The 247185-nt window shown below is 37.3% G+C and overlaps 1 protein-coding gene and 1 non-coding gene across 13 annotated transcripts; both read right to left on the bottom strand.

The window, feature by feature from the left end:
* Positions 1–5181: 5181 nt before the first annotated feature.
* Positions 5182–246434, bottom strand: PLEKHA5 (pleckstrin homology domain containing A5). Of its 12 annotated transcripts, XM_044385212.3 has the most exons (30): positions 246175–246430; positions 245947–246026; positions 243539–243596; positions 105950–106033; positions 105086–105206; positions 101075–101179; positions 99166–99238; positions 93276–93376; positions 89346–89461; positions 85270–85737; positions 78918–79383; positions 75871–75954; positions 73190–73309; positions 72313–72366; positions 56721–56801; positions 51774–51836; positions 50498–50578; positions 50214–50363; positions 41371–41472; positions 37621–37732; positions 36450–36496; positions 35455–35643; positions 34514–34631; positions 19485–19603; positions 15668–15877; positions 14629–14769; positions 14074–14198; positions 12728–12873; positions 11082–11181; positions 8171–9044 (listed from the first exon to the last, which is right to left on the bottom strand). In XM_044385212.3, the coding sequence occupies exons 1-29, from the start codon at positions 246264–246266 to the stop codon at positions 11093–11095; spliced, it is 3795 nt and encodes a 1264-aa protein (XP_044241147.1). In that variant the 5' UTR covers positions 246267–246430; the 3' UTR covers positions 8171–9044; positions 11082–11092. The 12 variants fall into 12 exon arrangements, 11 of the variants coding, with proteins under 11 accessions (XP_044241147.1, XP_044241139.1, XP_044241141.1 ...); XM_044385204.3 differs by lacking the exon at positions 35455–35643; XM_044385206.3 differs by lacking the exons at positions 11082–11181; positions 35455–35643.
* Positions 5537–5730, bottom strand: LOC113258143 (U2 spliceosomal RNA). Its single transcript, XR_003317156.1, has one exon. It is a non-coding gene; the product is annotated as a U2 spliceosomal RNA (small nuclear RNA).
* Positions 246435–247185: the final 751 nt, after the last annotated feature.

The raw sequence follows: 247185 nt of genomic DNA, 5'->3' as shown, positions 1-247185 counted from the left end.
TACTCTGCGTCCTCGGCCGTGACTTCTTTTTGGCACACTGGTCAGCTTTCCTTCAGAGTCAAGTTCTTCCCGTTGGAGCTGAGCCTGTTCCTGGGGCATTACCACCTGGCTTCACTGACTAGCTTTGGTCAGGCAATGCGCATGTGCTGGACTCTGTCCTCTTAGAAGTCCAGTGAAACGGAGCAGACTGCAAGTAACGGTATTTTCCGAAATGACTTATTTATGGTTTTCTCTTTATACTTGGCTTTGAGTCAATCTCGAGGAAGTTTTATGGCAAAGATTTGGAGGTCACTTGGGGGCAGGAGGCCTCATCAAGTTGATTTTAACAGACTAGTTGATCTCCTGTTTCAGGTCCCATGAGAACTCAAAAATGGAAGTTGATGTCCTGTTCTTTATTCTACAAGTAAGACATGATGGCTTGCCAAAAAAATTCACGGAATGTAGAATCCTTAAAGAAGATCCAGAATTAGCATTACCACACATATCGGGTTTTTCTGTGCGTGTATAGTATCCATGTCTTTTTAGCAAAATGGGATCTTGTGAAACATATTACACTCTTTTTACTAAATACACAGTGAACAGGATTAACTGCGTGATAAGCGGCTGCATAGTATGGGTATTTTCTACTTTATTTAATCAATTCCCTAACAACAACAACAACAACAACAACAACAACAACAACAACTCATGTTTACAGGTGGACCCGTAGGTCGTGGGGTATTTTGCAACTTGGCTCATTCAACACTCACCTCAACTCGCTTTCCTGCCCTGCTCTATTCTAGACACTGGAATGGTAAACACTTGCTTTCCCAGACACCCTTCTGGGTCAGGCGGCCATATCATTTGGTTCGAGCCGGTGGAGAGGAGCCTGGCTCCCTCCCTGCACCCCCTGCCATGGGCTCCCTACTCTGACTGCTCCTGGCAGGAGATAAACTAGTTAAACCATTTACAAAACAAAGTACCAGTGCCTCCGGATACTCACCAGATTGTTTCTCGAAGCTATATTCCCAGAAGAAGCATTGCTGGGTCAAAGAGTACGTGTTTTTAATGCTTTTGAAAGGTTTTATTAACTGACATTCTCATCAGCCCTGTAGGAGGATACCAGCCTCTCCACCCCAACTGTGGACATTATCACTTTTTAAAAACAAGCACAGCTTCACTGAGGCATGACTGATACACAAAGAACTGGATGTATTTAATATGCACAGTTTGATGAGTTTGGACGTATGAACACCAGTGAAACCATCATCAACCACAGTAGGAGACACCCAACACCAGCCAGACTGTCCTTGTGTCCTTTATGTTTTTGTGTGTGTGCGTAGTGGGAACACCCAACATGAGGTCTGCCCTCAATGATTTTTCCCCCAGCTTTATTGAGATATAACTCACATAAAGCACAGTGTAAGTTTCTCTCTTAAATTTTGAAATGAATAATATCACATTGCATTATCACTTTTTGGGGCACAATTTCCAAACTACTGAGTAAAAAGGGATTTTTCATTGTTTTAATTTGTCTATCTTTGATTACCACCGATAACAAGCATCTGTCCATGTTTACTGTGTGCTTGTGTTTCTTTTATTAATTTCAAGTTACATCCGGGGCCTTGCTGGAAGCCTTTGCTGCCTCTTTCCTGCTCTTGAGCCGTTTCAGGGGCTATGGCTAGGGGCCAATTTGTTTGAAATGCTAGCAACTCCATTAAGTCCCTGTCACTTTCCAGTAGGGTATTTCAGGCATGAGCTCCGTCTCAGGCCTGCTCTCTGGCAGCTTCCAGATGCCTCTACAACCCCAACACAAGGATCCAGGTGGGATATGCTACTTTTTTAAACTTTTAAAAGGATTTTTATTCATTTCACAGAGAGAGAGAGAGCATAAGCAGGGGCAGCAGAGGCAGGCAGAGGGAGAAGCAGACTCCCCGCTGAGCAAGGAGCCCAATTCCGGGCTCGGTCCCCAGACCCTGGGATCATGACCTGAGCCGAAGGCAGAAGCTAAACCGACTAAACCACCCAGGAGCCCCTTTATTAAAAATAAATAAATAAATAAATAAATAAATAAATAAAAATGTATACACATACACACACACACCAACACACATATTTGAGAGAGAGAATCTCAAGCAATCTCCCTGCTTAGTGTGGAGCCTGACCCAGGGCTGGATCTCACAACCTGAGATCAGGACCTGAGTCGAAATCAAGAGTTGGATCCTTAACCAACTGAGCCACCCAGGTGCCCTGAGATACAGTACTTCTTAAAAAAATAACCGTGCAGATCTTTGAGCATCTACTTAGGGCACATACTGAGAAAGTTTCTCGATATCTTCAGTTGCTACTTCAAATACAAAGGAATGAGCCATTCGTTCTCCTGTACGGTAGAAGTGAACAGCCTAATAGGCAGATAGTACTAACTACAGCCTAATAGCAATTTCTTATAAGTAATACAAATGTCTTCATATAAACTGTGCATTCTAAATAATTTGGATAATGACATGGATTTTTTCATGGGTGCTACTCCACTACGACATGGAACAACAGGTCTTTGTTTACCCATTTTTTTAAAAGGTTTTATTATTTTTTTATTTTTAAGATTTTATTTATTTAATTGCCAGAGAGTGAGAGAGCACAAGCAGGGGGAGCAGCAGAGAGAGAAGGAGAAGCAGACCCCCTGCTGAGCAGGGAGCCCGATGCGGGGCTCGATCCCAGAGCTCCGGGATCATGATCTGAGCAGAAGGCAGACGTTCAACCAACTGAGCCACCCGGGCGCCCCTGAAGATTTTGTTTTTAAGTGATCTCTACAATCAATGTAGGGCTCGAACCCACAACCCCGAGATCAAGAGTTGCATGCTCTACCAACTGAGCCAGCCAGGTGTCCCCAACATCCTTTTTAAATAAAAAATATTGCTTTCCATTTTTGTAACCGTCCTCAATATCTGGATTCACAGAAGACAGCCGGATTTTCGCATCTCCTTCTGCGTTCAATCAGTTGAAATATCAGAGGTCACATAGCCTTTGGGAAACTCCACTGGTCACTACTGAGAGAATAAAGGTGAAAAAGGCAAAGAACATCCTAGTGTTACTATGAAAATAGTTTTGATTTCAAGGATCCCCTGGAAAGGTCTTAAAAGCCCCCAGGTGTTCCCAGCTACACCCAGCATGACTCTTGTGAGCCCCAGAGAGAAACTGGAGGGACAGGACAGTGCCGTCAGTACATTCACTCTCCTGGGTCTTCCCATGCAGGGTTGTCTACACGGAGGCTGGCTTTGTCTCTGGAAAAAAAGCGGAAGGGCTACTCTGAAGTACCTTTCTTCTTTGGATTCTAGCAACTTCTCCCCTCATCTCTCTGGGCCTTCGTGGGAAACGTCTGAGTTACTGCGTTATCTTCGTTCTTCTATACTCTGTGCACACATTTGTGAATAACTTCTTAACGTATCCTCACACTCTAGCAGCACATTCAATGAAATGAAAATTCAACAAACAACACAGAACCTTATTATATGTCCGTGGTTTTCCAAGGGTGGTCCCTGCAGCACCAGCATTATCTGGGAACTTCTGAGAATCAGAATTCAAAATTTTGGACCACGCTCCAGAGTGACAAAATCAGAAATTCTAAGGGTGGGACCCAGAAATCTGTGTTTTAACAAGGGTTTCAGGTGATTTTAATGTAGGCTACATTGGGACCCAGTCTGAAAACACTGCTCAAATAACGTAATTCATAGTGCCCTAAATTTAGAAACTGTACTTAGATAAAGTTAGCCCTTAGTTAATAAAAGTTAATGGTAGCAAACATTTACATGGTGCCAGGAAATGTTCTAAACACTTGACACATGTTAACTCATTTAGTCTTTACAACAACTGTAGTGTAATAATAACTATCAGGCCAACTTCTGATATGTGGAAAAAACGAGGCATAGAGAGCACGTAAGTACTTTGGCAAAGGGCGCATAGTAAGTGACAGAGCTAGGTTCCAATCCAGGCGGGCAATCCGTGCCGGGTCTGGGCTCCCGACTGCCACACAATGAGGCCCCAGAGCAGTAACAAGGGTCTGGAGGGATTCGGGTTTCCTAGCAACAGAGCTGATGGAAGGTCCCTTCAGCCACGCTGCCGGCCTAGGCTGATGGCTTACACGGTTTCCCAGCACTGGAGGAACAGAGATGAGCCCTTTCTAGGAAAGAGAGAGAATGAGTCTTCTCTCAAGTAGACTCGATAGGCTTCTCTGAACGTAGCTGACAGGCTGTAAGGGACTTTCCAGGAAGTTGGTGAGGCACTGAGCTTGTGAGAGAGACACAGCGCTGGGGTTCTATCCTCTACTTAAATGTGTGGTCCCAGCCTTGAATTACATGAAATAGTTCTGCTGTAGTCCCCACGCCTCCGACCCAGTCTTTCATCTGATGTTTTAGGTTGACTTTTTATTGTTAATTATTTTAAAATAAAAAAATTATGGTAAATTAAAAAGTTAAATTTGAAAATTTAAAGTTTCTGCTTTTACAATACAAACACTTCAGAGATTTATTTTTAAGCTATGGACGAAGGATGTGATCCTTTCTTCTGGAAGAATTCTGGGAAAACTTTTCAAATCACTACTTTAGTATAACAAAAAATTTGTTTCTGCATTGAGTCAACTTATCCTTGTACATATATAGTTGTTCACAATTGTTCACTAGTGAGTTCTCTGCCATGGGCTGAATCTACATAAAACCTTTATATGGTTAAAGTGACCGGGTATGTATAAATCATTACACTTACAAATATTTTAATGGCCAAATAGTCTAGGACAGTAGTCTTCAAATCAGTACACAGAAACATTTCATGGGTATGTAGGCAAGGATGACTTCAGTGGACTTGGTATCCAGAACTTTACTTTCCACGTGAACTCCTGCCTAAAACATATTGGCCCTCCGTCTCCTGAGATCAAGGCACTCCTTTCACATTAGCTCCTTTCTTCTTTGCTATGAAAAACTTACTTCTCTGAATCTCACTCTTGCACCCCAGGGTGTAAAATCCTCCAGGGTGGTGAAAAAGTGAATGACCACACAAGATCTCACAGAAATGGATAGACTTAGAAATAATTAAAATCATTAAATTTTATGTATCATCATTTGTTGTGATCAAGTATGAAATAAAATGGAAATATAAGTTCAAGGAGGAAAAGGAATGATGTAAAATTTCCTATTAAAAAAAAAAACAAACCCTTGTGGGGCGCCTGGGTGGCTCAGTCGGTTAAGTGTCTGCCTTTGGCTCAGGTTGTGATCCTGGAGTCCTGGGATCGAGTCCAGAGTCTGACTCCCCCGTCAGAGGGGAGTCTGCTTCTCCCTCTGTCCCTCCACTCTCTCTAATAAATAAATAAACCTGAAAAAAAGAAAAAGAAAAAAAGCTTGTAGGGCGTCGGGCTGGCTCAGTGTGTAGAGAAAGAGACTCTTGATCTCGGGCTTGTGAGTTCAAGCTGCACATTGGGCGTAGAGATGACTTAAAAAGAAAAAAAATATTTTTTAAAAAAGCTTGTTTGCATCTTTTATTTTTTTTTGAATCTTTACTTTAGCCCCCAAGGGGGTGCACTGTTTCTGGAGGTTCTGCAGTAATAGGAGGTCGATGCACAGAGCAGACAGAGCAAGCTTCTATACCATCTCTCTGCTCCAACAAGCCACTTCATATACTGTCCTTGGATAGAGGATGTATCAGATATTAAACTGATAAGAACAGAAACTACACTTAATCTTAGCCAAAGGGCCAGGAAGCAATGTTTTTTTTTTTTTTTTTTTTTTTTTAAAGTAAGCTCTACACCCAAGGCGGGGTTTGAACTCATGACCCCGAGATGGAGTCACATTCTCTATCAACTGCCTTTGGCTCAGGTCATGATCCTTGGGTACTGGGATTGAGCCCCGAGTCAGGCTCCCTGCTCAGCGGGAGCTTCTTCTCCCTCTCCCTGTGCCCCTTTCCCTCCTCCTTCTCTCTCTCGCTCACTCGCTCTCAAAAATCTTAAAAAAAAAGTTTCAAAGTTAAATTGATAGTATGCTAAAAATTACAACCTCTTTTTGACTATCTCAGCTTCTGAAAAACTAAAGATGTCAAATTTAAAATGTGCAAGGGAAACAATTTTTAAAAATACTTTTGTGGCTTTGCAAACAAAGAAGTTTGCAGATTTCTTGTTTATGATTATTTTTAATTTTTGACCACCATAGGAGTATGACTGTCAACTTTTTCTTTTTTTTAAGATTTTATTTATTTAAGAGCGAGCGAGCGAGCGAGCGTGCACAAGCAGGGGGAGAGGCAGGTGGAGGGAGAAGCAGGCTCTCCACTGAGCAGGGACCACCTGGGTGGCTCAGTTGGTTAAGCGTCTGCCTTCAGCTCAGGTCATGATCCCGGCATCCTGGGATCAAGCCCCGCATCAGGCTTCCTGCTTGGTGGGGAGTCTGCTTCTCCCTCTCTATGTGCTTGCTGTCTCAAATAAATAAATCTAAAAAAACCCTCCCCAAACAACTTTCTATAAATTGGGGGCAGGGGCATGTGGGGGACTTTGGCGTGATGTCTGAGTAACCAACCCAACAGGGACCCACATTAAACTTTGGAGCTTGCTTCCATGCTGGAAAGCTGGCGCCCATAACAACCCTGTATTTGGAGTAACGGCCTTTCCGGCTTGTCTGCCGCCCTCCTTCCTCTAAGTCTCCGTACTTCCTGGGCTCTCTGCACACCTCTCCAATAAGACAGCAGGAGTTGAGCAAGGTGAGCTCTAGGTGAGATAGAGTATTAATCTAGGTCATAGAGTTGGAGAATAGTCCCTTTTGCTGTATCTTGTAACAAGTACCTGTGCTGACCTATTGTTTTAAGTAGTGATTTTCATCTGGCTTTCTGAAATGTTGACCCGAGTTACAACTACTCTATACTGTTTTTTCCAAACCCCCTAGGCTTCCAGGTACTCTAGTACGGGACATTTTTCCTTCTTGAAATAGTTCAAAAAATGTTGTGCTTAATAAAGCCAAAGTAACACCACACACACACACACACACACACACACACACGAGACATAAAAAGCCTCACCAAAAAAACCCAAGGAAAAACCAAAGACCAACAGTCACTCTCCCCCCAACACACTGACCGGAAGATCTGTAACAATAACGGAACGGTGACTAGAGGGAAATAATAATCCGTAGCCTATTTCCTTTGGAAGACTTTGGCATGATGTCTTCAGAGAAAGGCTGTATGTGTAAACATGTTTATATGGATGGAGAGCTGAACGGTCTCCTTCCATCTTAACCTCTCTTCTCATTCACCTCCTACAATATAGACTGTATCGATTTGCATCTCATTTTGTGTGTTTCTGTTTAGAGCAGATGAATTTTTATACATCTGCATTTTGAATTAAATTTAAATCCTCTTTACTAGAGCATGGGAAAAAGAAAAGAAAGACTGACCAGTGCCAATTTAGTTTCAGCCATTTCATATAGGAATCCCAAAGCATCAGATTTCCTTGTACTCTGGGAACAATATATAGCGTGAACAAAAGGTTACAGAGGGAAGAAATGTAATTGATTCTGAAGAGCGTGAACATCTGCAAAGAATGTATTGTAAGAGAAAATGATCTCTGAGGGTCCTACTTCTGATGATGAAACGGTTTCTAGTTCCCCATGTCAGAGAAATAACCCTCTGCTCCGCACACCCCTCTTCAAGCCCAATCCACTGAGAAAGCAGATGTTTGAAGCTCGTTTCTACAACACAGAAACAAATAGAAATAAGTGTAGAGGACTTCACGAAATGAAACCCGCCCAGTGGTGTTCAGCAGCTGGCCTCCGAGGAAATGTGAAAAAACTATGTTCTGGTCCAAATTCTGTCATTAAATATAATGCGACTGTGGCCCAATCTATCTCCCTGGGCCTCCAGTTCCTTGAGCTCTCACATGGGAGAGCCGGCCTGCATGGCAGAAAAGGTATTTCTATGATGTTGTCTATAATGGTAAGATTAACAGCCTAGTGTCCATCAAGAAGTCCCTTGAGTCTCAGATTTTCCTTTTAATTTAATTAATTTTTTTAAAGACTTATTTTTCTCAAGTAATCTCTACACCCAATGTGGGGCTTGAACTCACAGCCCTGAGATCACGAGTCACATGCTCTACTGACTGGGCCAGCCAGGCGCCCCACAGACGTTCCACTTTTGATGGGAAGAGCAAAAATTCTAACACAAGTGATTTAAGAACATCAACATTTATTTAACATGATAAAAAAGAAATGAGATATGAACATTTGCATTTAAACAATAGTAAGTAGCCTTTAATACTTACATGTGCTCATTGTATAATATATACACAATGAACATAATTACATTTGTACACAAACTAAGTACTGGATTTGAAAACCGGCTTATTGCTATACACATCTATCCCAACTGAAGTATAAGCCCAGTACTTCAAAATACCTACATTTTAAATTGTATTTTTAAGAAAAAGTAAGCAGTAACATTTGTGTTTAAGCTGACAAGAGTGTGGCAGTAACTGCTGACATTGCAATCTGACTGGGAAATAATTATAGCAGAAAACAGGACGTACTTCACTTAGCGATAATAAAATGGCACATTTTAAATATATATATAAAATTTTTTACAAATCAAGTGTGAAACAAAGCATTGCAGTAGCCAAAATGGGAGGAGGAAAAAAAAAAAAAGGAAAACAAGCTTCGTTGGAAATAATAACTAAGTTTATGTACTGAAAAGGCAAAACGAAATATAAATCCATCTAAACTGTAGAAACATCAAAATCCGGAAATCAGCAACTAAGTAAGCTCTGGCTGTAGACCGCACATTAAAAAAGCACCTTTACTTATGTGCTCTGAAATCATAGCAGCAAGCTGGTGTCAGAACAGCAACCTTGAGATTACGGAGGGTACATATGAGCCATTAAAGCTGTTTGGAATAAACATTTTCCAGAAGTGATAAAATGATGCTCTGTGGCCAAAAGCATCAGAACTATGAATTTCATAGATTTAAAATATACTGTACAATATCTTCTCACATTGCCGAAGGTCCATGTCCTTAGCTTTGAATGGTTTCAACAGAAGTCAGTGTAGCTGCAAAATAAACACAGGGAAAATTACCTTGACACCTGCAAAGTTCGTGAGTGCCCGTTTCCTAAAGTAACTGAGTGCGGTATTCCGTAACAATGGAACTGACAAGCACGGCCAGGAAAATCCGAAGACATCACACAATGGAAGGACATTTTCTTGTCATTTCATAGCTTTAATTCACAAAGCAAAGAATGTAATTAAATAACAGTCCAGAATTTTAAAAAGTAGCCAAATTTGTGGCTGAATCTGAAAGATCAACAAAATGAGCGAAGATCTGCATAACTTTGCTAAAATGTGTCACAATGTATTAAGCTGCCTACACAGCAGTGTCATTTATAAACCTTTCCAAAGTCCTGCCAAGACGACTAAGCCAGCAAGATGCCATACACACAAGTGAGAAGACAAAGTAATACCGGTTTGAGAGCCACTAGCTGTTCACGGTGGCTGCGTGCCAGAAGACTAGAAAATATCTGGCAGTCACTGGACCCCATTCCAGTATGTCATGCCACTGGCTCTTATGGTGAAAGTAAAATGAAACAAAATCCAATAATAACAACTTAAGGAACCTGGAAATGTACTTGAGTTTTAACTGTAAATACTCTTTATTGTCAGACAACATTTTTTATTATCATTGGTCTGTGTACAAAGAATGGTAACCTGTGTATTGAACCAAAAGATAACGAGACTGGATTTTAATGTACACTTGTCCACTAAGATGGACAGAGGCCATCTATCAACTCTTTGCACAAGAGGAGTCAAATAAGCATGCTGACTATTCCTATGCTGGTATTATTCTGTCACTAGTGGCAACTGTCACTTCAAAACATAGTAAGTTAAAAGTTTAAACGCATGAGTGACAGAGGCAAGACATAGGTAAGGCTATAACAAACAGGTGTTTTGTAACTCCAGAAAGGATGTCAATCCTGCATAAATATCAACTGACAACAAACAAAGGCCTCTTCTAGGCTCCATGTAGACATGATCTCAGATAAAAAGTTACAAATATGACAAGACAGACATAAATCCTTCTGCATGAACAAAAGGACACAGGTTATAGTTGCTACAAAAAGGTATGAATGGAAGAAGATTCTAGAAAATAAGCACTACTGGGTAAACTCAGTCAACTTAGTATTTGTACTAATTTATTTTGAGAATCTAAAAGTCAAAGAATATGTTAGCAATAATGTTTATAATATCTCTATGTGTTTTTGCTGCTTATAATTGTTTAACAGAAACTGGTGGCGACCCTAAAGCATACGATATTACTAGGTCTGGTAAATGGTATGAGGAGAAAATGCACAAAAAGGCATAATAGCTCCACATCTCAGTTTCCTGAAAAGTAAAAAGAGTATATATCTGCAAGTACAAAAGTACAAGTAAAATTTAGCATCTGTCTATAAAATTGTTAAAAGAACTTAAGAAATTATTCTCAGCTCTTAGACTGTGGTCTAAGGTAAGGTTTCCTCCTTCCCCCTGACCCCACCCACAGCTTTTTTGGTAGTGACCTCCCTTACTTAAAAAAATTATTTAGAAATAATTTCTGATAGATCTTAATGATTTTAATATTCCATGTAGTTAGCTGTACCACAAACACTCCTTTGTCCTTTAAAATAATTAACAGACTCCCCATGCGGTAGACATATCACATGAACTGTAAAAAACATCACTTGATCAACATGTAATCGCTTCCACAGAGTTCTCCGATCCGACTCTGGAAAGGAATGCTAAGTGGGAGCACAGCTGCAAAACACCGTGAGGCTTGTCTTGGCACAGGCCATTGCCTCTTAGTTTTGCTGTTTTTATGGACGATGAAATAAGAGACAGAGAAAATGCTGTCACGTAGCAAATCACTGCAAGGGCTGATGTCGGAGATCTGAGTTATTGCCCGTGGCTCAAATACGTAGCCTCCTTGCTCTGCCAACAATCCCTAATGCACAGCCCAGAATTAATCTCAGTTTTTGTTCACCAAACCAATAAGTGAATAAAACTCAAGTTAAAAACTCTGAAGTTAAAGCACAAATGCAAAGGGAACGGACGTACTTTTTCTGAGACTACACACACATGAAATGGGATCCTTCTGTGAGCTGCGGCTGAGTGGCTGGAACTGGCGAGGACTCAGGAGATGGAGACAGACTTTTCACTAAAACACACCAAGAGAATGCGAGAAGATAAACGTCTTTAGGACACCTTTGGAGAAGGACATCCTGATGCTGTGATCCCATAAAATAAGAACATGTTTCAGGAACTGACGGTTGTACCTGGGTTCTGTGATTTTCTAAATTGACCACTGATGATTATTTAGCACGAAATGTCTCTTGGAGACTGTTTAAAAATTCTTCTTCCTCCTGTACCTTAAACTTAACCATCGTATACAATGTGTTTCGATTATATATATATATATACACATATATATACATATATATATATCTTTATATATATATCAGTGGCAATTAAAAAAGTGAGAATTTCTGTGCACAATGACTTATAATGATAGAGGCAAAAGAAAAGGCAGTGTTTAATATCCATTACAAGGAAACAGGACTTATCACATCAATTTGCATGTTTTATGTATATAAGATATAGAGAATACTGCCAGAATCCTATGTTCTTCCAAAGAAGAACAGTCCCAACTAACTGAATTTTACTGTATTTGCCCTTCTGCAAAATGATGGGGAGGAGGGTGAAAGTAGGGAGGGTTATTATTTTTTTTAAAGATTTTATTTATTTGAGAGAGAGAGAAAGAGGGAGAGCGTGCACAAGCAGGGGGAGGAGCAGAGAGGGAGAAGCAGCCTGCCGGCTGAGTGGGGACCCCCCCCCCAAGTAGGGCTCGATCCCAGGACCCTGGGATCATGACCTTAGCTGAAGGCAGACACCTACCGACTGAGCCACCCAGGCGCCCCAGGACAGAGGATTATTAAGAACAGTTTTTTGCTTATGGACTGTGAGAAGTGATGTTGATAATATGTACTAGTTGTATGATCCCCATCCCTTGCCGAATATCATAAAGAAAAAAAAAGAAAATCAAATCTGTGAAGGAAAAAAAGCCCTGAAAGTGGCACACTTTTATTATTTTATTTTTAATTAATTAATTAATCATTTTTTTAGAGAGGGAGGGGGTGAGGGAGAGAGAGAGGGAGAATCGTAAGCCGGCTCCGCGCCCAGTACAGAGCCCAACACAAGGCTCGATCTCACAACCCTGAGATCACGATTTGAGCTGAAATCAAGAGTCAGCTGCTTAACCGACAGCCTCCCAGGAGCCCCTATCTTATTACATGCTATGGATCACGATCTTCTCTCAGAGAAAAATCCAGATGTGGGTATAGCAGCAGCTAAACAAACCCATTCTACTAGTTTAGGCACTAAATCTTCTACGGCTCCTAAGGTGGTAGTAGGTTTGTGACTATTCTGAGAATCCAGCCTCAGAGAAACAGGTATGTTTTCCAAGTTCTGGAAGATCTTATTAGAAAAAATTTATGGTATATGTGTTAAAGTTAAGATGAAGAGACAGAGAGAGAGAGAGAAGGAAGTGATCCAAGCCAGAAGAGACTCTGTGGATGTAGGCTGAGGTCACCTTTCCATCCTTTCCAGGGGCATCCTTCCCAAAGGTGCATGTGGGTAGGCAGAATATAAATTCAGAGGTTCAGAGGAAACTCCAGTGAGAAGACTATGAAATGTGTAATATCTACCTGCCGTCGTCTGATTTCCTCTGGAAGCCTCGGGAGTTTGTTCATAAGAAACAATAGTTTCTTCCTGCTCAAGAATATTGTCCTTTATATTTTCTTCAGGGTGACTTTCTGCTTTATGATTTGTGATCTGCGTCTCATCCTGAGGGCTAATGAAAACAGATCGATATCTTAAAACTTGTTATTACAGAACACAGTAAAATTTTTTCTTCCAATTTATCATCATGAAAATGTTTAACCATATACAAAAGATGCCACCATCTACAGTTAGTAACTGCTAACATTGCACTTGCAGTAACCGGTTGTTTCCTTTCGTGATGTCAAAATGATCAGTGAGTTCAAGGGTTTCTTGAGCCACTCATTATAAAGTTCCCTGTCAGATTTTCAGCTTTTCCAGCTTTTCTAGCCATTGAGGAATATGGTTCAAAACCTTTATTTCATTAGGGTTAGCAAAACAGTCTCTCATTCCTTATTGAATGAAATTCTTCTAAAAATTCTTCTAAAAAGAAAACTATTTCCTCAAAAACTTTTTGGTTGCAGTTTATTTGGGAAAGGTAAGATAAACACTTGATTCTTTGCCTTTATGTACCAGGTTTTGGAATAAGAAGTCAATTCCCTGGCATCGTCCAAAGTGGCCAACAAACTTTGTTGTTGTTGTTGGGTCATGAAACTCATAGATTTTTAATATACTAGATGTGTTTTAATCTACGCCTATTAACAAAACAGCAGGTTTTTTCCTAATCGGCGATTGCCAAAAGTTTTTCAAACTCAATCTTGCCATTCATTGAAGAAATAAAGGGATTCTGAGTAACATTAAATCACAGTATTTCTCTTTTCCAGCTCTGGTTATTTTTCTAATGAAGGGTGAGATTGAGGACATACACATAAGAAGGCCAGTTAAGAAATACAGCCAAAAAATAAGTAGCAAATCACTGTAACTTTTGGAACACACCAGATACCTTGGATTTCTGATCAGTGTCTGTCATTACCACCCACTATGCAGGCCATGCTGAGGTGCTGACCTGGAGACAGCTTATGTATCTTTTGGCGTTTTTTTTAAAGGTCCTGACTGAATTCCTAGGTGCTAAGCATACTGTTAAGCGCTGTACCTGTGTTTTCTGATTTAATCATCACAACACACCCGTGAGATAGATAATATTATGACCCCCATTTTTACAAGTTAGGAACCTGCAGTTTTAGGGAGGTCATGTACATTGTTCAAGGTCCTGCCGCTCTTCAGTGGCTGAGCTGGCACAGGAGCCCAAGACTTTCTGACTCCGAAGTTCTCTATTCTTGAGCAGTTACGTAAGTCTGGGAGTGATTCCTTTGTCGCTTTCCCTAATTATTACCTGTATGAAACATCCTCGGGCACTTTCTCTTTGTTTGCCTCTTTATCCATCACTTCCTCCGAACTTACTCCATTTGGTTCAGGTTTGGAAGGTGTTTTGGAAAAAATGTCCTCAGTTTTTTCCAACTGTAGAATAAGAAGAAAATGATTCAAAAATAAAAGTGTGTTAAAAAAGGATATCCTGTCAAACAGTTACTGAAATACATATTTAGATTCAAGTATACGGAAAATATTAACCTTCTCTACTACTGGATGCAAAATGTTTTTCGCCTGGAGGGATGATGCCCGTTGCTAACAGCCAGCAGCTCGGGGATATCCGAGTCTTTACCTGGGGTTAACAGTACTTTATTCTAGCCTCGATTATGTTTTAAGTGTTCAATTATCCCATTTTTCTGATGTGCTGAATACATCACTCACGTTAAACAAAACCTATCATTTCACTTAGACTTAGGGTCTCTGCGATGAAATGAAACATCATTATTTTCAACCTTCCCACTTGATCTAACCTTCAAAAATTGCCCCCCGTGGAGTATCTGCTCTAAAATAATCTCGCTACCTCTTTGCTGAAATCCGTATTTTGAGGTTCAACTTCTTTTAGTCGAACAATTTCTGCGGCAGGAGTTTCATGGTTTGGCTTTACATCATGTTCTCTAATGACAGCATCCGATTCCTTAATGTTCTCATCCCTTCTTCGAGTCTGTCCAAAAGATACATAGCAGAGATTCATACTATGAAGCCATGCACGGTTTTCAGATAGCACCTGCTAATTGTGAAAAAAGGCTGATCTTCACTCACAAGGAGGTTTCCTTATGAAAACCAACAGAGGAAAAAAAAAATATATATATCAGTATTCCACACATTTTTTCTCATCTCTTTTAATCACCCATTTTGTAAATTGTAGAATGTGTAATTATTCACCTGTGCTGGAGTGTAAGTAGCAATGCCTGCCAGCTCTTGATCAGATGGAAAGGGGATTTTGAGGAAGACAGGGCAACACTTTCAGCTGATACATGTTTACTAACAGGGACGGACCAGACAGAAGCTACTGAAAAAGGTTCCCAAGTTTGCTATCTATTTATGAATTGGGGTAACAAACAAATAAGAAGAAATGGAATGGTGTCACTTTACAAGGGGGGGTTGGGATGCGATGAACATCAGACTTAGAACTTTTGTTGAGAAGCTCTCTCCTGCTACAATTTAGGTCGTGTTAAATTAGGACACAGAGTAATACACATTTTATTGGAAGGGGAATTGGGGACTATCCTGGCATTTCACATTTGCTGAAAGCACTTTCATCTTCTTAGTATCTCTGTGAAGTAGATGGGATGGGCTGTATTTGCCATCTGATTTACAGTAGAGAACAGTGAGTCCATAGCTGGTACAAGGACATCCAACAAGTAATACAGCTCCGATTTTTTGAACTCAGGGCTATTTCTATTTTACTAAGCTGTCTTAACTTATTATTACGGGAATTAAATACAAAATAACTACCCATACTGTAGACATTTGAAAACCCATCAATCATGTGACTCCATGATCCCGATTCAAGTGATATCAGATTTACTCAGAAGAATGATTAAATGCAATTGATCTACCTGGGTAATCCTGAATGGATTATCTCTTAAACCTGAAGGGCTCTGTAAGGGTGACTGGTCTAAAGCACCAATAACATTTAATCCTTTTTTCTTTTCCCTCAGGCAAGCTTGCTGATGTCTCCTTATTCTTTCCATTTGCTCTTCCACAGTCATCCTAGGTCGGGTACTTTCAGCCAAACAGAGCTGTTCCACTGCACTTCGTGGCCTTTCCTTTAAATTAAAAATAGACATATCAATACAAGAACGTAGAATAACTTCTGAAAAGTATGTTGGAATAAAAAATGTTCTAAAATGCATTTATTTTGTTCTCAAAGTCAAAAGTGGAGGTTTGTTAACACCAGAAAGGCAAACTGTTTTATCCTTCACTAGTAATTGGTGATGCATGGTCACTGTAACAGGAAATTATATAAAACTCAAACTAGGAAGGGGCACAGCTTCTAAATATAGAAGATTTATTTTATTTAAAAAAATTTTCCCCCCAAGATTTTATCTTTAAGTAATCTCTACACCCAACATGGGGCTCGAACTTATAACCCCGAGATCAAGAGCTGCATGCTCTTCCAACTGAGACAGCCAGGCGCCCCCGAGATTTGTTTTAATGAAAATGTGATGTTTTAAGTCACACATTTACTGTGAAAAGACCTGTAGAGAAAAAGCCTTAGTTTATGATCAATAACAGAAATACAGAAATACTATTTTCCATAAATCAGATGGTTTTATTTGGAAACTTTATATATATATATATATGAGACTCATTTTTATGGTTTACTGAAGGGTCTAAAAATATTTGTCACCTTAAATAACCAATTCTTACTTCTTACTTTCTTATTAATGATGTAAAACGATATGGGTATAAAATACAAAACAAGAACTTCAGTATTAGTCATAAGCAAATTTTAGCTTATTTTATATAACAGACATTTAAAGATTCAACATATGCTAGAATCTACGGCATAGAATCCATACATTTCTTTATGTCTCTGGTCTGAGTTGGTGGGGACTGACTGTGAGACACTGGTGAAGCCGCTTGCTTTTGAAAAAGCCCAGGTGGAGGTAAGCATTTCTGTGATGAGGCAGTTTGTCAGGCAAACCCCTAAGATCTTTTCTCTCGCCTGCAATCCGAAAAATGCCTGCAGGGCAAGAGTTTATAGCACTAGAGCCATTTTCTTTCTTTCTTAATGGTGATTTTCTTTCTTTCTTTTTTTTTTTTTTAAAGATTTTATTTATTTATTTGATAGAGAGAGAGTGCAAGCCTGTGTGTACAAACGGGGAGGGGCAGAGGGGGAAGCCGACTCCCCGCTGAGTGAGAAGCCTGATGTGGGGCTCAATCCCAGGACCCTGGGATCATGACCTGAGCTGAAGGCAGACACTTAACCGACTGAGCCACCCAGGTGCCTCAACTAGAGCCATTTTCAATTGTATAGAATAAATACCTTAAAGAGCTCAAGTAAAAACTAAAAGGAAGAGGAAAAATGAAAAGCCTTAATGTGCAGAAAGTGATGGTGATTCTCTTTTATATGTAAAATAAAACACATTTGCTTTGGAAAACAAAATACCAAAAAAACCAAAGAAAGCATTAAAAAAAGAGCAAATTCTAGATACAGATTGGGAATTAGCTACCATCGCATCCCTTTCCTTTTATTTTTATTTTGGATCTTATTAAGTTTCTTATTTTATCCTTTTATTTTTAGTAACTACAAAGATGTAGTCTTCCTCTTCTACGCTTACGCAAAAATGTTGTTACACTGCAACTTCCTTTTTCCAAGTTGTCATATTGTAAAAATCTACTGTTTCTAAATGCCAAATGTTATTAATTTTTAGATCTTTTTCTCCAATGATAACTGGAAAAGAGTATCTCATTGCAGTTTCAGTATTTTAAAAATTATTATGGGGTTGAACAATTATCATATATTTGTGAATTACTGTTGCATATTTTCCATAAAGAAACTCTTAAAAATAACTGATGTATATTCATTCCTCATATATTATGGAACTTGTCTGTTATATTCCAAGTATTTTATACTGGCACTGATTTTGCCTAGAAAGGTCTTTCCTGTACCAATATCATATAACTATACTCTTCTATACTTCCCCCCCTGTATTTGATTATGTAGTTTTTCTTCTACTATTTAAGATAGTTATGTACTAAAAAAAGATAGTTATAGAATATAAATCCAGTAATATCTTTCTTCTTCATCTCAACACACATTTTAACTTTTTTCTATCGTAAGCTCTACACCCAACGTGGGGCTTGAACTCAGGAATACGAGATCAAGAGTTACATGTTCTACTGACGGAACCAGCCAGGCCTCCCTCAACATGCATTTTTATTTTTTTAAAGATCTTATTTTTAAGTACTCTCTGCACCCAACATGGGGCTTGAACTCACAACCCTGAGATAGGGAGTTGCATGCTCTTCCAGCTGAGCCAGCTGGGTGCCCCTCCACATGCATTTTTAAAATTTTTTCTGTTGCTTTATTTTAACTTTACAATTTTCAAAGAAAATACCCTTTCAATCTGTAAAAAATGCCTAACTATGAAAAAATAATACTATTATAAAACCATGACTGCCAATGGTAATACTGATATATAGAAATTCATTAATTTTTATTCTACAATAATGATCTTTCTAGGTCTCAATAATTTTGTACTAATTAAAATATTATATTTTTGTATATAAATTTGTCAGATATTTGGGGCATATACTTTGCAGTTGTACTTCAATATCTTTCAAGAATAACCATAAATCTTATCATTTGTAGTACTTTTCATTCTTATAGCTTAAAATTATCAAATTACCTCATACCAAATAAGTAGAGAATTTATAAAGATGAAAAGTAAAAGTTCTGGGGCACATGGGTGGCTCGATTGGTTGAGCATCTGGCTCCGGATTTCAGCTCAAGTCATGATCTCGGAGTTGTGAGATCAAGCCCCATGCTGGACTCTGCACTCAGCTCAGAGTCTGCTTGAGATTCTCTCTCCCTCTGTCCCACCCCCGCTCATGCTCTCTCTCTAAGATAAATAAATAAATTAAAATCTTAAAAAAATTTTTTTGGGCGACTGGGTGGCTCAGTCAGTTAAGCGTCTGTCTTTGGCTCAGGTCATGATCCCAGGGTCCCGGGATCGAGCCCCAAATTGGGCTCCCTGCTCAGCGGGGAGTCTGTTTCTCCCTCTGCCCCGCCCCCCCCAGCCAGCCCTGCTTGTGCTCTCACTTAAAAAAAAAGAAAAAAAATCTTTTGCAGCCCAAATTTCTAAGCCTACCTGGTGAAAAGGAGTTAAGCACCCTGATAATCTTCCCCAAATGACCAAGATTAGATTGGTTTACAGCAAGTTGAATTAAATGGGTCTCAGATGAATATGTGAAATAAAGAATTTATTTCCCAATCTCAATTCACATTTCTCAGGGTCACCAGAGGACTGGCAAACTCTAAATCCACCACAGCTAAAAGGCCCTCTAAACTCAGGGTAGCTTGGAAATCCATTACCTGGGTTGACCACAGGACATGTCTATCAGTCTCATCAAAGAAATTCTTAGAGGTGTCAAGAGATGTAATATAAGGCAGTCATATGAGAATAGATTCCACAAACTGTGGACCTTATCTCAAGGCCGATCGAAACAAACCTAGATTAGGTATTGAGTAGATCTGTCCCCTAGGTGCTAACTTCCTGCATGTAATTTAAAAAAAAATTAAGATTACTAAGTTTTTCTTAGACTATGCAAAAAAAATTTTTGTGAAATGCTAAAAAGGAAATTATGTATGAGAAAGCCATATATGGGCTTAAGAATTCTACTAGAAATTAACTTCTAGTTAAATACCGTTCTTGAATCCATCATCTTCTTAGTTTTCCTTAAGGTTACATAGGAGGCTATTGTCGAAGACTCAGGCGTTGGTGATTTTGTTCTGGGAGGGACTACTCCAACAGGAAAGTGGGGACCTAAAAATTAAAACAGCAGTAAGTTCTACAAAACATCGTTCACACAACATAATGTTTTCTTTTGACATACTCAATTTCTGAGGCTTTTATTTTATTAATTTGTTTATTTTTAAGTAGGTTCCATGCCCAGCGTGGAGCCCAGCGCAGGGCTTGAGCTCCCAAACCCTGAGATCAAGACCTGAGCCGAGATCAAGAGTCTGATGCTTAACCAACTCAGCCACCCAGCCACCCCTCTGAGGCTTTTAAAATCAAAAGGCAAATTTATTGGGGGTGCCTGGGTGGCTCAGTTATAGTTAAGGGTCTGACTTTTCATTTCTACCCAGGTCATGATCTCAGCATTGTGAGCTCTGTGCTGCCTAAGATTTGCTTTCTCCCTCTTACCCTGCACCCCCTTCCCCTTAGCATGTGCTTGCTCTCTCTCTCTCTCTCAAAAAAGCGGGCAAATTTATTTATTTATTTATTTTTAAAGATTTTGGTTTTAAGTAGTCTCTACACCCAGTGGGGCTTGAACTTACAACTTTGAGATCAAGAGTGCACATGTGCTGACTGAGCCAGCCAGGGGCTCTATAGGGAAAATTTATTGTTTGAAAAGAGCCAGGGAAAATGCAGCAGCCATCCATTACTGTACTCTACCTAAAGTTCTACAGATTAATAGATGACATCACAAATTTTAATTATAAAATAAGTAATACACAATGGATCACATATCCTCACAACAACCTTCTAAAGGAAAGAAGGTAAATAAAGTGCAGTATCTGCATTACTTTACTTCCTCAAGTCCATATAGTTCAGCACCAGCACGGCTGGAGCTCCTCCTTTAGCCTTCTTTCCATTCACAACATTTTCAGAGACTGAAAGGACCTCAATCCTCTCACATATTAAAGATCAGGAAGGGCATGGCCCAGAAAGTTTAAGTGATTTACCTAAATGTCCTTCATTTCCATTTGGTCTCTTTTCAATCACACTGCACTGTCTCAATAGAGTCCACTAACAACGTTATCAATAGTTCCCTATAGGTAATCACTGTCACTTTCTCTTTTGCAATTTTAAAAATTTCTAAAATGAACACACACCACCGAAAACAAAACATACAACACAAAATCACTAACACAACAAAAACAAAAGCTAAAAATTAGTTAACATATATAACATATGCATTTATATCATAGTCGTCTTGTTTAAGCAGAATATATGCACTACTATCCACTAAGGACATTAGTAAAAGAACAAACTGTTAAAATCTCAATGGTTTTCTTAGGGGAAAAAAAAGAAAAAAAAAGAAGAAAAAAGAAAAACACTACTCTCTTTGGGCTCACCTACAATTACATCAACTAAGCAGAAAAAGGAAAAAAGGAAGTTGATTTTCTCCCCCAAAGACAAATGGCAGGTCAATCATTCAGGACTCCTTTAATTTATACACCAAACAATCTGTAGTTAAGGTTTTAATATTGTTTATGAACTCTATGACTATTACAAGGTTGCATATTTAAGAATAGGAAGAGCTGAGTTGATATACAATACAGGTGATTTTGCGATTCAAACAAAGAAGAAAGCCTCTATTATTCCAGTCATTTTTAAAAGCCCCACTTTAAGTCCCGTGGCACAAATTATACCATAATTGATCTGGGTACTTCGGATAATTTATTCAGATGAGAGTTTATGATTATGAGTTGAAAAACAAACAAACAACCCAAACACCTAGGGGTGCAAAGCTGGCTCAGTTGGGAAAGCATGCAACTCTTCATCTCAGGGTGGTGAGTTCGAGCCCCACATTGGGTGTAGATCACTAAAAATAAAAAATTAAAAAAACCCCAAATTCCTAAATTTTAAGATGCAAATTTCAAGGAAGAATCCAAACCCTAAGAGAGAACATATGTCAGACAAGGTATTTTTTATTAATAAAGACATGCATTGATGGAACAAATGATTATTAACCTCGCTTTTTTCAATTCAATTGAACTCCTACTGATGAGTTAAAGTCACTGATTAAATAATTGCTAAATTTTGTATACTTGACTGGTCACATTTATCCAATACAGATCATGGGACATTATGACTATATAGGAGAAGAAAGAAGAATGGAATAAGATGTGCAAAAGCAAATAATAAAGTGCAGTCCTTATTTTATATATGCTCTAAACATTTTGCCTACAAGGATTAAAAATGTTATACATGTGATACATAGCAACTTCCCCCCATATCCTACCTGAAGTGGGTAGATGCTACTCCGGTCCAGGAAACCAGTATTGTTGAAACGGGGGCATTCTGGCTAGGTTTACTGAAGTTTTGTTTTTTTTAAAGATTTTATTTTTAAGTAATCTCCACACCTAAGGTGGGGCTCCAACTTAGAACCCTGAGATCGAGAGTTATAAATTCTACCCACTGAGCCAGCCAGGTGCCCCTAGATTTATTTTTTAAGATAAGTCACAAAGTCCCCCATTTTTTTTTTTTTAAAGTAGGCTCCACGCCCAGAGTGGAGCCCAACACGGAGCTTGAACTCATGACCCTGAGATCAAAACCGAGCTGAGATCAAGAGTTGGACCCTTAACTGACTGAGCCTTCCTAGGAGCCCCTACAAAGTCCCAGTTTTTATTTTTATTTATTTTTATTTTATTTTTTTAATAAAAGGAACCACAGGGAATGTTGCTTTTTTTTAATTTTTATTTTTTAAAAAGATTTTATTTGAGCGAGAGTGAGAGAGAGAGGAGTAGGGGGAAGGGGCAGAAGCAGACTCCCCCCTGAGCAGGGAGCGTGACATGCGGCCAGATCCCAGGATCCTGAGACTATGATCCAAGCTGAAGGCAGATGCTTAACCCACTGAGCACCCAGGTGCCCCAAAGTCCCAGTCTTTATTTTATTTTTTTAAAAGATTTATTTATTTATTTGACAGAGAGACAGCCAGCGAGAGAGGGAACACAAGCAGGGGGAGTGGGAGAGGAACAAGCAGGCTCACAGCGGAGGAGCCTGATGTGGGGCTCGATCCCAGAGCACCGGGATCACGCCCTGAGCCGAAGGCAGACGCTCAACGACTACGCTACCCAGGCACTCCCCAAAGTCCCAGTCTTTAAATGTTGGCAACCAAAAGGGCACCTGGGTGGCTCAGTGGGTTAAGCATCTGCCTTTGGCTTGAGTCATGATCTCTGGGTCCTGGGAATCGAGCCTGCCATGAGGCTCAGCATGCAGTGGGGGAGGCTGTTTCTCCCACTCCCTCTGCCCCGTCCCCCTGCTAGTGCTCTCTAATAAATAAAAAAATAAAATCTTAAAAAAAAAATGGTGGCAACCAACACACTGGTTTTTTTGGGGGGGGGGGCTAAGAAAACTCCATATTTATTCATAAATATTAATACATATATTTATAACTATTAATGCAAAAGTATGAAATAAATCATTATCAAATAGAATCTATTAGCACATTAAAGGAAAAATATACCATAAATGACGTTTATGTCAAGGAATGCAAATGGATGGTTTTTAGAATTTTTTTTATCTCTATTTATTTATTTAGGTAGGCTCCATGCCTAGCGTGGAGCCCAACATGGGGCTTGAAGAGTCAGACCCTTAACTGACTGAGACATCCAGGCGCCCTGCAAATGGATGGTTTAATTTAGAAAAGCTAGTAAATGTAATTCAACATATTAATATATAAAGAGAAAAATACGATCGCCAGCAAGGCATTTAATGAAATTCAATATCCTTTCATGAAAAAGAAAAACGTGGGGTGCCTGGGTGGTTCAGTCAGTTGAGTGTCTGCCTTCAGCTCAGTTCATGATCTCGGGGTCCTGGGATCAAGGCCTGCGTTCAGCTCCCTGTTCAGCGGGGAGTTTGCTTCACCCTCACCCTCTGCCTCTCCCCACTGCTCATGCTCTAAGTGAATAAAATCTTTGGGGGAAAAAAAAAAAAGGAAAGTTTTACTGAAATGAGAATAAATGGATACTTTCATAATATAACCAATGTAGATAACCCACACCAAAGCCAGTACCATGATGAATGGGAAATATTTCCAAGCATTTCCACCGAAGTCAACAACGGAATTAGGATATCTCCTACGTTCTCTAGCAACACCACTGTGCAACTACTGGCGCCAGAGAGGGGAGAGGTAGAAAACGACGGAAGGAAAAAAGGAAAATTATAATTCTGACGGAACTGTATATTTGGAAAATCCCAGCAAAATAACTGAACTTCTACTACAAACATTTAGATAACTTAAAAAGGTAATGCCAGCCTTAACTGGGCCAATGTGGTGTGCCTATAAGGGGAATCTCGCTGTGGTTTTAATCTGCCTTTTCCTGTGACTAAAAACACGGCACTTCTTTTCATACACTTATTTGCTATGTGAATATACTCTCTTGTAAAGTGTCTGCTCAAGTGTTGTACGCTCCCTGATTTTTTTTTTTTTTAATCTTGGCCGGGTACCGTGTATTCATCAACAAGAACAAAGATCTGGTTTGTAGGTGGCTGGTTGTGAACCTCTGCTTTAAAAGTTTCTACAAATCATGGCCAAATGCCTGACATTTCATTAACTTACACACTACTCAAATTTTTACTTAGCACTTACTGCAAAATTATTGATTGGATAAATGAAAGAGACTTTCCTCTTTACCGTTTTTATTAAACAGAGCAGATACAAAGGAGTAAGTACAAAATATGTGCAAGCATAAAGAATGACCATCTGGTCATCACATAGCTTAGAAATATCATCATGACCTTAAAACACTCCCTAATATGGGGCGCCTGGGTGGCGCAGTCATTAAGCGTCTGCCTTCGGCTCAGGGCGTGATCCCAGCGTTCTGGGATCGAGCCCCACATCAGGCTCCTCCGCTGAGAACCCGCTTCTTCCTCTCCCACCTTCCCTGCTTGTGTTCCCTCTCTCGCTGACTGTCTCTCTCTGTCAAATAAATAAATAAAATCTTTAAAAAAAACAACAACACTCCCTAATCCCCTCTCCTTTCCTGTCTCTCCTCAGAGGTAATTAACTGTCAAATTATGTGTTTATCTCCCCCCGCTTTTCTTTATAGTTCTGTAATATCTGAATTCCTAAAAAAAATACTATTTCAGTTTTGAATATTTTTAATGTACACATATGTGAAGCTACATGCCATGTATCTTTCTGCAACTTGATGTTTTCACTCAATATTAGGTTCAATTTTTTTAGCTGCCTTAAGTTTTATTTGTTTTTATAAACACGATACAGCTAAACTTTATTTTTAATCCAGTTTGACAACCTTTTTCTTTCAAGTGAAGCATTTAGTCTAATTATATTTGTTATAATTACTCATGTATTTAGACTTATTTCTGCCATCCTAGTTTTTGTTTTATATTTTCCCCACTTCCTCTATTTTTTCTTTTTCTTCTTTTGGATTCTTGTTCAGTTTGCTTCCCTACTAGTTTGGAAACTATACAGTCTATTTCTTTTATCTTATCCTTAAGCATGCACACTTAATTTATTAAAGTATAAAGGTAGTCATGATCACTACCATCCTCTGGAACAATACAAGCACTTTAGAACATATTAATACCAACAAATTTCCTGCTGTTTTATATGCTATTGCTATCAAATATTTTAGTTTTTTGCTTCTTAGATTTTCCACATCTGACCACTTTCCTTCTATATGAAATGTAGAACTCTCTCAAATGATGGTAAGTGACAAACTTTCCAGTTTTTGTTTTTTTAAAAAAGACTTTATTTATTTTTGAGAGAGAGAGAGAGTCCGTGCAAACGGGGGGGGGGGGGAGAGGGAGAAGCAGATGCCCCACTGAGTGGGGAGCCTGATGAAGGACTTGATCCCGGGACCCTGAGATCATGACCTAAGCTGAAGGCAGATGCTTAACCGACTGAGCCACCCAGATGCCTCAAACTCTCCAGTTTTTGTCTTTACTCTTCCTTCCTTGTTTCATTGAGGCAAAATGTATAACTAAAATGCACAGATCTTAAGCGCATAACTGGTGAGTTTCGATAAATGCATTCTTATCCCTAGCCTCATAGGTATACATCTGTATAATCATTTCAGTCAAGATAAAGACCATCTTCATCACCCCGCAAAATTCCCTTCCAGTCAATCCCCCGTCAGCCAAAGGCAACCATTATGTTGTTGTCTATCACCAATAGATTAGTTTTGCCTATTCTCAAACTTCATATAAAGGAAAAATATACCATGTCTCCTTTATGTCTGACTTAACGTAAGTTTTTCATATTTATACAAATGTTGCTGAGAGTCACACATGTACCTTTATCAGAAGTGTTTTTTAATTGCTGAATAGTAGTCTAATGTATGAAAATATCACAATTTGTTTATCCAAACTCTTGTTTATAGACATACGGGTTGCCCCCAATATTTGTTTATAATGATTAAAACTGCTGTAAAAATCCTTGTATAAGTTTTTTTGAGGAATGTTGCTTCCATTTTTCTTAGGTAAGTATATAGGAGCAGAATTGCTGGATATCATAACTGCATATTTAATTTTAATTTCATAAGAAACTGTCAAACTGTTGCTCTATCTTACACTACCATCAGAAGTGTGTGTGAATTCCAACTGTTTCATGTCCTAACAAACACTTGGTAATTTAAGTCTTAATTTAGCTATTCCAGAAGGTGTGAAGTGTGATTTTAATTTGCATCAAAACTGCATTTATGATTGATCAGTTGTAAACTTTTTTGTATGCTTGTATACTGTATTTGTTAAGTTTCCAAGTCTTTGCCTACTTTTATTGGGCTGCTTGTCTTCATTATTGATTTGCAAGAGTTGTGAGGCGCCTGGGTGGCTCAGTCATTAAGTGTCTGCAAGAGTTGTTTATATATTCCGAATACAAGGCCTTTGTCAGATATATATACTATTTTCTCCCATTCTAATGGGCAGGAGCTTTAAATTTTGATGAAATCAAATTAATCAGTTTTCACTGAGAGTATATAGCTCTCAGAGGTTTCCAGCTTTACTTGAGGGGGTATCTTATCAGACTCCTAATTTGTTCAGGTTCTGAGCTTTGTACTGTTACAAGGCATTTTAGTGTTCCAATTAAATTATTGGATTCCTCCTGTTATAAACTGAATTATGTCTTTCTAAATTCATGTTGAGGTCCTAACCCCGATATGACTCTATTTGCCAGGAAGAGAGTCCTTACCTGAAACTGAACCCTGCTGGACCTTTATCTTGGACTTCTCACCTACAGAACCGTAAACAGAAATTTCTGTTGTTTAAGCCACTCGGTCTGTGGTATTTTGTTATGGCGGCCCGAGCAGACTAATTAAGGCACACCCTTCACATAAGGTGAGCATTCCTTTCTTACTTGCTGGAAGTTTCTCCAAAAAATTTAAAATGATATCAACCAGCAATTAGAATCACTTTCTATAAGAGGACTGGCTGGGACATCTAGTTAGCTATATTGCCAAAACATTTGCTTGCAGTCTAATGTTTCCTGTGTATTTATAATAATATGCATCAGTATGATAAAGGCTGAGACTACGACTGTTTAACTTCATCTGTGTATGAAAATGTAAAGTTAAAAAAGACTTTGGTTAAGGAAAAGTAATGATTTGGATGAGAATAAGAAAGGTGTATAAATATGGGTGTATAAGTTCTCAAGAAGGCAGTATTTTTTTCTAATGAAAAATAAAAAACAAAAACACTCACCAAAACCTGACATTGTAAGACTTAAAAAAAATATTCTAATTATGGAAAAAGCTAAATAAACATTATAACTTAGTGTTTTTAAAAATTTATTTCGTAATCCTTTATCAGACTATAAAAAATCAGTCTGGTGGGTAAGGACCAATTAATTATTTTTCTGAAAAATTTATATTTTCCATATTTGCTTTACCTCTGTGTAAGTACAGTTGGCCTTTGAACAACATGGGGGTTACTGACATTGACCCTTCATGCAGTTGAAAATCTGCAAGTAACTTTTTTTTTTCATGTTAAGTAGATTCTATGCCCAACATGGGGTATGAACTCATGACCCCAAGATCAAGAGTCCACAGGCTCTACAGACTGAGCCAGACAGGTGCCACTGCATGTAACTTTTGGTTCCTCAAAAACTTAACAACTAATAGCCTGTTTTTTTTTTTTTTAAGATTTTATTTATTTATTTGACAGAGAGAGAGACAGCCAGCGAGAGAGGGAACACAAGCAGGGGGAGTGGGAGAGGAAGAAGCAGGCTCCCAGCGGAGCAGGGAGCCCAATGCGGGGCTCGATCTCAGGACTCTGGGATCATGCCCTGAGCCAAAGGCAGATGCTTAACGATTGAGCCACCCAGGCGCCCCTAATAGCCTACTGTTAACCGGCAACTACTAATACATTACTTTGGATGTTATATGTGTTATATACTGTATTCTTACAATAAAGTAAGCTACGCAAAAGAAAACCATATTAAGAAAACCATACGAAAAATACATTTACAGTTCTGTACAGTATTTATTGGGAAAAAAATCTGCATTTAAGTGGACCCTTACAGTTCAAAACTATGTTGTTCAAGTCAACTGTATGTGAATACCACACAACCTCTTTTTGTGAACCACTTACACATTCTCCTAAATAACCACAATATCACTTACTGTTGATGATATCTAGAACATATTTAAATTTCCATAATTGTCCCAAGAATGTCTTTAGAGACTTCAAAAAACATTTACTTACAATTTTTTAAAAAGTAATCTCTTCACCCAACATAGGGCTCAAACTCACAACCCTGAGATCAAGAGCATAATGCTCCACTGACTGAGTCAGCCAGGTGCTCCTAGAAATTTCTTTAAAACCACAATCTAGGAGACAGTCCAACATGCCAGAGGAGTAGGAGACCTTAGCTTCCTCTGGTCCCAAGAATTCGGTTAGATAGCTATCAAATCATTCTGAACCCCTGTGAACTCAACCAGAGAGCTAAGAAAAGAACAGCTGCAATGCTACAAATAAAAAAGCCACCACTTTCTGCAAGAATGATAAGACAGAAAAACTTACCTCAAAAAGAGAACAAGAGGCAGTACCGGCTGCCAGGTATCTAATCAGTACGGATATAAGTAGGAAGTTAGAACCAGAGTTCAGAATAACCATTATAAAGATACTAGCTGGGCTTGAAAAAAAAGGAGAGAAGACACTAGAGAATCCATTTCTGGAGAAATAAAACAACTAAAATCTAATCAAGCTGAAATAAAAAAGGCTATTAATAAGATGCAATAAAAAATGAAGGCTCTAACTGCTGGGATATGAGGTAGAAGAGTGAATTAGTGATAGAGAAGACAAAATGATGGAGAATAAAGAAGCTGAGAAAATGAGGGAGAAACAACCACTGGCACGAGGGGAAAATTCAAGAGATAAGTGATACCATAAAATGAAACAATATTAGAATAATTGGGATCCCAGAAGAAGAGGAAAGAGAGAGAAAGAGATTGTGAGAGAGAGAGAGAGAGGGAGGGGCAGAAGGTATACTGGAGCAAATTATAGCTGAGAACTTCCCTAATCTGGGGAAGGAAACAGGCATTCAAGTCAAGGAGGCACAGAGAACACCCCCTCAAAATCAATAAAAATATGTCAACACCCCAGTATATAACAGTGATACTTGCAAATCTCAGAGACAAAGAGAAAATCCCCGAAAGCAGCTCAAGGCAAGAAGTCCATAACCTACAAGGGTAGAAACATTACACTGGCAGCAGACCTATCCACGGAGACCTGGCAGGCCAGAAAAGAATGGCATGATAAATTCAGAGTGCCAAATGAGAAAAATATGCAGCCAAGAATACTTTATCCAGCTCGGATGTCATTCAAAATAGAAGGAGAGATAAAAAGCTTACAGGACAAACAGAAACGAAAAGAATTTGTGATCACTAAACCAACCCTGCAAGAAATATTAAAGGGGATACTTTAAGCAAAAGAGATCCCAAAAGTAACATAGACCAGAAAGGAACAAGGACAATATACAGCAACACTGACTTTACAGGTAAAACAATGACACTAAATTCATATCTAATAGTTACTCTAAATGTAAATGGGCTAAATGCCCTAATTAAAAAAGATACTGGGTATCAGATTGGATAAAAAAGCAAGTCCCATCAATATGTTGTCTGCAAGAAACTCATTTTAGACCTAAATACACCTCCAGATTGAAAGTGAGGGGGTGGAAAACCATTTATCAGGCTAATGGACATCAAAGGAAAGCTGGGGTGGCAGTCTTTATATAGACAAATTAGATTTTAAACCGAAGACTGTAATAAGAGAAGAGGAAGGACACTATATCATAGTTGCAGGGTCTATCCAAAAAGAAGATCTAACAATTATAAATATTTATGCTCCTAACATGGGAACAGCCAATTAAATAAACCAACTAATAACCCAAATAAAGAAACACATTAATAATAATACAATAATAGTAGGGGACGTTAACACCCCACTCATAGCAATGGACATACCATCTAAGCAGAAGATCAACAAGGAAACAAGGACTTTGAATGACACACTGGACCAGATGGACTTCAGATATATTTAGAGTGTTCCATTCTAAAGCAACAGAATACACATTCCTCTTGAGTGCACATGGAACATTCTCCAGAATAGATCACACACTGGGTCACAAACCAGTTCTCAACTGGTACCAGAAGATTGGGATCATTCCCTGCATATTTTCGGACCACAATGCTTTGAAACTGGAACTCAATCACAAGAGGAAATTTGGAAAGAACTCAAATACGTGGAGGCTAAAGAGCATCCTACTAAAGAATGAATGGGTCAACAGGGAAATTAAAGAAGAATTTAAAAATTAATGGAAACAAATGAAAATGAAAACAACTGTTCAAAACCTTCGGGATGCAGCAAATGTGGTCCTAAGAGGGAGGTATATAACAATACAGCTTTTTTCAAGAAACAAGAAAGGTGGGAAGGGGGTGGAGGGGAGGGGGTAATAGGGTGATGGGTATTAAGGAGGGCCTGTGTTGTGATGAGTGCTGGGTGTTATAGGTAACTAATGAATCATCGAACACTACAACCAAAACTAATGATGTACTATATGTTGGCTAATTGAATTTAAATAAATAAATAAATAGAGAAACAAGAAAGGTCTCAAATACACAACCTAAAGGAGCTGGAGAAAGAATAGCAAATAAAGCCTAAATCCAGCAGAAAAGAATTAATAAAGAATAGGGGAGAAATCAACGAAATAGAAACCAAAAGAACAGTAGAACAGATCAACGAAACTAGTAGCTGGCTCTTTGAAAGAATACGATTGATAACCCCCCTGGCCAGACTTATCAAAAGGAAAAGAGAAGGGACTCAAATAAATAAAATCATGAATAAAAGAGGAGAGATCACAACCAACACCAAAGAAATACAACTACAAGAACATATTATGAGCAATTATATGCCAACAAATTAGGCAATCTGGAAGAAATGGATACATTCTTAGAAACTTATAAACTACCAAAACTGAAACAGGAAGAAATAGAAAACCTGAACAGACCCATAACCGGCAAAGAAATTGAAGGAGTAATCAAAAATATCCCAAGAAACAAGAGTCCAGGGCCAGATGGCTTCCCAGGGGAATTCTACCAAACATTTAAAGAATTAATACCTATTCTTCTAAAGCCATTTCAAAAAACAGAAATGGAAGGAAAACTTCCAAACTCTTTCTATGAGGCCAGCATTACCTTGATTCAAAACCAGACAACAACCCCACCAAAAAGAATTACAGACCAATATCCCTGATGAATATGGATGCAAAAATTCTCACCAAGATACTAGCCAATAGGATCCAACAGTACATTAAAAGGACTGCAAGGGTGTTTCAACATCTGCAAATCAATCAATCAATCAATACACTACATTAATAAAAGAAAGGACAAGAACCATATGATCCTCTCAATAGATGCAGAAAAAGCATCTGACAAAATACAGCATCCTTTCTTGATTAAAATTCTTCACAGTGTAAGACAGAGGGAACAGACCTCAATATCATAAAAGCCATACATGAAAAGCTCACAGTGAATATCATTCTCAATGGGGAAACACTGAGAGCTTTTCCCTAAGGTCAGGAACACGACAGGGATGTCTACTCTCACCACTGTTTTTCATCATAGTACTAGAAGTCCTAGCCTCGGCAATCAGACAACAAAAAGAAATAAAAGGCATCCGAATCAGCAAAGAAGTCAAATTCTCACTCTTTGCAGATGACATGATATTCTATATGGAAAAGCCAAAAGACTCCACCCCTAAATTGCCAGAACTCATACAGGCATTCAGCAATGTGGCAGGATATAAAATCAATGCACAGAAATCAGTTGCATTTCTATACACTAACAGTGAGACAGAAGAAAGAGAACTTAAGGAATCGATCCCATTTACAATTGCACCAAAAACCGTGAGATATGTAGGAATAAACCTAACCAAAGAGGTAAAGTATCTGTATTCTAATAACTCTAGAACACTTATGAAAGAAACTGAGGAAGACAGAAAGCAACGGAAAAACATTCCATACTCATGGAATGGAAGAACAAATATTGTTAAAATGTCTACGCTACCTAGAGCACTTCATACATTCAGTGCAATCCCTATCAAAATACCATCCACTTTTTTCACAGAGCTGGAATAAATAATCCTAAAATTTGTATGGAACCAGAAAAGACCCCGAACAGCCAGAGGAATGTTGAAAAATAAAAACAAAGCTGGGGGCATCACAATGCTGGACTTCCAGCTCTATTACAAAGTTGTAATCATAAAGACAGTATGGTACTGGTACAAAACAGACACACAGATCAATGAGAAAGAATAGAGAACCCAGAGATGGATCTTCAACTCTATGGTCAACTAATCTGCGAGAAGGCAGTAAAGACTATCCAATGGAAAAAAGACTGTTTCTTCAACAAATGGTGTTGGGAAAACTGGACAGCCACATGCAGAAGACTGAAACTGGACCATTTCCTTACACCATACACAAAAACAGACTCAAAAGGAATGACAGATCTATATGTGAGACAGGAATCCATCAAAATCCTAGAGAACACAGGCAGCAACCTTTGTGACCTCAGCAACCTTGGCCGCAGCAACTTCTTTCAAGACACGTCTCCAAAGGCAAGGGAAACAAAGGCAAAAATGAATTATTAGGACTTCATCAAGATAAAAAGCTCTTGCACAGCAACGGAAACAGTCGACAAAACCAAAAGTCAGCCTATAGAATAGGAGAATATATTTGCAAATGTCTTATCAGAGAAAGGGCTAGTATCCAAAATCTATAAAGAACTTATCAAACTCAACACCCAAAGAACAAATAATCCAGTAAAAAAAAATGGCAGAAGACATGAACAGACATTTCTCCAAAGAAGATACACAAATGGCCAACAGACACATGAAAAAATGCTCAACATGATCCAGCATCAGGGAAATACAAATCAAAACCACAATGAGATACCACCTCACAGCAGTCAGAATGGAGAAAATTAACAACTCAGGAAATGACAGATGTTGGGGAGGATGCAGAAAGGGGAACCCTCTTACACTGCTGGTGGGAATGCAAGCTGGTGCAGCTACTCTGGAACAGTATGGAAGTTCCTCAAAAAGTTAAAAATAGAGCTACCCTATGACCCGGCAATTGCACTACCAGGTATTTACCCCAAAGATACAAATGTAGTGATCGGAAGGGGTAGCTGCACCCCAATGTTTAGAGCAGCAATGTCCACAATAGCCAAACTATGGAAGGAGCCCAGATCTCCACTGACAAATGAATGGATAAAGAAGATGTGGTATTGTGCTAAGCAAAATAAGTCAATCAGAAAAAGACAATTATCATATGATCTCACTTATACGTGGAATTTAAGAAACAAAACAGAGGATCAAAGGGGAAGAGAGGAAAAAATGAAACAAGACAAAATCAGAGAGGGAGATAAACCGTAAGAGACTCTCAATCATGGGAAACAAACAGGGTTGCTGGAGGGGAGGGGGCTGGGGCAACTGGGTGATGGACATTAAGGAGGGTACATGATATAATGGGCACTGGGTGTTAATATAAGGCTGCTGAATCACTGAACTCTACCTCTAAAACTAGTAATACATTATATGTTAATTAATTGAATTAAAACCAACCAACCAACCAACCAACGAACCAACCACAATCCAAACAAGGTTGAAGCACTGCACTGTATCTGGCCTTTTCTATCTTTTTATTCTTGACTACTTCCCCCTCTAGCTTTTTTCTTTACAACCCTGAAGAACGATCAGTATTTAAAAAAAAAAAATCAGAAGTGCCTGGCTGGCTCAGTCGTAAGAGTGTGCAAATCTTGATCTCAGGATTGAACTCACGACCCCCATGTTGTGTCTAGAGGTTACTAAAAATAAATAAATAAATAAATAAATACACTTTAAAAAATCAGAGTACACCCAGTAAGAGTACTATGTCATGGAATTTGTTTATTTACTTGTTTTTCTGGTTAAGTAAACTCTATGCCTAACGTGGGGCTCCAACGCATGACCCCAATATCAAGAGTAACATGCTCTACTGAATGAGCCAGCAGGGTACCCCTTAGCCCTTGATCTTTCATGTACAATTTTAAAACAGAAGAAAACCAAAACCTCCCTACCCTAAAATCTCAGGAAATGGAAAACTTTTCAAACGGTTGGAATGTACTCATTTTTCACTAAAACCTAATCTGGACTGATATGAAGCTTTTAGTCTTTATCCCTCTCAGGATGAACATTTCAGAAATATTAATTTATTTCAGAAGGGGATGTGGCCTCATGCCTCGCTGAGATGACATGCAATATAAGGTTTATGGGTCATGTTACCTTCCTAATACCTGAAACTTCTGAATTCAGAAGCTCATCAGATTCCAGAGGTTTCAGATAAGGGACTGTGGACTTGTATATGCACTGAGCCAACATGTAAACTGATTTTATTGTTAAAATGTCTGAAAAACACAGGAGATAAGACATATCCCAAATGCTGACCTTTAACGGAAGTTTCCATTTCTGAAACAGGTTCTGATTTTTCTTCTCCATTAGATTCATCAACTTCTGCCACTGTTGTTAACTCTGGTTCACTCTTGTAGAGTCTATAATCTGGACCCTGGAAAGGAAGATGTGCAATTAAAAAAAAAATTGGTACGAGTTTCTTTTATAAGGTTTACCTCTAAAGCCTCAAATCAAACCCTGAAAATTAAAAGCCTCAGTCAACTGTCTTGGATACAGGCACAATAGATATATATAATTGATACATATATATTACAACCAACATAGGAAAAAAAATCTGAAATATTTTTAACCAGTAAAAGTTTTGGTTTTCAAATTAAGAATATTCTTATTAGGGACAAAGTCATTAGAACATTTTTTTTTATCACAGTACAACTGAGGTCTGAAAATAATTATATCAATTCAGTTAGTCCTATTTCTTATCCCTTAATTCTCTTCTAGCTTACCACATTTTACACTTATTTGTTCAACCCCAAATCTCTTATTTTCAGCTTCCATGGGTAATGTCTCTCCTTGGCAATGTCCACATCCTCTAATAGTTTTTCTAGATGGAACTGCCCATATCCCAACCCTTTTATCATTCTTAGTAACAATCTTTTTTCATTCTCACTTCTTTCTGATCCAAAGATATTTTGCTTCTAATATCCTGAAATGGTATATTTAAAATATGACTTCTTAGGCAAATGCAAGGTAACCACTTTACAAAAACACTTATTAAAAATATGAAATTATGAAGTACTAAAATTGTAAAAATATAAGAAAATGAGAATGGCAAAACAAAAACAGGAAAAACACAAACAGAAAAACACTGGCTAAAAGTGAGGTTATAATAAAAAAAAAAGTTTGAGTGTAAAATAAACTTTCAAAAATGAGAGGGCAGGTACATGATTGATTATTCTGTGGCTACTGAAGCCACTTACACAGTGAGATCCATTTCTTGGATATCCTTGAACTTGATGAATCTTCTTTTCTTCAGGCAGATGGACTGGGCCCCTGCTATAACAGAGCAAGGAGCTGCTATCACTGGGCAGAGGGGGGATTATGGGAGGCTGCTCTGTAAAGTCATAGGACCGAGGAAGTGGAGGACGAGGTGGGACTACTTCCTCTTCCTAAAGATTGTAGAATAGTCACCTTATTTAGATAAGCATATTGAATTAAGTATATCTAAATTCTTTGCAATGGTAAGTTAACTTAAATTCACTTTAAGATAATTAAAGGGACACTGCCAAGCCAAAAGTCTCAAATTGAAAAGTAAAATAAAAAATGCAAAGTATGATAGCCAGTAACTGGGTCTCAAATACGGTTTTATCTAATTTTTTTGGGTAACATACAGGTTAGCTTTCATCTGAAGCTTAACATCAAAACAGATATTTGAAACTACTGTTATTTTCACTTTAAAAATAGAAGAAAGTAATTAATTTAAAAGTCTTACTGCCTATTTTTTTTTTTTTTGTAATTTTAAGAGACAAAATAAAGAAACATCTCTTTTTGATTGGTTTTAATACAAAATTCAAGACCACAGATGCTTTCACTCAGGTTGACAGTATCTCTTTGTAGTTGTAATTTCTCTATGGTATGCATGACACACAGCCAACTTATCTATCAATCATCCTACAAATTTTATCAAGAATAAGAAACAATGATAAATATTCAAATTACTTGTATCAGAAAAAGTATGACAATGTTAAAGTTCTAACATGGATGAAAAGTAGTGATTCAATTTTTTTTTTTTTTTGCATTGAGGGAAGAAAAATCATATCTGTTAGAAGTATCAAATTACTGAATCAGTGAAATTTCAAGATTAAAACAATAACTTAAATATATTTAGAAAACATTTTTGTTATGAAGAGAAGACAAATGCTAATTCATGTGTTACACATTTAAAATAATTTAGAGATAAACAATCCAAACTTACCTCATTTTTGTACTTAACTGCTGAGAAAGGCTTTGATCCTGCCATACCTGTTAAAAAAATTATAAATGTAACTACCCATACTAAACATATTCTTTAAATTGACATAAAAAGGAATAATTTCATCTCACTTGTTTTATTCTTAAAGATTTTATTTTTAAGTAATCTCTACACCCAAAGTGGGGCTTGAACTCACAGCCCCGAGGTCAAAAGGTGCATGCTCTACTGACTGAGCCAGCCAGGCACCCCCATTTCACTTATTTTAAATGAAGCCTTCAGTTTCTAATCCATTGTTTATTAATGTTCTCAGAATTTGAAACCTATTACATTTAAAAATACAAATTTAAATACCTAGTTTAAACAAGAGTATAGGGAAATGGGTTTTCTGAAGCACTACTGATGTAAGTGTATTTCAGTACCATTTTGTAGGAGGGCAGTTTGGCTGTGCCTATCAAAATGAAAGATGTGTGCTCATTTCCAACTTCTTGTAATCCATAAGTACCAGCATGTGTGTTTAGTTATAGACACAATAATACACACACACACACACACACACACACACACACACACACACAAATATATATAATTACAGCACAGTTTATGACAGAAAAAAAAACCAAACCCCAAACCTGGAAACAACCTACATGTCCAACACCACAGAATGGACACATCATAGTTCATCTATATAATGGATTATTACACAGTTATTGCATTGTACTGTTAAGGAGAAAAAAACCAAATTGTTGAAAAACAAGTATACTATGATTTCATTTTTGCTGTGGGGAAAAAAAATCATAAAAGCAGAACATTATGCGTGTGTATAATTATACACAAAAACCAGTAATTTATTTTTTTTGTGGGTGAGGCTGGCAGAACTTTTGCTTTGTACTTTATAAACTTGTGTACTGATTCAATGTTACAAGAGTGAGTGACTGTTTTCTGATGTCAAAAATCCATTCAAATAACAAGAGAGCCAATTCTATGTGTCATTCCATTCATTCATTCATTCAGAAAATTTACTTATTTATTGTAATCTCTGCACCCAACATGGTGCTTGAACTCACAACCCTGAGATCAAGAGTTGCATGTTCTTCTGCCTGAGTCAACCAGGCACCCTGTGTCATTCCATTTAGACATAAGATGATGGTCAATTACTGCAGAAAAGCTAATTTACCTGTTTCTGTAGTGCCTCTTTGCTGTTTGTGTTTACTCAGTCCTTCCATGACATCCTGAATTCTCCAAAGTTCTTTCTGAATCTGTGCACGCTGAATTCCTGCTGATTCAGTCTTTCAGTAAAAAGAGCCCACATACAGGGGAAAAAAAGTTGTAAATTCCACTAATTATATATTTTAAAAAATGACAATTGCAGTGGATTAAAGAATATTTAATATGATCTATGTGACTTTCCCAATTTTGCAACTTCTGTGGCCTTTGATTAAACAGAGAAAGAAAAAATTCAATTTCTCAGACTTAAGTGCACTATTTCAAATCCCTTCAATAAGCTTTGCCTTGCATTATTGCTGATCACAAGGGACTAAAAAATGGAAAACAAAAAGAAAACAGAACAAAATAGAAACTCACAAAACTCACATTAAAAAATTTTTTTTAAGGGAGAAGAAAAAAAATGGGAAGTATACTAATTTCCTAAGTTCTAGAAAATAAGATCATAATCGTTTTCAGTAAGATTCTAATAGAACTCTATGACATATTGGTACTTTGGATAACAAGAAATATTATTTTTTGGAATGCAAATTTATTTTTAAAAAAAGGGTCAATGAAGTACAAAACTGTCATATTAACCAGAAAATTTTTTTTCCACTGAATATCAGTTTTTGACAACTGTAGATATTAGAATAGTCAATACAGCTAAAAAGTCCTCTGAGGGGTGAAAATATGCTTGTAAAGTCTATAAGCATAAAGACTATATGCTATGCTGCTTCAAGAAGGCACTACATAACAGAATAATTTAGTTATCCAGTTTTCCAAGCCACAGGGCTGGAAGCATCAAAGTAAAAAAAGGAAGTATTCACAGAAGACTTAAACACAAGGACAACCCAGGGATGTGAATACTGATATAGACTTGTAGGGAGTGATTTCAATTATAAAAATCAGACATGTGCACATGTATAGAGAATACATATTATTTTTGCAATAATTAAAAAATATATAGTTTTACCTATCTGAAAGGTGTATGATGAAAATCTCATTTTTTGGTGTTATTTTGCATTTCTCTGATTACTGGTGACTTTGAACAATATTCAAACACTTTCTACAGAGTAACTAGTCATGTTCTCTGTCCATATTTCTGATGTATCGTTTCTCCAAATCAAAAAGAAATTTCCTTGCAGATCAAAACAGTAACTGTTGTTGAGTTTTAGTGGTCAACAATACTTCTTGCCACTATGCCATCTTTTAAGTTTATTTGCCTTCATTGTCTGCTTATTTACTTAATTATTATTATTATTTTTAAAGTAAGCTCTGTGCTCAATGTAGGGCTTAACCTCACAACCTCTAGATCAAGAGTCGCCTGCTCTACCAACTTAGCCAGCCAGGTGCCCCGTTTACTTATTTAATTAATAAACACATAGTATGTTTTATGTGCCTGATACTATTCTAAATGCTTCAAAAATATCAACATATTTAGTCATTATAATAACCTAATAAAAGTAGGCACTATTATTTTCATTTTATAGTTATGAGAACTGAAGTGCAGAGTCATTATGTAACTGGTCTATGAGTTATAACTCACAGAGTGTGCCTTCTAGTTCTTTATTTTTTCAAAATAGTAACTACTGTGCATGAATGGATAAAGAAGATGTGGTCCATATATACAATGGAATATTACTCAGCCATCAGAAAGAACGATTACCCAACATTTGCAGGAACATGGACGGGACTGGAGGAGATTATGCTAAGTGAAATAAGTCAAGCAGAGAAAGACAATTATCATATGGTTTCACTCATTTATGGAACATAAGAAATAGCAGGAAGATCGGTAGGAGAAGGAAGGGAAGAATGAAGGGGGGGTAAACAGAGGGGAAATGAACCACGAGAGACTAAACTGAGAGCTTCAGGGGGTGGAGGATTGGGATAGGCCAGTGATGGATATTAAGGAGGGCACATACTGCATGGAGCACTGGGTGTTATACGCAAACAATGAATCGTGGAACACTACATCAAAAACTAAGGATGTACTGTATGGATAACATAATAAAAAATTAAAAAAAAACTATAAAAAATAATAACTACTTCATTATACCTTCATTACACCTTTATTTTTTTATTATTTTATTTATTATTATTATTTTTTAAAAGATTTTATTTATTTATTCGACAGAGATAGAGACAGCCAGTGAGAGAGGGAACACAAGCAGGGGGAGTGGGAGAGGAAGAAGCAGGCTCATAGCGGAGGAGCCTGATGTGGGGCTCGATCCCATAACGCCGGGATCACGCCCTGAGCCAAAGGCAGACGCTTAACCGCTGTGCCACCCAGGTGCCCCACCTTCATTATACCTTTAAAATATTAGTACTGTTTTGTTAATTTTTTCAAAGGATTCTGGTGGAAATCTTGTTGGAACAGAATTTGAGTTTATACAAAGAATTTTCATTAAGAGGATGTTAAATCAGGCCATCCATGAACATGGTATACCAATTCTACTTCTCTATTTATTCAAGTCTTATGTCCTATCATATAGATATTACATTTTCATGATGAACATTTTTTGTTAAGTTAAATCAGGTAAACTGCTGTGGCCTGAAAGCTAAAAATAGGGGGTTATAAAAAAAAAACCCAAAACTGCCCAAGATTATGTGACAGAGTATATACATCTGCAACATCTAAAATATTTTAATATCTGGTCTTTTACAGAAAAAGTTTGTTGACCCCTGGGTTACTTCTTAGATATTTCAGGGTTTTTTTTCTACTGTAATTAGTATTAACCCCACTGTTCAATACGGAAGTCACAACCACATGTGGTTACTTAAATTTAGATAACTAAAATGAAATACAATTAAAAATTCAGTGTCTTGTCACACTGACAACATTCTGAGTGCCCAACAATGGCATGTAGTTGGTGGCTACTATACTGAACAGCACAGATGGAGGGCAGTTGGTTTACTAAGAGTCAATTTTACTAATATTTATTCCTTGTATTGACTTGTCTGTTGAGTCCATAAGGTTTCCAATGCAGTAGGCTGAATTTATATAGAGTCACAAGCATGAAGTGACTTTTACTATTTTCTTGAACATATATTATCTCTCTTTCCCAGAGCAACACTTTAAGACAGGTATTACTGTTTCTGTTTTACAGACAAGAAAATTAACACCTAGAACCTGATTCCAGATGTGACTGCTTACAAAACTGGATTCTTTATGCTAAGCAGTGCTGCATCTTTCCCTATTCAATAACATATCAAAAGTCAATAGGCTAAACTAGTTTGATAAAAAAAGAGGCATTTAATATAGAATGCATTAGAATAAATTTTTATTTTTTTATTTTTAAGTAATCTCTGTGCCCAACATGGGGCTCAAATTCACAACCCCAAGATCAAGAGTTGCACACTGTACTGACTGAGGCAGCCAGGTGCCCTGGATTAGAATAAATTTTATAAAAAGATAAATTATGCTTTATTTGATAAATCCATTTAATTCAACACTTCAATACTAACTTCAATATAGTTAGGCAGAAACAAAAACATGACAGGGATCACACCACATGCCCAACAGAAAAAAGAACTTTTAAACAATGAGAGATTACTTTGTGGAATAGTAAGATTCCTATCATTGAAAGTATTTAAACCCAGGTCTTAGGTGGCCAATAATGTAAGAACCATTAAGGGCATGCACGAATCTAACAAGGTGGGTTGTACAGTACCAGTCAAAACCAGTTGAGACAATGCAAAAAAACCCCATTCACTTTTGTACCTGAACTTCGCCAAGGCGATCTAGCTGTTCTTGCATCTGGTTCCTGGTAACAGTTACATCGTACTCTAACTTGTCATATTCTCTCCATGCTCGTTCCAGTTCCTAAAAATCAAAGAGCATTAATTACTTTAATGGGGAAAATGTGCTTTTATATTGTTATCACTGTAATTACAAGCTTTCTAGGTTTTAGAATATTATGCAGTTTACATTGGAAAAAATAAAAATTTTTGTAATTCATTTTCCTTTCCTTTCCTGTTTAAAACATTTTCTTATCTGCCCTGGTTAAAATTTCTTCATAAATAAAAAATACTAAATAGGTTCTATTTTAGCATGTTGGATATTCAGTAACACCAGAAGCCTGACATATCTTTACACAGAATAAATTTACAGTAATGTAATAAACCAAATGCAGCTAAACAGACAAATCAGTGAATCCTGCTTATAAAGACTCAATATACATGCTACTCACCTACATTTTTCTCTTTTGGGAAAAAATCACCCCAAAACCCTCAAATCACAGAGAAAATTTTCATACTGGTCTTTAGCCACTTGTCATCTATTATATATGGAACAATTCTAAAAATGGTTAAAAATACATTGTCATTTCACTGTTTCAGGATGCTATTCTGTGGGAGTGTAGGTACTCTTCTATGGGTTGTAATTACTCTTCAGACATTTCAGAGTGGTATGAAGTCAACAAATTGATAAAGTAAGGCAGGGGTTTTGATCAGTTTTATTACTTGTATATAGTATGGTGTTGGCACATGTAACACAAGCAACAAATATATACTGAACACTGTTGTAAAATGAATTAGTAACTCTTATCTAAGAACCTTCCATGACCAGAGATTTCATGCCCTGAACTGTGCTGAATGAAGCCTGCCCTGGGAAATGTCAGTTTACCAACACCAGTAGTCTTGGGATAAGGAAAGAGAGTATAGATTTTGGAGGAAAGGTTATCTAAAATAACCTAAACAGTTTTTTTTTTTTAAATTGAAGAATAGTTGACACAATGTTACATAATAATCTTAACAGTTTGTTCCTAACGATTCTCTTTTCAAGAGTTATTTTACTTTTGGGCCACCTAGGTGGCTCAGTCGGTTAAGCATCTGCCTTTGGCTCAGGTTATGATCTCAGGTTCCTGGGATTGGGCCCCAAGTCGGGCTCCCTGCTCAGTGGGGAGTCTGCTTCTCCCTCTCCCTGCCGCTCTTCCTGCTTGTGCTCGTTCTCTCAAATAAATAAAATCTTAAAAAAAAAGTTATTTTACTTTGTATATTGTGTAAGTAGCTTAAAATTACTTTAAAAAACTCAGGCAATGAAAAATTATTCAAGGTACACACTTTTAAAAATTAAAATGAGTATTAGAATTTGGCCATTTGGGATAATTGCTTTTTGAATCTAAGAGGTCTCCTTAAGCAGGTTTTACTATGAATTGCATTTTTAAAAAAGTAGGGATAAACCACTGGAGATTTTTTATCATCTCTATATTATACAGATAATTTAGGGAGTCTATTTAACTGATTTCACAATTAATAAAAATTTTAAAAGGCAAAGTGATAAAGGACTTAAGATTTTTATCTCCTCTATATTGTGTAAAAATTAGTCTTCTTACTTGGCTCCAGCAAACTTTTACCTGATGAATAAGGATACTGATCTCCTTATTTATTTATTTTACCTCCAGACCCAACGGCAGCCCCGCAATTAAGTAAGATAGCACTGGCAGGCTAACACCTAACCTCTCTTGTAGCAGGTGCTGGGTGGGTCCAAACAGGTGTAGGGTGGGTCCAAATGCGATAGAGGCATTTGGCATCTAAATGTAAGAACATTTTAGGAAGTAAGAATCCTTGTCTTTCTTATCCTAAAGGTATAGGAAGCATATATTCTAGAGCTAGAAATTATTTTCAGGGTGAAGAAATACAATATACTTTCAAGTTTTCTAGCCTGGAAAGTCCTGCCACTGCACTGCAACGTTTGGCCTGAGTCCCATAGTCCTGCTGGGCTTACCTGTTTCTGCCTTTACCTCTGGGCTCCTCAAACATGATTATGGGTGGGCAGAACACAAATCAACAGAGGACGGCAAGAAAAGGGGTAGCACTGGCATAACATCAGTTTCTCCCAATATCTGGTTGAGCATTCCATTAACGAATTTACAAGTAACATGTTGAAAACTGTTAAATATGACCTTACTGTTTTTTTGTCAAGAAGATAATATATAGGTATGCTAAGGCAATTAAAAGTGGTAATGACTTTTAAACATACAATTATCTTAAAATCACAGGCATTAAGTCAGGAAATAGTGTTTTTGATAAAAATATGGAGTGGTTCACGCTATATACAGTTAAAGAGAAAAAAATGAAATCTTGCAATCAACAACCACATGGATGACGCTCACAATGTTAAAAGAAGCCAAAGAGTTATATACTATGTGATTAATATGATTTATACATATATATGATTTATAAAGCTCAAAAATAAGCAAAAAGCTAACATATAGTTTAAGTCAGCTGGTGGTGTTCTAGGAAGCAGTCACTGGGAGGGGAGTTCCTGGCATGCTAGTAAAGTTCAGCGTCTTGACATGGATGCCAGCCGTACCTGTGTACTTAGATTGTGTACTTTTCTGAGAATATGTTGTACTCTAACAAAGGCAAAAAAAAAAAAAAGTATATGTACATGCGTAAGATTGTTACAGGGATGGCAGAAAACTTCTCAAAAATTTGACTCAGTCTAACTTTAGGATGTGGAACAAGTATAATGAAGATTTTATTTTTTTTATTTTTTTATTTTTTAAAGATTTTATTTATTTATTCGACAGAGATAGAGACAGCCAGCGAGAGAGGGAACACAAGCAGGGGGAGTGGGAGAGAAAGAAGCAGGCTCATAGCGGAAGAGCCTGATGTGGGGCTCGTTCCCGTAAGGCCGGGATCACGCCCTGAGCCGAAGGCAGACACTTAACGACTGAGCCACCCAGGTGCCCCGTATTTTTAAGTAATTTCTTTTTTTTTTTTTTAAAGATTTTATTTATTTATTAGGCAGAGATAGAGACAGCCAGCGAGAGAGGGAACACAAGCAGGGGGAGTGGGAGAGGAAGAAGCAGGCTCATAGCGGAGGAGCCTGATGTGGGGCTTGATCCTAGAACGCCGGGATCACGCCCTGAGCGGAAGGCAGATGCTTAACCGCTGTGCCACCCAGGCGCCCTTAGTAATTTCTTAACATGGGGCTTGAATTTACAATCCCAAGATCAAGAGTCAGATGCTCTAATGACTGAGCCAGCCAGGCACCCCTCCTTTTCTTGTCCAATATCAATGGCAATTTATAACCAAATCCACCCAGGGAAGAGCTACACAATATGTTACATAAACATAAATGTGTTATCTGTGTTTATAATCTTTAACTTGTGTCTGTAGTTTCTCTTCTAATCTCTTTGAAATAAAACTATATTCCATCTCTAAGAAAGTGGTTATTATTTATTGTACAAATTTTAGATGTAACAAATTTGTATAATTATAAATGTAGAAAACCTAGAATACAAGGAAAGAAAAAGAAAAAATACTTATTACTGTACTATACTTTTGTTAGCATTTTTGTGCATTTTCTTTTAACCTTTTTCATATACACACAATGGAAATTTACAAATATACACAAAAGTAAGGTCCACTCCAAATTCAACAGTATGGATACATGGACAGTCTGATTTTTTCTATAGTACTCATATTCTATCTTTGTGGAATTATTTTAAGGCAAACACCAAGCATCATATCATTTCATCTATAAATACTTCAGTATGTATTTTTTTTAAAGATTTTATTTATTTATTTGAGAGAGAGGGAGAGAGAGCACCAGCAGGGGTTGGGGGCAGAGGGGCAGAGAGAGAGGGAGAAGCAGACTCCCCATTGAGCAAGGAGCCCAATGTGGGGCTTATCCCAGGATCCCAGGATCACCTGAGCCCAAGGCAGACACTTAACCAACTAAGCCACCCAGGTTCCGTTCAGAATGTATTTCTAAAGAAAAGAAAATAAAATGAAAAAATAACATGGAAATTCTTGTTTTAAAAATCATTAATATTTATTCCTTAAAATTTTTTTTTAAGGATTTAATTAATTTATTTGAGAGAGATGGAGAGAGCGAGTGCATGAGTGGCAGGAGGGGTAGAGCGAAAGAAACAAGGAGATTCCCACTGTGTTGGGAGCCCGACGTAGGGCTCAATCCCAGAATCCCGAGATCATGACCTAAGCCGAAGTCAGACGCTTAACGGACTGAACCACCCAGGTGCCCCTCCTTAAAAATGTTTAAAAAATATTATAACAATTTCCCCTATCCTCCTCTCTATGATCTTGTTAATTATATGGGGATGAGATTGGGTCACTTGATTTCCAGAATTTCTCCTATTCTACATTTTGCTTTTCCCCAAGGCATTTCATCTGTCCTGTTTCCCAGTCCTTGTAAGTTTATAATCCTAAACTCTAGTACATTCACTGGAGTCTAAAATTTGTTTACTTATGGTCCTCCTAGCTAGAATCCAACTCGGAACATAAGTCAGTTTAATGGAAGTCTATACATACAGCTTATTTACTGTAATCCTGGCTAATCTGTCTCAGTTTTCCATTTTTAACAAGTAATAAAACTATCCATGCCAAGGGGTTATGGGGATTAAGCACATGTAAAGTACTTAGAATCTGGCACCCAATAACTGCTCCAAGAAATAGTCCTAATTATTGTTATTACTTCATATATTGGTATTATTTTGCAGTGGATAAATGTATAAGCTAACTAATAGCATTATTCAGGATGGATGGGAGGCCTTTATAATACCTGCTTTATGATGTTTGAAATTCTAATTTTAGATTGTTGAGCAAGATTATTTAAATTTGATTTCAGGGGTGCCTGGGTGGCTCAGCTGGTTAAGCGACTGCCTTTGGCTCAGGTCATGATCCTGGGGTTCCAGGATTGAGTCCCACATTGGGCTCCCTCCTCAGTGGGGAGCCTGCTTCTCCTTCTGACCCTCCCCCCCCTCAAGCTCTCTCTCTCTCTCAAATAAATAAAATAAAAATAAATAATTTTTTTTTAGAAAGATTTTATTTGACAGAGAGACACAGCGAGAGAGGGAGCACAAGCAGGTGGAGTGAGAGAGGGAGAAGCAGGCCCGATGCGGAGCTCGATCCCAGGACCCTGGGATCATGATCTGAGCTGAAGGCAGACGCTTAACGACTGAGCCACCCAGGTGCCCCAAAAACAAATAAATTTGATTTCAAGTTCCAGAAAGTACATGTTATAGTGAAATGGAGTAGAAAGTACAGAAGCCTAAGAATTAAAAAGTCCTTGACTTAGGTGTTAGGCTGTTCCATACTAATTATATCACCGACGCAAGTCATTTAGCCTCCATTTAACCTGTTTGTTCATCTGTGTAGTGAAGATAAAAAATGAAAATAAACGGAGATAATAATTACAGTTATTTTGCATAGGATTTTCTTAAAGATCAAACCAGATAACATATGTGAAAACCACAGAATTACAAATACATTTTGCTGTCATTATCAGATGAGTCATAAATTATCTGGTTCCTTGAATTGTTGGGTAGAGTAACAGAAGCACCCATTGAACTGATAAAGCCTAAGAATATTTCTCATACATATGGACGAGGCCGAATGTAAATTCTAAGAGAGGTAACTGTAGCAGATGTTTATGGAGCTCCACACTATATCCCCTTTGCCCACCTAATTTCAAGGGACTGCGGTAAATTCCATGCATACCAGTGTCTCATGGCAAGTTAGCTAAGGCAGTTTGGAAGTGTGGGTGAATTAAGGACATTGGGACAACTTCGACCAGTGAGTGAGAGATAGCCTCCCAGCCTTCAGTAGAAAATTCTGGGGCTATCTATTCGTTTCCTCAGAGAGTCCCCAATTGCATACAGTGGGAATTAGCCCAGTAGGGAAACGTTTACTGGCTTTTCTTCCTTCCTGTCTCTCATTTTCCACACACCCTCATTTCTGCTTCCTGGAATCATCTCCTAAATAAACTATCTTAACCCAGTCTTCATCTTAGGCTCTGCTTTCAGAAAAGACCCCAAACTAAAAACTGACTATTATTACAACTTTCTCCTAATCAGGCTTAGGTAAAAAGAAGTAGAAACAAGGTGAGAACACAGAGGCACTATGTGCTTAAAGCATGTAAAGACGGGGCTTACAGAGAGAGGATACAATATCAAGAATGAAATAAAACCTAATGGGGACACTGTTTTACATGTCTGCCTTGTGTTAATCCTAGTTTTATATACCTAAATGGCCAACCAGGTGAGGAGATGTTCTCAGAATCAAAGCTTTGATCTATGGAAGCGTTAATGTTATACCTCTTGTATCTTCTACACCTCATGACTTGGATTTGAACCAATGACCTCAATCAACTGTGAAAGAATTAGAGGAATCCTCTGGGATTCTGCTAGCATGTTAACTCAAATTTAAATCTAATCAACACCCATTCAGTGTTAACCATATGCTCTTAGACATCATTTGTAGCCTTGAGCTACAAATATGAACAAGTTTACAAAGGCAAAAGTTGTATAGTTTGTATTCTACGTAGTAAGACATGTCTTAGAAGAACATATTGAGGGTTTACAATGACCGATGAATAATGCTGAAGGCAAAGAAAAAGAAACCTGGAAAGTGATTATATGGGTAACAACCAGAAAACAGGATATTCAAACATGATTTCTACTAAAACACTTATTTTTTTAAGATTTTGTTTATTTGACAGAGAGAGAGAGACAGCCAGCGAGAGAGGGAACACAAGCAGGGGGAGTGGGAGAGGGAGAAGCAGGCTTCCTGCTGAGCAGGGAGCCCGATGCAGAGCTCGATCCCAGAACGCTGGGATCAAGACCTGAGCCAGAGGCAGGCGCTTAACAACTGAGCCACCCAGGCGCCCCCATCTACTAGCTTTTAACACTGGGTAAGTCATTCGGTTCAGTCATCACTATTTTTTTTTTTTTAAGAGCAGGCTTCTGCCAAGCATGGGGCCCAACACAGGTCTTGAACTCACGACCTGAGATCAAGACCTGAGATGAGATCAAGAGTCAGATGCTTAACCAACTGAGCCACCCTGGTGCCCCTCCTTCATCAAATTTTTAATGCATATCCTACAGTGCTGGATGCTAGAGCTACAAAGATGAACAAGATAGGGCTCTGATTTCAAGGAGATCACAACTGAAAGGACATTAAAGTCTTAAAAAAAATCTATGAACATCACAGTATAATTAAGAGAATCAAATAAAATAATGGAAATAATAGTATTCAAAAATAGGAATAGGTATATTAAATATAGGGTATTTAAGAATCACGAAAACCTGTTCTGATTTATTTACAGTCATGGTATATTCCTTTAAAAATTGCTCATGTTTGGAATATTAATTTAATGTTTAGAACTGGAAGCCATTTTGAGATTTGGTATTTTGCCAGCTTGGAAAGACCTCTCTTAGTTAAGCTGTAACTGCCTGTGGACCTTCTTAAAGGTAGCTGCTCCCTACCTGAAGTTATAGACAAGGATATATTAGCATTTATCTTTCTTTCTTTTTAAATTTTATTTATTTATTTGAAAGCAAGCGAGCGAGTGGACAGAGAGCAGAATGAGAGAGACCACAAGTGGGGGGGGGGGGCAGAGGGAGAAGGAGAAGCAGGCTCTCCACTGAGCAGGGAGCCTGACGCAGGGCTTGATCCCAGCAACCTGGGGTCATGACCTGAGCCGAAGGCAGATGCTTAACTGACTGAGCCACCCAGCGTCCTTCTTTCTTATTTTAATTAACAATTTTCTATAATAGGTGGCTTTGCTAGGATTTTTCTTTCAAAGAGCTGCTTGGATAGGAGCTCTTACTACGTTTAGAGATAATGGTATCACAAGACCTAAAGAAGACTCTTTATATTCAAAATAGTCAATTTATAAAATCTGACTAAGACTTTTAGATCTGGTAACCCCAAAAGACTATAAAGCAACAAGACTATGGGTTAAAAGGTTCTAATTATGTTTCCTATTCATACCTATTATCTAAACTGAGATCAAACTGCAGCTATGAAATGATAATGTTGATGGCTTCCTAAAAGCATTTCACTTCCTAAAAGCATTTTTACTGAAATGGCTGGTTAAATGAATCCAATTACCACCTTCCCAAAATTATTTTAACTCCCCTAAAATCCACGAAATATTTCTTTTCTTAAAGATTTTATTTATTTATTTTAAGATTTTATTTATTTATTTGACAGAGACAGACAGCGAGAGAGGGAACACAAGAAAGGGGAGTGGGAGAGGAAGACGCAGGCTTCCCACTGAGCAGGGAGCCCGATGTGGGGCTCGATCCCAGGCCTCTGGGATCATGACCTAAGCCAAAGGCAGATGCTTAACAGCTGAGCCACTCAGGCGCCCCTAAAGATTTTATTTTTAAGTAATCTCTACACCCAACATAGGGCTTGAACTCACAATCCTAAGATCAAGAGTCTCATGCTCTACCGATAGAGCCAGCCAGGTGTCCCGAAACACTTATTCTCTTAATGCAATAAATGTTAACATATTTAATAAGTTTTCATTTGAATAATACATAAGTGGAGTATTTATCTCCCTTACCTAACAACTATTTCACAAGGAAAAGAATGCTTACCATAAGAGAAATAATTGTATTTATTTTGCATCAGAAAATAAATCACCCCTTAATTTTTATTATTAATTAATAACAAATTAATTTCTTGTTATAGTAAAGAATAATCTTAAAGACAGTCAAATTACATAGAAACAAGTAGGAAAAAAAAAAAAGAAAAGAAAAGAAAAAAGAACCAGTGACTCTTACTAAGAAAAAATCTGCTACTTACGGCAGTGGCTCGAGAGAGTTCTCTACATGTACTGAGCAGTCCGTTTTGTAAATCGTCCCTCTGTAACACCACAGTCTGAATGGCTGCTGGGTTATCTGCATTCATTTCTATCTCTTGGCTGGCTGATAGCAAAGCTTGCTCAAGCGTGTACTATTATAATAAAAATAATTACACTTAATGTTCTGCATCATCGGATTAATTCTCTTTACTTTAGTTTTATCAGTGTCCTGATAATAAGCATAGAAAGTAACATCAATTGTAGATAATAAACATAATTGTCCTACTTTCTCCTTGTGGAGTTGCTGAAGTTTCTCTTCCAGGGCATGTACCACTTTATCTTGTTCACATAACCGGCTTAACTTGGCCTAGGTTTTAAGAGAAAAATCTGTTGTTAGCAGTTTTTTATTTTTCCTGTAATTGGAGGTAGGTAGTCCCATAACTGAAGGTAGGTGTAACAAAGAAAACACATTTAAGAGAGTCATAGAAGAATACCTATTCAGGTCAATTTTTATTTCAATCAGTGAAATAAAAGATAGCTTTTAAAGATACAATGCTTAACAAACATACATATAAAGTGAAAAAGCATTTCAACCATATTATTTAACCTACATAATTCGAGACATTGTTAGTAATCAAGCAGTCTCATATAAATTTAAATCATTTCAATGTGGTTAATATTTTCTTTTCCTACTGAAGGCTAGATAGGTAAGTGATATATCCAGTCCTTAATGAAAATATCAACCGGATTCCGTTAATATTTAAAAAATTATGCTGTAATGTTCAGAAAAGAATATAAGCAAAGGATTGCTTCTAACTGCAATAATACAAATAAAAATTTGCTAAATGGAGAAAAAAATCATTTTGAATAGTTTAAATATTTGAAACTCTTGGTATTACCCCAATTTTGTAATTATGAAAATATCAGAGGATACTCCATGAAATTTCAGTACTACAGTAAACCAGTTTTCCAGTTGTCTGAAAATAAAAACCCTGGATAAACTGTAAATATGCCCCAAACTTGACTGCATAATGACAAGTAGACAAGAAACTGGAGATTTCACTTTCTTTGCCATTTATCTGTTAAAGTAACTACCACTATCTGTTAGCTGACAAACCTCAAGCTATACCAAATGGAATATACTGAAATGAGAAGGCATAATGACATGGTAAGTCAACCAATCTAAACTACAATAAAAAAAAAAGAAAGACTAAATTTTAAAAAGGAAGTAGTGCTAGAACTTTCAGAGGCTGATACTTTCTCTAGAAGACAAACAATTTTACTTTGTCTCCAGTCCTCCACATTTTTTTTGATCAGAAATGTCTTTTACTTTCCTTTAACTGATTCTTAGTGTGCTCAACTGCTAATTATGGGTGGGGGCCTGTTATAGAAAAGGGGAGTGATGATTTAATTTAACCTAAGCGTAAAAGAAAATGCTACTTTATTTGATGTCATTTTGGAGGGCAAGGGAGGAAGAGGAAGCTTTTTTCATGCTTATTTCCAATGTTTTGGCAGAGAATGTAACAGAATACTGACAATATATATAACATACGAACACTTACATCAATATCCACTTCTTCAGGTCTGTATTTGTATAATGTGCCTCTACATTCATCTTGTGACAGCTATAAGAAAAAATGTCAGGTAGCAAGTTTAAAAATAATATTTAAAAAATATATTTAGCCTACAGTTAACATTTTAGATTTATATAACAATAACAAAAATGGGATTTTAATGATTCTTATACTTTAAGAAGTTTAATTCAAACACAGATCATTACAAAAGCAGAAAAATATTTAACAGCGATACAATATGCAAGATACATAAAAATGATGCTAACTTAAGCTTGTCAAACAAAATAAGCTGGTCGAACAAATTATACAGCACCTTACATTTTCCATTTGTAAGACACACATTATTTTAATGAAAAATTGACAAATACAATCATAGCAACTGTACTGAATCAAATATTCAAACCAGGCATATTTTAGCAGTCAAAACCATCTTTCACGGTATACACATAATCACACAACTGTGTATGTGTGCACTCAAATGCCAACACATCTTAGTACAACTTTATTAACAAAACCTGTAACATACTGTATACATATACATAATAAATAAACACACATACACAATATAAACTTATCTTGTTCTTCTGTCTTAAGAACTAAAAGATAATGGGGGAAAAGGATGCATTTAATTGAAAAGAGGAAACTCATTCAAAACCCCATAAAACTGAAAGCCTAGTCATAAATTATGGAGAGTCAAATTTCATAAAAAGTTTATATGTGTTCATTGACACCATTTTTCTGATACTATAAGAAATTACTGCTCAGTGCACTGAAACATCCTTTTCTTCAGCGTCTTCCCAATATTTTTCAGTCAAACAAACCTTTCTTTCTGCTTGTATTAATCAAGATTTTAAAAGCCATCCCCGTCAGTTACACCACAGGTAACATCATAGCCTCTGCAGGCAATATTTCATGCTCTCTTGTCTTTTGACTTTATATTGACTGCTAAGACAGTAACAAAAACATAGCAGGAAAAATTTACTTGGGCTCCTTGCGTGTTTACTAAATGGCACACTTTTTCTCAAAGTGGAGATGGGAGTAATGTATCCCCACTACATTCTAGATTGGAAAATTAAACTTCATATAAACACATATAAATGAATAAAAATGATAAAGTTATAACTATATATGCCCACTGTAAAAAACTGCTTGCCAGTTACATCTTTAGAAGGAGGCATAATTTAAACAGCAGGTAACTTTAAATGGATCTAGAAATGTGGGTATCAGGAGGTTAAAAATGTAAGCATTACAAACATACAATAAGAAATCCTGGATTTATGTGTTTCATTTCAAGACATTACTTTCACGTCCTCATGCAAATGAATCTGTGACTATTTAAGGGTATGCAGTGATTAAACAAAACTTTCATAGAAATGAATTATCACATGAAAAATGAATTTAATGACAGAAGTCAGAATACTTGTGTACTATTTTAAAATAAAGATCATCGAATATGCCCTAAGAAGTGTCAATTATTTTTCTAAATTAAAAGCACCTAGATCCAAGAAAATAATTTGTACTCTTATCTGAAAAAAAAGTGATGAAAAAGAAGTTTTAAAATGCTCAGATCCACAATAAAAAATTAAGATAATGCCAAAATTAAATTTTCTCATTTACAAGAAATTAAGAGATGTAAAGCCTTTACCTTGTAAATGTCCAAATACACTTTACTTAATATTTAAAGTTAAACGCAAAACAGCTTTACTAAACCATGGAATGTAAAATTTGGATGTAACTAGTGGATAGAGCTACACCTAGACTAAAATAGGAATTGTATCCTATCCCAGGGTCAAGAGAAAAAAGATTAGTATTTTAAAATGGAAATTTAGCAATGTGTAATACAAATTTAGGGTACTGGTATACTACTTTCATTTAGGGAATCTTACTGCATATTCATTTTCCCATCTGTTGGCAAATTAATAAAAAATATGTATTGTGTTGTTATAATTTAAGAGTGATAGATCCTTATAGCCATATAAGTATACTGCATGTTAGATTTATTTTGTTGTTTCTCTATTATTAGTACCACTGAAAAATTTATTTAAAGCTTTTATCAGATTATTCAACAAAAAATTCATTATTAGACACTAACAAAATCTTAAAATAATCAGCCTTGCACTATGTGCTGCTTTAACCTATCAGAAGAAAAGAATAAGGAAACAAGATTATTTGTTAAATAATTAATTTTTAAGCATGGCCTATTTTTCATTACTGATAATAATTACTGAGGCTTTTCTTAAGGAACGATGAATATAGTTTATTTAAAAAATTTCCGTCTAGAACTGAAGAAGTTTGCTACTTAGTCCCCATTATGAAAATCCTACTAGTAAGAAAAAAGTAATTTCATGAGTATTCTCATTAAGTGCTGCATAAAATCATGTTTCATGGCAATACTTCTGTATCATTTTTCAAATTCATCTTCAGCAAAAGAAAAAAAAAAGTTCTGGGTTTGAATACCTTTTTCTGGAAGTACCTCAGCTACACCAGAAAAGCAAATGAAAATGGGCTACGTAGAATTATGAAAGGCTGAGCAGTGCTCGGGCTTCAATTTGAGAAGTGTGTTATACAGACTTTACTGACATACATACATATAAGGATATGTGCTGTATTTAGAAAGAGTTTTTTCATATTAAAATGTCTAACGATATTTAAAAACACTGGGTTGGCATTAAGTTAAAACAAAATTACTTTGTTTAATCAAAATTTAACTTTCTACAGTATCCCTTGTAAAATATATATATATATATGTATATATTTTAAAGTTTATAAATATATATATAAACCCCAAAAAGGATTTTTGGGGAAATATTTGATAAAATGAGACATTTTATGAGGACTCAAAAATGCTCACAGGACTGTAGGTATTTGCTAATATTAGTCTGTACCTTTAAAAACAAGTATTTATTATTATTTTATAAAAAACTCTAGTACAAAAATGTAATTGTGAAAGACGGTAGAATGATTAATAACTGTAGAGGAATTTTTCAACACAATGTGCACTGATTTAGTATTTGTTTTGATTCAGTTTTAGGTCCTTTTTATGTTACCAATTCTAAGAAAATTCCTGCATAGGTAATCTTTCAGGTGTCTTCTTTTTTCTAAGAAAATGCAAACATAAAGGTTCTCCTGTGAGAAAACCCAATGGCTATGATTCAGAATAGCAGGTCATAAACACGATATTGCACTATATTTTCAGTTGTACTTCAGGAACTTATAACACAGCACTGTAATGCAATGTCAGAGAGGCCAATTGTAAGAGTGTACAATATACACTTCCATGAAGATTTCCTTTGGATAATAACACAGTAAGGGAAATCTGAAGAAAAAAATAAGATCTAATTTCAATTTATGCAAATTAATAAACAGAGTTTAGGAAGGGTGTCTGAAGGTCACTGTTATCCACCAATGGTGCCCTGTAACAGTTAAGTACTTTATTAATGGCGGAAATGTATTTATGTAAATCTATAGCTCTGGTCAGTGACACTAGTATAAAAGACTGCTCTCAGTTACTGCCACACTTTTGGAAAACTCCAATTAGAACTTTTAGTGCAACTGAGTAATTTCAGTCAGCAATCCTGATTACTGATCAACATAAAAAAGAAAAACCAATCCAAACCAAACTGAAAACCCAGGCTGGCTATCACTCTTACTGAAAATATACAAAACATGAAAAGTGAAAATATAACCTATCACCACAAAATGCCTTTGATCTCTTGTCATTTAGCATTATGTAAAATGGTAAAGTCACAGCTTCAGATACTGAGAAAGATGTCAATTCCAGAACAAGGGCTAAAGGTTCTCAGCAGCGGCATTTTGGAATGAAGTGTCAAGGTTCTATAATCTAGTTACTTTAAAAATACAAAGATTTCATTTTCTTTTGAAAAGTAAAGCTGTTTAACTTTAAATATTTAATACTTTCTTTATCGACAGAAAACTTAGTTCAGAAAGGAGAGTCACCTCACCCTCCTACCAAGTGTTTCAAGGCCCATCCATGATGCTGATCCCAAGATAACTAAAGCAAACCAGCGGTCTGTAAAGCCAGAGAGTTCGAGGTGCTTTTTTCCCCCCCACTAGGTGCTTTTTCGTATTTTATCAAAATACATTCATTTTTCATGTTAGTTAATTTTCTTCTTCTGGATGAATTTTCAAGTATTATAACAGGTCATGGGCCACAGTAATTTGAAGGTGTTGAAGTGGAAGAAGCTGATGTTGCAAAACACACAGCTAAGAACATTTAGACCATGAAATACAAAAAAATTGGTATAAAATGACTTCTTTTGCAGATCTGCAGATTACCAAGGTCCTAAATTAAAGCCAGCCAGCTCCATGGCACATATTTTGAATTAGGGAAAAGAATGAGGTAAGATGATGCATATGATGGTGTAAGAATGATAAGAATACAGGGAGAAGATATTCCCAAGTATGTCAAGAAGTGGCTATCTTTAGGTCTTACTATACCACAGTATAGAAACTAGATTTAAATAACTCCCATACAAATATTATCTATTCCTAAAACAGTGGGGTGGGGTAGGGTGGGAAGGGGGCTGCCCCTAAAAGGAAAAAAAGATTTTTTTAAAACTTTTCCCTAGAAATCAGTTCTAAGGCTTTTAGAGTTAATCAAAATTAATGGCAATCTAGTAAAAATTTTGCAAACGTACTGCAGACCTCCAAGTACATATCAATCAAATACTCTGCACAAAAACTTCAGGAAAATGGCACACTTAATATTCAACAGCAAAATGTTCAGCAAAGCCATGCTAAGAATACTGCAGCATCTTAAAAAGCATGGATGAATTGCATTTTTCCAAATAGACAGAAACAAAAAATGAAATAAGAAAACACTAATGTTATGAGTAACTCTGAGGATAAACCAAAACTGTCACTGAGGGATTTTGCAGATGATAAAGCAGTATCATTCACTGTCCAAGACCTTACTTGCTGGTACAGTTGGGGTCTTAGCGCCGAGTTCTCAATCATTGTGTGAACCATGGTGATAATAGGTTCATTTTCTTTCATCTATTTCAAATCAGGAGGAGCATACAGCAAACATCAGTTTACAGCATAGCTAGATTTGAAAGACGACACTGTAAATATAGCCTCTACTTTAATATCTTCCTAACAGTGCAGTTGTTTACATTTTTCTCCAAGGTACAGATTTTAACTTATAGAAACCATTTCAAGCAAGTATTAAACGCTGTAAAATACTTCCCAGGTTAGAGAAAAGCTTACTAATTGTAATACTGCTGCAACTAAGTTTTACTTTATAAATATAACCAATATAGTCAATGAACATTCCTACATATACTAGAATAGATGATAAAACATCATGACTTATTCAAAGAATAAACTACAGGGTGAAAACCTACTTAAAAGGAGAAAATGGTATCATTTAATTGGTTACTTATTTAGTAAAAAATCTTAAAACGATATTCAGTTCTTTGTATACTGATCAGAAAAATATTATTTCTTTTGTAATATTAAAATTTTATAATATAATAATCAATATATCTTGTCATTTAGATAATCACGTATTTCATTAAGGTTAGTTTTGATAGACATCTGTATACACTCTGTTTCGGATTTTCTCACAGTATAACACAACATGTAGAATTATTTCAAGGACATGCAGACTAAAATTTATTTAGCAAAGACTCGATGTGTCTCCCTAGCTCCTACAAAGGCTGAAACCATGTTTCACATTTCCAGCTAATGTTGTACTTAATTACTGCCTCTAGAAAAATATTTGTTTTAGGAGGTTCTGGACTCAAGAGCTAAAGCATTCAAAAGAGAATCATCATAATATATAGAGAGTAAAAGGCCAATGATGTACCATTTGTAAGCAGACAAGTCTGTTTATAATTGCAATTTGCAACATACACTTTATATAATTTTCATCTTGCATATTATAGAAAATAAGCATTTTTTTTTTTTAAAGATTTTATTTATTTGACAGAGATAGAGACAGCCAGCGAGAGAGGGAACACAAGCAGGGGGAGTGGGAGAGGAAGAAGCAGGCCCATAGCAGAAGAACCTGATGTGGGGCTCGATCCCAGAACGCCGGGATCACGCCCTGAGCCGAAGGCAGACGCTTAACCGCTGTGCCACCCAGGTGCCCCGAAAATAAGCATTTTTATTATGGTCAACAAATGCTAACTTTACTGACTCCGTTAAATCTACAAGAAAAGTTTACTTATCTTGAGACTAATAAATGCATAATGTAAGTAAAAGATAAGTCCTGAAAAGTGTACATCTAGACGATTTTATTTTCAGCCTAGTTTGATGTCAATAAAACGTTTTAATTATCAAATTAGAAACCAGTGACTGGTTTAATTTTTTTAAAAGTTTTATTCAAACTAAATATTTTATTTTTTAAGAAATAATTTATTTTAAAATCCCAACAACTGTATATGAGTTGAACTCAAACTTCTTTTTCTCCCCTGCAATGCTATCCAGTAAGGGCCTAAGGCATTTATAGGTGACATTTCATGTACACAGGAAACAGATGTGTTGATATGCAGTTCAGAGCAATTTTTTACAGTGTTGGAAAGTAACTTATAAATAGACAACTACAGATGTAAATTTTCTTTAGGAGAAAAAACTTTTATTATGGAAATTTAAGATCTCTTTATGTTTTCAAGTGCCTTCTATGTTTTAAGGGAACGTTAGTTATCTTAGTCAAATGTAGATCTTGGAATAAAGTGTAACTGCTTTTTGCTTTGGTTTACTCATTTGACTGTACTGATACACACTTCATATAACACAAGTAAGCTTAAGTCTTTATCCACTTTAAATTTTAATTTTCAAGGCAATTTCATCATTACTATTTTTCAACACCATACCATGGAAATTAGTCAAGAGAATACTGGACTCAAATTTTTTTGCATGGGTGGAGGTCAGGAGCATGAGTGTTTTAAGAAATAACGGAGATCAGAGAGTATCTAAATGTAATGATACTCAAGGTCGAACTGAAATTGCCCACCGAGTCTTGGAAACCTGGCACTACAAATCGGCCTGTGTCAAATGGCTGGGTCAATATGGCTCACGCCTCTAAATGGAGCTTCAATATAGTACATATTAAGGACAATGTTCATACTCTAAGCCTGGCAAATTTATTTGAAGGGACAATAGGGTTTCTATAGAAAGGTATTCAAGCCTGACTTATTTAGTGGACTACTTTGAGAGGGTAAATATGCATGTGTATCAAGGGGTGCCATATTTGTGATTTAAAAATGTCTCTGTTTAACTTACATGTCAAAGCTTATTAAATACTAAGTCACTGAGAAGGGTTTTTTGTAAGAAGAAACTAAGGAACAGAAAAACTAAAAGCAAAAATAGTATTTAAATTATACTAACTGCAGAGTGTTTCAGAGATAATTTCTGAAATTGACTATTTTTCATTATGAAAAACTTCATACATATCATACATATCAAATCCTAGAGTATTAAAATTAGAAGTCATCTCTAGAAACTGACAATTTAGTACAACAAAGGAATAAAAATGTTAGCAGCAATCATTTTGAATTGTGGGACTGTGGATTATTATTTTTCCCTTTCTCTATACTTTTCTGCATTTCCCAAGTTTTCCCCAGAGTAGATACTGCCTAATTAAAAAAAAAGTTATTAAAGAGTCAAGGATAAAAATATGTAATAATGAAATAAACGAATTAATGGAACAATCACATCCTCCAACAAATACTCTTTGGTGATGCATAAAAGCCAAGAAAAATCTTGTGTTCATATCATGTTCAAGGCTGGGAATTAAAGTGGAAGAAACCTACTGGAGCTGTCTAGTGTAGTAAGGTCCTGATCTAGAAAACTGTTCTTACAAACATTTATTCTGTCTTAGGAATCTGTAGCCACATCAGAAATTTATTATAAAAAATGTTAACTAATTAAAAAAAGTAAGCTACCCAACACATTTGTAAATACATGTAACTATCCTGTAATGCTTTTCCCTCCCTTTTTATTACTACTTCAGAAATCAAAATCAAGTTTAGACTAGGGGTTCTTAACCCACATCCACACCACTTGAGAAACTTGAACACAGACACCCCGATTCCCAGATAATTCTAATGAGCAACCTGAGAATCTCTGATGTCGTTAAAACACTGAGGTGACGGCAGAACTATGATATGCCCGTGGTGCTAAAGTGAAATATAATTTGGTAACAGTGCATGTTCTTCAGCTCATATACTCCTTGGGATCCCATTTTACTAAGAATAACCCCATAATTACTCAAGAGATGGGATAAGACTACCTATGGAAAGGCAGAAGCATTAGGATCATTTCAGAGTTCCCCAGGGCGCCACACTTAACCTAACCAAGAGCTGTTAGGACAAGTGAGTAGTGGGCTGTTAATGATTCAAAAGTGAGTGGTCCTGTATGTGGTGGCTCTCTCTTTGCATGGTGATGTGCAACAGCTGAAAACTGAACAAAATAATCAGGATCCAGTACAATACAGCTTGGTCCTTATTAAACAATTTCAATGATGTGACTGATGTGACTGAATTTTCACTCTTTTCAGATTTACTGAATTGGAAATACCAGATCTGCTTTATCTCCAAATATACTCTAGAAATAGGCTAGCAGATTCTTTCACTAAAACACCACTCAAATATTCTATATTTTAATATTTAGAAACTTTTTTTTTTTAGATTTTATTTATTTGACAGAGAGAGCACAAGCAGGGGGAGGGGGAGAGGGAGAGGAACAAGCAGGCTCCCCGCTGAGCAGGGAGCCCAATGCGGGGCTCGATCCCAGGACCCTGGGATCACGACCTGAGCTGAAGGCAGTCGCTTAACCAACTGAGCCAAGGCACCCCGAAACTAACCTGTTTCTGTAACTTACACTGAAACAGCATATATTTTTTTTTTTAAAGATTTTATTTATTTATTTGACAGAGAGAGAGACAGCAGCGAGAGAGGGAACACAAGCAGGGGGAGTGGGAGAGGAAGAAGCAGGCTCCCAGCGGAGGAGCCTGATGCAGGGCTCTATCCCAGGACCCTGGGATCATGCCCTGAGCTGAAGGCAGACGCTTAATGACTGAGCCACCCAGGCGCCCCTGAAACAGCATATTCTATCTGACTTTGGCTATGTAAACTTTATGACAGCTTTTCAGTTAGAAGTAGTAAATAATGACATAAAAATACATAATGCTCCATGAACAAGTTGGAATTTCATGCTCAAGTTCTTAAAAAGGAAAAAAAATCCAACAATTCTCTTCTGATTTGAATACAGGGATCCTAGACAGTATTATGATAGTGATGTTAACAGCCGACGTATTTTGTTTTAGGGCATCAGAGCAAGAGAAAGGTGGAAGACGCTTAATGACTCACTTGAAAATGAGTTAAACGCTTCAGTTCCAAATACTTTAATTCCTTGTTTGAAGTAACAGGTAATATAAATTTAGGTTTCAGCTAATGGATAAATTATAAAGCTATTATTAAGACTCACTATTTTATAATAATAAAACATAAGTGAACATGTCTTGGAAATATACTTAGGTAATGTCAATGTATTTGTTTACAACAAAACCACATATTTTTACTAGAAGATTTTAAGTCCAAATGTTTAGACAAACTACCTAGAAAGTCTGGTACTTAACTCCAGCATCTTTCTCAGTTTTGAGGTATGCTGGGCTAGTATGAACACAAAGTATCCTCTGATGTTACTATCAGAAATATTTTGACTTAAAAACCCATCACCAGAAAACCTTTTCAACATAATCATATGTAACTATGTCATACTTATTAGGATCTTGAGCAGAACTTCCAACTGACACCTGTGGGCTGGGAATGGATTACAGGTGTGTGGAGATAGGGACCACCTCAGTCCTCAGTGGGCCTAATGTGCCGCTGATAGCACCTCCTCCAGTTCCCGCCAAGGTGTTGTACAAATATCGTCATTTTCTATGTGTGCCATACTCAAAAAAGGTTAGAAAGCACTAAGAGAGTGTTTTTAGTTCAGAAAAACTGGACTTTACTTCTTTCTTTGGCGTTTCTTGTGATAAATATATTTATCTCAATAGTTCTCAAACCTGACTGAAAAAAAAAAATCACCTATGGACATAGAAAGGCCGGGGCTCTGGCAGTTCTGACTGGGGACTAGGAGAAAGAGGGCCCTGAGTATTGTACTTTCTTTCTGTCTTTCTAAAGATCCACTGATAGTTCTGACAGGAAATCATTCTTGATAACCATGGTCCCATCTTGGCACTAACTCAAGTAACTGAGGACTAATTCAACTGTCCCCAATAAAGACTTTTTCAAGGTCTCGATGAGTTGGCACGAAATGTTAATCAAGCTACACACACAAATACCAGAAGATGAAAAATTCCAAATGACCTAAACACAAGTATTACATCTACATTAAAATAACTATCTTTGTATGAGATATAGCACTGAGATACTAAACCCCCTTAAAAAATCAACTGAATCTCATTATTAATATTGGTAGACTCAGCAGAATCATGAGGGATATGGGGTGCCAGGAATCCAACTTCCAGTTGTTCTGTTTGTCTAGCAACTCCTAAATATCAGTTTCAAAGTCTTTAACTTAGAAATTAGACCAGCTACTAAGGCAGAAGGAACAGCATATTCTAAATCATGAGATAAATGCTCCCGAATAATTCTGGGGTAGATGGCAGGAAAGAGAAAGATGAGCAGTGAGCAGAGCTAAGACAGTCATTTGTATAATTTGTCCTTGGAAAAGATAATTATTGAATCCTCCTTTAAGTATAAAAAGTGGTTAAGTAGTGGCTTAATTGGTCCTTAAAAAGTTTATGTAATAAATCATCTAGAATTGTATTGCCTGATAGAACTTGCTGTGATGATGAAAATGTTCTATATTGGTGTAGTCCAATATTGTAGCCATGTGACTCCTCAGCCCTTTAAATGTGGCTAGTATGACTGGAGAAAAGAATTTTACTTTTATAAAAATGTAACTTATTTTAAATGTAAATTTAGATAGTCACGTATGGCTAGTGGCTATGATATTAGACAGGAGGCTTAGAAATTCTAGACAAGTAAATTTTGCATGATTTTTTCCCTGATATGGATTTTATTCCCAGAAGGGGAAAACACTTGTTCAAGCTCTGTCTTGTAATTGAATTTGAGTCTGAATGCTGTGCTAACAGCTTCCTCCTTTTTTGGAGCAAGCAGTCTGGATGACTCCTATCTACCCCACAGAGCTTTTGTCCTGATAACCAATGAGAAGACCCATTTCTGTGCTGTCATTTTCCATTTAAATGGAAAATGGACTTTTCCTGAGTTCTTAATGACTTCTTAGGAAAAGAATTTCTAAGTTGAGATTCTGTCTTAACAATAGCAAAAACCCCTGATGGCCTAATCACTGAAGAATTCATTTCTCAAGAATGTCCTCCTGCGTCTAGATCAATAAACTCTTAAGAAGTGTGGCAAGACTAAAACGCGAAAGAATTTGACATGCCTAGGGTGAAGCTTTGAGGAATGCGGGGGTCTTTACAAACAGGTCATTTAGATAATGACAATGTAAATGCCTTCCACTCTCACTCTAGGAACATCTGAAAGTCCAAGAACCTGAGATTGAAGGGTATGACTACCTATTGAAACTACTCATTGTTTAACAGGGAGCAGGGAAATTTGAAGTGACTTTTTAAATAGAAGAATGTAAATAAGTCTCTTTTTAACTGACGGGGGAAAGTACGGAGGTCTATTACTGTGAAAATTTTAAAGCAATCTGAATAAACTGTCCATGCTATTTCGGTTTTCTAAAAGTAAAACTTTGGGAAGAGTACTATTGCTATGTATTCCGAAGAATCAATGGTACTTTTAAAAGATGCAGCTATACAATATAATATTTTCTCTTTTTTTTCCAAGGGAGGAAGATGGATTAAAAAAAAAAAAAAGGGAACAAATTGGGACACTAACATAGGAGTCAAACATACCTGACATTCCCTTAAAAGAAAAAGGAGAAGCATTTCTAAACTGACTGATGCAGGAAGTACTGGCTTCAGGATCACCGATTATAATTAGGCCCATTTATTGAGAAATATTATAAAAATACTCTGAACCCAGCAGAAAAAAGGAGAGTAATCTCTACACTCAACCTCATTTAAATTGCTGAATTTTTAGAGCCCCCATTTTGAGATATATATACCTCTGGTATATTTTGAAGAAAACTTTGAAGGTCTCAAGTAATGTCTTTCTAAATAATTTACATATCTAATTTATTCACAGCGAGTTTCACCCCTTTTTACCAAGGATCTTTTAAGTTTTTTTTTTTTTTAATTAAAATCCTTTTGGCTACAGGATAAACTTTACAGATCTGATTTTTACTTCAGTGGCTTAAACTATTTTCCTAATTAATGACTCATTCTTTTTTTATTTTTCCATATTTTATGAGCCAAGGTGACATTTTAATGCTTCTTAAAAATCAAAGTTACATATCAAATATCCACTATACTAAGAGGATTTAATGACTCATTCTTAACCACTGTTCCTTTAGCTTCAAGGAATAGATTTATCTGGTGCTACTACCATCTTTATTCCTGGCATTCATAGACAACCAGAAATATTAAAAGAACTCAAAATCCACTTTGTAAAATGTATTCTTGTGGATATGATGTTTGATATAGTTATATTTTTCTCTTCTTTGCATGTATTTTAATGATACCATTTAAAAAATTTTTTTAAAGATTTTATTTATTTGAGAGAGAGAGAGAGAAAGAGAGACAGCTGGGGGGGGGGGCAGAGGAAGAGGGAGAAGCAGACTCCCCACTGAGCAGGGAGCCTGATGCAGGGCTCAATTCCAGGACTGTGAGATCATGACCTGATGGCAGATGCTTAACTGACTGAGCCACTTGGGTGTCCCACCATTTTAAAGGGACAAATATTCCAAGAGTGAAAATCTGATATCTGTTAGTAAAAAAGGTATTTGTTTTGGCTGTGGGTAAATCTGCTCGAAAATACATTTGAGTTTTAAATCAAAGTTAAAATATCTTCTAGATACAAGGACCTGGGTTTTGTTAATAGCAATTGTATTCTGAGTTACAATTGGCACCGAGTAGCAGATTTCCTATCATTAATTTAAAGATTTATCAGCTTATGTTTTAACTACATAATCACACTCTTAGGTCAATCTTCAAAATGATTTTGGCATTTATGTGCACCTTTATTTCCTTCCTGGGCTTTGAAAATAATTAAAGAATTCTACTTTGAAAGCACTAACTTCCTGCCTTACACCCTGAGCTCCAAGAATCTTTGCTGAATGAACATTCTGAAAAAATTAATAAAAATGAGACAGAAACAGAAGCCACAGTCAGTGGGCTACAAAAATATTTGCTTTTGTAAATACAAAATAAAACTGTATAAATATTATGCATTTAGGAGGGGTGGGGAAATTGTTTTCAGTTTCCCATCTTGTTAGATAGGAAAATATAAGAACAACTCCATTAATTTTGAAGGAAGTCAAACAGATTTAGGAAAAAAGGAAAGAAAATTCATTAATACTATGTACTCATCTGTGATTTCAGGCAAGACATTAAATTTGACTTATGGGGACAAATGTAACTGGCCCGCATGCTAGAGAGGGTATGTATAAGCAGTCATGTGGGATATTGTATGTGACAGTGCTCTGGAAACTGTAAAGTGTTACTTAAGCTGGAGGATGAACAGGTACCGGACAGGTGCACGGATAGAGAACGGGATTGCTTTTAAAGTAGTATTGAGAAACAATGAGTTGCTGGCTGGAGAAAAGGGGCTCGAGGGTAGGGAGTATTTCACAGGTTGGGGTGGTGATGGTAGAGGAGTGAGGGTTTGAATGACAAACCAAGAAGAGACCTTAAGTTTGTAGTGAAAAGTTTGTGAAATTTCTGGAGTTAGCCGAAAGACATAATGTGGCAGGTGCTTTTAATATTGCCAAGATTTTGTGATTAAATGCTAATGAGGAGCTTATTAGTACATACAGGGTATTATGATGGCTTCTAATATCCTGCTAAACACCATGTAGGTATTATATATTCACGTTCAGATAGTTCTACAGAATCTCACGATTTTCCTGTTTTCAGTAAAACTGTTCTTAAAGTACTTCAAATTCAAGTTTTAAGGTATTTTAAACTTTAATATGTGGTGGTGTTGGGCAGATAAAATATTAGAACACTGTAACTCCAGGAAGCTGTCTGACTTAATTCTTCCATTTTTATAAATTTGTATAATTTCCACCCTTAGAGTGGCAGAACGACAGAGTTGTCATATCTTGGATCCTTCTGGGTAGGCTGTCTTTGGTTTTTCTTTTCATCCACTAGACAATCAGACCATCCAAGGCTGGTGTCAGGTTCTCCTAGCCACAGCTGGAGGAGGGACTGGGTCCCACCTTTTTCTTTTCCCTTGAGGGCTTAAACCACTTTGAGTTCTAGGTCTAAGCCAATAGCTAAAGGTCCTGACCCTTCTCACAGCCCAGGGAGGTCTTCCCCTAGGATGATGAGCTCAATAAATGTTACACCAATGACGTTAAAGGTGAACAATATTTTGAACCATTTTTGCTTTTAGTTTTTTTGGTCAAGGAACTCAAGGATAAGATGACAATCCAAATTTTGAACACACTGGGGTTGTACTGAAGGCAGAATGTCCAAGTGCAGATTTCTATAAGCAACCAGAAACACATAACTGGAAAGGCAGAGTGAGGTGTTTTAGATACCTTTTGCGCCATTCTCCACATCCTATTAGCCCATCTTTTATTTCTGCTCTTGCTGAGCCAACGACCACTTTGTGCATGGGAACCGACTGGGTGCTCATGTATGCATGACCTCAATAGGCTGGAAAGTTAGTCTCGAGAGGCAGCCCTTGGCCAAAGGAGGATGGGAGCCAGTACAAATGCTCCTTCTGTTGTTGAGTTGGGCAATTCTGCAGTGTTTCTTTTGTCAACAAGCAACCGTCAGGTGAGGCCCAAGTTGCCTTTGGCGGTTGACAATATAGTCCCACCTTCCCTGCTCACTCTCTTTACTCTTGTACCTTGGTATCACTTCCCAAAGTAAACTTCCTGAGAACAAGCTCATATCAAAGACGCCCGCCTCACAGACTCTGTTTCCTAGGAGAAATCCAGGGGCTAGAGATGAAGAATAACTAAGAGACAACTAGTAAAATGATGTGTAGATTAATGCTGAGATGAGAGAACACTAAAAACCAGAGAACTTCTGGAGTGCCTGGGTGGCTCAGTTGGTTAAGCGTCTGACTCTTAATCTCAGTTCAGGTCTTGAACTCAGGGTTGTGAGTTCAAGCCCTGTGCTGGGTGTGGAGCCTGCTTAGAAACCAAAACCAAAACTAGAGAACTTCCCCAGTTAAGGTTGAGATGAGTGAAAACAGTTAGCAAAAAGGCATAGATTAATTACCAGTAAGAAACAGGAAAACCGTGATAATAATATTAGGCAGTGGATAGGCCAAGAGATCAGAGTTAACACATACAGAATTTTCAATTCTCATCTACCCACTGTCTATTTACTTAGTCTTGAGTTCTGCCATTATGATGTCATACACTGCTTAAGAATTTTCTGGGTATTATCCCCCCTCCCCACTTCTGTGATCAAATACGCAGAGGAAGGGAGAGACAGAAAAAAGAAGAAAGGAAGAAAGAGGTGTAAGGGAGAGAGAGAAAGATGGCCCTTAATAGCAAAGCATAAGAAAATACAGATATTCTGTACCATGCAACAAGCAGGGTTAATAAATGTTAAATAACATACTTTCATTTTTCCAGTTTCCTTAGTTTGCTTTTGCCAAATGCCTATTCGATATCCCCTAGAAACATTATCTCTCAATCATCCCTAAAAACAGAAGCTCCAAGACCCCTTGAAATATTAGAGAAAATGGGATCTTGCTTAATAGCCCCACAGAATAAAGTTGCTGAATTGACAGGAACAATGAAAGCCATCAAGAATCTTTTCAATCATCTTGTTAGCATTTCCTCCCTTATAGGGAAGCTGTCTTTCACCAACACAAAGAACAAAATGCAAAAAAGTATTCTTGGATTTTTACCTTGAATGGTTTCAGTACCAATTACATACATTCCATTAATTGTTCCTTTTTACATTTCTCTTGGGATAAGTATGTTTCAAAGTGGTCAGATTGTGTCTACATAGTTTTCTTTCATTATAGGTTCTTGAAAGGATATCTCAATGTTACCACAAAACTTCTGCAAATTAGAAAGTTTAGCTTACTTTTCTAGATGTTTTAAAAGTCAGTATTAAACCAAAATGAGTTTCTTATCTTCCCCACAAGCATTTGAGGATACTTAAAAAAATGTACTGATATATAAGACAGAAAGATTTAGCTATTGATTCTTGCAAATCTTAAACATTTTTATACAACAAAGAACACCGGAGGTATGCGTGGGCTGTATTTTTCTTTTATTGTACTATGGCAAACTGGTTTGTCAGGAGAAATTTCCAGATTTTCTATGAGAATTTGAGGATAATGAGATCTTCTAGCCATCTGATGTGAAAGAATATGCGCTTTGATGCTATATTCAGAAACGACTTAACCACGCTCTAGCAGCAGAGACAGCTCCAGCCGGGTAGAGGTAAATCAATTTCATTAATTATTGGAACAGAGGCATATTCTTTTCACAAAGAACTTTTCAGTACACGGGGAAGAGGCAATCCCCAACACAAATGTGGCTGACTGAGGTACATCTCTTCCTTTCTTGTTCTCAAGCAAATGTTTCTGGTACAATTAACTATGATGGTTCTTGAAGGGAGAGGGGTAAAGGCAGAATGCCATAATTTTAAGGGCAATTTGTAAAAGCACATTCAATGTTACAATACAGTTTTATATTTGAAAGATGAAAAAAACACTTGCTGCAGTACCAGTGCAAGTGAAGTTCAGCTCTGTAGAAGTCAAACTCCACTTACTGTAGCAAGTATTCTTAAAGGAGGAGGTTGGCCAATGGAGTGCTGTAATAAAGTCAGGGCGCGGCGAGGGTCGGTGGTGGTGGACAGGGCTGGTTACATGTTTAGTTTACCCACAAGGAGGCAGCATGCTGACAAAGGCTTGTGAAGCACAGCTCCAAGTTCTTTGATCCTTCTGTCCACTCCTACCTACCTCCTCATTTCCTGGCATCTCATTTTGTTATCACTGCCTACATGGAAAGCTGGCAGGAAGGTTTTAGGAGGAAGAGAAAGAGAACATCATCTAAATATTCTCATGCTCCTTTTTATTCACATGATAGGGAGAGTTAGAAAAAGCATGTGAGGAAGAAAGAAAGAAATGGAGGGAGGAGCTAAAGTAGGGGGGAGGAAAATGGATAAAGGGCTGGAAACGTTCTTATTTCCCCATTCCTATTAATCTTCCCTTCATGACTGACCAAAAAAGTTATGTACTTACTCATTTGCTAAACAGAACCTGGATGAAGTACATGAAGTATTTCCAGTTAGGATTATTATATGTTCATAGGCTATCTTACAATTCACAATAATGACAAATAAACCTAGGCTGGTCTTAATAAATGTAGACTGTGAATAGTCTACTTAAACTGGGCTGTAAGTGCATAAGCAAATGATAATAGTATACTTCAAACTGAAGCAAAAAGCAGAAGAAAACTCTACCATATAATTAGTATAGCTTTTGTTATCGTTAAAAACACTTCTGTACAGGACTCATCTTCAAAATGGTGATTAATCAGAAGCCAAATTATATTGCTCAAGCTATAGGGACCAGAAGTCAAGATTTCTGGATTGAGTATGTAACATGTAGATCTTCAGAATTTCAGGTAAGGCATTTTTATTTTTTATTTGTTATAAGCATTCTGGTAATCTCAGAAATGAATTTACCTCTGAAGCAACTCAGAGACTATACTTGGTCTATTTTTCATGAACACTGATAGGAATTAAGAGAATTTCAATCAATAAAAACTTCCTTTTGACTATCTCACAAGGGGCAGGAGAAAGACTGCATTTTGTTGCTGGCCTTAGGTTATTCTAATGATTTATTTGAGCTAGGAGAGTAAGTGTTGGAAGTGAGTATTAATTAGCAGATGTTCATTTGGTATGATATGTAGTATAAAATGTGACCAGAGCCTTTTCCTCTGACTTTTGGATTTTAAAATCTACTTTCCAATTTGTAGTTATATAAAAACGGGTGAATCAGTGTATAAACCAGGTAACCAATAATGCCAATAAAAACAACAGACTTGGTACTCTAAAATAAGTTACTGGCAGTAACAAGATTAAAAGCTGGAAATGTTTTTTTTTTTTTTTTTTTAAAAGCTGGAAATGTTTGAGCTGAATGAAAAAAATTTCATTAAAATTCAAAATTATTAAGAATTCTTTTTATATAACTTAATAACCTTACTACTGATATAAAATATAGAACAGTTCAAAAGTGAATATTTCATTTACATTAACTGTAATTATTTAAAACCATAAAAAAATTTTCATTTATTTAAAGAGAGATTTTCTTTAGGAAACCTTAAGGATATGTATATTTAGGCATATCTAAGTTTCTGGGCAAAGCCACCACCTTGTTTCTATATATTGTCTAATTATAGTCTAAAAATGGCCCATTTTTTCCCATCAGAAATAGTCTTATTTCGATTGTGCAAATAAGCATTCAATTACTGTAATTCTTTTCATTACCACAAAATTTAAAAATTGGACTGATATTAACTATTTCATGATCTAATATTAAAAAAAGGCAAATTACTGGAAAATCTCTGCTGACATGTAGAGAGAACAGAGAGGATCAATGAAAAACTGAGATTTTTGGAAGCCACCTAAAGGACCATTAGCGTGGTCCTTTCCAACAGCACAGGCTCGGCAGAGCGTGCTTAAAGAGGACAAAGGGGAATAGAAACCTCAGCTGAATCTGGGTCACTTGGGCAAAAGGAAGAAACAGAGCTCAACCTGGGAAAGGGAGCTGAGGAGAAGCATCTTAGCAAATGGTGGTATTTTCAATATATTTACCTGAACTCACTTAGGAATTTTTTTTTTTAAGTTTATTTATTTATTCAAGTGATCGCTATGCCCAACTTGGGGTTTGAACTCACAACTGGGAGATCAAGAGTCGCATGTACTGACTGAGCCAGCCAGGAGCCCCCTCTGATTTTCTAAAGGTCTGTGTGTCTCTGTAATTCCAGTTTCGATTTACTGGGGTAAATAATAAATTACAGTGAACCAGGAGGTTTATTTCCAAAGATACTATATACCTTCACATTCACATTTATATCCTTGTTTTTTAAACCTAATTTTTAGAGTATCCCATTATTTTTCAGTATTATCTCTAGCTTTATAGGCAAAGGAGCTTTTATGGAAGTTATCTACCTTGTATCTTAGAGGGTTTCTGGCAATGTTACATTTTCAGGGAAGACTTACTTTTACCATTTCATCGGCTAACGTGTCTTTATTAGATTGCTTTCTAAGTGTACAATGTAACACGGTGGTTAAACTTCAACAGTACCAGTCTCTGCAGTGGAAACTGGAATTTGGAGTCATGAAATGCTGATTTCTAAAGCATTCCCACTGGCAAAATCATGATGAAAACAAATTGTGGGAAAATAAATAAACTACATATTAAGAAAAGTATATTTCCTTTAAAAATTAAAAAAATGAACATATTTAAAGGGTTATCCTAATGCAAAATCCCTCTTTAAATATAACTAAATTAAAGCAGTACATTATTATTTTAAGCAGGCAACTACAAATATATTAACATCTGTCTTACAACATTTTCCACAGTAACCTCTTTCATTTGGCAAAATGTCCAAGTTTGAACATTTTGAAACAAACTAAAACAAGTTACGGCTTAATTTATATAGATAAAAAAATGTATTCACTGGAAGAAATTCAATGTGTAAGAACATATAAAAAATTCTCATCAAATTAAAATTAAATATTAAGAGAGAGTTTCATAAAAACTAAAATATGGAAGTGTCAGTCCCTATCCATGAACTGCTATTCACCCTAACCACCCACACCCATTGCTACCACTGAGGTAATGTGGCAACTGTGGGCCACTGTGAAATGGACTCTACATAGCTTAGCAAAGACCAAACACAGGAGGAGACGGCAAACAAGGACCAAAGTCACACAATTAAAAATGACCATCGCACTTTTCACCCGTAGTTAAACTTCCCTTTGGGAATACAGAGCACTCAACACCCATCCCCCTCTTGGTCTTCCAACAAGGCATTCATGGCTTGGTACCTATTTCTTTAATTAGGTCAGCTCCAAGCAGAGATAAGCCTTAACGAATATGAGTGTTCTTGGGGTAAGAAAAGGGAAGTCTAGAGAATTTAGGCTCTCAATTTTCAGGTGACCCAGCATCTGTATTGCCCCTAACACTCACAAGGGTCCTTTCCACTTGGTTTTTAATTTTATTTATTTATTTATTTATTTATTTATTTATTTAGGTATTTCTGAATTGCCCCTGTTAAGAATCTTATTCTGTCACTTGTAAAAGTCACGCTATTAGCTCTAAATGACTGAAATATCGGAATAGCCTGGAAAACTGTACTACAATTTCAAAGGTTCTGTTAGGTATAAGCAAAAAAATTCTACAAATCCCACCTGATGATCCAAATATATGGTGTTCCTTTGAAGATGATGTGAAAGAATTTCATTCTAGTAGGCATCGATCAAGAAACAGAGGGATAGAGAAAGAGGGTGCAGAATTCATGAAAAGATCAATTTTGTAATCAGAAAAACAGGTAGTTTACCCCAACCTCCTATGTCACAGTACACAACTTTCACAGACATGCTCCCTTGTAAACTGTACAGATGACATATTAAATTATAAAATTACACTTAGTTTTGTAAGAAACTAAGTAGACATGCACAGAAGCTAAAATGCTAAGCAGAATAATCCTTCAAACGGCTTTAGCAGACTCAGTGTTAGAAGTTTTACACGTTAATACTTCTCCGCGACATAGTACTACTTCTTTGGATGTTTCTCATATAACCAGAGGCTATTAAACCCTTTGAGAAATGTTTACATGTGTTCATTCTTTTAATCAAGAACAAAAGAAGTATCTTAAACTTAATCTCTGATATTTAAAAGGCAGTATTATTACAACTATAATCAATTTTCAGCTTACTACTTTCCAGGAAATTATAGCATTTTTCAATATGCTTTATCAGATGTGGAAGCTACAGTATACGGCGAATGATAACGCTGTTTTGAAGTCTGTATACATTTCCTATCTCACGGCCAAAAGTTGGTGGGTGAGTGGGTTGGAAGGCTAAGAAGAAATTCATCCTACCCATATTTCCCTCTAATAACGTATAAATAAGTGAATTCTCAAAGGGTCAATAGGAGATCATAATGTCGCTGCAATGATCGTATGGGCTCATGCGCGACACTAATGACACTGATCAAAATGATTAATGAGTGGCTCGAAATAAGTGGTAATGGCAGATGACACAGACAAAACTCTTCATAGCTGACCTTTGGGCTGTGGGCCTCAAGTTTCAGCTGCATGAGCTGTGCTAACGTATGCTCCCGGACACTATTCAGTTCGGCCTGCTGCCGTCTCAGCTTTATTAGCAGCAGCGTAAGCTCCTCTGGCTGAAGGAGTACAATTTAAGAATCCAAACAGTGGAAAACAGATTAATTGTTGTCTTAAGTGACAGATATTAAACCAAGATTTCTTGGCAAGTTTCCTCTTATGGTTGACATCAAACATAGTGCCTAGGCACTATGATGATAGGTCATACATAAATGCATAGATATCTAGAGAAATAGAAGGAACAGTGTTACTTAAAAGATACAGCGAAACAACAGTATATTAAGGCATTTTCTCAGAACTCAAGAGAGAATATTTAAATGTTAAGCATCAAAAAGCACAATGCCAGAAAACCATTATAAAGGTCTGCACATAAGAGCTATTAAATAATTATCAAAAGATATTTTAAAACGACGCCTAAGACTTTTACAGCAACAGAATACCTGCATGTCCAATACTCTATTTTAGAGAACAGAAGGTAAATAAAAAGAATTAAAAGTCATGTAAAACTTGGATGATATCTTCATATCATTCAACTCAGTTCCTGGGATCTATTAATTGTTTTCCAGTTATATTTTTAAATGTCACTGTTAGTGCATTCACAGGATATTTTAAATGACTAAAAGATCAGTTTTTATTTTTTAAGGAAAAAAAAAAAAAGACAGCATTTAATACAAACAGAAAGGTTCCATGAGTATATAAACCCTCCTCCCACACTCTGGGGAAAGCAGAGAAACCTTTGATTCCTGATTGGTTACTATGATCCCTAAGGGAGATAAATTTTCAAAGGCAGATAAAATACCTTAACAGGCCAATCTGATATATTTTTCTTTGTTAGAAATGCAATAAAGTATGGTCGTTGGCAGTCTTACAGGTCATAGAATATTATTTGGTGTTTCTGTGAACTTTGTTATGATTAAAAACTGCGGATGGGCCAGAGGGAGACTCTCATCACCTAAGGGCTATGGTGTGCTCTTAAAACTTCCAGGCCAAAAAGCGTTCTTGAGATTGGTTAGTCTTGCTTATACCACAGTGTTAATGCTAGCTCTCTTCTGTTCTGTTCCTTTGCTGTTGCTCTTTATTTTCTGTATAACGTTTTAAGGGACAGAAATAATTTTTAACTGTTACCTGAAATTATATTAAAAATTACTGCCTTCAGGTGAGAAAAAGTAAACCACAGTTACTATGGGATTCTTTAGAAGGAGCTATCTACATGGATGAGACAGCAGCCTTTTATATTAAAGAGTCAAAGAACGTGCATGTGTGTGACCTGAAGAAGAAATTTCATAACAGGAAAAGAATGGCTGCTTTTGCTCTGATGCCAACCACATCTGGTGACCTCATGACTAGGGGACAGTCCGTCTTACGACCACCACATCAAGCTCTTGAGGTCTTGCCAAGGAGAAGGTAGGGTGGTGTAAGGGATTTAGAATATTCTAAGACCCAGAGTGATATTTGGGAAGAAAAAAACCAAAAAAAACCAAAAACAAAAGAAGGAATCTCAAGACTCTGGTTTATTATTTCGAGTTTCTAAAAAGATAAAGAGATTTTTCAAAAGGACAAAAGGTTCCAATGAGTTTCCTATATATTTACTTTGAGGCAAAATAAAAACAGGCACATTTTTGACCCGGACCAAGGGAGGTGATAAGTAAATTTTATTCTAAGTATCCACTAGAGGGAGCAAGGCAGAAGATGAAAATTCATAATAGGATACTTAGCATTATCTTATGACGTATGTCTGTTTCTTTGTCAGATCAACAATCTAATATAGCAATATTTATAACCTTTAATAAATAAGCTGCCAGTAGTTTCAACACAGAATATCTTCCTTATATCTAAGCATGTAAAGGATGAAAGAAGAAATAAAACGAAGTCTGCAAAACACACACAACATGAATTTGTTTTGATTCCTTCAGGAGGGGAACTTCAAATGATGAACAGCTACATAGATCCTCAAATCACATCTTCCCTGGAACTGAGACTACCTACTGATGTTAAAGTACGGATAAAAGAATGCCATTAAAATTAAACGAAGTAATGAAAAGTCATCCTTTCTTACTAATGTGAAGAATAATAGCGTCCTGGTGATAGAACTCCTTCCCAAATCGAACATAACACTGAGGATGAAATGATAATGTAAGTACTTGCTAACACCTAGTGTATTTTTTAGTCTCTGCATATGTAAATCAGTTTTTTTCCCTTCTAAAGTAGTTAATCTATATAAAAATTCATGGGAGAAACGTCTTAAGAGACCTGTAGTGTGACTACACATGGCTGTTTGCTGGATTTGTTCCACTAATCAACTACTCCAACTTCTGTTTTAAGAACAAGGGAATTAACATCCAATGGAGTAAAGAAAACCACCCAGTTTATACAATAAACTTTGGAAATATAATCTTATAATAGGCATTCAGACATTTAGGGAGATGTATCCAGTCCGACAATGAAACGGTTACACGATCCCAAATTCTTCTGATAAGCATCTCTTTCACAAAACTAGCAATAGTTTTTCCTTGGGAGGAACCTCTCTGAAAATTCAAATTTATAAGCTCTGTAAGATATGTGCTATCATGTGTAGCACATATATAAAACATGATATGGTAAATAAAAATACTGAACTCACCGTCTTGCCCTGGAGGCTCTGGGGACTGATAGACTGTAAAGTTAGGCCAGCTGGCATTGACCTCCTGTCAGGCACATAGACATGCTAAGAAAATAAAGGTACAATATAAATTCTGTGGTCAACGTCAGTGATGAGAAAGTTTATACTATAAAATATCATTTAAAATTTGCTATTACTGCTTATGAAAGTAGATATTAAGTTAGTTGCGAAGTAGCATCTGAAACTGCATCAATGAACTTTTCACACTGTTACATTAACACCTATTGGTTCACAGGCATACCTAGGAGATACTGTGGGTTCAGTTCCTGACTACTACAATTAAGTGAATATTGCAATAAATCAAGCCAAATGAAATTTTTGGTTTCCCAGTGCATGTAGTTATGTTTAAACTATGCTGCTATTAAGTGTGCAATAGCATTATGTCTAAAAAAAAATATATATACCTTAATTAAGATACTTTACTGTAAATATGCTAACCATCATCTGAGCTTCCAGTGAATTGTAATCACTGATCATAGATCATCTTAATAGTAATAAAATGGTTTGAAATATTGTGAGAATTACCAAAATGTGATACAGACACAAAGTGAGCAAATGCTGTGGGAAAAACGGCGCCAACAGAATTGCTTGATATAGGGATGGTGCAAACCTTCAATTTGTAAAAAAAAAAAAAAAAAAAAAAAAAAAAAAAAAGGCAGTATCTGCAAAGTGCAATAGCACACAGTATGCCTGTGTTTATTCTTTAAATGAATTTTTTACCCATCTTTGATTCTGCAATAGCAAACACTGGTCATGTGGAAAATACTGGTTCAGTGAGTTATGCAGATGTTGACACATATCAGTATCCAGTATCAGTAACACATGTTTGTTAATATCACCACAGATCTCGAAGCCCTGGAAAGCTGTCAAGCTCACAGTGGCAGATAAAAGATTTCCAAAATCCTAATTTTTTCTTAAAAGCTCAAATTTGTCATCAGTGACAAATACTGTTAGTTGTTTTTCTGGAAGTGACAGGATAACATTTTACTTTGAGAACTGTCTGTCAAATACCAAGTCTGAACAACTATAGTTTGTCTGTCATTCGTTCTTTCAAGTAAAAATGGTGTTTCATGAAAAAAGGAGCTAGTTCAGCTTGCAACTCAATCACACAAATCTTTTTCTGTGTCAACCCTAATATTAGTTAGTACTTTGGTATGCAAGAGAAATGCTTTAAGCATACTTCCCATTTCAGCACATAGAATATTAACTGATATATAATGGAAGGTCAAGATTGAATAAAATTATCTTTTACTGCTTCATCAGGGATTTTTAAGTGAAACTGCTACTTTATTTCTACTGCAAGTATGTGGCAGTGAAGCATACAGTGACCACCACTGTAGTTTGGAGCCACTCCCTTAATTTACGCTAAGGTGCCAATACCCACCATTGCTTTTGAGCTCTTAGAAAATGGTAGCACAATGAATAATGCCTTATTGCCATTATAAAAACAGTTTTGAGCTTATTTATAGATTCCCTGAAAGGGTCATGGGAACCCTCAGGGATCCATGGACATATGTTGGGAACCACTGATTACATCAAGGAAAATGACAGGATAGTCTGAAATAAAATTTTGTCAATGTTAAAGAAGTTTTTGGGAAGAGGAGCAGTAGACATTAGTCGACTGAGAACTAGATAGCACACATTGATTTTATATTTGTTGTTGAAACAGATGATAAAATTTTAGCCAATACTATGAAAAATACTAATACCAGAAGAACACTTTTCAACCACGCACTAATAAATTGTATTAGAGCAGATTTGTCTTGAATATTGTTACTATTTATTTTATTTTGTTTTTTGAGAGAGAGAGAGAGGGCACATGCATGCACACAGGGGGAGGGGCAGAGGGAGAGGGAAAAGGACTCCATGCTTAGTGCAGAGCCCCACATGGGCTTGATCTCTTGACCCTGAGGTTGCGACCTGAGCAGAAATCAAGAGTCGGATGCTTAACCGACTGAGCCACTGAAGTGCCCTACCGTTACTATTTTTTTTTTAAATCAAACATGATTTAGCCTTTGGATATACAAAGTGACAAAACATTGAACTTTGTTACCATGGAGTTCAAAGTGAGCCTTTTTTTTTTGGTGAGGCAAACTAAAGCTTCCTCCCAAAAAAAAGAAAAAAAAATCCTGATTGACTTATTCATTTCTAACTAATGCTTATTTACGGAAAAGTCAAACATATACTATGCAATGTTATAAGTGAAGGATTCAGTCTGTCATAAGGATAAGAAAAGGTACATTTTAAAATGGTATAAAGCAAAAAATTCCTTAGAATTAAAAAGAAAATGACAGAAAAATTCCTTTTCATTTTAGGATAGACATTAAAGAACTGGTTGCATATAGGTTGACTGATCAAAACGACTGCTTTAGTATTATAAAAAGCTAACTAACACAAAGCACTCTGAATTCACTCTGAATAATCTACTAAGCAATGCTTAAACTAACTGCATGTACAAGATAAAACATGATCTCTATGTATATTTTCATTTTAAAAGAGTATATATACCAGTAAGCATTATTATTCTAATATTAAATTGGGCATCTAAGGAGACATTTCAATAAGCCATATATGCAGCTGGTTAGAAGATGAGGTTAGCACTTATCTTAGCAAAGAGCAGGATGAGCCTGATATATGAATGCAGGTATGCTGGAAGGGGGCAGGCGCAGAATTTTCAACTGTGTGAAGAGCCAATAAAAATGCAAGTGGTCTTAACCTACATGGAAAGCTGATGAGATATGCTATCCAGCACAGAAAAATGCATAAGGCATCTGTTCTAAATAACTACTTCTGTGCCCTTGAGAGATGGTGTGTTGCAAGCTTAGGTTTTGATATGTGAGATTCTGACACAGCAGATTATTCTTGCTTAGTTTTTATAAAACAAAAGAGCTGCCTTGTTCACCTCCTATCGTCTTGTCTTTCACATTGAAAAGAAGGAAGAGTGTGGACAGAAATAAAACACAGCATCCATAAAGTAGTAGTTAACACGAGATGAGCACATATCTTACCTTAGGGTGGTGGACCCTGTGCCTGCGGTCTATCGTCACATCTCCTCTCTGAATTGGTGAAGATACTTCTGATCTGTATGTTCGTTGCGGGGAATATCCCTGATAAGCAGCTATTGACCCATGGGAAGGTGATGTGGGAATAGAGTGCATTGTCTGATCAGAAATATTAACCATGGTTTTAGGACTGGTCAAAGTACCGTGACGAGGGAGGGTGCTCTGCTTATTATAAAACTGCCGCTGCTGCCATTCGTAAAGCTGCCACATGGTGTCATCTCTCATTGATCTCCGTTTCTCTTCTGCTCCAGGTCCTACTGTTCTGTCATGACTGGAAGGGGTTACACTGCAGATACTTTCAGGCCTGGTCTTGCTGTTTCTTGGGAGTGTTCTATAACCCTCTGGATAGCGGGCCATGACCTGGGCTCTGTGGCTTGGCATATTTCTTGGTAATGTTTGGTAAGAAATTACTCTAAAATTTAAAAAAAAAATAATTGAATTGTAAAAATGAAGAAGAGAGTTGTTTTCCAGATTCTAAATTAGAGTGCATTTTTTCCCCCTTCTGGTAAGTAAAATATATATTGGGACTTACTTTTAAAAAGTTGATCAAAATATTACACAGGATGTAAAATATTAATGAACAGATTTTAACCTTTTTATGCAATTCAGTTTGATGAATTTACTACATGAAAAAACATCCTTGTCATTTACATAAAAGACTATTAATTCCAAACAACGTACAGTTTGGTTAAAAAAAGGAACACTTATTAGTAAGAACATCTAAGGTCTAATCTTGAGTCTGTCTCCATATCTTGTTTTTATATAAACAGACTCCTAGAATCCTCTCATTCATCTCACCGGAACAGGTAAGTGGGATCTCTGTGTAGGAATGGGGTACTGAAGGGTTTGAGTTGAGCCTATACAGCCCGAAGACAGGCAATGGACCACCGTAGGTGTGTGTGATTCCTCCACTGCAATGTTTCCTTCAGAAAGCACGGCTATTTCTGGAAGAAGTACATCACGTACATTTGTGGTCGGAAGAGAAAATTTCCCTTAATAACTTTTCTTGATTTGAAAAATAAAAATGACTTGAAGCTAAAGCTCAAAACTGAACCACTTAAAGACAAAATACTTAAAGATGACAATATTTAGATATACAACTGCAAATCTCAGGATTTTACATGTTTCTAGCATAGAAATGAATATTCCACCTTGGTATAAACATCTGTGGGAGGCTTTTTAAAGCAATCTAAAAATTCCTCATGGACATTAAGCATCTAAAATAAAGTTCTTTTAAAATGCTGTATTTTTGGGTATGGATACATTAGGCATATTACTAAGCATAGATTCAGTTTCCAAAAAGGAAAGAATAAAGTAGAATTTTTGTTTACAATTTTTTTAAAAAGACACTCTGATAAAAGCACTGCCTTGAATGTATTAAAACTATCCTTTAGCTAACCTCACGCCAGCAGATACATTAAATAAAAGGATTTTAAAAAGTGAATTAAAAATCTTAAAGTTAGCATTTGTGTTTCCCCACTATCTTCAGAGGTAGGCATAAGGTGTTATTACAATTCAAATTCTAAGTGCAAACACAACCTTTTTAATAACAGTAACCACAATAAAATCTAGATTTAAAAGATGAATATTAAATTGTCAGTATTCATCTTATGCTAGCATCTATACTGTGCATAAATTTATATCCTAATATAAAATTTAATTCAATAAACCAAATGTGGGAGAGTTGGGGCCCCATAAACCCAGGTTTCCTGACCTCTTCTTTCAATGTTTAGTTAATACTTTTCTTCTGTGTACTGTATTTTCAACAGAATATACTTTGGAATTGTGCATGCATAATTGCGTAATATCTTGCTGCCTCCTACTGGATGTTAAAATGCCCAGAAGGTTGGTGATTACGTAGACCAGAAAAGGTAGAAGATTTAATGTGTAAGTTACTCGACCATACTCTTCAGTCATCTGGAAATCCTTGGTTGATAAGCTGGATGTCAGAACTGTGTGACTCAAAGACTGTTGTCAGTAACAATGCAGACTAACGTGTAGTAAGAAAAGACTTCGTTGTGATTACGTGTAACGAACTGGCTGCATTCGAGCTCTGAGGTATGGGGAAATAAAAATCCCTGCGTAATTTGTGCCCACTGGGGCAGTAAAATGATGTCACCTTTACACAAACACCAGAGGGAGTCTCAAATATACCTTTTCGTGGCTTAAAGCACCCACAGAGGGGATAAAGCTGTGAAAAATACAGCAGTACAGTGGAAAAATAGTAAAGTGGAAAAAAAGCATTTGATCCAAAGTTAGGAGGGCCAAGATCCTTGCTCTTCTACTAAATACAAAGACCTGGGAGTTCATCTGGGACTCAGAGAATGTTAGACTGTGTGGTGGGTTTTTTTTTTTTTTGGGGGGGGGGGGCGGTAGCATGTGTTTTGAGGACAGGGTAGGAAAGACCAAGAGCACATGCTCCTTTTATTTATTTTTATTATTTAAAGTAATCTATATGCCCATGTGGGGCTCAAACTCATGACCCTGAGATCAAGAGTCCCAGGCTCTACTGACTGAGCCAGGTGCTCCTCATATTCCTTTAAAAAAATTTCCTCATACCCCTTTTAATATCTGGGTTAAAGAAGAGTCAGTGGGCCCTCTAGAACTAGGATGGAGTCTCTTATTTCCTGAAACAGCACTCTTTTCATTATGTCAAAGATTCCCAAGACTTGGTTTTAATGAAAAAGCAAAATAATCCTTCTATTTGAAAAATTTCCCCTAACCCATGATAATTATTAAAAAAACCTTTTCAATTGTAATGGTTTAATGAAAAATAAAAATATACCCCTAAATTAGGAAGGGCATAATCTTGAAGTGCTACCTGAGTCCTTCATATGCTACCCAAATCTGGCAAACTGAAACTTCTGGAGATTTGGTTTTCTCATCTGTAAGATGATTTGATCACAAAACGATCTTATAGTTTGAAACTCCATGTCTTATTATGTATTTGAAGTATTTCCAATTCCTTCAACTGTTTCCCCCTAAATTAAGTTTCCTTCATCATGCTGGCTGTTCTTCAGCTTCTCAAAGTCTTTACAGGCTTGCTCAAAATTGAACACTGTGCCTCTCCCTCCCTTCCCCTCCCCATCCCCACAAGAACTATTGCAAGCAAGGCTAACCATTGGATGCCTTTGGGGCTGGAATGAAGGAGAAAGGTACCCAGTACTCTGATATAACCAGCATAAAGGTTCACTTCTTTGCTGCTTTCTTGCTGCAAATATTTCCTATTTTTTTCTCTGCTTGGTCTTCCCTCCTATCCCCACCTTCTCTGTTCCCACTAAAGCTAGAAACTGGAAAAAGTCCAGAGTTGGCAACCCCACGGCTATCTGCTTAGGAAGCCTGTCAGTCACAGAAATAAATTCCATCCTAGAAATTCTGTCCTAGTGCTAAAGCAATGTACCCCAAATATACCTTGATTAGGTCATTCACAAATTCAAGAACTATTATAGAAACCTTATTATGCAAAGGCTCTGTACTAAGCACTGAACTATATCACAGAAGAATATGCTGATAATATAAATATTAACTTTATATCCAGTTTGGAAATATGGGAAAAGATTATTTATAAACATATAAGGATGGGATATACACTGTTAATCCAAAACACAATAAAAAATTGTCTGTAAACTAAAGTTTAAATTCCATTTCAGAAAACCTATTGCACTAAACACCTCCATCAGTGCTCTGAAGCATTCACAATATGTGAGCTGGACCCTCTTATAGAGACGTACATGGAATCTGAACCTTTAACATATCATATGATCATTAAGAGTAGGCTAATTGATGATTACAAAGTTTAAAAGGCTCTTCTGCCATCTTTGAAACCACTTTTGAAGCATTTTAATAGAAAGTTAGGTTATTACCAAGTAAATTTATTTTTAGCCCATATACTTTCTAGCATTTTGAGACACGTTTTTCAAAAACTAGTTTCCTTCAGTGGTTTTCCCCAAAGAAATTCAAATTAAGCAAAGTGTGATTTACTTTTAAGTGAAAGCTTAAGAAACGAACACTGTAAGCTCCTTCATCAGGTTTGGTGCTCCATTCACCAGCAGCTGCCTGTCAAACCCCGTGAAAACCCTGTCCCTGTGATTCTGCCATGCAGAACAATGGATTAAGGCACCATGCATCTTAACAGTGCCTGCCACTCACAAAGAAACGTTAAAGCTCTGTTCACAGATGCAGGGATCTACTATGTGACTAAATATTAAACCTCTTTTCTTTCCATCAGAACTTTAAAAGCAAGCCTTTCATAAAGTTTTACAAAATGAATTATACTATGAATAACCTGTATGCTTCTTTCCACCAATAAAAATTACTTCATTATAAAACATCACAACTATTTCTTAAATATGAAGTTCATATAATAATGCAGATGATCTATCTCAATGATTCAAAGAGACTCTAGCCGGTGAATCCAAAGTTGGAGGGGAGAAAAACACAGAGAAAATCTTAGCTCAGAATAACCTTCAGAAGCTGTAGGTCTGCATTCAAAAGAAAAAAGTCACACAGAAAGCATTTATGTATGTTAATTATACCCATCAAGAAACCCAAAAGTTCTTGAAACTAATATTTATGCTCAACAATTAAAAAAATCTAACTTCCAAATGCTTGTCGAACCTCTTTATCTCTACAGTTTCAACCATAAGAAAGTATGAAATCATTGAGGAAAGTGATTTCACTAAGAAGTGAGATTTAATTTTCTGGGGAGAGGTTCAGCAAATTTTCTGGCTGGGATTTTTATTATTGTTTCCCTGAAAATGGTTACCTTAAATACTATCAAAAATCCGTTCATTCCACCCTCACCCCCAACTCTGGCTTCTCTTTGGCCAGAAATAACAAATATGTCTCACAATTCTCCCTTGGGAAAAATCAGAAAAGTGAGTGCTGAGGGTGAAGAAGAAAATGAAAGTGAACACGTTGCGGGAGTGTTTGTGTAGTGCTGGTTAAGATAACAAAGGATGAGGCCAAGTGCACCCAGGCCTTTGAGCTGCTCCTGAAAGGAGAGAGACTTTGGCTGACAGCCGCAGACGTCAGCCACGCCAACTGAGCAAACTGGAAGAACGTTCCTATACCTCAGAAGTTTCACTGTTAAGTTAATCTTCATTTAAGTCTTCAGGTAATTCTTCCCACTACCAGTACATTGAAGTATTTTTAAATTTTGCGTCGCCAAATTCCTGCCTAATGACAGAACACGTTTCTGATTGGTAGGTGGCTGCTTTTCCTCCATCTCCTCTGCTCTGTATTTTTCATCTCCTTTGCAGGCCCCTACAAACCCATGCTTTTTTCTTAAATGTAAATGTTCTTTCAGGTTTTCCTTTAGAATCTTTGTCTAGCCTCCAGCTGAATGAATTTATCTTTTCTCATCCTTACCTGTTAGTACTTTTGTTATAATGATGATGTCCCAAACCTTATTCAAGTCCAGATTTCTCTTGAGAGCTACAGACTACAGGCACCTCAAATTTAACCTGTCCAATCATTTATTACTTTCTCTCTTTCCAAATCTTCTCTATGAGGTTAAAGGCACTGAACCACCCTTGATGATCAGAGGCCTAACAGCAGGGTGTCATTCTTGATTTTCCCCTATTACTCAAACTAGACTGGGACTAGTTTGCAATCAAGCACGTCCAACCACTCAACTAGTCTTGTCAATCCTACCTTAAATATACCCTCTTCCTCTCCTCGTTTTACTGAGTCCAATAGCTTCTGAACTTTCTCGAATTTGCTCTCCAGATTCTGCAGCTGGAGAGATCTCTCTGAAACACCAGCGTGAACACATCTCTTCTGGCTTCTCTCTCCAGCCTCCTTTCTCCTGCACCATCACAGTGGATCCACCTAAGCCATTCCTGAAGCCATTCTGGATGTCTCTGGATTCCTTTTCCTGCTCCCTATCAACTCTGCAGTTTTGCATATCTAAACCAAGATAAAACAGGCCACCCTTTACATTTCATTTTGTATTTCACTTCCTGCAGAAGCGTTTTCTTGGACCCACAGGTTGTGTTGGTTGTCCCTGTTCTTGGAGGTATCATGTTCTTCCCTCATTTTGTCACAGTCCACTGGACTTGTTTATTTAACTTTCTCCTCTACAGGGTAAGGACCTCTTTGAGAAATCTGGACAGAACAATGGTAGACAGAGAAAAAAACACTCATGTCTGATTACCATTAAGAAGAGAGACAGGAAGCTATAATGTCTAAAAATGCAATTTAAACTACTATTTTTCAATAGGTGTATCAGAAACCAATTCCCACTGACAGAGTGTGAAAAATCTGGGTTCAGAACACAGAAGGACAAGACACTTACCCCCTCGTTTCTTCTTCATGACCCCTCCCCTTCTGGATTTTAATCCACTGTTCCAACTGTTGCATTGAGTTTGTCCTCTGGATGACGCGATCAGCCTCTGTGTGTAAGGGCCCTGTATTTGGGTGATTTCCACCTCTAAGATCTGCCAGGCTAACATTGACTGTTTTGTTCTCCGAACTATTCACATTGACTGGCCTATAGTGTCCAGTCTGAGCTGGGCATGTTGACCCGATCTCATATTCAGATGGCAGAGAATTCAACTTTACGCTATTAATTTTTGTTAAAGGTCTATCTTGACCATCCTTCTGAAATCCGTATTTTTCAGCTTCTAATGCCTTTTTTTCTTCATTTTTGCTTATTTCCTTGTTTTTCTGGTTATTTTGGACCTCTGGTTTAATTAGCACTCTATGGTTGGGAAAGTTATTGATTTCTTTAGCTGGTGCATTTTCAGATGTAATCTTGTCCACTCTGAAATCAGAGAAGAAAACTGTAGTAAATCAGATGAAATAATGCACATGTTATTTCTTGGATTCAATCTAGGAAAAATGTAAAATTACCTTTGACTTTACGGAAAAAACTGAAAGGGTCATAGAGGACAAGCCTGTATAAATTCCTAATATTGTGATACAAAAATTCAAGCACAACATCAGAATGTATAAACAGAAAGGAGGTGGGGGGAAGAAAACATAAAATATACGGTGTATAAAGCACTGAAGGATAAAAAGTGATGAGTGTCCCCATTAGAAATCTGGAAATAAAGCAAATTAGGATTGGCCCTTGACAGTAAAACCACAAAATCCACACTTAACGGACCACAGCAGCTAGTCATTTGAAATAAACAACGTGGCTTCCAGCCAGGAAGGTTTAACTCCTCTTCAGACAAACATGAGTCTGGTTTGTGGAACTGGCCGCACCAAGAAAGTGTAGTCTGATGCTGTCGGAGATCTGAACCATATGACTAACCAGCATGTTTGTATTCAGGAGGACCTGACTTTTGGTTAAGGGCTCTTACAGACCAGACTGCGCATGTTCAGCCTGCAGCTCTACCTCTCACTGGCTTTGTCTCTGGACAAGGTGTGGAAGTTTACTGTGCCTCAATCTCCTCTTTGGTAACTGGGGAGAATGGCAGTACCAGGGTTATAGGATTGTGTGAGGTCCAGATGAGTATATCAGTGGCTGCCACAGACTTCATTGCTATTATCATTCTATCTCATCAAGCAATTCTGGATTAGAATCTGGCGTTCTATGTCCACCTCTCCACTGGAAGAATGCGCTGCTAAACAGTACGTGACCGGGCCACCAGCTTTACTGCTCACCATTCCAGCTGTTCTATCTAGGTCTTTTTGGTGAGAATCAGCGTCTCTGAGACCAATCACTTCCAGACTCTGACAAGACCAAGCTGAGTGTCTGAACCTGCATGAAACTGCCAAGACCATGCCATGCTGGGAGGCCTTTCAGGAACGGGCCAACCGTCCACATTTCAATATTCAGCAGTGCTCCTATCGGATCCTCATGTGGTACTGCTGCCAGTGTTAGTGACGAGCAGGAAACACACAACCCACACACACAGCTGGAGACAGAGTTGAGAATATGAGGAGTGAGGAAAACAATGAAAAGAAAGGTGACTACTTTTCGTAAATATGTGTATCATCCATACACTTAGGTTGGCTATAACTTACAGCTTCTAGATTGGAAGCAATATTAGACACTGGGAAAGTTAACTAAGATATGCTCTGGAGCTTCTTTCTCTTAAAACATAGAAGTCAGAGAAGATTTACACTAAAAGCACATTTATCTTAACTAAATTCTAGGGGTGAAGGACTGGGTTTAACACTGAACATCAAATATCTGAAAAAAATTTTCATCTGAAAAAAAGTTTTAAACTTAGTTACCTCTAGTTAATCTAAAGCTATTATTTTAAATTAGAACAACACTGCCTTTTTTATCTTCATTTTTCCAAAGACTTATCATTTAAGAAATGTAATAAAAAAAGACATATATACTGATTTTTCAAATGGGAACAATTAATTTAAAAGAAATGAACTATCTAGTTAAAAGCTAGATGTTTCATCTCTTAGGTGATATACTCTGATAAATACTTGTAAGTATTCTAGCCATACAGGAAAGAGAGCCCATTACCTTCAAACCAAGGAAACAAAATCTCCCTACACTTATGAAATATTACAATTAGGTTCCTTCAGTTTGAAATATTGAGTAAGATCAACAAGGTGGGATAAAAATGCCAACAGTGAGAAGTAGAAGAAAAGACATAATTCCTACAGGATAATGGTGACATCAGGCTGGGCACATGGGTGCTCTTCAGTAATTTCTGGCTGAGTAAATTATATCAACACAACCTGCTAAAAATTGTTATGGGCCCATAATCAACTAACAGGTTGTCAGAAGTCCAACCAAAAGACTATTATTTTTATCACCCTAAATTATGAATAATTATCAGTTTTTAGAGTGGAAAATACAAGAAAAAAAGTGGAAGTTAAAATTCTGAGATAAGGACAACATACAATATGAGATTATCTGGAAATCAAATATTTAAATTATGATACTGATTTCTTTATTCTAAATAATTCCTTGAAAATTTTACTCTAAGATTAAAATTATCTTTTGATTTTTAATTAATTATTTTCACCTACACATTTTCCCTAGCTATCAGTGCTAATCATTTCACCTTTATGTCCATTTGGATAATTTTTTTTTTTTTTTTAAAGGAAACACCCATACATGGGGCTTGAACTCATGACCCTGAGATCAAGACTCCCATGCACCATCAACGGAGCCAGCCAGGAAACCCCTATTTGGGTAATTTTGACACATGAAATTCCAAGAGCAAATTTTCCTTTTATCAGCTTTCAACTTAGAATATGTAAATGATCGAGTTTTTTTGTTTTTGTTTTTTAAATAGGTGTCCTAGTGTTTAATCTGGGTCTTTCTTTCTTTTCTCTCCTTACTTTTTCCTAGCTCTAATGACTAGTAATTGGTTAAGTTGATTTGGACTTGATATTTAAAAAAAATAAACACAAATATATTTATGTAGTATCGACTTCATTCAGTCTTTTACTCAGCGAGTCAAAAGACTTCATTAGTACGTACACTAACCCTCCTCTCCACCCAAACTAAAGATTTATATTATAACAGTCCCCTAATTCCCTAAGAGAGAAAAAAGACCAAACTTGCAAGTAAGCATCGTCCTTGTATATGCTCAACTGCTGCTGGCTGGAAAAGAACTTACTTGTGTCACCGATCTTTCTTCAAATTACAGGAACACAATTTTTTTTAAAGCACATTATTCAGCTGCTACTTAAGTAGTTTTATAAACAGATTTCCTCTCACTGGTTCTTAATATAGTTGATTATTAAAATGATTCAGATGTTCAAGCAGAGAAAAAGAAATCACAGATCAATTTTAATAGTACATATTTATATTATCAAGGAATCTGAGTACTCAAGTTTCAAAAGAAAGAAGGTAGAATGCATCAAGAAATAGACATATTTAGAAATGATCTAAACTAATGAGTTGTTTTCTGGAGACATTTTTCATAAAACCATCAAAATTAACCAGGAAATGCTGAAGAAATGAAACTCATTAACATTTTTTATTTCTATTTATTACACTCCCAAAACACACACCATAATAAAGTTAGACAGCACAATAAAATTTGCTTCATGAATATAAATTCTCTTTTAGGATTTAGGCCTTAAAACACTGTCTTGTGTAGGTTTAAGATAACAATTAAAAATGTACTTACCGGAAATTAAAGGTAATTCTGTAAGAAGAAAGAATATTCGGTTTGAATGTTAGGATTCTGGATTCACCTCAGTACACTGATAGGTGAAAATGAATAAAGAGGAAATGTGCAATAAAAATGCAGGTGGTATCTCAAATTAACTAAAGGTATATTAATTTCACATAGAACATGAATTAATCCTTGCTTTCTGAGGAAGAAATGATTTCATATCATGACTAATAAAATGATATGTACTATGATAACGATATACACTTGCCGGGCATGGAATAAAACATAAGTGGCAATCACCATCACTTTCCTTCCAAGCCTTTACCTTTTCACAGGTTCTGTCTGTACTAGGGCAGCATCTAACATGGCTTTCATCCACAATTCCATTTCCTTTCCTGTGTCAGTGCAGAAATAATAGGTCCGCATGTTTGGATGGGCTGCCTGATTGAAAATGACAGGATCATTGTAAATAGATACACGGGATCTGTAAAAGAAAAAGAAATTAAGTGGTTCCCTACAGAGATCATCAATATCGACTTTCAAAGAAAGCAGATTTGGCTTACGGAGTTACAGAAATGAGTGACTTAAAATGGAATTCAGTCTTGAAAAAAATATAAATATTAAAATGTCCTCCCAACACTGCCATTTTCCTTTTGAGAATTAAAATGAGGAAAAAAGCTAAATGGGAAGGAAAGGAGGTAAGAAATGAAGTTCCTTGTCATGCCTCCTTGCCATGCCTGTTCCACGTATACATCCCTAGCAATTTCCATTTACTACAATTCACACCTCTCTATTCAAGAATGTTCCATAAAAATAGAACTAGCAAACAATCCAGCAAATCCCCTTCTTATTCAAAGAAGAAAACATCAATTCAAAGAGAAATATGCATGGGTGGCTTAGTCGGTTAAGCAACAAAGTCCTGGTTTCCGCTTGGGTGGTGATCTCAGGGTTGTGGGATGGAGCCTGCATTGAGTGCCGTGCTGGGTGTAGAGCCTGCTTGGGATTCTCTCTCACCATTCCCCTCTGCCCCTCCCCCTGCTTGTGTGTACCCACTCTCTCTCTAATAGATAAATAAAATCTTTAAAGACAAAACAAAAAACAAAGAGATTTTTTTAGCCAACAATAGCCAAGATATGGAAGCAACTTAAGTGTCCACCGATAGATGAATGGATAAAGCAGACGTGGCAGACACACAGACACATACGCTGGAATATTAGTTAGCCATAAAAAAGAAATGAAATCTTGCAACAACATGAATAGTCCTGGAGGGTATTATGCCAAGTGTTACAAGTCTGACAGAGAAAGACAAATATTGTCTGATTGTACTTATATGTGGAGCCAAAAAAACAAAACAAATGAACAAATAAAACAAAACAGAAAGATACAGGGAACAAACCTTTGGTTACAAGATGCAAAAGGGATTGGAGGGTAGGCGAAAAAGGTGAAGAGGATTAAGAGGTACAAACTTCTAGTTATAACTAAGTCATAGGGATATAGTATACAGCATAGGGAATACAGGCAATAATATTGTAGTAACTCCATATAGTGACAGATGGTAACTAGATTTATTGTTGGGATCACTTCATAATATATAAAGATATCAAATCATTATGATGTACACCTGAAACTAACTGTATGTCAATTCTACTTCAATAAAAAAAGAATGTTCCAGAGCAACCAGCAACAAAATTAATGGAAATGTCCATGTCATAGCATTTTCTCCTTGTGTTAGCAATTTATTTAGTCTCCAAAAGGTGCTGCTGGTAAAGCATTTTGTTTAACCCTCATAGACATCTACATGCAAACACAAAAGATTTATAAATGATCCAATATGCTATTTCCCTTTAGCTTTTCATCTCAAGTGTCAGAGTTAAAATGTAAATATTTTGGCTTTGAGGAATGTCTTATGTAAGTGGTAAGTGGGTTTTTATCTTTATAGTGGTTCAATTCTGCCTCTGCTCCGGAGAAACGGGAAGAAAAACGAAATAAAGGCATCGATGAGGGACTGCTATCCAATGCGTGAGAACTGAGAGCTCAGCTTAGCATGTGGGCTGACCGGGCAAAGAAGGACGGCAGTAGTAGCTGTATCAAAGTAGAAAAAAAGGCCAAGGCAGAGAATTCTGTGGAGGAAACACTCTCAATTTCCATGTAAAAATGCCTGTGATAGTTTCCCATCACACACTGAAAGACAAGGAAAAACAAACAAAGGCTATTTGAGCGTACAATGAGGTAAAGGAGAGTACGAAGTACAGTTAGTCGGCTAACTATAAAAACTGGAGACGAGTAAACCTGGAGCCACACACTTTACTCCAAAATCTTGACTATCTGCTTTATTTACAATGTCAAATTAGCTTTTTCAAAAATTTTTTTCAGAAAGAATCAAGACAGAAATAAATTCAATGAACACAGTGACCCAAATAACTACATAACCAACAAATCTCACTTGACCGTATTAGAGATATAAAACTATCCATGGGAACAACTTAAAAGAACCAGCTCAAACGCTACATGCTATTAAAATGATTAAAGCCACGGCGAAGTGTCCCTGGACTGCCTGAATCGGGTTTTGGAGAAATGAATGAAAGACCATTGTCTACATCTGTGATGAACGGAAGGAACACAGGGCTAGGGCTAAGAAGATCGAGGTACAGCCACGACTCCTGTGCTAACAAACTACACCCAGGTTTGCCAGCTGCCAAATGGAAATAGTTATTTGATGATTTTCGAGTCTGTTATCTAGCTTTTAAGTTTCACAATCGTCCACGAAGTTTCTACTCACCATTGTGATAAGCAGCAGCCTCAATGTCAAAAGTGGCTCATAAGTTTGGAGGAAACACCATTGCAAAAGAGAGAATTTGAGAGAGAAATTACTATCCTTGTTACAGATAAAATAAAATTAATATCAAACCAAATAACTACAGAGAAAATATACTTAACATGCCATGGTCACTGTTACTGTGACTTCCACATTCTAATACTTAAGAGTCTAAGAACCCAGCAAAATTTCCTACAAAGAGTAAATTCAATAAACTTTTGCCAAATTGATGAGCAAACAAAAACAATTAAATTCATGATCAAATAACAGTATCATACAGTCTTACATGTAAAGGTAACTTTTATCAAGTTATTATTTTAAGTTATCAGTATTAATTTTTGTTAGAGCATCTTAAAATACTTAATTCTGCTTCTCTGGTTCACACTGTTAATAAAATTTATTGAAATTCCATGCCATTCCCTTCTTATCCACAGTATCTGCTCAGACATCACCTTCTCATTGAGGCTATCCATCACCCCCCCCCACTATAGCTTTCCCGTTTTTTTCTCCATAGCTAGTACGCAACATGTTAATTAACAAAAGTTGTAAACCAGCTGCAGTCCTGAGTATTCCTTAACAGAGTGGTTGGACATTAAAAATGGAATCAATTTTGTAGTGGTGTAAACATTTTCACTGTTAAATTATAGCATGTGTTACCTTTACTTTCCCCCTTTCCCTTCAAATGAAATTTTTACATCAAACCCTTCAGAGTTCTAATTTACAACTGACTTAAAAAATAGGTCACCTCTAAAATTTATTTCAGCCACAGTCATAAAGCAAAGAATGCAGTATGGCTTTTCAAAACAAAAATAACCAAATTATCATTAAAGTGGCCTTTTACTTGAGGTATTCCACAAACCAGCATATCAGAAGCGGACAGGTTTTGTTAGTCAGAGGAGGGGGACTCAGCTCTGCTTGGATTTAGAAAGTTTTCACATTTCAATACCAATATTATCTCAAAAGTACCTGATGTTCATTGTGTACTTAGACCCAAGAACATCTTTGCAAATATTCTCTAAGATCATAAATGTACATATGTTAAAAACCACAGTTGTTGTCTCTTACAGTACTCTTCCCCCAAACTTAACTATGAAAAAATTCAAACATACAGTAACCTTTAAAGAATAGTAAAGAATAGGCATCACCAGGACACCCACAGCTATATTTATCAATTATTAGCATTTTCACATATTTGCTTTATCTAGAAGCATTTTGAAGTACAGACATAAAGACACCTTGCCCTTAGATATTTGAGAACATGCTTCCTAATTAAAAGGGACATTCTCCTACTCAACCTTAAGACTATTAACTAATATATTCTAAATATAAAAATGACCATCACTAAAATATCTTTTTGGAATAATCTATGGGTCAATAACCATTTTTCAAATCAGTGCAAGATTCAAATACAGAATTAAAAAAGTATGACTATTTCCTTACCTTAAAAGCGTATTTGCGATTAATGTGATCCTCAGAGGTAAGCATAGCAATCTGAAAACTAGGTAATAGTATGCTTCCCAAGATACCCTCTTCTTTCTCATCTAAGAGGTAATTGAACATCTGATTAGAATTTTAAATGTTCTCACGAAGCAGAATAAATTTTCTCAAAATTTATTTTGACCAAATCAAAAGGTTCTTATATATATATATAAGAAATGAACTGTACTCTTGTCTCATTCAGATAGTTCTTTACAAGGTTTTAAAGGAAATATTAAATAGCACAAGGATGTATACTTTTCACTTTCAATGAGCTTCCCCATCCTAAGCAAATCAGAAATGGTTCTCACACATCAGAGAAATGTCAATTAGACATAAAAACAGCATACATTTGTTTGGCATATATATACCATATTCTACAAACCCCTCGATATGTGATTCATTGAAAATATATTAGCATGTAAGTAACAACACAGAAACCTTACAAAATCAAGCCATCCACATGTCTGGTAGGATTTAAATGCCCAACCATTTCAAGCCAAGACAAATGCACAGCTCACTTGCTCATGCCCTCCAGTCTGCCTCCAATGTCTCATTATAAAGCCTTCCTTGACCACACTATTTTTAACTGCTTCTCATCCTAACCCATCCCAGAGCCCTCTCTTCTCTTTCTGGAACTTTACTGTAACCCCCTCCCCCCAAATACCTTAGACACACTATATGCTTTATTATTTATCAACTTTCTCTCCCCAGAATGTCAACTCCATGAAGACATTTAGAATGACAGATGCTAAAAAACATCTGAATAAATATACATCTTAAACTATGCTGTAAAAATTATATGATTTTTAAAACATATAACTGTGGTTAGCTTTTACCAGTCATTCTGATACACAACAAAGTTATGGGAATAAATTACAGGCCTACAAGGCAAGCACATAAAACACACCCAGGAAAATGACAAAACATTAATCTTGGCACAGTATAGATTCACATTATTAACTTGCGGCTTGGGGGCAGAGATGTTTATGAAATTCGAAATATATAGTTCATTGTTAGAAACCCATAAGACAAGTTAATAAAGCTGTGCATTAAGTTGATGAACTCAGCAATGAGAAAAACCGTAAATGAGAAATAATTCTTTTTATTATGCTTGCCATGTTTTTTTATTATCATAAACTCAACAAGGAATTTTATTTATTTTCCCCTCATTTCTAAAATATATGGTGAAACTTCCAAATGAAAGAAAGTTGCTTTCAACAGAGGTTATTTCTGTAGCTTTTCTCATAATGCAACAAAATTCTGCTCTTACTATACTGTGTTCATTCAGGTATAGTTCATTAATAAATGAAAGAATGAACAAGTGCAGATTTAGTCTAAAAGGTTAAAAAAAGAGGTAGAAAGCAGTCATCAATTATAGAGAATATGACAATTTAAAAGAGTGAGTCACATTCTAACTCTAAATCCAATTTTGTTTATATAAAGCATATAATCAGAAACACCTCATGAAGTCATCTTTATTAAAAAATAATTTTTATCAAATAATACATTCTCTTATGTTGCATTATTGGAAACGGTGGTTTTTCCTAAAGTTATTTCAGAATATGCACAGGCACTATGGCAATGGTGATTTCACTGGATCATCACGAATGGTTTCCCAGACGGACACTAAGCAGTTATGAGATCTTGGCAAGTTATCGCTGCTGGGTATCTCAGTTTCATCAACTATAAAACTGAGGAAAACAGGACTTAACTGCAAAGGACTGTTGTGAGGGTTAAATGAGCTAACAGACATGAAGAACTCAATAATGCACTCAGCCCATTTGAAGAGTTCAATAAATACTGCCCTTATTATATAAAACTAAGGGCACTGCATATATAAAAATCTTCATCTTTTGTCAAATGACTATCTTAAGAGTTCTTCACTAGATTCTTCGAATGTTCCTAATCATGACATTCTTCTGTTCGGTTCTGTCAAGCCTGACCTAGTAACTGTCTTTCACCCAAAAGGCTTCATACATTGACAAGCAACGAGTGGGTACTGATTATCTGTAGAATGAACAGACTCTCCAGGGAGGTGAGCTGGGCCTTTTGTTAGACTGGATGGCAGCCCAACTCCCTCTGTCCCAACCTAGTTCCTTCCCTGCCACAGGTTAATGGTCCCATGAGCAGTCCCCAGTAAGCCTCTTGCACTCTAATCTCCAACACAGAGCTCATGTCCTGGGGAACATAACCTGGGACAAGAACCAAAAGAATCTCAACACTGACTGGATTCAAGTAACATTTTAGACTCCCCACTTCTGCTTCAGCTTTAAAGATGTTTGGGTAAAAGACAAAAACCACATATATAATTATACCTGGGTATATAACTTACAGACTAGAATATTATTACTAATTATCATTACCTAGAATACTTCAATACTTTGTTAACCGGTCTCCTGGCTTGTAGTTCAAGTGCTAGGGTGATTTTTCTAAAATGTGCATTTGATCCCATTATTATTCTTGCATTTAAGACAGAGTTAAAACTCATTAGGATGGTAAACAAATGCCTTTTGTGCCTCGATCTACTTTTTAGCCTTTACTCCTGCTATGTCTGCAGGCATAACCTTCATTCCAGCAACATAAGCCCCATGTGTAATTTTACAAATATGCCATGCTCATTCATGCTTTGAACATGCTAAGCCCACTGTCTAGATCATCCTTCTTTCCTAATTCTTTCCTTGTACACTGGGTCAACACTCATAGTCAACATAACTGAATACTATGACGTTCTTTCTTAGATTCCTTTAGCTAATCTGTGAGTTCCACGAAGAGTGGAGTTTATATTGTTCATTTCTGTAACCTACTACCTAATAATGTATCTGGTGCATCAAAAGTGCTCACTGCTGGCTACCACCTTAGTCTAAGCCATTATCATTTCTACCTAATAATTCCTAACTAGTCTCTGTTTCCTTCCTTCCTCCTTATAATCCATTTTCTAAGAGCAGCTTGAATGAGCCTTCTACAGTGTAAATCAAAGCATATCACTCGTATGCTGAAAAACATCCAATTATTTGCCTACGGTATTCAGTAGAATCAAAACTGTAGTAGAGTGTGACTTGGTGCAATCTTCCTTCCTCCCCCCCTGCCTCCCTGTTGCTAGCCCTCCAGCTGGGTACAACGGATTCCTTCTGCTCCCTCAATGTTCCACTTTCCTAACCTCAGAGCCTCTGCACTATTGCTCCACCTGCCTGAATACTATACTCACGCTGGCTCTTCTTCATCATTTATACCTTGTTATCTAAAACATCGGCTCAGAGAACTGATCCAAAGAAATCTTTCCTCCATGCATCTTTCATACAATGACCTTATTTTCCTAAAAGCACTTATCATCGTATTGTTTATTTATTTGAATTTATTTATGTCTCCCTGATTCCTCTAGAATGTAAGCTTCATGAGAGCTTTCTTTCACTGTTTTGACAGCACCTGGAATGAAGCAGGTCCTGCTCAATAAATATTTGTTGAATGAATTAAGTCTCATAATAAGTTTTGTCAGTAGACAGACTATAAAACAGAACAATCTAAGTGTTCTGTCATAATATGCCTGCTACTTTGCAAAGAACAGTGGGAACTCGAGCTTCCATCTGGTATTGGCTGCTAACCTATTGTAAAAAAGAGCAAATCACTTATTTTGTCTTACTTTCCGTATCTGTGAAATGTGGAGTGGTTTGTCAAAAAATTCTGACAGTGCACTGTATATGTCAGTATACGAGACACTTGGAAAGATACAGAAGAAACGAATGGGGCTGCTGTATTCAGCACGTTAAGAGAAGAGATCTGTATAAGGAAAAAATCCTGTGGTTAAGATAAGTGCCTAGGTATAAATCCTGGCTCTGACACTTGCCAGTTGTGAGACTTCAGGCAAGCAATATGACCTCACTGTCCTTTAGGGTCCTCTTGTGTGAAGGGGCAAAAAGTAAGATTTCCCACCTTGTTGAATGGCTATAAGGAAGAGATGAAATAGATCATCTACGTTATGTGCTTAGTATATAGTAAATGCTCAAAAAAATGCGACATATTATGATCATCTCACTAAAATCGGATAGTTTTTATTTCAAAATCTGACAATTACTGTTGATAAAATAGTGAAAGTGTATAATATCATCTACTCATTTCCAACCATCTAAAGTGCAGAAGTGAGTTAAATGGTATTTCTTTCTTTTTTACATTTTCTTCTTTTTTACATTGCTCCTGGCTGGCAAACCATACTAAAATTAATAAATATATTGAGTGTAAAATGCATATGGTTAATAATAATATGGAATCTCATATTCAACATGGCTTCTGAACTCAGCATTTATATTTTTAAATTAGATTAAAAGTTCTTCTATTTTAATAATAGTAGTAAGCTGTACCTTTCCATGAGCAATGATAGCAAGTTTTAAGGAATTCAGTGTTCTTTTTGTGGTAAATTAACATTAAGGAATTTTATATCAGAATAATAATAAATATTTTCTTGTCCTTATTTAAAGCTCTAAATAGACTATAAATAAACTGGAAAAGAGAGAAGTACAAGCTATAAGCTTAGAAATAATGCCTTAAGTTATATATAACTCCTGACCTTCTGAAAGAGTGGGAAAGCCTTTAAGGAAAATTGTAGAGTATGGTTGGCACTTAAACTAAAGACAATACCACAATTGCTGCCTGACCAACATCTCTATGACAAAATGAAATTTTATAGGTTTGGTTAATTCTGACTCAGCAGTGCTTCTCAACCACAGTTTGCCGTGGGGGAAAAACAGATGAATACAATTCTAGTAATTTCAAATTTGAAGGTTAACGCATTATATTGCTCTGATAGATGACCACAGAATTTCATCACACTTTTTTTTTGTATAATCACAAATTATTAATCAGTTCTAAAATCCTGTTGTATCTTGTGAAATACATATCTAGAGAAGTTATAAATTATTAAACATGCTTTGACAATCTAATTCTTTAGTGACTGCTTCCAACCGGACTTTATAAAGTAGGAAAGAGCTACTGTCCAGATTCATGATTTTATACTACAGCCAAAGCAGCTTTCTGTGGAGAGCACAGCCTATGCAGACTTCTCTTTGTTAGGTACCAACCGTGTAGTATCTAACAGATCCATATACCACAGAGCAGAGACTTCTCTGGACTTTGCTTTAAAATTGTATTAATCAATAACTTACTAACAAGAAAACATATTTAAAAATGGAGTGTATGATATCCATATGGGAGAAATGAAGACTATCAACCCATACCTAGAGAGTACCTTTATTTCTTTTACACCAACATTACAGCCTGGTATATATCCCTTACACAGCTGTCTCCATGTTTCAGGGAGGTTGTCATTGTTTTAAAAAGGAGGGGGGGAATCAGGGAGGGTGGAGATCATAATAAGTACATTTCTTTGTACTTAAAAAAAGAAAATTGCCGATACATCGGAGTAACCTCTGATACTCTCAAGACATTTGCAGGGGAGTACTGTGTGTTCAATAAATCAATAGCTGGATCTAACGAAGCTGACACATAGAAACAATCGCATCAAACTAATGACTTTCATCTATTAGGCACTGAATTCAAGGATAACATTACAGAGTGAAGATTCATATACTATTTACATAAAACAAGTAAGATTAACACAATCAAACTACAGAAATGGACCAAAACTCAAGACTAATCTGCTTGAAGCACTATACTGTCTTCAGTCATACCTCAATTACTCAGTATTATGCGGGGATGAAGAAAAGGTTTTTTTGATACTGTTTGTTGATAATAAAACAGCCAGAGAATTAGAATGTTTTTTTCTTTAAAAAAGTATCCACTATTTAACATATTCTGTTGCAATTATGCTATAACACACTAAGACAGTTTATGGTAAACTCACCTCTGTAATAAAAGAGGCAAAGGTCAGAAAGCACGAACCAGCGTTTCTTCCACAGCTTCATGCCAGTACTGTCCTAAATCAAATCAGCATATTACAGGTTTTTTTCTCATTACAGAAAATTCAGATTCATTTCTGATGCATTTATTTAAAATAACCTTTTAAGACAAGATGTATTCGATATAGGCTAGACAGAAACCTAACTAAAAAGCCAAAATACGGAGGCAGTTTTCTAGAGACTTGTATCACGTGAACATGAAGATATTCCCAAGTATACAGGTCTCTGAAAAGGAATATTCTCACGTGAAAAACACTTTTGAAGCAATCTGATTTGGCTTCATATTTGTAAGCAATTTGAAATTCACTTTTCTGAACACACATGTCTGCTAACATGAGCATAATGTAACTATGTGGCATTGTGTGTATTCTGGTAAACCATGTTTAATAAATATGTTAATCTTCAACAACATGAGAAATATGTGATTTGAAATTATCCCAAAGGTAACGTGATTTAAAATGACTGTGAATAAAGGAAACTTAGCATACAAACACATTTCACAAACATTTTTTTCTTCTTGCATATACAGTTTGGGTTTTGCTCATCTTGCAAAAAAGAGTGCCTCTTTGGCAGCTGCTTCTTCTAAGTAATTCAGTTAATAAAAATACCAAGCTCAAACAAAATTACAATTTTAATAAAAATTACCTTCCCCCATGCAATAAAGCAAAATTGCAAGAGAAAATGAAACATACACACATACACAAAGGCAAAAAAAAAAAAAGGCCAGTTTGGATGTGCGTTAATATTTATTTATTTCTAGTTGCAACCACCTAAAAATGACTTTAGAATTTAAATTATATAGGTAAAAATCTCAAAACAAAAGATTTGTCCTTAAAATTGACAGTTACACCAAAGAACCAAAAAAAAAAAAAAAATCTTTTTTAATGGTATTTTCAGTTTCCTAATAATATTCTTTAATACAAATAATTAAAAAGTTTAGACTTTTAAGTGACTCTGAAAGCAAACTCTCTGTAAGTCACACACCTATTATAAAATAAACACTCATGGTAGAGAAGCTGGTTGGTGACACTTTTCTAATACAAATTAATCAAGGGATCAAGAAACGATAACAAAAATCATTTGAAAGAAGTTCCATATCCTTGGGGCGCCTGGGTGGCGCAGTCGTTAAGCATCTGCCTTCGGCTCAGGGCGAGCCGTGATCCCAGCGTTCTGGGATTGAGCCCCACATCAGGCTTCTCTGCTGGGAGCCTGCTTCTTCCTCTCCCACTCCCCCTGCTTGTGTTCCCTCTCTCACTGGCTGTGTCTCTCTATCAAATAAATAAATAAAATCTTAAAAAAAAAAAAGTTCCATATCGTCTATTAGGCTCAATATTATGCTAAGCTATCTGAACATAATTTAGACTTACTAGAAAGACTAGTTAAAAAAATTTTTTTCAGGGGCACCTGGGTGGCTCAGTTGGTTAAGCGTCTGCCTTCGGCTCAGGTCATGATCCCAGGGTCCTGGAATTGAGCCTATTTCAGGCTCCCTGCTCAGCGGGGAGTCTGCTTCTCCCTCTTCCAATGAAAAATACCTCTGTATGTTTTTTACCCCATTTAAAAATGTTTCTGCCTGGATAATGTTAGCAAATTATTGCTAACATTTTCATACAGCATTTATAATTTCAAACCTAGAAATACCTGTAACAAACACACACAATTTCTGTTCTAAGTAACAATTACCTTTTCTTTCTTTACTGTTGCCCTAACAGTCTTCAGTGGTAATAAAAACAGTCTGGATGACTACTCTACAGTTCCTTCTCCATTTTATACAATTTTCCTATGTACATTCAGCTGAGAAGGTCTCCTTTGATTCCATCTTTCTTTCACATCAAATGGAAAATAAACAAAAAATACCTGTTTATAAAGCCAACCTCGTCTGACCACAGGTGCATTAGGATTCCTTTTAATTGAATTTGATCTCTTTCCAAAATTGTGAACTTTTTTTGAAGCTCGTGAAGTCTAAATAGAAAAAAGCAAAACGGACAATGTGTTATTAATGCATAGGTATTTATATTTCATCTTCATAGTTTTACCTCTTCAGATTTCTCTGAAACTTGCGGGACTTACTCTTTTTAGGTGAATTATAGCAATCCTGCCTTTGAGGACTTACTTGTTTCAAGTGTAAGAATTCGCGAAGAATTTTTCTCCCAGGATATTACAAAGAATCACAAGTTTTACAATCTGTCCTTTAAAACTGGGACATACAATTTTTTTTTTTTAAGAGAGGGAGAGAGAGCAGAGCGTGCGCATGCACACACACGAGCTGGGGTGGGGTTGGGGGTGGGGTGGAGAGGCAGAGGGAGGAGAGAGAGAATCTCAAGCACACTCCACGCCCAGCATGGAGCCCAGTCTGTGGCTCGATCCCTTGACCCTGAGATCACGACCTGAGCTGAAACCAAGAGCCTCTTAGGGCAACTGATTTTTGTCTTCAGCTCAGGTCATGATCTCAGGGTCCTGGGATCGAGCCTTGCATGGTGCTCCCTGCTCAACAGGGAGTCTGCCTGAGGATTCTCTCCCACTCTCCCTCTGCCCCCCACCGCCACCCGTACTCTCTCTCAAACAAATTTTAAAAACACAAAAAGGTACAATGTATGGCAGTATTTTGTACTACCTGCTATATAAATTGAATAAACCTTGGGTAAAAATGAACAAATTTTTAAGAATTAATGAATGTAGATTTTTTTTGCTTGCTATCTGCATTAAAAGTGTTTCAATTATAGAAAGTGAACAGTGTCAAGTCAGGTGTCAAAAGAAATACTCAGATACAAAATATAAAACATATCACATCAAGTCAACACAAAACTGGAAGGATCTGCTTAATGTCATGTAGCACTTTTTCCTTTATGGGCACCTCTGAACTTAAATGATATGAGACAGATGGTGTTTACTGTATTCTTTAAAGTGTACATAAGGATATACAATCTTCTGAAATCTGCTATATTTAGCATGAAGATAATTACTTCGGTAGGAATGGTAGTGGTGAGCAACAAAAACAAAGAAGCTGAATTTGAGTTCTCTATAAAAGTAAGTGATATCAAATTATTTCTAATTTTTCAACTTATCTGGAATCTAGCATATTTCCTTAGAATTTTGTTTTTTGAAGCTTCTATCAGTACATAATAGAATATTAAGACCCAATATCAACCCCATTTTCCCCAAAGCATGTTTTGTTGACAATTTTAACTTACTCTTGAACAGATAAACGCTTAAACACAGTATAAAACTTAAACGGTATACTAGGACCTGTCTACTTCTCACCCCTGGACTCTAGCACCCAAACAATCTCATGAGGCAATCAATATCAAATGTGTGTACGTGTGTATCTATTCATTTAAAATAACTGTTTTCATAGGTATGGAATATCTTTTCTTCATCAAATGACTACATATGTTCCACAACTTTTGTTCCACTGTATCTTGGAGCTTATTACATACAGAAAATACCCACAGTGTTGTCAATGTACTGTGCAAGAAAACTTTTCAACCTCTGAAAATCAGGTATGTGAAAAATGGTACTGTTTTTTAATTTTAATTAGCATTTTTTATATTATGAGCGAGCTTGAACATCATTTTCATATATTTAGCAGTAAAATTCTATTTTCTGGGAAGTGATTTTACATAATTTGCCCATTTAAAAAAGGTTGTAAGCCTTTTCCTTACTGACTGATAGAACCTCTTTAATTTTAGGGGCACCTGGGTGGCACAGCGGTTAAGCGTCTGCCTTCGGCTCAGGGCGTGATCCCGGCGTTGTGGGATCGAGCCCCACATCAGGCTCCTCCACTATGAGCCTGCTTCTTCCTCTCCCACTCCCCCTGCTTGTGTTCCCTCTCTCGCTGGCTGTCTCTATCTCTGTCAAATAAATAAAATCTTTAAAAAAAAAAAAAAAAGAACCTCTTTAATTTTAAAGGTATTATTCTTTAATTGTTATATGAATTGAAGATATTATGCATGCATGATAATTATGTATGGTTCAATCTCTTGTTATTTTTATTTTGATTTGTGGGTTTTATGTCATATTTAGAAAGCCCATCTGCATTCTGAGCTTGTTTGATTTTTAAAAATCTTCCATTGTTTTTTGTAGTGTTTCTACAGTTTTGTTTTTAACATTTCAACATCTGATCCATTTGGAAAATTTTTAGTATAAAGTTTGAGGCACAGATCCAACTTTCTCTCCAGATAAATGACTTGCTGGCTGGCCCTCAACCTATCATTTCTCTAGATTTTGATTAAAATATATTAATGAAGCACTCTAATGCTCAGTTATCCTACTAGCATTTTATGTTATACAAGAATTAGAAATTACTTACATTATTTGGAAATTTACATTAACTTATAAAATATTCTACAAAATTTCATTTTAAGAACATTAAAACAAAAAAATGTTGAAACAGGCATTTAAAATAGATAATCGCCTATTATCCGCTCCTTCACAATAACCATAATTTAGTATTATAATTGTTCTGTATTTATTTATTTATATTTATTTTATTTATTTGGGAGAGAGAGAGAGACAGCACAAGCGGGAGGGGAAGAGGGAGAGAGAGAAAAACTCAAGCAGACTCCACACTGAGCATGCAGCCCGATGCAGGGCTTGATTCCAGGACCCTGAGATCATGACCTGAGCCGAAACCAAGAGTCAGATGCTTGACCCACTGTGCCACCCAAGTGCCCCTGTATTATTTTTTAATGAATAAAGATTATTCTTTTATTATCCTTTGATTCTCTTGCTGTCCATTAATTTAGGAACTGAGAAGCAACATTAAGGCAATTATTTTTTTTTTTTTTTTAAAGATTTTATTTATTTATTCAACAGAGACAGAGACAGCCAGCGAGAGCGGGAACACAAGCAGGGAGAGTGGGAGAGGAAGAAGCAGGCTCACAGCAGAGGAGCCTGATGTGGGGCTCGATCCCATAACGCCGGGATCACGCCCTGAGCCGAAGGCAGACGCTTAACCACTGTGCCACCCAGGCGCCCCTAAGGCAATTATTTATTCAGATTTAGTAGCATTATTTTCCAAGAGTTTGTTAGAATTTTCATGTTAAAATTCTGAATTTAAAATATTAACATTGTGGTTTAAAGTATAAGAAGCAATAACTACAAATTTTTATAGAAACAAAATCTAGGATCATAGATTAAACAATTAACATTTTTCTTTCTAATTATAAAGAAGACCACCACCTCCATTACCATTTGACTGTGGCACTTTTCATATAATGGATTCTAAATACATCAGAGTCAACAAGCACACTGGCATAGGGTTTCCCTTTGGTAGTAAGGTATTTTACATTTATTTTTAAAAAGTTTGTCTGCTCAGGGGCACCTGGGTGGTACAGTCGGTTAAGTGTCTGACTCTTGGTTCCAGCTCTGGTCATGATCTCATGGTCGTCCAGCTCTGTGCTTTGCACAGTCTGCCTGAGATTCTCTCCCTCTGCCCCTACCCACCCTCCCTCTCTAAAATAAATAAATAAATCTTAGAAAAAAAAAAAAAAGTTTGTCTGCTCAATCTAGGCATATGTAACAGTCAGAAAAAGGGATTTCTATGCCATTCTATTAACCTTCATCTTTAAAACTTTAGTTGATTCAATAAGTTACCATTTTTTCACACAAACATCCATTATATTTGTAAAATTATTCAAAAACTGAACTCTACAATATTTTTCAAAAAACTCATTAAATTATTAAAACATAATCTTATTAGTTTATAGTCCATGCCATTTTAAGTCATTTACCTCAAATGTAATTAGGTTCAAGGAAGAGTAAAAATGAAATGATTATTCTATAATTCTAAGTCCATTAAGAGTAATAGTAATAGATGCTACCAATTATACCAGTTATCAAAAATTAACAGTAAGCAAAATAACTTACTCTGCCTACAGGACTCATTGGATGCGCTGCATAATCTGAAGTCATGTTATAGTTGGAAGCTTCATTTATCATGCTTATAGGTCGTTCCTTCTTTTCTTCAGATGTCATGGTTGCAACGGTCCTGAAAATATGCCAGAATGCTAGAACTTGCTGTATATGTTAACTGCTTTACAATGAAGCTTCCATGGAGACTTAACAATGCTGGTGTCCCACTTTTTAAAAATATTTGGATACTAGTCACAGGTTAATAAGCTCTAGAGTCAGAGCTTAATATTTATAACTACTTTAAATAAAATTAACATTTCTCCTAAGCACAAAAAATCATGTTTATTTTAATAAGCATTATTACAGATATTCTACTTGGTCATCTAACTGCAAAATTAAAACTTCAGTTCTAAGATTAGCTATTCTAATATTGAGAACAATAATGATACAAAGAACTACTTTTTGTGAACAGATTTATAGCATATAAAGTATTTTCACACATATTTCATTTGATGCTTAGCACAATCCTGAAAAATAATTACCACTAACTCTGATTTAAGGATGAGAAAAACTGAGCTCAAATTAGTTTAATAATGTGACCAAGTTTATAGTTTCTCTGACCTTAAATTTTGGACTCTTGGGCTTTCCGTCTGTGCTTGAACTATTGGAAAAGGTTCTGAGATCACATTCTTTATGAAAGAAAGTTTTAAGTCATGTTCCTATATACCACCCATAGTAAATAAATGGCTTTCTGTTACATGTGACTGCAAATATCCAGATAAGAAAACTTAAATCGTACTGTATTGAAAATATGGATAAGAGCAATCTTAATGCTAACGGCATTTAAAATGAAGGCATTCCATGAAATTCTTTACTTACTGCTCATTCACCACAAAAATGCAATTGTCCTGTGATGGCTGTCCTGTGACTGGATGTTTACAGGTCACTTTTCTTTCATTATGGCTAAAAGAAAAGAGAAAAAGAGAAAATGTACGTATGTATGTACTTCTATTATCACAAATGTTTTCTATTATTCTGGTAGCAAAACAGTGATTTCTTTATTGTAACATTAGTGAACAAAAGGGATGAAATTCACACTCTTCTGGTATGCAATATCAAAATAACACCCTTCCTACTATCTACCATGTATACATGTGCGTGTGAATGCTACTATAGTTTTACCATACAGTTAAATGCACCTCCTACCCCCCACGCCTGACCTCAATTCTTTCTTCTCACATTTTATAAATATTATGGTAAGTTGATTTGGCTCCATGCTCACTCCGTTTTACATTTGATAGGTGGGACACAAAGAATGAGTATCTACCTACCTCCATTATTTTGTAGCCTAATTTACGCACATTATAGAGGACTAATGCCAAATTCATATACAGAAAAAAAATGAACAGTACTACTATATGGGTACTAATAAAAAACAGTACTGCAGGAAGAACAATATTTTATGATGTTTTGTTTTATTAGAGAATCTTTATATAAATAATGTAATGGGATTGAGTTTTATGATACTTGAGGAAAGTATGTTATAGAAAATGAAATCTGAAGGAGAAAACAAAAATCTTAAATACACAAACAATAGCAAGAAAGAAAAATCTACTTGTTATCTTTGCTGAAAAAAAATTTGCTTGGAATTAAGGATGGCTATTTCTTGGAGAAATACTTAGCTTAAGTGATAAGATTAGGTCTCCTGCTGTCCTCTTGAAATGAGAGGGAAAAAAAATTCCCAAACTAATTATCTAAACCAAAAATATTAGATGCCAAAAAAATATGTAATATACACTGATAAATAACAAACATCATCATTTGTAAATTAATTTTTTTCCCATTGGGTCACATACAATAAGGCAATTTGTAAAGAAGATGTATCATTGGTGTGCCCGACCTTAGAAAATTTACTTTCATTACAGAGAAAAATTTCGAGAAGTTGTAACTGAATATTGCTTTGTTAATCTTAAAAGATTATTATACGTGCTCTGTATTTCAGGAAGTCTATAACCATAAGACACAAACTTTCTGGCAAACTTTAGATATTTACATTCCTTTTCTATATCTTAACTTTCATTAATATTTTTTTTTACTGGTAACACAGTACTTGAAAGTTTATCCATGAAATAAAATGAAAACCACAAAAAAGAAAAGGTACAGATACAATTTAAAAAATACTACATATTGACTATTGTTAAAGTAGAATGATGGAATATAATGTGTTTCTATTATTCCTTTAGATAACTGGTCTAACAACTACACAGAATACTAAATTATCAGTTTTTCCCCCCTTTTGAAAAAAAATTTAAATTCAGTCAATTAACATATAACGTATTATTTGTTTCAGGGGTACAGGTCTGTGGTTGTGATTCGTCAGTCTTATATAAACCCCAGTGCTCATTACAACACATACACTCCTCAATATCTGTCACCCAGTTACCCCATCCATCCACCCCTCCTCCCCTCCAGCAACCCTCAGTTTGCTTCCTATGATTAAGAGTCTCTTATTGAGTTGTCTCTCTCTCTGGTTTCGTCTTGTTTCATTTTTTCCTCTCTTCCCCTATGATCCTCTGCCTTGTTTCTTAAATTCCACTATCAGTGAGATCAAATAACTGTCTTTCTCTGATTGACTTGCTCCGCTTAGCACAATACCCTCTAGTTCCAGCCATGTCATTGCAAATGGCAAGATTTCACTTGTTCGATGGCTGAGTAATATTCCATTGTGTATATATACCACATCTTCTTGATCCATTCATCCGTTGATGGACATCTGGGCTCTTTCCATAGTTTGGCTATTGTGGACACTGCTGCTATGACTGGGGTACAGGTGGCCCTTCGGATCACTACATTTGTATCTTTGGGGTCAATACCCAGGAGTGCAATTGCTGGGTCATCGAGTAGCTCTATTTTTAACGTTTTGGGGAACCGCCATACTGTTTTCCAGAGTGGCTGCACCAGCTTGCATTCCCATAAATTATCAGCTTTTTGTGATGGTTTTGTTTCTATATGATAGAGGTATTAAGATTTGATGAGTTTAAATATTTATTTGGAGTGATATTTTCATTACATAAAAGTATGTGAGTGACTTTCTAACTTGATTTACAAAAGTACAGTGGTAGAAACCTAAGGTCTCATGTGGGATACCAGTTTATGTAATAAGCAATAAATTGATTAACAGAATAACTAAGAAAGTATAGCCTCTAGAGATAAGTGAAAAATACTGAAGTATCCAGATGTGATGAACACTATGAATGCACTGAGGTATGTAACTTCTGATGTTTAACAGAATAAAACACTGTGGGGCCTAAGGGGGGTAAAGTAACCTGGGATAGGGATTAGGACACCTTAATGATAAAACATGGAGGATAGCACCTTTTTTTCCTTAAAGTCTCTCCCTGAAAGCATTAAAAAGCCAGTGTTGGTTGTGTGGTAGAAAGAACAGAAATACACAAATTCTTAAAAAAATAAAAATAAAAATAAAAACACCCCAATATTGCAAAAAGAAAATAAACCCCTATATATTTATTATTTCCCTGTGCTCATCTTGCCTAGGAGTAATATAGTAGACTCTAATCCTAATATTCTGGGAGCTCTAAATTATAACAACATGGCTCCACAATGGTTATCTGGCTAAGAGACTTCTCTGACATCCTGACACTAAACAGACATGGGTACCCATTAGACAAAGACATAAAGGAATGGAGATCTTTAATAATGAATGGTAAAAAAAAAAAAGAGCACATTCTTTTCCCCGAAGTGGATGCTATTTTCAATTAAATTGATGTTTTTACTGTCCAAGTACTTTTTAGATCACAATGTCTTAAAGTAAAACTAAATAAAAATCTTAGTGTTCTCTTTTAAAAGACCAATGACTAAAATTATTATGAAGTATGAATATATTTATGTTCTTCTTTTATTTCTTCAAAGTATCCAATGTATTTTCTTTTACCTAATGTTGATATTATATTGACATGAAATTCATATAAAATCTACAAGGACCCTCTAACATGGAAGTCTTTTGCAGGCATGTTTCAGAGATATTGCAGTTTGGTTCCAGATGACTGCAATAAGGCGAACATCACAATAAAACGAGAAATGAATTTTTTGGTTTCCTGGTGCATATAAAAGTTATGTTTACACTATTAAGTGTGCAATAAAATTACAGCTAAGAAAACAATGTACATACCTTAATTTAAAACGCTTTATTGCTAAAAAATGCTAACCGTCACCTGAGCTTTTAGGGAGTCACAATCACTGATCACAGATCACCCTAACAAATGTAAAAATAATGAAAAAGTTTGAAATATTATGAGAATTCCCAAAATGTGATAGACATGAAGTGGGTAACTGCTGTAGGAAAAATACTGACACAAGATTAACTCAACGCAGGGTTGCCACAAACCTTCAATTTGTAAAAAACACACTATCTGTGAAGCACAATACAGAAGTGTAATAAAACAAGCTATGACCATAATATTTTTTAATAAAGATATAACTTTTCCCACTACATATCTATAACTGTAACATAAAATAAATAAGTCCTCTCAAATGTTTATTCGTTTGTTCTGTCTTATAAAATACTCCTAAAATCTGGCTCCTGAGAACTAACTTCCTTCCTTCCTTCCTTCCTTCCTTCCTTCCTTCCTTCCTTCCTTCCTCCCTCCCTCCCTCCCTCCCTCCCTTCCTTCCTCTCTCTTTTTTTTTTTTTAAAGTAGGCTCCACGCCCAGCATGGAACCCAAAGTGGGGCTTGAACTCATGACTCTGAAATCAAGACCTGAGCTGAGATTGAGAGTTGGATGCTTAACTGAATGAGCCACCCAGGTGTCCCGTATTTTCTAAATCATACACAGAAACTAAAAATACAAGTTAAATGAATACTGAGTGCCAATTAGTGAAAGCACTATAAATGAAATCCAAATGAGTCTTGAAAAAAAAACTCCACAGAGCCATCTCTGTTAATATACAGAATTCTTTGAATACGACATACTAATTCTTTATTTTATTTATTTATTATTATATATATTTAATATATATTTAGTATATGTTTAGTGCTATATACTTATATCACCTGGGCACTGTGGGCGGTGTCTGGCCCACTGTTTAAGTATCAAGTCAGGGCCACTGCCACTGGCACAAAGGAGGACGGAATGCTCAGGTCCAGGAGAGAGGGTAGGGAAGACAATGATTCTCAGGCTTTCTTCAATTTTCCAAAGTTGGTCCCTTGCGCTGTTTACAAAGCCTCTGTTTTCATCCTACACCTGCTATCTTTTTTGTACTCCACAAGTTCTTTTTTCTTTTTTGGAAGGGGCTCAAAATTCACATCAGGAGTCCTATCAATTCTGCTGTAACACTTGTGGAAAAGTGAGTTCTCCATGCGATTCAGATGTTCGGGAATAACTTGAAGATCACATAAATTCTGCATTTGTTTATGCCTGATTTTGTCTGTGATCTTACGTTGTTTGTGTATACAGGAGTACACCAACTGTACAACTGTACAAGCGCAAACATCTGCCAGCTACTTTAGTTCATTGTTTCAGGAAACTCACTCACATGGAGTGACACAACTTTAGTTTCCGATATCCCTACTTCGAAAACTTCCCCAAATCTCACAAGCTGAAACCCTCCCAAAGTTCACTTCCACATACAACCTGCAGGTCTTTTTCAAGGCAAACGGTATCTGTAGTATTTTTGTGTTTCTTAAGCCTTTAACAGTAAAACCGCAACCGGTTTTATTAGTTTCCTATCTTTATCTTTACGTGTTAACTAATGAAGTTTTTGAATGGCCTTCTAATAAAATCATTTTCTACAAAAGTCCGCTGCTTTTCAATGCCTGATTGTGCACGGTGAGATGACTTTCAGGAGAATATGTGTTGTGTTACAGCAAAATTGATAGTGCCGCTGAACGACAGACTAACATACTTCTATGCTGCTAAAAGTGCATCTGAAGCTTTAATAGAAAAGACGCCATTAAAAAAATCCTTGCCAGAGATTTTAAACTTTTCGTGAATGAAAAGGAAAAACTGGAAAGGTATGATGTTACATAAATTTGTCTTTCTAGAGGAATCCTTAATAAAGAAGAGATAAAATTCAGGTCTTGACTTAAAAAAAACTCTTATGGTCACAGAACAAACTAATTCCCATCTTGTCTTTGACTCTGTGGCAGAGCAGAAGTCCTAACTTCAAAAAAGATATGACACCAGGTATTCATCCACTCTTACTTCCAGATTTCTGTGATGGTATTTTTTTTTCAAGATTTTATTTTTAAGTAATCTCTACACCCCATGGGGGTCTAACCCACAACCCTGAGATCAAGAGTCGCATGCTCCACCGACTGAGGCAGCCAGGCCCCCCCGCCTGTGATGTTTTAATGTTCTGAGTCTAGACCAGTAGATCTCAACTGAGAGTGATTTTATCTCCCAGGGGACATTTGGAAATGTCTGGTAATATTTCTGAATGTCACAACTGGGGCTGCTATCTAGCGGATAGAGGCCAGAATGCCACTAAATGTCTTACAATGCCCAGGAAAGCTTTCCACAGGAAAATGTCAACAGGGTGAGGTTAAGTAAGCCTAACTAGACCATCATAGCCCTCTAACAATGAACTCCGCTGAATAAGCCACATTTATTATTTCTTTGGGTTCCTGTCTTTCTCTAGAGACAACAGAGGCAGCAGGAAATAATGGCAGCTGAGAGCACAGGTTCTGTTATCAGACCACCTAGGCGTGGATCGCAGCGCCCCCACTCACTGCCAGGTATCTAAATCACCTTTCCACACTTTAGTTTCCTCAACTTAGCACCAGTAGCTGGGTCACAGGTCGTTACAAGTTTATTTTTTTCAGAACTGCTCTAGGTACCAGGGATAACAGTGAACAAAACATAAGAAAATCTTTGCACTCACACAACTTAACTTTCTAGTGGAGGCGTTTATGAGGATGAAAAGGGTGAGCAGTATAAACACGGCCTGAGACAGAGTAAGTCCTTGATAACTGTTGCTTATTTTAATTGGAACTATAGGACTTGCAGCATGTCACTGTCATTAAATTACTGTTCAGTCAACTGTTCAACACTAAAACAGTTTAAATTAGTACCTATCCAGTAGGCCACGTTCATTCACGGTTTTTCGCTTTCTAAGTTTCAGTTACCCGTGGGTCAAGCGCAGTGATGATCCGACCTAGCCCCAGGAGGTCACTGGTAGCCTAATGCTTTGTCACAATACCTGTGTCATTCACTTCACTTCATCTCATCACGCAGGCCTTTTATCATCTCACATCACCACAAGAACAAGGGTGAGAACAGTACAAAATATTTTGAGAGAGGCCATATTACAGTAGACTGTTACAACTGCTCTATTTTATTAGTTATTGTTGTTAATCTCTTACTGTGCTTAATCTATAAATTAAACTCTACCATAGGTATGTATGTATAGGAAAAAACATAGTACATACAGGATTTGGTACTACCCGTGCTTTTAAGCATCACTAGGGGTCTTAGAACGTATCCCCTGCAGATAAGAAGGGGCTACTACGCTCAGTATTTATGGTAAAAGAATAAAGTTGTAATCTCTCCTCGTTTTCATGCTTCTGGTAAATGCTTCTGCCCCTAGTATGTCAAAAAGACAGAGGAGAAAAGTAATTCTAATATAAAAGTTCCTAAGAAAGATTAGCTATGTTTTTATGCTAGCAAAGGCAGTATGTGAGAATGTTTTTAAATAGTGACAAACAACACTTAGGGAAAAAAATATGGACCCAGCTATTCCAGAGAGTTCAGGGCTGAAGGAAATAGGTCATATTCACTAGCTCAAGCTGAGGAGCATGCTCTATCGAAAGTCCAGATAAAAGGGTTGAATCAACGCCATTTTTAGAAAGATATCAAGAAATCGACAAATAGCAACACAAATTGCTTGTTCTTTGGCATTATGCCCTCTTCACTATTTATTACCAGACATGTAATCATTTACTAAACTAGCAGATCAAATGCAAGACCTGCTTATTTAAAGCCTCTATGGAACTACTTAATTCAGTAATAATTTAGTTTTAAAAGATCTTAAGATGAATAAATTAGTGTGTGTATAAAATGGTATGTTTCTATCAAATTATATAAGTAATAAATTAAAAATGACATGTCTACTGGAGATAGAATATATTCATTATCCTACCTTATTCCTTTTCAAATCTTATATTTGTGAACCAAATAATATATCATCTAGGTAACTGTAGAAAATCTAGATGAAGCTGGGCCATTTTAAGCAGTACTGAGCTTTCTAGCAGCCTACATAAAAAGGGAAAGCTGAGAGGAGCGTGGGTGGCTCAGTCAGTTAAGCATCTGCCTTCAGCTCAGGTCATGATCCCAGGGTCCTGAGAGTGAACCACCCCCCCAAGCTCCCGGTAGGGAGCCTGCTTCTCCCTCTCCCTGCCGTTCTCCTTGCTTGTGTGCGCTCTCTGTCAAATGAATAAATAAAATCCTATAAAAAGGGGGGGGAAGCTGATAAACTACAGTGCTCCTATAGCCTTGTTATGGAAACAGAGCAATTTACTGGGTTTGAGTTAACTCTTAGTGGCAGGTGCTTTTATATGAAGAATAACGAACTGTATGGCAGCACACTGTAGACAGTGGAAGCTGGTATTTGTGTCCCTTTCCAAGGTCACTGGAGCAAGGCATTTTTTTGTTCAGTCCACACTGCTAGTCTTCCCTCAGCAGGAGACATAAGGGAGGATGCCACTGACATCGCTAAGGAAACACCTCCCTCCACATACTAAGTAGGTGCGTAAAATGCACAAAACTGCATATTTCATATATAAACACTCAATAAAATTGTGGGTTTAGAAAGAGGAATAAAAGATTTTCAAATCGGATTGTGTGTGTGTGTTGCTAATGAGTTGTAGGAGTTCTTTATATATTTTGGGTATTAACTCCTTATCAAATATATGATTTGCAAATATTTCCTTACTTGGTAGGTTGCCTTTTTGTTTTGTTCTGCAGAAACTTTTTAGTATGATTTAGTCCCACTATTTCTGCTTCTGTTGCTTTTACTTTTGGTGTCAGAAATTTTTTTTTTTTTCATGTTTTGGCCAACTAACTGCAGTGTTCTGGACACTTCTTAGTATCGCAATTTTCTCCTATGGAAATACTTGTTTGTGTGTTTGTGTGTGTGTGTTTTAACACCTTTGTTTCATGGGTAATTTCAATGACTGCTTTAATACAAAATCCATTCTGTTTTTAAATTTAAGAAATATCAAAACTGCTATTAACATTGTCAATAACCAGTATAATTATTCTGCGTAATACATTTGACAAAGCAAGCTTTAGGAGTGTTTTACATGTGTAATTGTGGCAATAACATTGAAAATTTATCCACGGTGCACAAAAAAGACATAGTTTTAGAAAACTGTTCCAGAGGAGATTTTGGTTGTCTCTTACTAAACTCAATGCAAACCCCTTTGTATGATTTGTTCTGAATCATGTGTTTCCCTTATGGGGAAGAAAGAAGGATTTAATTTAGTGTAAGAAAAATAGGATATCATAGTGGTTTGGCAATTCCTCTGGCAACGAAGCCGGAATCATGACTTGGACTTTTACAAGGGCCCAACCCATAAAAGGTGCCACATAGTCACAGTGTTGTTAGATGGGAGCAAAGCAAAAGAGATGTGGGAACTACGGAGGCTATTTATTTCTTAAATTAGGCTGAAAACTACAGAGCAAACAGCTCAAATGTGAACTTATAACTCTTGTTTTTTGTATCCTACTTAAAACAAAAAGGAGTATTGTACATTCTCAGTTTATCCTTGGTTTCAGTACACTTTCAGACAATAACACTCTCCAGCCTGTTTTAAGACTGAAGAGCTTTTATCACTAGACTTCATACAGCCTTATCACTTTGAGACTCAAACAGTCTCAAATTAGGTTTTAAAAACATGTTTGTAGCAGTGACTTATTATTAAATCAATTGGTTCTATGGTAGTTGACAGTAATTTTTAAAATATTGTTAAATGTTAGGTTTGTTAATGTTTTATACAGACAACTACTTTCATTTGTTTTTCTTTTAATAAAAAGGAGAAAATGTTATGTTGAAATCTGACTACCACGATGACTATGTCTGCAATTTATTTTTAAACTGAAAATATGCTGGCTTGAAAACTGTGCCTACAGTTAAAGGCAATGTTTTAAGAACAAAAGAAAAACACTACAAGTGCCCTGCCTTTCTTGAGAGAGAGACTCAGTTCTCGAACCTTAGTTATGTGAAGAAATAACCACTGAGTTAGCAATCTAAAAGGTTGTAATTTTTTTTTTTTTTGCAAAACATGAAAAGTATATATTTCCTTTCCCCGCATTTCGTTCTAAATGCCATTTGCCTTTAACTTAGAACTAACTGCTTCCAGACATCCTGCTCAAACCTCAGTGATTCATTTACCCACCATCTCCTAAGGTCTTAACTCTTAATCTTCTGCTCTCCATTCTCCTCTCATCATTTAGAAGATGGATCATTTCCTATTTTGGGGGGAGGAAAGGGGTGGTTAAAAAAGAAAGGATTTCTCAGGTGTGAGTACCTCGCTCATCCTCACTTCCAGCAGTAAGTATTAAAATCGTCATCTTCACAATTGCTACCACTTAAGCAGAACAGTGAGTGCGGCTCACACACGTGGCTGTCACACCTGTACTCAAAACGTGACAATGGATCCTCACATAGACCCTTGGAGGTATTACTACCTTCACTTTATAAATGAATAAACTGAGGCTCATAGCATTTACAAAGTCGTCAGAAGTCATACAGCGACAAGGTGAGGAAGAGGCAGCCCCAAGGCCTGAGCGGTACCGTTTTCAGATCCCCACCTTTCAACAGCTGCTCCTGCCCTGGATCTTATCCCAGCCGAAGAGACCTTTCAGTCCTGCCCTACATCTCTGTTTCTGCCCAATGGTACTAAAACAAAACACTATACTTTCCTTAGAGGTCCTTCCCCTCTTCCACAGACCAGAGACACACAGCCTCCCTCACGGCTCCTCTTCCTGCCTCCTTCTGCCTCACTGCCTACCATCACCCTAAGACCATGTCTGTCTGAAGAACAGTAATGAAACCCTTCTCAATCCCAATTTAATTTTAGACTCCCCATTTCATTTCTATCTTCCTATTCTCTAAGGCTTCACAATCATTTTCCACTCTTAGATGCTCAGACAAAATTATCACAACATAATCCTAGATGTTGCCTCACATTTGCCAATTATAGGTACCCAAGAATTTAAGTACAAATAGCAGCAATTGTAAAGCCTGGGTTTTACAAAAGCACCCCGAAGGAACTGAAAATCTTGCTCTTCTCAGTGCGAAAATATGAACATGATGTAATGCTGCAAGTACAAAGATGAAAGCATTATTCTAGACTAGGAACAATAAAGAAAAATTAAAAATACAAGGCTTACATACAAATTCACCTGTTTTAGTTCTGAGTTATTTATAATTTCTAAATCACCTTTTAAACAAAACCTCAAATCAAACCAACATATTCATTTACAATCTATAAACACTTTTTAATAGATTTTAAATAATTTTGGAAATAATGCAAGAATAATTCAATTAACTCCATGCTAGTTATAAACAAAATGTACCTATCACATTAATAAGTGCTACATATTCTGAGTGTTTTGGCACAGTTACGTTTTAGATCATTTGATAAATTACAATATAAGCAAAAATACCTAAAATAATGTAGATAATTTTTTCACCCCTAAGTCACTTGAGTGACTCTTAAGAAGCTTTTAAATGGGAAGGTTAAATGGCACTTAATGGTTAGAACAGAAATATGATTCTTAGAACACACACGGTAACCCACCAAAGTAATTTCCTGCCAAGCATTCAAGAAGGTGACATTTCTGGTTGCCACCCAGAAATTACCCTATGAGAATACACAACTGAAGACATCTCCATCACTGCCCTCAGTGATAACTTTTTTTTTTTAAGATTTTATTTATTTATTTGACAGAGATAGAGACAGCCAGCGAGAGAGGGAACACAAGCAGGGGGAGTGGGAGAGGAAGAAGCAGGCTCCTAGCGGAGGAGCCTGATGTGGGGCTCGATCCCATAACGCCGGGATCACGCCCTGAGCCGAAGGCAGACGCTCAACCACTGTGCCACCCAGGCGCCCCTCAGTGATGACTTTTATGTCCCCAAGACTCTTTTAACAGCATTCAGAGTCACCTCCTTTTAACTAGGCTCTCTCCTATTTAGAACATCCTCCTCACTAAACCTTAAGTGTTTTTTTTTGTAAAATGGGAACCAAAACCCAAAAAACAAATAACAAACCCTACCCCATAGGACTTTTGAAAGAATAAAGTACTTGGTAGCATGAAGCTACATTACCTGGACCTAACAAAGTACTCAATGAACCTTAGCTAAACTTGAATATGCAAGGAGAGATTTCTTGAAAACTAAAATGATATCACTTCCTTCCTTGCTTTACGAAGTTGCTAGCTCTCTGCTCTGTCTTAAATGTGAAGTAGAGTGATCTGCAAAAGACTATAATGAATGAAGAACCTGATAATCTAAGGTTAAAGTTTACTGTTGAATAATCTATGCAAAAAAGCACTTGCAACACTACATAAGGGGGGAAAAGTGTTAACGGGATATTATAGTGGTTTAAAAGAACACTTTTTAAAAAAATTACAGTCATTTGTATAAAAAAGTTTTATTTGCAAAAGTCCAATGGAGTTTTAAAATAAAACTAAACAGAACTCCAACTCAGAAACGTGTTGGTAGTCAGAATATTCTTAGCATTTAAAAGAAATAATGTGGCTATATATATATATATATGAATTGCATTAATTCAGGCAACTCTACTATCCCCTAATGAATGCCAATTACTAATGTTTCATTGTAACAGGCATTAAATAGAAGTTTACTATATCATTGGTAAGGAAGCAAACAAAAATTAGAAAAAGTTGAATTTAAGCACTATCTCTTCTGCATGTGGTCATATACCACTTTAAAACATTAACCTAATTCTAACCTACGCATAAAGAATCACATAATTTCAAGATCCAGTTTATTTTATTGTAGATGACATTCTTCCCAATAGTCAAATTGACAGAATAGTTCAACTCAAACAAAAAAAAGGCAGTCATCGCTGAACTTTACTCTTCTTCATTGCATAGTGTTTAGTCATTTTGATACTACATGAGCTTTATCTGAACAATCACTTCAAGAACAAAAAGGTAGTTACTAATAAGTCAAATGATACCTCTATGAAACAAAGATTTTGTAAACAAACAAACAAAGCTTTTCTTTCAAAATGGCTGTACTTTTGTGTAACTTAAATACTTTATTCAATATGAGACAGGTACTGGTGACAAAGACTTAATAACATTACAAACAAACACACAGGAAGAGTAATAGAACCAAAATCAAAATACAAAGGGGAGGCCGATTTGGGCTTGGTCTTGCTTAGCAAGGGGAAGAGCAGAGATGTCACGGAAGTGGCTGCCATTGACCTGAGCCTCAGGATCAGCAGTCAGATGTGGCTAGAATTTAGTACAGATTGAAAGGAGGGGGTACAGAAATGGGGCAGAAAATCTAAGCTTTGAGTAACAACACACTTACATATAAAACATTTACTATATAAGTTTTGAAGCAATGTACCTCTTTCACTCTTAGGAGCAAATATATATTTTTTTAACTCTGAAAAGGTTCAATGCACTTCTGTGACGCACACAGCACTTAATTAAGGCTCCCTTTAGTGAACAAATCATTATCCCTGAATAGTGAGAAATTTCTCACTTACAGATGAGGTGGGAGTGGGACAGAAATCTGACCCAGAATGGCAGGGTAAGGCCCACTTCCTACAGCAGAGACAGTAAGTAGAGCGACCAGTGAAATCCAGTGGCCACTGCTGGCCATGGTGACGACAGTATTGTACCCCAGAGACACATTTCTTTCTAACAGACTACTAGGCTATGGTACCCTATTAGTTGGTTTGATAACTAGAAGGTTTTCATCATCACAGTGAAAATGAAATCTCTCCAATACAAGGATCAAGGGAGTCTCCTCATTCATTTAACTTGCTTAATCAATTCATTTACTCATCGTCAAATATTTCCTAAGCATCTACGATGCACAGATTTTGTACTGTACACCACTAGAACACAATACATGGCTCATGACTATTAGCTTAAAGGACACGATTTTATCTGAGTTTTACTAAGCTAAATTTCAAAAAAGAATAGCACGATTATACTTTTCCATTAGAAAACAGACAAGTACTTTATTCTCTGCTGTCTTAGACTTCAGTAAAACTTTCATGTCAATTTCAGGTTATTTTCCCCTGCAGTTCTGCTCATCCCTCTCCCCCTCCCCCCTCCCCCGCTTTTGGCTAGATTTAATTTCCTGTTCATACAAAGAAGTTTAAGTAACTTCCCTTCGCTTGAACTTTAGCAGCATTTAGGCCAATGACCTCTGATGTCATAATACCTCAAAAACATCTTTGTTTAAAACGTATACTGAATATATTCCAATTCATCGTTAATAGTAACTTCCTGATTAAGTTTAAAATACAAGCTATTTTAAAAACACGTTAAAATATTTTAAGTGGGTTCAAGATAAGTTTTTAAAGGGAATAAAAATACTCATGAGTTCTCCATATACTTAAATTTTCTGGCTTTGGGCAGAATTTTCAGCTTCTAGCTTAAAATTTTGCAACTAAAGGGAAAAAACTGTGAATCTTGAATTAAGGCCATCATGTCAAATAAAATGAATTTGAGACCCTGCTTCTATATTTCTATGCTTCCACATGTAGAAGTACAATGTATACCAGGAGTCACATATGAGGCAGTGATAACAAATTCCTCAAATTTGATATTTTTTACATTCAAAAATAAAAAGATGACAGATAATTTCCTTTCAATACTCAATTATGTAATTCACACAGAAAATATGTACAGGTGCCTTAATTCGTTAGTTGCAGAAAACTGATGTGAAAATATTTAAAATATTAATAACCTCCATATTGCCCTATCTTCAACTAGATTTAAAAAGTATAAAGTGCCTATTCTTGAAGAGAAAACTTTGTTTGAAAATTCTAAAAAAACCTTGAAATCATAAGACTGCTACTGAACCCGCGTAAAAAGACTTATACCAGAAATGGCAAAATGTAAAAGACTTTAAAGGCTTGTTTGTACCATACAAATAGTATGAAATTAAAATATCATCCATCTTCTCAAAATGGAGAAGAAAGTTATAAGCAAAAAAGCTACATACAAAGAAAGTCTTTCCCAATCTAATCTCCTTAAATTAATGGCTTCAAAACAACTAAATCAATATACAGTAAAACTCAAAGAAACATAAATATTGTTAATAAGAAATAAATCTTTAAAGGCACGTTGCCCAGCTTTTATAACCAATGGCAGTAGTAACTTTATTTCTTTAAATGCCAAAATGTTGTCTATAATAATCTCCTACCATTATACTGGTTTCAAATTTTAGGTTAATGAGGATTCCTATTTTTGAATCATTACTGAAACAGCCCAAATAATTAACTTAAATAAACAGCAGCTTCAACCAACTGTTAGTTTAAACTAGTATTAATATACATTTTAATAAAAACATTATGTAATGAATACTGTTAACATCTCCACAGGAATTTCTGAGAATTATTCATTTAGTTCTCTTTAAGGAAAAAAAAATATACAAGCTTCTCTTCCGAGTAAGTTAAACAAGATAAATGTAAAAATTTTTAATTAAAATCTTTAGGCTTTAAAGCAATATGCAACTACTATGCATTTACGTAGCTAAAGTAAAGGAGAGACCAAGAGGAAGATCACATTTTAAAATGCCCAAGTCATTTGAAAACCTAACGATGTACAGTATTTATAGTTTTACAAAAACACAATACCGCGGTTATAGAGACATTTATGTCCATTTTATGCACTAGACACTGTGCCTGGCACTAGGGCTACAAAGATTGTTTACCACAGGATCATTATCTGAGAAAAAAGTCCTAATGCTCATTTAGCCATGACTTATTACTAATACATAAATAGATTAAGAGTAACAAGAATTACTCACCAGCCTTCATCAAAATTACATTTGTGAACAGACATTTAACTACAGGCAAAAAGGATACTGGAATAAAAATGAGACTCAACTCCTTTGTCTTTGAGCTGCTCCCAAATGAGCACTGTGGGGACTAAGCACTAAGGAAATGCACTGGGGCTGTCAGGACGGCCTGCCACTCTGCAAGTCTGACACCAGACTGACGTCACGCACCAACATGTCACTGCAGCCGCAAATTCAGGCAGCTTCTCCAGGAAGACTCTGTTGTGATTATGCACGCCTTCCAGCCGTAAGAGTGAAATACGATTTCAATTCCCTTTAAAGTTGGCATACAGCATAGGGTAAAATATCAGCATATACGGCTGCAAACAGCTCTTGAAGAAAACATTTCATGAGTAATTTTAAATAACCTTAGCTCAAAATAAAGAGACGTTTCCTGTTAAAACTGTAAGCATACCAATTTAAACGACTTCTCTAAAAACATTTTTTTTGTTGTTGTTGCTCCCAAAGTTCGTACGTACTTATTTCAAAAATTCAACCAATAAAAGGCATAAAGTTAAAATTGCCTGGTGTTCCACCACCCAGAAATGATAATAGCTGCTTAGATTTCTTGATCACTTACTATGTCAATGACTTTACAAACTCATCTGAGCCTCATAATGCAGTAATATAAGTAAGTTCTTCATTTTACGGAAGAAACTGAGACACAGAGTAGTTATGGAACAATGCTATTAAGAGACTGATCAGGATTCAAAACCCAGATTGAGTGTCTCTACTGCCTATATATTTGATCACGAAATTATACCTCCTAGCAGTAAACACAGCAGTTGTATACTTTCCGGCAGACCAGAGTTTGTATATATAAACATATTTCAATATAAAAAAAATCAAACTATATATGTTGTTTGCAACCTGCTCTTTTCATTCAACAATATGCCATGGACAGTTTCCCATGTCAATAAATACATTCTTAACTTTTCCTTTTTTGATGGCTACCCATCACAATTACCTAAACCTGATTCCTACTGGACACTTGTTATAATTTTTTTATTATTACAAATAATAAATGTATATCACTGGCCAAACATCTTTGTGCATTCCTGTGTTTAGCTGTGCAGGATAATTCTTAGAAGTGGGATGGGTAGGTCAAATCATGTGCACATTTTCAACATTTACATGCTTTGTCCTCCAAAAAGAGGTAAAAATTTGTGTATCTCAATGCATTAAATTTCTCCTTTCCCCACAAACTGGGTATTGACAATTACTTTTCTTCTTTACAAATCTAATAGAAAATACATGCTATCACACGGTTCTAACTGCACACGTGTGCTTGTGTTTTAAGTGCAAATGATATTATGCCTTTCTTCATACGCTCATTCACACGGCAGGCTGTTCAGCTTCACGGTCACAAGCACCTGGCTCTGCAATCAGAGACAGGAGTCAAGCTCTTTTTCTCAACAGTTCCCTGGGGACTGGCAAGTTACTTTGCTTCTGTACGCCCTCATTTCCTTATACAGAAAATAAAGATAACAATTTAATCTTCATGGGATTTTTGTGAGAATTATATGAGAAAAATTACACAAGCAACTGGAACAGTGCCTACCACATAATAAGTGTTTACTTAAATGTATTTCATATCTAATGGCCAACCACAGTTCTTCTGCATTTCATGCCCTTTTCCCAAAATGGTGATTCTTAAATGAGTACATGAACAAATCATTTTACAAGATATATTGTAAATATCTTGTAGGAATGCTAATGTCATAAAAATGTTCAGTTACCTCAATGTAAGTTGAGTTGTCTTACAACTAAATCTAGCATGTAACATAACTGGCGCTACAACACTCCTTTCATATGAAACTGCTATAGCAAAAATTGAAAATAGCATCTCAAGTTGAGAAAACAAAATTGTTTCATCATGTAGTCTGAAATACAGACAAGCAAGCCAACACAGTTTGCTATAACCAGAAGGGTTTGCATATGTTTTAGAAAAGTAGTGATTCATGATCTTTCCCATTTTTTCAAAGTGAAGATTTTGCTAGTCTCAATTATGTTCAGTTTAAACGTCTTATACAAAGAAAGAAAACAAAACCCATTCTTGAAAACATCAAAGTCAACAATTTTTCCCACAGTTCTAAAAGTTCCATAGCACCCTTTATCTTTATTTTTATTTTTTATAAAGATTTTATTTATTTGACAGAGAGAGAGCACAAGCAGGGGGAGCTGGAGAGGGAGAAGGAGGCTCCCCGGCGGAGCAGGGAGCCCGACTTGGGGCTCGATCCCAGGACCCTGGGATCATAACCTGAGCTGAAGGCAGACGGTTAACCAACTGAGCCACGGCCCCCTTTAAACTGACACAAATTGTAACAACCTATAAACGGATATGGAGATTAAAATATATTAAGCTTCTCAGAGCCTTACTCCCAAACCAAACCAACCTTCTATTAAATAATAACGTCTTCTACTGTTCTCATTATCAGGCTAGTTATAACAAAACACCTCTAAAAATACTAGGAAGGAAGTTTTAGATTATTCTAGCAGATCTGGTTTAGGTGTATTCATTGCTGTAGATGTTATAAAACTATCCTATGCAAAGGCAGACATTTCTGTACTATGTTTGTAGAATCAGTGACATGGTGGATCTGCATATGGCGGCCAGGAGAAAAACAGTAACGAAGCAGTAGAGATCTGTCAAGATTCCGAAGATTAAGAGGAATACTGAGAACTAACAAGTCGACCAAGTGTTTGGTTTATGAAGTTACCAGCACCTTGCACTATTTCTCTAGAACCTGGGAGGCTCAGGCCCCCTCACCACCCACCCACAGCTTACAAGGACTTCCACAGGGAAAAAGAGGGAATAAGAGAAGGTCCCTCCTCTCAAGGCTTGGAATGGACAGTTTAATAGGGAAAAGAGAGCTGTAAACAGATCATTATAACATAACCTGATTTGCAGAGCACTGAAAAGGAAGTGGCTAAATGCCTGGGGGGAATCTGGAAAAGGCTTAACAAAGTAAATGACAGCTGGCCTAACTATTTCAAGAGGAGATTTCAGTTAGAGGCAGCAGTAGTTGTAAAAGTACAAATTTAAGATGAAATCTAAATTTTACACCTACATAAGGTGCCCAATTAACAGAGAAACTATTCATTTAAGGAAAAAAAAAAATGCACATACCAAAAAGGCAATTCTCCCAAATGCCTTATAAGATTCTGCCTTGCTTTTCCTTAATGTCAGTGATAGCCAGTTTAGCTTTCTCAATACTGCCCAAACCATGTTTTAGGAAAAGAAGCTGAGGCAGACAGTAGATGTATGCCCCACTACTACGTCAGAGCTAGTAAACTTCTTTAAATCAGTAGGAAATCCTAAATCTAAATTAATCCTGATTCTCTTTTCATGTATCTCTATGCTATAGGGAATGCTTCATTAAAAAGCCACAGAAGAAAAGTCCAATGAAGGCCTCCAAAGTATTCACCACCAAATGATGTGTTTCAGTGTATTCTTTAGGGATGTTCATGATAATGACTAAGGATTCAGTTTGTGAGGACTATCATTTTTCATTTCTTTTAACTTCTCAGTGGCATTTAAAACTCTTGACTACTCACTTCTTAGAAATGCCACTCTTGATCTTAACTTATGTAACCTGGTTCCTAGCGTCCTTCTGCAAAACAAGCTGAAGTCCAAACGACTTGATCCAGCACACAACTGTCTCCATAATTTGGTGCCAATTTACTCATCATTAACACCAAAGGAGAAGTCCTCTTAATGGGTAAGAAACAGATCTACCAATCTCTTTTCCATATACTAACAGTGCTAGAGAACAGAAAGAACTCAAATGTTCCATCAGGTGATTACTGATTTTATCTCCTAGGTCAATAATGCAGATCTTTCAGATCAGAAAAATACTAGTATAATGAAAAGACCACAAATGCATGTTTCTGATGTGTGTTTTTTTCCAACACCACTAAGCACTGAACTCAATTCTGACACCATGTACCTGGAGATGTCCCAGAACCCACAGGTTAAGTAAGGGCTCCGACCCACAAGACCGCCTTCACTTAAGATAGCAATCTTAAATCCAGGTTGTTACCTGCGCTTCTGACCCACTGGGTATAAACTGGAGATTCCCACACCCCCTTCTCAGCTTTGATTAATTTGCTGGAGCGGTTCACGAAATCACAGAAACATTTACTTACGTTTAAAAATTTCTTATAGAAGATATTATAATGGATATAGTTGAATAGCCAGATGAAGGGGTACATAGAGCAGGGTTTGGAAGGGTCCTGAGCACAGGAGCTTCTGTCCCTATGGAATTGGGCTACACCACCCTCCCTAGCAAGTAGATGTGTTGACTAGCCTGGAAGCTCATCAACTCTTATTGTTCAAGAGTTTCTATGGTGCTTAATCTGCAGTATGGACTCCCTCAATTTCCCTCTCCCTGAGGTCAGTGGGTAGGGCTGAAAGTTCTAATCATTTGGTCTTTCTGGTGACCAGCCCCATCCTGAGACTATCTAGGGTCCCCACTCTTAATCACCTCAATAGTTTAAGCTCAAAAAGGCACTCTTATTACTCAGGAAATTCCACGGGTTTTGAGGAGCTTTGTGTCAGGAACCAGGAGCAAAGACCAAATATACGTCTTACACTTATTACAATACAATACTCAAATGCAAAGGTACACAAAAGTAAAGTAAGAATACCAACAGCCTCCTTTTCCTTTCTCCCAAATTTCCAAATTCATTTATTTTGGCTTCACACCATATCTTCATGACTTAAAGAGAAAACACCAAAATAGCACTAATTACAAAAATACATTAAAAGTCATTCACAAATACAGTGTATCTCTCTCACATATCCTTACTATCTTCTGGTAACCAGGCAGAGAGTAAGTCAACTCACAGAAATTAAACTCAAACCCAATGATAGCTTGAGAGGGATCTCAAATGTCCCACAAATTCACTGCACAGGTAAGCACTATAAAACTTGAAATTCAGTATAAAAACAAACCGTACCACCAAGGAGACAGTCAATGTGAATGCTGGGCCAACAACTTCTAAACACTAACTTAGTTATCATCATTGGATACTGTGCAAATTAGTAATGGGAATCCTCACTAAAATGGAGTCAGGAGGTTTTGGCACCGGGAGCTCTCATGCCCTACTGTTACTGAATGATCTATCACAGTCACCATTTCCGGAATCGAATGGGTAAGACCTGGTGCACTGTGGTCAACTGCTCCATCCCATGGAATCCTGAGGAGGCTGGAAAAATTGAAAGCACAGCTCCTGGCTGGGTTTGCCAACACTGTTGATGAACAAATTCGGACAAACCCATTGCAAGAGAAGCCAATAACTCAAAAGACGAGTGTTTGGAAAGAGAAAAGGGAGAAATTTATTTCAGGTGTTGGCAGACAGGGAAGGTGGCAGGCTCAAGCCTTAACAACCAACCTCCACCAACAAGATGGACATCTAGAGTTTTAAAGATTTTATTTATTTATTTTAGAGAGAGCAGGCAGGGGAAGGGGTAGCAGGGGAGGGAGAGGGACAAGCAGACTCCACTCTGAGAATGGAGCCCAAAGCAGGACTTGATCTCAAGACCCTGAGATCATGACCTGAGCTGAAACCAAGAGTGGGCCACTTAACCGACTGAGCTACCCAAGCTCCCCGACACTTAGGGTTTTACAAGGAGAGGCTGCGGGTGGGGATACGTGCAAGACAGCAGGCAGGGAGCCTGGGTGGGGGTGGGTGTGTGTTCAGCGAATGATCATGGGCGGGTAAGGGGACATGCTGGGTGGTTGTGGTCTTCTAGGCATTCTACTGCTACCAGAGCTTTTCTGGTCTCTGGTGGCTATAATGTTCTGGTCATTGCAAAACATCTTCATCAGTGCCTCAAGAAAGTGTGACAATAAGAACAGAATAATAAGAAAGAAATAAGAACAATGGGCTGCAGTTAGAGCATGAGTTAAGTGGTCTTGTCTCTTTCTGGTTTTAACTGTTAAGGTCTATAGTTTGAGCATGAGGGCTCACTTACACTATGACTCCTGGTCCACTGCAGACCTGACAAGAATTGGACCTTGGACAAATCGACTTGACCTTGCATGTGAATACTATTCTACTATTCCAGCAGAGGAAGAGAGGCTTTATCTCTCCCCACTAACTCCAACAGCTCAGCCAATGAAAAGCCACAGACTGCCAACTCCTGGGTTGCTCCAATTGACTTTTAGTTTATAATACCCTTCCCAACAGAGCATACCTCTCCTTTGTTGCTGGGTTTTTCTGCAGCTAGTTTGTCTTGGATTGCAATTTTCTTTTACCCCCAAATAAACTCATTTTTTGTTGGTAAAATAACTGGCAGTTTCTATTTTTAAGGCTAACAACACCAACATTAGCAGTTCAAATATTCTCAATTTACTACCCAAGAAATGTTCAAGGGTTGTTCTATAATATTATCTTGGTTTTCTATTAGAGCTGAAATTTCACAGCACAGCAAACTCCTAGAAAAACTGGAACAGCTGAATGATTTAAGAATCAAATTAACCCATAAACACCTGCTTAGGAAGGGACCAATCATAATGAAAGTCCTTCATACTACTAGAATCTTCTTCCCCAGAGAGTGGTAGCTAGCTACTAAAATATACTTGCTTGCTAACAGGACTCAGGGCCTTCTAATTTGAAAATACACAGTTCTCAGGTCATTGATTAACAAGTTTGGCTCTTGAAGGCCAGTTTAATAAGATGATGACTTAGCCATTTTATACTCCCTTTATTTCTTCCAATCCTTTCTAAATTCTGTCCATTTTTTGTGTGAGATTGACAGTCACAACTTCCTCCTTCTGAACTGTCATAACCCGTGTATCTCATCAATTTATAGGATTTAGGTCCAGCTCAGATGTTAAGTCTTCAGAGAGATTTCCCTCAATCTCCCTCACTCAGGTAGTTCCAGTACTATATATCAGGAACAATTAGCATAACTGACAAAATATGCAGTCATGCACACTTATATCTCAAAGAATCTGCCAATAGGGATGTATATAAACTAATCTGCACTATAAACAGAAGGTATATACCCATGGAGAATAGACTAATTCTAATAAGTTCAATCATACAAGCAAATACAAACCAAAGTGAAAGATACATCTAAGAGGCACAATAATGTGGCTATTAAACTGATAATCTTTCTTCCCTTCTCCTATTATCATATGACATATCAACTTCTGAGCTATAGGTGAGATGTCTGGTTATATTTATAGCTCCTTTGAATATCTGAACTCATCTCTGGATGCTTGAAGATGATTTCACTCGATAAGAAAAAACCTGGAATTTGGAGTGGTGAATTTTTTAATCGGTTCTGGAATCTTTAACTACATTTTTACTTTAACCATTACAATTCCAGAAAAATTCCAAGTCAAAGTGTACGTGTGCAACAAATGTATGCGGAGAACTTTAAATTTACTACTTTAGTACTTAAATGTGCAATGGTAACTAATAGGAAACTGGATTTGGAAGTACTTGTGTTTATGAAAGATAAAATTGAAATTCTAGCAAAATAAAAAAATGCAGACTCAAGAACATGTTGATGAATACGATACAATAAGTCAACAACCAAGTTACAGGAGTAAGAAAACAAATATAAATTTAGCTAAGCTTTAGTTTCCTTGCCTAGGTCCTAACTTCAAATCTGGATGAGTATACATTTTTGAATGATAGTTTGTGGCTTATATTCTATCTGTGTATCTATTGATTTTCATTCTGAAAGAAATCATAAAATCTACCTGGTTTACTACAGAGCCTGATTTACTAACAAAGCATTTATTATCCAAATACTAAGTCAATTCTATACTTGTACCATCTGCCTGGAAGATACATAGTCATTTTTGATGCAGGAATAAAATCAAACGTATGACAGTGTTACCAGTTTCATTATCATCAAAAAAATAGGCTTCAAATAAACTATTATAAAGGTTTTGTGAAAATAAATAGAGAAATCTCTTTTAAAATGGAGTCAGGAAGCCCTGAAGGCGAAGCTCTCATGCACCACCACTGGCATTCCAAATAGAAGGAAGCTTACTTTACATAACCCAGCAGGAGGAAGAATTTTTCCTTGCCCAGCAACAGCTCAGCCAATGAGAAACTGCCACACTCAGTAGGTGAGAAGCTGTCACCACCCAGAACTCTGTGAAACAGCCTCTCCCAGCAGTCTCCTTTTTTTCATGAGAGCAACCCCTTCTCCTTTATTCTCCACACTTCCTATGGTCTGCCATAGTCTGCTTGTCTGGAATTGCAATCCTCTGCTACTCCCAAATAAACTCATTTTAGTGGTAAAATATCAGGCTCTTTGTTTTGGTTTTTTTACAGTCAACAGCTGCTTTTTGTGTTGGCTTGATTTATTCAATAAGAAACTCCTGCTTACTCTCTTGAAAGGAGGCAAGAAAACATGCATTTTTAAAAAAGATTCTATTTTATGGGGGGGGGGGTGCATGTGCGAGCTGGGGGAGGGAGAAGGAGGCAGAAAGAATCTCAAGTGGACTCTGTACTGAGCACGAGCCCTAGCCCTAGTGGGGCTTGATCTCATGACCCTGAGATCATGACCTGAGCCAAAATGCAGAGTCAGATGCCTAACCGACTGAGTCACCCAGGCGCTCTGAAAACACGCATGTTTTAAAGAAGTTTTACTACCATGGAACAGGACAAAATACATTATGGAGACTCAGGATCCAGACATAGCCTTGGGACCTAAGACATACTTTGATATCTACAACTGACTTGATGAAAGCAACTGACTTCCTAAGTTGTCCCTTTCTCATCATGAGATTTCACTGAAAAATGACTTTACCTCCATTTTGACCTTAGTCTGTACTTTCTAACCAATTAAGTTCTTCTTTCCTGTATATCTTTTAACTCAGGCAAAAGACCCAATACGCAAAGCATCCTGTGATGGGAAATGAAACTACCCCTCAAGCAATAACAACTGCCCTGAAAGCCAACAAGACCCCACATGACTGAGCCCAAGACAATGATGACCTGACCGTTACTGCCCAGCTGTATGTACCGACCAACCTTTGCGTCATACTTTCCTTATATAAACCCAGAAGTATTTTCAGCACTTCAGAAACAGTCTTTGAGACATTAGTCAGCTGTCTTCCTGGTGTTGGCCTGACTGAAATAAATTCCTTTCTTGTTTCACCACCAGGTGTCTCTTTGCCTTTGGATTTTGTCAGTGGCAAATGGCCGAATCTGTTCTACCTGGGGGCCCCAGAGCCAGGTGCTTTTCTTGTACCCTTGAGCCCCAGTTACAACACAACAAACACAACAGGTGGTCTTATGGCAACAACTCCAACCAAGATCATTTGTTTATCATACCTCATACCTTAGTATGAGGAGAATGCCCTTAAAACCAAAAACAAAACTGGTTTTAACTTGCCAAACTTCTACACTCATATGTTTCTGGCACAGGAGAGGTAATTTCTTTTTTCCTTTTTTTTTTTTAGAGAGGGAAAGGGGCTGGGGGAGGGGCAGAGGGAGAGGGAGAGAGGGAATCCTAAGCAGGCTCCATGCCTGGCATGGCCAAGACATAGGGCTTGATCTCACAACCCTGAAATCATGACCTGTGCATAAATCAAGACTGGAACGCTCAACATACTGGACCACCCAGGAGACCCATCTTTGAATATTTTTATATCTCATTTGTACAAATCCCTTGGCCCACAAGTTTTTTCTTTTAAATGAAAATACCTTATTTTGGAAGTTCACTGTAAATGTTACACATACTGCTATGCAGTATTTTTTTTTTATTAAGATTTTATTTATTTGTTAGAGAGAGAGTGAGCGAGCGTATAAGCAGGGGGAGCGGCAGGCAGAGGGAGAAGCAGGCTCCCTGCTGAGCAAGGAGCCCCATGTGGGACTTGATCCTGGGATCATGATCTGAGCCGAAAGCAGACATTTAACCGACTGAGCCACCCAGGCATCCCTGCCGTCCAGTATTAAAAAGAAGAAATCAGGGATGCTTGGGTGGCTCAGTTGGTTAAAGCATCTGCCTTTGGCTCAGGTCAGGATCCCAGGATCCTGTCGGGCTCCTTGCTCGGTGGGAAGCCTGCTTCTCCCTCTGCCTACCTGTCCCCCTGCTTGTGCTCTCTCTGACAAATAAATAAAATAAAATCTAAAAAAAAAATAAATAATAAAAATAAATAAAAATAAAACAAACCTGGGTTGAGATTTAATTTCCTTGACTACTGTTAATAGATCTTTTTTTTAAAAAAGATTTTATTTATTTATTTGACAGAGAGAGAGACAGCCAGTGAGAGAGGGAACACAAGCAGGGGGAGTAGGAGAGGAAGAAGCAGGCTCCCAGCGGAGGAACCTGATGTGGGGCTTGATCCCAGAATGCCAGGATCACGTCCTGAGCCGAAGGCAGATGCTTAACGACTGAGCCACCCAGGCGCCCCTGCTAATAGATTTTTAAATTCAGTCAAGTATTTATTGAGGATGTTATTTCTTTTTTTTTTTTTAATTTTATTTATTTATGTGACAGAGAGACAGCCAGCGAGAGAGGGAACACAAGCAGGGGGAGTGGGAGAGGAAGAAGCAGGCTCCCAGCGGAGGAGCCTGACGTGGGACTCGATCCCAGAACGCCGGGATCACGCCCTGAGCCGAAGACAGACGCCCAACGACTGCGCCACCCAGGCGCCCCGAAGACGTTATTTCTTTGTAGAAGAAGCATTTGCTAGATCCTGTGAGAAAATTAAAAAAAGAAAAAGAAATGTCCAAAGTAGTTGTGGGTAAGTACATAATTAAAATACAAGTTAGAATATGAGATGCAAGAGCATAACCAGGAACCAGAAAGCCTATGCTAGAATCTTGGATCAGTCCTTAGGAAAACTATTGTACCTCTCTGTGCCTTAGTTATCTCTAAAATGGGTATAACAATAGTATCTTCCTCATAGAATTTTTTTTTTAAAATGAATGCACACATTAAAGCCCTTACAACAGTATTTGACACATTAGAGCTCATTAGGTAATAACTATTATTGTTCCGGGGGAAAAAAAAAAAAAAAAAAAAAGCAGAGGTAAGTGTAAATGGCCTGTCAGCATGAACCATAAAGGATGGGTAGGATCTGAAGAGAATAAAATAGGAAGGTCCTGATGAAAAAAAACTGTAGTAAGAGTGAGATGATTAGTTTGACCTGGTTATAATGCAACGGTTTAGAAAAGGTCGAGAGCAGGACTAAAGGCTGTGACCATCAGAGAAGCCTGGGTGTCACCTGATGGGCCATGGAAAGCTACTAAAGAGAGAAGGGTGATATGATCAAAGGAGTTTGTAAGGGACGCAGAGGATTGGTGAGTTTTCACTTATGTCCTTGAGAAACTTGACTTTCCTATATAGCAGTCTGCTTACTATAAAACAGGACTTAAACTGGGGCGCGTGGGTGGCTCAGTCGTTAAGCGTCTGCCTTCGGCTCAGGGCGTGATCCCGGCGTTCCGGGATCGAGCCCCACATCAGGCTCCTCTGCTATGAGCCTGCTTCTTCCTCTCCCACTCTTCCTGCTTGTGTTCCCTCTCTCACTGGCTGTCTCTCTGTCAAATAAATAAATAAATAAATAAATAAATAAATAAATAAATAAAATCTTAAAAAAAAAAACAAAAACAGGACTTATACTAACAACCTCATCTCTATAAATAAAAGCACTGAGCTGGAATCTAAGTGAGCTTCCACTGTCTGGAGATGAAATAAATGAATAAACAAATGAATATGAAAGAAAGTGAGATTTGATACTAACTTGAAAACAGGTTGACTCCAGTTCATATTACCGTTTAGATTTTTTTTAATAATATTTTTTTATTATATTATGTTAGTCACCATACAGTACATCCCTAGTTTTTGATGTAAACTTCCATGATTCATTACTTGCGTATAACACCCAGTGCACCATGCAATACGTGCCCTCCTTACTACCCATCACCAGCCTATCCCATTCCCCCACCCCCCTCCCCTCTGAAGCCCTCAGTTTGTTTCCCAGAGTCCACTGTTTAGATTTTGAGTGAAAACTTGCCAGTGAACTCTCAATATGGGCAACCTTTGATAGCTACGGATCTTGAGACACTGGTCATTGCGACACACTGCCCACTCTCCCTTTCTTGCTCAGCTTCAGGGCGGCAATGCTCCCAACTAAAGTACTCTGTTCCTGGGCTTCTCTTGCAACTAGGTTAAGGCAATGTTAATGAGCTGTACCCGAAGAGATTTATAAATTAAGAGTGTCTTGTGAGACCCCTGGAAAGGATGCTTAGAGGAAGCTGGTTCAGCTAGAAAATAAATGCTTTTGCTCTTCTGATCTCGTTCCTTTTGGATATAAGGACAGCCACTTTGGTCCATGAAGTCATCTTGACAAAGGAAGTCTCGTGTTAGGATGGTGAAACAGGAAGATGGAAAGACCCAGAGTGCTGATTCCAATCCTGGAAGGTCTATCTCTGAGACCGCTCTACTTGAGAGGATGAACTACTCTGTGTTTAAACCACTGTCCGGTCACTCTCATCAGAGCCTAACAGATTGCCCAACTTACAGTGCTAGTTACTAACAGTTGTTAGTACAACTAACGACAACTAAGTTGGTATCATCACAATGTCCCTAAATTCAGGAATGTGTACAGCTCAGCCACACTCACTAAACTCTTACAATTTTCAGATGTTCAGGCTCCTTGTGGTATTCCTAGTACCTGGCACAGTGCTTGTTACAAAGCAGTCATTCAAGAGAGAGTTCTTCAGGGTGATGAAGCTGTGGGGACGGGGGGTCTGTGACCTGCTAGCAGCCACTGTTCTAGCTCTAGGGAGAAAGCAGGTCTGAGATAATGAGGCCAACCAGCAGTGAGAAGCAGCGAACAGCCAGCAGAGTAAAGGATCACTGTTTCTAAACCTTACTGCCACGCCCCAGCCCAGCCGCGCCCATGCCATTGATAGAGTTTGGGTATATAACACATTTAATTTCTCCTTTTGCCTAAAAGTTTGAGTTTTATTTCTATAACAAGAGTCGTGAGTAAAACAATGTATTGAGGAAAAAGTGGCTTAGTAGGTACACAAAACAGAACAAAAATAAAACAAAAAATTCCTTTTCTCGAATTATAAAATATTTGCCCTATCTACACAAAGCTGCTAAACAGTGCAGAGAACACAAAGAACAAATCCAAGAACAGTATTTTCACACATATTGCTTATCCTTGACGGTCAGTGTTTTAGTATTAATTTAGCTTCTGACATGTGGAATTCAAATACTTATTATCAGCAAAAAAAGGTAGCAGTATTTAGAGTTCCAAGCATTGAGAAATTTAGACATTTGCCCTAGGGTCAGTGGTTCCTAAACTCAAAAACTGGTTGCCTTGGAATCACGGGAGAACTGGTTTACAGGACACATTACTAAGCCAAACCTCAGGAGGTCCTGATTCAGCAGGTTTGGTCTGGGCATTATATTCTGAGCCACAAAACTACTCTCAGGCAAAAATAGGCCTGAGTAGCTGATAGGTCTATGTGAACAAAACTAGTGAATATTTCGATTTGTTTCTCCCTTCAGGTAAGCCCCATCTTTATTTATAATTTATATGATGGACTATAGTTACCTCAACTGTAAATGTAAAGAGCTTAAATAAAATGTCTTGGGCTTTTCTACCTATAAAATTCTTGAGTTTCACATGTAAGAATTATAAAGTATATTAATAGGTTTTTCACATTTTAACAAAATACTTCTCATCTTTTCTTTGGTAGGAGTTAGGATGCTGTCAGTAACAGAATGTCCAATTAAAAAATGGGTCAAACAATGAAGGATAGTATCTCGCGTGACAAGAGGAGGCAGGGCGGTCTCTGGTCAAATTCAGAAGCTCAGTAATGCCTCTGTGATTTCCTTACTTTTTTTCTCTCATTGTTTCACAGCTGCCACTGCAGCTCCAAGTATCCTGTTCTTCTAGTCAAGAAGGAAACAAATTTCTATCTTAGGTGTCTTTTTTTTTTTTTTTTTAAGAAAATGAAAATTTTCACAGAAGTTCTTCCCTTAAACCAATTACTGGCATAGAGAATAGGATTAACTCCCTAAGAATAATAATTATTAGTTAGGGCGCCCTGGTGGCTCAGTCCATTAAGGGTCTGCCTTTGGCTCAGGTCGTGATCCCAGGGTCCTGGGATCGAGTCCGACAAGGGACTCCTTGCTCAGGAGGGAGTCCACTTCTCCCTCCGCCCCTCCCCCTGCTCTTGTTGTCTCTCAAATAAATAAATAATCTTCAAAACCAAATGATTATTATTTATACCCTGAGGCTTGGGAGGCTAACCTTACAAAGCACATGGAAGAAAAATCCATTAGAACAAAATCCGGACTCTCTACTATAGGAAAGAAGTGTGGAGAGCAGCAGCAGTTTGGGAGGCACCAACAGTGGTCCACCACATTCTGTGACAAACTAAGAAACCATGTTTAAAACAATCAACATGTAATTTAGCATGGAGAAACCAGTTCAGTGCACAAGGTGACTGGAAAACACTGACAATGAGCAACAGAAGGAAGATTAAGCTGCTAAAACTTTAAATCCTGCACAACAGAAAAAGAAACAAAAGATGTACCCAACCGGAAACTGGAAGGATATAACCCACTTTTTTATGCAGTGAAATTACTGTCAGTCAAATAAAAAACATCTTGAAAATTACTACGCAGCAATGTTCTCCTGCTCTAAACAATCTGTGTATCCATTACTCTCTCATTTCTAAATCCCTTAAATATTTCAAAGGTGTTACATATTAGACACAGAAGATATAACAGGAAAGAGAATAGATATTTTAATTTACGCAACAGCTAGTTCAGTTTTTAAACACTGTTCTTAAAAATTCTGTTCAGATGCCAGAGGATCAATGGCATAACAAATTACGGAAACTCAAACACAAACTTTAGAAATGGACCACTTTCATAGGCTTCCTTTGAAAATCTTCATGAAACTACGTACACTAGTGTTACCCAAAAATAAAAAATCCTGATCGTTCAGAATTTAATCTGGAAGCCCCAGAGTCAGTTCAGGACCCCAGCATAAATATTTAGTGTTGGCAGTACCGTAAAATATAGCACAGCCGCTATGGAAAACAGTTTTGAGACTCCTTAAAAAGTTAAACACAAAATTACCACATGACCTAGCAAATAAAGCCTTAGGTATATACCCCAAAGAACTGAAAATAGGTATTCAAACAAGTATTCGTAGACAGATATTCCTAGTGGCACTATTCACAAAAGTCAAAAGGTGGAAACAACCCAGCAGTCCATCAATAGGTGAATGAGTAAACAAAATGTAGGACATACATAAAATTTATTCAACCGTTAAAAAAAGAAGTACTGATAGATGCTACCAACATGGACGAACCTCAAAACCATTATACTAAGTGGAAGAAGGCAGACACAAAAGGTCATATACTATATGATTCCTTTTATAAGAAATACTTGGAATAGGTAAATCCACAGACAAAAAGCAGATTAGTGGTTGCCAGGGGCCGAGGGGAAGGGGGAAATGGGGAGTCAGAGCTTAATGGGCACAGGGTTTACTTCTGGGGTGAAGGAACTATTTTGGAACTAGATAAAGGTAATGGTTCCCCACCACTGTGAACACACTAAATGCCACTGAATTGTACACCTTAAAATGGCTAATTTTCTGCTATGCGAGCTTTATAGCAATTAAAAAATAACTGATGTAATTGCAATATGAAATACGTACAGATGTGAAGGCAGATGTGCATTGGAATTGGATCAATCCTGGTCAACAGTATTTCCACTTGCTTTAATACAGTATGGTATTCTACAGTTCTTCTGATTGGACACGGTCTGGGATCTTCATTCCACCCAGCGTTCTAAGATTTAGAATGTGGGTCTACATACTGAAGCTCAGATGAGTTCCCACACTACACTGGTAACTGAGCCACCCAGGCACCCCTGCAGCCATATACTTTTGAAGGATTAGCATATTAACTCTAGTTTATTAGAATACTGACTGATAATTATGAAAATGCTTTAAGCGGAAATAGTCACTGAGGTAAACTGTCTACAATTCCATATGTTAGTCATATTTACCTAGGAATATTTTATGAAACTCTAAATCTGAAAAGCATTTAAGTTTAAATTTCTGCAACAAATTCTTTTTAAAAAAATTTCCTATGGGCAGTATTTCGTTATAAAAGTAGGTATAGGTAGGTATTTTCCTTGGGATGGTATCTTACTAAGAAATTAGTCCAAATGTAGACAATTGGCGTATCTACCAAATAAGAGCACCATCATCCACTGACAATATGGGCACACGAGAAAAGGAGTTAATAGTCGAATTTTGTCCAGAGAAGCCATTAAAACAGAGTTCTGCCCACTTCTGCCATATCAGAATATCACGTGTACTATTTTTTAAAAAATTTATTTATTTATTTATTTGAGAGAGAACAAGCAGGGAGGAGAGGAAGAAGAAGGCTCTCCGCTGGGCAGGGAGTCCAAGGTAGGGCTCAATCCCAGGACCCTGGGATCATCACTTGAGCTGAAGGCAGACGCTTAACCGACTGAGCCACCCAGGCACCCCTCACATGTACTATTTATGGTATTTAGTTTGTATTTAAAAAGCAACTTAAGAAGCTTTATCTTAAGCAGCTATCTGCGAAATTGCAGATTTTATCCATTAGCTATATTTTCCAACATGCGACATTAAAAGGGAAAAATTTCATTTACATGTTACCTTGTTACATTGTAATCAACTTTAGGCTTCTTTAATATACAGGACAGAGGAAGACAGTTGGTTAATATTTTAAATACCTTATCAGGTATGCACATTCAAGGCAACCAAGACCATCACACAAATACTTCAAATATCGCTACCTAAATCTGCATCAGATGGTTTATTAGCATAAGGGAAGTTGGAACTATTTTTTCACGGTGAACTATTCACTCATGGTGAAATGAGTGATATTCAAAGTATGTGGATGGCTAGAAGGTCCTTGCATAAATAAGAAACAAGAATTTGGCTAACCCAGCAGCAAAACACTTTTGGAGTAGTGCCCCATTATAAAGTTTCATTTGGTTCTTTGTTCCTCTCAGTGCAGGGTTCTGCTGGCTGAATTCATTAAGTTAGCTGATCCTTCTGTCAGAATGTTGTTGTATCTAGAGTAAATCTTTCACGTTAAGGTGTTTTTTGGAATGCTTAGAAAGGGCACAGAGTAGGGACTTTACTATTCTTACAGGAATGGGTTAAATGACTGTTTTTGTATCTACTTGCTAATACTGTGTATGTGGCCGAATTCAGTCCAGGACTTGTTTGCATGTGCTAACATACCTGGGAGCAAGGCTGCAGGGAAGGAAACATACATGGGTCAATCTACGTGCAGCTGTCAGAGGCTATAGGTACTTACCAAAAGAATTAACAAAGGTGAATGCCCAAATTGGCTTATCTCACCCCCCAATATGCCTAAAAATTATTTTCTAGACTACCAATGACATGGGTATAAGGCGCTGAGAAATGCAAAGTTAATCCTTATGTAAAAAAATGAGCAACTATGAAATCCAACAAAACAAACAACTATGGCTATAGATTGAGAGTTCCAGTTTCCTAGATGAGTTGCCGGTGCTCAAAAGTATTAGCATACCATTTCACAATAAGAACTACTATACAAGGATGCTAAGAGTACCCCTATTTAAGAAGCACTTAAAATTCAAGACACAAGTAGCAGAGCAAACCTTTACCCTAGAATCTATGGTTATGGGGTAGAGGCACTCAGCAACATTGTGGATGCAGGAATCAAGATTAGGCTTGGACTACCTAACTGCAAAGTCATCTGGATAGCATGATATATTTGATACACTAATGGAAAGAAAACATTAAAGAAAAAACTTCACTCATACCTATTGCTTCCCCAATCGAACACATATTTATCTAATAACATCTTTTGATATGAGCTGATCCACTGAACAAAAATTTGGGCCAAAGCAAATGGGCAGCTACCTCCCTGAAGCATGGTGCTTGATAAAGGGAATGGCACTGGTAGGGTAAGTAGAGTCTCTGTCACTTTGTACTATATTACACTTCACCCAACTCTATGTATTTATAGCATCTGTCTGGCTCTCACAGGCATTGAGCTTGTCATTCCTAGAATGAAAGGTTACCAAAAGAAAACCTGATGTACTTATTATTTCAAAAATATTTACATATAGTTCTGTTCTGAATCAAACATATGATTTTCTCTGGAACGAATTTTCTACCACCCATATTTATAAATAAAAGACAATTTATTGTCTTTTTGTAAAAAGCTGTTTCAAATCCTTCATGGGAAGAGGCTGGTTATGAACAAATGGAAGTTTCTAAACTGAGCCAGTTCTTCGCTCGTTCACTAATTTAATCAACAATTCCTGAGTGTGCACAGCAAGCAACAGGGCGTGGTACGTGTAAGGCGTGTCATGTGCACTATGCTAATTACTATAGCTGAGAACAAAATCATTAAATCAGATATGGCTTTCATTTCCTTTCTTTTTTTAAAAAGGAGTTTATTTATTTATTTGAGAGAGGGAGAGCGAGGATGAGTGGGGGGCAGGGAGAGGGAGAAGCAGACTCCCCTGCTGTGCAGGGAGCCTCATTTGGGACTTGATCCTGGGACTCTGCGATCACGACCTGAGCCAAAGGCAGGCACTTCACCGATGGAGCCACCCAGGTGCCCCACACAGCTTTCATTTTCAAAAGACATTTCTATTAAGATTTTTATAAAATACAAAAAATATTTGGTGTACATAACAGATAAACTGTAGGCACTAATTAGGAAATGAACACACATATGCCTCAATCCAGTTCATCTGTAACTCAGGATAAAGATCAGCATCTTTGCACTCCATCTCCTCCAAGTAAGGTTGTGTCGCCATGCAGATTCTTTCTCACACCTGCCTTCTATCCTGGGTCCCTTGATCTCCTAAACGATTTCTTAAATTTGCACAGTCTGGTGTCATTCATTGTGCTGTAAAGTTCAGTGGGTTTTGACAAATGCATAGTGTCACACAACCACAATTACAGTATCACACAGAATAGCTTCATCACCCTAAAAATCTCCCATACTTCTCGTATTCAACCCTTCTTCTCTTCCCCCAGGCCCCGGATCTTTATACGGTCTCTACAGTTTTACTTCTTCCAGAATGTCTATGGGCATTTTACACTAGGTAGAATTTTTAGATTGTCTTCTTTCAGTTAGCAACAGGCACTAAAGATTCCCTATGCCTTTTTGTGACATGACCATTTCTTCTTACTGCTGAGAAATATTCCTATTATATGGACGTACTACAGTTTGTTTAACACTCACCTATTAAAGGATATCATCTTAGCTGCTTCTGGTATACGGAATTATGAATAAAGCTGCTATCAACATTCATGTGCGGGTTTTCATGTGGACATAAGTTTTCAACTGATTTAGGGGCGCCTGGGTGGCACAGCGGTTAAGCATCTGCCTTCGGCTCAGGGCGTGATCCCGGCGTTATGGGATCGAGCCCCACATCAGGCTCTTCCGCTATGAGTCTGCTTCTTCCTCTCCCACTCCCCCTGCTTGTGTTCCCTCTCTCTCTGGCTGTCTCTATCTCTGTCGAATAAATAAATAAAATCTTTAAAAAAAAAATAAGTTTTCAACTGATTTGGGTAAATATCAAGGAGCATGACTACAGGATCATATGGTAAGACTATGTTTAGCTTTACAATAGACAGCCAAACTATTTTCCAATTTTGCATTCCCACAGGCAATAAATGAAAGTTCCTGTTGCTCCACAACACTGCCAGCAAATGGTACTGCCAGTTATTTGGATTTTAGCTATTCTAATAAGTATGTCATAGTATCTCACTGTTAATTTAATTTGCTATTCCCCAATGTCAAATGTGTTGAGCATCTTTTCATATGCTTATCAGCCATCTGTATATTTTCTTTGGCAAGGTGTCTGTTCAGATCTTTTGCTCATACTTTAATTGGGTTGTTTTCTTGTTGAGTAAAGACATTTTAAATAAAGGAATTATGTTTTTGTTCAGATTTACATAATTCACTAGAGAACAGGTTATAAATCAATCTCATTATTTCATCTAGGTCTGCAAAAGTGGAACCAATAGCAAATCACTTGAGTCTTTGATTTTCTTTTTAAAAGCAACACATAAAACTGAATCACCCCAAATGTCACAATCTCACATGGAGAAAGAATTAAAGAAATTAAGGCACATTCACAGACACAGTGAATAGTGAAACTAAAAAGTTTTTAACGTGCTCATTATAAATTCTGACCACATTTTGGCTTTATAAAAGAGTTAGAGTTGTACTGTTTAAAATATGAGCCACGTAAGTGACACAGTGTGCCCATTATCAGGGCTTTGGCAAACATCTATGTTTCGTTTCCATACTTTAGTCAAGCGTAATGATGCAGACTGCAAGTCAGTTAACTGGTAACTTTCCTCAAGTAGTATTGGGCATTTTATCTGAGATCTGGCTAATAACAGCTTAAAGGAAATCAACTTATTTTCTGTAGAAATTATAACTCCCTTCAATGAGTCAATGCGATGGAAACTTTCAACCAAAGGTTAAAAAAAACAAACACCAACTGGAGAGTTTCTTTGACTTTCTTTGTGTGAATTTGGTTTTTAGGAACCCCCCCCCCCCCAAACTTTGGCAAGTGTATACATTAACTGTTATTCTACAGTGTGTCTGACACAAGCACAAAGTGCTTCTACTGTTCCCATGTTTTTAATGACCCCCCCTTTCGTATTCACCAAAACCAAATACATACGGTCTCGTATCAAACATCTGTCCTGAAAGATCCACAGGGAAAAAATTCAATTAAAGTCTAAGACTAAAAACAATCTAACTATATTTTTAAAATAAAGGGATATGTAAAAAGTTATACTAGTAATGAATACCTAGCTTTCTAAGTAATAGGTAATTATAAGCATTCATTATGTAGTAAATTGGCCTTCTCTTCTCAATTATGATCACCAATTCAGAACAGGAAATAAAAAAAGAGAGAAACAGAAGTAATCTGGAGCAGCACATAGCCAAATGATTCACAAATCTTTTACAGTTGTTTCTAAAAACAAAACAGAGCGCACAGCACACATCTCCTCACCCCCAATCATAACAAACAGAAAGTAAAAATAAATGCAGCCCTAATGGATCAAAAACAGAAGTATAATGGACAGATTGGTTATTAAGAGGAGTGACTGGATTAAGTTTGAAAATACAATTATATTTTAAAGTGCTTTATATTATATCTCACTACACACACGATAGTTTCTTTTTAAAATGAATATTTACCAGTGCTTTTTTTCTTTTTAAATACAGAGACATATAGGAAGAAAATGGAACAAAAGGGGCCAATGATCCCAATGCCCAAGATAACCTGCTGACATACAAAAATAAGTATATTTTATAGTTCAAAAGCTGAACTAGTAGATAGTGTGAAAAGTGAAATGCATTTAAACCCTATCTGTCCAAACCAAGCAAACTTTGTAATCAACTGCTTCAGATATACAAATTATTGAAATCCCTTCTTCCCCTTCACAGAGCAAAATCAGTCATACAACTTTAGACATATTTTTACACAGAAAACAATTTATTTTACACTGAAAAATTTTATTCTACAGCATTTTTGGACATAGCTGCTAAGATCATGAATTTTTAAATATAAAAGAATAGGTTCTCTCTTGGTCTTGTTGGGTCTAATGAAATTAAGGTTCCCTTAAATATCATCAATAAAGAACGAAGTTGTAATGAGTAGTGAATAAGCCATAGAGATCTAAAGCACGGTGTAATGAATAGACACAGTAATACTGTATTTAAATATGTACTGTTGCAAATATCACTACATAGGCCATCACATCACAACATATAAATATATCAAAGCAACACACAGTACACCTTAAACTTACACAATGTTACGGATCAAATTTAGTCAATTAAAAAAAAAGAAATTAAGGTTCCTTTCCCATAGGAGAATAAAACACACTCATTTTGGTGTTTAGCATCTAAATCCTCATCTTGTAGTATTCTTGAGAACTAGATTAAATAGTTGGTATTATAAAAAAAAAATCACCAGTCTCCCCAACTTTTTAACTTGCAAAGGAAGGTTAAGAGATGGAATTTAGGTAAAAATAATTTAGTTCTATTATGTGACACTGCAGGAGTACAAATTTTGAGCAAAAAGTACTACTAACTTCTGTTACAGCTGTCTTTGGAGCTGTGTCTCTAATGCCTCTCCAACAATACTACTAATCCCATTCCTCTGTAATTCCTGTCCCAACTCCCGGAGAATCTACTTTTCTGCTAGTCTCAAGTCTCTCAACAAGTCTCAGCAGATGGTCTTTCTCATTTACTGAGAAAACTGAGATAACTGAAGTCATCTGACACGAGTCCTCAATTACTACACTTACCACCTGTGTGGTAGTCAGCCTCCAAAATGGCACCCGACGATCCCAAGCCAGAACCATCCAGCTGACCTACAGCAAATTCCTGATCCACAAAAATGTTTAATCCTGCTTTAAGCACTACATTTTGCTCTGATTTGTTACACAGCAATAGATTAAGTTAATGTAAGCCCCTTAATTTTCTTATTAGTTTGCAAATATTATTTAAGTTTTTGCAAATATTTAAGTTTTTCTCCAATGTAGAAAAAGCACTTTCCCTTCAGTTCTTTCATCTTTCTCCTTCAGCCAAACTTTTCCAGAAAGTCCAACCCCAGTCATGCTACTAAAACTGCTTTCTCAAAGGTCAATCGATATTCTCATAATTGCTACATCAATGGTCTGTTTCTTTCTCATTCTTTTGATGTGTGTGCAGCTTTTGACAATTAGAAGTTTTTATATCCTTAGCTTCCACAACACTGATTCTCCTTAGTTCTGACCCAGGCTCTGTGCTCTAATTTTCTGACTTTCTTCATGTGCTATATTTTTATTCAGGTATACTCCTTAAACACAGGCATTTCTCCAAGATTCTGATTTCAGTTCCCACCTTTCCTCAAAAATAGGTGTGACAGTAACCACCAGCACAATTAAAATTTACTAATACTAACGTGCTAGGCCTTATGCCAACCTCTTTATATATCTTATACATCATCCCATTCATGCTTAGCCTTTCCATTATAACCCTTGGTGCCTAAATATATTCTACAGTTCGGGTAATCTACCACATTAGCGAGGCTTTCTTTCCAAACTTTCCAGGATTAAACTGCATTTCAAATGCCTTATTCTCTCATTTACCATCGTCTCCCCAATGTTTAGAGCAGTGCTTGATATGACAGTAGGTGTTTATGGAGCACATGGTAGGATATTTGTTGCATAAATGACTGGAAAACTCACACATATTCCGTCTCTTTTTGAGACAGGGTGGGCTGCAATAAAAAAAAAAATAAGACTACAGGCTTAGGGCTACAACTATTATAATAGGTAATTCAACCTGCTTGTTGCATTTCTAAAGCATATATTTCATGTATATTGTGTATTATGTATTTCATGTATGATGTATATTATAAAGCACCAACATTTCAAAAGTTGTGCAAGACTTCTATATAGAAAACTACAAAATACTGAGTGAAGTTTTAAAAATTTCTTAAGAAACGGAGAAATAAAGCAATGCATAAAATGAAAACTCCGTATTGTGAAGATGTCAATTCTCTCCAAATCAATCTACGGATTTAGTTCAACCACAATCAAAATTTCAGCAAGACTTCTTGTGGAAATTGAAAGTGATTCAAAAGCTTATATGGAAACGCAAAAGACCAAAATAAAATAATAGTCTTTAAAATGATGATTGACAACACTGCCCTGATGAGGCTGTGGAACTTTCTCACAGGCTTTTGGAAGCCTAAATTGACACAAGCACTCCGAAACAATGTTTGAAAGTATTTTCTAAAGTTGAACATATACGCATCTTGTGATTCAGCAATTCTTTGCTTGAAAATAAATTCAAAGGAGGTATAAATATGAGCACTGAAAGACATGAAAGAATGTTAACAGCAACACTGTCTCTAATAATTTCGAACTGGAAATAATCCGAATGTCCCTCTACAGGAGAATGAATAAAATGAGTAGTAGCATATTTATACAGTGGAACACTACACAGCAATGAAAATGAAGAAACTCCTGCTACATGCAATATGGAGAAATCTTAAAAGATGCTAATGGGTAAAACAAGCCAGATGCTAGACTGCACTGTATCACATCTCATGATACCTTGTTCAAAAAACAGTTACAACTGTACCTTTGGTGTTAGGAGTTAAAATAGAGGTACTTTTAAGGCAAAGGAGTGGGGTGTAGTAATCGGGTGGAGACATCTAGTGGTCTTTTGGGATACAAGTAATATTCTATTTCTTGAGTAGTGGTGCACAATTATGTTCACTTTGTGATGTTTATCAAGTTATACACTTAGGATATGTGCACTTTAACATTTATTACACATCAAAGCAACTGAAGCAATTGAAGCATTCAGGGAAGACCACGGACACCTGTGGTCCTTGATCAGTTTTTAAATCGGCAATCACAACACTGAAGATGCAGGATTCTTTGAGAGAAACCACACCTACTTTTTAATTCTCACAATCCTTCTCTCTATATATACGTATTGACTATAGTAAGTTTAAAAATCATAATTATAACGTAGGGTTGAATCATATGGCATTGCCATTTTTGTAGGTCAAAAGCAGGCACAGATCGGCAACTGCTGTTAACTTAGCCAATATTGTTGTAAGATGGTTTCACTGGTATGACTATAAAACACATTCAAAATAATCTCACCAGTAGGTACATGTAAACATAGTATTAGAAAAGAAGTCTTGGAGGACACTTTCCGGACTGGAGAGAAAACGAAGAGGGATTAGAAACACTGATAAGACTCCAAGTTACGATGATTAATATTTTAAAACGTAATAGTTGCAGTAGACAATTGGCGGTAGATCTAGAAAACAGCAGTCCTGACCGCAGGCAAATATGCTATGTCCCACTTTCACCTCCTTCCTGTACTAGAAGGGGGCCTGGGGCCTCAGCCACCCAGTCAGTAAATCCCTTACGGGCACTGCCCTTTCAGTTTGGGGCCTCTAAGAATCCCCTCTATTAAGGTGTGTCCAATTACTCCCTTAGCTTTTTCCAAAGGCAGCTGTAATGAAAAGCAATAGGAAGTCTGCCTGTTAAGCGCAAAAATTTTGTAGAGCAAATTGTCCATTACACCACTAAGTGTTCCTAAATAAAAACTCACAAGAGAAATCCTTTTCAAGGGAAAACCATCTTCTGGATGAACTGATATGCATCTTCTTTCTGACAGCAAGCTAACGTATTTCCCTTTTATACTGAGAAACAGAGGTAAAACCAAAGTCCAATTGGAGCAATTGGACTGAGGTTGAGCAAACCTGCATTTTACTATTTTCTTTGTTTTTCTGATCACATTGTCCCACATTTTGTTGGACGTTTCCTAGGAAAAAACAATATAAATAAATCTAGTTCATACCAAACTCAGTATTATACAACTAATATATCTTAATCATAAATTAGGGGCTAATTATTAAATTAACATTTTACCTTTGAAGATACAAATTGTCAAAAAAACACAAAACTCAGCACCACATTGAGCTACAGTGGACTCAGCTCTTGAGCACCAATTGGGAAGAATAGATTTCCTTAAACTTGCTAAAATAATGAGATCTTTTTTTTTTTTTAAGATTATTTATTTATTTATTTGACAGAGAGAGAGAGAGAGAGCCAGTGAGAGAGGGAACACAAGCAGGGGGAGTGGGAGAGGAAGAGGCAGGCTCCCAGCGGAGGAGCCCGATGTGGGGCTCGATCCCAGAATGCCAGGATCGCGCCCTGAGCCGAAGGCAGACGCTTAATGACTGAGCCTTCTTTAAAAGTGCTAAATACATTTTTAAAAGAGGTCTCACGAGTTGGATTGGGTCCTTTATACGGTTTATTATGACATTTTCCAGAAGGATATTAATCTATGGTTTCAAATACAAAAATGCTTTAAATTTTTTAAAAATGTAACTTGAAGTGGGTGTGTATTTGTGGATACTGTTATCCAAACTACTTATCTGTACTCCCCTTCCCCTGGCGAAAATCTCAGCTATTAACATGTCAGAGTGCATATTACCCCGACCATCTCTGCATGCTAGAGAGCACTAAACACTCAATAAATAGTTATTTAATGTCTGGATTCTGTTATAGCTTCTGTATTATTTATAACTCATAACATATTTTTTATATTTCACATTAAAATTTTTTTTGGCTAACCTAAACAAGCTTAAACTGACAGGGGTTCCAAGTACTGCAAAAGAAGGAATAGTTTTCAGTAAGCAAAAAAGTTCTGGAGGGAGAAAAAAAAGAAATATGCTTGTTTTCAAATGAAAGCCAGCATCTACCCATGCAGACTGATGTGATGAACAATTCCTAGTTCCCAGCTTCAGACGGGTTCTTAACACCACTTGGCAGCAACGTTTTAATTGACTTTCATTCTCCCTTCAGCAGCTCTTCTCAAATTTTTGTCACTCTCCTTAGGCCACCTATCTAATTCCTCTTATGCCCCCAAGTAAACTTCACTTTTGTCGCCTTACAGCTCCAATCTCATCTGTAGTTATGCCCACTCTTACTTCTTCCTTCAAGTCTTCAAAAGATGAAGTCACTGACCTCTGTTCTGTATCCCTGATCAGTTTTCTTCCCAGCTACCCTGGGACCTTGTTCCAACTGGTTCTTCTCTTTCCCACATCTTCAATTTCTTGCTTAGTGGGTCCTATTTACCAGCTGAAAAACATGCCTTAGTCATTCCCATTCTTTGATGCGTCTTCTCAGTGAACTTCTCTTTTCCTTCCCGGACAAAAGACTAGTTCACACTGGTTGTTAGCACTCCCTCTTGCCCTGTCCACTCCTGCACTGCCTGTAATCTACTTATATTCCCTCCTCCCCTCTCAGTGAAGGTGGCTGGTGTCTTCCTATTGGACAAAGGATGCTTCTTAGTCCCCAGCTGATGGGACCAACATGTAGCACTTGACAGAGTTAACACCCCTCCTCCTGTTTTTCCTAATCTCACTCCTCCGATTCTGTCAGGCTAACCATTTCTTCTAGGTCTCCTCTGCCCACCACCTAGACATTTGGCTTCCTTTAAGGTTCTATCTTCAATCCTCCTTTATTTACACCCTCCATCCTTAGCGATTTAATCCACTCTTTATTTAATGACTCCTGTTACTATTCAATAACAATATTTGGTGTTTTAATTAAACTTGTATATTCTAATCTACATCTATTGCCCTTAGTTTTCTTGCTCTGCAGGACCCTATATCTAATTTCTGTTCTCTGAACAAAAGGAATATCCTACTCACATTTCAAACTCATAATGTCCAAACCTCTTTATTCCCAATGAAACTGATTTCTCTCGTGAATTTCTCATCTCAAATATAATCCAAATGCTGGAGTGCGGTCCTTCCCCTCTCATTTGCTAACCCCCTATCCCAGCTTATCAAACCCTAAGATTCTGTCTCCTTAACTTCCGTAGCATCTATCTTCTCTCCCTTTGTGCTGCCATAGTTTAAGATCTTCGTCCCATTTTCAATCATACCACTTCAAACATTAAGGATTCCAAGCTCCATCTTCTCCACCTCCAATTTATCCTCCAGGTTTATCTTCCTATTACGAAGATTTGCCTTTTTCTGCTCCAGTAAGTAAGCCCTTAAAAATGGCCCACCAATGCCTACGGGATTGTGTGCTCTTTGGGATGGCTCATGACATGACTCTGATCTATCTTCCTCGTCGGCCTGAGCTTCCTGCCCCCAAGCATCTCACAACCAATACTCTAACAGCACTGAAGTAGGTAACCATTCTTGAAGAGACCTAGAAGACTTTGGTCTCGTTCTCGAGTGCCCTCTTACCCCCGCTTTTCTGCTTAATTCTTCATCATCCTTCTTCAAAACCCACCACAGACATCCTGTGCTCTGGGAAGCTGCCCACACTCTCACGTCGCTGGGCAGGGGTAATCACTTCCTTCTCTGTGGCACCTCCAACTGTGCACACATCTCCTACTGTCCTCAGCACCTGCCCAGAGGGATCAGTCGTCCATCTTTGGAGACTGAGGTCACCTGGGTCGGGAATGTGTAGATGTTCTTGTGTTTGTTTATTTGACAGAAATTATCTCTTTCTAGGCCCTCTTCCCCTCTGTTGGGTGGGTTAGGAGCTATCTGAGGATCACAAGAATCTAGCACAGGAACTGGAATATCAAAAACACAGAGTTCTTCAGGTTAGAGATAAAAAAAAAAATTGGAATTACGCAAATCTGGGTTTAAATCCTGGCTCTGCTACTTACAAGTTCTACGGACTTGAAACAAAGAGCCATTCTCAACATGTTTTCCTATTTCTGAAATGGGGAGAATACCTTTCCCACAGATAGTTGTGAGCACCGTATCAGAAAATGGGCACTCAATAAGTACTTAACATAGTACATGTAATGTTTGGTGAGTTTATGAAAATATTTGTGTAACATTTCAAACATCATAAATATTTAAGATTAAAACTAGACATGTGAGCACAGATTTATTTTTTAAAACCTACTAATCAATGTATTTACTTAAAGGTAGTATTTTAACAGACACTTTACATTTTTCTAAAACCTAAAACTTCAATTTTCTCTTTTGACTTTGGTTGACGGCTGCTCCAGGCTTAAAATCTTTATAATCCTTGTAATAGAAAGACGCATGAAATCACTAATTTAATCTACCTCCTCAAACTCAACATGACTGGGTTACAATTACTTCTACTTCACTACTGAGTAACTCGGGTGCTTCAAAATAAAATTAAAAAGAAAGTGACTGAAAGACACACGAAGTCAACAGACATTAGAAAAAAAAAATAAACCTGATATGAAAATGTCATCTGCAGTCAAGACAGCTATTACTCAGCATCATCAGGTTAAAGCTGAGAACATAAAAATCAAGTCATCAAAACATCAGTATTAAAAGAGTAGGGTCATGAATATTTTTGTCCCTTTTACTTGTTCATGTTCTGTAACATTTTCTACAATAAGCATGTTTCACTTTTTTACAAGAAAAATATTTTAGAAAATCTTTTTGAAAATGCTCAAAATAAACTGTCAGGTAAAAATGTAGAATTATAACACTGTGTATTCCATATGCTCTCACTTACATTAGAAAACGTATATGCAGGGGATATACATAGTGGGGGAGAAAAATGAGAAGGCAATATGCAAAAACCGTTTGGTTCCCTGGTGAAATTGTCAGTTTTCATGGCCTTATATACACTTTTCTGTATTTTCCAATTTCTTTATAATAATATGGTATACTTTTTAAAAATAACTGCTTTTTTGATTCACATACTATGAAATTCAACCATTTAAAGTGTATAGTTCAATTATTTTTGGTATATTCAGAAGATTGTACAACCATCCCCACAACCAATTTTTAAAAAAGATGTTATTTATTTGAGAGAAAAAGAAAGAGAGGGAGAGAGAGAAAAAGAACACAGGGAGAGTGAGAGGGAGAAGCACATTCCCGGCTGAGCAGGGAGCCCAATGCGGGACTCCATCCTAGGACCCTGAGATCATGACCTGAGCCGAAGGCTTAACTGACTGAGCTACCCAGGCACCCCCTCACAATCAATTTTAAAATGTTTTCGTCACCCAAAAAGAAAACCTGTACCTGTACCTCATTACCTTCTTTCTCCGGTCCCTAGCAACCTCCAGTCTATTTTCCAGTCACTATGGATTGACTTATTCTGGATATTTCACGTAAGTGGAATCATATAATATGGTCCTTTGTGAATGGTTTCTTTGACTTAGCATAATGTTTTCAAGGTTCATTAATATTGCAGCATGTATCAGCCCTTCATTTCTTTTTGTCACCAAGCAATATTCCATTGTATGGATAAAATGCATTTTATTTGTCAATTTTTGAGTTGGTTGTTATTTGAGTTGTTTCTGCTTTTTGGTATAATGAAAAATATGCTGCCATGTATATTCATATACATGTTTTCCACGTATATATGTTCACAAATCTGTTGTGTAGATACCCAGGAGTGGAACTGCCTGGTCATTTGGTAATTCTACGTTTAACTTTAAGGAACTATCAAACTGTTTTCCAAAGCAGCTGCATTTTATATTCCCAGCAGCAATAGAGGAGAGCTGTAATTTCTCCCTGTCATTGCCAACACGTGTTACTGCCCATCTTTTTGATTATAGCCATCCTAGTGGATGTGAAGTGATAGTTCATTATGGATTTGATTTGTATTTCTCTGATGGCTAATGATGTTTAGCATCCTTCAAATACTTACTGTTCTTTTGGCAAAGTGTTTATTCCGGTCTTTTGCCCATTTTTAAATTGGGTTATTTGTCTCTTCATTACTGAGTTATAGGAGTTTTCAAAAATATATTCTAGCTACAAGTCTATATTCAGATATATGATTTGCAAAATGTTTTATAATGCATTTATAAAGACAAAAAAGAACTCCAACTCTTCTGAGAATTCAATTAGCAAACACTGTGGTCAGGGAGTATAACATGGCAATGACAATTATAAAACAACTTAAAATGTGAGCGGCACTTTATAATTTTCTACTCAATCCTCACATGGACTCGTAATAGTAGGCCTGGTTCTCAGGTCAAGAATTGAAGGTCTATAGAGGTAAGGTGATTTATTCAAAGTCTCTCCTGACATCATTATTTTTCTATGCTTTATCTTTCTTACTTGTTTTATTTAAATTAATGCTCCCCCTCTGTGTCTTAATGCTTTTTAGACTGTCTTAAATGCTTTTTAGAACAAAGCAGGTATGTTTACACAGAAATTTCTCAAAGACTCGTGGCTAAGAAGGATTAATAATACCCAATAGGGTATCTGGTACAGATTTCTGCTATGGGATTACTCACACACTCTGATAGTGTGATAGGTCTGATAGAAGGAACTGTGTAACCTGACAGAGACTCGTGAGGATTGACATGACAAAGTAGAAGGCAAGTGATCCCAACAAACCCAGCTCTGTGGAGTTCTATTAGTATCCTATGACTACTGTAATAAATTACCACAACCTTGGTTCTTAAAAAACAGAAACCTATTCTCTCACAGTTCTGAAGGCCAGAAATTCAGCCTGTAATCAGTTTCACTGGATCAAAATCAAGGTGTTGGTGGCCACAATCCCTCAAGAAGCTCTAGAGGAGAATCAGTTCCTTGCCTCTTCGAGCATCTGGTGGCTGTTGGCATTCCTTGGCTTGTGGTCCCATCGTTCCATCTCTGTCTCTAGGGTCACAGTGCCTTTTCTTCTTGTGGCTGAAATCTCCCCCTGCCACTCCTATCCTCCATAAGGACACTTGTGATTGTACTTAGTCCTGCCCCCACGATCCAGGTCCTCATCTCAAGGTCCTTAACTTAACATCTGTGGACTTTGCCACATGAGGTAACCTTCCAGGTTCCAGGGATTAGGACATTATCAGTACACACTGGAGGTGTATGTATGTGTTGGGGGGATATCCTTACAAGACCCAGGAACAAAGTTCCAAGGGGCAACACTCCATTATCTTCTTTTCTTTATATTCATAGTCTACTTAATTCAGGTACAAAAACTGCTCTCTCACAGCAATGTTCTTTCCTAGCCCTGACACTATCCCCAAATACTGCTAAAAGTTACCATCTTAGTTACCTGATTAAGATCATGTAGCTTCTATTACTAAGAACACTTTCATATAGAAGAAAACACTATCTGGATGCAAAGTTGTTATAACAAAATAGTTGTAGGAGGATAAAAGAAAAACTGAACAAATTCTTTTCTCTTAAAATTATTTACAAACATATGCTATAAAGTTAACATTAAGGAGGAATTAGATATTTAATAGTAAATCACTCCTCAGCTACCTGAAAGTAATTGAAATGTGCAATTCAGTAATAAATGGTTCACATACAGTACAAGTTATGAAATGTATTGGCAATTTCTTTTCTCTTATGCTAGACAGTGAGTATATGGGCTTTCTTAATTCATATTCTTTTTATGTCTGTAATATTTTTACAATATTATAATTTTTAAGTATTAAAAAAGGATACGATGTCATCCTCCTCCATGAGCCCTAGAAAGCATCCCATGCACTAAGCTTCATGTTTTTCTCTAAAATTACAGCAGTAATTCTATCAAATGCCATTGTTAAAATCTACAAACAGGTCAACTCTTTGGTTATGAAAAAAATTCTTGCTTCCTTATTAACTCTTTAAGGAAGTAGAGAAAAGGTAGTGAAAATGAGAAAGTCTCTAACTGGGAAACAGATCTGCTGATTAAGCTGCCAGTCTCCACATGCTCTGCCCTATAATTTCCTACTTGTTTATACAGAGAGATTTTTGTGCTATTTACTAAGATTAAGTTATCCATCTCCCAGATGGATTTTGCTGGCTAGATGTTAACTGCTGCAATTCTCCTTTTCTTGCCACAAGCAACTTGTCCTCAAAGAAAAGATATGTTTCTGAAATACTTATAAAATCGCTTTTAGTAGACAAATCATACTTTCTCATTGACTTAAACTGTAATTTCAGAGATTTATTCTTAAGGAAAAAGTATAGCTCCAAGGAAAATTTATGCTTATATCCAAAACATTCTTTCTGACAGAGAAAAAAAAAATTCCATCATAGTTCATCTCAACTGGGAAAAAAACCTCAAAGATGTGTGTTAGACAGCAGACAAGCTGTCTACCAGACATTAAGGAGACCAGGAGAAGGTCCTGGTTCCCAATCCTAAACCTCTTCCATTGGAAACTGTCCATGCTAAATGATGGCTAAGGGGAAGTTCCATCTGTATTAAATAAGCCATAGATCCTGTGCTCTAGGCTTGTGGTTTGTGGTTTTCTATCTTTACGAAGTAGATTTTAGACTTATACTTCAAAATTTCAGTAATAAAAATCACAGAATATTTGTAGGATTTTCCTAACATATGCATTTTTCAACTAAAGATTCTCTACGTTGCATATTCAATGTCTAGTTCTTTACACTGGAGTAAATATGGCTTACTAAACCACCAAAATACTGATTCTAGGTTAAAGCTTTGTAAGCAAAGCCACCAGCCCATCTGAGGTTCCTAAGTGGCTCAGGGTAGCAGTCCTCACTCCAGTATCTGTTAATATGTGTACCCTCCCTTCTAAGAACAAATGAGGATTTGAGAACACGTGTACTCATTGGGTTACAGCAAGGAAAACCACAGTTCATCAGGTTTCACGTTTAACAGAGGTGCCGGAACGAGAACCTCTAAGCCGGTAACTAATCAAACGATCCATTTTTCAAAATAAAATCAAAACAAAAAGTCCTTAAAGTAAGTGGGTGGGCCAGGGGAGCAGCCAACAGATATTTTACTTTCACAGGAGTCTGATGCGTTCCACGGAAGAGGCAGAAGGCTTGAGACTCAAGTCAACTAAGGGAATGATGGCCATTCTTTAACCTCCTGGGTAGCATTCGGGGAAAATGGGGAAGAGACAACAGATCCTGAGAGAAGAGAAAAAGTTAACAAATCCATTTCAGGGCCAGTGAGCTGAGGAGCTGTAGAGGGAGAAATCGTTCTGAAGTTATTATCGTAAACTGTAATTGTTTCCATTTTAAGGCTTAACCCCTGTAAGGAAAACTTGCGACAATTTGGCAAGAAGAGCTTGCCAACAGTTAGTCACTGGAGGGAAACAAAGGCACTCTAAGAACTGCAGAGAGCCCGAGGGGGCTTGTTTGCATTCTAATATCAAGCTGAACAGGGGTGGGAGGAAGCCATTTCTGTTTGGAAATGATGTGAGGCTATTGTTGTTACTGTCGCTGTTATTATTTTAACTTTTATTCTGACCTGTGGTCCTTACTTTTTATTACTCAGGCAGATGACACCTCAGGAAATCTAGGTTATAGGAAACTGAAAATGTTTATTTTTTTAAAGATTTTATGTATTTGAGAGAGAGCGCGCGCGTGTGTGTGCACAAAACGAGGGGGAGGGGGGGTGGCGAAGCAGACTCCCTGCTGAGCAGGGAGTGGATGACAGGGCTCAGTCCCAGGACCCTGAGATCATGACCTGAGCCGAAGGCAGATGCTTAACTGCCCCCCAGGCGCCGCAGAGACGGAAAATGAGTGAGGCAGGGCTGGACCTGCGCATGTGGCTTACTGAAAGGTAAGGTGCTGGCAAAGATCTGCCTGGGTAGGTCCAGGAGTAACGTGGCGAAATTGCAAAACAAACAGAACAGAAACCCCAAACCCTGATTCCTAGACAAATGTTTGAGCTATAAATGCGAGAGGGCTTGACAAAAGGTTGCTGAGAACAATCTAGAACATCTAGATGAGAAAAGAACCAGTAAGTCACGAGTGACAACTAAGAGATTGTGGATGCAAGTTCAAGACAATGTGAAATCGAGAAGGAATCTGGGCACCATCAACAAAACACTGAGGAAATTACAGACAGGTTAAACTCACATAAATTTGCTGAGTTTTTGTTTAGTAGCCGTCTAGTAATGGCCTAAAGAGATAAGTTATGTCAAGTTAGGGTAAGTAACGGCCACTGTATATATACTTTTGATGTGCCTGTCTTAAATCACTGATACCCCTGAATTCTCATTAAAATAAAGTAGTTTTATATGAAGCCAGCTAGCTGACTTTGAATTTGCCAAAAAGCCCAATTGTTAGAAGAAAGGTATCAGAGAGATCTAATGTACCATGGCCATGGCCCCAATGACACAGTATTTGAGGCGTCTTTCCAACACCAATTTATGCACCCATTCAATCTCAATACCTGAACAATCTTGTGATATCAGAGCTACAATAGGCCAGATTTCACCAAATTTTCAATGGATGAGCCACAGAGTTCCAGAGTCCTGGGGTATAAGTAATTATAAAATTCTATCAAGGTCAGCAAAGAATTATTTACAGTTTAAAAGAAAAAAGTCCCTGTTGATTCATATTATCTGCTCACTTATGAAGATTATGGTATGGGGTCCAATAATTTTAATGTGTTTCTTAAACAAAAATGGTGTGAAAAGGGTTTTGTTTTTAAAGAACAACAATCTTCACAAAAGTAGAGGACACGAACAGAAAATATAAGTTCTAAAAGAGTGGTGTTGATATGGATTGAAAAACATGAAAAAGAAAAAAAAATTAATTCAATAAACATTTAGTGAGTGCCAATTGTGTGCCAGGCACTGTTGGGTTTCCACTAATTTAAGAGTTCATATTTCACTAATTGTGATTTTATTTATAACACTGTTTGTATAGTAATATGAACATATTTGAAATATTTCTTTAGCCTAAATATTCATCACTTTGTCTCCCAGGCCAAACACAGCTGAAACACTCAGGTATTTGGCAATTACTCTTATAAAAGTTGGCTAAGAAGTGAGACTCTTTCAACATTGTATCATGTATACATTCTGTATTTATTTATTTATTTAGAGTGTAGGGGAGGAGCGGGGGGGGGGGGGGTGGGCGGAGGGAAGACTATTAGGCAGGCTCCATGCCCAGCATGGAGCCCCACAAAGGGCTTGATCTCATGACCCTGAGATCATGAGCTAAGCCGAAATCAAGAGTTGGACACTTAACCCATCGAGCCACCCAGGTGCCCCTACATTCTGATTTTAAAAATAAGTTATAGGGGCGCCTAGGTGGCTCGGTGGGTTAAGCATCAGACTCTTGATCTCAGCTCAGGTCTTGACCTCAGGGTCATGAGTTCAAGCCCACACTGGGCTCCACGCTGGTCATGGAGCCTACTAAAAAAAAAAAAGGTTACATAAAGAGAGTCCAAGTATATTTATTATTTATAAATCAGTATATGTCTATGAGTCTGATATTTAAAATAAGATAAGTAATATTTTGAAAAAATTTTAATACAGAAAAAACAATTGTTTGGAAGGAGAATTAAGGAGACAAACATTTATTGAACACTTTGTGAGTGACATGCTGGGTTCTTTATATAAAATTAAATACTCATAATCTAAAAGGAAAACACTGATGTTTCTATTTACTATCGAAAACAGAGAATGAAGAAGAGAAGATACTTGCCTAGGGTCACAAGTGGCAAAGCCAGATTAGAATCCAGGCCCACCAGATTACAAATACTACTTATTTGCTATTACAAACCATATTTAAAAAATTAATTTGTCTCTCTGTAGGAGTAATCTAGGAGTAACTTTAAGAAAATGGATTTTGATAAAATCAAAATCTTTACTTGGTCATATTGCCCCTAAATCCCTCACATAGTGTTTACTGCTTATACTTTTAGTGTTTGGGGGTTTCAAAAAGGTAATTTTAGCTTATGTCACTAATACTGTTCCCAAATCTAATCATATCGTCTAATCATGCATTTACATTGTTATTTTTAGGATTATTCTTCTAAATGTAAAATGAGAAAAGAACTGAGGCAATTTTCTGAAAGATCTAAGCAAATCCATTAATTCTTCCACTTATCCATGCATTTCAAAGGTAAGGGTTCATATTCAGAATTATTTAAATGTTTGCTAATGTTTATACTATATATTGGTTTTTCTTTTCAAAAGTAAGCCATATTTCGGAGAAAATTAAGTTCCAGAATAAAGTTCTGAACAAGATGTTAAAGGCCAAGAAGTTCTGCTATAAACAAGCCTTTATGACCCATTATTCCCTAAACTTACTTGACCACCGAACCCATTCTCAGGTAAGACCACTTGGGATCTTTAAGCACTACTGAACTTCACACGTTAGGGAACTAAATTATCCTTAATTGGTAGATGTTACGTTAATAAGTGAGGAGACAAACTTAATGATTTGGAAATGAACAAAATATATGGGTATGTGCTTCATCTTTAGAACCTGGCAAAGAAATCCTTGTCGTCAGTCACTCTTCTTTTTCACTCTCCCAGTATTTCTCCATATTTTTCTTTAACAGACTTCAACTGATTATTGATTTATCTCTATTGAAGATCTATGAAGGTCTATGATTAGAGGTAAATGGGACCAAACACATAAGAGAAAATAGTGTAAAGTATAGTTCTGCCACGAAAATGTTATGATTATTCACAGACTAAATATGTGTTAGCAAATTAGTTTCAAAGACCACAGAGGACTTGCACATTTTTATTTTTATACATTCAAAATATTTTAAAAATATATTTATTATTTTTAAGTAATCTCTACACCCAATGTGGGGCTTGAACTTGCAACCCTGAGATCAAGAGTTGTGTTCTCCACCAACTGAGCCAGCCAGGGACCCCCAAAATATTTTTGATTAAAAAAGAAAACAGTTGATAGGATTCTGTAAAAGCAACACTAGTTTGTTTTTTCCCCACAGTAGCTATCTGTGAATGGCTTACAGCCCTCATCAATCTTCGTAATAGTCCAAGAAATAATCTTATTACTTTAGAAATCTTAAATGAACCTCCTATTATTACCATGGTAAAGTACTATACTAAAAATAAGTGGAAACAAATTGAGTGTGCATGTTGCCCAAGGTCACATAAGTGAGTCAGTATGTAAAAGTGGAATAGATTTCTTGAGTATTGTCACTTAGTCCTCATCTTTAACTGCTAACCCTCCCTTTTCATGAATATACAAGCTTAAGTATACACCCACCTCCTTCACATGTGCCAATCCTGGAAAATGGCATAGTGGGGGCAGTTCACAAAATAAAGATATTTCAGGAAAGCATCACATAATTGCAAGGCATTTGAAGGCACTAACCCTTTAGTAATCTCTTCCTAGTCCTCCCACCCCACAACATTGTTTTTCTAGAACTCTTTAAAATACCTTTTATACCTCAAATTCCCTATCTGACATTGACATTTACTAATAAACATGATTTTCCCCCAAGGAAATAAATTTGGTGATTTTATGCCTTTTCTTCAAATCTTTAAAAAACATATAATAATTGGTCGCATGCACAGTATGCAATTTTAATTTCCAGAATACCCTGAAGATTTGGCTGCCAAGTTTATCTATGATAAATATAAATCAAAATCATGTTCATTATGAAATAATAATTAATAGTTTAAGTACTATTTGATATTATGAGAACATAATATGGAAAAAATGCACAAAAACTTCCCTCTTTAACTTCATGGTTAAACATGAGCACTTGGATAACAAAAACAACCACAAAACATTTCCTAGCAATCACCATAATATGAGCTCAAGAGAAGTAAGAAGAGCCCAAAATGGCAAAACTATTATTATACTCCAGACACTTCCATAGCTACTTCAATAACTAAAAACAGAACAGATTCTAAATATGAATACTGTGTAACTGCAACATATTTCACAAAGTGTTGTCAATCTCATTTTATTTTTGGGTACTGTAAATGACCAATTATATTATAAAGCCAACTGATTTTTGAATCATCTATATAACAATATGTACATATACTATAACATATCCTCTCATTTTCTTTAAAAAATTCTTGCTTTTATGCTAAATGAGTCTTACCCACTACTTTCTAAGATAAAGTGTAGAAATGTAAAAGTAAAAATTATAATTTCACCAAAATACAAGAACAAAAAAGCTAAACGGTCCAGACAGAAATCCTGAGCTCCCTCAGCACAGGATTCTGCCAGCATTATTCAGCACCAATAAGCAAATGAAATTTGTGGACAACACGAAGGAGTATCATCGTAGCAATTTATAAACTTGTCACCTCGGAAATGTACTGAAAATATTTCAAAAGAGTGAGATCTGGACAGCAGAAACAATTTTCTCCCAATCTCAGCTAAGTTACTTGCTGCACAAAGCTTCAGCTTAGTACAAAACAAGCAGCAGAAATAAGATATAGCCTTGCTAGGAATTACAAAATAGAATAAAACAGCTAATTAACTCACCAAATAGCCTTTTGCTAAAAACCTGCATTCTTCTTTTTGTCTCAGGCTTCTGGTTTCCAAAGACAAATTACATGCCCTCTGACAGAATGATGACAAAAGGGCACACGGTGAGCTCTTTCCTGCTCTTCCCACTAGAAGAAAACTGAACCTCACTGCAGTCTTCAAGAGTAAGTACTTCATATGAGCATGCTCGGTATCTAATTTAAATGACTTGGTATTTCATCTCAGCATGTGATGGCCTACTTCCAAACAAACCCAGAGAGCTGCAAATTCAATCGAAGATCATTAACTGCAATAAACTAAACGGAACCGCCAAATGATAATTGATTTGTTTTTGACTTCATGATTTTTGTGGTTCATTTAACTTCATGTGCTTGGAAATAATTATTTCTATACTTTAACAAAAAAAACCCCAAATCCTTAGGTTTCAATATTTAATTAACTATGTCAACATAGGTATTTCCCAAAATACTGGAAATATCAAGACATGCATGATATGACCCCAAAAAGTAAATCTGACAGCTGATAAATTAGGCAAACTATAAGCCATTCATATTTCACTTTTTAACCTCTTATTCTATACTCTTGGCTATTCATCAAATAAAACAATCTGCAAACTCTCTAGTAGCATTTTAATTTTTCCTTTGGAAATATTAGTAAACATCAATAAACTGAAATGTTCAGTATCTTTATTAAATATGTCTGCTATCCTCAAAATATAGCAGTAAGGATTTTTTTCATCTACAGATTACACATTACGTAATAGATGATATGCTTATATAATAACAGACCTCACCCAAATGTTGATAAAGCTATAAGTAGGATTAATAATTTTTTTGCATTTTTAAGAACAATTTTTACAAAAATGCCACACACACAAATCATAAAATAGTTTGCATATGTATGCTTATGTAATCAAATAACTAATTTGCCTGGTATGTTGAGTAAGTTGCTGCAAAGGCATATAGTTTTGCATGATGGAAATATGGTCAAGAAGCTCACGATGACCATTTAAATCTTTCAGGAAAAAAAAATCTAGCACAGCAGATATAGCACCACCAAAAGCAAGCAGACAATTCTTATGAATTCACTTCCCGTTTTCACCTTGGGCAGACAGACAAAAATAGGAAGTGTTCATACAGTTGACACACACCAAGCTTGGGATAGCAAACCACAGGCAGAGTGGGGCTAGTACATCTTTACCTGGCTCCATACACCAATTTATGATTTTCCTTTCTTTACAACCAGTCTTGGTTACTTCTACATTTTCTCATCATTAAATACCTAACTTCCTCACACACAAACGTCTCATTTTATGAATAGTAGCCTTGCTTCCCCTTCCCTCCGGACCCCAAATTAATCTGGAAGACCTGGGAAAATAAGAAGGCACAAGAAACAGACAAACTCAATGGCAGTAGCTAAGATAAGGCGCCTTATAGATGGTGAGACAAGATCATTAAGAGGTTCAGAGAGGTTGTAAAAAATAAAATGTTAAAAAAGAACACGAGAACTGTTTATGGAACCGCACCTACCTAATTCCAATACCTTTCCAAAAAAAAAAAAAAGTGTTAGGTTCAAAGGAAGCTACCAACACATAATTTTCTTTAGCATTCTACCAAAGCAAAGCATCACTCCCACTGCCAGTGAGTGTTAGGCAGGTTTAATTCCAAGGTCTGTGGGCAGTGTGTGCTATATAAGCATTCTCTCTCTTAAAAAAAAAAAGTCCAGGAAAAGAAGAAACACAGAATAAAAGCAGATACCAAGAGTCATACACTGTATCAAACAAAAAGTGTCAACATGCATATGTTTTGTGTACTGCTAAGTCTAATAAGTTTTGTGCACAATATGTGTCAGGGTGAGGATTCCGTAAAAAGAATTTCTAGAAAACTATGCTCTCTGAAGCAGAAAGGAAAGTTCTTCAGTGAAAACAAATCTACTTCTGATCTATAAATATTTATTGAGAACATGTTACATATGAGGCATGGTGCAAGGCAATGCACAGTGGAAACAGCAAGGGGACTATCTCTGTCTTCAAAAGAGCTCACAGACCATGAGGCAAGAGTACACGACACTAATACAAGATGATCACAGCAAAGGAGACATAGATGGTCTGCTGCGCTGGGGAGTTTAGAGGGATGGGAGAACGCATTTTGATGAGGAAAATGTAGAGAAGATTCTGGGTGGGGGTGACCTTTATGAAATGCTGTAGATGAACACTGAGGATCTGCACCAGAAAGAAGAGGCAGGGAAGAGGAAACAGGTTGGAGGCAGACAAGTAGGGCAGGAGAGAACTGGGAAGTGGTGTGGAGACAAGAGTATTTGTGGTGCTGGTGTGAACAGCCGGAAGATGTGTAGGCTGTCAAAACTGGAAGGAGAGGAAAGAGAAAACACAAGCTAATATTCGGGGAGGATAGAATTTGGATGCAGATGGCAAGAACGGCTTTACATGCTGGATAATGGAGGAGCTAGGGTCATGTGCTAAACAGCTGAATGAAGGAGATAACTTTGGAAAGACAGGCAGATACAAAAAAAGGTAGAAGAGGCATTAATTCCAGCCACACTGGCATAGCATGTTCATTTTTTAACTCACGTTTTGAATTCTTCCGTATCATTTAATAGCTCTTTAACCTGAATTTTCTCTCTCTTAAACATTTAACTTTAGCATTCTGATTTAAAATTGAGGTCATCTTGTAATTACATTTACCTTTGATCTTAATTAGAGGTCCTATTTTTTTTTAATCTTTATCTCTCGCCACTTATTCTTTAATTTCCTTGCTTACTCTTTTTCTCTACCCACAAAATTTGATAAAATGTTTCCCAAATGCTACTCTGATAAGAATGAATGAATTTGTAAAAATTCAACAAAAGATATAATCTATTTCTATGATGAGTGAGTAATCCGTGAAGACTTTACACAGTTCTGGTGCATTGCTCTGCACGCAGACACGGGGGATAGATGGATCTCTCCAAGACTAAACATACTTGCCGTTTACTGGATACTGAACCACAGGGAGGGAACAGGAGGAAGGAGAGTGGAAAGTGAGTATGCAAGCCTTATATCGGAATTTGTCGTCATTTTGTTTTTTACCATAGTTCACAATAGAAACATTTGTGTGGCTGAAAAACAACTTAGGCACACACATTCAGGGTCCAGAAATCTTCCAATCTGACCAAGGTGGGGCCAGACATTATGAAGAAACTATCCACATGATTTTGAGGTTCTTCTGGGAAAGAGCTCCTGTTCTAGGCACTCTCTAGTGCATGGGGTGAGATGGACACAGAAAGAATGAAGTACTGATGCTACACAACTCGTTGGTAAAAGATGCCTATTTATTGTTTACTGCTTTCTCAGAGATCCTCAGAGGGTATTTTAAAAAGTGGAAGCACTTTGCTTTTTAAAAATATTCGATCTTAATATAATGAAATTAGGAATTCTTTTCAAATATATATAGCAGAAAGTGAGCTCCAGGAAGTGTATAATGACAAAGAAATAATAAGTAAAAAAGTCCCTACAAAATCTGGAGCATATATTTATAAGAATCTTGGGCAAAGGTATACATTTTGCATCATAATTTGTCTAAAAAAAAACACTGTAAATTTTAAAACATATTTTGTAAAATAAACTTAAATATCTTAGTGACTTTTACTGCAGTGATAAGCCCTTAGCATCTACTTTCTATGTGGCAAGATAATGAACAGACCTAATTATACATTATTTTGGCACTCAAATGGTCTTTTGCTATAGACAATGCTTAGACTCTAAGAAAATCTCTCAGGCTTTACTAGAAAAACAAAAGCAAACACAAAACAATTTTGCTTCTGAATAAAGATGTAAGAGAAGAGTATTTTTAAAATACTGTATTGTGTACATGAAAAGAAAAAATGAGGGTGGGGCAGGACTATTTCCTGTTTTCTACTAAGGGACAGAACAGTATTTAATGCCTCTTCCCCAAAATCAGAATAGTCATATTTTTTTCCCCACTCAACCTAAGGATATTCTTAATCAGTTAGTTAAAATATTATATTAAGTATTATAGAAATTTGTAACTCTTAAAAAGCAATCTGTTCCCTTTTGTTATTTATTCATTCAGTCTACAAATATTTACGGAGCATCAAATTTATCAGACGCTGTTGTACCTATCAGGGATACAGTGGTACAAAGGTACAGACCTCTCACAGAGCTTACAGTCTCATGTGGGAAAAGACTCAGTAAACAATATATAAGATGGTGGGAAAGGGTTATGCGAAGAAGAAAGATGGGCTGAGTGACAGAGTGAATGATGGTCAAGAGAAGTCCTGAAGAGGCAGCTTAATTTAAGCATCAGCTTTAACACTGGCAGTTAGTCTAAGGGCTTTACCGCTAGCATATCTCAAAAGAAGGCAGGTCTCCAGTGACCACAGTGTGGTGGGGTGAGGGGTGAGTTAGATGAGGGCTGAGAGGCAGTGGGTCAACTAGTGTTGGATTTATAAGCCAGAGAAGGGACTTTGGGTTTTATTCTAAGCGCTATGGAAAGCCAGTGGAAGGCTGTGGTATGATCTGTTTTGCAGTTTTATATTTTCAGAAGATGCCTCTCGCTACAGTGTGGAGAAGGGATTCTAATGGGTCAAGGGTAAAAGCAGGGGAAAAGCTGAGAGGCTGCTGCTATTGTCTGGTGAGAGAGGACAGTGGCACAGATGATTTGGGGTATTATTTGAAAAGAGGAGGAGTCAACAGGGCCTGCTGATGGATGGGAGAGGAAGGAAGAAGGGTGAATGAAGGTGAGAGAGAAATTAAGGATGCCTGCAAGGTTTTTTGTTTTCTGATTATCTCTACTAGAAACTATGTGGAGAGGTCAGTGAGCAGAGACTTGGAAAAAGGTCTAGGCGGGAGATGTAGACTTATGCATGCGATGTGCAAAGAGCCTTGGAAGTCAACGAGGTGACCTTAAAGAGAACACAGGGCTAGATGCTACGCTTTCATCAATCAACAATGCCTACTATGTGTAAGGCCCTATGTTAGGTGTTTGGTCTATCTGTGGAAAAAAAACAAAAACAAACACAAAATCCAGATCCTTGCCCTCATGGAGCATATACTCTATCAGAGAAGATAAACAAACATAATAAATAAGTAAATTATGTAGTACGATAGAATGGGTAAATGCTATGGAAAAAAGAAAAAGTCAGGGATGTGGCTAGGATAATGTGGGTCAGGATAAGCCTCACTCAAAAGATGGGGTGTGAGTAAAAAGCCAGGCAGAGTGAAAAGGTCAGTGCTAAGGCCCTGAGGCGGGAGTAAGTAAGATCTTCCAAAGTAAATTTCACTGGCATATTTGAAGATGGAAGAGAGAGGAAAATGGCTACAGCAAATGAAAAAGAATCAGTAAAAGAGTAGCCACAAAAGCAGCAAGAAACCCAGAATTGCGTGACGTCATGGAAGCCAAGGAGGAAAAAGGTGTCAAAGACTAACTATGCTGAATGTTGCCAAGAAGCTGAGTAAGATCAGAACAAAGAGGTTCTTAACGTTGAAAGAGCAACATGGAATCAGCAGAGAAGAGAGCCATCTCTGCAGAAAGGCAGGGAAGGAGGTACATTTGGCAAGGGGTATAATCATTTCTAGAGGTAATAAGACAAGTTGGCTCTTAGGACTTGACTAAATTCTTGATTGATTGCAGCCAACAAAAAGGATTTAAAAATTTTCACCGTCAAAATCATCAATCAATTCTGGCATCCAAAAAGCCCATTCTGCTTATTTTCTCACCCCATTAACTATAAATCACCCCCAAAATCGCTACTCTAAGAGATTTTTATAAAATAAATAAAGAAAAGAAAGAAAATCACTGACAGAAGAAAAGCTAAAAACTCATAAACCAGAGCAGCAGCTTCAGCAGCAACATGATACCAACTACCATTTGTTGAGAATCACTGCAGGTATTGTGGATCTATGGCTGCTCTTCCTTTTGCACAAGAACAGTGTCAGATGGGTTTTGCTATTCACATTATATATGAGGAAAGGTGAAAACAGACAGAAGTTATCCAGGGTTGCACTGCCTGGAAACCAAAGGAAAGGATAAGAAAGAATGCATGCTTTTTCTACTCTGCCATATAGTGTCTCCCTTCTATTCATACTCGTCTAAAACCAGAGGGCAAATAGGAGCAGGTTTTCTTGCTTTGTTAGACATTCTTGCTCGCTAGGTATGTTCATGTTTATTCTTTACAGCTCTACTATAACCATTAATATTGTTGTACTAACAAATAGACAACTTCCATGATTTTTTGTCTCCTTCCTCTCTCCTATCCATCTATCCCTTCATTTCATAAATACTACTACTACATACAAGTAGACACTAGAAAACTAACTTTTCTAAAATAATATCCTCTAAAATAAGCATCACTGCTGTATAGAAACCATTAATTTACCAATATATCAACAATGATCGCAGAATTGTGTACTTTATTTAAATAAGTTACTAAAATGATACCAGGAATTAGGTTAAGTATCTTAACACTTTTTTTTAAAAAAAAGATTTTATTTATTTATTTATTTGAGAAAGAGAGAGAGAGAAGGGGAGGGAGAGGTAGAGGGAGAAGCAGGCTCCCCGCTGAGCAGGGAGCCCCATGTGGGATTTTATCCCAGGCCCCTGGGATCATGACATGAGCTGAAGGCAGATGCTTAACCAACTGAGCCACCCAGGTGTCCTGGTATCTTAACACGCTTTTGGAAAAACTACTTTCTGATAATTCACGGTTTGATTTTTTTCACTAGATATGTATAACTATACATAAGATTTACAGTCTAATGACCTATGAAGAGTCAACTTAAGTGACTTTTATGTGGTAATTTAAAACTTTTGATTGAGATAGCTCATCCCTCAATTTTTAAAAAATTATCACTAACATATAAATTATAATCTGCTGATAACTGAGAAAATAAAAAGGAGTTTAAGGGTCACAAGACCTCATGATACAGAAACAAAATCCCATTCAAGAAATTAGACTCAAAATATCATTACGGTCATGGGAAGAACATAACAACCATTGCTTTTTAAAAACTATCTAGATTGATAAATAAACTTCAGTCACCTCAATTAGTGTATTCAAGGCAAACACCAGACGCTCATTAGGCCAAGTTATATAAACAGCAACAAAGAGAAAACAAGATGCCAAAAATCAAGAGAATAATCAATAAGAAGAGCTGCATGAATTAACTTCTGTACTGTGGATCAAGTCGTGCAGCTGTTAAAAAAATAACAGAAGAGAAAGAACTGTGTGTCCTGTCATGGGAAATATCTATGATGTGTGTATATTATCTTGGGTAAAGAAAGCAGGGAAGAGAACAGTAAATGTTAACAGTATGGGTAAAGGCTACTTTCGTTTTTTACTTTACACCACTATGTGTTAAATTGTTTTGATACCATGTATAGTTATGTAATTAACAAAAAAAAAAAAAGGAAATGGGAAAGGGAAGAAGGGGTGGGAGGAAGGGAAAAGAAAATGGAAGGGAAATAATAGGAGTTGGGAACAAGATGACAGATTTATGGGCTGGCAGTGTGATGGGGAGACATCTGGAGTGAGATGTCCCCAGATTGGAGTCCTACTCCGACTACCGAATTTGGACAAGTTAAACTCTCCAAGGTTCAGTTTACTCATGTGTTGAGTGAGCAGAACACTATTTTTTACCCTATGGAGTTACTGAGAGCATTAAACGAGCCAATTTTTGAAATGCGCCTAGCACAAAGCCTGAAATGGTGTGAGTGCCCAATGAATGGCAGCAATCGCTATTTTCTAAAATTAAAATGCAAAAATAACTTCACCTCTAAATCTCTTCCTCTTGATACCATAATCTTAATGTATATTCCGTTTGGTATAAATTCTTCTCCTTAGTTTAGAAAACCAGGTTTTAAACAATGACCACAAAGTCACTCTGGCAGGGCAACATATGCTGGCAGTACTATCAGAAATATATTTCACCCGGGATTTCCTCATTCACCTGCACATCAGTATCTAGCTCCTTCTCCTTGCTCATACAGCCCTGAGCCCTAAACTTTGTGCTAATTATCTGGAAATTTCATTTCTCAATTTATCTGCAGCGTATCATTAAGACTGGTAAGTACCTGTCTCTCATCAAGTCATTCTGCAGAAGGATAGCAAGTCTCAAGATTGTACTTCCATGTTAACACAAAAAGGCAAAAACCCTAACCATAAGCCAGAACAGATTTCAAAGTAAATAATAAAATTCGTAACTTCTAATTCAGAGTAAGAAATAAATTAAAATGTTTAAATTGTTTTTCACAATAACCTAATTCAGTCAACATAATGTTCACATTTGCTTTTCAAATGCTGGCTTCATGGGTTCCCACATGGGCCCTATTCAAAGCTCATGAATTTTCTTAATAAGCAAAGTCTTGCCTAATGAAGCATTATTCTTGCAAATCTTATGATATTCTGTCCCTCCCTCTTCTAATTAATAGGACTTTTCTAAAAAATTAAAAACACTGTTAACATTGCACCCTCTTTTATGTTTAAAAGTTCACTTACACGCTACTGTCCTTAGATTTATGCATCTCATCAACACTCCAAAATCTAATCTTGTATTTAAAAGTCTAAAATCCAGAGCAAGCATCAATAAACTTATTCTTCAAATGACAGTAATATTTTAGACTTTGTGCACAGTCTTTGTCACAAAACTATTGCCTCTGCTACCGCAATGAGAAAGCAGTCACAGACAATGTGGAAACAGATGAATGTGGCTGTGTTCTAACAAAACTTTATTTATAAAAACAGGCAGCATGCTGGATTTGGTCCACAGGCCCCTGCTGCCAAATCCTAATCTAGAGCATTAAGTGGAATATTATGACAATCTTCTATCTACTCTTTAAAGGTTAAGTAACACATGTCTCTGCCCAACTGGTTTAATAGGTTGTTTTACTTGTTAATGATTAGCATTTGTCAATTTTACTGAGAGTAAATTATTTTCTATTCTTACTAATTTCATTTAGGGTCTTCCCAGTATTTAACTACTTTTTCACAGTTCTGTACTTAGCTAACTAAAAAGAACTTGCTTAATCATTCAGTATTTCATCAAGAATCCCATTTTCTGAAACTTAACATTTTTTATACCTTTAAACTCTCTCCAAAATTCCTGTGAAAAGTAGAACTGTCAATACTTCTCTGCAAATGCTTTATAAGATTCAAAAATAAAACAAGCAATTACATGTTTACTTTTTCCTTTCTTAAAAATTCAAGGCAACCATTAATGAAGATATCCATTCATGGTATATGGTAGCTAGTCTCTAAGATATCCCCCAAGGATCCTCACCTCCTGGTATTCACGCCCTTGTAGTCCCCTCCACGGCAGCTTCTGTCTCGGTCTCTTGGATAGCTCACTCTGGGCAAAGCCAGGTGCCAGGTCATGAGGGCACAGAACCCTGTGGAAAGGCCCACATGGAGAGAGACCAACTACCCAGCCCCAACATGCCAGCCATGTGATCCTCAAACTTTCAGAGACTGAAGCTCCAGCCAATATGGAACTAAAACCTCATGAGACACCCTAAGCCAGAACCACCCAACCAAGCGGCTCCAGAATTCTTGCCCCACAGGAACCGTGAATAATAAGAAATGATTACCGTACTAAGTTTAGGGGTGATTTGAGGACACAGTGGATCCTCCTCACCCGATTAGATTACGATTTAGCTTATATATAACTTAAGGAATATTTTGGTTCGTGGCAGCCCAAGCTGATAAACAAACATCCTGTCTTGCAATGAGATGAGTTCAGGGGACAAGACCGGTATTACCAATAACCATTTAGGCTGTACAGTAGTGATGACTGCTTGCTGTTTGCTCAACAGCATTCAATGTTAACTCGATGCTTGCTGTGTGGAAAGCTTTGTGCCAGGATATAAAGATAATTTCATTTCTCCATATGGGCAACATGACCCATGGTAACAGTTACCTGCAAAAAACAATCCTTACTTCACCTCCATCGGAGCCCATGTAAATCTCACTGTTGCACATGTCAGTACTTGTAAACCCTTGTCTAACCCATTAGAGGATAATGAAATGCAGTTAATGGGATGTTTTCTACCAGCATTTTAAAATAATGAAACAGAAGAGAAGATAAAGGTAATAACGGGGAAAAGTATTTTTTCATTTCAGTTTTTTAATTTATTTTTAAAGATTTTATCTATTATTTGACAGAGAGGCAGCGAGCGAGAGAGGGAACACAAGCAGGGGGAGTGGGAGAGGAAGAAGCAGGCTCCCAGCAGAGGAGCCTGATGCAGGGCTTGATCCCAAGACCCTAGGATCAGGCCCTGAGCGGAAGGCAGACGCTTAATGACTGAGCCACCCAGGTACCCCTCATTTCAGTTTTATATAAAAAAAAATTATTTGTATATTTGTATGTGGACAATACATCATGCAATAATATGTATTTCTTACCGTGGATCATGGTCAAAAAAGTTTAAAACCAGTGACATAAAATACGAATGGTAACATCCTTAGGAACTAAGGATGAGTCACCATGTTCCCAGTTCTCACCCATCATGTTCTTTTCTGACTTCTGCCTGCCTGCTAAATGCCTGGGCTTTACTGCTCATTTTATTTTCACGTTGAGATTTTAAAATCCCTGTGGAAGTTGGCTCTGGCCCAGCTGTTTTTTTCCTAATCTCAGTCCTGTCCACTTTGAAAATAGGGAAGTCCCTTCTCCTTGGGGATACCCCTTTTAAAACACACTTAGCGGCTGGCTCAAAAGAGTGAGGCAAGTAATAAGAGGAAGATCATACACGGAACTTCAAATGACCTGAGATCACTGAAATTTCTGACTAAATGAATCATATTCACTTCTCCAACATGCTAAAAATAGATATCCCTGACTTATAAGGTTGGTACTCTATAATGTTCCAGAAACAATTATATTTTCCCCTAGGTGGACTTTCAGATTGTTATGACTTATATGCAGTACATAAAGTTCGATGCTTTTATGACAAGGGCTGCGGACATAGGAAGTATCTTGAGTCCAAGAATAATCTCCCAGCTCTCTCTTCTGTAGCGCCTGGCACAGACTTTGCATTAAACTGATAAATGAACAAATATATATATTTTAAAGATTTTATTCATTTATTTGAGAGAGACAGAGAGCACGAGCAGGGGGAGGGGCAATAGGAGAGGGATAAGTAGACTCCCCGGCCAAGCAGGGAGGCCGATGTGGGGATCAATGTCAGGACCCTGAGAGCATGACCTGAGCCAAAGTCAGATGCTTAACCAACTGAGCCACCCAGGTGCCCCATGAACAAATATTTTTAAAAAGACATTTTGGGAAATTAAAAAAAAAATTATCCATTCAAGTGATAATTCATTTACTTATTTATAATGCTTTAAGAGAAAGGCACTGTTATCCATAATGAAGTTTTCCTAGCTTTAAACCAGTATTTCTACCACTGAAAATAAAAATACTAATAAATAGAGCTAAACACTTCTTTGAATTAATAGGAAGATTTCGAGATTACTCCAAAATGAGTCAGGATAAGCAAAAAGGTCAGGGTAATGATTCTATTGTGCACTGATGGTTTTCTTTTTACCAAAAAGGCACAATGAAGCTTCAGAGAAGCTATGGGAAAAATGATACTAAGACTCAGCTGATTAATAACTTCTAAAAAACAAGCTACAAAGAGGAAATGGGGAATCAACATGCTGTAACCAGACCTCAACATTTAATAAGGAAATGGATTGATGTCTTTGGAAAAGCACAGAAAAGCAAGTAATCAAATTCCTCTAGAATGAGATCAAGAAAAGAAGGGGGAGGCATTAAATCACAAAAAGCTCTAACGAAAAAAAAGTTCTGGCTTTTTCCAAAGTTCGTTTTCTAAGCAACATTCTGATTTTTATCAATTATTCAAAAACCAGTTGTTTTTCATGTCAATAAAATTTTAGCAGTTATGTCATCCTCATCGTATCATTGGTCTAAACAAGACTTAAGAACTTGTCCTCTAGTCTGTTCATTGGTCTAAATTGCAGAATACGTTGGCATTTGCCAAATTTATTTTTCTAGCCCACTCTGAGTTCCAGACTAATAAACCCAACTGCCTGCCTGAAATCCCTACTTGGGTTTTCCCACAACCATTTCAAACTTAACCTACCAAGAAGCGAATCTCTTGGCCTCCCCATCCTTGAATCCACAACTCTTTCTCATTCCCCACCTTGCCCCACCCTCCAAAAAAGAATATACCATTTTTTCATTTCAAAATATGGGACTTCCAACCCAGCTGCCAAAGTCACAAAGCTGAGAATTATTCTTCCTGTGTAATCCAAAAAAATCCTGTGTGTGTGACCCCTGAAATCTCTCTCCAATTAGTCTACTTTCCTGTATCTCTGCTGACACTCCCTTACTTCATGCACCACATTTTCTCATTTGGACAAATGCAATAGCTTCCTAACTATTCTCCTTTTTCTATTTTAAGACTCACATCATTTAATTCTCCACCCAGCAGCCAGACAGAGTAATATACAAAATACAACTCTTTTATCAAAAACCTTCAGTTTCCCACAGCACCTGAAATAAAGTGCTAAGACCTTAATTGGGCTGTAAGTCCTTGTGGTGTGGCCCCTGGCCCTGTCTCCAGCTGCAGACTGGGGGGGGGGGGGCTCACTCCCTCCTCCAGGGAATCCAGCTGCTTTCTTTACAGCCTACAAGGCTCTTCCTGAGCAAACTAACTCCCCTTACTTATCTGTCAGGGGTCAGCTTAAGTACTTAAAAATATACTTATATATTTACCTCTGTGGTTATTAGTCTAATGTCCATCCATTTCTCTTCTGTGCTGACAGCTGCAAAAATTCAGTGACAGTGCCTATTTTGTTCAACATGGACCCCAGAAGCCACCAGAGGCTTTGGTATATAATAGAAGCCCAGTAAATATTTGTTCAGTGAAAGGACTTTCCTTTAAATTTATCTTACCACTAAGATTACATCACGTCTTTATATAGAAATTATATATGTAAATAATCACAAGATAAAATAAGAAATGAATAAACTCATAAGAAAAGAACAGACAATTAAATACGTTCTAAAGAAAATAATCTCAACGTATAATGTATTATAAATCTATCCATTTGCCTTTCAGGATTAAAACTTATGAATACATTAATTTCATAAGTCAAATTTGCAAAATAAGACCTTAAAGATAAATAAGCTTTACAGACTATTATATAGTTATTCCATGGAAACATTTACTCTAGGTTGGCTCTTACCGGAAGCATCAATAAAACTGCAGAGCCAGGAACATCATTTCTAATATGATTTGTTCCTAAAATGGTACTGAAATGATTAGATGAAAAACAGATCAATACAATTTTAAATTGTTTATATTTTAAATTGTTTTAAATTTTTTATTTTAATATTTTAAATTGTTTATATCCTTCTATATTTTTCTTTCTCTCTTTTTTTAAATTTTTTTTTGTTATATTATGTTAGTCACCATACAGTACATCCCCGGTTTCTGATGTAAAGTTCGATGGTTCATTAGTTGCGTATAACACCCAGTGCACCATGCAATACGTGCCCTCCTTACTACCCATCACCAGTCTATCCCATTCCCCCACCCCCTCCCCTCTGAAGCCCTCAGTTTGTTTCTAAGAGTCCATAGTCTCTCATGCTTCATTCCCCCTTCTGATACCCCCCTTTCTTTATCCCTTTCTTCCCCTACTGATCTTCCTAGTTCTTATGTTCCATGGATGAGAGAAATCATATAATTGTCTTTCTCTGCTTGACTTATTTCACTTAGCATTATCTCCTCCAGTGCCGTCCATGTTGCAGCAAATGTTGAGAAATGGTTCTTTCTGATAGCTGAGTAATATACCATTGTATATATGGACCACAACTTCTTAATCCAGTCATCTGTTGAAGGGCATCTCGGTTCCTTTCATGATTTAGCTATTGTGGACAATGCTGCTATGAACATTGGGGTGCATATGGCCCTTCTCTTCACTACGTCTGTATCTTTGGGGTAAACACCCAGTAGTGCAATGGCTGGGTCATAGGGTAGCTCAATTTTTAACTTTTTAAGGGACCTCCACACTGTTTTCCAGAGTGGCTGTACCAACTTGCATTCCCACCAACAATGTAGGAGGGATCCCCTTTCTCCACATCCTCGCCAGCAATTGTTGTTTCTTGCCTTGTCAATTTTTGCCATTCTAACTGGCGTAAGGTGGTATCTTAGTGTGGTTTTGATTTGAATTTCCCTGATGGCTAATGATTTTGAACATTTTTTCATGTGTCTGTTAGCCATTTGTATGTCATCATTGGAAAAGTGTCTGTTCATATCTTCTGCCCATTTTATGATTTGTTTATTTATTTCTCACACATTGAGTTTGAGAAGTTCTTTGTAGATCTTGGATACCAGTCTTTTATCTGTAGCATCATTAGCAAATATCTTCTCCCATTCCGTGGGCTGCCTCTTAGTTTTTTTGACTGTTTCCTTGGCTGTGCAGAAGCTTTTTATCTTGATGAAGTCCCACAAGTTCATTTTATCTTTTGTTTCTCTTGCCTTTGGAGATGTGTCATGAAAAAGGTTGCTGTGGCCGATGTTGTAGAGGTTGCTGCCTATGTTCTCCTCTGGGATTTTGATGGATTCCTGTCTCACATCGAGGTCTTTTGTCCATTTGGAGTTTATCTTTGTGTATGGTGTGAGATAGTGGTCAAGTTTCATTCTTTTGCATGTAGCTGTCCAATTTTCCCAGCACCATTTATTGAAGAGAGTGTCTTTTTTCCACTGGATGTTTTTTCCTGCTTTATCAAAGATTAGTTGCCCAAAGAGCCGAGGGTCCATTTCTGGGTTCTCTATTCTGTTCCATTGGTCTACGTGTCTGTTTCTGTGCCAGTACCATGCTGTCTTTGCGACCACAGCTTTGTAGTACAGCTCAAAATCCAGCATTGTGATGCCCCCAGCTTTGTTTTTCCTTTTCAACAGTTCCTTGGCGATTCGGGGCCTTTTCTGTTTCCATACAAATTTAAGGACTATTTCTTCCAGTTCTTTGAAAAATGTCATCGGTATTTTGATCGGGAGAGCACTGAAAGTGTAGATTGCTTTGGGTAGCATGGACATTTTAACTATGTTAATTCTTCCGATCCATGAGCATGGAATATTTTTCCATCTTTTTGTGTCTTCCTCAATGTCTTTCAAGAGTGATTTATCGTTTCTAGAATATAGGTCCTTTACGTCTCTGGTTAAGTTAATTCCAAGGTAACGTATGGTTTTTGGTGCTATTGTAAATGGGATGGATTCCCTAATTTCTCTTTCTTCAGTCTCATTATTCGTGTATAGAAATGCAACTGATTTCTGAGCACTGATTTTTGTATCCCGCCACATTACTGAATTGCTCTATAACTTCTAATAGTTTGGGAGTGGATTCTTTTGGGTTTTCCATATAGAGTATCATGTCATCTGCGAAGAGAGACAGTTTGACTTCTTCTTTGCCGATTTGGATACCTTTTATCCCTTTTTGTTGTCTGATTGCTGTTGCAAGGACTTCTAGTACTATGTTGAATAATAGTGGCGAGAGTGGGCATCCTTGTCGTGTTCTTGATCTTAAGGGAAAGGCTTCCAGCTTTTCCCCATTGAGAATGATATTTGCTGTAGGCTTTTCATAGATGGTTTTTATGAGATTGAGGAATGTGCCCTCTATCCCTATACTCTGAAAGGTTTTAATCAGGAAAGGATGCTGTATTTTGTCAAATGCTTTTTTCTGCATCTATTGAGAGAATCATATGATTTTTGAATTTTTCTTTCTGGATAAAATCTAAGACGCTGATAGATTTGCGAATGTTGAACCACCCTTGCATCCCAGGGATGAATTCCACTTGGTCATGATGGATAATCCTTTTAATGTACTGTTGGATTCTATGAGCCAGGATCTTGTTGAGGATTTTGGCGTCCATATTCATTAGGGAAATCGGTCTATAATACTCCTTTTTGAGGGGGTCTTTGCCTGGTTTGGGGATCAAGGTAATATTGGCCTCATAGAATGAGTTTGGTAGCTTTCCTTCTGTTTCTATTTTTTGAAATAGCTTTAGGAGAATAGGTATTATTTCTTCTTTGAATGTTTGGTAGAATTCCCCAGGAAAACCATCCGGGCCTGGAGTTTTGTTTTTTGGAAGGTTGTTTATCACTGACTCAATCTCTTCATAATTAATTGGCCTGTTTAAAAAATCAATTTCTTCCTGTTTCAGTCTTGGTAGTTTAAAGGTTTCCAGGAAGGCCTCCATCTCTTCTAGATGGCTTAATTTATTGGCATAAAGCTGCTGATAAAAGTTTCTAATAATCCTTCCAATTTCATTGGTGTTGGCTGTGACCTCTCCTTTTTCATTCATAATTTTATTAATTTGGGTCCTTTCTCTATTCTTTTGGATAAATCTTGCCAGTGGTCTGTCAATTTTATTAATTCTCTCAAAGAACCAGCTTCTAGTTCTGTTGATCTGCTCTACCGTACTCCTGGTTTCTAATTCATTGATTTCTGCTCTAATCTTGGTCAACTGCTTCCTCGTGCGTGGATTAGGCCTGTTCTTCTGTTGCTGTTCCAGCTTCTTGAGGTGAGAATATAAAAACTGAATTTTAGATTATTCTATTCTTTTGAGTGAGGCTTGGATGGCTATGTATTTCCCCCTTAGGACTGCCTTTGCAGTATCCCATAGGTTTTGGACCGTTGTGTTTTCGTTCTCGTTGGTCTCCATAAATTGTTTAAATTTCGAATCATTCCTGAGCAGGATGGTTCTTAGTCTCCAAGTGTTTGAGTTTCTTCCAAATTTTTCCTTGTGGTTGAGTTCCAATTTCAAAGCGTTGTGGTCTGAGAATATGCAGGGAATAATTTCAGTCTTTTGGTACTGGTTGAGACCTGTTTTGTGTCCCAGAACATGGTCTATTCTTGAGAATGTTCCATGGGCATTAGAATAGAATGAGTATTCTTTGGTTTTGGGGTGTAGTGTTCTATATATATCTATGAGTTGGCTTGTGTATCTTGCTGCTCCCCTGTTGGGGGCATATATATTTATAATTGTCATATCCACTTGCTGGATACATCCTTTAAGAATAATATAGTGCCCTTCTGTGTCTCTAACTATAGTCTTTAGTGTAAAATCCAATCTGTCTGATATGAGAATTGCTACCCAAGCTTTCTTTTGGGGTCCATTGGCGTGAAACATGGTATTCCATCCCTTTACTTTCAGTCTGAATATCTTTAGGTTCAAAATGAGTCTCTTGTAGACAGCAAATGGATGGGTCATGTCTTTTTATCCAATCTGCAACCCTGTGACATTTTATGGGAGCATTTAGGCCACTTGCATTGAGACTGAATATTGAGAGAGATGATTTTAATGATGCCATGTTGCCAGTGAAGTCTTTGTTTCTATCGATTGTGACTTTCTGTTCTGTATCACTCTTGGGGCCTTTTTACCTTTATAGAACCCCCCTTAATATCTCCTGTAGGGCTGGTTTCGTGGTTATGAAATTGGTCAATGACTGGGGATTCTGGAAGGTCTTTATTTCTCCATCAATTCTGAATGACAGCCTTGCTGGATAAAGGATCCTTGGCTGCATGTTTTTCTCTGAAAGGGCTTTAAAAATGCCCCCCCCCCAACCCTTTCTCTCATTCCAGGTCTATGTCTGACGTAATTCTGATACCTTTGCCTTGGTACGTGAGAAATTTCTTTGCCCTGGCCGCTTTCAATACTGTATCCTTGGATCTAATATTTGCGAATTGCACTATGACGTGACGTGGCGTAGGTTTGTCGTGGTTGAGCTTGGGAGGGGTCCTTTCTGCCTCTTGGACACAAATGTTTATTTCCCTTGCTAGATTAGGGAAGTTTTCAGCTACAATTTGTTCAAATATCTCTTCTAGACCTCTGTTTTTCTCCACCCCTTCGGGGATGCCGATGATTCTGACATTGGAACGTTTCATTGAGTCAGTAATCTCCTGTAACCTACATTCTTGAGCGTGGATTTTTTTAAGTCCAGATTCTATTTTAGCTTTCTCTTCTACTAACCCATCCTCCAATTCGCTGATACATTCTTCTGCCTCATTCACCCTGGCCGTCAGAGCCTCTAGTTTTTTGACTGCATTTGGCTCATAGAATTTTTAATTTCTGCCAGATTCGCTCTCATTTCCGCCCTTAGAGATTCTGTATTCTCATTAACATTTTCGTTAATACTTTTTTCAAGTCTACACATCATCTTGACCATCGTTACTCTGAATTCCATTTCTGATAATTTGGTTATATCCATATCCATTAGTTCTGTGGCAGAGGCCACAGACTCATTGTCTTTTCTTTGCTGGGGATTTCTCCTTCTCGTCATTCCGATGAGGAGAGGTTGCGGGGTTGTCCAGAGCCCAAATTATTGACTGGGACCCAGGCCGTGCGCCCTTGTTTTATAGGGATCTTAGGCATGTGGGCTTCTTGATTTTTCAGCCTGCCTTCTGGGGGAGGGGCCTGCCACGCCGATACTCAGGCAACCCTGTTTGGGTAGAGTCTCCGTGTCCCCTGCGAGGGGGGATGGGAATGGGCACAATGTGAGCTGGTATTTCCAGGCTTTTGTTCTCTGGCGGCTTTCCCTGGCGGTTTGCTGTGCCTCTTCTGAGAGTCAGAGCAGCAGTGGCTGAATCTCAGCCTGTCTCAGAACAGAGGTATCGCGGACTGTTCTCCACTGATGTTCTGGCCACTTTAACTGTTTCTGTTGGTGCTGCTCAACCCTGCAGCGTCCCAGGATGTGTGCCCCACACCCGGCGTCCCAGCCCTCAATTCCAGGGCCGGTGTCTCTGTCCTTTGTGTTTCTAACACTGCCAGCAGCGCCCCCCAGTCTCAGTCTGGTTCCAGTGAGCACACTGGAGCTCCGTTTCGGTCTGGTTGCACGCGTTCCCCAGACTGACCGTTCTCAGTCTGCTCTCTCGAGGGTGCTGGTCTGCGAGTCCACCCGCTCCCCTGTGCAGGTGGCTATTGCTTCCCGGCACCCGAACGCGGTAGCTCCCTCCCCTTTCCATTTATCTTCCGATATCGTGCGCGGTTTCACGGCTCCCCACTTCGTATCTCAATACTCAGCACTGGAGATGTTCATTTGTAGAGATCCAGATGTATCTTCCTGCATCTCAGGCTGATTCCGTGGATGTTCAGGCTGGTCTGGTACCTATCCAACTCGACTCAGGGGACCGGATGAAAAAGGGGTCTCCTACTCCTCTGCCATCTTAACTCCCCCTTCTATATTTTTCTTATACATTCACAATGCTGAAAGTATCACTGTTATGTTTTCAAAATGAACATACTATTCTGAAAACAGATGTTATTTATGAAAAAATATATTAAGACAGAAAACAGAGGAGGAAGTAACTTGGGGGGAAGGTAGCAGAGAAGAGTGACAACTTCAATTTTCCTCATTAACTTTACTTCAAAGACCTGATGTTCTTAATACTAAAGTAAAATTCTGGTTTAAACACTTTACTCTCAGTTCTGTTTATATCTGATCTTAATAACCCAGCAATGTTTAAACCTGCAAATGCATGAAGTGGCCACATTCTTCTTATCACCCAATCGACAGTATTATTCCCATTTTTCATCATGACATTCTGAGTTACGACAGGTTATAGACCCAGAATGGTGCTCACTGTTCAAATTAAAATATGCAAGTAACTTGACAAGGAAATCTTTGAAAAACAAGCAGTAGTTTCTATGAAATTTGGTCAGCCATTGCTAAGCATTCTCTCTGCAGAAATATTTCTCACCACTGAGTGGCACAGAAACGTAAATTGAAATAGATCACGTTAAAAAAAATTAAAATGTTATGTGTTCAGATAAGTATGTTCTCATAAAACTCATTTCTGTTACCATTCTTTTCCTATTTCCTTAGTGCTCCATTAAAAAATATTGGCTTGGGAACATGGAGACCTTATCAACATTCTCCCAGGGGAATGAAGAATGAAAATTATATTGACAATGAGCTGATTTTTCAACCCCATATTTCACTCTAAAATACTTCCATTTGAAGATTTTCTTGTGTCTTCTTCACACAGGCCCAAAGTCATTGACTACAGGGTTACAATATGTAGTAGCCAAAATACAAGGTGGCCCCTGGTGATTTTCACGTCCTAGTACTCAAGCCCTTATGCAGACCGCTTGATACATGAAATACACCTGATTGTTACATACAACAGGATACTGCAAAAATGACAAAAGCTTGACTTCTAAGGATAGGTCACTGAAAACACTGTGACTTCCCTCTTGCTCTCTCTTAAATCACTCATCCTGGGTAAAGCCAACCAGATCATCCAGGTCCTCCAGCCCCAGTGAAACCTTCAGGTGATGGCAACCCTGACCAATATCTTGACTGTAATCTCCTGTAAGACTCTGAGCCAGAACTACCCAGCTAAATCACTTCCATTATTCCTGACTCACAGAAACTCTGATATTAAATATTTGCTTGTTGTTTTAAGCTGCTAAGTTTTGAGGTGAATTGTTAGGCAGCAAGAGAACTAAACACCATACTTCATCATTTTTCACCCATCACATACATAACCAATTTGAAGCTCAGTAGGCCTAGAAATGTTACATGTAGACAGGAAACACTTTGTAACCTAAATACAGAATCCCAAAAGTCAGATTTAGACATACTGAAAGCATGCTTTTTGGAATTCCATTTGTAAGACCTCAACTATGTTAACTATTCCCACCAAAGGTCAGGATGCTACCACACCAGACAGGTACTGATGAAGACTGCCATAAAAGAAGATGCCCGCTACATGCCTGATAAATCTGTGAACCAATAAATGAATATCAGAGACAAATGATACCAAGGCTGGTATGATTCATAGCACACACCTTTATTACTTGTTTGCAATGTTTCTTTCAACCACCAGAGGGCAGGAATGGAACAGTTCTTCTTTGGCCTACTAGCACTTAACATAATGCCTAAAGCATAAAGCATTTAGTAGGAATAAAATAAAAATTCTACACAAATGGAGGAAGAGAGAAAAGGATGATGTTTGTTAATAAATGGGAAAAGATTAAGTCTTACTATGATGCCCAAAAAAGCTTCCCGGAGTGTAAACTGAGTTAGAATATAGGACTTCATATACTGAGATCAATTAGTACTAATTCATAAATTTCTTAACTCAATACTAATTCATTAAGGGTATTCTGGAAAGGGAATAAAGCAAAAAAGCACAGCGGAACCCATGACCAGGGCATAGGGAATGTGGACTGGAACTCAAATGCAAGCTGAACTTTTTACTCTTACTCCATTTGTTCTACCTAATTAGAAATTAGTTGGTATTGCTCTTTTCTGAAATGTCTGTTCCTAGGAAACAGTAAATTTAGTATATTAAATTCAGGCATATTCTCACACTAGCCACAAGTGATTGTAACTCAACTTTCTTGCTCTGTATAACCAAAACAGGCATCGTTATGTACCTAAGTAGGAGCTACCTCCAAAGCAGGTGCAGTGTCCAGAAAGAAATAATCACCCTCTCTGTGGCCAGACTCATTAACTCATACCTATTAAGTTACCACAGATGTCACAACGCTCTCTGAAATCTTATCATAGCAAGTACTTTCCAATTGCCCTATTATTTTTAATGTTGCCTTGCAGCAAATAGTTTTTATCAAATATATTTTCAAATATCCAGCATTTTCTATTGAATTGGAAGCTTACTCCTAATAACAAAATTAACAAAATAATTTTCCCTTTTCTTCAAGTTATTTAAGTTAACAAGAGTCAGGGATGACTTCCTATTTGTATTTTATGAGGCCTTTGGCGAATTATGTTGCTTTTATGGTTTATGGTCTGATTCCTAGACCTAAGAATTATGGTTGGCAAGAATATTTATAAGCGAATAGAGACAGATAGTGAATAAAATGGAATCCCAACATTTCGCAAAGGATATCCTTGCTGGAAGAACCTGAAGGAGATAAATGGGTTAACTTTTGATTAATTTAAAAGGCATTAATAAAAATATCCCATCCCTTCAACTATAATAAATAACAAGATGTTATAAGTATGTTTGTAATAAAGACCAAATTGTCCCAAGGATGACCATTAATTAGTTAATGATAACAATACTGAACCTGGATTTATGGAGAAAATCTTGTTGACAGGAATGTTGAACAGAATAAAGCAGAGGCATTTAATTTGGTTCAGGGGGCCTCTACAGATCTGTAAACCCGATTCTTGCATACTTTAAAATACATTAAGACATAAGGCATTCTCTAGGAGAACGAGACTCTTTCACCCTCAAATGACAGAAAATCAAATTCAAAATATCTTAAGGAAAAGAAGGGAATTCACTGGCTCAAATAATTGAAAAATCCAGACGTAGATTCCGTGACTCAACTCCTATGATAAACATGCATATCTGTCTCAGCTCCTTCCCTCCCTTGTGTGCACCGCCACCCCCCCGCCCCGCCGGGGTCTCGGAGATGCTCATCCCATGAGGGCAGCTCTAGGCTTAACCTCTACAGCTTCAATCCAACAGAAGAGATTCTTTTTCTCCAGAGCTTAAGGAAAGTCCCAGGATCAAGTCTCACTGGCCCAGTTACATCATGTACACACCCCTGAGGTCAGGTCTACAACAAATATTCATCCCTAAGACCAGGGCTGACAGTGAGGAAGGAGATACTATACAAGGAAAATATGGATTAGATTCTCGGAAGAAAGAAAGAATGATGGGCAGGAAACAAAATAAATGTAAGTCATCTATGTAAATCCAGTTTCAGAGAGATCCCCTAAAGTTAAAAACCAGTATACAAAGGTTTAAAGAAGAATAGGTACATTTCTCACATGTTACCTTAAACCTAACACTGCACTACATTGCTTATAGTTAAATAACTAATATCGTAATCAAATCCAATGCCTTACTTGGCTTCCTCGATTTAGAAGCATAGCATTTCCCTCCACTGGCTCTATAATGACCTCTTCTTGAAGTTCCGTCTTCTGACTTTGGCTTCCAGGCTATCCATCAGTCAGGGTTCTACAAACTCTCTTTTTCAGGCACTCATTCCCCATTTTCCTCCCTTCTTTTTCTATCTCATTCTATTAGTATTCTATCTTACCTGTCACTTTACTTCAAATGACGCTCAAGTATTCATCTCCAGACCAAAAAAATCCTTAAAAAACTCCCTCCCCATTCCCACATTTCTAAAAACCAAATATATTACCTCAAAGCCCAGGTGCCACACCCCAAATACTTCTCTTTAACAAAACTAGCCCTTCCTCCCTGTCAGTTATCTATCTGAGAAATGATCTGATCACTTCAGGATTCAGCTCAGACACATCTTCCAGGAAGCTTTCCTTCCTTCTCCTCTCCCCCCCAGGCTGAGGTATGTGCTCTCAAAGCACCCTGCAGGCCCCAAGCCCACTGGCACAGTACTCACGCCACTTCGGCGTGATGACTGCTTCACTTCCTGAGTTCTTACACTAGACTACACGCTCGACACCAAGGACACAGTCGAGTCTTCCATCTGTAGCCAACGTGCCAAGCAGAGGGGATGGCACATACGAGGCTCGCAATGAATGTTTAATGGAAAAGGGGTAAAAACTTAATTCGGTTTTTTTTTTGAAAAAACTTAATTGTTATTAAAGATCTATAAATTTAAACTATTTACTACTTGCTAAAAAGGACTGGCAGGGGAAAAAAAAGATTTGTTTGATTTACCATTTGAACAGACTGTGCCTTGGTTAAGGTCTAGCCAACAAGACTGCTACCCAAATCTGTAAAATAAAAGTCAGGGAGAAGAATTAAAGTGAAAAATCACCACTTTCTTCTTTCCTTCTTGGTAAGCCCCCAGGTTTAAAAAAAAAATGACGGTAGACATGGAACACTAGGGAACTCTTCTTTCTCTCCAGGGACTAATAACAGCACTCCATCAACAGGCGCCAGACGTACTTGCTGTCGAGGCCTTCCACCTTCCCTTCCAGCTATCGAGCATCCCAGCTACTATCCCCTGACACACCGAGGGACAGCTGACTGCAAATGACTCAGTCCTTTTCACCAAAAGCCTTTGCTTCTTGGTGATATTCCTCCTAACTTTAAAGTGCCCTTAACCCTTATGACCTGAAGTCTGAGAACTCATCATTTGCTAGTTTCTATGACACTGACCACATTCCTTAATGTCTCATTTAAGAGATTAGGGATTGAATTAATCTGAATGTCTAAATTTTCATATCTTTAAAATGGGAATAACCCTAGCCACCCTGTGGGGTTGTTGACAAAGGTAAGTGAGGAAGCGGGAAAAGCACCTAGAGCCCAGGTGGTGTTTGTAAGAGAGGGAACCAAGATATGGTTCCAGCCACGCCCCGGCATTCATCAAGGACGTGGAGGTTTGCAGCCTTCAAGAACAGGGCGCGTCGTGCCACTTGGCAGCAGCCTTCTCCAACCTACTCCAGGGAGGCATTATTCATACTCATCTTGCTGCACATGTAATTTTAAAATAATCCATTCCTTCTCATGATTCCTAAGATTGTGTAAAATTTTACACATGCTCTGAACTCACCCTTGCTGATTCCCCCCTTGATTGTCCTTCAAGTCAATCAAGTTGTGAAGGCATTATTTTCATTAGCGTTTTTGTAGACTTTAATAAGCAACGATTGGCTCTGTTTCACTGCTATGCACAACTTATAAACCTCAACATTATTGTCTTTGGTTTTCTCCTTAGATTAATTCACATCAACACCAAGTAGCTGCAGTCTGTTCTGTTTTTGGCACCATTATACATAACCTTGGAAACCCTGGCCCACTCAACCTAGTCCTTGATAGCGATCACTACAAATAAAAAACTAAACATGCCATATTTCTGATATTTTATTTATAAGTGTTGGATTGTAGTCCGTTTGTTCGTTCATTATTTATTTATTTATTGGGATGTGTGTGTCTGTTTGAAAACAAAATACTTCTGGTATTTTATTTCCTTTCCACACTTCTGAATGATTTTAGTGGGGTTGCAAAGTGACGCTGATTCGGTATCAACTAGGCATCAGAAATCTGATGAGGAGAGGAGTCTAATCAGTGTCACTTCATCTTGCTATGAACAAATGGAGAGTACTAAAATTAGATTAAAAGTAAATTAAAAAAAAAGGGAAACTTCAGCTTCTATTATTAATTACAAGCAGAACTGCAAAACACGTAGATTTGTTTTCTTAAAACTACCTTTTTTCCACAGAAATTTTGTCATTTAAGTTTCCATATATAAAAACTTTGCACGAAACTGAAGCTTTTCCTTTTGGGGAAAGATCAACCTATAAGAATAAACACAATCAAAACATTAAAAATGTCAAAACTATTTCTCTCACTGGCAATAACAACAGAAAGTAAGTAACAGCTTGGATGGGAAAAAACAAATCTGCTTCTCAGCTCAAACCCCAGAAATGTAAAGAAAAAGTGCCCTCATCTGGCCAAACAAAAAACTTAACATCCTAGCCGCACATACTAACTTCCTCAAGCATAATTTTCAGGGCATTTAATTGGTATAGAAATAAATCTGAAGGTTTAAAAAAAAATAATTAGCAAATCCAACGGTATAAACTTTTTTGCTGTCTTCTACAAATATAACTATTTGCTATTAAAAAACAACTATTTAACTATAAAATATAAAGCAAATTATACAATACAGTCTCTCCCCAACTGGATATATTAGAAATAGAGGAGGAAGAATATATTTTGTTTACCAGTCCTCTTATTTGTAAATCATTCACCATAAAATGGCATAAATAACTTTATATCCTAATGACAAAGCTGATTTATGACTTTCATATGCTATTATCTGGAAAAAATACCTTTGTAAAACTTTAGAGTTCATAATTCTTTTCCTGAGTACTTTTTAAAACTAATCAGCCATTTAAAGTTAAATGTTGGTAAATTACTTCTATTCTCAGCTGACGTCTCTGCCAAACAGACCCAGTGGAGCCCTGAACAGAAATGCCATCTTCGGCAGCGCTGTGACACTAATGTTACAAGTGAAGTGCTACAGATGAGTAATCCTACCATTAACAGTAATGACGATGAGACAATACTAACATTAGAAATCACTCAAATGTTAGCTATTTGCCAGGCCCCGTAGGAGGTAGGCAGATTGCTGCCTCCCCCCGCAAGAAGTCCATGGCCTAATCCCCAGAACCTGTGATTAGGCTACCTTACTACCTCATATGAAAGAAAGGCTTTGCAAATGTGATCAAAATGAAGGAGAGAAGATGGAGAGACTTTTCTGCGTTATCTGGGTGGCCCAATGCAATCACAAGGGCCCTAAAGAGTGGAAGAGGGGGAGGCAGGAGAATCAGAGGGAGGTGTGACTATGGAAGAAGGATTGGATATGCAACATTCTCGCTTTGAAGATGGAGAAAGGAGATCATGAACCAAGGATGTAAGCAGGCTCTAGAAGCTGCAAAAGCAAGCAAATGGATTGCACCCTAACAGCCTCTAGAAAGGGACACAGCCCTGCAACACCTTGACTTCAGCTCAGTGAGTCCTGAGTCGGACACCTGACCTGCAGAACTGCAAGGTGATGAATCCGAGTTTCTGTTGTTTTAAGCCACAAAGTTTATGGCGATTTAACAGCAGCAACAGAAAACCAATACACGTGCTAAACTCAGTTATTCCTCATACTAGTGAGGTAGATACTATTATCAGTCCTACTTTATTTTTTTAGATTTATTTATTTATTTGAGAGAGGGAAGGAGGGAGGGAGAGAGAGTCTCAAGCAGACTCTGTGCTGAGTGTGGAGCCCGACATGGAGCTTGATGGATCCCAGGATCCCACGACACTGAGATCATGACCTGAGCCGAAACCAAGAGTCGGACACACTTAACTGATTGCACCACCCAAGCACCCCATTAACCCTACTTTAGAAAAAGGAAGCTCATACTTAAAAAAGAGAGGGGCACCTGGGTGGTTCAGTCAGTTAAGTGTCAGACTCCATCTCAGCTCAAGTTCTGATCTCAGGGTTGTGAGTTCAGGCCCTGCGTTGGGCTCCACACACAGTGTGGAGTCTACTTAAAGAAAAAAGATAGAGAGAGAGAGAGAGAGAGAGAGATTAGGTTGACTTGTCTGAGGTCGTACAGTTAAATAAACTTCAGACCTGGACATGTCCATCTGCTACCAGTGTCACGAAAGGATGAGGCCCACCTTCTGTATCACTGTCTTCCACCTATAAACATGACACCACCGAGCTCTGGTATTGAAAATGTTCCACTAATTTCTCCTACCCTCAACACCCAATGAGATCTTCCAGTTACTGCTATTTGAAACTATTTACCTCATCTCTCTCCTTGTTCAACCAACATTTGGATCATCATTATCTTCTATGTATTTTCTACTTTCCACATCCACTGGGCCATATCAAAGTAGAACAAATCACTGAATAAAAATATTATTCTAACTCCCTCCCTATTACCAGTTCCAGTCACGCAATGTTCCATTCCAAAGCTTTCAACAGCTCTCCAGTATATAATCAAGTAAAACCTAATTTCTTTCAGGAGTCTGACTTCAGGAATCCTTTAGGGATCTCAAAAGGATCCCATCTTATCTTTTTCCATCTTCACATTATTGCTTCATACGTATTACAAGGCACATCCAAATGTAGTCCTCAAGCCCATATTTTGGCAATGTCTCACTTCTACACCCTTTGTTGTGCTATGATATTTATCTAGAATGTGCGTTTATCAAAAACCATACCCACCCCTTAAAAGTGGCACACCAGCCACAAACCCCTATAGAATTTTGCTTATACCACTCAACCCCATTTGGCTTCAGACATTAAGGACCCAGTTAGGCTAAAGGGGGTGGTATACCATTGTCAACTTTTAGATTAGACATCCTGGGTCCAAATCCAAGCTCTACCACTTTCTAGCTTTGTGATCTAGGGCAATGATTTAGCTTCAATGGTCTAGGTTTCCTTCTCTGAAAAGTGGGAAAAATAATAGTACCCTTCTCATATGGTTGCTCAAGAAATAAATGAATTATGACATGTAGCTGACACATAGATTTTACTATCATTCCCCTAAAGAAGTACCCTACTCCTTCCATCTCAGTCCACTTCACTGGTACACAAATGATGTATCTAACTCATGACCCCAAGATCAAGAGTTACATGCCCTCCCAACTGAGCCAGCCAGGTGCCCCACAAATGACGTATCTAATCATTACCTTCCCTTCTCCTAGAGATCTGGATCTTATGATCCATCCCACAGTGTCAAGCTATACCTCTACTTCCACCAGATGGATCCCAATTCCCTCCTGACTAATCCCCTCACTCCCAGATCAGACACTTAATATATTTTCTTAAGCAAAGATTTACTAATCAGCTTAGATACCGTGACTTTAATAACTGCCCACTATCAAGATTAGCTCTGTAGATGAGTTAGTCCTTTTAGCACCGGCTTCCCCAGAAAACCCCTTTTTCCTACTATTGCATCAACGAAAAAGGTCAACACGCTGTTATTGTTGTTATTGGTATATGTCTTATTCACCTACACAATTATAGGTTTCTTGAGAGCAAGGACTATGAAATAATCATCTCTGAATTTCCCAGACCTAAACACATTTTTATTTTTGATTAAGCTGACAGATGAAATGAGTCACATGTGACTCACAGCTGAGTACCAATCAGCAAAAATAGCTTTTTGTTTACCACCCCTTCCCCAACCACTGGCACTAAAATACAAACACACATACATTTATCCTTGCTTATAATTATAGTAAGTTTTAAAAATGAATGACACCACAATGTTTTCTCAGGTTTTCAGTGACGTATCTTTATTTTACCTTACCTTAATTATTTTAGATTAACGTACTAAAATCTGTTCTGTACAAAGCTTTTAGAAATCATTTTGAAATATCATAATAATAAGATAGGCACATTAATGTTTTCAGTATCACCTTTTATTATACCAAGTTAGGGTACCTTAAGCTTTCAGTCTATACTTCAACACTATGAAATTGTTGGGCTGCATTCAACAAGAGACTTCAAAAAATAACAGAGTACTTGGGGCACCTGCGTGGCTCAGCTGGTTGAGTGACAGACTCTTGATTTCAGCTTGGGTCGTGATCTTGGGGGTTGTGATCTCGGGGTCATGGGATTGAATCCAACATTGGGCTCCGTCCTCAGTAGGGAGTCTGCTTGGGATTTTCTCTCTCCCTGTCTTGCTCCTCCCCTTCCCACACTCTCTTATGTGTACTGTCTCTCACTAAAATAAATGGATAGATTTTTTTTAAAAAGTACTATTTTTCTGCTTCATTTACTCACATGCTTCTCCTTTAACCTTAGCTTAGTGCTAAATTTAACTTGCTTGATACTCTAAGTCGAATTCATGTCTAACTCATGCTAATTTGGTCTGCAGCTATCAAATATTCTATTACCTTCTTCTATTTTATTATGCTTAGTTCAGGCCATCTCAAGTAAATAACAGAATTTTCTTAGAGAAGGAGGTGCTCATTTTAATCTGACATTTTCCACTAGATTAAAGAAGTAAAACTAGGGGTCCCTGGGTGGCCCAGCGAGTTAGGCCTTCGACTCTTGGTTTTGGCTCAGGTCCCGATCTCAGGGTCGTGAGATGGAGCCCATCTCAGGCTCCGCACTCAGCAGAGTCTGCTTCAGATTCTCTCTTCCTCTCCTTCTGCCCCTCCTGCTCTTGCATACACACTCTCTCTCAAATAAATAAATCTTCAAAAATAAAAAAAAAAAAGAAAACCTGATTTGTTTCTTTTTACAATTACTACACAATAACCATAAGATTTCTTTCGATTGCCTTTCCATGTGACACATACAAAACTTTAGAACAGTGGCTCAGAACCCTGACTGTACACATTATAATCATCTATAGAGATCTTTAAAAATAGATCCCCAGGCCCCACACTAGAGGGGTCTGATCTGGTCCGTGTCTGGTCAGCCCAAGTTTAAATGTTGTTGCTGATGACTTTAGAGGAGCCAATAAGAAGCACAGCCTGAGGCATCCTTCCTTTCTTTAAAAGAAAACACTATATGTCGAATATCTATATAAGACATATGTAGACACATATTTAAAATACGTATGTGTCATCTATAATCAGTCATCTCATTGAAACAACTTATGTAACAAACATACTTTAAATCATCACTGTACTGCATATGTCTTTGAAAATATAACTGCAATAATCACTGTCAAATTTTTTCCCTCAAATGATCAGTCCTCACATTGGTGACTTTCTAAAATAAATTTCCAGGTATAATTTTTTGCACATGAAAAGTAATAACACAGCATATACTCTAAATATCTTTAATCCTCGGTATCTGGCCAAATCGTTCCCTATCTGCTTGTTGCCAATTTAAAATTCACTTTCTGGATTAGTCTACAAAACAAGTCCCCCTGTGTTTTATTATTTTTTTGCGTGTGGAGCACCCCAGATTTAGTATGCCTTAGCCCTGAAAATGACTGCCCCCCCCACCCCGCCCCCTTGGGCTGATGGAGGAGTTTTCTGCTGGGCCTGCAAAACAGTCTTGAGAATGAAAATGCCCTTGATGACTGTCAAATGACCTAGTCTTTCAGAGTAAATTTAAATCCCAACGGTCATTTAAAGTCTATATTCAGCTGTTAAGCCCTTTTGGACTCAAATGGCAGACACACATAATAAATCTCAAAGCTGACAGTCTGAGATTTGCTTACTACCTCTGGCACTTCTAAACTCCTAAAAAAATCATCGGCATAACTGCACTCTGATACAAAGCATAAAATGAAGTATAACATTAACTATAGGGTAGAGGAGGGAGGCTCTGAAGACTTTTGCTTAAATAAATGCCAGATTTTCATATATATTTATCAAGATCCATTCTACCTCATTTGAATTATTTTTTATCTCTTTCACACCAAAAAAGAAAAAATAATATTTGGTTACAAATGAGAGGCTGAATTTCCACTCCCTTGAAATTAACTTGCCTGTTACTATTTCAACAAGCCCATTCCTCCCCCATACACCATGGAAAAACCTATATCCTAAAAATCTACATTTAACTAACACTTCATTCGTTTGCAGTTCCAATGGTTTTTCAGGTTCCCCTCCAGTCTTTAGCAAGATGCATAAATTTACAAAATTGTGATCATGGTTGTGTATCATAATTGTTTCTTCTGTTTCAGTATAAATATTGTTAATCAGAGGCCTTTAACAATAATGCATGAGATATTTAAAAAAAAAAAAAGGAAAAGCATTCAAGAATAGTCAGTTTCACATTTAAAAAAAAATTTCCCAAAAAACTGATTTTATGCCAACAAATTAAATGTCTTCCTTTAACATGTAATGTAATCATCAGAGTCATAAGGATTTCTGAAGAAGGTAGTATGTATCTAATTAAAAATTTTCCCTTTCCAGGGCACCTGGGTGGCTCAGTTGGTTAAGCATCTGCCTTCGGCTCAGGTCATGATCCCAGGGTTCTGGGACCGAGCCCCACCTTGGGCTCTCTGCTCAGTGGGGAGCCTGCTTCTCCCTCTCCCTTTGTCTCCTGCTCCCCTACTTGTGCTCTCTCTGTCAAATAAATAAATAAAATTAAAAAAAAAAAACCCTTTTCTATTCCCAATCAGAATAAACTAAGATATGTAAGACAGATTTCTAGATTTCAACTAGATTAACATTTACCACCAGGCACTATAAATAGTTTAACTTCTCCTTAAAAAAAAAAAGAAGGAATTAACGGACATTTTAGCCCATACCTCCACCACAGAGATGAAGAAACTGACACCCAGTAGGGCAGATGCAAGTGATGCTGCAGTGAAAGGTAAGAAGCTGAGTTCTACCACTTTCTGCCCAGCACGGACCTACATCCACCCGAAATCCCTGGACCTATCTCCCCAAACAGAAGCGAGCAGTTTCCAAAAGCTACCGACTGCTACCATATTGCCTCTGTACATCATCATCACAATTTATTTCATTACATGGATTTTGTAACTTCAATTATGAAAACTAAGAATAAAATTAACTCCCACTTGGAAAATGTGCTCAAGCATTCTACCGCATGTCCCACGTCACGTAAACCACACCGTGGCAATCTGTTTCTCTGGGTCTTGATTTCCTTGTTTTTCCATAAATTGAGTATGGGGCCTAGCGTTCAATAATCCCCAAATATGCTACTGTCTTCGACTAACAATGGGATCAGTTTGACATTTTAGCTAATTCTATTGCACTGACTTGGGAATAATAACTTCTGAACAAAATGTGAAAATCAAACCAATTTCCGTTACACTTTTATAAATACCTGGTTTGCTACCAGTGCTTCTGCACACTTCCCTTCATGTCCCAGGCACACAAAGTCAATGATAATACTTGGGCAGCACACTGGAGGCTGCCGGAGGTGGGTGGTGGTGCTGCGGGGGGGGGGGGGGGGGGGGGGGGGGGGGGGGGGGGGGGGGGGGGGGGGGGGGGGGGGGGGGGGGGGGGGGGGGGGGGGGGGGGGGGGGTGCTGCTTGATGGCTCCTGGAACCTGATGGTGACATACCAGCTGTGGGCGCTGTGTGTTTAAGTATGAGATGATGACCCGAGCATGGACTCAACTGCCATAAAGAAGGACTCGCTCACTTCTAAAGCCAGAGCCTGTATTTCCAGAGTTAACTCATAAAGCTATGCAATTAGTCACACACAAACTGATCACCAGCACTGGCTGAATCACTGAAAATATCACTGAAAATTAACAATGGCAGCAAAATATTCCGACCACCAGAAAGAGAAATCAAGCATTTTTGGGTAGGGAAATCATTTATTATTAATTATTCTTAGAATTACAAATGTGCCTATAAATTATAATTATAGATGTTTATGAATGTTTAGCACAGATCTGATTATTCTAAACCAGAAACTGGAAACAAGATATGGAGGGAACCATCACTTGGGCATCTCAGAGTTCAAACAGGCTCCAGATCACTCTCGGTGTGCTTTAAAACCATTACTATGGATTATATAAGCATTATTGCCAAAAGATGAGGCAGAACTTCCTCCTGAGAAAGGACAGGGAGCCGTGAGGGTGCAGATGGGCTGGAGTGGGAGATGAAGGGCTTTGACACTGGGATTCAAAACAAAGCTCATCTACATGACAACTGTCTTACTGCCCTCACCCTTAGTTTCCTTTCCTACCAAAAAGAGCAAATACCATCTTCCTTATCGGGTTTCTCTGAGGATAAGAGATAATACAAGAAACCTGGTTTCTACCAAGTATATCTGGGACTCAAGAAGCATGACTGTAGCTACTTAACTATTTTATGTGCATTACTGTTTACTTAACTATAACTTACAATTCTTTTTACAAGAAGCTTCATAGTATCCATGTTTAATATATTTTTTTAAGATTTATTTATGTTAGAGAGAGAGCATGAGCAGGAGGGGGAGAGGGGGAGAGAATCTCAAGCACACTCCATGTGGACCCTGAGATCACGACTTGAGTCGAAACCAAGAGTCACACAACCAACTGCGCAACCCAGGCGCCCGTGTTCAATATTTTTAAAGGCCACATAATATTCTACCTTGTTATTTCACGGTTTATTCAACAGGAGTCAACTGCTAGACATTTGTATTACATTTATTTTCTACTATTATGAAAAGTTTATTTCCTTAGCATCTAGACGCAGAAATGGAACTACAGAGTCAAAAGATAAGATTACCTTTATGATTTATGCAAACATATTTCTTAGATATCTATCTTCCTAAATGGAAGACTGGGGTGTATGGTTAGAGTTGGGTAGAAGCCTATTGATTTTCAAAAGTTTGCTACTTGAATTTCAATCACTTTAATTGAATCTTAGAACTAAATATGCTTTTTTTTTTTTGAAGGTTTATTTATTCATTTGAGAGAGCGAGAGAGCACACAGATGCGTGCAAGCGGGGGGAGGGGGGGCAAAGGGACAGAATCTTCAAGTAGACTTGGGGCTGAGCCTGGCATGGAGCTTGATCCCACAACCCATGAGATCATGACCTGAGCAGAAACAAAGAGCTGGACGCTCAACTGACTGAGCCACCCAGGTGCCCCTAAACATGTTTTAAAAGAGAAATTAAATTATAAAGAAATCAAGAACAGGCTTTTCAAAATTATTTCAAAATAAGGGAAGATTTCCTCAATTGCAATTACAAAGCAAAATCATTTTAATATTGAACAAACTTTACTGCTTAAATTAAAAAAAAAGATTTTATTTATTTGAGAGAGAGAGAGAGAACACGAGTGGGGGGGGCAGAGGTAGAAGCAGACTCCCCACTGAGCAGGGAGCCCAACCATGTGGGGTTGGGTCCCAGCAGCTTGGGATCATGACCCCAGGGGAAGGCTGACACTCAACTGCTCAACAGACTAAGCCACCCAGGTGCCCCCTGTCTTAAAATTTTTAAACAAAAACAACATATGTGCATAGTCTATATATATTTTTCCTCACAAGATACAGAAGGATTTAAAGTGAAAAGGAAAGTATCGCTGCTCAATACTTCTTATCAAAACTCAATAAAACCCAGAAGTCATTAATATATCCTACTAGAATCTTTAAGTAGAAAAGCATAAATATGTATACTTCTACTAGGACACAAACTGTTCTAAAACTTAATTTTTTTTCCTCTTAGTAAATCTTGGATTTCAGGACATACAGATCTACTGCTATATATATTCTATTATTTTCTATGGTTCAATAATTTATATAACTAGTTCATTATTAAATAATACTTGAGTTTTTGTGTGTGTATAAAAACAAAATTTCAGCAACCAGCTTGTACATCATTATAAAACAGATGAAAATTCAACCTCATTAATTAATACTATGATATTTGTAGGACAAAGTTGCAATTATAGAATTGATGAGCACTTTACATTTCACTATTTTTTTTTTAAAGATTTTATTTATTTATTTGACAGAGATAGAGACAGCCAGCGAGAGAGGGAACACAAGCAGGGGGAGTGGGAGAGGAAGAAGCAGGCTCATAGCGGAGGAGCCTGATGTGGGGCTCGATCCCACAACGCCGGGATCACGCCCTGAGCCGAAGGCAGACGCTTAACCGCTGTGCCATCCAGGCGCCCCAACATTTCACTATTTTCACCAGTTTACATTCCTACCAGTAGTGAAGAGATTGACTATTCCCCTCTGCCTTCACTAATGGGAGGTATTACCACTTAAAACTTTGCCCATCTGGTAAGTAAGGTATCTCATTCTAGCTGGCTTTTTTGTCTTTCTGCATTTCCTTTAGTATGAGTGGACTTCCCTTGTTTCCAGCTTTTATCCATTTTCTACTAACTTGCTCATTATTTTCTTACTGGGAATTAAATGTTTATTTAATTAGTTTATTTTAAAATTTTTATATAAATTTCTTTCCTTTTTGATTTAAATTAACTTACATAACTTTAAAAGCAATTGGGAATTGTGACATTAACCTCAATACATTCTATATCTATAATCCTGGCACATCTTTTCAATTATTCTTCCCCCCCCCCCCCCACGATTCTTTGCTTGTTTTTCCTTAAAATTTTAAATTTGAGTATAGTTGACACAATGTGACATTAGTTTCAGGTGTACAACATAGTGATTCAACATCTCTGTACATATGCTATGCTCACAAGTGTAGCTACCGTCTGTCAACATATAACACTATTACAGTATCACCCACTATAGGGAATCAAATATTTTTAAATCCTATATATTCAACATCACTTAATAAAATTTCTCTCATTGCAAAAACAAATCTGAAAACTGGCTGTAGTTTCCTTGTGTTATTTGAATTGTTTAAGAATTCCTTCACTCCCTCTTATCCAACAGAGATGACTGCATATAGATTTGTTTTTACATGCATAAGTCCATTGTAAGGATCAATATATTTGGAAAAGGCTAATAAGGATACAGCATCATGCAGGTAGGTAAAAGGTCAACAGGCCAGGGTCCATCTAAATCTGGTCTCAACTCTGCCACAATAAGCTGAAATCCACAGGTGCCACCTCGGCCTCAAAGTATTAGCTCCTCAACCAATAAAATGAAAAAGTTGGACAGAATGATTCCTAAGATTGCTTTCACATATAAATCCCATATAATGAAACTTGATTATTATAACATAAAAATTAAATAATAAATACAATCAAAAACTATATTTTTAAAAAATAAAACTAAATTGGGGCGCCTGGGTGGCTCAGTCGTTAAGTGTCTGCCTTCGGCTCAGGGCGTGATCCCGGAGTTCTGGGATCAAGCCCTGCATTGGGCTCCTCCTCTGGGAGCCTGCTTCTTCCTCTCCCACTCCCCCTGCTTGTGTTCCCTCTTTCGCTGGCTGTCTCTCTCTCTGTCAAATAAATAAATAAAATCTTAAAAAAAAAAAAAAAACCCTAAATGATAATATAACAAGATTATCAACGTGGTACTATCCAAGTTTCTTAAGCTGTTTGATTTTTCTAAGTCCTCAGTATAATTAGGAACTTGGTAAAACATACATACATAATGCATGTACTGAAAGTATTAACTTAGCACCCTCACTCATTTTCTGATAACCATTTTATGAGAAGTTCAGCAGGAATAAAATATAAACCTACGTAAGAGCCCACTGCTATTAAAAGCTTCTTGTTGCTGAAAAAAATACCACCACTTACTGGCATTTATGCTATTTTAATTTTTCAACTCTTGCTTTAAATAAGATATGTCTATAAATCAAATTAGACTTGTATTCAAGTTTACACCGATGAGCTCCCACCCAATGAAATCAACTGAGATTTGTGAACAAGTCTTCATGTTTATGCTGATGAAATTATTAAAAACAAATCACCCTTCTCTCATTTGAAGAATTATTTCAGGGCCATGATGCCTATGCTTATTCATTTTATACTTTTAAAAACCGTGTTTAAGAAAAAATTGTCTCAAACACAAATCTTATGTAGGCGAAAAATCATTGCTATAGCAACAGTAGCTTTAGTTTATGAGAACTGAAAAGTGAAAAATTCACATTTCTAACACTTGAAACTTAACTATTTGATTTTTGATGGCTGAGGGGATAGGGTGGTAGCTCCTGACCTTTCAGCATTACTATCGTGAACTGGAACCCAGTGAGACTTGGCCAAACACAAAGCCTTAAAAGATAAATATACATGGTGCCTTCTTTAATAAGGTTAATGACTATGAATCAAACATGCCACGTTAGGCCATCCCCCACACGCTGCTCAGCTCCTCTGCCTCCTGTGCCAGGAAGCCAAAGGAGTCAGTGGGGTAGTGACAGCCTCGAATGGTTGAGTGATTCGTACATCTCTGAGGTCTTCTTGCTAAAAACAAAACAAAACAAGAAAACCAAAAAACAAAACACTAGCGACATGCCACTGCTTTGTTTGGAGAACACAAAGCACTGGTCCCAGCTAGCACTGGTATCCCTACCCTTAGCTGTGGCTGGCTCCCAGAATGCAACCAATCTTTTCCTGAGGATCATTTCCCTACTATTCTGAGGGGCAGAGGTTAAAAAATGGCAACAAAAAGAAATGAAAACCGTATTTTTCCATAAACAGATGGCAAAAATGTGAGTGTAAGTGTATGTATGCAAGAAAGGGAAATCAGGAGCAATTATAAAATATTTTTTCCCCATTCTAATGTCTAGCTGCAAAACATACCCCTGGCACAAGGGGAATGATCACCGCTACTAACTTAACCCAACAGCACATGACTCACTGAATATGGTACAGTATACAACATTCACGTAATTCTGTAGTAATATTTTCCTGGTTCTGCCCTTTACTAGCTGGGTAACTGGACAATTAAGCTAAGCCTCAGATCTGTCTTCTGAAAATACGGATAATGATGGTACTATCTTATAGTTTGTTTACAAAGATCAAATGAGTTAATATATTTAAAGCATGGAGAACTGTCAGTGGCACATGGTAAATACTTAATAAAGGGAAGAGTTACCTTCATTGTTCTGTTCTGAGTCATTCTAATAAGGATGCACTGGTACCTAATTGTGGTTTTAATTTACATTTCCCAAAAGATTACTGATGCTAAGCACCTTTTCATGTATTTATTTGTAGTCTGCATATCTTCTTTCTTGGTGAAGTGACTTTTCAAATCTTTTGCCTATTGGATGGTTTGTCTTCTTATTGTTGAGTTTCAAGAGTTCTTTATGTTATCTGGATACAATTTATTTGTCAGATACATGACTTACAAATATTCTTTCCCGTTCAGTTGCTTGTCTTTTCTTTCCATTAATAGTTTTTCGTAGAGCAAAGAAGTTTTAACTTTGGTAAAGTTCAACTTACCAAATTTTTTTCTTTTTGTGGATTATGCTTTTGGTGTTGTCTCTAAGACATCTCTGCCTAACTCAAGATCACAAAGATTATCTTCTATGTTTTCTTCTAGATCCATTTTGAGTTTTGTTGTTTTTTTTTAAAGTAAGCTCCACACCCAGTGTGGGGCTTGAACTCACGATCCCCAGACCAAGAGTTGCATGTTCTACTGACTGAGTCAGCTGGGTGCCCCTTTAGATTTTTTTTTTTTTTAGTTTTATATAAAGTATAAAATGGATCAACGTTCTCTTTTCTTTCTTTTTTTTTTTTAATAAAGATTTTATTTATTTATTTGACAGAGATAGAGACAGCCAGCAAGAGAGGGAACACAAGCCAGGGGGAGTGGGAGAGGAAGAAGCAGGCTCATAGCGGAGGAGCCTGATGTGGGGCTCGATCCCATAACGCCAGGATCACGCCCTGAGCCGAAGGCAGACGCTTAACCGCTGTGCCACCCAGGCGCCCCAAAGTTCTCTTTTCTTGTACAGGAATGTCCAACTGTCCAGAACCACTTGTTAAAAAGACTAACTTTCCTCCATTTCAATACCTTCTCACCTACGTATTAAAAACAAACAAACAGGAACACGTGAGTGGCTCAGTCAGTCAAGCGTCTGCCTTCGGCTCAGGTCATGAGTCCAGGGTGCTGGGATTGAGCCCACATCGGGCTCCTTGCTCAGTGGGGAACCTGCTTCTCCCTCTGCCTGCTGCTCCCCCTGCTTGTACTCTCTCTTAGACAAATAAATAAATAAAATCTTTAAAAAACAAACAATTGACCACGTATGGGTCTATTTCTAGATTCTATTTTGTCACACTGTTTTTGTTTTTTGGTTTTTTGGTCTATCCCTTCTCTGATGCCACACTGTCTTGACTACTGTGGCTTTACAGTGAATACTGCAATCTGGCAGTGTGAGACTTCCTACTTTGTTGTTCTTTTAAAAAATAGTCTGCTTTGGAGATAAATATATAAATATAAATAAATTCACATAAAGTTTAGAAAAGCTAATCAAGCTTTCTTTAAAACAGGGTAAATTTATACTTATAAGCAACTCTGGAACTCACAGCTAATACAGAGTTTCTCTTCATCCTTATATTAAAAGAAACACTAAAATCTTCCCAGAGGTAGATGAAGGAGCTGATAACCTTCCTGTTTCCCAACTCTTTTATCAAAGTCTTATGACAGAATTTAAATACTCATTCCCTAAGTTGATATCTTCTTGACAATCTCAGTCCTTTCAGGGATAACTTGATATCACAGCCCTCAGCTATCAGTGAAGCTGTTTTTCTCTAGTATGTCTCCATATAAGTCAAGCCAGGCTGTTTGAGGTTTCACCCTGGAGTGGGATAAAGGGAAAGGCTGGGAAAAATATCTCCATCTCTATTCTAGTTACTATTCTCATTTCACATGTCAAACCGCAAAAAAATTTTCATTAAAGATTTTATGAACTTCTTGCAACTGCCTTGTTAGCCAAACACCAAAGACATCAGAAATTGGCAACAGTAACAGACCCTAACTATAAATGAGGGTTTTACGACTGTGGTTTTGTAAAGTGTATGGGCTGTGGCACAGTCACCCTCCCAAGTAATTCAACTATCTTCGCAGCTAGCTAGGCTGCTCATTTTAAACTGAAATATGTAAGGAAAGACAACCAAGTTTCAAAAAATTATGTAGACAGAAAGAACAGATGATAAATTACTTATAAAATCATTACAGGGAGATTTCAATTGTATTTCATGCAGAAAGTTACTGATCTGCATTAACTGGGTTTAAAGGCCTACACCCCCACCCCTTACAGTTTGTTTATTGGAGGAAAAGGCTCTGTAAACACATGCAACTGAAAAATCAAAACTTAAAACACAAAATAAAGCCATTAAATTACTCATCTAGTACCTTTAAGGCCAGGTTTTAAATTAACCCCTTATAGGGGCGCCTGGGTGGCGCAGTCGTTAAGCGTCTGTCTTCGGCTCAGGGCGTGATCCCGGCATTATGGGATCGAGCCCCACAACAAGCTCCTTCCGCTATGAGCCTGCTTCTTCCTCTCCCACTCCCCCTGCTTGTGTTCCCTCTCTCGCTGGCTGTGTCTTTCTCTGTCAAATAAATAAATAAATAAAATCTTTAATAAAAATAAAAATAAATTAACCCCTTATAAATACAGACCATGCCACCTATGACAGGTCAGACAGGCTAGCCATCTTCCCATATTCCACCTCAGAGGTTAAGGACAATACTTAACAAACCTTAATGATGATTATTCAATTTCTGACCTGATTTCCCGCAATTTAATTAAGCTAAAGCCAATGACAGAAAAATGCTGTCATTAGAATCTTCTGATTTGCTACGTCACAAGTCTTCTTCATACAAAAAGTTTTTCTCACTCATTCCTAGACTTTCAATTCCCATTATTTAGAAACAAAATATTCGCAGGAACTTCAATACCCAAGTGCAGGAATGGTACAGGGTTTGTTTTTTAATTTTTAAGGAGAAAAAAGAAACATTCCAGATTATCCCAGCCACAGGAAGATTTTTGTGATCATATAGCGAAGATCACACACATGAATTTTATCAATAAATGAAAAGGGATAAGAGAGGGAGTTCACAAGAGGGGATCAGGGTTTCTACTTGATCTTATTTCACAGTATTTTAATGCAGGTTTGGTACGTAGGCTACTTTCTAAAATGGCTGCTTGACTGAGGGCTAGAGGTTGCTAGGGAGCTCTACAACAGATAGAACACACATAATTATAAATGCACAGTAAATACTGATAAAGTATTACTTCTTCTACATATTGCCTTTTTTTTTTTTTTTAACCTATAATGCTGAACATTCATTTCTTACCTCATACCACTGAGTAAGGAATGAGAAGATCATAACAAAAAGTTTACAAGAAGAGCAGACACCGGTGGGGGATGTTGAAAATGGGAGATGCTACGCATGTGTATGGACAGAGGGTATATCTTTCCCTTAATTTTGCTGCGAACCTAAAATTATTAAAAAAAAAAAAAAGTCTTAAAAAAAAAAGTGGAGAAAAAGTTACACAACAGAAGAAAAAGAAGTACAAGTTATCAGTAATGGCCCAGAAAGATGCTCAGCCCAATCTTTGTCTAAGAGACTGTGCCCCAATTAAATCTTGAACTGATTTTTACCCAGTCCCTTTCTCAGGAGCCACTGATGGCTCTGTAGGATGCAGAAGACAAGGTAGGAAGACCTGAATTGTATCAACACATATAAGGTCACCAAAAAACTCACTAATGAGTTCTTCAAATTATATCTCTCCTGGATTTATACATTTTGTTGCACACTTTAATGTTTATGAAATTGGGTTCATCTTAGATTCAATGTGTGCATTTTATGTAGTAGTTGTCTGTTTTCTCCCTGTAAAAGGCTGTGTTTAAACCACTAGCAGATCTTTCAATCAAAGGGTCTCAGAAGACAATGTGAAACTCAAGTCTACCACTGGTAGTCAGAAGCAGCCAATTTAGCTGTCATACAAATCACTGCTAACTGGATGAGTAAAGGCCAGAAGACGCTAGAGGCCCTCCCATGACTGGGCAGAGAGGGAAGGCTCCAATTCCCTTCAATGTAGTATCAGTGGAAACCAAGTAGGGAAGCAACACTAACTTCATTCATCTGTGGTGGCTTTACTTTACAACCCCCCCCCCCTTTTTTTAACCACTAGATAATCTTTAAATAGACCTTTACTTAGGTCCAAAGATAAAACTGAAAATTGGTTTAAGTCAGCCTCCTGGGCCTAAAGTAGCTGTACAACATTAGCAAAGCTGCTAAACCCATTACTGATAACTCAATTTTTCTTTAAGGGTAAAAATGAGAAAGATGACACATGCTTTCTAGGGCAACTACCAGAATAATATAAATCAAGCAAGTTGTTTTATCTTTGATCAATTAATTCAAAATAATGATTACTTCTTATTATTCACATATCTATTTTGTGCCAGGAACTCAATCAAAATATATTGCATTAATCCTGTATGGCAGCTGTTAAATCTCACTTTATAGAAGAAACAGAAACTCAAAAGAGGTTATATGGCTAGAATCAGGTCTGGGATTCAAAGCCAAATCTGGCCGATTCCAAAGTCCAGCTCTTTCCTCTTCCCTAAGTTGTCTCCAGAATACTTACTTACTATTCTACTGTCATTCATTTACCTCTGAGTTTCTGTTTAGAACACATTCTTATAGGAAATCTCAAAACTTTGTTTTATCCACTACTAATAAGCTCTTTCCCTCATTTGAAGAGCTCTTACTAATGTTATACGTAATACAGCATTATGAAAACCAGAATGTGTGTCTATACGTGGGCTTACACGTGTGTCTATATGTGGGCTTGCAAGTGTGTGTATGGGGGAAGGGGAATGCATGGGAAGATGAAAAATTTTAAGTAGATTTAACATTCAAATAACAGAAAAGATATTGATACCAAATTTTTATATCTCCCACCCCAAAGAAATTGTCCAATAGTTATTTCTTTGTAAATCACTGCAATAAACTGCCTTCAATTCAGTCTTGAGGTTTCCACAAATGTACTTGCTGCAACTGATGTGTTTCATCTATGGCATAAATAAGGTATAACTCACTTTGGCTGTACAAACTCTGAAGTTTATTTTGTAGTAGAACAGCTCATTTACACATAAAAAGAGAATTTTTTTTCTATCAACAGAATCCAAATACACGATTTCAATGAAAAGTAAGTCTCAAAAATAATTCATCAGCCAAGGATAATACTGAAGCAAAATGGCAGCCAGGAGATGGTTTCTTCTGTTTATCTAAAACAGCTTATATCTTAAAGCCAATCTGACGGTTATCTCCATTCAAAACACATAGCTTTAATTGATTGACACTAAGGTTCAAAGGAAACAGGAACTCCTTCAGTGGTTGGGTGGGGTGGGGACAACAAATAGTAACTTTCAACTACAAAGAATCAGTATGAAGCAATAGTCTCTCCATTAATTCATTGTATCTTACTTTTAGACTAGAAGGGCCTGCAGTGAAGTATGGAATTATTAATGACCAAAAAGAACCCAAGCTACCATGGATGATAGCTAGGAATGATGACTAGGAAAATCTCCACCCATCCAATGACAGAAAAGGGCCATCTCAAGAGTTGTGTCATTTTTCCCCAACAGTATTTAGCTCCCCTGGGTAGGGAAGCTGATCCAGGGTTGGAGTTTTTCTGGGAGTTTGTAGCAAAAGGGACAAAAAAATATGAGGAAGTCAAGACTCACGGAGTTGAGAGGATCAAAGGAACATGTAATAGACATTATTAATTGGGAAGACTCACCATCCCACGATTCTCCTGACACTTAGAAGAGCCCCCCAAAACATGTCTGTGCTATTAAGCTGAAGCATGAGAAAATGCATTTTCTCTGAGACAAAAACAGTCCAACTAGCAAATTAGTATGATTCAATCTACTACAGATGGCTCTATCCTCCCATCCGTTGAGCCAATCAGACTCTCTTGGGAATTTGACAATTGTGTGACGGTATGATCACAGCTGTGTCACCCTGATGAAAGCACTCTAGAGAGGGTTCAGAAGCTCCCAATGCTCAAGGCCCTAGATTCTCGCTCTGTGTAAAATTTAGCTGTGCAGCAATTCCTTCAAGACTACAAGCTCCCCAAGAATTCTTTCAATAACCAAATAATTTCTTCTGATGAAGTTTGATTTAGTTTCTGTTTTTGTAATCAAAGGAACCTTAATAAGTATGGTGAGCCTGGGAGGTTAGATGGGTGGTTCCACTGGGCCCTTGAGTTACCTGTCCAACATCTAACTTTTTTCTTTGTTCACAAAACCTGAGCATGACTGCTGACTAAGCAAAGTACATCAAACAAGGAAGAAAGGTTTCCTTTTTCCTTTTTCAGAAGACTTAAAACTGTTGCACAGATACAGACTTGCTCAAGGCATGTTACATAAACTGAGAGAAAAATATGTTAATAAAATGTCTATCCGGGTTCAAGGGCTGGTTATTTTCAATAGCAACTTTAACAGTTACACATGTTAAATAAATTAAAATGATATAAAGTGTTCATTAAAAAAAAAACACAGTACCCAAACTTATCATGATCTCAATTCTCACTAAAAAGAATCGATTTTAGCTTCAACCAGCACTCAGCTGTGCAGGTATACTGACCTCCCCCTGTTGCAGCAAGAGAGGGCACAAAAAACACAGAAGAGTCAAATTGGAGCCCCATGTAAATTAGATGGCAAACCCATAACTGGGGACCAGCCAGGAATATGGAGAGGAATTTTCAAATAAGAAAGCATATCATATTTTCTGAGTCAATAAAAGGGACTTACTTGACCTTCTCCATGATATAAGTGTTTAATGCTTAGTGATGCCACCTTTTGTTTGAAGCAATGTGGTGCTCTCTGCTTCAAATGGCCCAGAGTACTTTCTACCTTAGTCCAACCTAATCACTAATTATTAAGGATATTTTTAAATACTTGGTAAGAGTTTTATACATATTCACACAATCCTATATATTGAACAACAACACAACAACAAATAATGCTATTGGGACAATTAGCCAACAATTTGTCAAAAAATAAGATAGGTTCTATGTGTAAAACCATTGCTCGGTGGACTAGAAACATACATACCAAGAATAAAAACATAAACCTATAGAAGGCATTATAGCTATTTTTATAATCTAAGGGTAACTCCAGGTATGACACCAAATGCTGACATCAAAAAAGGAAAAGTCTGATCAATTTCACTACAACAAAACAAAAACATCTTTGGAAATAAAAAAATGACTGTCAAAATACAAATGAAAAACTTATCTAAAAATAATAAAAAATGATTAATATACCAAACAAAAACAGATGCTGAAAGCAATTAATATGGAGACCAAAACAGGAATGTGTATTAAAACCTTAAAAATGGGCTTACATTTTGACCCATCAAATTCTATTTTTAATAATTTTACTCTACAAAACCAATTTTCTTATCAAGTATATTCACTTTAGCATTGTTAATGATAGCCAAAAACCTATCAGAAACAATACCACCAACATTAGCATGTTAAATTATAATTCATCCCATCTGTTTAAAGAAGTAATGTACTGCCATTAAAAAACAGAAAGAGATCCATATTCACTGACAGGAAAAGTGAGTCACAATGTACTAGTATGGTGGGAGAAAAAAACCCCAGCAGATTACAAAACAGCAGAAATAATGTGCACAACAAGGCATACTGACTATCAAAGTATGTTCTTTGGGCACAAAAGTAGACTATAGTTCCACCTCCTATCCTTACTCCTAACACACCCGCACTTTGGTGTGCCCTGTGATTGATTATGTTCTCTACAACAGAATGTAAGCAAAGGTATAATCTTGGAGCTACATGTTGAAGATGTCAGACACAACCGTGGCCCGAGTTCCTGAAAGAATGCCAAGAGTGGGTAAGAGGCCTCCACCCAGATCCCAACCTGGAACATCGACCCTGGACTACTGTGCATGAGTGAAAAACTCTATTGTGTTTGTGCCATTACATTTTGGGCCCATATTCGGTAGCTTGGCCTATTTAAAGAAAACCAGCAGCTTCCATTTTGAATGAAATCTATAGGCACACATAAATATTTTTAAAGGTCTGGAAAGATATGCATCCAAACTTATCTTCATGATATTTGACCCTACTGTTGCATGCAGCCGTCAACTACTCTTGTTGCTATATAGTATTTCATTAGGGGAATATGCCACAACTTATTTACCTACTACTGGTGGGCACTTGGGTAGTTCTAGTTTTTTGCTATTATTATACACCTACGAACGGTCTTGTATATGTCTTTTGGTGAACATATATTTGAATTCCTGTTGGGTATTTACTTAAGAGAGGAATTATTGAGTCATAGGACATGCATGTGTTCAGCCTTAGTAGATAGTAACAAACAGTATTACAGAGTGATGGGACCAATTTGCACTCCCACCAGCAGTACAGGAGAGTTCTAGCTGCTCTATATCCTCATCAACACTCTGTATTTTTTATTGTCCCCATTATGGTGGTAGTACCATACACTTTTAATTATTCTCAACATAAAACACATTATTATCTAAAATTAAAGAAGTTTAATTACAGTATACCTCAATGGAACAATGTGATTTCAAACTATATATGAAATGTGTTCTTAATGATTTACATGATGTTTAGAAAACACTAGAAGAAAATGGGTTGCCACTCTAAAATTAGTTACAGACATTTGAATTAGTTATAGACATTAGTCTAGAATTAGTTATAGACATTTGAAACAACCTTCCTCCACTTAAAGAAAACTATTCTGACGTCTGTAATTCCCTTGGAAGCATTGCAGGGGCTCCGAAGTCAGAGTGCTTGGGCTGGGGTCCTGCTCCCATGACATATTATGCAGTGTGATCTTGGGCTCTAACCTCTCTAACCTGCCACCTCTGACCTTTGACCACTTAGAGGAATGGTTTTAAGAGCTTGGATTCTGGAAGTAAACTACCTGAGTTCATACCCTGCTCTGCAATTTCATAAATCTCTCTGGGCCTCATCCTCCTCTCTAAGTAGAGAACATAAAAGTTCCAACACCTTATGAGACTGGATGAGAAATAAATGGATGTATATGTGCGGAACACTCAGAATAGTCTCTGACACATATGTATTTGCTATTATCACTGCTGCTGCTACTGTTACCACACCCACAACCACCACAAGTCTCCTATCTAACAGATAAAAAATAAGAAACCAATGAAATCATCAGAAGGCACGATAACTCAGACCTCAATTCAGCCTAGCTTAGTCTCTGAGACTAACGGTTGATTCTCTGAGACCAAGTGACCACAGAGCTAGAGGTCTCAAGTAACCTTCACTTTCACTTACCTGCAAGTAGACTTAGGGTCCTTTTGCAAGGCAGATGGAGAGACAAGCTTCCACCAAGCAAATCCCAAATACAAAGCACAAAGATGGTGCAATATGGGCACCATTTTATAACTGACAATTCATTAAAATGACATCTGCAATAGCTTAATGGGTTTTCCTACACCTATTCAGACCCCTCTAATCTCTTCTCACAGGATGAGCTTTTCAAAACAGAAATGTGATCTTAAAACCCTTCTGCTCTGAGGATAAACACAAAGATTTTGAACATGGCCTTCATGGTCCTGCTTGGAATGACCCTGTAACCGACTTCTCCCACCTCAGCTTGCTTTAGACTTCTCTGTCTACACATTCCAGACACACAGGCCCTCCCTGAGTTCCACAAACCCACCATGCTTCCTCTCTCCGTGGGGGCTTTTTCACAACTATTCTCTATGCCTGCAATGACCTGCCTTTCCCTCCCTGCCTGGGTAATTCCCATTTATCCCGTGGATCTCAATTCAGTCAACTCTCCTACAGACTAGTCTTATGAAACTGTGCATCTCTCTTCACTAAGCTTATCACAGTTGTAATTTACAGTGATTTGTGTGACAACTGATTTAAGGACCATCTCCCTCATTAAAATGAACACTCCATGAGGACATCTGTGTTTGCTCAATCACAGTAACCCCAGTGAAGGACACACCACCTAGTGCAAAGTACAGGCTGAATAAACACCTTTTGGTTGACTGAATGAATAAAATGAATGGAAGAAATGAAATAAAAAACTGTGGAGTAATACAGGTCAAACCAATAGGGAAAAGATAGGGTTTTAAAACCTGAAAAGTCTCAGCAAACTAAGAACCACAAAAAAATTATCTCAAGACTGAATCCATCCAGTAACCATGTTTCCAAAGCAAAAGAAAAAGAGGCCTTAGAAGGCTTGCAGAGTCTTTCATATGCATGAGGCCAACACCAAAATCAAAACTTCTTTCCGCACAGTTCCCTAAATCAAATATGGTATTGCATCTGTTGCCACTTATATCCATATTATAAGTAAGCTACATTCAGTTCATCCCTTTTGAAAGACACATTCTTTTTAGCTCTCCTTGGTTCCAATCCGAGATCATATTATTGTTCCAAGGTTACCCCGAAGAATGCTTTCGTCATTGATCTATATGCAAAGTATGGATTGCAAAATGGGAAACAATCCTAAACAGATATAACAACTGGCGAGCAATGAGGTGGGAAAGGTAGGGTTGGGTGTGTGAACAGTACCATCTTATTAATGAATACAGAGAATAGGTATTATCTGCTGGTATGAATATATGTTAGCAACTTCTTTTACTTTTTATTCTTTGGTAGTGGAAAGATAATATATAGAAAAGAGATTTTAAAGCCAATGGGTTGTTTGATAAATCTGTTAATTCCACTTAAACACAGTGTTAAGGTGGACCACACATTAATAGACAACAGTCACAAAGAGTGACAAGTCAAAGGTCAAATGGTCCACAAAATCAGAAAAAACTAAATTTATGTTGCTATGGTCACCACTACTTTCAAAAAGAAGCAAAGGGAAAAAAAAGGGAAACACAGAAGTTTTGGGTTTTTGTTTTTTTTTTAAAGTTCAGTTTATCAGGGGCGCCTGGGTGGCACAGCGGTTAAGCGTCTGCCTTCGGCTCAGGGCGTGATTCCGGCGTTACGGGATCGAGCCCCACATCAGGCTCCTCTGTTATGAGCCTGCTTCTTCCTCTCCCACTCCCCCTGCTTGTGTTCCCTCTCTCGCTGGCTGTCTCTATCTCTGTCAAATAAATAAATAAAATCTTAAAAAAAAAAAAAGTTCAGTTTAACATTACTTACATTCATAACAGCTATCAACATGGAAGCTTTATACTTAACTCTTATAAAGTTTCAGAGGCTACAGGATTCATGATCTGGAACTTGTCCTAGACAGCTGACAGCCTTTGTATAAGCAAAGAGAGTCAAACTCCTGGATCAGAGCCATTGTCAGCTGAGGTATAAAAGGACAAATGTGGGAGATGGCACACCATTTTTGGGGTGATAATCAATAATGCATGAAAGTAGAGTACAAACACAAGGATCCTACCCAGGCAAAGACAGCCGATACTCAAATGAAAAAGAGGCAAAAGTAGAGACAATGACCTAACACTGTTACCTTTTGTCATTTGGGTATAAAACCTTAGGTACATGACATTAGTACGATGATGTGTTTGTGTAACTGCAATAGGTTTCAATGAGGTCAATAACACAAGGAATAAGCTAGATAAAATTAAGTCAAGTGTTAAATTTAGGTTAAACTTTCTTCAACCCTGCTCTAATTTGGGACTTTTTTCTTTTATCTTTTAGCATTAGAAAAGAACTGTTACTATTTTTTTTTTTTTTTGGAGCCCACACATACTTTATTTTAGAAAAAAGAACATTAGGAGAGACTGCATAGTGCTGCATTGAGAATAAGGACTTTGGAGACAGACTCTACCACTTACCATCTGTGGGACCTTCAGTCAGTCACTGATCTCTTTGTGCCTCAGTTTCCTTCTATAAATTGTCAAAAACAGTTGTATCTACTTTGTAATTACAAGGATTAAGTGAATTAATTTTATAAAAGGAAAAAGACCTGAAATACGGTATGCCTTATATAAGTATCTATTCGATAACTATTTTAGTTTAATTAGGTTAAGGAGATTTCTAAAATCCCATGTCATAAAACACACAAAAAAGTATGTATTTTAAAAGACCTAACTGCTCATACCTTCACAATAAATTCTATTAAAAGTTGTCCACCTTTTACTTTGATTCAATTTAAAAGGAATAGCAACAAAAAAGCTATCACTTACTGAATACTTTGTGCTATAATACATACTTTATCTTACCTAACCTTTACAACAGTCCTATAAATTAGGTAATATCCCCATTTGACAGCTGAGGAAACAGATTCAGAAAGGTTCAATAACTTGCCCAAAGACACAGATAGTCATGGCAAAGCTGAAACTGAAACCCAAGTCTTTCTGATACCCAAAGTCTGTCTTAATCACAAAGTGTCTTGTTTCCAAAAACTTGCTTATCTAACGAGTTCAGTGGTCTTTATTTATTTTTATTTTTCCTTTTTTTCCCTCAGTGGTCTTTATTAAATACTTAGCTTAGACATAGGCAGACTTTGAAAAGTTAGATCATCTTAATAAAAACTAGGTTTCTAAATAGTACGTATCACAGAACTTCTGATAAGCACATAGTAGTTTCACATCTCATAACTACTTCCAACATTAAACTCAGCAATTGAAAAATCATTGTACTAAGAAGTATCACAACACTAAGTTGGAAATGCTGGGTACCATAATTTTCACCCTTTCCATAAGAATGGAAAGGAATTCTTTTATTCACTTACTTTTCTATTTTATTTTATTGGGGGAAGGAGTGAGATGCTGAGACTTGGGATGTGGACATCTGTGTCCATGTGCGATAAATTTCTATTTTTTTTTAAAGATTTTATTTATTTATTTGACACAGAGAGAGAGAGAGACAGTGAGAGAGGGAACACAAGCAGGGGAGTGGGAGAGGAAGAAGCAGGCTCCCAGTGGAGGAGCCTGATGCGGGGCTCGATCCCAAAACTCCAGGATCATGCCCTGAGCCGAAGGCAGACGCTTAATGACTGAGCCACCCAGGCGGCCCAGTGATAAATCTCTAATCTCCAGATGCTTGTGGAACCTCTAGGCCCACTTCTCCTTATGAAAAGCCAGTGCTACCCCGACCCCCTTGCTTCAAGATGATGCAGAAGCCTCTGCTTTACAGGAGAAGCAGGGCCCCCTAACTGGTTTCCTCTAAATAACTGAGGAGGAGTCTCTTTGCCCTGGCTAAATACTCATTTTGCTGGTGTCAATAAAAACAAAAAGTTGGGAGTTAAAATGAATAATATCCGAATCACATTTTTATGTTCATATAGGCCATTTGTGAAAGTAAAATGTGCAAATAATTATAATGGGGACATTAAATGTAATTGCCAATATTTCATTCCTTTTTAAAGGAAGTAAGGAAGAGGTAGGAGGAGCAATGCAAAAGACAATAAGCCTCTGGTATCCAGGGCATGAACAATCTCTGGTATTTCGGTGAACAATGGGGCAGCCATGTTTGGATTTACACTAGAGCATTCTGCTTAACCACTTGTTCAGGATGAAATCAAGTTTCTTCATTACATCTAATTTCCTAGTCTGAAAACTCGTCTAGCACATGCATGTACCAATGTTGTATTTTCCTAGGATTCTATCACAGCACCTCCAAAGTCAACCTTCAACAAATCTTTGTTACTGAAAAGTTATTAAATCTTCCACACTTCTATGTATTTTACAAATTGAAACCACAGTTAAATAATGGTACTTGGGACAATACTAAGTACTTTCCCTTTTGTGAACCCTCTTTAAAACGGCTCACAGTGTAACTATGACATAACCACACCCCCTAAAGTGGTTTGTGTTTGAATAGTTTGACCAAAACATACAGAAATTTTAGAGGATAAAAGACATTACAAGCCATTAGGTGTAGGAACTTCCCCAAAATGGATCCTGCAGAGAATCTGCCCAGTCTTGGTTACAGCACAGGCTAAACAGGTATTACGGGTTTCTGGTTTGAACTCTTTTTCTATACTCTATACTTCAGACTTCATCTCTGAATATCAAAGATTCTATCGCTACCAATTTAACACTGATTATGGATGTAGGTGAAATAAACACTGTCCAAAGATCTATAAATATGATGTCTGGGAGGTTAACAATAGAAAGTTCTTAATCAGAAACAAGATTTTTCTGATCCAAGATTTACTCCAAGAATTGAAAGGAAACTAAGATTTAGCAAAAAAGAAATGGGCACTCATATCCTTAGTTTCTAAGTAAAACAACCAATGTTTGCAGAGTATCAGGCATGGGTCATAATGCATGTATACAAGTCTGACCTAAATGTAGGTCAGATACAGTGTAAGTTTCTTATAAAGCAACTTACACAATACTAAATAAGAAAACCAAACCTTCCATGATACCTCTTAGAAATGCACAACCTACCCATCCGCGGGAATATCATCTTCACCCATCAAGAGAAAAATTTTCAGAAATTTCAAAATACTAACCTTTAAGGTGTTTTGCACAATCTGAGTGGGGGTGTCCCAAAGACTGGAGTCTCAGGGAGGATGGAGCAGGGTGACGTGGGTTGGGTTTTTTTTTGGGGGTGGGGGAGGTGGTTGGTTGTTATTTTTGAGGAGACAAGTAGAGGGAAAAATTGGGGGGGGGGGTTGCGGGAGGGTGAGAGGAGAATGTGTACTTGGGAGTACTTCAATTATCTGACACCCACAGTTTAAAAAAAAATGGGTTTGATGGTAGAGAGAAAGATGGCTGGAGATAAAAACTTAGGAGGTATCACCAGTGGCTAAGGATTAACATGAGAAAACAAGATCACTCCAGGAGAGTGACTGTATCGAGAAGACATATAAAGAATGTGAGCAACAGAGGCCACCAATATTTACTGTACAATTATGTCTCTGATTTAGTTGTGCTGGCCACACCTCACGCCCTTCGAATTTCGTGATTTACATTTCATCACCAACACCAAAACGAATAATGATACCATCTGATTATATATTTGTAAGGTGCTTTGCAGTTTAAAAGAGTTTACTTTCAATTATCTCATTCATTACTCCTGACAACCCCTCTGAGGTAGACAGAATAGTTAACTGGCATCAATTTGTAAAGAGGAAAGTTGAGAGGCAGGGAGATTTTAAATGACTTGTCCCTAGGTCAACTGAATGTTCATTTAGTTACCTTTGTTCTGTAAAGTTGCTGAAGTTCATTAAAAACAAAGACAACCTGTTCCTGTATAGAAAATAGGCTCCCTTTGCTTTTATTTTTATAAAGCTAACTCAACTGCTGATTTCATTTACATCTTATTTTGCATTGTGCATTAATTTGCCAATCATTTCACATGTCTTCCTAAAAAGGCACAAGTTAAATGTTACCCATAAAATAAGAGAAATAGCTAAAATCAAATATTATATAAAAGTACCCAGATCAGCACCTGCTATGGCCCACATTTCTAAGATTTTCCCTGCATTCTATATGTAGAGGTAAAATTTACTTCATTAGAGAGGGACTGTAATTTTTATTTTTTTTTATTTTTTATTTTTTTTTTAAAGATTTTATTTATTTATTCAACAGAGATAGAGACAGCCAGTGAGAGAGGGAACACTAGCAGGGGGAGTGGGAGAGGAAGAAGCAGGGTCATAGCAGAAGAGCCTGATGTGGGGCTTGATCCCATAACGCCGGGATCACGCCCTGAGCCGAAGGCAGACGCTTAACCGCTGTGCCACCCAGGCGCCCCAAGGGACTGTAATTTTTAGATGGAGATGGCCTCTACTTTGCTTTATTCCCTCCATACAAATAGTATCCTAGGGAATCCGGGGGGACTGTAGGGACCTGGGGATGGAATTCAGAAAATTCACTGAGTCAGATGGGAGAGAAATTATCCTCTATCTTCACTGATCAGATATCCTGAAATATCATTTATACACAACCACTTCAAAAAACTTAGACTCACTTCTAGACTTTGTGTTAATAAAGTAGATATTACAGTATCAAAAATTTGTTTTAAAATTATCACTTCTCCATTTCAATTTAATCGGCCAACTTTGCAACCATAAATGTGTAATGTGTGTGTGTGTGTGTGTGTGTGTGTGTATAACATAAATAAAAAGGTTAAGAACTTCTGCTTCAAAGGACGGTTAAAACCCTGCAGAACTTCCCTTCTGGTGCACTACTTAAAAGAGATTTCCTCTTTATTTCCTTTTCCCCAGTTCTACCTACCATAGCCACCTCTTCCATCCTGCCTGGCTTCAAATACAAGGAACTCAGAAAGAGAGATGTTTGTGAAGAGTTAAGACAGTAAAATGTATGGCTAATTCTGTATCCCTTTTCTTCTCTCTCCTCAAATAATTTGGGAACAATGGTTATTATTTATATCCACAACCTCTAAATTCATTTTCTCTCCTAATCTCTGAAATGCCCTTTATTGCCCTTTGCTCCCTAAACCTTAACACCCAACGTCAGTGATAAAATGTCTGGGGTGGCCAGGGTGCTCCTATGAAAAAGCTTTTTAATATCCAAAGACCTATAACCTTTATGGCTATAAAATCGATGGAACGGTATCTACCAAAAAAAAAAAAAAAAAGAGAGAGAGAGAAAACAGCCAGGATGGGGTGGGGGTGACTGCAGAAGGAAGGTGGACCGTAGAAAGAGTTTTCATTTCTCATCTTCTAGCAATTGGAAGGAAAGAAGGAATGAATACGGAAAACACGTACACATACGTTCACACCCGTAGAAACCACCACATGGGCTGTGAAATTGCTTTTGGGGAAAGCAGAGGAAAGAAGTGAGACTGTGTCCCTATTGGAAGTGGGCCAGGAAGAAAAGATGCATTGGTTAAGTTGAGAGAACAGTGGGAAAAAGGAAGACATGCTGGTTAGTTCTTAGTAGTAGAGGAGTCCGCCACGCACCTAGGTCAAGACTAAGAAGCGTCCAAATCGGAATCCCAGGTTTATTCATATTTCTATAGCTCTTCTCCCCAGCTTCCACATACCCAGAACAAAACTTCCACTAGAGGTGCCACAGCAAGTTACAGGATCCATCTGCAGAAGCTAAGAAGAGGGGTGTCTATCATATTTGCTTAAAAAGTGAGGGGGAAAACAAAAAAGAATCTTTACAAGATTACAACAGAGGGATGTATCTGTCCAAAGAAATACTGCCAATGAATTTAAGTTTTCCAGTACTATCAGTACTGTACATCATGAGTTAGCTAGTTTGAGGACAGATTTACCTCCACAATATTGTTTTTATGGGAAAATGTACCAAAGTTATAAACAGTGATTTTTTTCCTAAGATTTTACTTATTCATTTGACAGAGCGAGAGAGAGAAAGAGCACAAGCAGGGGGAGCTGAAGGCAGAGGGAGAAGCAGACTCCACGCTGAGCAGGGAGCCCGACTTCGATCTCAGGCCCCTGTGGTCATGACCTGAGACGAAGGCAGATGCTTAACTGACTAAGCCACCCCGGCGCCCCCTAAACAAATGATTTATACAAAGTCTGACCACAACTCATGACTGAGAACTACTTTTATTAATTATCCTCCAAAGTATCAAATGACGAATGTAACAGAAAATGAAAAAGTAAAAGTTTAAGAAATGATGAAAACATTGAGAGAGTGGTAAATATCTTTAAAAAAAAAGATACTTTGATATTCTATACAAATTTTAGTTGATTATTAAATTATTTAAAATTTTAAATTATTAAAAACCAGGATACACGTAGCATAAGTCAAGCTTGAATTCAGTGTATTAACAAATTTTAAAAGATACACAAATGGGTTATTTTTCTACGCTACTCCCCTATAAAAACATTTTTCAATGAAATGCCTTTTCCTTTTTCATAAAACAAAACACATTCTCAATTAACCAGAAATCAATATAAGGAATAATATTTATATGATATAACAAAATTCTATTCTTTTAAAAGATAAAGCAAAGTTGTGTAGTTGTTAAGACAGAGAAAAATAAAGCTAGAATTTTCTTGCCTCTGATTTATTAGTAAAAATCAGCTAGCAAAAACATTGTTACTCTAGCAATTAATGTTCAAATAAGAATATTTAAAACTTAAGTTAATGTAGTAATATCCTACTGCTCCTTGAAAATACTGGGATGAAATGACACATCAAGATTATAAACACCCGAAGAAAATGAAGTGGCCTACTGCATTTTTCCAAAGTAATTGTGAATGTTGACCCTTCTGTACTTACTAAATTGTAACTTGTCTAATTATACTGTCTAGTTTTTACCTTCCCTATAATTTCAAGTGTTATTTCATTACTACCTTGCTAATATAATACTTGGGATGAAATTTCTATCTGAATTTGTTCATAAGGTCCACACTCTCACAAGATGAAATGTTCAAGTGCTTTGTTCTTTAGCTAAAGTCACAAAGCAATCTAACAAGGAATATATTAATATCCTAAAACTGAATGGCCGGACTAGGAAGTGCAGAGAGAGACTTCCTTTTAATTTTGGTTCCTTTAAATATTAAAACATTACAGAAAAAAATTGTCTTCAAGGAAGTAAGCTGAAGGGATGAATTATGTCCAGCAATTTCATGTTTAAGAAAAATTGATTTTACCCACAAATAACCTATTTTCTTTGCCAACTTGCCTCAACAGAAAACATTTTCCCCAGAAATGTTCAGTATAACACTCTTACGTGGAAGAAGGGTTAAAATTAAGTATAAACCCATTTCCTGTGAAAGAATAATGCAGTAAACTAGGATCACCATTTTAAAATCACCTAATAAAATGCTGACAGGGAAAAAAAATCAAGAGCTTGCCTGGCACATAGTAGGAACTCAGTAATTTGCTGAATAAAAGGAATTTAATGTTGAGAACTTTCCAGTGGGAATAAAATTAAAATTGGAATAGCAACTTGTTCCTCTCAAACTACTTAAGTTCTGTAGTAAGGAAAAACAAACTAAGGCAAATGTATAATAATTCCATTTTATATTAGAACAAACTTGTATTTCAACATTAATACAAAGCAATTGCTAAAGCAATACGCCTAATTGTGAACTTCCTGCATTTTCCCCAAAATGATTGCATCATAGTACAATTGCTTTTCAGAAGTTAAATGATTTCTGATTCACATTAGATGACTAATAATTTTTTTTTGGCCATTCACTTAAATGAATGTGTGCAAATCTATATTATGGGAACAAAAGTAAGACTACTTTATGGCTCCAGAAAAATCTACTCATTCTGTTTTGAAAACGGATATCTAATTTGAATAATTGAGATTATATTTCTTTCCTTTGCCCCGAAGGGAAGAACATTTTCAGTTCCGTTTTGAAGCTGGCACCCACATACTCAATCTTGGTTAATTTCCAAAAGCACATATGTTATAGTAAATCCTCTTCTTTCAATGCCAAACAGTTTTTGCTCCTAGAAATTGTTTTACTGGCATATTCTCAAACGTATCAGTATCTCAATACCTGCTAACCCTGGAGAAGCAAGAGTAGTCGGCATACTTCAGAAAGTCAAGGCTCCATTTTAAATCTATAAAAGGTTGAACTATTACATTGAGCAAGATCCTACCTGCAAAATCTGAGAGTGCAAAATAGCAGTTCTCAATCTTGGGTGCACATGAGAATCTCGGAGTGAGACGGGGTACTGACTGTATGTTTTAATAGGTAGCTAACTATTAAACCTATTAGCTCTGAACACATAAAGGATTTTCTTACAAATGAGGAAACACTTCAGTCTTTAGAAAGACACAAAAACTATTTTAGCAAATTCAGATGGAAGTTTTCTGACATTCACTGAAGTGCATTTTTCCAGTAAAAAAAAAAAAAAAAAAAGTGATTCAAAATGAGTTGTGAGAGAATTTGCTTTTCTCTTTCTTTAAAAATATAGGGGTAAAGCTGAAGAGTAAAAGAAAATATTCCATAAAAATACTTAAGCTTTCCTACTCTCTTTCTTTAGGGAATGTTCCAAACATTTCTAATATAAAATATTAACATATCTCTGCTAAGAAAGGACTTGAACTTCTAAAAACTTAAATAGTTTAAAAAAAAAACAAAAACAAAAACAAAAACAAAACACCCGAGTGCCAGACATTTCATAAGACTAGGGTTTCTACAAAAATCCTTTGATTTATATGAAAACAAAATATTTACTGCTTTCTTTCATAAATGTGAGCTATTATTAATACTAATATTACTATCAATTTTATTTAATTTTTTAGTATTTGAGTAGCAAAAAAAATCACTTCTTAGAACAATATTAAGATTATAAAGCTTTGTGTCCCCGCCCCCTCAAGTTAAAGTTTAAGACACCTTACTATATATAAAGTGTCAAGTTTAAAAATTCATACTCATTGACCCAGCAATTCTACAACTATGAACTTAGCTAAAGAAAATGCTTTAAGGAATTTATGTTCAAGGATGTTTTTTATAGAATTAAATTAATAAAAAGGATTAGAAAAACCAACCACTGAAAATAGGAAACTAATGGAATATATTATGATATAACTATACAATACTGTGTAATCTTTAAAAGGAACTGTCACCAGAGGTTGGAGAAAAAAGGAGATGGAGATGTAGGGAAGAGAGTCGAGGAACTTTCCAGTCCTCTTACAGCCTTTATACTTTTTTTTTTTTAAGATTTTATTTATTTATTTGAGAGAGAGAGAGAGAGATAAGAGATGGAGAAGAAAAGGAAGAGAGGGAGAAGCAGATTCGCTGCTGAGCAGGGAGCCAGATGTGGGCATCCCCGCAATCCCAGGACCCCAAGATCATGACCTGAGCTGAAGGCAGATGCTTAACCCACTGGGCCACCCAGGGGGTCCCTACTTTTTTTTTTTTTTTGCCTTTATACTTTTTTAAACCACCTGAGCAAACTATTAAAGGGTAGGTAGATTATGGCTACAACTATATGGAATTGTGGGTAAATCTATTTCAAAAAATATTTTAATATTATGGATATATCATTGTTTCAACTGAAAAAGATAAGGCAATTTTTTTAAGCCTAAATGCCCAGTTTGCTTCTTCTGAAATCCAGATTTTAAGTAAAGGAATAAAGAATAAAATTGAATACACAGCTGTTTGCTTCTAGGAATACACACAGGCAGAAATAAACAGAGGGAGGCTAATGTCTGTGAGATTGGACTAACTACTTCATTCCCAGCTGTGTTTTAATTTGTATTACTAAACAGTAACAAACCCTTTTTATGATCGTCAGAAGGAGAATTTCCATTTGTGCCCAGCAAAAGTTAAAGGTACACTAGAAAATACTTAGAATGTTAGATTCAGTAATTTACTGTCTGGTCTGTGTTCTAAGTTGTACAACATCAGTTGAATTATTCAGTTGTTAATTCTAATTTAATGCCATTTAAAATCAGAGATGCTTGCCCACTTACAAGTGGCTTAAAATATAAGAAAAATGGGCAGATAAAAACCACACCCTATTTGTTGTAGTAAGATAATTAGGTCAATAATAAAGCAAACCGGTATAGACTGAGGTCAGTTTATGCCACTGGGTCATAACTGAAAATAGTCCTATTTCTTACCCTTCAAAAACTACGCAAGATTTCTAGTACACTCATAGAAACCAGGGAGGCAGGGCTATGTTCAGATGGAGGTAAGGCAATACTTTGGCAGATGAATTATATTATAGCTACTTTACACTCTAGTTTGGAGTTTCTTCTCTTCTAAATAGAGAACTGTAAAGTCAATGAAAGCCCAGAACCTGTAAGAAAGAAGGGGGGCATTTGAAAATGTACTAAAAAAGAGATTATTTTTCAAACTATCAATTTTTAAAGCTGTCAGCATAAGATAACTACCTTTGCACAGGACACTGGTTATAAGAAAATAAATGAATTTCCAATCATGGAACACTACAACAAAAACTAAGGATGTACTGTGACTAACATAACATAATAAAAAATTACTATTGAAAAAAAAAAAGAAAATACATGAATTTCCAGCCTAATTTTATGCAACTGATTTTCTAAAATTTCGTTATAAACTTGATCCTAGGTTTATGGCGATAGTTGTATTATTTGAAATGGGTGGAAGGTTTTTTTAAAAAAGCTGATCGTAACAGATACAATATTGGTTCTATAAAATGATTAATTCCATAGTTGAGTACCACTCCAATCTTCTATTGCCTCTTTTTTGAATTGGTGAATTTTAAATAATCTGATCCTGTATTATTTGACTGTAGATGAAAATTTTACCATAAAGCTCAACTGCTAAAAGATCTTTTCTGGTGGGATACACACCCACAACTGCAACCTACCCCAAGTTTGAAACCCAGCTCTGCCAGTTCTCTAAGGCTTAGGTTCCTCATTTGTAAAAAGATGAAATGCTTACATAGTGACAGGTACATAAAATGCTCAACGACTGGTGGGAGGGTCCATATGGTGTATGCAATAAATGACAATGCATTTAAATAGTGAGCAGAGTGCCCGGAACACAGTTCTGTGTTCCACAAACAGCAGACATTACATAAAACAAGCACACAAAAACTTAAAATAACAGGTACAAATGCAAGTAGTTTCTAATTCAAATAATTGTTTTCTCAAAATCTTAAAAAAACAAAAAAACATACAAAAGCTCTACTATTAGCACGCGATTTGTTACCCCTAGCATCTAGCATTATATCTAGCAAATAGCAGGTATCAGATAAATATTATTACATTACTAATGACTACCAAAATCAGTTCTGAAGTTCTGAGAATAACTAGTTTATAGATCTTGCCTATTCCATCTTTGCATCCCACTCCCTGGCAGATTATGTAACATAAAAAAATTCAGTTAATTTCATCTTTTCTCATTCAATTAAAAAATAAATTTATTTAAATTTTTCAAACTTTCGATTTGTAATTTTAAACTCAGTGCAAAGGGTTTTGTGTTTGGACTACAACATACACAAGGGTAAGGGCCAGATCTGTCTGGTTCATTATTATATTCCCAATAGACAGTCAACATTTAACATATATTAAGGGCTCAGATGTTTGAATAAATGCATGAATTTTTTCATGTCCTATAGGAAGAGAGAAACAAAACCATAATTCCTAAGCAGAGTTCATACCAAACAAATGTATGAGACAACTATAATGAAAAAATTAGTGCTGGGAAGCTGTATTTTAATAAAAAGTCTTGGCGTGGTATACCTCAATTATATCTCAATAAAGCTAGGAAAAAGGAAAGGACAAGTCCTGGAAATAACAAGTATAATAAGCTGATCATCACAGTAAGGGACCAACAGCAAGCAGTGTTACCATGTTGGATGCCGGAAACATTTACTCCAAATGGAATACGGAAGCTTTGTGTGCTTTCTTACCAGAACTAAAACATAAAAATTCAGTGTCATAAGCAGTTTCACCACTACACCTGAGAAACTCTACCCTACCAACTTTCTACAGTAAAAAACCAACTTTCTACACCGCTCTACAAAAATTTCCAATTACTTCCTCTTCTGTTTCACAGAAGTTGTAATGACTGGCTTGGTTCTATTCCCTAAAGGAAAAAAAAACACACAACAAAAAACAAAGCAAGGAAATGGAACCATCTAACCTTTTTGATTCCTCTGCCAATTAAAGATCCCACTCCAAGGGAAGCCCCTGCAATACTCACTTTGTGAGATAGTAACTGACACAGGAAATTTCAAAGAGCAAGACTGTAAACTGGAAGCTACTTTCTAATACACATAATTGTCTCAAAAAGCAAACAAAAATAACATGTACAATGATAAAAATTACCTTCTCTGTACACCTGGGTCTACCTGTATAAACTGACAGAGAACAGGACCAGTCATTCAGTGCACGCTTTTCAGGAGTGTCTCTGAAGATAAACAAGATCTTCAATCAGAGATGAGTTATTTCCAGAGAGCCACGCGAGTTGTTTCAGGGGTTATTAGGACATTTAGGTCAGTAAGGTGTTATGCTCAGTTCCACAGAAGCCAGAAATTGCCACTTTTCTTTCCCACGTGTTTGATGCACCATGAAGATTATGAAAAAATAATTCTCTCTCTCATAGTCTTGTCACCCAAGTGGAGGCCTTTGCAATCTTGAGTGCAGAGTAAAACAAATTCTAGATAAAGATTAATAATATTATATGCCCAAGATCACAATTCACATCTTTACATGGTTATCTTCTTCTGAGGAAGAAAACATATTCCATTCAATTCTAGGTAAGTCACATTTAAAGTCCTGATACAGGTGATTCTAAAGCTACGGGTACCCAAACTACTCCAGATCAGGAAAAGACTGAGCACTACACATATAGGACCTGAAGAAAAATCAAGGTTTTGGGACTTACTAGGAAAGACTTGTTTTGCTTTCTTCCATTGCCAGCAAGGGCTCTTTTACTAGATAAAGTTGCAGGGGTGGAGGTGGGGAGGACAGAGGGAGAAGGAGCAAGAGAATCTTAACCAGGCTCCACACCCAGGGCAGAGCCCCATGAGGGGCTCCATCTCACAACCCTGAGATCAGGACCGAAGCTAAAATCACGAGTCAGATGCTTACCAGACTGAACCACCCAGGTGCCCCAAAAGTGTTTTTATTTAATCTCATGACTAAAACAAGTATGGGATTGTCTGGATTTCCTTCTTGCCAGGTGAAACAGCTGATAATAGAAAAACACACCTCAGAGCCTGTGAAGTTTTCCCAGTATGTGACAATGAACTTTCAGATAAGGGACTAAGAGTTCATACATGCATCTTTAAATCATCTGTTTAAAGACAGGCAAGTGAAGGAAATGGTCAGTGCCACTCTATTTGATCTGCACACCCTAGTAGAAGTCCTTCCTTCTTTTCTGACTCTTCCTTACTGTTTCTCATCCCCTTGCTTCATTTTCCTCCCTATGCCTCAGCCACGCCTCTATGAACCCAGAGGTTTAGCTCAATACTGACACAGCAAGAAAGAGGTTTCTCACTCTTAGCTGGCATTAATTTAACATCAGGAGATAATGCTGGGGCATCTGAATTCCTCAGGGCAAAGCCTCTCATTTCTCTGTACTCACAAGGTACAGACCTTAATCCAGACGGCACTAGGTATTGGCTGAAGTCTTGATTAAAAAATGACATTTTAAGTCACCAGAAAGCCAATATAAATATCAGACTATTAATAAGAGATTCTAGTTTTTAAGTTTAACATTCTGCTTCCATCGATGAATACAAACAACAAAAAAGCAAAAAGCATTTAACCAGCATATTTAACTATGCCAACTACACAAAAGAACCGTCAGTAATCTTCCTTAGAACTACTTCTTCCAAAATTATTAAGACCTTTTATCAGGCATTTCTTCTAATAACTTCTTACTGAATCTGTGGTACATATGAAATTTATGTCTTTTATAAGTCAACTACTAAGGTGAAATTTATTATCTACTGCTACCTAAATATTTGAGGTCTATACAATGTAAAAAATTATACAGCTTATCTTCTTAAAAGACAATAAAGCAAGAGAAGAAAGTATAAAACAGGAAGGCATAAGTAATTTTAAATATATCAATGATCACAAGAAATAGAACCTGACTAAATTTCCAGATGAAAAAAAATTTTTCAAACTAGATAAAAATTTACTATATGCTATTTAAAAGAGATATGTAGAAGATAAACGGATATACAAAGTGGTTTTTTTTAACAGTTAAAGAGTAGAAAAAGTTATATTAGGCAAGTACTAAATAAAAGAAGGCTGGCATGATATATTAAAATCAGACAAAACAGGCAGGGCCCTGAGTATAAATGGAGGTGAAGGATCCCTTCTAACAATAAAATGTTGAGTTCATTCTGATGACACATTCTGTACTTAATAAAATATATCAATTCCATACTTACCTACATCTAACATAATTTCAAAAATTAAAAAAAAGACAGAACTTCACAGAGAAAACGAAAAGTCATCACAACAAACATAACACCAAAAAAAAATTATAACACCAAAAAATTATAACAACACCTTTCTCAATAATTGATTCCAATCTCATGAAAGCTCTCTCAGAACATAAAAAAATGGAAATCCTTCCAATTCACTTTCTGGGGCAAGAATAACTTTGCTATCAAAGGCAGACAATGATGGTACAAGAGAAGGAAATTATAGGGCAATTTCACTTACTATCATAAATGGTAATGTCCTAAACAAAATACCAACAAATCCAACAGAGCAATGTGTAAAATAGAAAGTGTATTGTGACCAAGATGGGTTTATTCCAAGAATGTAAGGTTGGTTTACCATTAACAAGTGTACTAACACAATTCACGGTAATTCCCTGAGTTAGCAAATTAAAAAAATCATTTCAATGGATGCAGAAAAAATATTCAATAAAATTTAACACTCACTCAATAATGAAAGTTCTTACCAAACTAGGAATAGCAGAGAATTTTCTTAACCTGAAAGGGATACCTTCCAAAAACCTTCATTAAATATTCTTTAAAAAAAAAAAAACACAACTTATTTGAGAGAGTACACGCATGCACACAAGTGGGGGAGGGGCAGAGGGAGAGAATCTCAAGCAGACTGGATCTCACAACCCTAAGATCATGACCTGAGCCAAAATCACGAGTCAGATGCTTAACGGATTAAGTCACCCAGGTGCCCCTAAATATCATTCTTAATAGTAAAGTTAGAAGCATTTATTTTTAAGTCAGAGCCGTAGTTGCTTCTATTTATCACCGTACTGGAAGTACCGGCCAGCAATACAAAGAAGTATAAGGACTAAATTGGAAAAGGATATAAAGGACTGAAAGAGGAAAAAAAAAATCCCTATCATAACCTACTAAAATTAAGAATTATGTTCATCAAAAAACCCTTAAAGAAAGTGAAGGCAAATTACAAACTTGGAGAGCAGATTTGTAAAAGATTACTATGTATCACTACTAAACAAACATAAAAATTCTAAAAGTCATAAGGAAAAAGATGCCAAGAAAAACAGACAATATATAAACAGGCAAGTCACAGAGGACGAAATACAAATACACAATGGACGTAATACAAGATGCTAAATTCTACTAATCTGGGAAATCCAAAGAGCCACAGTAAGAAAATATTTGACAACTATCATATTGTCAAAAATGTAAAAGTTGGACAATATCAAGTGCTGACAAAGATATGAAGCAACAAGAACTCATATATTGCTAGAGGGAACTTAAACCACTTTAAAAAATATATTCAATAAGGTTGAAATGCACATACCTTACAACCTCAGTGATAATTATATATTCTAGAGAAACTACTGCAAATGTACATGAGGAGACATACAACAATGTTCACATAATATCCATAAAATAGGAAACAAATGTCCACTAACATGAATGGTTAAATTGTAGTATAATCAAATAGTGAAATACTACAGTCATAAAAATAAACCACATCAACTTTGGATAAATCTCATCAAAAAACTGCATTTAACAAAATTAAATCAGGGGCACCTGGGTGGCTCAGTCAGCTAAGCACCCACGTCAGGCTCCCTGCTCAGCGAGGAGTGTGCTTCTCCCTCTGCCTCTACCCTTCCCCCTAGTCGGGCTCTCCCTTGCTCGCTCTGTCAATAAATACATAAAATCTTTAAAAAAAAATTAAATCACACAAAGATTAACTTTATCACTGTATAGTTTTAAAAAAAGCAGGAGAAATTAAAACATGTATTGTATATGGACTCAGACATATGTGATAAAATTTAAGAAAACTAAGAGAATGTTATAAACACAAATTCAGGATGGTGGTTGTCTATGACGTGGGGGCACAGAAAACACAGGGATGAGATTGAGGAGCGGTAAGTAAGACGGGGCTTCAAAGGTCCAAGACATGTTCTATATCTAACGTGGAGTATCATGTGCAGGAGTATCATGTGAGTATCGTCTGACAAATGTTGTGTTAATTTGGTATGTATTAAATTTTTTGTAATGAAATAAAACACATACTCAAAAAAGGCTTAAAAATTCTTAGCATCAGATATTAAGTAGCAGTAAAATAAGTATTAACTGATCCACAGTTTAGACTCTTGCTAATTGCACCAAACAAACTAGATGCACAGATAGTTAAATTATACAGATTTTAACCTGCCTTGTTCCTTTCAGTGGAACAACTCTGACCAAAGGGTTAAAGGTAAGAAAGTAATTATTACTAATCATTCTTCATGTTACACAGTTCCTATTTATGAGCTTATAATCAGATTCTTCTCCTAAAATTATTTCCAGGTGGTTCCAGGAATTTGTAAAATCTTCCACTGCTGTCATTCCTACTCTGTTGTCTATTAGGTAACTTTGTGGTTTAAAGATTATGAAATTTTGTTCTGGTTCACCACACAATTTGAACTCTCAAAGTGACTAGCAGCAAAAAGAAGAGATTAAATATTTACATTTAAAACATCTACTTCTGCTAGTATCAATGCAAAAAACTTTATGACCAAAAAACAGACAATACTAATTTGAAAATCCTCATCTTTGGAATTTAGTACTTGATAAATGGTACTCCATAAATTAATTAAATCACTGTCCTTTAGTATTTGCATATATCATTAATATTTCACATTTTTAAATAGTTTACATTTGTAAAATGTCATTTCTCATTAAAAAAGATACTTAAGATATTCTGAAAAACCTACAATGAAAAGACTGAGCTGGTAAATGAGTATATGTGTGCTCAATATGCAAGCTCCTAAGAGTTCAAAATATGTCTACCTTTCCCAGAGGCAGAGACCAGAAATTCCTGGGCTGACCATCACCCTTGGCCAAATGAATCATGGCCTTGGTCCATTAGTCCCAGGGTCACTTTTGTCTAAGGGTCTACTGAAACTAAATCCATCAAGCCCCTTGATGCCCAGGTTCATACCATCCCCGTTCCCTTCTCAATCCATCCCCTGACCCAGCATTAGCCCAATAAAGCTTTGCTCTTTCTGTCCCCAACCTAGCCTGCACTCCACCTAAATAAATAACTATAAAATAAAAATAAAATAAAATAAAATAAAATAAAATAAAATAAAATAAAATAAAATAACTTATGGAAGTGGTGCTCCCTAAAGAGCAAACTTTCCTATGGCCTCAAACTTTTCTGAAAGCATTACCCCAATACCCTGGCTGTTAAAGACTCTCCCCTGAGGACGTCAGCTGTACTGATGCACAATCTCCAACAGCAGCTGTTTATTCCTACCCCTCAAGGTCCTTCAAACACCTGAGCCATTCATTCATGCCCATTCAGGCATATCTGAAATCACTACTTCAGTGATCACACTGCATCAACACAACCCCTAACCTCCCGACATACTTTCCCTCTGTGGATTCTCTGGTTTTGAGAGAGTTTCTATTCCAATCCATCAGATTCTTATTCCACCTCCTTCCTTCCCAGCCTGAAGTCCAACGGCATAACATTTCAACAAATTTATCATACCCTAAACTCTCCTGCTCATCTGCCATTGCATTCATGAAAAAACTCTTTGTGGCTCCAAATGTTCATTTTCTCTGAGCTCCCACTGCCCATGAGCCTCCTTCAAGATTGCATAAATACTTAATGAGTGTCTACAATGTACCAGAGACAGAGCATGTAACACTTATATCACAAAATTTTTATTAAAACTGTTCAACAAATATTTACTGAGCATCTCCTGAGAAGATGTAGGCACTATTCTACGGTCTGAGAATTCAGTAGTGAACAGGTCAGAGGAGGCCCCTGCTCTTATGAAGCTTACACCCCAGTGGGGGGATGACAAACCACCAAAAAAGTAAATGAACAAGAACTTGAGCCAGTGCTATGTGCCACGAGGAAAATAAAACATGGTAATGGGACATCAAGTGCCTGGTCAATGGGTTTTAGGTATGGGCAGGATAGGCGAGGTTTTCTGTTCTCAGAAACACACTGAAACCGATGTATCTTCTCCACCCCCAGCCCCCACAACAGAAGCACCAGGGCCCATTCTGAACCTTAAACAGACAAGCCCCAATGAGACTACCGAACCAACTAAACACATCATCAAAAGAAAAAAATAAATTACTCTACAGGAGTTAGGAACTAACAGACTTAATAAAGAAGAGAATCTCACACACACATGTAATTTTCTATATACTCACAGGAGTACATGATCAGCAGTGTGACCATGAGCAAGTGTAATTCCTTATTTAAGACTGAGGAACCATAAACTTCAGCTAGGCTCAATAATTTTTCTGGCACATGTGCTATATGAATTACAAAAATGCTCTAATTCTCCACCTCCCACCCCCACCCACCTCCATATCCACAACCCTAGTTATGCGAGTTTCTAATTCTTCCCTCAAAAGATGGGAGTCCAGGGGCACCTGGGTAGCGCAGTCTGTTAAGCGTCCAGCTTTTGGTTTCCACTCAAGTTACAATCTCAGGATCTGGGGATCGAGTACCACCCCACCCCTCCTGCCATATCAGGCTCTGCACTCAGTGCAGAGTCTGCTTCCGATTCTCTCTCCCTCTCTCTCCTGCTCTGTCTCTCTCTCAAATGAATAAAAATCTTAAAAAAAAAAAAAAAGGGAATCTTGTTTCCCCACTCCTTGAATCTGAGCTTGGCTTTGTGACTTTCTTTGGCCAACAGAAAGCAGCGGAAGCGACACTGTCCCAGTTCTGAGCCCAGGCCTCAAGAAACCTGGAACGCTCTGCTCACTCACTGGGAACTCACCTTCACCACAAAGGCAAGCCTCGGCAAGCCTACTGGATGAGAGATCATGTGAAAGACAGCCCAGTCATTCCCACCATCCATGATTAAGGCCATCCCAGACCAGCCAAAATCAGCAAAATTTCCTACCTGACCCACAGCTAATCTTAGACAAGAGTAAACCCAACAGAAGCTAGATGAACTGCCCAGCCAACAGAGGGATATGTGCAAAAATAATAGTTATTGTTTTAAGCCACTGAATTTTTATTTTTTATTTTATTTTATTTTTTTTAAAGATTTTATTTATTCGACAGAGATAGAGACAGCCAGCTAGAGAGGGAACACAAGCAGGGGGAGTGGGAGAGGAAGAAGCAGGCTCATAGCGGAAGAGCCTGATGTGGGGCTCGTTCCCATAACGCCGGGATCACGCCCTGAGCCGAAGGCAGACGCTTAACCGCTGTGCCACCCAGGGTGCCCCAAGCCACTGAATTTTTAGATGGTTTGTTATACAGCAGTAACTGATACACAAGATTAATTAAACTTAACTATTCAACTCAGATAATCGATTACATCTCTCTTTTCATGTTTTTGAGGAATTGAAGCCAAAAATTGTGAAATATTTTAATTTTGGGGTTTTCTGCAATGAGGCTTTAAAAGCAGACCAGGCAGGAACAGCTATATACAGAAAAGATGTAGAACCCCATCAAAGGATTTTACTTCTCTGACCAATACTACTGCTTGTTTTCAATTTAGAGTTTCTTTTGCAGCTCCACTGAGAAAGGAATAGCAGCTGAACTGAAAATCATTCATATTAGGATAGTGGGGCTGACTTCATATTGTAAAAATCTGGATTATTAGGTAAATGTTCAAAATGACCTGGGAGTCCTCTGTAAAAGGAAGAAACAAGTAGTTGATTTCTTTGTCCTTTTATCATTCTTTTCTGAAATATAGAAAATTTTCAGTATGAATAGTTTCTGCGAAACTTACCTATTTTTCCAAGTTCAGTAAGGATTTCATATTTTTGTTTGCTTACTATCTCTTACCTCCTCCAAGAGTCTTAAGTAACTAAGTTTTAGAAAATAGATAAAATAAGTATACATTCTATCTGCCCCCCCCCCATTTCTTCTGGGTAAGCATAAAAGGTTTAGTGACTTGAACTGGACCAGGCCTGTCCTGCTTTCTACCCTGTGGGGTTGTTCTGAGAATCAAGTGAGAGAAAGGAAGAAGAAAGTGTTCAGGAGGAATGTGACCTCGCTTGGCTCACCGCCCACAGTTGTTAGTCCCAGCCTACTCCAGCCACTCCTGGTCATGGGCTTGGCCTGTGCTAGCCAGCAGTGCGTGCCTGAGAGTGCCTGTTTTCCAGCACCTTCGCAGAGCGTGAGTATTAATACATTTTAAATATTTCAAACCTACACAGGTGTGGTCCCAATTTTTTTTATTCCTTTTTATTAATGACAAGGGTTTTAATTCTTTTACTTCTGCATCCTTCATCTGCACTTTTTCTACAGATCATTTATTCTACAGCTAAATTCATTTTTTCAAAAAAATTCATAAAATATATTTTTTAAAAACAGCAACATCTATATTCAAAATTCCCTTTTCATGGCCACTCCTGGGCATACTATATTATATACTGCCTTTAGCATTCCCTCCTTTTAACTCAGTTCTACTTGCCTATGTGAGAGTCCCTAATGTTACAATGTCTTAAATTTTTCATTACCCTGGAGAATATATTCAAGCTAGGTCCTGCCTTTTTTTTTTCTCTGTAGCCCTGGACAATAGCTACTTTACTCTTTAAGCAAGCCTTTTCTTAGTGCCACCAGGCATTTCACAAATAAACTGATTTTTAATTTCTAAATCACAGGGTTTTCTTAAGTACAAAACAACATTTTAAAAACCCAAAACACATATTATTAAATGTACACTATACCATCACTAACACTTTTTATTATACATAATAGTAAGTGTTGGTGAAGTTCCACCTTCAAGAGGTTTAAAATCTACATGGGATGGAGACTTAAAATGTTTCTCAACCACTATTACTAAGTCATGCATCTTAAGTTCTTTCCCAGCATAAGTAACACTGAAACATATTCTCTTTTTACCCAATGTCATGAACTCGCAAAACAAATACCCATGTGAATTAAAATTTTAAAAATACGGGGCGCCTGGGTGGCACAGTGGTTAAGCATCTGCCTTCGGCTCAGGGCGTGATCCCGGCGTTATGGGATCGAGCCCCACATCAGGCTCCTCTGCTATGAGCCTGCTTCTTCCTCTCCCACTCTCCCTGCTTGTGTTCCCTCTCTCGCTGGCTGTCTCTATCTCTGTTAAATAAATAAATAAAATCTTAAAAAAAAATAAAAAAATAAAAAATAAATTAAAAAATAAAATAAAAATACATACCCATGTATTTCATACCTATACAATGTTTTACAGTTTTTCAAAGTTTGTTTACATAAATTACCTCATAAATTCACAAGCCTATATTAACAGGTAAGACAGGAAGAAACTGGTATAAAACAGGATTAAGAAATTTTCTCAAATATGGCTAATAGAAGTAATAGAGCCAAGGTCTGGCCCATGGCTACCTTCTATTTCACTAGAGTACTCTGTGCCCATAGACTTACAAATTACATACACACTGTGGTCACAGAAAGATGCACATTCCTCTTGGTAACTCCAACTGGTTGATAAAGGGCCTAACTCATATTGTGCTCTGAACTCATGTTTTTCTTGGTGGATGCACACTAGACTTCCACTGGGTTGTGGGAAACAATATTTAGCACCTCTATGTACATTAATTTTTAAATTATGGTAAGAAAAAATAAGCTTTACTAATACGTAAGGCACGAAGTGACAGCAATACATGTATAATTTAGAAATACACGATGGGGGTATATAGCCAAAAACTTTTTACCTGTAGGAGTACACAACCAAAATACTTTGGAGATTTCTACTACTAACTGGCTCAGACATCAAAAATACAAATAAATACGACAGAACAGAAAAACAGAAAAAATACACGGAAGAGGCAATTTACAGAAGACATTCAAACTGGCAACAAAGAGAGGAAAAGATGCCAAGCACAGCCAAAACCGAGAACATAAAATTCAAATGAGATATCATTTTTGTCCATTAGATCAGCTAAAACATTAAGTCTGGTAATACCAAATCCTGGCAAGAATAAGAGAGAGGATAATCCCATACACTGCCTGGTGTGAGGATAAAACGGTAAAGATTTTCTGGAAGACAGGTGGACTAACTGTAAACCACGAAGAGTAAAGCCATTCATCTGGATGTGACTATCAAATGGCTCCAGTAGACGGCCCAACTCCAATTCCCAAAGGCTTGCAGGAATGGGATGCACTGGTACCTGGGGCTTTGTGATTCATTTGCAGTTTTGCACAATGTGCCACTTTTTATCCCTTTCCTATTTTTTCTGTGACTAAACAGACTTAGTGAAAAAGAGTGGTTTTTCATTAATCTTATAAGTATGCATTTTAATAATTTCAACATTTAGACCCTACTTATGATGTACAGCAGGATTTTACTCTATCAAAAGCTAAAGTACACACATGGCTGAATCCGGCTATTCCACATTTAACAAACATTTTCTAAAAATATTTGCAAATAATCACAAAGTTTATGTAGGAGTATGTTCACAACACACTTGTAGAAATTGAGAAAAAATTAAAAACCTAAATGTCCAACAATAGGGGTATGGCCAAATAATCAAAGCATATTTTGTAGCTAGTGAAAAAACGGTGAATTATACCTACTAATATGAAAAGACCTAAGATATTTATTAAACAAAAAGTACATATAGTATAATCTCATTTTTAAGTACAATCTCAATTTTGCTTATATACCCACACATGAATGCAAAGAAAAGGAAGTACAGTATGGGGTGGGAGGGAAAAGTATAAAAGGAGACTCTGTACCTACTGTATCAGAGGAATACCATCTTCCTTTAAGTCTCCCTTAGAATGCAGACTGCTATAGTGCCTACTTGGAAATACTGCCCCTAATAATTACTGTCTGAATCACATGAGTTCATTCAGAGGTCAAGTTGACAACTCAGTCAAGCACTTAAAATCCCCCCCCACAAACACACATGCAAACGCATACACAGGTGAGACCTCTATCTGTCTATTTATCTACCTATCACTGATATCTTATACTACACCAACTGTATTAATTGTCAATATGAAACCAGGATGAACAAAAGCTTAAGACTCAATTTACTCAAGTACTCAAATGTCTTTAAACTATTCGGCCTTACACACAAGCTCATGAATTGCTTTCATTTTTTTAGGTTTATAGCTTTATGATATAAATTCAGACATTAAAAGATGGTAATTACAACCAGTATACCCAACTCCTCATCTAAGCCCTTACAAACATCATTAGCTTAGCGCAATATGCCTTCCTACTGATCCAGGAGTTGGTCTCCAAATTCTTCTGAATACAGGGCTTCAAAGTGCTACTGCTAATCAGAGTTGCGATCCTCGTTTTAAGTTATTTACCATCCCTGGTAATCTATTACATCAATGGTCTGCAATGACCACACCTACTGGTATTCATAGGCTTGTACAGTCCTCTCCCACTTTTGATTTTGGTCTTGGTTTGTAACTTGCTTTGACCAACAGGACATGAGCAAGCACGATGTAGCCAAGGTTTTACAAGTGCTTGGGCACTAGGGCTTGTCCTCTTGAAATGTTCCCCCTTAGAAGCCAGCTGCCATGGGGCGCCTCGGTGGTTTAGACAGGTTAAGGGTCCAACTCTTGATTTTGGCTCGGGTCATGATCTCAGGGTTGTGCAATCAAGCCCTAAAACAGGCTCCGTGCTGAGCAAGCTCTCTCTCCCTGTCCCTTCCCCCAGCTCATGCACACACTCACGTGCTCTCACTCTCTCTCAAAAAAATAAAATAAAACAAAACAAAACAAAACAAAAGCCAGCTGCCATGGTATAAAGAAACTCTAGATAAACCACTAAGTGCTGAGAGGCCATGAGGAAAGAGACATTGGATATTCCAGCCACAACCTAATTCCAGCTGAATGTGTCTACATGTGTGATCTCAGTTACGCCACAAAGAACAGAAGAATGGTATAGCTAGGCTCCATCAACCCAAACAAAGGGGAGGAAACTATAAACCATTGTTTTAAGCCGGTAAGATGTGGGGTAGTTGGTTATGTAGCAAAAGATAACTAGAAAACTAATCCCTGTTCTAAACCATCTGCATCACTAACAACAATCCATGTAGATTCTCTATCAGTTACCTTCAAATTTCATCTGTCCAAACAAGAATGTAAACTGCAGGTAATGGAGAAATGGGGGCACTTTCATACACTCTCATATACTGTAGGAGAGAACAAAAATGTGTACAAATCTTCTAGAGAGCAACTTGGCAAAATGTTAAGGTACTGAAACTTTTAAAAAGGTCACATCCTTTCCCAGTAACTCCAAGTCTGAAAAATAGACATGCATATAAGAAAGTTACGTAGGATTTTTCTCACAGCAAAAAGTAGGAAAAACATAGCCATCTAAAAATAGAGAAGTGATCAAACAATTCTATGTCCACACGACAGAACACCTTAGTAATAAAGAATTTTCTAATGAATACATAACATGGGCATACACAATATAACTAATGGAAACAGTATTCAACACAGTCTTAGCAGTAAGACCCCCCCCCGCCAAAATATGTGCATACAAAAAGTACTGAAATATTAATAGAAATTCTCTAGGCACAACAGGACTGGGTTATTTTTCCTCAATCTCCTTTGCTCTCGATGGCTGGTAAGCTTGGTTTTTTTGTTTCTTCTTCAGAATTCAACACTTCCACTCCATTCTCCCAGGTCCAGGCCTGAGCCATCCTGCTTACCTTTTCAATTACTCCTGCTGCAAGATAGGGCAAAGCTTCCTTGATGATCACTGATACTATCACTTCTCGGAATTCTGCAGATGCTCAGGTTCACCATCTTCCTGGCTCTAGGCACGCTGCACTATTTGTAAGGGAGGAGCAGCAGGCCTCTGATCTTGTAGTCTTTCACACCCTGCTTTCCTATGGTGAATTGGCCCTTTCTCTATAATCACATGGTTTCTGGAAGGCTTGCCAATAGTAATTTTGGCTGCAGCCAAGGACAGAAAATTACTGAAGACCAGAGGGCCAGTCTTTGCTCCAGCAAATGGGCAGGTGATCTAAGGTGGTCAAAGTCCTGCCCAAGATTTTTAAAAATTATTTGGGAATAGAGAAGAAACCTTACCTTTTGGGTTAAAAAACTAAAAGGGTATTTGGGGCACCTGGGTGGCTCAGTCAGTTAAGCACTGCCTTCAGCTGAGGTCATGATCTCAGGGTCCTGGGATCAAGCCCCACATGGGGCTACCTGCTCGGTGGGAAGCCTGCTTTTCCCTCTCCCTCTCCCTCTGCTGCTCCCCCTGCTTGTGCTCTCTTGCTCTGTCAAATAAATAAATAAAATCTTAAAAAACAAAACAAACAAAAAAAAAACCCCAAAAACTAAAAGGGTATAGTTTGGGGTTGAGGCATAACTTTTCTGGTCAATGGTAGGAAGCTTTCTAAAGTGAAAAAAGGTAAGAGCTTTAAAGAATTCATTTGTGTCACTCCTGGAATTAATGTGGAAAATAGTTTGCTTTTGCTTATACTATTGACTTTGGGTCACTAACATTTGCAACAATAAGAATCCTGACTGGATGACAAGTGAGAAGCAGGAAAATGCCCTGGAATGTACAGATTTGGGTAAAGACCTGCTTTTTTTTTTTTTTATACAATCTATAATAGGTCTTCATTTCAAACATCTAATTGTCTATTATGTGCCGGATGTGGGAAACATAAAGATTATTACGACTTCAAAGAGTTGGGTGCTTCTGAAGTTACTGGCCACTTCAGAGAATAATTCCCAAATAGCTGAGAGGCTACTCCTTAGTGGCCAAGGAGTTCTCCAACTGGCTCTAAAGCTTCTATCATCCGTACCTCATAAGGACTACTTTCTAGGTCTCTCAGGCTTCTATGGGATCCACTGATGTCTGTGTATCAAAGATTTGGTCTACATTCATTTTACTCATATTAGTAGAAAAGTATGGACTTCAAGATCTCTCTTGTTCTCTAGAAGCCACATTGGCCTGAACTGTGAAAAGTTTCTAAATGGAAATGCCATGGCCAATGGCAAGATCTAGATTTCAGCTGCCTTCCAAGAGGCATCTCAGGTCCTTACATTACCTTGGCTTTGTCATGGATCAGGTCTACAATCAGGCCTCTAAGGAGATCCTTTCTGTCTCACAAAGAATCACATAAACCAAACTCACAGAAGATTTACTAATTCATATTGGGATAAATGTCACATGGAGAAAATATCTAAATTTCACAAGGAGGCAAATTACAAGGTTTCTGAATAGCATGGAATTGACTGTCGTCATCAAAGTTCAATCAACAAATATTTCTTGAGGAACTACTATGAGAAAAGCTTAGGCCAACGGACTAAAAATACAGCAATGAACAAGATTGCTTTTCATGAAGCTTACCTACCATACAGAGTGTGAGCAAACAGGTATTAAATAAGCATAGCCTTGATTCTAACATGTACTTTTTAAATATACTCTTTCTGAAATAAGGATGGAGAGGTTTATTTAATATGGTCATGGCGTTCTCTTTTCCCCCTGAAAAGCTGCTATTAAATCAATGGTAACTGGTAATCACTGACAGCTTAAAAGAAACATGGTAATTATATAATTCAATATCTAATCATAATCTTGTTAAAAGCTAAGAAGGAAAAATATAAGGAGAGAAACTGATGGGGACCAGAACTTACTCTGGAAGGGCTCTGTTAGCTCTCCAAAATCTCCTCATACCACAGTAGTCAGAGTGACCCTTTCAAAGGGTGAAGTGGATTCATGTGCCTCCTCTGCTCAGATCTGCAGTGACACCCTATTTCCCTAAGTAACAGCTAATTACACCAACCAATGACATCCCCAAACAGTGCAACCTGTTAACTTCTCTGATTTCAACTCCTTTCTTCCCACACTCATTCCTCATCATTCTTCTCCTGATACACCATACCCAGCTCTATTTTTCTTACAGCATTTGCATATTATTACATACTATAAAAAGTACTTATTTACTAAGGCTTACTTTGATGTTCTGCCCCCCACCCCATTCCATTCCACAGAAGGATAGTTTTTTGATCTATATTTTGAGTGAGATACCTTAATCACTAAGGCACATTTAGGAGTTCAAAACCTGTCGAAGAGAATCGGAAGAAAGAATATATCCGTGAACAAGTGATTGGAAGACCTTGCCACTAGGATCGAAAATAATCATCAAAACCAGTTGGTGAGGCCTTGCTTTCTATTATTTACCGGAGGGTAACTTCCTCCTGCAGTTTTTCTCCTTTTACTCAACTTCCAAACCACACCAATCCCACCCCAAGTCTTATGATATAGCAAAACTTTTACTCAGGTTATGGTCCAGTCTCAAGCCCAAGATGCTATTTATTCTTCATTTTTCGGATGATTTTGTACTGCTTTGTTCTGATCCACTCTGGGAATTTCACCACTGAACTTTCACAGGCAGGCTTATTTCTCATGTTTGTGAGAAAGTCCTCTACCAGTAACTCTCATATTGGGCCAAGTCCACTCAATATATCTGGTCAAAGCATGATGCATACTTCACAGAATTTATCACAGTCTACGATAATGTACTTGTGATTATTTTTATGGTCTCTCCCACAAAATAACGGTATGCTCCTTAAGAGCCAGGTCCATGTCTGTCTTTCAAAGCCTACAGCACCTGGCACACAGAAAATACCCTGTAAGTATTTGTGGAATGAATAATTGTATGGATCAATACAACATTTCTGGCCTGCATGTATATACGTATATAGTCTAGTCAACTAGGTAGCTGAGATAGGATTTTTTGGGGAGAGTGAGTTGTGTTTCTTGTTTGGGAAGGAGAAACAGAAGATATTGTTGGGAGTCCTTTGGAAAGGCCAATTTTAGCCACCTAGAATGCTATGGCCTCTCAACTAGCTCAAAGACCAACTCATGATCAACACTTCCACCTAGAGCTTCTCCCCGCCCTCCCCCCCCCACCTACTCCCTTATTCTGGTCAAGGGTACCAATCATTCTTATAGCCTCTCAGACACAAAGGCTTTGAGTAGCTTTTGACCTCTTTCTCTGTCAACCTCCTAGCTTAGCAAGACTCCTAAAGCCTGTCAACTCCTCTTTAATATCATTGATCAATGGTCTCCTTTCTTTCCATTCCTGCTACTACCAACGTGGTACAGGCAACTAACTCTCAGATTATTATAGCAAAAGATCCAGAACTGGTCTCCTTCATTCCAGGTTTGCCCTTTCTAATCCATCCTGCCTATGTTAAAATCTCCTTAAACCCTTCACTTTACACTATTAATGCTATACCAAAAAAAAATCTGCCATGGCAAGCTAGAAAGTAAGAATCTCAGCCTGACATTCGAAGGTCAGACACAATATAGCTCCAAACAGTATCCTAGCATTTTCTATGTTAACGTCACTCATCAGCACGGTAGTTCTCACTAGTCATCACACACATTATACACGTTCCCATCTGCATGAATTTATCCTACCAGTCATTTATATCAACCCATCAGAATTCCATCTACACCTTCAAGTCTAGCTCAACTCCCACATCTTCCTTCAAGTCTTTTCCAGACCGCCTGGTTTAATTTGCCTCTTCCTCCTGGGCTTTCTTATGACACCATCTGACAGACAACTAAGATCATTTTTTTTTTTTTACACTATTAACTCCAATTAACACATACCCATATATACATGTAACTTGTCACACTTAACCCCAACTTACACCTCTTATGGAAAAGTAAAAAGGTCACAGAAGAGGTGCATTCTTCAACAAATGGATGATTTTTCCTGGACAGATAAAGGTGGCTATACAGGGATGTTTATATCTGGCTAGTCTCCAGGGCCTCCAACTCTCACTCTTCTAACCAATTTTATATTTTTCTACTCCTCATTTTTCCCCTTCCTAAACATATACCAGAGCTTTGAGAATAAGAAAAACTAAAAAGGTCTACCACATTAAAGTGAAAAACATTAAAGAAATCCAAAAAGTGTTCTCAAAATGCAACAACCTCAGTTGTGGGGAAGCCTCTCAGTCCCAATTAACTCCTTCAAAGACCAGAAGCCAACATCATCGTCATCATTGACACCACTTATTTAGAGGTTGACTGGATGCTATACACTAAGCTACACACAGAAACCACAAAGAGACACTAAGCAGGCCTGGTCCTGGCATTGGTCCTGGGGCTAAAAAGAAGGACAATGGAATTCCACGATAAAATCCACTAAGATTGGAAGTCCCAGCTTCCCAATCTTGAAACTCTAAATGCAATTCATCATTGAAACTTTCATCTGTCACAGAACACTCCACTTTTCCTTTAAGAAGATACTATTTTAAAATTACATGTTTGTTCCATTTTTTGTTTTGTCTATTTCTACTACTAGAGTATAGATAGACTCCAGGAAGGCAGAGTCTCCCCACTGTATTGCAAGCACCTGGAACAGTGCCCATCATTTACTAAGTACTCCTGAGAAATTGTAAATGAATGACCAAATTCTAAGACCCTGTTAATATAATACTAGTCACAAGATTTTTAGGGGGTTAAACATGCTTTTATTTGTAGGTTGGCCTACTAATCTAAGCACCATACTTGCTTCTATGAAATGATACCTGTAGTCCCAGACAACCCACTTATGGAGAAATACATATTATAGGGCCTCTTTTTACTGCCCAGTATTTTTAGGTATAGAGGGGCTTTACTGCAGAAATCTTAATTTGAATGCTAGTGATCAGTAGTGAGGCTATATGACCTAGAATAGGCCCTTAACCTCTTTAAGCTTCAGTTTCATCATCTGGGGAAAAAAAAAAAGGAAAAAGAGAACAATAAGAGGCCACTGTGAAGATTAAATTCTTCTAATGCCGTGCTAAAGGATCTAGTACTAAATAAGTCCATGGTTCCCCACCATCTCCCTCTTTTAACAAACTGCCTGTTTTTTCCTATATTACAGACTCCTTGAAGGTTGAAACCATAGTTCATAGTTGTGTTGTACCTAATGAATTAGCATAAACTGCTTCACACACATTAAGAATCACATATTATAGTCTAAAACTCTGTTACAAATATAAAAAAGAAATATAACATCCATGAATTGTTCTGAAGCATTATATTGCTATACCCAATTACAATATTACAGTATTAATGTACCCAACAATTTTAAATATCAAATATATAGTAATATATTCTAAGATTCTTGGTGGCAGTTATGTTACATTCCCTATCTCTGCTCATAGTTCAAACTAGGATAATCTATGAAGAAACACATTTTTTTTTTTTCTCACTTGCAACCTTAAATGGCTATGTCAAACTAGAATTCCCTTCCCTGCAGGTTGGTTTGAAATTCCAAGAACACATTAGATCCAGCTATCGCAGGTACTAAAATGAAACTTCATTAGTCAAAAATCAAACACTACTCTATTTGCATATCTAAGAAAAAGTTCCATTTTCAGAACTTAAAATTTTAAGTCAAGAAAAAAAGCAATATGAAAATATAACCTGACAAAATTTACATACTACTTTATTACCCTGCAAAGACTTTTTTTGATTCCCAATTCTGCCGCATAAGACAATGACCTTTAAATAATCAGAACAAAGTTTCGCACTGTTCAGAGAGCATTGTTTGAAGATTTACTTGGCACTTTAAGTTAGCCATCTTAAAACTTTGAAGCACAAAGGAATAGTCAATGACACATCCATTTTAAGCTACCATGACCTGTCATTACAGAGTCATTAAGCAGTAATTTCAAGGAGTAAGCAGAAAGCTTTATAACTTTCAAATATATTAAGATTATCATCTGTACTTCATAAGCTAACTTATTTGGATATTTAAAGCCATACTTCATAACTTATAAAATTCACTGATAATTTTCTGCATTCTTCCTAAAGATAAATAACATGAATTAACTGTTAAAAAGCAATATGGAAACCCCATAATCAAATTCAAACACTGTACATATGTGTTTTTACACATACACGTGATAGTTTCTAAGCTGGCTAGCTTAAGGTATACAGAAAAAATACTCAGAAAAAAATTATTTATCTTTATGATAATTTCCAAATATTAACATTTTTTTGGACAAACTGATTTAAAGTAAAATACATTCTCCATATTATATATTCTTTTGCCTAAATGTAAACTTTTATTAAAGAACCAATTTCAAAAATTACATAAACTGATTATCCAATTCAAATCTGTACAATTCTTAACTCTGATCAGGTCCTTTGCTGACATTAGCACTATTAACTCTTTTAATGCAGCTCTCCAGGGAAGGTATGTTACGTATGTTACAAAGCACAAAATGCAGCAACAGAAAGAAAGCACACACAACTCTGGCACTACACACTTCACACTCATCTGTGGTTATCTATACAAAGTTTAAAATAGTTGGCATGATAGGAAACCTAAGGAGCTTTCCATATTTCCCACATCATGTCTTCTTGGCTCTTGAGTTCATCATTTTGTAGACTATTACAAATTCCCAAAATATTATAAAACCCAGAGAAATTTAAAAATGGGATGGAATTCAGAAGTTGCCATTTCCAGCCAGCCTAATTTAAAGGCATGAAGAATGAGCTCCATGGTCTTTAAGAAAGTCAAGATACAACCCAGCTGTTACGACTTTACCCCCACTCCAATCCTCTTTTACCTTACCACCCCCACAGATGCAATGGTCATTACTAAAGTATTATCCAAAAGTATTATTCTTTTTGGTAGTGTGCCATTTTGAACAACCACCAACATTTGTTCAGAAGAGAAATAATCTGAGAGTTAAATGTACCTTTGTGAACAAAAGTAGAAACTCAAGTTCTTTAGGTCTTTCTTCTTGCTAAGGGAACCTCCCAGGAACACCAGATTAGGAATAGCAGGAGGGTCAACACGTCTTTTATTGATCTTTCTATCTGCCCTCTTCCCATGAGAACAAAACCCACCCTGTTCACTATATCACATCCTTTCTTATAATTTGATCAATAACTTCCTTTCTTCATCTAAGAACCAACAATGAGAAACACATCCACCAACATTAATCATTTCCTACTTCAGACTCCTATCCTTTTCTTCTCTGAACACTCTAAATATAGTTCATGTTCCTGCTGTTTCTCATCTTGCTGTCTTTGCAGCCTATAAGTTCCAAAGGCATGTTTCTGTTGTCTTATTATGTGGTGTGACAATGGAAATAGTAATTCTTCTGACTACTTCCATGATTAAAATGAGATTCAGACATGATAATATACGTGAAAACACTTGGTAAATTGCAACGTTTTAAGGTGAAAGTGTCCCTATCATATGAGAATGATAAAGCATCTCTAATTGTTCATGTACAAGTTAGCGAAAAATTTCTAGGAAATTACGGCCTACATTAGCGACTTAACTAATCTTAAAATAAATTAGTCTGATACATCCAAAAAAAAGTAGTAGCACCTAACATCCAGCAAATCACGTATTTGTCAGTGATCGTTTTAACTTCAAAGAAATTTAATAAATGATATATTTCTATAACATGCTTAATTTCAGAACAAATTACTTTCATAATATAAATTACTACTACTTTCAGACACAATTATTGGTGCCTAATATCACATGATTAAAACCCAGGAATTTAAAAATGTCATCAGAATTAAAGTAAAATTATTATAGCCTTCTTAATATTGTCCTCATTTTCCTGAGGAACTTACTTTGGCATGACACTCAAAGAAGATTCTAATTTGTTTAAGTCAACATAAAAGAAAATCTAATCAAAATGGCTAGAACAAAAGAAAATTCCGTCTTTCTAACAGCTCATTCTGAAATAAAACATTTTCAGCCCACACAGAATAACATTTTGTACTATCAAATAAATGTTCATCTAAGAATGTACACATTCACAGGAATTACAATATTATTGAGAATTATAGTGTTACTCTTATTCTTATAAGATTAACTAGGCTTAATGTAAAGTAAAACTATACTGGATAAAAATAAAACTCTATTGAAAAAAAACTTTCTTCAGAAATAACAATACTACATTCAAAAAAAAAAAAAAGAAGCATCCCTTTTCATGGCAATACAGACTCACTTTAATACAGGATGAAAATAGCCACTAGGAAAATACTTGGTGACTCTGCACTTTACCAATGCCTTTATTTTTTAGGCCACCTAATCATGTACAGCACAATCTCCAAATAAAAGATGTAACTGAAAAATATCCAGAGAAGAACCACATCAAGAAATCCTCCATGCCTGGATCTTACTTCTGCCTTCTCTATTTCTATATCCAAATGCAATCATTCCTAATACCTATGAATATCCCTTGACATTTTACATAAGTATCACTCTGAAAAATTTTGAAACCATACACATAATTATAATTTAATGGAATTATGGTGTGATCTTAAAAATATCACTTAGTAAAATACCTTATTGGGCCCAATGAAATAAAGGTGACTTTAGCTAGGTATCTGTTATTATTAATAAACTATTGACATCTCAACCAAATCTTGTATTTAAACATTCTCGTTCTAGCTTCAGTTCCTTAAAATTAAAAAATTTTTAAAACAAGCTTTTAAGTAAATAGTTTCTAATTTAAAACGAAGATAAAACCACCTCTATTTTCCCCTTGGGAGGTAAAAAAATTTCCTACCTACTGTTGACCTTAAGCATTGTATTTGTCTCCAAGTACTACCAAGTGAACACGGAATAGAGATTAGTTCAATGTTCTATAGAATTAAAAGTCAGGACTGACTGGTCATCTCTCCTTTGTAAGCTCTAGTGAAAGCCTTTTATTCAATCACAAACAACCATAAAACATTTGTATTTTAAAGACTTAGATATATTTAAATAAACTAAGGTAAATTACAATGCTCCAACAGATGTTTGTGAAATAATTACTATTTATTTGTTTGTTTTTACTTTCAGCCCTGTCATTGTTCATCCAACTGTAACCTAGCTTCGCATCACTTTTGCTTCTTATTAAGAGCTCTAGTCAAAATACATGAACAGAATTTACTTTAAAAGAAAAAAAAAATATGGTAACATGGTAAGACATAATACTATAATGCTCTATCACCCAGGACCAAATATGTAATTGTGGCCATCAATGATCTAATTTCCAAATGCACAAATGTCCAGGCAAATAACATAAGAAAACTATGAGTGTCATCCTTCCTCTCAAAATTACAAGACTATATAAAGGATAAAGTCAATATTATATGATGAACCTTAAAAAATTATGATTATATCTAGAGATCAACTATTCAACTGGAAATTACAACATTCAAATTACCAAGGAAAAAAATAATAATTAAAAAACTCACTTTATATAGTATCTTGCACCTTCAAAAGTATATGCTTCTTCCCAGCCGGTAGGCAAATCTAAAAAACATATATTTCACAATTAGTATTACTTCAGTGGGATAGCAAAATAAGTATCAATCCATTTTAATTATTTATTCATTTTCATGATCAGTTATTAAGTAAATTTCTAAAAAAAAAATGTTGGACTGGTAACAAAACTCGTAGTCAACAAAATATCATTTTTGGGAAAATGGCGATTCAAATTTAAAGCCACCAGAAAAGAATGAACAATAGTAGAGATCATCTTACATGATTATACACTTTAATGATCAGTGAAAAGGAACTACTCTCTGGCATCCAAAAAAAGCAAGGGAAGCCTTCTAATCCTAGGCAAAATACCCATGATGGTTGGCCAAAAAAAAAAAACAAAAAACAAAAAACCACCTGCATTAAAGGCAACACCTCCTTCTTAGATATACTGTGTCTATTTAAGACCATACCTTTCAGCTACATAAATAAATCCATCCAGAAAGTGTCACTGATGAGAAAGAACTTCCTAAGTACTTAATTAGGGGAAAAGAGCTCTAACATCACATACTCAATACATGTATGTTTCTACAGACTTTGCTTTAAGAGATGTCAAGTTTCAAGTAATAAACCTGGAAACAATTCAAGGAAATGATGATCATTTTATGTGCTACACATTACAAATGACAAGTGGCTTGGATTTAACCATGATATCTCTCTGAAATAAAAATCAATGATGTGTGTACGAAACCACAAAGTCAAAGCAAAGTAAACCAAACCAGAAAAAAAAAAAATCATGATCGTGTCTTAGAAATAAATTAAAAAAAAGAATAAAATTTTTCTGTAGTGTGAATGTTATCTAATCTGTGGAGGTAAACAGGATACAAATTCATATTACACATAACCAAAATAAGCATGAAATAATTCCACAAGATGATCAGGCTAAAAAATTTAAATACCATATTGTCTTTTGTGAAGTAAATTTATTATCCATAACGCAAAGAGGCCATGAGAATTGAAATATATATGCAAAACACTGAAAGGTATACTGAAGTCAGAGATTGCAGCGGGGAGTTAAGAAATATGACAGTGTGTTAGTCAGAAATGCCTTAAAAATGTAACCTCATCATGCTTGCTACACCAGCTTTCCCCTTCCTCCTCCACCTTTTTGCAAATTTGGAAATTAGTCACTTCACTGAACTCCAGAATTTAATAGAAAAGGCAGGCTTGTTCAATATCCTGGCAACTCTAAGAGACTCAGAATCTCAGAGTTGGAGAGAAAGTATCCCAGAGGGCAGCTCTGAAGGACTGCTGAAGCCAGCCTCACCTTCGACCCAAACAATTCTCAAGCCTTTCCAATTACCAGAAATAGAGGCAGGCCAGTAAGAGAACACATGTTACATTTCAAAGACAAACAAGTTTCACGAATGTAAACAAAGAATGACAAAAGAAAGCCAGACCAGCACTGAAGCTACAACCAACCTTTCTCCAGCTCAACTCAGACTCAGTATTCAAACAAGCTAGTAAAGGCACCGAGAGATCTGCTTCCCCGCCGACCCTCTCCAATTAGGGCACAAATGCCCACACGCGGGACACCCCCGAGCACACCCACCGCCTCCTGGCGGTCCGTGCAACCTCTGTGCTGCTGCCGGGGACTTTGAATCTCGCCGGCCAGCAACTGCAGCTGAGAATGCCTCCTCCGGCTCCGGCTACTGCTCTGGTGGCAGGAGGAAAAGGGCCAAGCGTTTCCAGAACCATTCACTGTCACACAGAGGATCGCAGCACCCCCAAACTCCTCTCCTCCTCCTCCTCAATCAGTCACCTACCCACAAGTCCCACCTAGGAGGAGGAGGAGGAAGCCGCACGACTGGAGGCAGCTGTCCGGGGAGCGGGGAGAAGATGTGGATACCATTATCCCGGCGGACGAGTGCCAGGGTCCCGGGCAGCAGGGAGGGGAGTGGAAAGGACTTCCTAAAGGTTGAAAGGGGGTGAGATCAGGGGGCCGGGGGTGGTGGTGAGAGGATTCAGGAGTGGCTGCGGGAGGAAAAACTCAGGATCCCAGATCCCTGGGAGAGGGGAGTCGGCCTCCCTGGGGGCGTCGGGCGGGGGGGAGGAGGTGTCCAGGTTGGGAAGCGGGAGAGGGCCCAGGAAGAGGGCGCCGTCTCCAAGTGGCGATGAAAGGCTAAGGAAAGAGAAGCGTTCAGAGACTCGAGAGAACTCCCGCGGCGGGGCTCCCGCCGCCCCTCTTTACCTGCGGCCGCCCCCGCCGGCCTCCGCCCCACCTCGCCGCCTCCCGGGGACAGCGGCTGGGGCAGGTTGCGGGGAGGCGGGCGGCCGGGGCTCTGCCGCCTCCTCCCGGCGGAGCCCAGCTCCGCTCGGGCCCGGCCGGGCTCAGCGTTACCTGTGCTCTGCCGCCGGTGTCCGGTAACCACGGCCTCGCCGGTGACGGGGTGCAGCCAGGTGGTGCTCTTCGCCTCCTCGCTGCAGGGATGAGAGAAGGGGCAGAGACGGAGCGTGAGTGGGGGCGCCGGAGGAGCCAAAGGGGCTGAAGCGGCGCAGACCCGGCTCCCTCTTCCTCTCCCGCCAGCCTCCCGCACCCTCCGGTCCCCCGCCGCCCCCTGTTCTTTACTTGATGAAGAAGACTCGGCCGCCCCTGGTGATCCCGTAAGTCCAGGACCGGGGCAGAGAGCAGATCCACTCCAGGTTCAGATCCGCCGCCATGTCTGATCCCCAGCCGCCGCCGCCGCCTTCTCCTGCCTGCCGCCGCGGCTGCCGAGGGAGGAGGGAGCAAGCGAGCGAGCGAGCGAGCGAAGGGAGCGAAGAGAGCGCGGAGCGAGCGCGGCCGGAGCGCGCCTCCCCGGCCCGGCGCGCCCCCGCGCGCGCCCTACCCCCTCGGGCGGCGCCCGCCCCGCCGCCCCGGCTAGGTCGGGCCCGCGTCGCCGCCCCTCCGCATCTTTCGCCGCCGCCGGCCGGCCGCCCAGCCGCGCGCTCGGGGGATGGGCGAGTGGCGCCGCGCCCCGCGGCCAGACCCCTCCCTCGCGCCCCTCCTGCGCTCCCCCACCCCGCCCGAACGAAGGTTCCGGGATCGATTAAAAAAAAAAAAAAAAAAAAAAGAAAGAAAGAAACCGCGTCCTGCCCCCAGGGCTTTGCCCGAAGGCTTCCCAGCCTAGAGCAGGAGTCAAAGGGAGCGTAATCCCTGCGCCCCAGATTGCTCTCTCTTTAGAACAACAGGAACACAGCAGCTGAGCTTTGTTTTTTTTATAGCTATTGGATATCAGAGATTTTTAAAAAAATACATATATATCTCTTTAAAATAGAAAACTGTTTTATTAAAGCACACGGAAGGCTTTTCCTATTTGTGTTTTGTGTGCCAGATATCAAAGGTTTGACTAGTTACCGTGGGCCCATGAAATATGAGTAGATTCAGACTTGACAAAACAAATTTGCTCCTTCCTAGGCCCCTTCAATCATATAATGTTTTGTAAAATAAAACCTTGACTTTTTCTCTTATTTTTTTAAGATTGGCTTATTATCAATCTGGATTTCTACTTTCCCCTATCTCCCATAAATTACAATGATGGCCAACTTTATAGAGTCCTTGCAACCGTGCACATTTTAAAATCCCCACAACAACCCTGTG

This window comes from Ursus arctos, unplaced genomic scaffold (genome assembly GCF_023065955.2).
Source record: "Ursus arctos isolate Adak ecotype North America unplaced genomic scaffold, UrsArc2.0 scaffold_26, whole genome shotgun sequence".
Taxonomy (NCBI): domain Eukaryota; kingdom Metazoa; phylum Chordata; class Mammalia; order Carnivora; family Ursidae; genus Ursus; species Ursus arctos.
Note: the sequence above shows the minus strand (reverse complement) of the source record. Positions and strands in the feature narration are given on the sequence as shown.

What these genes read in the sequence shown, in the direction of transcription:
- PLEKHA5 (XM_044385212.3), bottom strand. Translation starts at nt 246,266, where the DNA reads ATGGCGGCGGATCTGAACCTGGAGTGGATCTGCTCTCTGCCCCGGTCC. An exon ending in GGCCGAGTCTTCTTCATCAA is followed by an intron (nt 246,027 to 246,174) that starts GTAAAGAACAGG and finishes TCATCCCTGCAG; the next exon opens with CGAGGAGGCGAAGAGCACCA. An exon ending in GAGGTTGGCTTTATAAACAG is followed by an intron (nt 99,239 to 101,074) that starts GTATTTTTTGTT and finishes GATTTGATTTAG; the next exon opens with GACAGTACTGGCATGAAGCT.